Source organism: Ovis canadensis, chromosome 22 (assembly GCF_042477335.2).
Source record: "Ovis canadensis isolate MfBH-ARS-UI-01 breed Bighorn chromosome 22, ARS-UI_OviCan_v2, whole genome shotgun sequence".
NCBI classification, from domain to species: Eukaryota; Metazoa; Chordata; class Mammalia; order Artiodactyla; family Bovidae; genus Ovis; species Ovis canadensis.
Genome location: NC_091266.1, coordinates 38,231,887 through 38,467,999, shown reverse-complemented (window position 1 = coordinate 38,467,999; position 236,113 = coordinate 38,231,887). Strand labels below are relative to the sequence as shown.

Genomic DNA, 236,113 nt, shown 5'->3' with positions numbered 1-236,113 from the left:
GACCTTAATTATGGAATTACAGGCCTGCAGTAGCTCTGCATAAAGGGAGACTATTGTGGCCCTTGATTTGGGTAATTTCCTGTCACTTCCCTCTTCATCTTGCCTGCAAATTGAATGTGCCAGATACTATGGGAAGATGTATGTGTACTCAGTTGCTCAGTCATCTCGGACTCTGCAACCCCATGGACTGTAGCCTGCCAGGACTGTACCTCTGCCCATGAAATTTTCCAGGCAAGAATACTAGAGTGGATCGCCATTTCTTTCTCCAGAGGATCTTCTCAACCCAGAGATTGAAACTGAGTCTCTTGCATTTCCTGCATTGGCAGATGGATTCTTTACCACTGAGACACCAGGGAAGCCCAAACTGATAAAGTTAAGACTCAGAGAGGAGAAGTAACACAACCAAATACATGGCTTGACAAGGGACAGAGTGAGAATCAAACCCAGTCTCTTAACTCTAGCACAAAGCTCTTCACCCTAAATTTGTATAAAGCAAAGCAGGTCTTCCCACCCCATTGTGAGACTTTAGACTTGGGTGGGAGTAGATAAGAGTGGGAGAAATGGTCATAGTCTAGGTAGATTTGAAAGTCAGGGGCAATAAAACTTGCTTAGGAATTGGGTGTGGGATGTTGGGAAGGGGTGTTGATATAGGAACCTAGAGTTGATGAGGGGTAATTGTACATTAAGTCAGTGTAATGGATGGTATCTGAAGTTTTGACAGTGGTCATCATTACCCCACGATTGAATTTAGAGAAAAGGAGTTGACAAGCACTACACCCTGGGACATTCTGATGTTGAGAAGCTGTGGAGATGAGGAACCAAAAGAGGAAATTGAAAAGACATGGTCAGTGAGGCAGAGGAGAACCAAGAAAAACCCGTGTCTCAGCCAGGTGAGAGCATTTCATGGAGGGGGTGGTAAACTATTTAGTTGAATTAAAGCTCCTCAGCTGAAGCCCAGGGTTGTTTTCTCACAAACACAGTTTCCCAGTGAGCCCTGAACACAGGTGAATACCCAAGGGCTTGAAAAGCCACATACTTTATTGTTCCTAGAATTTATTGGGAGGGGTGGGGTGATGGGGAAGTGTGCGCCCAATATTACTAACTCTGTAATTCATCTTCCCTGATATCTTTTTTATTTTTTTGGCTGCTCCATGGGGTTTGTGGGATCTTAGTTCCCCCAGCAGAGATGGAACCCATGCCCCCTGCAGTACAAGTGTGGGGTCCTAACCACTGGATCTCCAGGGAAGTTCTGATATCATTCTTATGTACTCAGAAAATTCACATTTATTCTTGGTTATGTTTGTTTTTTCCCGTTTTTCTTTTATTAATTATAGTTTTAAAAAAATATTATTTGGCTATGCTGGGCCTGAGTTGTGGAATGCAGGATCTTTAGTTATGGCACGCAAATTCCTAATTGCAGCATATGGGATCTAGTTCCCTGACCAGGGATCAAACTGGGGTCCCTTGCATTGGGAGCACAGAGTCTCAGTCACTGGACCACCAGGGAAGTCCCCTTTTATTGATGTATAGTTGATTTACAATGTTGTGTTAGTTTCCAGCATACAGCAAAGTGATTCACACACACACATGCACATGCGGAGAAATAAACAGCAACCTACTCCAGTATCCTTGCCTGGGAAATCCCATGGACAGAGCAGCCTGGTGGGCTGCGGTCCCTGGGGTCACAAAGAGCTGGACACAACTGAGTGACTGAATAACAACGTACACACACATACATATATATTTTTTCAGATTTTCCATTATAGTTTATAACAAGATATTGAATATAATTGATCTATTTTATATGTAGTGGTGGGTATCTCGGAGAAGGCAATGGCACCCCACACCAGTACTCCTGCCTGGAAAATCCCATGGATGGAGGAGCCTGGTAGGCTGCAGTCCATGGGGTCAAGAAAAGTCAGGCACGACTGAGCTTCACTTTTTCACTTTCATGCATTGGAGAAGGAAATGGCAACCCACACCAGTGTTCTTGCCTGGAGAATCCCAGGGACAGCGGAGCCTGATGGGCTGCCGTCTATGGGGTCGCACAGAGTCGGACATGACTGAAGCGACTTAGCAGTGGCAGCAGCAGCAGTGTTTATCTGTTATGGGCTTCCCAGGTGGCTCAGTGGTAAAGAATCTGCCTGCCAATGCAGGAGATGCAAGAGACACCAGTTCGATCCCTGTGTTGGGAAAATCCCCTGGAGGAAGAAATGGCAACCCACTCCAACATTCTTGCCTGAAAAATCCCATGGACAGAGGAGCCTGGTGGGCTATACAGTCCACAGGGTGGCAAGGAGTTGGACACAACTGAGCATGCATGCACACACATGGTATATTATCTATTAATCCAAGCTCGTTTATCCCTGCCTGCCGGGGTCCAGACCCGGTGGATCCAGGGAATTCGAAGGGTGGACGGCATTGGTGTGGAAAGACTTATTTATTAATATAAGATTAGATTAAGAAACTATAGTGTAGTAAGAAGATTAAGTGGAGGAAGAGGGCTGAATAGCTTGGTTTACACGGAAGGCCAATAAAATTCCAGACAAGGAATTTGCACCATCTACGTTGGGCCACCGGCGCCCGCTTGAATATCTAAGGGTGCCTCGCCTTAAGCTCCCTTTCGCGCGGGTCTTAACCGCCAGGGCAAGTAAGTAGACCTGGCGAGCCTCCGCGCCCCAGGTGGAGATTCAGCCTGAAGTTAAAGTAAAGAGCAGAGAGAGGGAAAGGGAGAGAAGAAGAGAGAGAAAGACACGGGGGTAGCCAGAGTCCCAAGAAACCAGGCCGGGAGACTAGTTCGAGAAACTGGTCCGAGAAACTGGCCCCCTCCTTTGTTGTTCAGAAGGCCTTTTATACTTTTGATAAAACATGGAGATCAATGGGTAACACAAAATTATGTAGCGTTCGCAACCCAGATTCTTTCCGTATATCATTTTGTATACAAAAGGTCTCAGGTGATTTACATTATCTTCTGGCCAAGAGGCTTGTTAACACTTTTTGGCTCTCTTCCTTAATGAATGTTAATTTTGTTTCCCCTGAAGTGTTTTTCTTTAATCTGCATCTCCTTAAAGCATTAAAGTTACATCTCTATAGAACAAAGGTGCAGTGGGATATAACAAAGAAGGTACTTAACTCAAAGATCTAATGTTGCTAATACAAGATCTACTACTTGCATTTCTGTATACCAACTATATCTAAAAATAAAGGATATGAAAATTTGGCAGCAAGCATTGACTCAACAAATGAAACTTTTAATCAGTCCTATTCTAAAGATTTTGACTCTTCGGAAGCCCCTACATTCCTAGGATGTTTTAAGCTTCCTGTGCCTCCTGCAGTCAGGAGGCCTCAAACAATCACATGCGCAGCTGTACGAATCCTGCAGGCAGGCTAGAAAGCCATCAGAGGGTTTTTTGGATTGAAACACTCTTTCAAATGCAGAAGACTAAAGCCCTGAATTGACTTTTTCCAGAAAATGTCAGAAGAGTGGAAAAGCAGAGCACAAAAGCCAGCAGATTTTTGTTGGGGTACATGCTTAGGAATTTCCAGAGGGGTCCCTGAAGTCTGAGCATGCCTTGCGTATGTCAGCTTCCTTCCTCATGGCCTTGTCACGGGTGGGATTCCTCACACTGGCTCCCGGCACCTGCCCCTCTTTCCCAGTTTTCTAGTGAAGTCTTAGCTCACCATGTAATTATTACTTCAGGTACTCGACCTTTTATTTCCACATGAGAAACTACAGAAAAATGTACCTCATTTTCGAGTTTCCACACCACCATCACTACTTTTGAGCTGGGGAAGTGTCATGTGAAAGACCATGTGGTTTAGAGTGAAACAGACCTGGGTTTGAATCTCAGCTCCCTAACTTCCCAGGAATACGGCCTCTCTGAACCATCTAGGAGAGTTAATATTTCTACAAGGTTGGGTAAGCAGTGCACTTAATATTGACATGCACTGGTGTTCCAACAATGTCACGTCTCCTTGTTAGGATCTCAGGCCTCTGGGCTTTTTGAAACCTGCTATCCTAGAGTTCTTATAGGAGACACTGTTAAGCAGCATTTCCTTCCAGATTATACTATCTTCCCAGAGGCTTTGTCACTTCCACGTCATAGCCAGTCTTTCTTGGTCAGAATTAAGGCCTGCGTACTAGATCTTCTTGTAGCTTCCCTCACCTGACAGCACAAGTGAGGCTATATGTCAGCTGATTTTTCTATACCAGAGTAAGACTTTCGACAAATGCTTTCCTTTGCTTGCCAGTGGGGTGGGCTTCAGTTTGCAATCACCCTAGCTTCTTTCCTAATATTTCAGACCAAGGGCTACAGACTTTTCATATCCTTTTGTTCACAGGATAGATTTTGGATTTCTATATGTTAGTCTATGTTGTCTCCCTCACAACATGTTTCCCTTCCTTCAGAAGCTTCTGAAGGCAGAGCTGTGGGGCTCAGAAGGGAGAACAGAGATGTTAGAGTCAAAGCCAATGGTCCAAGTGTCTACCTGATTGTAGGTCCAGGCTTTTCTGCACCCATACAGAAAAGAGCAGGTGAGGCATTCAGTCTTACTCATAATTTTCCCAGGGGCAAGGTTTCAGGTTAGTGTGGAAAGCAGGCATGGTCTGGATTATTTGTAGATGGAAGGGAAGTGGGAGAAACTAGTACAGGAGCTGCTGGACTCCTGTTAGTATTGTTCCACATCCGGTTGTTTCCGTTTCCACAGTGGTGCACCCAAGGGAGGCACTGACAGACATCCAGACCCATCCATGTGGTTGTGCTGAGCAAAGGGAAGACTGAGAGGCTGAATGATCACAGACACAGCTGGGCCCAATGAAGAGGTGAGCGCCCCCAAGTCTCCAAGAGGGAGGCCCACTGGTACTACTCTCCACCCTTTGGTGGAAGGGACTGTGGTGAAGGAGGAAGTCAAGATGATGGGAGATGCTTCACTTGGGAAGGCTTAATAGCATTCTGCATCCCACCCACAGTAGCTCAGCCCTGCAGAAGCCATGCTGCCTGCCCCATGCACACTCCTTTTTGTCTTATCCTGATGCAAAGGGAACGAAGAGAAGGGTTTCTCCAATCACGCTTCAGTGACTGGGCTGTTTGGAGGCTACAGGATGGGAAAAACATTTCCATGCTCAGTTACGGGCCAGAATGCCCTGTGTCCAGAAACACAAGCTCACAGCTATGGGCAAGGTAGCCTCCCACCCCCTAAGGCCCATGGGCTCCTTGTGCTGCTGGACTATGAGGCACACCTGAGGGAAGCCTTCTGAGTAATGACAGCTCAGCCCTGGCTCACCTTCCCCCTGCCCCAGCCTGAGCTGTCACAGTTATCTCCACTGGAGCAGTTAGGGAAGAGAACTGTCAACCCCCAGCACATCCGTGGTGACAAGGGAGCACTGCTCTGATGGTGGTGGTGGCGGTGGGGGCGTGCGGAGGTGGGCAGCAGCAGTGGTGAAGGAATCCTGACCATGGTTGGTAGGCTCGGCCTCTGTTCACGTGAGGGCCTACATATCCCAAAATACGGTACCCACAAGCTCAAGAAGGAAACTAGAAGAAAAGGCCGTGATGTTGGTACTAAGACATTTATTACATCATAAAAAGTCCACTGTTTTCCTGTTTTTCCATATGTACATGCTCCGGGGGGCAGTTCTTTTCTCCAGTCCCACCTGCCCACTCTATGGCGCAAATCAACTCTCCAAACTGACCAATTAATAAAAGAGGAAAAACTAGAGGTGGTAGTCCAGGGCTAGTGGGAGTGGGGCTGGGAGAGGGAAACAAAGTGCAGAGTGGTTGACTGGGCTCTCGATGCCTGACATGGACAGGACGGGCACAAGGGCGGGCACTGCAGGGCTGGTACAGTGATGCCTCCCTCCTCGGAGCTGCCAGGCTGCAGGTGATACCTGAGTGTGCTCTCAGGTTGGACTCCCAGAAATGGAGAGCAGAGGAGGAAGGTCCCACAGACTATCTGTGGGTCCTAGGAGGGGCCATAAAAGTTCTATTTCCTATCCCCATCCAAAAAGCAGTGACAGCCACTTAGGCTGGGACTGAAGAGTCTGTGGCCCCTGGGACAGCTGAGAGCAGGGCCAGGGACAGCCTGCTTGGAAGTACTGGTCCTGATAGCTGAGGAGCCTGCCTTAGTTGACCTCAGAGGTGGGCATGGGGTCTGTGGAACGAGGTGTGGCCAGGAGGGGCACAGGTGAGGTGGCCTCAATGAGAGCAGGGTTGAGGATGATGGGCAGAGTCATGGGGGGCACGCCCACCTGCAGAGGGGAGGCCAAGGGCTGCAGGATCAGTGGGGACTGAGCCAGCGGTGGAGGCCCATCTGGGGTAGGGCTCAGCCTGCTGGGGCTGGACGCCACTGGTGATCCAGAAGAACTGCTGTTAGCAGGTCGGGGGCCCTCGGGCTTCTCAAAGTCTAGAGGAAAGCAAGGTGGCTGTAGTCAAACCCCCTTACAGTCCGCAGCTGGTTTACCACACTTCTGCTCCTCCCCATTCCTGTGAGCAAAATGACTCCTCCCAGTCTACATAGTTGAGATTGTCTGCTTGAAACTTATTCCAGTGTCCAGTTACCTCATACCTACCCACTCCCCCGACTGTTGTACCTCCAGTCAGATTAATTTTGGTCTGCTTTTTACTAACATCCCTGAAGGGCACCTCTACCTCTTCATCCCAAGTTCCCAATCCAGCCTTCTTCTCTGAAGCCTGCAAATCCCGGGCAGCAAGCTCATCAGACCTGGCCCTGCAGTCTCCCACAGGAAGAGCAGGTAAGCTGGATCCTGTGGCTCCTCCTTTCCCCTGGCTCACTGCCTGTGCTCAGCAGCAGTCATAAAGTACTCTGGGCCTCCTCTTAGGCCTTGACACCCAGCAAGCTCGCTCAGAGGGACTCACCACAGGTCCCCAGCTCAGAGGGCATGTCTGGGGGAGGTGGATGGCCAGGGCTTCTAGTGTCACCAGCAGCAGGAGTCAGGTGTGCTGAGGCCAGCGGTTTTGAGGCATGAGGCTCCATGGGCACAGGGTCTGGGGATGGCAGAGAATCCAGATAGCAGCTCTCAGTGCGTTCTCTGAGTAGTCTTGGCTGCCTACTAGACTTCCCACCTACCCAGGGCACAGAACTAGTTATTAGCTCCAGACTCTCTCTGATGAAGTTGGCCGGAGCCCCCTACCCTGGATGACCGTCTGCTTGAAGAGCTCATCTCGCAGGTGGGGCAGGAAACAGTCAATGCGCTCCCAGGTGATCTCCCAGAGGGCTGAGAGGCTGCCTCCTCGGGCATCTGCACTGTGGAAAATCTCTGCTGTGTCCATCACCAGAAGCATGTTCTTCAGAGACTCTGGAATGGCCTCTGACTGCAGATGGCAGTGGGACCATGAGAATGGGAAAAAGGATATGGAGGAATATGGTAAGGAGGAGACAGCCACCAAGGGGGAAACAGCAAGTCTTCCCAGAAGGCAGGAGAGGACACAGGCAGCAGCATTGGGCTGAGGCAGAACGTACCAGTAAGTCACTGGAGCCTGCGTGCATGTACTTGTCCATGAAGTCCAGGATGGTCAGCCAGAGGGCCGCAAAGGTGGAGAGTGACAGCAGTGGAGACAGGTGCTGCAGAAAGACCTATGGGCCCCAGCCCCTTTCAGCCGAGAGGAAGGTAGGAGCCTTCTGCACCCCTCTCCATGGATAGGAGGCAAGCCTTCTCGATCTTTCATGGGAATCCTGGATCAGAGACTCCTCTGAATTCCAAAATCCTCCTGGGTCCTGCTGAGTCTCTACAGCTGGGGGTCATAAGTGCCTACACTACATCTCTGGGTCCTCCCAGGCTTCTGAAGTGGCAGGTTTGGAGAGAGTGGGTGTAGGTACAGGGTGGTAGGGTGGTGACAGTACCTTAGAGAGCAGGGTGGAAGCCCTCATCCGTGTCTCCTCCATCCCACCCACATCCGCAGGGCTGATGTTCTCCAAGAGCTTGGTCAGTAGAGGAAACAGCACCTGATGGGTAAAGAGTCAACGTCTCTCCAGAGGGGTCAGGTGGAAGCCTTGCCCACCGGACCCTGGGTTGGGGAGTGTGGGTACAGAGCAGGAGGGAAGGTATAATCAACTGAGGATTGACATTAGTGGCTCTTCAGGCTGCCAGGGGATCCCTGTCTTTAGGATTTGCCCTTTACCTTAAGACTAGAGGGAAGGCCTACCTTGTTAAAACAGGACTCCCATTCCAGAGCATCTAACTTCTGAAGATCATGTACCAGCAGTGCTCGCTGCAGATACGTCAGTGCCTGCATCCTCACCTGCCGCCGGGCATCACAGCACAGGCAGGCAATGCCTAAGAACAAGAACAGGCTCAGATCCTTCAGGCATCCTGATCTTGGTAGTTCCTAATCAGCAGCTCCACCTCTGCCCCTGCTCCCCTGAGGTTTACCCTGCAGTAAAGGGCACCAGCAGTGAGCCCAGAGGGTGCGTGAATCAGCTTCAATCTTCCGGCCGCCTGTCTCCAGGTGGCGCTGCTCCTCCGCCCATGAGCTGTAGATAGAGGCTGCCCTTGTGTGCAGGGTGTGCATCAGATCTAGCAACTGGGATCACAGGAGGGGCAGGACACAAATGGGGTTAGGTCTGCTGGAGCCCCTCCCCAACAGCCCACTCCCACTGTCCCTGACTGAGTCCTCAAGGGAGCCCCTAGGACTGATCGCACCACACTCCTCTCATCACTCTCTCCAACTGTGTGAGCTGGGTGTCCTACTCCTGACCAGTGTTTTCCAAAGATAGGTATTACTCCCAGTAGCAGGGACTTGAGGTGTGTGCACTAAGAATTTAATAACAATTACATAGTGAGAAAGGCACTTTCTTTTCACTTCTCTTTCACCCTGATGACAGATTAAGCCTCATATTCATTAACCTCATTTAAAAAATGGCAAATCTCAGGCTCAGAGGCTTTGACAGGCAGTACCGAAATCAGATTGATTACATTCTTTGCAGCCAAAGATGGAGAAGCTCTATACAGTCAGCAAAAACAAGACCGGGAGCTAACTGTGGCTCAGATCATGAACTCCTTATTGCCAAATTCAGACTTAAATTGAAGAAAATAGGGAAAACCGCTGGACCATTTAGGTATGACCTAAATCAAATCCCTTATGATTATACAGTGGAAGTGAGAAATAGATTTAAGGGTCTAGATCTGATAGATAGAGTGCCTGATGAACTATGGAATGAGGTTCGTGACACTGTACAGGAGACAGGGATCAAGACCATCTCCATGGAAATGAAATGCAAAAAACCAAAATGGCTGCCTGGGGAGGCCTTACAAATAGCTGTGAAGAGAAGAGAAGCGAAAAGCAAAGGAGAAAAGGAAAGATATAACCATCTGAATGCAGAGTTCCAAAGAATAGCAAGAAGAGATAAGAAAGCCTTCTTCAGTGATCAATGCAAAGAAATAGAGGAAAACAACAGAATGGGAAAGACTAGAGATCTCTTCAAGAAAATTAAAGATACCAAGGGAACATTTCATGCAAAGATGGGTTCAATAAAGGACAAAAATGGTCTGGACCTAACAGAAGCAGAAGATATTAAGAAGAGGTGGCAAGAATACACAGAAGGACTGTACAAAAAAGATCTTCATGACCCGGATAATCATGATGGTGTGATCACTCACCTAAAGCCAGACATCCTGGAATGTGAAGTCAAGTGGGTCTTAGAAAGCATCACTATGAACAAAGCTAGTGGAGATGATGGAATTCCAGTTGAGCTATTTCAAATCCTGAAAGATGATGCTGTGAAAGTGCTGCACTCAATATGCCAGCAAGTTTGGAAAACTCAGCAGTGGCTACACGACTGGAAAAGGTCAGTTTTCATTCCAAACCCAAAGAAAGGCAATGCCAAAGAATGCTCAAACTACTGAACAATTGCACTCATCTCACACGCTAGTAAAGTAATGCTCAAAATTCTCCAAGCCAGGCTTCAACAATATGTGAACTGTGAACTTCCTGATGTTTAAGCTGGTTTTAGAAAAGGCAGAGGAACCAGAGATCAAATTGCCAACATCCGCTGGATCATGGAAAAAGCAAGAGAATTCCAGAGAAACATCTATTTCTGCTTTATTGACTATGCCAAAGCCTCTGACTGTGTGGATCACAATAAAGTGTGGAAAATTCTGAGAGAGATGGGAATACCAGAACACCTGACCTGCCTCTTGAGAAATCTGTATGCAGGTCAGGAAGCAACAGTTAGAACTGGACATGGAACAACACACTGGTTCCAAATAGGAAAAGGAGTGTGTCAAGACTGTATATTGTCACCCTGCTTATTTAACTTCTATGCAGAGTACATCATGAGAAACGCTGGACTGGAAGAAACACAAGTTGGAATCAAGATTGCCGGGAGAAATATCAATAACCTCAGATATGCAGATGACACCACCCTTATGGCAGAAAGTGAAGAGGAACTAAAAAGCCTCTTGATGAAAGTGAAAGAGTAGGGTAAAAGAGTTGGCTTAAAGCTCAACATTCAGAAAACGAAGATCATGGCATCCAGTCCCATCTATTTCATGGGAAACAGATGGGGAAACAGTGGAAACAGTGTCAGACTTTATTTTTGGGGGCTCCAAAATCACTGCAGATGGTGACTGCAGCCATGAAATTAAAAGACGCTTACTCCTTGGAAGAAAAGTTATGACCAACCTAGATAGCATATTCAAAAGCAGAGACATTACTTTGCTGACTAAGGTCCGTCTAGTCAAGGCTGTGGTTTTTCCAGTGGTCATGTATGGATGTGAGAGTTGGACTGTGAAGAAGGCTGAGTGCCGAAGAATTGATGCTTTTGAACTGTGGTGCTGGAGAAGACTCTTGAGAGTCCCTTGGACTGCAAGGAGATCCAGCCAGTCCATTCTGAAGGAGATCCGCCCTGGGATTTCTTTGGAAGGAATGATGCTAAAGCTGAAACTCCAATACTTTGGCCACCTCATGCAAAGAGTTGACTCATTGGAAAAGACTCTGATGCTGGGAGGGATTGGGGGCAGGAGGAGAAGGGGACGACAGAGGATGAGATGTCTGGATGGCATCACTGACTCGATGGACGTGAGTCTGAGTGAACTCCGGGAGATGGTGATGGACAGGGAGGCCTGGTGTGCTGCGATTCATGGGGTCGCAAACAGTCGGACACGACTGAGTGACTGAACTGAACTGAACTGAGTGTATGGACAGATGTAGTAATTTTTGTTTTCATTGCTTTTCTAAGGTTATTCTATTTAAAGCAATTAGTTCTCCATTTATTTAGTGGTATAAAGTCTGCTCATAAAATAAACGTTGTATGTTTTGAACAGACAACAGAATAACTAGAAAGAAACACAAACTGGTGGCAGTGGTTCCCTCTGTTAAGAACTTAGCAGCTAGGGACAGGAATGGAGTGGGACTTTTATCTGTTTACCCATTTGTACCTTTTGAACTTTGTACTATGTGCATTAGAATTATTTATTTAAAAAATAAACTATAACTTTAAAATTAAGCAAATGCAGACTTACAAGTAGCCTTGGATAGGGAAACAGTGGGGGTGCTAGCCGAGGACTTGGGCTGGGAAAATAGGCCCTTCCTCTTAGCCCTGGCTGTCCCTGGCCCCACCAAGACTCCCGACGTCAGGTACAGGGAAAGGAGAGGAAGTAAAGGGTGCCATACTTACGTCCTGACTGACCTGTAAAGACACCGTATGGTAGCTGGCTGGCACACCTTCATCCTCATCGTCGTCACTATGCCCGCCCCTAGGGGCATGTTGGCTGGAGGTTCGAGGCCGCCGAAGCATTGAGCCTTCCTTGGATTTTTTCTTGAAGCGGTTTCCTTTGTTGTCATATTTGTGACTCTTGCCACGTTTCTCCTGGGACTTGCACCCTGAGCAGGGCCAGACCCAGGTCACATTTCATATCTATGGGCATGGGTGGCCTGCCTTTCCCCTACTTTGCCCCGTAATTCACATGGCTACTCCCCAACTGCCCCTTCATCAGGTGACCCACCGCCATTTAGACTGGCCTCCACAAAGATGCGTAGAGTCTTGACACAGAGCTCGAAGTTGTCAGGTGTGATGTGGGCAGCGTCACGCACGATGAAGGACAGTGACTCCACACACTTGAGCAGGGACTTGGTATCATGTGGCCCAAGGTCCAGCCCCACTGTTAGGCTGTACTGATTGACCAGAGGTGAAGGACCTGGCCGGCTGGGCCCAGGCCCTGGCTTGGAATTATCGATGTCATCTTTCCCCACCTGTTGAGTACAGAAGAGCTGAGAATCCAGGCTTGACCCTGATCGTCCCCTAGATGCCCTCTCAAGGACCAGGAATCTTTTCCACAGGCCAAGGGGGGGAAGATTCACCCGCTGCCCATATGCTCACTCACCACTAACCAGCCGCTGTTGACCACATCAGCATCTGTGGCTGATCGATGAATCTTGCCAGGTCTGCCATGGTCAGTGTAGACCTCTGAGTCGGAAGTGTACCCTCGGTCCAGGCTCATATCATTTTGATGGTAGGATGGGAGTTCACTATCTGACTGGGCCCCTGAAACAGCGGGGAAAGGGGCAGAGTCAGGGTGGCAATGGGGATGTTGGGATGAGGGATAATTTCAGTTATCAGAAGAAAAGTGCTGGAGCCTGGCCTCTCTTTTCTCTGGGTCTAGATTAGTTTCAGCTCTGTCACCAGAGGGCTGAAGGGTGGCCTAGAGAGCTGCTCTCTTGACCAAATGGGGCAGCAGGCTAATTTGGGCTCTGGGTGGCATCTAGTAGCAGCTGTTGGGGAGGGAGATGGCAGTGAGGACAGTTTCTGGGGAAACAGTCCCCAGGACAGTAGGAAGCCTGGCTCATAGCCTTTTCCATTGCCTGCTTGCCTTTATGCTATTAGTCTGTGAGTACTGGTGAGAGGCCAGTGGGCACAGAAAGCCCTGGAAGCAGATGGCAGAACCAAGGGTATTTAATCTGATGAACACAACCACCTTTTTTTTTTTTTGCTGTCTCAGCCACAGGGGCCATGATTGGTTATCTGCCACTGTGGATCTCCCTGGGAAAGGGCTTACCAGCATCAGGTGCGTCGGCCCTGGCTGTGGCCTGTAGGGCAGCTGGAGGCTTTACACCTGAGCCAATGCACTCCAGCAGTGTGAAGAGGGTGGCCCAGTCATCGCCTGAATGGATATTGGCTGCGTTGGTCTTAAGGAGTTCATGGAGCCCATAGGCTACCTGGTGACTGACTCGGGACAACACGCTGGGCTTCATTAGTAACAAAATGCGCAGGGAGAGCAGTACCTGGGGAGCAAGAGTAGGGAGCAGGAAGTAGAAAGTGGGCACACAGTATCCTGTCTAGCCTCTTTCCCCAGCAGTCTCCTTAGGCCAGTGAGGATGCTTCAACTAAGACCCAACTTAGGGTACTCTGTGGACAGATGGCCAGGGGCTAGGGATGGGGGCAAGAAAGAGGCAAGTTATAAAAGGGCAACACAAGGGATCCTGTGGTGGTGGAACTATTCAGCATCTTCCCTAGTGGTGGAAACACAAATCTACACAAGTGATTAAATTGTGTAGAACGTAATACACATATGAGTACAACCAAAACTGGGGAAATCTGGTAAGAATAGTAAACTATATCAATGTCAGTATCCTGGTTAGGATACTATACTATCGTTTTGCATAAAGCTACCACTGGGGTAAAATGGTGAATGTATACAGACAGCCCCCAACTTATGATGATCTGACATAGGTTTTTTTGGACTTTACAGTGGTACAAAAGCAATACACATTCAGTAGAAACCATACTTAAGAGTTAATTTTTTCCAGGGCTACTCATGTGCATGCAGTACAATACTCTCTTGCAATGCTGGGCAGTGTCAGGGTGCCACCGCTCCCAGTCAGAAATGCCATCATCAAGGTGAACAACTGATGCACTTACAACCATTCTGTTTGCCATTTTCAGTACAGTATCTAATAAATTACCTGATATCCAACACTTTATTATAAAAAGACTGCATATGAATCTATAGTTATCAATATAACTCTATTGATATATAGTTATATAGATATATATATAACTTTTAACTCAATATTAAAAGTTTAAGTTTTAAAAAACTGAAAAAAAGAAAAGACCAGTAACATTATGCAAAACTATAGTATAACATCCTAACTAGGATACTGACCATGATAGAATTCTCTAATCTTATTCAGATTTCCCCAGTTTTACTTATATGTATATTAAGTTCTACACAATTTAATTAAGTGGAGGTTTGTGTTTCCACCACTAGCCAAGATGCTGAATAGTTTCAACACCACAGGATTCCTCGTGTTCTTTTATAACCACGCTTGCCTCTTTCTTGGGCTTCCCTGATAGCTCAGTTGGTAAAGAATCCGCCTGCAAATCCAGGAGACCCCAGTTCAATTCCTTGGTTGGGAAGATCCCCCAGAGAAGGGCTAGGTTACCCACTCCAGTATTACTGGGCTTCCCTTGTGGCTCAGCTGGTAAAGAATCCATTTGCAATGTGGGAGACCTGGGTTCGATCCCTGGGTTGGGAAGATCCCCTGGAGAAGGGAAAGGCTACCCACTTCAGTATTCTGGCCTGGAGAATTCCATGAACTCTTTCTTGCCCTGGTCCCTAGCCCCTGGCCATTTGTCCACAACTTCTAAAACTCTGTCAATCAAAAATGTCATATAAATGGAATTATACAGTATATAACCTTTTGGGATTGGCTTTTTTCATTTAGCATAATTCCCTGGAGAACCATCCAAGGAATTGTGTATCAATAATTTGTTGCTTTTAGTTGCTGAATAGTATTCCATGGTATGCATATACTACACTTTATGTTGAAAACCATCTGGGCTGATTGTAGTTTTGGCTACTACAAATAAAGCTTCTGTGAACATTCATGCACAGGTTTTTATAAAAGTTAGCTTTCATTTCTCTAGGATAAGCACCCAAGAGCACAATTGCGGGACTGTGTTAAAACTGCATGTTTAGTCTGATAAGAAATGACTCTATTGTTTTACATTTCCACCAGCAATTTATGAGTGACCCACATCCTTGTCTGCATTTGGTATTATCACTATTTTTCACTTTAGCCATTCTGATAGGTGTGCAGTGGTATTTCACTGTGGTTTTGTGTTTCCCTGTTGGCTAATGATTTGAACATCACTTAATCATTTTCATGTACTTATCTGCCATCTGTGTATCTTTTTCATATATTTCACTCATTTTCTAATTTTTTTTTTTACTGTTATGTTTTGTGTTATTTTACATTTTAGATATGTCTTTTTTCAGGTATTTGATTTGAAAACAAACACTCCTTGTCTTTATATCCTTTCCACATTGGGCTCTGATAGAGTAGAATTTTTCATATTGATGAGTCTAATTTATCAGTTTTTCCTTTTACGGATTGTATTTTTGGTGTCAAGTCTAAGAACTCTTGGCCTAGCTCCCAAAGATATCCTCGTGTATTTCTTTCTAAAGGTTTCAGAGTTTTACATTTTACATTTAAATCTATAATTCATTTTGAGTTAACTTTTCTATAAGGTATGAGGCTTAGGTCTAGGTTCACCCCCTACCATGGATTTCAATTGCTCCAGCAATTAAAAAGGCTATCTTTTCTATACTGAATTGTTTTTGCACCTTTGTCAAAAAATTAGTTACGTTTCTTTGTGTGGGTCTGTTTTTGGCTTGTTACATTGATCCATGTGTCTGTCCCTCCAAAAATACCACAGTGTTGATTACTGTAGCTGTATAGTAAGCATTAATATCACATGGAGTGACCATTCCCACCTTTTTTCTCAAAATGTCTTTTGGCTATTCTAGGGCCTGTGCTTTTCCATGTAAATCTTAGAATAAGCTTGTTTATGTCTACAAAAAAACCTTGCTGGGATTTTCATAGGAGTTGCATTAAACAGATCAATTAACGGAGAAATGATGTCCTTACTACACTGAATCTTTCAATCTATGCATATACTATGTCTCATTTATATGGGTCTTCTTTAATATCTTTCATCAGCATTTTGTAATTTTCAGCATACAGAGTGTATACATGTTTTGTTAGGTCTATAGCTAAGTATTTGATTTCATTTGGAAAACTTGAAATGGTTTCATTTTCTATATGATCATCGTTAGTACTAAAAAATGTGATTAATTTTTGTGTATTGATCTTATATCCCCTGATCTTGCAGAATTCACTTATTATTTCTATGCTGGTTGTCTTTTTATAAATTGGGCAAAGGTCCTAAGCATGAGAACTAGGAAATCAGGTACAGGGTTGGGACTGCCACAAGGCAGTAGCCTTGTCCAACCCTACTGAGCACAGATGCTGAGTATCAGGCTTCATGCCTGAGGCCATTCCAGACTCACTTCCAATGCCACCTGTTAAGACTCCCCCAGCTCTGTGTAGATCACTGGGCTCATGCTGTAGGGTATTAAATGAGCTCTCTGTTTCAGGCCATATCGATAACTAATACTGTGGTTCTACCCCTTATATACGTTCCTACCCTCCCAGCTGCACTCTGCTTACCTGGCCACTGATCTCTTCTCTCCGGAGTAACCGAATGGCTAGGCGCAGCAGCCCCACCACTGCCCGCTCCACAAGGAAGCAGAAGTCCTGGGCCTGGACACATAGATGGTATAGATGGTCTCGAACAGTCTGCCACACACAGCCAACACGGTCCCTGAGAAATATAAGGGATGAGGACAGTCTCAGATGAAGAGGCCGGTAGACAATAAGCCTTCTTTTCTGATTGAAGCTAGGCCCTTCAAGGCAGGTCTAATGAGCAAGCTTCTCCTCCACTGCCTGCAGCTTCCTGTGCTTCTTGTCCCTAGAGTCCACCCTGCAAGATGACTCCAGGCTTCCATCCCTTTGGCACAAGTCCAGTATGAGGCCTGCCTAAAGACTGCCTGCTACCTGTTCTCTAGCACAATCCTCAGCAGCATTTCCAGGCAGAAAGCAGCATCCTCTTCATCATAGGTCTCTTCATCTGGTGTCACTGAGACCAGAGCCTGGAGGAGAATAATTGCAGGAAAGAAGGCATGGAGAAGAAGCCAGTCACTGGCCCAGCCCTGACAGTGACTGAGGCATATGTCCCTGTCTCCCCTCCCAGACCCAGCCAGCCCTTTCATCCCTCTTTCCTCTCCACTCTGTACCTTCATGAGCTCCTGCAGTGACTCCAGCTGGAGGAATTTGCTTTCTGTGATCATCTTTTCTGGGTCACATTGCTAGAGGGGCACAAGGGTTAATGATAAGGACTAGAGGGAAGAGAATGTTCCCAAGAAGCTAGGAAGAGAGGGCAGAAGGAGTCAGCTCTGGTCACAAACTCTAGTGATCCTAGTCTTCAGTTCATACAGCTGTGTCTTATCTCGTACAGAAGGATCTAGGCTTGTTCACCAGGGGTGAGCAGGGTCAGTTACCTTGATACAGTCCAAAGCCATTCTCTTGGCCTCTTGGTTTTCAGTGGATGGGCCCCGCACACTAGACTGCTCAGTACCACTTAGTGTCAGCCAGCTCACAAAACTCAGCACTGTTGACTCTCCCCTGGAGAAAGAGGGTACAAGCTCTAGTGAGCTCTAGAGTTCTAATGCCCCCTCCCCAAAGTCTCTAGCCTCTGATTTGCCCTCACCGGTTCGATGGTGTCTCTTCCCGCTGTAGACAGATCTTGCCATTGGGATCCACAAAGTCTTCTACCTAGAAAATCAGGTCAAGAATAATTTCTTCCCACATGCCTTTTGCATTTCCTATTCCTCTGAGTAAAGTTTTCTGGCTTTCTTCCTGTTGCCCTCTGCCCTCCACAACTGATAGGGTCCCCTCCAATTGGTGACTGGTAATGACTTCTACCAGCCTTCCTTCACAGCTATCCCCTGACTGAAGATCTGTGGTCTTACATTTGAGGCGTTCCTGTTAAGTTTCAGCATGCATCAGGCCCAGTGCTATTCTCAACCATTTCTAAAAACAGATAGTACATAATCTTGGACCTCTTGCCTTGTTATTATCGATTAGTCTCCTACCAAGAATTACCTCTACCATAGCCTTGGGTAGCAGTTGGGCTCGGAAGAGTTGCAGCATGGCCTCCATGATATTCTTCCAGCCCTCTCGTAGGATGTCACCATGACGGTGGGCCAAATGGAACACCGTCTTGGCTGCAATGTGGGCTTTAGGGTTGCTTCCAAACACAGTGGGCAGGTTCTCAATAGACTGGAAAAGAAAATGAGAAGAGGCTTAGAGCCTGGCAAATGAATTGAAAGGAGATTCTCTTTGGCCTGTACCTATGTTCCTAAGGGTCCTTCTCCTATTTCTGCTTCAATCCCCTGTAATGTTGGTGAGAAGGGCTAACCTGGCTAAGGCCTTCTCCACTATTGTGTCTCCTCTCTCATCCCCATTATATGAGGTAATGCTAATCTCATCGCAGGGATGTCAGACAGAAATGGCCTAAGCTCTTCTGTAGTCTGGCTGAGTGAGAGTATGCTGAAGGCAATCAGCTCCACAGATAAGGGTAGATCTATGGCCAAGGGAGAGGTCTTCCTTTGTAATGCCAAGCACACAGTTCCTGTCGATGCTCACCTCACTGCTGAGAGCTGTGAATTTGCATAGAGAGATGATGAGATTGTCAAACACATCACTGAGGCCATAGTGGGCGGAGATCATGGCGCACTTCCTGTAATGTCACATACCAGATACAGTCACTGAAAGGCCAGGCAGCCTTTCAAAGTCCTCAAGGAGGCTTGCTTGGGATTCTTCCCTAATCAGTCTCAGGAAGAAACCTTTTACTCTTGAGTCTGTTTAATACTGAGCTTTCCCAAGCTTCAGTCTCCCTCCAGAAACTCAGGAGGAACCCCATTCTAAGGACAATAAGAGTAGGAGTCAGAGAGGCATTGGGGCAATCATGTTAACTCAAAGAGGTGGAAGATTAAGACCAAAGTCAAATCCTGGCTACCTGAAGCCTGAGATGGCTTTTTGGATGATTGTCTCCTCGAGGCTTTTGTCAAAAACATAAGAGAGAGCAGCAATAGTGGGGCCCCAGGTCATGGTGAAGAGGTCAAGATCATAGCTGCCAGCAGGCACACGTAGGAATATGCCCTCTGGGGTGGCACCTCGATGAAGCAGCACATTCCACATGTAATTCTCCCGGACCAAGCCTGTCTGCTCCTCAGGCATCACAATTTCCTCATTCCTGTTAGGAGGTAACAAAAGGAGTAGGTGCACTGCTCTGAACTGACTGAGCACAATCTAGGACAAGGGGCTTTGCCCATAACTGGCACTTCCACCAATGAGAGGTCATCAAAATTGCAGCTTAGTGGTCTGCTTCCCTGCCCACCAGTGGCACCAGGGAGAAAGAAAGGAAGCATCCCATAAATCTCCAAGCCCTGTCTCTAAGTGGGCCTTTAGTTCCATAGTAAGATCTCATATTCTTTCTGGGTATGAGAGAACAGTAAAAATCTTAAGTGTCCCAAACCTCACTCTCTAGCACTCATTTTGGGTTCTCTACTACCCCCATCCTAACGCATCTTGTGAGCTAGACAGAAAAAGCTAGCTGCTGTGGATTCAGAAAACAGGGCAATGATGCCCCCTCCACTCAGCAGGGGCAGTTTGAATCCTGGCTCAGGGTTCTTCAGTTATAGTACTGTTCAGCTTCTTTAAGAAATAAATGAGCTGGGGGAGACAGGGCTGCCCAGCTAAAGTACGAAGCTAAATCCAGGGCATGTGAGTCACTGCAGACTGATGTGATGCCAACATTTGGAAAAGGAAGCAGTGTGCTTCTCCTTAGCAGAGATGTTACACCATTCTCTACACATACTCACTTGATGGCATGGTACATGTCCTCCAGGATGTCTTGCTCAAAGTCCTTGCCTCCATTCACACCTTTTAGATTTTTGCGAAACTCCTAGAGACAGGGCAATAAGATTCACCCTACCATGTGTCAATGCTGAAGCCCCACTCAAGGAACTCCTGGGTCTGTGGTAAATAGGACTTAGGAAACAGTAAGTAAGAGAATCCACTTCCTTATCCCAGTTCCTCTCCTATACTAGCCAGCCCTCCCTGGCTCCCTTGGACAGAACCGTGTCCACTGTGCCCACTGGAAATCCCACATCCTTCCTGCTACCTCCAAAACTGTGCTGGAACTGCTCTGCCACGGCTGGGATTCAATCTTACCTCTAGGGTCATGGGCGCATTCTGTTTGCGAACATTGTGGTTGTGCTGGTCAGTGTTAAGCATGATGACAGCATAGGCCAGGGCAAAGCAGGCATCGCTATTGGCAAATGGGGAGCCATTACAATTCTGAAAAAGCAAAGACCCCGCCTATGTCAATGCTCTTCTCTGGCCAATCAAACCCTCACTGCCAACCTACTGGTCAATGCTGAGACAGAGGGAAGGTACCAGCCAGAAAATGACCTATCTCTTGCCAACTCCTTGATGGAAGTTGGCATCCCCTCTATAGGAAAGCTCATTGATGTTGTTCTTAGCCTTCTTAGGAGACAGAAACTGGGTCTTTCAGTTGAAGCCACAGAAACCCTTAGTCAAATTAATTTGGGATGCTGGACTCAGCCCCTGCCACTCAAACTCACCCTCCAATGTTCTGTGAATGCCTCTAGCAACCTCTGGATGACTGGTGCTTCCCCGGGCAAGCGGAAGGCTTCCAGGTAGAGCCGGAGAGCTTCATCCAGTCGCAGACCCTGAAAGCTGAAGGTGCTACAGGGAAAGAAAGAAGGATGAAAGACTTAAGATATATAAGTTGCAAATGTTGGGTGATCTATAGGTATAGTCCCCCTAAGCTTCTCCTATTGGAACAGAAGAAGCTGAAGGCTTTGGCGAAGGGGAGGTATATTCTGGACATCTCTAACACTGAATCAGAATTTGACAACCACTAACCTTAGTACTTTTCACATCAGTGTGCTCCTGCCTGGAAATTTCATTCTGGAACCCAGAACCTGCCCTGTGCTCAGGAACCCTGCTCCACCCCTTTGCAATGTTCTCTGTATAAAATGGATTGGCTCCTTCAGCTTTCTTGCTGGAGACTCTTTTAAACTAAACAGATACAAATCTTGGGAAGAGGAAGAGCATGTGACCTGGGTTACCAGCAGGAACTGACTGGTACTATTTTGAACTGTCTGTCCCCCAACTACATCCCACGTTTCTTAGAGTTTCCTCACCTCACAAAGCTCTCCAGCAGGTCAATGCTTTTGCGGTCACTCACAAACTCTCCAATCATTTTCTTGTCCAGTCGAGGGTTCTCTCGCAGCCACTGGGCTACCTCTGTGTTATCCATTGGGATGGTAAGGAGACCTTTCTCCTGCAAAAACTGGATCCCCTTCTTTGGTTTTTGGTTGAACTGCTCTGTGCCAGTGATCAGCAGCTGCAGGAGAAATACAGGAGGTGTCAAAAGTTGCTCTGCCCCTAAACCAGACAAGACCAGGCCTCCATCAGGGTCCACAGCTGGTCACCTAATGGGTTCCTAGGACACAGCTCACTCCAGAACTAAGGCTGAATCATACTGGCCCTTAGCTTTCCCCAATCTCCATTGTTTATGTAGAACTGGCTGAGGAACTCCTTCTTACTCCTTTTCTGAGTGCTAAAAATCCATAGCACTCTCCTCCAACCTGAGAATCAGGGGGGAAAAGTAAAAGAAAGAGACTAGAGAAGGTTATCTTTTCAGTTTTACAGCCATCCCTAGTATCTGTTTACAGACTAGCTGATTCTCATCTTTCTTTACAGATTCCCCTTCTTTCTTTGGTTTCCTATCTCTTAAGGCCCTGGAGATTGAAAGACAAGGCAAACTGTGACGATAACTTTTTGACTGTCTATTCACAGTTCTGCAATCAAGGGCACACATAAACCAAAATCATAGGCTGGCCTTAAGATGAAGAAGGGTTAAATAGGTTTTCTTGGTGTTAAGAAAACCACAAAGCACAGTTATTTGAACTTTACTAAAAGCACCAGAATAAATGTCAATACCCTTTTATTGCCAATGATCACCCCAGAGCTCCAGATGACCAATAACCTTCAGTGACCCACAGGATACCAGTTCCCAGGACTCCTGTCACCACAAGTTAACACTTGACTCTCAGTGAGGGCAGCATTTGCCCAGGAGCACACAATAGGTGGTCCTGATTACATGGCTTAGGAGTAAGGAAAGGGCTTCAAAGGAGACTGGGGGACTGCTGAAGTCCCAACAAGCACAAAAATTAGCTGTAGGAAACTGTTCAGTGAGCTGAAACTCTCGCTTGTTCTCTGAGACAGAACCCCACAGAGAACACCCAGTCAGAGCGGGTAGAGGTTGAGCTCTGGGGATATCTATATGTACCTTCTTTTTGTTTTTAATTTCAATCAACTCTCGTGGATCTGGCAGGAGACAGGAAAATCGAGGTGGTTTCCGGGTAAACTTTTTGTCAGCTAGGAATGGGAGGGAAAGAGGGAAACACCAGTAAGACCTCTTTTACCAGGAAAATGACTTTTAGAAGGATGCTGATATACCCTCTAATGAAAAGAAGGATGCCTCAGAAAGTTTCTTGTGCTCATCAGTCTTTCACATCCCTAGAGGTTCTATTTTCTAGGGTTCCCAGTGTTCTCCTTCCTCTCTCTGGGTATGAAGCCAAGGTGAGCGGCCAAGTTCATTTGGGTACCGCCCTCAGGGGTTTCTGCGACCGTGCCCTGTTCTCCAACAGGTCTTCCAGCTGAGGGGGGCTGAGGAAGATGGACGCTCAGTACACACCCCCAGAGTCACCAGCTTCCTCCAGATCACTGCATCCTGGTTTCCCATGTTCTGCTGGCAGCCGCCCTCCACCTGGCAGATTCAGGCCTGCGATGTCTGGGGCCATGCTTGTAGCCTTCCCATCACTGGCTGCTCTCTCGGCTGGTAAGAGAGAAGAAGCTAAGTGAAGACTGGTGCTGTAGGAAGCCAAGCAGAGCTTCAGGAGAATCGAGTCTCAGGCAAAGGAGATCTGCATGTTCCCACATAGGTCACCAACCCTGACAGGATAAACTCAAGCCCAAATAAGTATTCACTATCACACATTAGTCAAGCATTAGATTCTATAGTTTAATAAAGAGATTAATGAGTCACTTTCCTTGATCTCCTGCACCTCAATCTCAAGGAAAAGTTAGAGAAGAGTAATTGGAGTTGAGGCAGTTACTGGGAGTAGGAGAAGGAAAGTAGGAAAAGTAGGAAAAGCTTCCTTAAAGCCTGGAACTTTAAGGAACATAAGTCCTATATATCCTTTAATCTAAATTCTCTTTTCTCCCCATAAAGATATAACAATTCAGTAAAAAAGACAAAGTATGGAAGAGGAGAAAGGGAGAAGTCCATGAGTCCTGTTTATGTGCCAGTCTGGTCTATGATTCACATCATCAAATCTTAGAAACACAGAATTAGGAGTACTTCAGAGGAAGTAATGAAAGTGTAGGAGAAAGGATTCAGTGAGTAGAGGAGGGATAAACATAGAATCCTGGGATCCTCAAAGAAAGAAATTCCTCTCACTATTGTTGGCTTCTCGAGTGCCATCTACTGCCTCATAGCCAGGTCTGGCTGCCTCTTTCCTTTCTTGCTGGATAAGGTTGTTGAGGACTTTGGCCTGGCAGTGGGCCTCAGTGCTGTCAATCACTGTCAGTAGGGCATCGAGAGACAGCAGGTGTGTTGTATAGAGCTGACCAGACACAGGGAAGGCATTCTGGAAAGTAAACAGATCCAGTAGACTTGAGGTTAGAATACTTCTCAAAAAATCCTAAAATTGCCCATAACTTTTACATTGCTTTGAGAAAATGCCCTTCCTTTTGTTTCCCAACTTTCAAGTGTTTCATTCCCTATATGTACTATCCTCACTACCACCAGAGAGATTTCCTTAATTTTCTTTCTAGAGACCAGTAACAATGCTCAGCACCTTGGACAGCAGCTTGGTGAGATCTTCAAAGAGGTTGGAACAGTAGTAGTCACAATCATAGTTGATATAGAGCTCAGTGACAAAGCTGGGGATGTGCCAGAGCTGCACAATAGCCTCCAGTGCCATCTCCTTCATCTCATAAGGCATCTTAGGGTTCTCCACAGTGATGATCTCCATGAGCTTTTTGATGTACATCTGACAATAATCCAGTAATTGCCATTTGGATGGGGAAAGGGTTCAAGATAAGAAGAGGCAAATTAGACAGGAAGCAAATGCTAGCCAGGAAGCATGCATTAAGGGACAATGGTATTCCATACCTAAAGACATTCTCCTCTTTGCCCTTCATGATGGGGCGGGCTGGTTCTCTACCTCATGCCTGATCCAAAACAAGTTGCCTATTGCCCTTTTTGTGCTCTGTGAGCCTGATCTGGTCCTATTCAGGGTTCCTTTTTGCAATTTTATGGTGAATTGAGCTTGACCTGCCTGCTTGTGTTGCAAAAGAACTACAGGCAAAAGAGTTCTACCCACTCACAGTGAGGTTACTTGCCAATTCTCACACTTGGGTTCTCCCATTTTAAAGCCAGGCAGATTTCTCTGGGCTCCTTTTAATTTGTCCATGAGAGAGGTTAGCCAGTGAACCAAACTATGGAGGCTAAAAGCACTCTCCTCAGATGCTACTAAATTCCACCCCCGCAGCATGACAAAGCTGATCCAAATGAAGGTGCCATACATCTTCCAATTTTTTCCCTTCTTTTTCCAAGTTCAAGAAACTCACCTCTAATTGGAACTTGAGATGCTCCCTCATGCTCTCAAAGAGTAGGAAGCATACCCGGAGGGAAGCAGCATAAAGGTTCAGTCGCTCTACGCTGAGTAGCTGGAGATCACAGTAGGACCGGCCATTAGGTTTCTGAACCTGACTTTGGCTCAACCAAGAGAAAAGCAGGAGAGCAAACTGTGGGAAGTTGCCACCAAGGGAACTCTATATCTGTGCTCTGAGGGAACTCTGTATCCAGCCATTCCTATGTTTCCCCTTGGTTGCCAGCATCCCCGGGGAATTAATGGAGGCCTCTTGACTATGACTAGTGGTCAGTAGGGGAGGTAGGTTCTTTCCTGGGTCCTATACTCTTCACACGAATCAGCCAAACCTCCCTGTGTCCCTGGCCCTTAAGAGACCCTGAAAAAAAGCCAGGGGCTTGGTGCCCCTCTAGAAATCCAGTCTTACCTGGAATAAGTGGCGGCACATCTCATCCTTGATGAGGCCCAAGAGGGTTTGGCACTGGGCTATGGGGGCAGACTCAAGAGCCACTGTGAGCAGATGCAGTCCCATGTGGATCATAACCTCTGAGTTGTGGCGGTCGTGTGGGTTGGTGAGGGAGATGAGAAAGCGGAAGAGCTCACGGATGCAGGGAAGACCATAGGGGACCAAAGCTGTGCCTGGGAAAGGCCAGGAGGGAAGCGGGACTGCTAAGAAACAACTGGCTCAATCACAGGGCTAACCTGCCCTGTATCATACAGAATATTTCAGATAAGTGATTCTCTTCCAGAAAAAAAAAAAAAAATTTTTTTTTCTAGGGCAGTAGGGAGACTAAGCCTCACTCACTGAAGAGAATCAGAATTGATGATCCCATCTTTCTGTTAGAAGTCTCAAGCTTCTATTCTTCCCTTTCACTTCCTACTGTTAACCAAATCCCCTCTCTGTGTAAGCTAGGCAAGGGCTCCATCCAACAGTCCTCTGGCTTGATTCCATTTCCTCACTAGACAATAGCCTAGGACATTGCCAGAAGACACCCTGGATCTAGGGTGGTTTAGGGTCAGACAGCTTAGTGTGTCGGATAGGGGAAGAACCTGTCTGAGAGTACTCACCTTCTTTCTGAGAGGACTGTGTAAAGCGCACGCCCCGGGGATTGACGTAATCCATGTCATGGACAGAGGCGGAGTCAGAGTGGTCAGCAGGGGATGTGCACTCCTCTAACACTTCAGGGATGGATTCCACAGATGTCGATTGGGCCTTTTCCACATGGGCCCCTTCCTGCTATGATCAGTCATGGGGAGGATATAGGAAAAAGGAAGAGGCAAGAGCAACTTGGAACTTATTTCTCTTAAGTCTCTGTCCTCCAAGTATCTCTAGTGGACTGTGGGTACAGGGCCAGCTCAGTGGGCTATGAATCACTGCAAGATGGTTTAGGGAAGGAGTATGACGAAGGACTCAGAAAACATCACCTGAGCCAACACTGACTTATGGTGACTAGAACCCCATACCAACAGAGGACCTCAGGGGCTTGGGCTTTAGATCATTAATATCCAGAAAAAGCCATGACCAGCATCCTCACCTTTGCCAAGTACTGCCTGTATGCACAACTTGAAAATCCCGGGAGCTACCCACCACAGTGAGTCAAGCTGTTTTTTTTTTTTCCCAGGCAGCACAGCTAATTCTAGGAAACAGGGAAGAACCCCTACTGCCCCAACCTTCTTGTGAAGCAAGGCCTGGATAAAGGAGCCAAGGGATCAAGCCAATTCCCACAGCAGAAGACTGCATGGGGATCTTTAGAAATCAAAGCCATACCTGCAGCTCAGGTTGCTCAGGAGCCCCCAGCTCGCTGCTGCCAGAGTCTGCAACTGTGCTGTACCCTGGAGGGCCAGGTTGCTCCAGGTCAGTGAGGTCTTCTTTGGAGGTGGTCTGGGAGGAGAACTCCAGACCACTGTCAGTAGATGGGCTGACCACTGCTGAAGCAGTTTCTGAACTTGCAGAGGAGATGGGAGTGGGTACATCAATGAAGGGCATGCCACCTGCCAAATAAAGTAAGTAAAGCTTAAAGAAAAGAGACTCTAGGAAACACCTACCCTCCATGGTACCGTTTGTTTGCTTGTTTTTGCCTAGACTGCATACGCTGGTCTCTAAAGTAGTCAGAGTCCCACTGGAAGGAAAACAACCTTAAGTCACTGCAGAATTGCTAAATGGTCACGGTTTGACCTGACCTGGAATTTTTCCTTTTTGCCCTCTGCAGAAGGACCAAAGTGCCTCAGTTAGTTGGTCTTCACTGACACAATTCCTGAGAGAGGTAGGAGCTTTTCTTCTATCTATTCTAACTAGAAGAAGCAGCTCAAGGTACTCACCACCGAGGTTAGAGGATAAGGTGGTTCCACTGGAAGCAGGCTGCTCTGAACCTGGTATGACTTTGGTCACATGGCGTGGGGCCCGGGGAGATCTCTTCTGTTTCTTCCACTTAGATGAATCACTCATGCCTCCTGCTCTCATTTTCAGCTGGAAATATCATACCTCATTAGCACTGATATTCAAATTAAGATTCTATCCCTAGAAATCTCCCTTCTTTAGTTCTACTGGTCCCTAGAAAATAGCCTATACACCACATCTGTACCAAAGTAACAATCGAGACCATCAGAGCACAGTCCTAGTCCTCTAGCTGGCCTTCTACATTCGCCACTTTAAAGGTCAGCCTGGGAGCCTCCAAGTGCAAGGTGACATTCTGTTTTTAGGCTGGTCATTGCTAAGGTCAATCCTCACACATCACTCTGCTTCCTTGAATCCCAGGTGGCCATCCTGAGCCCTGCAGATGGTGCCCGACCCTTGTGCAAAAAGGGTAAGGGCAGGGGGTCCTTTGCCAGAAGCTGGACATCTACAGGCCCTGGAGCCCTGGGCTTCCCTCAACTACCTGCATAGAAGCCTTCGACTCTTAGTTCTTACCCAGCTATGACAGCCTACCTCTTCTCAGCCAAATGCTTAGCTTTCCTATTACTTCATGAACTGGGCCTAGATCCTAACCACATCCCTCACTCTTGACTGTCTACATCAAACAGGTCAAAGGTTAATTCCTTAGAATTATGGAAGGAGTGGTATCCCAGCTGACTTGTGGAGTTAAGGATGAAAGGTCATGTCATGTTGCTGCCCTGGTACTCCCAATTTCAGTATATAAATGAGCCCTCCTATCCTTCTCACTGTTGGTCTTTCCAGAAGCATCTTTATGCTTTCAGATGCTAAGACTACTGGATTTCTTAGACTCTTGCTCTATTCCATTTCCTTCTCTCTTGCTATATTTCTAATCCCTCCTATAGTTCCTTTTTAGTCACAAAGGAAAACCTTTATCACCTGTTGACTACTTTAGGGTATAAATTTTCATGCATTTTTTTCCACTCTAAGTTCATAGCTACTTTGTTTATGCTCATTTCATTTTCTTAATCCTGATGCCTTCTCAGTTATGGTTTGAATCTAATCCCCCTTCAGTTATATCAAACTATTCCTAGACTGATGGACCATTCCTGGGATGGGCAATAGAAATTCTTTTCTAGGAACCATTAGCATGACTCTAAAAGAGAGCAGAAACAATTTTTTCTCCCTGCCTCTTTCTAAAGGCTGAATATACCCATGTTATCCTTGGCCTATTCAATTCCTTCTGCTATCTGAGAGATAGGCCCCCCTTCTTTCCCCAAGCCCTCCAGAATTTGGCTAACCTTTGATGTTTTGCTTAGAAACCACATAATTTTTTCCTCCCTACCCATATCTCCACCCATAAAGGAGAGAGGCCCAACAGCTGAGCCCCACCTCCAGCTCTTAGTAACATAGCAACAGCCTAGCATTGGATTTACACTTTTTGTCCCTGCATCTCCTAAATGCCAGCAGTCATATGCCTAGAACAGAGCTTCAAGTGCTCTGAGTACTGGGGTTTCTGTGGTAAGCAGGAACCAGGATGCTCCCTCCGGGAACCACTGAAGCTCATCTGGATCAAGTCCATGGCAAAAAAAAAATTCTGGAGGTAAGAGTCAGTCAAACATACAGATAGGCCAGAAGTCCAAGAGATCAATGAGGGAAAACAGGAACCTCCTGGCTTAAACTGTAAACTGTCACTGAGCTCCAAAAAACACTCACATCTGGGTTGACTTGTGTGAGATAACTTTTCTCTCCAAGTGGCTCCCCAATTTCAGGAACTCCAGGTAGTCCCACTTTCAATGAGAAGCCAGTCACTGAGATTCCTTCCCACACTAGGATCATATCCCTGTCTCCTTCTCCATCCTCTGCAAAGGAGAGGATGTGTTTGATCATTTCAGTGAGTATTTCAGCTTTAACCTGATCATTTCAGTGAGTGTTCTCTGCCTCTTGGCTGGAGTAAGAATTGAGAGGCTGCCAGTTCTTACAAGTGTCTCAGTCCTTTAAAAGTATAGCTGTGCTCCCTGTTATAAGATCCTAAGGTGGGGGCTGGGGTGTACAGTCCATGAAACTCTTCATCTCCTTTTCTATATAATTCTACTTCCAACAGACAATATAAGCTTTATTAAAAAAAGGGGGGGGCAGGTTCCAGCTTAATAAACATGGCAAAGCACAGGGTAGCCACTGAAGAGAGCTGCAACTTGAGACTAGGCAAGCACACAAATGAAATTTTGAGACGAGGCAGACAGAGCACAGGCCTGTGGACTGCCAAGTGCACACACAGTCCATCTTCAATGACCTGGATGTCCACAGCTACACCTCTAGCATGCACAATCTTGGGATAGCTTAGATAGCCCATACTGCCTCCTCTCCTTCTCCTTCCTAAAGCAGGGATACGGGGATTAGAGTTATCTTTAGCTTGCACCTCTTCTAAGTTCCCCTACTTCTCAAGGACAGAGGGCCCCCTGGCAGATCACAAAGTATTTCCAGTGTCCTGGGCTAACCTGGGACCTGGCTCCTTTTCATCCATCTAGAGTCCTAAATCTTAGAATGACTCCTTTAATGGTAACCAAGAAAAAAAAGACCTCAACCAGACAGACTACCCTTTCCCTCAAAACCAAGTTCAATTATCCAGCTAGAATCAAGGACTGTGCTTAAGCTTTTTAATGCCAGCTCTAAGACAGAGAGAGGGTAGAAAAGTGAAGGGTCTTGTTTGATGGTCCCTCATAGTTCCCCTAGAAATGGTAGATATTAAGCCTCCTCACAAGATGTCAGCAGGACCGAGGCTCTCTATCTAGGTTCACTACACAATGTGTTACCAGTTCAAGGCTTCCTTCTGCCTTCAGGCAGCCAGATGCCCCATGAAAATTCCCAACACTGCAAAGTTAAAAACACATGCAGCTCTTCCAAAGCTGTGAGATATTACTAGGGAGGGGTAAATTGTGCTCTACACAGAGGACAATGGGACCCAGATGTTGCATATAAAAAATAAACATTTAAATAAATAAATTAAAAGGGGGTAAGGAGAGGGAGAGGGAGAGAGACCTTGAGGTTCTTAAAGAGTAGTACCCTCTCTAACTGGTTCAGGGCTTTGGTCTGCTCCCCACTACTTAGCTCCAGTTTGTTGAGGAGACATGGAGAAATCTGTGAAAGACAGGCAAACGAACGATTTAAACAGAGTGAAATAAACTCAGACACAAGCCAACAGGGCACAGGGCAGGACGGGGATGGATGGCAGGGGAAATGGGAAGGTCAGGTTCATGCACCAAATAGCCAAGGGTCAGCTTCAAGGGCAGAAGCTTGTAGGGCTGCAAGCAGAATCCTCATCAGAGGCCTGTGAAGTCCAGGGCTTCAGTTTAAGACAGAAAGAGGCCATTCTTCTGAACACCATTCTTCTCCTAGAAGTTTGAGAACCTTCTGATCTGGAGTCAGACTTGATTTATCTTGTCAGAGGCTAGCCCAAGCATGAGCCCAGTCTATTCCAGCATCAGGGGATTTTAGGTATAGCCTCCCTAGGCCTCCTACCTGCTGACTGGGCCCTGAGTGGACGGCAGGACTGTCACCTTTAGCAGCATACATTTTTGGCCCAGCTTGATGGGCCTCACCCAGATTCCATGAAGGACTGGCTCACCAGCTTACATGGTGAGTCAACAAAGACAGGCTAGAAAGGAAAGGCTGGGGAAGGAGAGGTACTTGGGAAAGAGGTACCTGGAAAATCTCTTGGTAAATGAGTGATAACTATTTCTAGATTCCAAGCAAACCTGTCTAGGCAAAAGCATACTTTTGCTAAGCAAGGGTATCCAGGAAAATCCCAACAGCACAGAAGCTGGGAGATTGAAGTCTGGGTGAGGGATAGCAGATCATACCTTTTTCATGTTGGTCCCCATATAGTTCTTGGGTTCTTCTTTAAACTGAGGTAACCTGTAAGACAAGAAAATCCCATGGACTGTAATTAGGGATAACAACAAATATTCCCCTTCATGCCAGCCACAGCCCAAAGATGCTCTAGGTCAGAGTCTCTTAGAAAAAGCTAGAAAAAGAAACAGGCTAATTTCACCCTTTTCAGAGCTTCATCGAAGGGGCACAGAAATTGAGGAACATGGAACACAGACATGTTCTAAAAAATAAGGTAGCTGTCATGAGGGAAAGGTGACTAAGTACCTCTGGAGTGCAGAGGCTCTTTTCATCTTTAAACTGATACTCTCCTGCTTGTATTCCCCTGGCAGATATTGCTGAAAGGCATGATATGGGGAGAGGGCAGTCTATTAAAACCCCAGGAGACTGGGCATAGGGTCAAAGTGAAAGGCAGATGAAGTTTTGAAACCAGTAAATTTGAACCTGTGAAGTAGGAAACAATTAGCAGCAGGGTTCAGAGGCAAATCTAGTCTGTGGGTAATAAAGATTATTATTTACAGATTTGAGAGCAAAAACAAATCCCAGGTGGAAGTGTGTGTGCGCGTTTTAATAGACTATTTAAAAAAACAATCTTAGTTCACAGTACACTGATTTCCCATATAACCCTTGCTCCCCTACATGCATAACCTCCTCCATCATCAATATCCTTTAGGGGAAGCTGTAAAGCGCTTGCCTCAGGGCTAAGTTGAGGGCCTTGATGAGGGTAACCAATGGTTTTGGACTGCAAGGATACGGGACTTTCAGTGTTCAAATGGGGACAGTCAGGCAAACCAGGATTGCTGGTTACCCTAGCCCTGGTTCTTCCTCACAGAAACTGGACTGAGCTCTGGCAGCTCAGCAACCTGCTCCAGGCTCCCTTGAGTTTGGTTTCCTCTGGGTTTCCTTTCCCAGCTGCTACCTGCACAGAAACTGACACAAGTTGGGGAGGCAGAAGTTCTGTCAGCCTAGATCAAATAACCCTCTGCTTCCCTCTGAGGCCAAGCCATCTCCCTCCTCCTTCTCCCTTGCCTGGTAACCCTGGGCCCAGAGAATTACTCCCATCCACAATCTCAGTAGCCTCTGATGTGGCTGTGGGGTTGGCCAGGTCCCTGAAGTGGCTGTGTGGAAGCAGGCAGGCTCAAGAGGCCTGGGCAGCCGGGCTGAAGCAAACAGCAGCAGGTTTACCTTGTGAAGAGCAGCTGCACCATGTCTACGAGAGTGTGCTCTGCGGATTTTCTCAATAACTCTGCACAGGCAAAAACAAATAACACAGGTGTCATTACTTGCCGTGCTATTATCAGGAGGCTTCTCAGAGCAGACTCCCCTCCAAACCTTGTTTACTAAGGATTATACCAAACTTATTAAAACCAGCTCCAGCTCAGCCTGGCAGCCTTAACTTCACTGACCCACTAGATGGCACTACTGAGTCAGGAAAAAAAGGCACAAGGATATGTTCTCAGGGGTTGTAGGCCGGTGTCAATCCCAGAAACCTCGAGGGAAGGAGATCTGGTTCTGGTCTAAGTCAGTCTGCGATCTAGCCCAATTCCTGCCCTGGCACAAACAGTTAAAGTCTCTTCTAGCCACACAACAAATTGTCAAGTACAGAGACTTCAAAATCCCTATGGCTTCACAAGGTAGGTGATGGAGAAGTCATGAGTTTTCTCTCTCTCTCGGGTTCAGAGACAGCATCTATATTCATACTCACAGATACTGCCCCTAGGAATGATGACAGGCCCAGTATTCAAGCACCTACCACTGAGCCTCATTTCAAAGCAGATCCGGAAGCAAGACTGCATAATCTCACACACAGATTCATTGGTTAGGTGGGCACCTACTGGGGTCAGCAACAGAGTCCGCAGTACCTACCAGGAAGAAAAAGGAGACACTATGATAAACAAGGCAGGCTGGGTAAAGAAGGGTGTACATGAGGGGAGAGAAAGTGCCTCCTGTTTCTCTAGTCTCCTATGGAAGCACTCAGGAGTAAGAAAGAGGTTAGCAAGAATACTGACCTTGCTTCTACTTGGTGCTGGTGGTAGAGTCTCAGGAGCTTATCTTAGGAGCTGTGTCTTTACGTTATATGACCTCGACATAGTTCAGCACTCATTTCTGCCCTAGCCCACAAACCCAACAGATGGATGGCACAGATACAGTCTGCCCGAGGTACAAGTGTATTAAGGGTTCCGGTTATTTGATATCAGTATCAAATTTAAAGCTTTTTAATTATTTCCTTAGAAAAAGCTTTTACTTTGGATACGGAGCAGCTTGTTTGGAAACAAAGTAGCTCTCTAAGCCTCAGTGGAGTCAAAGCACAGCTTCACATTGCTGGCAGGCTCTGGTAAGTAGAGCCGGAGGCACCAGCTCCTGGCCATTAGCCTAATTGCTGTTCCCTTCCATTTACCTGAAGGATTTTCATCAGGACAACCTCATCGCTGGCAGGATCTGTGCCCACAAAACGGGCATGGGTGACAGCATCTGCCATGTTCTCCATGCCCTCTGCTGTGCCCTCATGGGTGGGATCTGCTCCAGCAAAGAAAAAAAAGAAAGGACATGAAGAGGAGAGACAGAAAGTCAAGACATCCTGTGTAGGGTCTATTTTGAGAGACTTTAGTTTTCTCCTCTTCAATTCTCTAACCCATGGCTCCTTGAATTACCTGAGAGTTTTTGCCTGTAACTGGCTGATATATGTTGTGCCTGTCTCAGCACAAACGCTACTGTGTAAAAGTGGTTCTCAATCACATATCAGAATCATCTGGAGAGCTTGTAAAAAATAAAAATTGCTGGCCCACACCCCAAATTTTTGATTTAGTAGGTCTAGCATGGGGCCTGAGAATCTGCAATTCTAACAAGATTCCAGGTAAAGTTAATGCTGCTGGTCAGGGGACCACACTTGGGAATCACTGATGTAAAGCTACTCACTTGATAGAGGAAAGACCTGGAAGTTTGAGGTTTTGGCCCAGAGCAAGTGCCTGGGAGGGCCAGAGCTTTGAATGTCAAGGTTGAAGGCTTTCTCTTTTCATGTGTTCTCTTTCAACACATCTCTCTATCTGATTGCTTTTGGAATGCAATATTCTGGTGCAACTGAGGTAGGGGAGTAGAAGGAAAAAATGGACAGTCACTGCTGCCAATATGCAGATCTGGGTGCCCATTATAGCAAATCAGAGAGCACTTCCTGCTTTGGTTTCATGCTTAACAGTATGTCATGGACAAATATCCTTAAATAAAGATTAAGGAGTGACAGGGGACAAACTGAAGAGGGCTGGAGGCTAGCTAACTGAGAAGCAGGAGAGAGGAAGACCTTAAACTGTGAATATGAAGGGAGATGTCAGCTCTGACAACCAGCACTGGGGTAGAAGCTAACACAAATGTTGCCAAGGAGGAAACTGCTCCCATTCATGATTTAAATACCCATAAGGAGTAGACAAAGAAGTGACCTCCATCAAGGCTTACAAGGGTCCTCCAGAACAGCCTGGATTGTTCTTAGGGGGTACAAATAGGAAAAAAAAAAGATGGGGATATGACAAAAACTTTGTGAGTGACAGAGAAAAATGCTCCAGAGGTGACATGGTGTAAGGTAAGAGAACCTCCTAGTTTTAAAGTGTAGGAATTAGAAGAAATTCTCCATTCTCTTTCCTTGTACCTGAAAATAATGGAGTTCCTGAATTTGAAGCTCTGGGGATGGCTGATAAACCAGAACATTTCTCTTGCAACAATGAGCCAGAACACTTTCATCAACTGTGATTGGTTTTCATTTTTCTCTTCCGTCCTGGTTAGTCTCTGATACCTAGTCAAAGACTCTTATTGTCCTATATTTACTTCATGCCTCTACTCAGCATCATGAATGGCTACTTTAGAGGTCATGCAGAAGGAAGCCAATTTCACGATAATCTATAGTAGAGGAAGTGACCCAGCTCCTTCTATTACCCAACTCTCCATGTTTCTCTCAATCAATACAGAAAATCTTATGCTCTCAAGGCAGTTGCCTGAGTCCTCTCTCACAGGCCTGCTGGACAGAGTCCACAGAAGGACATTTCCTTGCTCAGAAAATCCAGGACCTTCTTGGTGCCGTGTGGGTGTTTCAGAGCTCCTAGTGAATGGCTCCTAGTATGGCTCCTTGCTCTCACCTCACAAACTTCTGAGGGTTTATTTCTTCCCTTCTTTCAGTAACCTCCCTAGTTAAAGTGGTTTAAGCTCTATTGATCTTTTTGTAGCTCTTATCCTCTGAGCTTGAATGAAGTAGCAAACTTAATTTTCTTAAAAGGCAAGTACAAGTGACAGGTCCTTCGAACCACAGGCAGGGCCTCACAAGCCAGGCAATCAGAGGCACAAATCCTGATCTGGCAGCTGTGTGGGGCCAAATAAAAGGCTGGTCTTTGGAGTAGGATCTAAAATAATCCTAGAAGCCTTCATCACAGGATTGAGAGATGGAGGGCAATTCCTTCAAGAAGGGCAGCCTAAACAAAAGATTGCTTCACTTAACAGTAACAGACCTTATCTTCTGCAGGACCTCTTCTTTAGAATCTCCTCCTTTCCTGGCCACCCTGGAGAAGACTTCAGGGAAATTTGCCAATCTCATCTCCTTTGCCTTCTGGCTTTCATACACTCCTTCCTGTTCCTTTTCTCATGCCCACTGCAATCACCACCTCCAGCATTCTCTTTTCCCACCACAGGAAACTTCAGTGACCAGCTGGCCTGAGGTCTCCAATGACCAGCTTGTCTGCCAAGCCAAGAGAGGCCAGACAGTAACACTGACAAAAGAGCAGAGAGAGAGAAAAGGCACAGAGGGCAGCTACTGGAGGCCATGAAGAGAGATGACCTGCAGGTGGTGCTCAGGGCAAGGCTCTAAGCAGCTGGGCCTGATTTTTGCTTAGGACAAGTATGAAGCTAGGACCAGGGTGCCTGGAGAAGCTGATGCCCCTATTCAGAACCTAGCTGGCACCAGCATATTTGCTCCCAATCCTGAATGTTTCAACTAAACAAATCCAATTTTCTAGAAAAGATAAAGAGTTTTCTTGCCTTGAACTGAAGGGCATTTTCCTTTCTTGCTAGCTACCTGAGCTGCCACTTTTCCTGTCTCCCCACTTAGAAATAAGGACAGCTGCCCGTGTTCTGTGCTGCTCATGATTGCACATGGGCAGACAACAGGAGAAAAAGAATTCAGGATTTTGAGTAACAAAATCAACTAAAAAGAAATTTTTAAAATACACCATAAATAAATTCAGAGACAAACAATAGACTAGATAAAACATTTGGGCTAGACTGAGAGAAATCTGTAACACTATGATAGATAATGGGTTAATATTCTCACTATACAAGGAACTTCTACAAACTGATAAGAAAACCAAAGACAACTCAATAAAGGAGAAGACATTCAAATTTCAAGTACAGGAATCTGTCATACAAAAGGAAATTTTATAACAAAGCTATGTGAACAAGGAAGCTTATTTCAGCATTATTGATAATGGCTCAAAATAAGAAACAATGTGAGCTTCCCTGGTGGGCTAGTGGTTAAGAATCGCCTGTCAATGCAGGGGAAATGAATTTGATCCCTGGTCTGGGAAGATTCCACATGCCCCTGAGCAACTAAGCCCGTGTGCCTCAACTACTGAGCCAGGGTGCCCATGTGTCTAGAGCCTCTGCTCCCCAACAAGAGAAGCCATCACAATGAGAAGCCGGTGCACCACAACGGAGAGTAGCCTGGGCTCACCATAACTAGAGAAAGCCCACGTGCAGCAAGGAAGACCCAGCACAGCCAAAAATAAATAAATCTTTTCTAAAAAAAAAAACAACAAAAAACAGAAACAACGTAAATATTAAATATTCTCCAATAAGAGAATGATTGAGTGAACTGTGTTATATCTATACTATAGAAATTATACAGCTACCAAAAGAATAAAAACCTTACCAGGGACTGAGGGGCAGGGGAAATGGTGTATTATTGCTTAATGGTTAGAATTTCTTGTCTGGTATGATGAAAAAGTTTGAGAAACAGATGGTGGGGATGGCTGTACAACACTGTGAATATAGTTAACGCCACTGAATTATATACTTTAAAATGGCAAATTTTATATTATGTGTATTTTATTACAATAAAAAAAGAACATACAAACTCCCAGTTATAAGATTATTAAGTTCTGGGGATGTAGTGTAGAGCATGATGACTGTAGTTAACAATGCTGTGTTGTATGTTTGAAAGCTGCTGAGACAACAGATCTTAAAAGTTCTCATCAGACAAAAAATTTGTTACTATGTGAAGTAATGGACTTAACTAAGTATGGTAATCATTTTGCAACATATGCATATATCAAATCATTATACTGTACATCTTAAACTAATACAATGTTATACGACAATTATATCAATAAAATTGGAGGGAAAATAATAAATCAGATAGATAATTATATTATGTACACTGTTTTAATACTATTAAATGAAAAAAAATTTAGCACACAATTCTATTTTTATTTCTTTTTAAAAAGAAGTAGGACTTTATATATATTTATATACAGGTATGGAAAGGTATAGAAAGATTCAAACCTTCCTATTAACATCATTTACCTAAAGAAGGATGAGGAACATTGAGAGAGACCATTAACTTTTCTTTTAGTCAACTCTTTATTATTTATCTTCTTAAAATAATCATACATGATACTGGAAAAACAAAGATAAACTAAAATCAAACCTCCAAGGGCATCATATCCTTTGTGCCTCCAAAGCACAAAGAAATCAGTAGCACCAAGGAAACCTCTCACTCCCACTCTGTACAACCTCAATCAATTAGTGTGATGAGTAACCAAAAAACAATCCTATTTCTTTTCTACAAGGAAACAGATAGCTGGGGAAAACTTTCCAGCAACACCAGCTCATTGCCTAAAGCCTGACCACCCTGGAAATGGCAAAGAAATGAAAGGGTGTGGTCACTCAAAAAAGCCCGAGTGCTTACCTATGAGCGCATAGGACAGGAACTTGTTGACAGAGGTGAGTGCAAGTCCAGTTATAGGGCCAGTGGTATCTTCAGAGCGAATTACTTCCAGAAATGGACGAAGGAATACATTGGGCTCAATTTCTGAGAGCTCTGTAAGAAAAGAAATGAGCATGAGGAGGTGCCATCTTACAAGAAACTAAATGTAGAAAGAGGCCATTTTGTCTGTGCTGTGAGGCAAAGTTCTTAGTTGCTGGGACCATCGTCCTCCTTCTGGATTATCTTGAATCAAACTCCAGACACTATGTTGTTTTGTCTGTAAAATTTTTAGTTTGTAGCTCTAAAAGATTAAAAAAAAAAAAAACAACCCACAGTATCATTACCATGTTTAAAAATTAACAATGAGTTAATGGTTAAGATGGTAAACTTTATGTTTTTAATATACATATGCACAAACACACACACACACATACATATTTCAAACCACAGTTTAAAAATTAACAGTAATCCTTTAATATCATCAATACAGCTGAGTCAATTTTCCATGTCCATTTCACCACCCTCCCTAGGGATACACAGGTAAACCTCATCTTGAGTACAGCCAACAGGCCAAAGAGATCTCAGGATGAGCTGCTGTCTTCAGGTCTTTTGTAGTTATAATCAAGGTCACTTCTCTCAGAGATAAAGAATGCAGCACATCCCAGGAAGCTGAGGGGGAAACTTGTGGTTTATAGTCCCTTGCTGAAAAATAATTTTAAAAAGAACAAAAGGCTGTGTTGGAGGCAGTTTATAATCTATGGCCAACCTGGACAGCATATTAAAAAGCAGGACATTACTTTGCCAACAAAGGTCTGTCTAGACAAAGCTATGGTTTTTCCAGTAGTCATGTACAGATGTTAAGAGTTGGACCATAAAGAAAGCTGAGCACCAAAAAATTGATGCTTTTGAACAGTGGTGTTGGAGAAGACTCTTGAGAGTCCCTTAGAATGCAAGGAGATCAAACCAGTCAATCTTAAAGGAAATCAGTGTTGAATATTCATTGGAAGGAGCAATGCTGAGCAAAACTCCAATACTTTGGCCACCTGATACGAAGAATTGACTCACTGGAAAAGACCCTGATGCTGGGAAAGATTGAAGGCAGGAGGGGAAGGGGACAATAGAGAATGAGATGGTTGGATGGCATCACCAATTTGATGGTTATGAGTTTGAGCAAGCTCTGGGAGTTGGTAATGGACAAGGAAGCCTGGCGTGCTGCAGTCCATGGAGTCACAGAGTCAGACACCACTGAGCTACTGAACTGGACCAAAAGGTCCTAATCACGCTCCAGCCTTCTTTCAGTCTACAGTAAGTAGAGGGCTAACTACCTTGAGATGATGAGGCAATTCATGATCTTTATTTTACAGATGAAAAAAATAAGGCTCAGACAAGACATGACTGACCCCAAATCACAGAGCTAGTAAGAAGCAGAGCTGGAATTTGAACCCATACATATGGTTCTAAAACCTGCAAAAACATTACATCTATTCTACTTAATTATCAGCACAAACTCCTGAATTTAGGTTTCATTCCAGGTCTAAGAAGCTACTCTATACTGGACTTGCTCAGTACCCTACTATGCCTGGGGTTTAATTTTTGTTTTTCTACAGTGCTATCATACGTCAGACTCTAGCTTCCTTAAAGGATTCCTAAACAGACTAGAAAGATTTAGCGACTGGATGAGGGCTGCCCCACCTTTAGAGACAAAAGGAAGCTGGTTTCCTAAGCACCTTCATTTTCATGCAAATACAAGGAGCTTCCCACTCAATTTCTACCACGCCCCTCTCAGGGTAAATATTCCCTGGCCCGGCTGCTCCTCAGATTAATGCTTTAATTAATTGGCAGATTGGGTAGCATTTTCCAAGCTTGTCTGTATAGTGATCACATCAGCTGTATAAAACCTGCTTCTCATCCCCCGTTACCCCCACCAAGAGACGTACAATCTGCACAAAAAGCCTAGAGAAAGACCTTTGTGTGTGTGTGTGTGTAAGATGGTAAAGCGTTCAGATGTAAGGAATAGAAATATTTGGGAAAATAAACATATAAAATACCTTTAAAAAGCAACTGAGAAAATTAAAGTCATCTAGTTCTGCTGCTTTAGGAACACAACTCTATTACAAACAATTTGGTTTGTTGTTTAAAAAAAATAGTCAAGTTGGGAATATTTGAGATATGAAACTGTTAAATGGAAAAAAATCTTTTGAGATGTAGGATAGGGAACAGATTTTTCTGAGCATTCACTCAATTGCTATACCTATATTTGCTTTGTAGTCAAAGACGTGGGCAATTTTATAACCAGCATTTGACACTTTCAGGGCGAAGTACATTCTGTTTCTTTTTGTTTGTTTTTAAATTTTTTTAATTCGTTAAAACTGACTCTTTGAGTCCTATAAATTTTAACACACACATAGGGTGTGGGCTCCCAAAGCCAAATGACTTAATGTACCAAAGAGTAGTTTCTCTACTGTTCTCAGTAGGCTTGAAATTGATGGAAGTGTGATCTGTCTCTGCAGGGGTGCTTCAACTGAAGGTTTTGAAAGAACAAGTTCCAGTAACAAATTTTTTTCTAATATTGGTTAGAAGAGCCCAGGGACAGAAGAAATAGGCTCCCCATGCCAGTCTAGCCTTTCCACAGAGGAAAGGGCTTTTCTGAATTCAGGTCCGTGTTCATAGGTGGCCATTCCCTTAAACCTGATCTCAGTGACTTCAGACCTCAGTCTTAGAAGGCAGGGCCTGATATTCCGCTGCATCACCTGGGTGCCATTCTTGGTGTGAACTAGGCTGAGATTTGTATGTTAAGATTCTTTTGTACTTAAAAAAATTTTTAATTTTAATTATTGTATAGTAAAATTGACTTTTTTAGTACACATATCTATGAGTTTTAACATACACATAGATCCCTGTAAGCACTGTCAGTTGGAATACAGAACAGTCTCATCACCCCAGAAAACTCCCTCTGTTATTCCTATGTGATCACAGCCCTCCCCCACCCCAACTCCCGTGAACCACTGATCTAGTCTCTTACCACAGTTTTACCAAAGAGTTCATATAAATGGAATCCTACAGTATATAACCTTTTCAGGCTGATTTGTCTAAACTGCTACCTAAATCAATAGCCTGTTCCCTTTTTACTGCCAAGTAGTATTCCATTGCATGTTTCTACCACAATTTGCTTATCCATTCACTAGGTGAATGACACTGGGCTTTTCCATTTTGGGACAAGTACGCATAGAGCCGCTGTAAACATTCGGGTACAGGTTTTTGTGTAAAGAACATGGTTTTCATCTCTCTGGGATAAATATCCAGGAGTAGGATTTCTGGGTGAAAGAATAAGTGTATGTTTGGTTTTATAAGAAACTGCCAAACTGTTTTTCCAGAGTCCTATACCATTTTGCATTCCCACTAGCAATGAGGATTCTGATTTCTCCACAGCCTCTCTAGTGCTTGGTACTTTCAGTACTTTTATTAAGTCATTCTAGTACGTAAGGTGTGGTATCTCAATGTGGGTTAAATTTGCCTTTCCCTAATGGCCAGTGACATCAAACACCATTTGGTGATCTGTCTGTCCAAGTCATTTGCCCATTTTTTGATGGAGTTGTTTTCTTACTGTTGAGTTTAGAGACTTAAACAAGTGCCTACTGTGGATTCAAACTCAGACTTAAATTGAAGAAAGTAGGGAAAACCACTAGACCATTCAGGTATGACCTAAATCAAATCCCTTATGATTATACAGTGGAAGTGAGAAATACATTTAAGGGACTAGACCTGATAGACAGAGTGCCTGATGAACTACAGACGGAAGTTCGTGACATTGTACAGGAGACAGGGAACAAGATCATCCCCAAGAAAAAGAAATTCAAAAAGGCAAAAATGGCTGTGTGAGGAGGCCTTACAAATAGCTGTGAAAAGAAGAGAAGCAAAAAGCAAAAGAGGAAAGAAAAGATATACCCATTTGAATGCAGAGTTCCAAACAATAGCAAGGAGAGATAAGAAAGCCTTCCTCAATGATCAGTGCAAAGAAATAGAGGAAAACAATAGAATGTGAAAGACTAGAGATCTCTTCAAGAAAATTAGAGATACCAAGGGAACATTTCATGCAAAGATGGGCTCAATAAAGGACAGAAATGGTATGGACCTAACAGAAGTAAATGGCCTTCGAAAGCATCACTACGAACAAATCTAGAGGAGGTGATGGAATTCCAGTTGAGCTGTTTCAAATCCTGAAAGATAATGCTGTGAAAGTGCTTCACTCAATATGCCAGCAAATTTGGAAAACTCATCAGTGGCCACAGGACTGCAAAAGGTCAGTTTTCATTCCAATCCCAAAGAAGGGCAATGCCAAAGAATGCTCAAACTACCACACAACTGCACTCATCTCACACGCTAGTAAAGTAATGCTCAACATTCTCCAAGCCAGGCTTCAACAGTACGTGAACCATGAACTTCCAGATGTTCAAGCTGTTTTTAGAAAAGGCAGAGGAATCAGAGATCAAATTGCCAACATCCGCTGGATCATGGAAAAAGCAAGAGAGTTCCAGAAAAACATCTATTTCTGCTTTATTGACTATGCCAAAGCCTTTGACTGTGTGGATCACAATAAACTGCGGAAAATTCTGAAAGAGATGGGAATACCAGACCACCTGACCTGCCTCTTGAGAAATCTGTATGCAGGTCAGGAAGCAACAGTTAGAACTGGGCATGGAACAACAGACTGGTTCCAAATAGGAAAAGGAATACGTCAAGGCTGTATATTGTCACCCTGCTTATTTAACTTCTATGCAGAGTACATCATGAGAAACGCTGGGCTGGATGAAGCACAAGCTGGAATCAAGATTGCCAGGAGAAATATCAATAACCTCAGATATGCATATGACACCACCCTTATGGCAGAAAGTGAAGAAGAACTAAAGAGCGTCTTGATGAAAGTAAAAGAGGAGAGTGAAAAAGTTGGCTTAAAGCTCAACATTCAGAAAACTAAGATCATGGCATCTGGTCCCATCACTTCATGGCAAACTGATGGGTAAACAGTCGCTGATTTTATTTTTGGGGGTTCCAAAATCACTGCAGATGGTGATTACAGCCATGAAATTAAAAGATGCTTACTTCTAGGAAGGAAAGTTATGACTAACCTAGACAGCATATTAAAAAGCAGAGACATTACTTTGTCAACAAAGGCCAATCTAGGCAAGGCTATGGTTCTTCCAGTGGTCATGTATGGATGTGAGAGTTGGACTATAAAGAAAGCTGAGTGCTGAGGAATTGATGCTTTTGAACTGTGGTGTTGGAGAAGACTCTTGAGAGTCCCTTGGATTGCAAGGAGATCCAACCAGTCCATCCTAAAGGAGATCAGTCCTGAGTGTGCATTGGAAGGACTGATGCTGAAGCTCCAATACTTTGGCCACCTGATGCGAAGAGCTGGCTCATTTGAAAAGACCCTGATGCTGGGAAAGATTGAAGATGGGAGGAGAAGGGGACGACAGAGGATGAGATGGTTGGATGGCATCACCAACTCAATGGACATGGGTTTGGGCAAACTCCGGGAGTTGGTGATGGACAGGGAGGCTTGGCGTGCTGCAGTTCACGGGGTTGCAAAGTGTCAGGCAAGACTGAGTGACTAAACTGACTGACTGATGAGCTTCAGATGAAAGTGGTTCTTTTTTTTTTTTTGCATATGATGTTCTGTTGTCCCAACAGCATTTGTTGAAAAAAAAAAATCCTTTCTTCATTGAGTTGTCTTTGCACCTTTGTCAAAATTCAACTGGCCTTAGCAATCAATAGATTAAATGCAATACCTATCAAAATACCCATGGTATTTTTCACAGAACTAAAATTTATATGGAATTATAAAAGATCCAGAATTGTAAAAGCAGTCCTGGGGGAAAAGAACAAAGCAGGAGACATAACCCTCCCAGACTTCACAGAATACTACAGAGCTAACAGTACTCAAAATAGCTTGGTATTGGCAGAAATACAGATATATGAATCAATGTAACAGCATAGAAAGCCCAGAAACATACTCATACACTTATGGACAATAAATCTTTGACAAGGAAAAAGAATATACGTTGGGGAAAAGACAGTTTCTTCAGCAAACAGTTGGAGAAGTTGGACAGCCACATGTAAATCAATGAAGCTAGAACACAGCCTCACACCATACACAAAAATAAACTAAAAAATAACTTAAAGACTTAAAACACCATAAAACTCCTAGAAGATAACATAGGCAAAACATTCTCTGACAAAAATCATACCAATGTTTTCCTAGATCCATCTCCCAAGGCAATAGAAACAAAAGAAAAAGTAAACAAATGGGTCCTAATTAAAAGGACAAGCTTTCACACAGCAAAGGAAACCATAAATGGAAGGAAAAGACAATCTACGGACAGGGAGGAAAATATTTACAAATGATGCACCTGACAAGGACTTAATTTCCAAAATATACACACAAGTCCTATAATTAAATAACAAAAAACCAAACAACCCCATCGAAAAATGGGCAGGAGACCTAAACAGATACTTTCAAAGAAGACATACAGATGGCCAATAGGCACACGAAAAGATGTTCATCACTGCTACTTGCAGAAATGCAAATAAAAAATATAATGAGGTACCACCTCATACCAGTGAGAATGGCCATCTTTAAAAAGTCTACAAATAATAAACACTAGAGAAGTTGTGAAGAAAAGGGAACCTTCCTACACTGTTTGTGGGAGTGTAAGTTGGTGCAGCCAGTACAGAGAACAGTATGGAAGTCCCTCAAAAAACTAAAAATAGAGTAGACTATGATCCAGCAATCCCATTCCTCATATACCCTGATAAAACTATAACTTAAAAAGATACATGCACCCCTATGTTCACAGCAGCACTATTTACAAGAGCCAAGACAAGACACAACCTAAATGTCCATCCACAGAGGAATGGATAAAGATACAGTGCATATATGCACTGGAATATCACTCAGCCATTAAAAAGAATGAAATAATGCCATTTGCAGCAACATGGATAAACCTAGAGATTGTCATACTGAGTGAAGTAAGTCAGAGAAGAAAAAATATTGTATAACATCCCTTATACGTGGACTCTAAAATGACATGACACAAATGAACTTACTTACAAAACAGAAAGAAACTCAAAACTTAGAGAATGAACTTATGGTTGCCAGGGAGGAAGGATGGGGGGAAGAGATAGCTGGGGAGTCTGGGATAGACATGAACACATTGTTATATTTTACATGGATAACTAACAAGGACCTACTGTATAGCACATCAAACTCTGCTCAATGTTACGTGGCAGCTTGGATGGGAGCAGAGTTTGGGAGAGAATGGATACACATATATGTGTGGCTGAGTCTCTTTGCTGTCCACCTGAAACTATCACAACGTTGTTAATCATCTATCAGTTCAGTTCAGTCGCTCAGTTGTGTCCGACTCTTTGCAACCCCATGGATTGCAGCATGCCAGGCCTCCCTGTCCATCACCAACTCCCAGAGTTTACTCAAACCCATGTCCATTGAGTCGGTGATACCATCCAACCATCTCATTCCCTGTGATCCCCTTCTCCTCCCGCCTTTGATCTTTGCCAGCATCAGGGTCTTTTCAAATGAGTCAGTTCTTTGCATCAGGTGGCCAAAGTATTGGAGTTTCAGCTTCAGCATCAGTCCTTCCAATGAATATTCAGGACTGATCTCCTTTAGGATTGACTGGCTGGATCTCCCTGCACTCCAAGGGACTCTCAGAGTCTTTTCCAACACCACAGTTCAAAAGCATCAATTCTTCAGTACCCAGCTTTCTTTACAGTCCAACTCTCACGTCCCTATATGACTACTGGAAAAACCATAGTTTTGACTAGACAGACCTTTGTTGGCAAAGTAATGTCTCTGCTTTTTAACATGCTGTCTAGCATATTAATCATCTATACTCCAATACAAAATAAATAGTTAAAAATAAACGTTGTGGTGTAAATATATAAGGCATTATGGATGGATGGATCTAGAAATTATAATATATAAGTCAAAAAGAGAAAGACAAATACCATAATATATCACTTATATATGGAATCTAAATACTATACAAATGAACAGATCTAAGAAACAAAACTGGACTTACAGATACACAGAGAACAGACTTGTGGCTGCCAAGAGGGAGTGGGTGCGGGAGGTAGGGACTGAGAGTTTGGGATTAGCAGATGCAAACTATTATATACAGGATGGATAAATAACAAGCTCCTACTGTACAGCACAGGGAACTACATTCAATATCCTGTGATAAGCCATAATGGAAAATAGTACGAAGAGAATATATATATATATATATATATATATGTGTGTGTGTGTATAACTGAATCACTTAGTTGTATAGCAGAAATTAACACATTATAAATTGACTATACTTCAATACAATTTTTTAAAAATCAGTTGGCCTTATTTGTGTGTCTATTCTGGGTTCTCTGTTCTGTTCTACTCATCTGTGTGTCAAACTCTGTGACAATATCACACTCTCTTGATTACTACAGCTATATTCTAAATATTAAAATCAGGTGGTGTGATTCTTCCAATTTACTTCTTTTTTTTTAAGTACTGTTTCCAGTATTTCCAGTATTCTAGTTCTTCTATCTTTCCATTTTAACATGGTAAACGTGTCTATTTTTGCAAAAAGAATCTTGGAAGTTTTACAGGAATTGCACTGAGTGTATAGTTCAACTTGGTGATGAATGACCCCTTTATTATGTCGTGTCTACTAATCCATGCACACGGTATGTCTGTGTACCTACTACTATTTTTTATCAGTGTACTGTAATTTTCAGCATACAGATTCTATACATGTTTTGTTAGATTTATACATAAGTATTTAATTTTATTTGGCATATTTGTAAGTGGTATGTGTTTTAATTTTCAGTTTCCAGATGTTCATTGTTAGAATATAGAAATGTGATTGATCTCTGTCTGTTGACCTTGCATCCTATGACCTTACTAAATTCAGTTATTCATTCTAGGATTTTTTTGTGGGGAGGGGTAGCTTCCTCGGGGTTTTCTACATAGACAATTATGTTTTCTGCAAATAGTGACAGTTTTGTTTCTTTCTTTTTAAAAATATTTATTTATTTATTTGGCTGTGCTGGGTCTTAGTTATGGCATGTGGGATCCTAGCACTTAGAGCAGGGTTCAAACCCAGGCCCCCTCCATTGAGAGCATGGACCACCAGGGAGGTCCCTGTTTCTTTCTTTTCAATTTACATGCCTTTTATTTCCTCTTCTTGTCTCACTATTGGTTAGGACTTCTAGTACTATAAAAGTAGATATCTTGTTTTGTTCCCAATTTTAGGATAAATGCATTCAGTGTCTCATTGTGAAGTATGTTATTAGCCATAAGTTTTACAGATGTTCATGATCAAAAATGGATGTTTTATTGTCAAATGCCTTTTCTTCAACAACTGATATGATCAAGTGATTTTTTTTCTTTAGATAGTTAATATGGCAGATTAATTGATTTTCAGATATTGAATCAGCCTTGTATTCCCAGGATTAACCTCATCAGCCTTAGTATATAATTACTTTTATATACTGTTAGATCTGACTTGCTAACCTTGTGCTTCTTAAGAGGAAAGAGCTCAATTTGGCATTGAGAAACTTTGAGGGGGCAGGAGTGACATGATACAGAGGCTTGGACAACATCCCACGAAAAACTCTCTGGATGTGACCCTCACAAAATATACAATCCAGTCAATGGACAAGGAATCATTAGTCTCACTCCTACTAATAACCAGGCATATGATACCTAAGCTCATATGTCAGATTAGATAGTTGGAATCTGATTGCTATAATATATCCATTACAGCATTTCCATTCTGTGAGTCAATGCTTTATGGAAATTTAGTGATGGAAAACTGAAAGGACTGGACTTTTTAAAGAACCCACTAGGAACCTTCACTATCACCCTCATTCCCCTACTCTTCCAAAAATAGAGAATGATGGTACATTGAAATCACTTTCCCAAGAAAATCTGGTATAGGCAGAACTGGAGTTTTGACCTCTAGTTTGAACTGCTGATTCAACTCTACTGCTTCCTATGAATCCAGAAAAGAAAAATTTCTGATGTTCTATCTTCTGGTTCATTCTGCCCAGGAATTGAGATTCAATTGTCTAGATCTTCTTTGGAAGAGTACGAAGAGTGCCTGAGTCCTTCAGGGAAAAGGTGCCATGATGCTGCTCATAGTAAGCAGGCTGAGTAATTTTACAACCAAGGAGACATCTGACACTCCTGGCCAAGTAGCCAAAATTCCCACCCTGGAAGGCTGTCAACCTCAAGGCACAAACAGTTCAGTAAACAGAGTGCAGATTAGGTAGAGGGGTGCTCTGAAGGTGACTAATTCATGTTCTAAGATGGGAAGATAAAAAAGGAATGGGTACAAGGAAGAGGTGACTGCAGCCATGAAATTAGAAGATGCTTGCTCCTTGGAAGAAAAGCTATGACCAACGTAGACAGCATATTAAAAAGCAGAGACATTACTTTACCAACAAAGGTCTGTCAAGTCTAAGCTATGGTTTTTCCAGTAGTCATATAGGGTTGTGAGAGTTGGACTATAAAGAAAGCTGAGCACCAAAGAATTGATGCTTCTGAACTGTGGTGTTGGAGAAGACTCTTGAGAGTCCCTGGGACCGCAGGGAGATCCAGCCAGTCAATCCTAAAGGAAATCAGTCCTGAATATTCACTGGAAGGATTGATGCTGAAGCTCAAAAACCAATACTTTGACCACCTGATGCAAAGAACTGACTCATTTGAAAAGACCCTGATGCTGGCAAAGATCAAAGGTGGGAGGAAAAGGGGACAATAGAGGATGAGATTGTTGGATGGCATCACCAATTCAATGGGCATGTGTTTGAGTAAACTCTGGGAGTTGGTGATGGACAGCGAGGCCTGGCATGCTGCAGTCCATGGGCTCGCAAAAAGCCGGACATGACTGAGCGACTGAACTGAACAAGGAAGAGGCGGAATTCAACGCCCACTGGAGAAAGAACACTTGGGATCCTTCGAGGACTAGGCCACCTGCTTCTCAAATCAAGTCCAGGTCCAACGTTTAGTCAGTCAGTGCCCAGTAAGAATAATCAAACAAGACTTACTAAACTATTTCTGGAGAAGCTGTAGGCCACTTGAACACAAAGCAAACTGACTCTCCAGAGGTTTCTTGATGGTGTTCTGTTGTTACTCTGCTCAACATCAGTGAACAGGGCTCTCACCTCCCTATATTATAGCATTAACAGGTAAGTCTCAGTTTGGCCTAAAGTCAGGTTGAGAATCTGTAGATGACTCCTAAGTCTTTCATCTTCTCAGATGATGCAGTGGCCTGTCCAAAAGGAGATGAATAGTGACACTGTTTTATCTTCCCACATCAGAGCTTTTCTGATAACCTATGTCAAAGGCCTCAACATGTGGTGCTATGCACTGCCCTCAGACAAAAGGGAACAATCTCTTCTCAGCATACAGGGGAGCAGTCACCATCCTCCCAGGAGGCATGTGTTCTCCAGCCTGCAGCAGCCTTTTCTCATTTGGCCAGCATTGGGCTGGCACATTCCTGAGCCAAAATGCACACATAAGCTGCTTTCCCTGGTAGTGAAGCTCTTTACTCCTGAGTGACTCTTATCAGGGACGGTTGGGCATTCTCAATTGGATTACGCTGACAAGGAAAAACTCCTGCAGTATATTATTTCAACACCATTTGACTTCAGAAATGCTTGTCTCGACCCCTTTTGCCCTCAGAGCCTACTTCTCCCTTCTTGCTTTCTAGAGGGTCACCAGCCTGCTCCCATCCTAACTCTTCATTCTGCAAATATTGGCTCATGTTCCTGGAGACAGAATATCATCATTCACAAGGCAGATCATGTATAACAGACTAATGAATCAGAGCATGATAAAAACAGAAGTCTAGTTCATTTACCCCACTTGACATTTCTGTATCCAGAGACACAGGACAGAATTATTTGAGCATAAAAAGCTCTCTGGTTCTGGGCTTTTATGTCTATGCCTGCACATTCCATTTTAGGAGAAAGTGTTAGATCCTCCTTTTTTTTTTTTTTTGGTGTGCCATGCAGGATCTTAGTTTCCCCACCAGAGATTCAGCTGGTGTCCCCTGCAGTGGAAGCACAGAGTCTTAATCCCTGGACCACCAGGTCCTCATATTCTACTTCTCTGACTAAGCTAGACCTAGGAATATTTCTTGTAAAAGTCAAAGTAAGATTGAGAATGAGCTACAAATGGAATTTTTGAGAAACTGTAAGTCCAGTAGGAAAGAGCTGTACTCTTTGGTCACTAGGGGACATCAGGAGTAATGTGGTCCAAAGGATAAGCCAAACTAAACTTTGGTGGAGCCAGAAGCCTCTGAGGTATCTGCCACACCTTTATTTCCAGCCTTGAAAGGTTAGGTGGGGATTTAGGCTTGATTTCAAGATCTGACTTGAGAGAAGGCTGCCAAAGAGCAGCTCTCAGAAAATTACCTAGTCTGGGCTTAAGGGTTAAACCCTGATAACTGTTTGCAACCCTGCCCCATACAACAAGAGAAACAAACAAACAAACAAAAAGTGCTACGCCCAGTCTTGGTCTGTCACTATATGTGACCTTGGGCAAACACTTCACTTCTTTGGGCCAGTTTCCTCATCCACAGGGTTTTCCTGGGGAAGATGGTGGTAGGAGAACACAGTTTAATGAAATTCTTTAAGGCTCCCTTTAGACCCTCCAAGCTTATTCTAAACACAAAGTACAGTTTGGGAACAAATAAACATGAATGCAGACAGTCTGTTACAAAGGTAGCCTGGGGGAAAAGCAAGCCTGGTTTGTTTGTCTAAGCTCCTGACAGTGGGTCCTCTTTTTCTAGATATCATCCAGTAGTTTCCCAGATCTGTTTCCTATTTTCAAACAAATGCTTAGTTTCTCAAAGTGCCTTCAGACTGCATTGGGGGTGGGAGGCAGATTATCTCTGATACTATGACCCTTTAAGAAACAAAGTATGAAGCTTCCCTGGTGGGTTAGTGCTAAAGTATCCACCTGCCAACCCAGGAGACCACAGGTTTCATCCCTGGTCTGGAAGGATCCCACATGACATGGAGCAACTAAGCGTGTGCATAACTTCTGAGCCTGTGCTCTGCAACAAGAGAAGCCATCCTGGTGTGGAGCCCAAGTACAACTAGAGAGTAGCTCTCCAAAACTAGCAACGAAGACCCAGCACAGCCAAAAATAAAATTTAAAAGTTTTTTTAAAATTTTGTCTGTCTGTTTGTTTCTTTCGTTGTATGGGGCAGGGGTGCAAACGGTTATCAGGGTTTTGTTAAAGTACAGTGATAGCGTAATCACTACCACATCCAGGTACAAGGTGAGTCTATGGGTCTACCTAGAGCCTACATGGTACAAACCACCTTACACTAAGAAAGGCAAATTATGCTTAACACTTTGCCCTTTATAAACCCCTTGAGAAGTATTCATTTTTCAGGCTAGTATCTCCCTCAAAAGCCAACTCAACCTCTTTTTATGAATAAAAAAATCAAATCTTAACTTTTACTCTAATTAAACATAAGCAATTCCTGAACTTATGCATCTTGGGGTTTTATTAAAAGTCTGATGATCCCAAGAATTAGAAATGATAAATTTATATTTTTTTCCAAGCTGTCTTCAATAAGTTATTTGTAGGTCATGTTCATCAAGTCCCAACTTAAGTCAGAGATGACATAAAAACTACTCTCCTTCTTTCATAGACATCTGGCCTCCAAATGTTCAAGATGATCAAAAAGAAAAGGGTTTTGGGGATTTACATATGTTCTCTAGCTCAAACACCTTGTCAGGACCTGGGTCACCTCTGTCTCTACAGCAAGTCCATCTCTCCTTAGGAAGAGGATAGAAAAGAAGATGTATTTTTTTCAGATTGAAATCTCTTGACAGCATATAGAGCCAAAGCAGGCTACTTCCCAAATATCTCTGCTCCTGAAATCCTCACTTTTATAATCTCCTCCTTGTTGAGTAGGACCACCGTGGTCTGCCTGATGTCAGATTTAGCCTTCACTTCCCTGGTGGCTCAGAGGTTAAAGCATCTGCCTGGAATGCTGGAGACCTGAGTTCAATCCCTGGGTCAGGAGGATCCCCTGGAGAAGGAAATGGCAACCCACTCCAGTATTCTTGCCTGGAGAATCCCATGGAAGGGAGGAGCTTGGTGGGCTCCAGTCCATGGGGTCGCAAAGAGTCGGATGCGACTTCACTTTCACTTTCAGAAGGTAAGATAGGAACGTAAAAGGCAGCGCACACATGGGAAAATACTTTTAATTTACTGTATGACTTTCTTCAATATGATACATAATCCTGATTGGAAGAAGAATGAGCTTCCCACCTTGGACATTAATAACCAGTTAAAATATTATTTACGGTTAAACAGTTATTTAAACTCTTAAATAACCAGTTTAGCTTGCTACTAGGAGCTGCTATCTATACCACCTACAAGAAGAATCCAATTCCATTGCTCAGGACAACAACCTTTACTGGCCTCAGACATCAGCAACAGCTACATACTAAACTAATTATCATATGTAGATAATTTTTATCTTCCCATTTTGAACTGTGGTGTTGGAGAAGACTCTTGAGAGTCCCTTGGACTGCAAGGAGATCAAACCAGTCAATCCTAAAGGAAATCAGTCCTGAATGTTCATTGGAAGGACTTATGCTGAAGCTCCAATACTTTGGCCACCTGATGCAAAGAACTGACTCATTAGAAAAGACCCTGATGCTGGGAAGGAATGAAGGTGGGAGGAGAAGAGGATGACAGAGGATGAGATGGTTAGATGGCATCACTGACTCGATGGACATGAGTTTGAGCAAGCTCCGGGAATTGGTGATGGACAGGGAAGCCTGGCATGCTCCAGTCCACAGGGTCGCAGAGTCGGACACGACTGAGCAATTGAACTGATCTGAACTGAATAGCCCTGAGGAATAATATTACTGTTCTCATTTTACAGATAAGAAAACCAAGGCTCTAAGAGGTTAAATGACTGGTCCAAAGTCACACAATAAGTGGAAGAGGTAGAATTTAAATCCAGGTCTGTTCTGGGCTATGTTCTTTAACACTGTACTATGCTATTGCTATGGGTTTACTATTAGATATATTAACTGTATAACATGGATGGCAAATAAAAATGTAAAACTTAACTATCCTAGAATTGAAGTTTCTTCTGTACCTTTCTTCTTCCTAACTAGTGACTAACACAGTTACTGATTTTATGACTGCCATACAAATGAAGCTTCAGGTTTGCCCACATTCATTCCTAATCCAAGAGGGAAGAGTGAGGTCCCTTTAACAAGGCTGGCAGGGCTAAATGAGGCCCACAGGGAGCAGCCTCAAACATAGCACAGAGGCCTGAGGACACAGTGATCCATCTGTCTTACTGAGAGCACAAGTTTGATGCGTATCAACTCTAAACACTAGTTCTCTTCCTTCTAGAGGAAATTGGCCCATATTGAAAGGAAAGCAATTAGGTTGTAACATATAGGCAAACCAGAGCTGCTGTGGTCCTTTACTCTGCCTTGCTGTTTTCTGCATTCATTGTATAAGACCAAGACCAAACTTAAGCAGGCAATTTGAAAGCCCAGGAGAAATTAAAAATTTCTGTTGCTATACTTTAAAACAGGACATTCACCCCAGCTTTATGCAGTCATTACACTTGGAGCAACTTTTTCAATCCAAATTCCCTCATAGTCTAGTAAAATATTTCATTGTTCAATGGCAGCAAGAAGAGAAAACAATTACAGGTTTATCAGAGATTACCACTCTGTCAGGTCTCCTCCAGGGGCCCTGAAGGGAAGTAAAAGGAAATACTAAAGAAAACTAAATTCTGAATTGACATTAGCAAAGTCTATAGATGATAGAAAAAGACTGAAGGGTCAATAGCCAAAGCTTTTGGAGAAGAGTAAAATAATCCCTAAAGAGTATCAGTAACAGGACTGGTAAGCAACTCTCCCTGTTCCCTGAGTGTACAGAATCCTACTTCTTCACCTTTCCCCAGCAGCTGGAAATTTTTTTTTTTTTTAATAGCAGCATATCACAAATTCTTAGTGACAATAAGTCTGAGGAATCTTATTCTGCCTCAGCCACCTTTTGTGTTAATGGGCTCAAGAACGTTATGAATAGGGACATTTCCACTTTACTGATGGGAAAAACAGACACTGAAAATATAATCAACAAGGGCCATGACAATACTCTAACCACCTGCCATTGCTGCCTGTAAAGACATGACTGTGAGCTAGAGAATGAACAAACAGAGTTTATGGGAGCAGCCGTACTCTGCGAAGTCACACGTTACTTGTTCTGAAAGGTACCCAGAGAACCTTCAAGACAGCTGAATCTAGAGGAACAATCCTGAAAGGGTTAGGAAACAACCTTTCAGAAAACATGGGACAGAACCTGGGTTCAGCCAACACCTGTTTCTCCAACAATATCTGTCTCTCTCATTTTATTCTAACCTCATACAATACAAAAGCTGCATTATTCTGGTAAAGTTGCATTCCAGCCCAGAGTGCACAGTTCATGTTTTTCACAGCCCACATGCCTCTTTGTGATGGATGGCCACTTTATAATGAAAAACTTTATGCTCAATCAATTTATAAATAATGAGTCTTCCATTACATGGCATTAAAAACAAACCTCAAATCAGAAAGACTCAGAAATAAACAAGGAATAGGAACAAAAGTGATTGCTGGAAAGATAGGAAGAACTCAAGAGAATGCTCTGTAATTCCTTCATTCCTAAAGAATACACAGTCCTAAGGAGAATTTGGTATCAAAAAAGGTATTAAATTTCAAAAATACTGTTGAAACAACTGAACGCCCATATGCAAAAAAAAAAAATTTTTTCCCCTAAACCTCATGTTACACAAAAATTAACTCAACATAGATCATAGGGGTAAATGAAAAGCATAAATCTGCATAATTTTTAGAAAGAGTACTTCGATAGGACACCAAAAGCAAAATGCACGAAAGAAAAAAACTGGACTTCAATAAAAACAAAATGTCTATTCTATGAGAGACTGTTAAGAGAATGAGAAAACAAGCTACAGATTGGGAGGAAATATTTAAATAACTGTATAAATTATAATTAAAATTGCAATAAAGGACTTGAATCCAGAATAGACTTAAGTCTTTAAACTCAACAATAAGAAAACAACTCCCATCAAAAAATGGGCAAAAGACTTGGACAGACAGATCACCAAATGGTGTTTGATGTCACTGGCCATTGCCTGACTGACTGAAGTGACTGAAGTCGCTCAGTCATGTCCGACTCTGCGGCCCCATGGACTGTAGCCCACCAGGCTCCTCCATCCATGGAATTTTCCAGGCAAGAGTACTGGAGTGGGTTCCCATTTCCTTCTCCAGGGGATCTTCACTGGCCATTAGGGAAAGGCAAATTTAACCCACTTTGAGACACCACTGCTGACTTACTGACTTAATGAAAGTACTGAAAATATCAAACATTAGAGAGGCTGTGGAGAAATCAGAATCCTCATGCTAGTGGGAATGCAAAATGGTATAGGACTCTGGAAAAACAGTTTGGCAGTTTCTTACAAAACCAAACATACACTTATTCTTTCACCCAGAAATCCTATTCCTGGATATGTATCCCAGAGAGATGAAAACCAATGTTCTTTACACAAAAACCTGTACCCAAATGTTTACAGCGGCTCTATGCGTACTTGTCCCAAAATGGAAAAGCCCAGTGTCATTCACCTAGTGAATGGATAAGCAAATTGTGGTAGAAACACGCAATGGAATACTACTTGGCAGTAAAAAGGGAACAGGCTATTGATTTAGGTAGCAGTTTAGACAAATCAGCCTGAAAAGGTTACATACTGTAGGATTCCATTTATATGAACTCTTTGGTAAAACTGTGGTAAGAGACTAGATCAGTGGTTCACGGGAGTTGGGGTGAGGGGGGGCTGTGATTACATAGGAATAACAGAGGGAGTTTTCTGGGGTGATGAGACTGTTCTGTATTCCAACTGACACAGTGCTTACAGGGATCTATGTGTATGTAAAAACTCATAGATACGTGTACTAAAAAAGTCAATTTTACTATATGATAATTAAAATTAAAAAAAAATTTAAGTACCAAAACAATCTTAACATACAAATCTCAGCCTAGTTCATACCAAGAATGGCATCCATGTGAGGCAGCGGAATATCAGGCCCTGCCTTCTAAGACTGAGGTCTGAAGACACTGAGATCAGGTTTAAGGGAATGGCCACCTATGAACACGGACCTGAATTCTGAAAAGCCCTTTCCTCTGTGGAAAGGCTAGACTGGCATGGGGAGCCTATTTCTTCTGTCCCTGGGCTCTTCTAACCAATATTAGAAAAAAATTTGTTATTGGAACTTGTTCTTTCAAAACCTTCAGTTGAAGCAGCCCTGCAGAGACAGATCTCACTTCCATCAATTTCAAGCCTACTGAGAAGCTTTGGTACATTAAGTGGGCTTTGGGAGCCCACACCCTAACTTTTTGTTTCTTGCTTTAACCTTTGGCTCCCAAAAATTCATTCCCTAAGACCTAGGTAAGATAGAGGCATTAAAAATATAGAGAAAGAATTTTACCAGGGCATAATTTATTTTCCATAATATTTGATACACAGTATACCAAATCCTAAGTGGCTAAAGGCCCTTGGGAATATTAACATCACTAAGGGAAATGATGATTTCTACTGCATTCAGCTTCAAGGAGAAAAGGTAGGGGCAAAAACCAAGAGTGGGAAGGGGCTTTCATCTGCCACAGACTGACTACCCCCTGATCAAGAAGCATCTGGGCCACCAAAGGCCCCTCTCCTACATGATGATGCTCGTTTACCTCCATCAAATGTATCAAGTCACAGCACATACATTATTACCTAGCCATGTCCTGAAAAATCTCTAATCCAGCATCCATTAGATTAAATCTGAATTCTGCTGGCCAAGCCCCAGCCTCTCAGGGGGCTGGCATAAAATAGGGAGGCTGGAGTAGGGTTTCAAACACCTGTTTCAGCTTTTTAAGTGTCCGGTTCAGGCCACTGTGCTCTGGCAGCAGGGACCCTGATGATACGGGTTCTCTTCTCCTGCCAAATCCTCAATTTAAAGAGCCTAGCCCCCCAGGGGAGGAAAAGATAGACTGGGGGTTATAGCCACCTTGAAGAAATGTTTCTTTCAAACACATATCTCCCCTGTGATCCAGCAATTTCATCCTTAAGTATTTGTCTAAGAGAAACTAAAACACATGTTCATAAATAGACTTGTATAAGAACGTTCATAGCAACCTATTCATGAAAGACAAACACTAGGAACACTCAAAATATCCTTCAATAAGAAAATAAGTTAATTCTCTTATGGTTTACCCATACAACTGCATACTACTCAGTAAAACAGAATGCATCAACCCCCCCAAAAAACTAGTGATATATGCAACAACATGGATGAATTCCAAAAACATCCTAAGTGAAAAGAAGCTAGATACAAAAGAGAATATCTTATGTGATTCCATTTATAGGAAATTCAAAATGAAAACTAAGGTATGGTAATAGAATATAGAAAGTGGTTTTGTGTATGTGTGTGTGGGTTAACTTAAAGGGGGCATGAGGAAACTGTCTCGGGTAATGAAAATGTTATATATCTTTTTTTAAAGATGGTTAATGAATGTCTATTATCAACTGAACACCTAAGGTCAGTGTACTTCACTGTATGCTAATTGTATTTCAACTTAAAAAAAAAAGAAGAGAGAACTAGGGGTGCTTGGGATCAGCCTCTCCTATTGGGATTATTTAGGAGAATGAAGACATAGAAGAGAAGAAGCAGATTTGCTTCTTAGCTCACCATTCTGGGAGCAGAGGCTCAACAGCGAGCTGAATTGCCACCTCAATGCCCCTTGGGCAACCTTTGGGGAAAGAAGAGATTTTCAAGTTGTAACTAATATACCCTTAGTGAGACCCTATGGTTCCTCAAAGGAGTGTCACTGAAATGTCTTCCAGTGTTTACTTCCCCATTGATAAAAGTATAATCAGGGTTCAATTTAGAAGTTCACAAAGAAAAAGTTAGGCCCTCACTACTTAAAATTCAGGGACTTAGTGGTCTAGTGTTTAAGAGTCTGCACTTCCACTATAGAGGGCACAGGTTTAATTCCTGGTTGAGGAACTGATATTCCACAGGCTGAGCGGTGTGGCCAAAAAATAAAAATAAAAAATAAAAAAAATCACAGTCTTAAAAAACATATTATAACCATAGTAACAGACAAGCAAGTCAGAGCTCTAGTTCCAGAGCCGTCACCACTCTGTCATGAGACGTTATATAAAGCATGACCTCTAAGCCACAGTTCCTGCTCAATAAAATGGGCCTGAATGACATCTATGCTTCACCTTAGCTCTACCACTGTATTATTTTAATACTCTTATAAGTTCATATGACCTCCAGGATCAGATGGGGAAGGCAAGCCTTGTAATCCTTCTCAGCATTGTTATAGATTCATCCTTTAGTTTAATGAGAGCCACCCCCTCCCCAACCAGAGGGATTCTGCATTTCATGTGAAATGATTTCACTCCTCTAACACACTTACAGAGTTAGATTCAAAGAAAATAGCTTACAGCTTAGGAATATAAGAAGCTGCTTACATGGCAAACCCAAGGTGGTGCAGCATAAAAGAAGAGTGCTGTGCTGAGTCGCTCAGTCGTGTTCAACTCTTTGCGACCCCATGGGCTGTAGCCCGCCAGGCTCCTCTGTCCATGGGGATTCTCCAGGCAAGAATACTGGAGTGGATGGCCATGCCCTCCTCAGGAATCTTCCCAACCCAGGTCTCCCGCCTTTCAGGCAGATTCTTTACTGTCTGAGCCACCAGGGAAGTCTATAAAAGAAGAGTAGGTATCCTCAAAATCCAGTGGGAAGACTGGAGAAGAAAACAAACATGTATTGAGTGCCTATTATGTGCTAGGTATGCACTGTACTAGACTCCTTGCATGTATCATTTTGTTTACTCCTCATGAGAACCCTAGTAACACAAGTTTTTAATCCCCATTTTACAGATGAAAAATGGAAGTTCAAACAGGTCAAGTAACTGTCAAGACCCTGATGCTGGCAAAGACTGAAGGCAGGAGGAGAAGGGAATGACAGCGAGATGGTTGGATGGCATCACTGACTCAATGGACATGAGTTTGAGCAAGCTCTGGAAGATGGTGAAGGACAGGGAAGCTTGGTGTGCTGCAGTTCATGGGATCACAAAGAGTTGGACATGACTGAGTTAATGAACAACAACAAACTTCCAAGACAACCCAATGGTAGAGATGGGATTTGAGCCCAGGTCTATTCAGCTCTAAAAGTTACACTTGTCTCCACAACCATTTGGCAGGAAATAAGTTGGAGATCCTACATCTCCAAAGGGCCCTAGCATTTTTTCCTTCTTGTAAATAACTCATTTCACACATGTCATGTAGCTCTTGGCACTATACAGAAGAAAGGGTTAAACCTACTGTTAGGAAGAGGAAATTCCCTGGAAAATTGAAACACATGCTGCAGCTCTGACTAAATTTCACACCCGTTCTGTTGAGCAACATCCATACTGTGTGAGAAAAGATTCCTTCCCCATCACCCCAGCCCCATTCTTTATTCATTCTATCACCTGCTGCCTTCCTTCAGACTAAGCTGAGAGGGAGGAAGGGAGGAAGACTATACATCTTTGCTTAGTGCACATTTAAGCTAGAGGTTAGTACACCCAGGGTAGGAAGAAGTACGTGTGAAAAGAGAAAAGGAATGACACTTTCTCATTTCTGCTTGGACCAGCATAGGAGGGAGCTCTTATGATAAGCTACAATGAAGAAAGTGGTTAGACTTCTGCTGGGGAGGAGAAGAGGGGAGGCTGTTCTTCCTGGAGAGTAGGCAGAATTCAGAAGAACAAGGCCAATGTACACCTGTCCCCTTGTCTGGAATTTCATGCTCAAGTGAACGCTGTATTTCTGTCCATGAGACTTATGCCTCACCCAGGAGAGCAAATGGGAAGGTGGAAACAACTTTTTTCTCTCTGCCACCCTCTTCATAACAGATTCTAATTCCCAGTCCCAAATAACAATAAGTATAGTTATTTGGTACTGGAAGCTGACTGGATGAAAGAAGCTTGTGGGAATTTAAGAGCCTAGGCTACCTAGTGGCTACTTGGTATAAAAGAAGGAAGAAAAGAAAGGTAAGGAGAGGTAATGCCATTATGATAATCTCCAAAGACAGTCCCATACAACACCACCCCTCACATGGCTTCCTCCCATCAAGAGGTTCCCCTTGAATTTGGTCTGTGACTGCGTTGACAGATATAATGCAGGAGAAGGGACAATCTGAGACTTCAGTGCCCAGGCACTAAAAAGGCTTTGAAGTGTCTATTTCATTTTGGCAATCTGAACTGCCATGTACCAATTCTAAGCTACTCTATGAGAGGTCATGAGGGAAAGCCCTGGAGACTGAAGCATCATATCAAAAGAAGCCACATGGCACCACACATCTAAGCCACAGTCATAGCTGACTGCAACCTCAAGAAAGACCCTAAGTGAGAGCATCAGAAGAACTGCCCAGCTGAGCCCTAGTCAACCCATGGAATTGTGAGATATAATAAAATGGTTGTGCTTTAAGCCACAAACTTTTAAAGTGGTTTGTTAGGTAGCAACAGATAACTGAAACAGCTAGCTTTTGTTAAAAATGAAGCTAGTATTCTTTTGTCCTGGGCATATAACATAAACTCTATCGCATAAACAAGGAAAATCTACCCAATTTTAGTTAAAAAGAATTTATATTGGGGGGAAATCTCATTCCATTAGCAATTGAAGATTTAAAAAAATCTAAGAATAAACTTAAGAAATTTATGGTACATAAACGGGGGAAAGAAGAACCTAAAAATTTTACTAGAGTTACAAAAGAAGTCATGAATAAATGTGGAAGCAAAAACACGTTTCTGGACAGGGAGGCAAACATATATTATAAAGATGTAAAGTCTCCCCATATTAACTGACATTTAAAAATCAAAATCCCAATTGGAATTTTTAAAAGAACTTGAGTAAGTGACCCTGTACTTCATGTGAAAGAATAACCAGATAATGATAGCCAGAATATTTTTAAAAATAACTAATAAAAGTTTGTAGTATCATTTTAGAATGAGTTACAAAACTATAACAAATAAGCACGTATAATACTAGCAGAATAGGCAGAATAATATGTAATATATGATAAAAGAAAATTCAATAAATGGTCCTGTAACACACGGTTAATTATTAGGGAGTAAAAGTCACATTCCTGCTTCATTTCACTTGACAAAATAAATTCTATGTGATTAAAAGAAGATAGTAATTAATTCACTCAACAAATATTTATGAGCACCAACTGTGTAGCAGTCACTGGGATGGATAAGAGAAATATAGCGGTCAACAATGCAATGCAATCCTTTCCTATGTAGTAGAAGAGAAAGACATTAGGGCTCATATAAGTGCTAAAAGTATTCAAGAGTTAAATATAAAAACTGAAACATTAACAGGTGAAATAAAGTGACCTGACATGAAGGAAAAGTAGTTATAAGATTCATCAACATATGCTTAGCAGAAGAAAAGGAAACGGAAGTAGAGCTGAAAAGGCTGAATACCAGGGGCCTTCAGAGGAAAGCACCAGTGAGAAACAAGCTCTGAAATGGAAGCATCAGGTGGAGGGTGAGAAAAAAGAAGAAAATAAAATGGAAGAGGAGGAAATCATTGAAGAACTAACATTAAGATCATCTCCCAATCAAATGATAATGATTTTCCTAGATCAACAGGACCCTCACTAAGAACATAGCACAATGACTAGAAAGAGACATCAAGTGTTTATTTACATCAAGTGTTTTAGAATACTGAAACAAAGAGAATGCAAAAACACTTCGAGCTCAAACACACAGGACTGAGAGTCAGTGGTATCAGACTACTCAAGAGCAACACTGGAAATGAAGAGACAAAGAAGCAAAGCCACCACATTCTGAAAGAAAATAATTTCCAAACTAGGATTCTATATCCTGTCAAATCTTCACTCAAGAGCAGTGCAGAATACAAATAGTTTCAGATATACAGTCTAAAAGAATTTACATACCAAATGTCTTTTTCTAGGAGCCTTTGGAGGATTTTTAACCCAAATTGAGAGAGTAAAACAAAAAGGAAATGGACATGGAATCCAGGAAAAAGGAGTCCCGAGAAAAGTGAAGGGAAGTTTCAGGATGACAGCTGTACCTCATGCCTAGAGAGCAATCGATGCAGAATGGAAGAAGAGGCTAGCAGGCACTGATAAAGATTCTCCAAGAAGAGAGAAAAATGGAGTAGAAGATAAAAATGGAAGAGACAAGAATGGAGTGTTTGATCATGTGGGAAAACAATATTCAGAGTTAAAAACTGTATTGTAGAGCTTGAGAAGAAATAGTAATACTAACATAGAAAATTAAGCATATTTTTCAAAAGGGAGTAACATCTGACTTGTAGTAAATAATACTTAAGATCTTAATAAGGTAAAGACTGAATATTGATTTAGCCAACTGGAGAGAGAACTATTATATATTGGGAGGATGGAGGGAAGGAAAATAAGTGTCAAGCAGCACTGCAGAAGTGCTATATTTCTATATCTAGGAGTAGGAAGTCAACAGATAGTGGTTCAAATGTTTAAAATCTATTTTTTTTTAAAAAGTTGTGCTGTTCAGTCATGTCTGACTCTCTGCAACCCCAGGGACTACAGCACGCCAGGCTTCCCTGTCCTTCACTATCTCCCTATCTTTAAGTTTGCTCAAATTCATGTCCATCGAGTTGGTGATGCTACCTACCCATCTTATCCTCTGCTGCCCTCTTTTCCTTTCCCCTTCAATCTTTCTCAGCACCAGGACCCTTCCAATGACTCACCTCTTTGCATCAGGTGGCCAAAGTACTGAAGCTTCAGCATCAGACCCTCCAATGAATATTCAGGGCTGACTAAATTCATTTAGTGTTGACTGGTTTGATCTCCTTGCAGTCCAAGGGACTCTAAAGAATCTTCTCTAGCACCAAAGTTTGAAAGCATCAATTCTTCAGTGCTTAGCCTTCTTTATGGTCCAATTCTCACATCCATACAAGAATACTGGAAAAACCACAGCTTTGACTATATTGACCTTTGATGGCAAAATGATGTCTCTGCTTTTTAATATGTTGTCTAGGATAGCCCAGTTGGTAAAGAATCCGCCTACAACACAGAAGACCCCAGTTCAATTCCTGGGTCAGGAAGATCTGCTGGTGAAGGGATAGGCTACCCACTCCAAGGTGGCAAAGAGTCGGACACGACTGAACAACTTTCACTTTTATGCTGTCTAGGTTTGTCAACAGCTTTCCTTCCAAGGAGCAACTGTCTTAATTTTACAGCTGCAGTCACCATCCACAGTGATTCTGGAGCCCAAGAAAATAAAATCTGTCACTGCTTCCATTTTTTTCCCTTCTATTTGCCATGAAGTGATGGGACCAGATGCCATGATCTCAATTTCTGAATGTTGAATTGTAAGCCAGCTTTCTCACTCTTCTCTTTCAACCCCATCAAGGGGCTCTTTAGTTCCACTTCTTTCTGCCATTAGAGTGGTATCACCTGCATATCTGAAGTTGCTGATAATTCTCCCAGCAATTTTGATTCCAGCTTGTGATTTATTCAGCCCAGCATTTCGCATGATGTACTCTGCATGTAATTTAAATAAACAGGATGACAATATACAGCCTTGTCATACTCCTTTCCCAATTTTGAACCAGTTGTTGTTCCACATAAGATTTTAACTGTTATTTTTAGATCCATGTACAGGTTTCTCAGACAGATAAGGTGGTCAGGTATTCCCATCTCTTTAAGAGTTTTCCATAGTTTGTTGTGATCCACACTGTCAAAGGTTTCAGGATAATCAATGAAGGAGAATTAGATGTTTTCTGGAATTCCCTTGCTTTCTCTTTTTCTGGATTCTCTTGCCTTTTCTAAGCAGATCATGTCCCACCTTAAACTATACTCAGGAAAAGAACAAAGAGCCTCTCAAAAGTATGATCTAAACACAGAGGTAACTGACAAGAGACTACTGTCCTCACTTGGATATGAATTAGTATGTCACACTGAAATCAAGTGGATAAAAGGAAGAGCAAAGAAAACTGAGTACAAGCAATAAAGAGAATTACCACTGCTCACCTTGCAATAAAAGTAGGAAGCACCATTACTACCATGATGTATTAAGATTCTTATTCTGGGTCAGTTTTTATCCATTGGTTCAGGGTACACAGATCTTCGGGGCTTCTCACATGACCGAGTGACTAACACATAGATATACACACACAGAGGTCTCCACTTTGATGGCAGTAACAAAACCAAGATCTTCCCAAGAGTTTAGGCCTGGCTCTCTCATTACTCACTTTCTCAATTTCAGCGAAAATAACTACCTTTAATTTCTTGCTACCAGAATTAATCTATTCCTTCTTGGTACTTCTAGAATGCTGTTGCTTTAGTATATATAGCATATCCCGGCTTGTGGGGGAAAAAAAAGGAAAGGTGAAACATGTTAGTAGCTTCAGTTGTGTCTGACTCTTTGCGACACTATGGACCATAGCCTGTCTGTGGAATTCTCCAGGCAAGAATACTAGAGTGGGTAGCCATTCCCTTTTCCAGGGAACCTTGGACTTGACTCAGGGAACAAATCCAGGTCTCCTGCATTGCAGGCAGATTCTTTACCATGTGAAGTACCATTATGGAATAGCTAATTGTAGTCTGTAAGCTCCTGGAAGGCAGAGAGGGTTCATGAAGATAGTAGTACTCAATCAATGCTTGTCAGTTGAAAAAGGTCACAGGGACATACTAACGAAATCCATATCCCAATTTTCCTATCAAAGATTTCTTGTCATTTCCAGGAAAAATTGGTGAAAAGTAAGGTTTATAAGGAATAGGGCAGCACCTGAACAGAAGGTCCCTCCATATGTGACCAGTGGCTGTTGGCCAAGAGTGAGAGTTCAGAGAAGTAACATTCTGAGACCAGCCTGCCAATGGAGATGGAAAGCAGTTAAAATCTGAGGTGGCTGTATTGGGAAGGGAGATGGGAGAGAGGCCATTTTGTGCTCTTTGGGGAAAATGTTAATGAGAGGTTTCACAAATGTCAGACTTGCCTGATTAAACGAAGCCAGCAAGGTAGATGTTTTTCATATTAATGCCATCTTTGCTAAAAGAGCAAAAGGGGAAAGAAAAGAAGGTTTGAGAATGGAAAATGATAAACTTAAAATTATTTACAGAAGAAATTATGCTTCTAAGTTGGGCAAGGATATAAAAGAAGAACTGTTATCTGGCAGGTATTGCTGCTCCACGTCCTTGCCCCTTTCAAAAAGAAAAATGTAAGCCCTGAGGCCAAGAGAGCGGATAGATCACTGTGCCCCATGCCCTGCCTAGGTTGTCTAATAATGAAGAACTCAAAGAATCTAAGCAAGTTAAGGCACAGTTAAGTTTTATCTGAATAATTACTCTTAAAACTTAAAGGAGAAAAAGTACAGGAAGAAAGTCAATAAAATAACTGATATATTTAAGGGACTTTTTCCTCCTTAGTTTGGGCCTGTAACTAGAGTTTTCAGAATTTCTGTCACTTAAATTAAAGGCCAGGGATGGACAAGTGCTGTTGATTAGAGAGCTCAGCAGTCTTTTACTCCCGTTCCTCCCCAGCCCAGCCTGCAATTGTGTCCCAATCAACCAGCATTAATACAGATACACAGAGGTATTTATTTGCTGCTGATTCTGCCTGGCTGTATTCAGGCTCGATCTCCATGTGTATTTAATAAATCACAGTAGTTAGGTGGACAGGATTAGTTCCAAGTCACCTAATGACTATATCATGAACTGCAGCATTAAAGGGATTATTATTAATCTGAGTCATTGCAATTCACTGGGAAGGCCAGCCTGTTGTCCAACAGGAGCTCCGGTCGGCAAGAAATCCCCAACAAGACCAGGAAGATTAATGAGGGCTTCTACATTCTGCCTGCAAATCTTCACCTACCAGGGTGTGGGGTAGTGAATCCCAGCCCAGACGAGCTCATAAATAACCCACAATATCACAAGTATTTGGGGCAGCTGCGCCCCAGCAAGGGAGGGCCAGCTAGCCCTCTCCATCTTCTCCTGTAACCTACACCATCGAGATGGCACAAGAATTTTACAGGCCCACACAGCAGCCGGTTTTGTTTTCTTTCACGTAAGGGCCCACACCTCGTAAATCACATTCTTATTTCAGGAAAGGAATAGTACTAACTGCAATCTGGTCTTGGGTATACTCAGAAGAACATGAAGCTTCTTGTTATAGTGTCACCTTCCTAAAGTTGGGAACACAGCCTGGCCTCCATAATACAAGGAGCCTGCTTTCAAGTCATGAAATGTTTCGTCTGCCCAGCAGCACAATTCTTCATTAGCATTCACAGTATTGCTACCTTTGCACGGGACTCTGGAGCACATATTCAGAACTACTTTTCCTTGTCCTGTCAAAGTGAACACTCACTGTCCACAAGACACTACAGGAACCAGCATTTCCTTGTGCCTTGGCCCTAATTTCACCACCAGGAGACCACAAAGATGAGCCTAGCCAAGTCTCAGATCTCTACAGGACAGGCAAATCCTTGCTTTCAGTGGCTTAGAAACCAAACTAACGGTGCCAATGTGAGATGAAGACAGAGAAAGCAACAGGGCAAACTTAAACTCAATTCACTGGAAACCAATTTCTTCTTCAGTAACTCTACAGGCACTTGAGGAAAACACCTGGAGCCAAATTTCATGAGCAGAATTCTTTCTGTAGGAGAAACCAAACTGAAACAGCTGTTCCCACCTTGTAGCATCACAGTTTCACAGTTTGGGAACACCAAAAGTAAGGGTTTACTACAACCAAAGACCCTTGAAACTGCATAGACAACAGTGGATCAGCTGCCAAGATTCCCCTGCAATGGATGAGATTGCTAATTATAATAGTTAGGCACCAACAAAGGTTACCGAACTAAAAGCGAAACTTCAAAAGCATTAAAATAAAAGTGAACTGAAGGCCTGGTGCCAGGTTATCCAACGTTTATAAATGTTTGCTAAGCAACATAAGCATAGAGCTGACATGGCTGCAATTGGGAAGGGAAGAGGCCCATTCATTAAGTGCATTATGCCTCAAACCCACAGCAGAATGGGGGCAGAGAGAGATTTAACATTTTCTAAGTTTGTTAACATTCCACCGTTCTTATAAGAGACATGTCTAAAATGGGACCCACTCAAGCTTCATTCAGTAAAGGAGGAGCTTAGAGAACTGTTAAGGTAGGTCTCTGTTTTCTAGTTAAGGTGGAAAGGAAGAAAACTATTTGTTGGGAAAATGCCCTGATAAGCTAGGGAACCTGTAAATTCTCCATTCCACTGGAGTAGTTCAACTTTGGGGAAATACACAGGGCACAGGAATGACTGGTTCTACAGCCAACAAAGGCAGTTCGCCTGAGTGGGAACCAAATAAAATTATGCCCATATCCACAGTTCATGTTTTCCTGACGGCTTCATTAGCATGAAGTTCTGAAGGGACTGATCAAGTTAAGTGACAGGGACTTTCTCATCACTCTTACTAAACCAAAGCTCAAAAGCTTTCATCAGACATTCAAGCTTTGTTCTCCACAAGACAGACACAAAGGAAGGGAAGCATGAGATAATCTTGGAGAAAAAGATGGGTACAGCAACTTTTCTTGATAGTTGCAAAAGGCTCAATTATCTCTCCACCTATATTCCCTGTACCATTTCTTCACCTTCCAATCTCTTGATTGAAGCCCCTCTCCTGGTTCTAAGAAAATTAATCACCCAGTACATGGAGTCCGAAACCTTTTCTTCATAGCCAAGTCAGCTCAAATTAAGGCTCAAGTCAGTGGCCTCAGGACAACTAGGGACGCTAATCAAAAGTAGTACCATGCTAAGATCAGGTGTGTATACCACAACAATCTACTTAGGAGCTTCAGCCCCAATACAGAATGATTAGGAGTATTTATAGCACTTAAGAGCTGCTCTGTCTCTTGCCAGACATTCCTGTCCTTCTAATAAATAAGTCCTCAAATCATCAGAGGAAAGATGCTCCCAAGACATACGGAATCTGTGTTACCTAAGTCTATGGGAAGGGGACTTCTATAAGCACCAGGAAGCTTTCTTTCCTCAAAACACTCTCTAAAGGAGAATGCCCTGCACAATGCTTAGTCCCCAGGCCATCATGTACACAGGAACAGGGCCATCCAGCGGGATGCATCAGGCTCCAGGAATGCTGAAGTCTACATATTTGCCATTCAACACCAAAATGGCTTTTCAAGTTCAATCAGCTATAAATGTTGCTTTGTTTTAATTTTCCACTGAACTTCCTGGAACCTATTATCCAACTGTCAGGGATGTATATTTAGCAAGAGCAACATGGCCTCTTTGCCACTGCCCCACTGCTCTTGTCACCTCTAATAAACAGAAAATCAATCCCTTCCTCAACTCCACACAAACCCCTGTGGCTTGGGGCTGATAAAGAACAGTCTTGGTGTAGAAGCCACAGGCTGACCAAGCCCTCATACTTACCTGAAAATCTGAAAATCCCAAAATCTCTTCTAGGTTAATACCGCTGCAATATTTTCTAACAGTCCCAGGGGAAAAAAAAAAAAAACTCTAGTGCTTATAATCATAAGAGCACAAACATGCAGGCATGCCTCTATTCTAGGGAATGCCAGTAGTAAAAATGAGGTACCTAACAGAGACCAGAAATCTAATACTGATTAATAGAAATCTCAACCAATACAGGCATAGCAGATTCAATACTAATATAACATATATCATATTTAATAGCAAAGATTTGAAAACCAAATCAAGGCTAAGAAGAATAAGCAGGGCAGACATACGATTTTGATTTCATATCAGGGTGCAAGTTGGAAAATATAACTTCCTCTTGGTCAATGGAATATCAGTGTAACTTTTTCAACTCTGTCAAGATGCTTCTGCCTTTTTGAGCTACTGACACTTTTTACTCTGACAACAAACAGTAAGAACAGACTAGACCTGAGTGAGAAACACATGTACCCTACCACTTTTCCAATTCATCACTTCTACCAACTACTAATCCATTTAAATCCCACAACTATCCACACAACCTACTTCCAGTTTCACAATATCCAACACAGCTCTTTAAGCCCAATAGAAAAGATGAAGCTATAGGTGTTTAAAATACAGGTGGCCATATTTTCTTAAATTATACAAATGTAAACAAAGAATCATAAAGTGAGATTTTTTGAAAACACAGAAACTCAGAATAAATTGAAACTAGAATTGAAGGCAATTTCTAGGACTAATGCAGCATCACTAAATTAGCTTCTGACTAAAGCCTGAGATCTAGAATAGACAGCAGATCTAGAATAGGGAGAAAATTCAGGAGAACAAAAGAATATACCTTGCCTTTCATTCCACAACTAATAATGAATTGAGTTCCAGATACACACACACACACACACACACAAATCATAACTAGAAAGACCAAAAATTCTCAAAAAAAAAAAAAGGCAGCCTAATCTGAATAAATACAGTGGACAAGATATCTTACCAGTCTTGGAAGATGAATAAGCAAGTATTATATTTACAAACAAAGATATTGAAGCAAAAGTAAGAAAAGTCACAAACTGAGCAGCCCAGAGAGAAAAAGCAAGCTTCACACTAAACAACTTCTGGAGCCTGACTCTGACAGAGGGAAAAAATTAGTATTATAAGGGTCAACAGAACACAAGGTATTCTGTGTTCCATATAATTGTTCTTGTTGTTCAGTTGCTCAGTTATGTCTGACTCTTTGCGAGCCCATGGACTATAGCACGGCAGGCTTTCCTGTTCTTCACCATCTGCCGGGGATTGCTCCAACTCGTGTCCATTGAGTTGGTGATGCCATCTAACCATCTCATCCTCTATCATCCCCGTCTCCTCCTGCCTTCAATATTTCCCAGTATCAGGGTCTTTTCTAATGAGTCAGTTTTTCACATCAGCGGGGGCCAAAGTATTGGAGCTTCAGCTTCAGCATCAGTTCCTCCAACGAATATTCAGGGTTGATTTCTTTAGGACTGACTGGTTTGATCTCCCTGCAGTCCAAGGGACTCTCAAGAGTCTTCTCCAGTACCACAGTTTGGGTATCAATTCTTCACCACTCAGTCTTTTTTATGGTTCAACTCTCACATCCATATATGACTACTGGAAAAACCATAGCTTTGACTATACAGATCTTTGCTGGCAAAGTAATGTCCCTGCTTTTTAATACATTGTCTCGGTTTGTCACAGCTTTTCTTACAAGGAGCGTTTCATATAATACTGACCAAAAATCAGTATTATAAGAGTAGACCTCTTCTTGCCATTTCATTTTAGTCATATTTCCCCAAAGACCTTCTTATTAGTATTGATGACCAAAATAGCATCCATAAATTTAACATACTATCTCAACTATTTAAAAATGGCTCTAAAGATCCAAGAATCATCATAATTAATAACTTTTCTGAGACAAAAGTTTGAATTCTGCTTTAAGTAATTTGTAACAGTTATTATTTAGCTGGCTGACAGCTCAGCATCTACAAACTTAAGCCCTCCCTCCCCCTTTAAGAAAACTTTTCAATTAAAGTACATAACATCATTAAGTACACAGCTCAATAAATTTTCACAAACTTAATCACCTAAGTAACCAGCACCCAGATGAACATAACCAGGACCCAGAAGCCACTATCATGACTTCTTCCATTCACAATGATTCCAAAGGTGGCCATTATCTTGACTTCTAATACCACTGATTGCTCTGCAATCAAACAAAATCTGGTTTGCTCTGCTAACCAAAGTAAAAGCTTTTAATATATAAATGGTATTGTGTAGTATGAACTCCTTTGTGTTTGGCTTCTTTTGCTCAATATTACATTGGAAAAATTCATCCATTTTGTTTATTATAGACATCTGGGTAGCTTTCCCCTCTTTTTTGTCTTCTATGAATAGGGCTGCTATAAGTAATCTTGTACACATCTTTCGGTGAACATATGTATGAATTTCTATTGGGTATAGCTCTAGAAGGCAGGAGGAGAAGAGGACAACAGAGGATGAGATGGCTGAATGGCATCACTGACTCAATGGATACGAGTTTGGGCAGGCTCCGGGAGTTGGTGATGGACAGGGAAGCCTGGCGTGCTGCAGTCCATGGGGTCGCAAAGAGTCAGACACAACTAAGCAACTGAACTGGACTGAAACCTCTAGAAATGGGGCTTCCCAGGTGACACTAGTGGTAAAGAATCTGCCTGCCAATGCAGGAGAGGTAAGAGACATGGGTTCAATCCCTGGGTTGGGAAGATCCCCTGAAGAAGGAAATGGCAACCCACTCCAGTTTTCTTGCCTGGAGATTCCCACGGACAGAAGGGCCTGGTAGACTACAGTCCATGGGGTTGCAAAGAGTCTGACATGACAGAAGCGACTTAGCACAGCACAGCATATACTTCTAGAAATAAAATTGCTGGCTCAACAGAGTATGGCCATATCAACTCATTTCAGTTGTTCTGCTCTATGTGTAGTAGTAGTCCACAGTGCCTCTGAATTTCTCTAACGACTAATAAAGTTGAACATCTATTCTTATGTTTACTAACTATGCAGATGTCCTCTTTTGTGAGGTGTCTGTTCAAGTCTTTAGCCCATTTTTCTGTTGTAAAATCTGCCTTCTTCTTATTGATTTATACAAGTTCTTATAGAGACTTTTTTATTTGCTAGGTTTGGTGATTTGTAAATATCGCTAGAAATATTCCTTTCAAAAATCAATTTACTGTATTTCATACATCTCTCATTCTCTGGAGAAATCTCAACTGCAATGAAACTCATATTCCAATTATTAGCGAGCAGTTCCAACCTCTGATTTTATCATCCTGAGGCCCCTGGAATCTAAGAATAGCAGGAAGCACTAAAGTGCCAGGTCCCAATAAGAGCTGCAAATCATCTTCCCAATATAACAGGGACAAAGTGTGGGGAAAGAGGAACCAGAAAGTAGTATTTTTCCTGAGATGGAACCCCTACATTCCCCTGATTAGTAAATGGAAATTCTAGATAGCCTCTGAATAGAATCCTTTTCCATCTTTCAAATAATTTACAGCTTAATGTCAGCTAAACTTAGTAACTTCTCCCATTTGTCCATGGCAAGGAGATCATTGGCTGGCTTTCCACGGTCATTACAGGCCTTCTCATAGATCCCTGAAATATGATGTGGCCATCAAAATGTCAGCACTTACCTGCTGCCCACCCTCGGGACACATGATCCAACTCTCAAGTCAGTGACTGATAACATGAGGAAATAAGACTAGCTTTAGATCTGATTCAAAAACAGACACCTGGTAGTTTCTATGTTCTTGATAATATAACTTAATAAGGACAATGATAGCCAACTCCTTGACTACATCAAGAATTATCTGAAGTGACAGTCCCACTAGAGCAATCACATTAGGGTGAAGAGGCAGCATTAATAAATAGGAGTATCTAAGCAACAGAACAGCAGTAATTCTGCTGATGAAAAAACTCCTGTACTCAGAAACCTTTGATAATTTCCCACTTATAACTGAATTAAGAAGCATAGGATTTTAGAACTATAAGGAAACAAGCACTCAACCAGCCCATTTTCTATCCCATTATGTGTGTGTATACATATGTAATGAAAGTGAAGTCAAAGGAGATTAACTCACCCAAGATCACACACAAAATTATGACAAAGCCCAATCTATATCTCAAGTATTCAGACTGCTAGTTAAGTTCTTTTCACCACCTAATGGTGTTCCTCAGTTGGCAGTTAAGGCCCTCCATAACATGAATCCAACCTACCTAACATCCTTCTCTCCCAATGGATTCCTTGCTTTTCTCCAAACCTTGGACTGTCCTACCTACACCTTTCTGGCAGGAAAGCTCTATTACTCTCTACTTGGGCTTCCCTGATGGCTCAGGAGGGAAAGAATCTGCTTGCAATGCAGGAGACCTGGGTTCGATCCCTAGGTAGGGAAGATCCTCTGGAGAAGGAACGGCTACTCACTCCAGTATTCTTGCCTGGAGAATTCCATAGACAGGAGAGCCTGGCAGGCTACAGTCCATGGGGTCACAAACAGTTGGACACAAGTAACACGTTCATTGTCAAAGCCAGTACGTGATACTCATAAAACTTTGTTATTTTTGTATCACACAAAGCACCCTAAAGTGTCTGGTATACAGAGGACATTCAATAAAAATATATTGAAATGACTCTTCAGGAGAGAAACACAGTTGAAAGGACTTCAGCTTCTACAGCTAAGAGAGAAATACTGTCCAGAATTAGAAGTGGTACCTCTTAATACTATTTCACCAAGGTGACACTTCCTCAGGGACATGGAACCAAGAATGCAACTTATTGAGAAAAGGAAGTCTTAACACCAGAGTCAGTATTAAGGGACCAGAGGAGCATTCCATCATTTTACAGGTGAAAGAAAATGAAGTACAAAAAGTTAAAGTTACGATGCCCAAGTTTATGGAGGTTTGTGGGCGTTCATTGGAAGGAGTGATGCTGAGGCTGAAACTCCAATACTTTGGCCACCTCATGCGAAGAGTTGACTCATTGGAAAAGACCCTGATGGTGGGAGGGATTGGGGGCAGGAGGAGAAGGGGATGACAAAGGATGAGATGGCTGGATGGCATCACCGACTTGATGCACATGAGTTTGGGTGAACTCCGGGAATTGGTGATGGACAAGAAGGCCTGGTGTGCTGCAATTTATGGGGTCACAAAGAGTCGGGCACGACTGAGCAACTGAACTGAACTGAACTCCCTTTGAGATTCTGATGAGATATGAATCTTCTCCCCAGAAAAGTGTGTGTGTGTGTGTGCGTGTGCACATGTGCATGTGCGTGCATATATACAAGTCTGCATATATTTTCAGGAGTTCTATTAATCTCCTAAATTCCATACCAAGACCCCAGATCAGAATGTCTGATCTCAATCTTTCTTGAATAAACTTCTTATATAAAACTTACAAATTTACTAACAGCCACACGAGGTAGAACTTTTTCTTATACTTAATTCTAATTTGAAGATTATGTTCCTGAATTCTAATATTCCAAAACTTAGAAGTCCCTTCTTTAATTTACTTTCTCTAAATTTTTTTCATATATATATGAACCACAAATGGTATTTAAGGTATTGGCATGCTATATTTTTGTCTTTAAAATCCTGCAGGATGAGGCCCACCATTGTAAGGACCTTTTTGGCTATAGAGCAAATAAGAAGCCAGTGTATTCAGAGAGCAGTCTACATTCCCTTTCTGGGTCAGAAGATAGACTACAAAAGGTCAATGAATCTTAAATATAGTTTAGATTTCCCCATAAGTATATACTGGCTTAAACTTAAGTCTCATGTACCATTTTTCTGTTTGAATACATTTTTATAGTTATTATTCCTATTAGAACTCAATTTTATGTGAAGATGGAGACCTCATTACATTTAAAGATAGTAGCTTTGGAATAAAAAGGACCAAGAATCAAGTTTCAATTCTGGTGTAACCATAGCAAACTTCTCTAAGTCTCAGTTTCCATAACCATAAAATGGAGATTTGAAAAACCTTACCACATAGGCTCAGCTTGAGAATTAAATGAAACAATGTATGTAAATATCAATAACCTCAGCTATGTTGATGACACCACCCTTATGGCAGAAAGCAAAAAGGAACTAAAGAGCCTCTTGATGAAGGTGAAAGAGGAGAGGGAAAAAGCTGGCTTAAACTCAACATTCAGAAAACTAAGATCATGGCATCCAGTCGCATCATTTCATGACAAATAGATGGGGAAACAACAGAAACAGTGACAGACTTTATTTTCTTGGGCTCCAAAATCACTGCAGATGATGACTGCATCCATGAAATTAAAAAACGCTTGCTCCTTGGAAGAAAAGCTATGACCAACCTAGACAGCATATTAAAAAGCAGAGACATTACTTTGCTGACAAAGGTCCATCTAGTCAAAGCTATGGTTTTTTCAGTAGTCATGTATGGATGTGAGAGTTGGACCATAAAGAAGGCTGAGTGCTGAAGAACTGATGCTGTTTTTTAGAAATTGTTTTATTTATTTATTTGTCCACACCACACCTTAGTTGTGGCATGTGGGAACTAGTTTCCCAGACCAGGGATTGAACCCAGGTCCCCTGGATTGGGAGCATGGATGCTTAGCCACTAGACTGTCAGGGAAGTCTGAATTGATGCTTTTGAATTGTGGTATTGGAGAAGACTCTTGAGAGTCCCTTGGACTGCAAGGAGGTCAAACCAGTCAATCCTAAAGGAAATCAGTCCTGAATATTCACTGGAGGGACTGATGCTGAAGCTGAAGCTCCAATACTTTGGCCACTTGATGCAAAGAACTGACTTATCAGAAAAGACCCTGATGCTCAGAAAGACTGAAGGCAGGAGAAGGGGATGACAGAGGATGAGACGGTTGGATGGCATCACTGACTCAATGAGTTTGAGTAAGCTCCGGTAGATGGTGAAGGACAGGGAAGCCTGGTGTGCTGCCGTCCATGGGGTCACAGAGTCAGACACGACTGAGCAATTGAATAAATATAAAAATACAAAAACAAAAAATGTATATAAAGTACTCAGATAAGAATAGCTAAGATAATTTTGGAAAAAGCTAGGTCCTGAAAGGGTATTCACTCTGCATATTAAGAAGTATCATAAACAATAATAATACATTACTGACAGAATTCAGAGATCTTAGTAGAGTGTTGGACTAAATGATCATTAGGGTCCTCTTACGATTTTACCTGGAGAAGGCAATGGCACCCCACTCCAGTACTCTTGCCTGGAAAATCCCATGGACGAAGGAGCCTGGTAGACTGCAGTCCATGGGGTCGTTATGCCACAGCTTAGCCTGGGGAAAACCCTGAGGCTGCATAATATGAGCTGCCTTAATATATAACAGGAGGAGGCTTAGAGACACCATAACAATGGTGTTTGTCCTCACTCAGTTATAGTAGTGTCCATACTGAAACACCCTAAGTTATTCTGAAGCAATATAGTCATCAAGATTATCTAAGATCTCAGGGAAACTATGTAAGCCTTTTCTAGCAGAAATCTGTACAGATATCATTCATTTTACCAGGGTTGTTTATTGTCAATTGATTTTTGTAAAGTTAGACTTTATTTTGGGGGGGCAGTTTTAGATTTGCAGCAAAACTGAGAAAGAAGTCAAGTTTCCATATATCCTCTGCCCAACTTATTCACAGTCTACCCAACAATCAACATCCCCCACCAGAGTGGTACATTCGTTACAATGAAACTGAAATGACACATCATTATCACTCAAAGTCCATATTTTACATTAGGGTTCACTTTTTTTTTTTCCTGTACTAGAAGGCATTTTTTAAATTTTATTTTTTTAAACTGCTTATTTTGAACTGGGGTATCACCAATTAACAATGTTGTGCTAGTTCCAGGTGAACAGTGAAGGAACTTGGTCATACATATACATGTATACATTCTCATTAGGGTTCACGTTTGGTGTTGTACCTTCAATGGGTTATGAAAAATGTATAACAACATGTATCCACCATTATAGTATTATACAGAGCAGTTTTCACTGCCCTAAAAATGGTCTGTGTTTCACCTGTGTTCCCTCCTCCCTAACTCTTGGCAACCCCTGATCTTTTCACTATCTCCACAGATTTGTATGGTCAGTTGATTTTGACAAGGATGCCAAGACTATTCAGTGGGTAAAGAATAGTCTTTTTAATAAATGATGCTGGGACAACTAGATATCCATATACAAAAGAATGAAGTTGGACCCCTACCTCACACCATATACAAAGAATGGATCAAAGACCTAAATGTAAAAACTAAAACTATAAAACTCTAAGAAAACATAGGTGTGTAATCTTTACACCATGGTTTCTCAACCTCAATAACTAATAATAGTTTGGGCTAGATGATTCTTTGTTGTAGAAGGCTATTCTGTGCATGGTAGGATGTCTGGAGCATCTATCCACCAGATACTAGTAAAACTCCTCCCTCTTTAGCATTGACAACACAAAATGCCTCAAAATATCGCCCGATTTCCCCTGGAAGGCAAAACTGCCTGGTTGAGAATCACTATTTTAGAATAAATGATGCTCCCTAAACTTTTCCTTTCCAAAACTGCCAATGTTTGTGTCATGACTATCTGAATGGTTATTTGCTTAGTAGATGAACTCTAAGAGCTCTCTGGAAAAGTAATTTAATATTCCATAATCCATCATTTTGAAAGGATCTCAGGACCCTCCCTTAGTGCCAAGAGCTCCATTTTGAAAAGTTCTTAGTCAAACTCTTTCCATTAAAAGGTCACATATCATGACTTTTTTTTGATATGGCATTTTTCAGGTAACAGCTTTATTGAGATATAATTCACATGTCATATAAATTCACCCCTTTAACATGTACAAGTCAATGTTTTTTAATATATTCTGAGTTGTGTAATAAAGTATGATTTTTGAAAAAAATGATCCTTTTATATTTCATAAACCTTTGTCCCAATCACCTAAGTCAGCGTATCTACCAGGGAACTAAAAACTAAAACCAAAGCAAAACAAAAGGCTATTAACCTTGACATTGTCTCCTCACAGTATAAAAGAGAGTAATGTTCCTCATAGTAATCAATGACTTGCTGTTTAGTTGCTAAGTCACATACAACTCTTGTGCAATCTCATGGACTGTAGCTTGCCAGACTCCTCTGTCTATGGGATTTCCCAGGCAAGAATATTGGAGTGGGTTGCTGTTTCCTTTTCCAAGGGATATTCCTGGCCCAGGGATAGAACTTGTGTCTTCTGCTTGGCAAGCATAATCTCTACCGCTTAGCCACCTGGGAAACCCAATCAATGACTTAGCCACACAGAACTTCCAGATGTACAAGCTGGATTTCCAAAAGGCAGAGGAACCAGAGATCAAATTGCCAACATCTACTGGATCATAGAGAAAGCAAGGGAATTTCAGAAAAACATTTACCTCTCCTTAATTGACTATGCTAAAACCTTTGTCTGTATGGATCATAACAAACTGTGGAAAATTCTTAAAGAGATGGAAATACTAGACTGCCTTACCTGTCTCTTGAGAATCCTGTAAGTGCGACAAGAAGCAACAATTAAAACCAGACGTGCAACAATGGACTGGTTCAAAACTGGAAAAGGAATTTGTCAAGGCTGTTTATTGCTACCCTGCTTATTTAACTTATATGTAGAGTACATCACGTGAAACGCCAGGTTGGATGAATCAGAAGCTGGAATCAAGATTGCCAGGAGAAATGGCAGCAACCTCAGATATCCAGATGATACCACTCTAAAGGCAGAAAGCGAAGAGGAATTGACAGTGAAAGAGGGGAGTGAAAAAGCTGGCTTAAAACTCAATATTCAAAAAACTAAGACCATGGCATCCAGACCCATCACTTCATGACAAATGGGGAAAAAGTGGAAACAGTGACAGATTTTCTTGAGCTCCAAAATCACTGCTGATGGTGACTGCAGCTGTGAAATTAAAAGACACTTGCTCATTGGAAGGAAAGGAATGACAAACCTAGACAGCATATTAAAAAGCAGAGACATCACTATGCCAACAAAGGTCCATATAGTTAAAGGTATGGTTTTTCCAGTAGTCATGTATAGATGTTAGAGTTGGACCATAAAGAAGGCCGAGCACCAAAGAATTAATGCTTTCGAACTGTGGTGTTGGAGAAGACTCTTGAGAGTCCTTTGGAGAGTCAATCCTAAAGGAAATAAATCAACCCTGAATATTCACTGGAAGGACTGATGAAGCTGAAGCTCCAATACTCTGGCCACCTGATGTGAAAAAGTGACTCACTGGAAAAGATCCTGATACTGAGAAGATCCTGACGGCAGAAGTGGGTGACAGGATGAGAAGGTTGGATGACATCGTCAACACAATGGACATGAGTTTGAACAAACTCTGAAAGATAGTGAAGGACAAGGAAGCTTGGAATACATGCTGTATTCCATGGCGTCACAAAGAGTTGGACACAAACAACAAGTGACTGGACAACAATAACAACATACAGTAAAATAAGCTATGAAAGAAGCAAACTGAATGACAGAGCTTTGCATGAAATTTGTCACTGCTATAAAGAAATTAGGCAAAAACAAACCACTCCTAACCCAAAGCCCTGTACCAACAACCCCAAACATTCCTTTTTTCCCCATGCTTCCTAAATTCTAGTATTAGCTAAGAGAAATATAATTCACAGACCAGTGAGAGCTATTAAGACTGTAAAGTAACTATTAATAGTACAGCAGGTATTTTTAAGACTGGATTCCTTTTCACTGTCACTTCAACTTGTTTTGATTCTAGTTTTGAACTCTTGTACAAGACAATTAAACTACACGACAGAAAGGTCAAAGTTTCACTTTAGACCCCGTTTCACTGCTTAGTACAACCACAGTGCCACTTTGACCTTAACTTTTTTTAGCTCTTGAATAATGTTTGCCCTGCTGCTGTCACTGTCTAATCAGAGACTGGCTGGCAGGAATAAATGGCTCTGGAAGCCACAGCTGTTATACAGACCAGTTACCATCTTCCAAGTGTGAGAATCACTTTCAGCTTCTTCTTTGATCCAGTTTGCTCAAACCAAAATTTCAGATCTAATCTGAAGCCAGTTAAAGAAGCTGTGGCCTCTGAGACCAAAGCTATCTTGTTGAAGAGTAAGATCAAGGGAACTGTTCAGGCAGCCAGAAAAGAAGCCTAACCTTCCCCTACCTTCCAGAAGATCTCAAATCACGTGAAAACACATAATCCATCTGACTCACATTTGACTCACATAATCCTTCTTGCTAATTTTTCTCATTGTTTACTGACTGACTGTACCCATGCAGATGATGTGAAAGCTTATTCCATTTTCCTTTCAATGAATGTCACTATATTTAATATTATGTTTTAATGATAAAACAACAACCATTTATTCATTGTGTACTACATACCACATACAGTGATAAACACTTGTTATGCTATCTTATTTTTAATTTTCACAATAACTATATGAGAAAAGTTTCATTACTATCCCCAGTTTTTACATTTATTTTTTAAAATTAACACTCAGTAAATACATTTTTTTTGGTATACTGTCCTATGGGTCTTAATATATACAGAGTCATATCGTCAACACGACAATGAGGACACAGAACACTGTCACCACCTCAAATATTCCCTCTACCATCCTTCCTAATATTAATAGTCACACCATCTTCCCACTTCTAACCTTGACAATCATAACCTGTTCCCTGTCTCTGTAGTTTTGCCTTTTCTAGAATATCATACGACTGGAATCATTTACTCAGTATAATGGCTTTGAGATCCACCCAAGTTCTTGTGTGTATCAATAGTTAATTCCTTCTAATTGCTGAGTATCATTCCATGCTGTCTCATTTTTATAGATAAGGCAGCTGGGGCTCAAAAAAGTTAAGTAACCTACTGAAGGTCACTAATGTGAGGCCAATATTCAAACCCAGGTCTGTGTGGTTCTAGAACTCATACTGTTAACCACTATGCTATACTGCTCCCTATTAGCTTAGACTCTCAGAGGAGCATATGCCATATCCTGATTTAAACATGAAAGGCTCTTCTGGTACAAAAGAATAAATGAGATTTATGCTTACCAAAACGGAAGAGAGAACAGTTTGTCAACACTTCTAGCAATGATTCCAAAGCTCTTAAGGAACATGATATGGAATAAAGAGCAGGAGCTATCATTAAGGAAATAGGCCTAGGTTTAAAATTCAAGTTCTGCCACTTACTAAGTATTTGAACTTCTATAAGTTCTTTACTTTTTAGAACCTAAGTTTCCTCTTCCATAAAATGAGGACAATATTATGTTGAAATATTCCTGGAAAGATTAAATGAGATGATGTATGACACACACTAATATTATTGCCACTTGCACTGAATACAGCCAATAAAGCCCTGCCAAACAAAATATCTACTAAATACACAAGGTAGTATTTATTAAGCTTTGAAAGGTGTAGAAGGCACAGCCCCTGTCTACAAGGTACACATGTTCTTGCTAAAGAGAGAAACATTTTCCTAAAAATAAAATAGATGCTATTATATAATATGATGCTAAATTGTGTGGCTGGATCTATAAATAAAATACAGAGATAAATTCAATTTAATTTTAGCCAATAGCTTTAATTTTCTATTAAAAAAAAAAACAACAGAATCAATACTCTGGTATGGAATCTATCTGCCTTCCAGTCTAGAATATTCCCTAGGCATTGGTAAGGGCAAAGTATTTTACTAGTCAACACATAGTATGGATTCTAAAAACTACAGGTTCCAACTCTCTCATTCCAGGTATCTGCATCAATTTCTAAATGATAAACATTTGTCCTAATAACTTTTGACACCTGAGAGGAAGAAAAATACATAAAGGCATGAGTTCTATGACACTTGGTAAGAGACTACTTAACAAAATTTGGGGGTTCTTTAGGAGAACAGGGTATACTTCAAAAGGGTTATTTAACTAAAGTCTGAAAGATTCAAATTCTCTGCCCAAAGGAATTTTGCAATTCATTTCCTTCTATCTTGCTTCTGTTTGGTCTTGGTGGGAAAATATATAAACAAACAGGAATAGGGAAGGATGGTCAAAAAGAGGTAAATAAGCTATAATGGTGGAAAGACTTATTAGAATCTATCTACAAGAGTCATTTTACTTTCTTCTGATGCTTTCTATAAATTTTCCCTCAACTGATATTTACAATGTGATTCTTTGCCAGTATAGCAATAACTCTTTGAAAGTCAGCTCAGGTTCATTAGGCTTTTATATTAAGCATGAAAATAAAACATATATAAAAGAAGACTTCCCAAATCCTTATTTCCCAATTTGTTCTGGGAGCAAAAACCTAGTATCAGCTCTATAGGACAGTGTCTTACCAAGGCTCTGTCACAGCTACTTAGCAACACATTCCCCAGAGCTGGCAAGTCTGTATGTCTATTCTGCTGGCTTAGTGCTTTGGACTTGGAAAAAATAGTTAAGATAGTTTAAAAATATTTTTTTAAGTAAACAGAGTAGTAGTTTTGTAGTGGGAGTGAAATCTCACTTAAGGATCTAATAGAACCAAGGGGCTCATTTTTCCAGTACTGCCTCAGTTAAAGTTTTATGCTTATAACTTGCCTAAGCTTGGCAATTTCTTATCCTAAGAAACAGAACCATCTCTAGGCCTGGATTTCCACCAGATTTTAAGACTGAATCTCTTCTCTTACTCTTCAGTTCAGTTCAGTTGCTCAGTCATGTCCGACTCTTTGCAACCCCATGAATCGCAGCACGCCAGGCCTCCCTGTCCGTCACCAACTCCCGGAGTTCATCCAAACTCATGTGCACCGAGTCGGTGATACCATCCAGCCATCTCATCCTCTGTCATCCCCTTCTCCTCCTGCCCCCAATCCCTCCCACCATCAGAGTCTTTTCCAATGAGTCAACTCTTTGCATGAGGTGGCCAAAGTATTGGAGTTTCTGCTTCAGCATCAGTCCTTCCAATGAACACCCAGGACTGATCTTTAGAATGGAGTGGTTGGATCTCCTTGCAGTCTAAGGGACTCTCAAGAGTCTTCTCCAACACCACAGTTCAAAAGCGTCAATTCTTCGGCACTCAGCTTTCTTCACGGTCCAACTTTCACGTCCATACATGACCACTGGAAAAACCATAGCCTTGACTAGATGGACCTTTGTTGGCAAAGTAATGTCTCTGCTTTTGAATATGCTATCTAGGTTGGTCATAACTTTCCTTCCAAGGAGTAAGCATCTTCTAATTTCATGGCTGCAATCACCATCTGCAGTGATTTTGGAGCCCCCCAAAATAAAGTCTGATACTGTTTCCACTGTTTCCCCATCTATCTGCCATGAAGTGATGGGACCAGATGCCATGATCTTAGTTTTCTGAATGTTGAGCTTTAAGCCAACTTTTTCACTCTCCTCTTTCACTTTCATCAAGAGGCTTTTTAGTTCCTCTTCACTTTCTGCCATAAAGGTGCTGTCATCTGTATATCTGAGGTTACTGATATTTCTCCCGGCAATCTTGATTCCAGCTTGTGCGTCATCCAGCCCAGCATTTCTCATGATGTACTCTGCACAGAAGTTAAATAAGCAGGGTGACAATATACAGCCTTGACGTATTCCTTTTCCTATCTGGAACCAATCTGTTGTTCCATGTCCAATTCTAACTGTTGCTTCCTGACCTGCATACAGATTTCTCAAGAGGCAGGTCAGGGGGTCTGGTATTCCCATCTCTTTCAGAATTTTCCACAGTTTATTGTGATCCACACAGTCAAAGGTTTTGGCATAGTCAATAAAGCAAAAATAGATGTTTTTCTGAAACACTCTTGTTTTTTCCATGATCCAGCGGATGTTGGCAATTCAATCTCTGGTTCCTCTGCCTTTTCTAAAACCAGCTTGAACATCTGGAAGTTCATGGTTCATGTATTGCTGAATCCTGGTTTGGAGAATTTTGAGCATTACTAGAGTGTGAGATGAGTGCAGTTGTGCGGTGGTTTGAGCATTCTTTGGCATTGCTTTTCTTTGGGATTGGAATGAAAACTGACCTTTTCCAGTCTTGTGGCCACTGCTGAGTTTTCCAAATTTGCTGGCATATTGAGTGCAGCACTTTCACAACATCATCTTCCAGGATTTGAAATAGCTCAACTGGAACTCCATCACCTCCACTAGCTTTGTTTGTAAGTGGTCCACTGGAGAAGGGAACGGCAAACCTCAGTATTCTTGCCTCGAGAACCCCATGAACAGTATGAAAAGGCAAAATGATAGGATACTGAAAGAGGAACTCCCCAGGTCAGTAGGTGCCCAATATGTTCCAGAAAGAATGAAGGGATGGAGCCAAAGCAAAAACAATACCCAGTTGCGGATGTGATTGGTGACAGAAGCAAGGTTCAATGCTATAAAGAGCAATATTGCATAGGAACCTGGAATGTTACGTCCACGAATCAAGGCAAACTGGGAAGTAGTCAAACAGGAGATGGCAAGAGTGAACGTCAACATTCTAGGAATCAGCGAACTAAAATGGACTGGAATGGGTAAATTTAACTCAGATGACCATTATATCTACTACTGTGGGCAGGAATCCCTTAGAAGAAAGGGAGCAGCCATCATGGTCAACCAAAGAGTTCGAAATGCAGTACTTGGATGCAGTCTTAAAAACAACAGTATGATCTCTGTTCATTTCCAAGGCAAACCATTCAATATCACAGTAATCCAAGTCTATGCCATAACCAGTAATGCCGAAGAAGCTGAAGCTGAACAGTTCTATGAAGACCTACAAGACCTTTTAGAACTAACACCAAAAAAAGATGTCCTTTTCATTATAGGGGACTGGAATGCAAAAGTAGGAAGTCAAGAATCACCCGGGGTAACAGGCAAATTTGGCCTTGGAATATGGAATGAAGCAGGGCAAAGGCTAATAGAGTTTTGCCAAGAGAACGCACGGGTCATAGCAAACACCCTCTTCCAACAACACAAGAGAAGACTCTACACATGGACATCACCAGATGGTCAACACCGAAATCAGATTGATTATATTCTTTGCAGCCAAAGATGGAGAAGCTCCATACAGTCAGCAAAAACAAGACCAGGAGCTGACTGTGGCTCAGATCTCTTATTCTTATCACCTTACAAAAAAAGAGAAGCCAAATCTTTAGTCAGTGTTTTAAAAACAAATAGCTAAAGTTTTAAAAAAGAAAACTGCCAGGCAAAACCATAACCACCTTTTCGTATATAAGTTAATGGGGCAATTTTCTCATAAGAAACAATGACAATAGTATCAGACCTGAGTTCTAGCTTTCTACACTAATAAGCTGTATGACCTTGGTCAAATGAAAACCATTCTGTGCTTTAGTTTCTTCTGGAACAAACTGAGGAATCACAAACTTAAGCCCATTTTAAAAAATCAGGGCTAGTCCACGGATATGTTTTGTTTGGTGTATGTAAGCTGCAAGTTTTTTGTTTAGAGCAATGAATGAATTTAGTAAGAATAACTGAAACCACATTTTTATATGACATGTTATCATCTACTAAAGGAAAAAAATAAAAATTTAAAAGAACAGACTAGACAAATGAACATTTGTAATAACAAACGATTATTTGACTGAATATACTATTAAGGGTCTGGTGACAGTATAGCTAAAAGAACTACCTTTGTTCTAGTCTATTCTAGATGCTTTTCCTCCTTATTCTATTACTCCTCTGCTATAAGGACCTGATTCTGAACTATGGAATTTTAACATTACACAAAGTTTCAAAATTATGTAAAAGTAAACAGACTAGTGTAGTGAACTCCCATCCAAACCCATCCTTAATAATTTGCAACTCAGGGCTAATCTTTTTTTATTATCCCCTCCCAAAATGGCAACCCACTTCAGTATTCTTGCCTGGAGAATCCCATGGACAGAGGAGCAGGCTACAGTCCATGGGGTCGCAAGAGTCAGACACGACTTAGCGACTAAACCACCACCATTCCCCTATTATTTTGAAGCAAATCCTTTATATCATATATTTTCATTCATCTTGATAACATCATTATCATCACATCTGAAACAGCAATATTGCCCTAGAATCAAAGCGTTAGTGTTCAATTTGCAATTACTCAATTTCTATAAGTAAGTGAAGTCGCTCAATCGTGTCCGACTCTTTGCGATTTCTATAATCCTCATAAATTTTTGTAACACTTCTTTGTATAAATCAGGACCCAAATAAGACCCATATATTGAAACTGTTTGTTATGTGCAGTTAAAAACAGAATTGAATTTCTTTAGCTGGGGTAGCCTTTCAATTTGCTGTAGTTCCCAATGATCCCTATCCTCATACCCATTTATAAGTTACCTGCTAGGCCCTTAAAAGTTTTGAGCATGGGTCTCTGGAAGATCTGAAGTCTCTTCTCATTCTAAGGTAACTTGATTCTTATAAACATTAGTAGCAACATAAAACAAATGAGGGGAACTTCATGCTTAAAACTGAAAAAACCAAGAAGTAGCAATATAAGCTTGTTACTTAAATTCTGAAAGAATCTGCTAAAAGAGATGAAAGGAGTTGCCTCCTGGGAGTGGCACATGATGAACAGCAGGTATTGGGGATTACTATTCCACATCCTCATGCCTACCTCACAGAATTGTTTTAAGTCTTAACTGAGACATATTTATATATCTTCATATATGTTAATATATAACTGTATTTAATGAGTAAAAGTTCTAAATCAAAAATAGAATGCTCATGTAATATTAATTCATTTCCAAGAACTACTGAAAAATTTAAGAGATAACAAAGATCTTAGAATCACTTACTTGGAACTAAAAGGCCCTTATGAAATTATATAACAAGTTGGAAGTACAGTTCACCTGAAAAGTGACCCAAGTAGACAACAGAAAGACAAAGGGAAACTGTAAAGTGAGACTACCTCAAAACACATGGAAGCAAAGATTATGTGCATTTTCTCTTTAAAATTACTTTCTGTACTATTCCAACATCAAAAGCTTCATTACAAATAAAGGATAATGACACTCATGCAGAACAGGGTCTCTCTGAAAGTATTTCTAAACTTGTACGAGAGGAGAGTGGACTCAAAGAAGCTAAGGACTTTGACTTCAGAGATCATTTGGTCCACTTTTCTCAGGTTAGAGAAGAAAATTGAGGGCCCAGAGAAAAAGTTCTAAGAGTCTAGGCCTTTAACTCTCTGCAGCGACCAGTGACAATGATTAGGCACATCAGTCTACAAGGTAAAAAAGGACCCTGCTCAATGGGGAGAAGACTGACACATGATGGGTTACCAGCTTCCCTTTCACATATGGTCAATCTGTTCTAGGCCTGGTGCCATGGCAAAGAGATACAGGGCCTTTCACAATTTAGAATTCTACTTTCTCAGGAAGCTGGATATCATGTCTAGTTAAATCCCCAAACGCACACTTTTCATTCAATCATCTCACTCTAAGAGAAAAAAGAAAATAAGACAGAGCTGACCAATATCAGCACTTCTCATTTTTCTAAGAGCAGAAAACAGTAACATTTTCTTAAAAAAAAAAAAATCCTAATGCCTCCTCTTCATGGCCAACCAGTAAATGACTTGGGGAAGACAATAAAAGTGACCTAATTCCTATTTCAAAGCACAAAGCTAAACCTTAGGTTATTTATAGGTCTGGTATCAGTCAGCCTTGTCCTCGTCTCCCCTCCTTACACCTTGGATTGCCTGCTCTCCACACAGGGAGGCTCCCATGCACACTCTGAGTTAAAGGCTCTCACAGGAACTCTCATTTCTATATTTCAAATACAGATACACTAGTTAATGCTGAAGAACCTCATTGTAAGAATAAAAAATACCACTAACCTAACCAGGTTTCAAAAAGCCCACAATAATAGGGGGAAAAAGACATGAGGAATAAATATGAAAAGATAAAAAAGCATTATCCAGATATAAAAGGTGCTGATACAAATTGGAATGGACACTATCCAATCTCTGTCAAATAAGTGGCCAAGACTTAAGTACAGATAATTCACATGAGAAAAACTTCTAACAGTAAAACACTTGAGAAAATGCTAGTAATTAAAGAACCATAAAACAAATTATAAAGGTATCATCTTGTCAACTAAATTAGCAAAATAAAAAGAAGGTAAAAAATAATAAAGGATAGCACAACCATAAAACTCAGTCAAGTCTACTAATGGGCCTATTATTTCACGAAGATAATTAGGAAAAAAAACAATTTTATCAGCATAAAGATGATTAAAGTTGCACTATATCCAACAAATTAAAATTTTTAAAAGAATAGTTAACCTATGACATTCTAATTCAATGTAATTTTATAATGACAATAAAAACGCTAAATAAAATTCTGTATTAAGTTATACTAAATGAATAAAAGGAACAAAGATAATATGGAAAATTGATTAAATTATTTAAATTATGTGTATATAATGCTAAGGATTAGAGAAGGTCACAGTTAGGTAAAGAGTGATTTTATGATGAAAGGTTTTTTTGTTCTTGTTTGCCTGCTTTGTTACTTTTATCTATGGACTTCTATAGAGATAAACACAATTTTTTATCGTCTCTGGTTCTATACAACTTCCCTGGTGGCTCAGATGGTAAAAGCGTCTGCCTACAATGTGGGAGACCTGGGTTCGATCCCTGGGTCAGGAAGATCCCCTGGAGAAGAAAATGGCAACCCACTCTTGCCTGGAAAATCCCGTGGACGGAGGAGCCTGGTAGGCTACAGTCCATGGGGTTGCAAAGAGTTGGATACAACTGAGGGGCTTCACTCACTGGTTCTATACTGCGTTACGCTGTGCGTGTATGCTCAGTCCTGTCCAACTCTTTGCAACCCCATGGACTAGAGTCCGTCAGGCTCCTCTGTCCACGGAATTTTCCAGGTTCTGTATATCCTGAGTCAAAAAAAAGTATCGTGTATATTTTTCCAGGTATGAATTTTCTAGTAGGCCAGTTAACAACAACAGGAATATGAGGCCAGATTCATTCATAGCTTCAGGCTGTTCCTAGGAAGCCAAAGATACTCTGGGATTTTTAAGAAAGTAAGCTAATTCTCCTTTTTAACACCCATAAGAGCTGAACAACTTCAATTTCACAACACAGGCTATCAGGCATAGAGTTTGGTGGAGGAAACTCTACCAAGGCGGCGAAAGATGTCAATGCAACAGCATAGCTTGCATGGTCACCAAAACAGGCAGGACAGTGTCTCCGGTTAGTTTCAAGATCAACCTGTACATTCTTCATTACTGTGACTATAGACCTGCTTGGCCTAGAAAGGTAAAGAAAAGCAAATCACTCTTTAGGCTCTTTTCTGATTAGTATACAAAGGACCAGATGAACCCATCAAGTAACAGCTAATTTAGTTTTTGAATATCTCCCCTGTGCAAGGACTTTATCTCCATCTCAGAGCTCCTGGATAGAATCTAAGAAGAGTTCACATCGTCATATATATCAATCTGGAAGATCCACAGTGGTCCTATGACTCTGGCCACTCTGGTCTATTTGCACCAAATTTTATAGGATCAGTGGTAAATGGATTGAGAAAGCACAAAGGATTATCTGAATTCAACTGAAGGAGAGGACTCTTGGGACCAATTGCCACAGGTGTTTCTCTCAGAAGAAAGAGACAGAAGACAGGGAAGACAGGAAGGAAGCAGCAGAGGGACTGATCATGCTTACTGGTTTGCTTTAGAAACAGAGAAGGGTTTTACTACTGCTTAAGGTAGAAATGACAATGGGTGAGAAAGATTCACATGTTGAAGAATACATATTTCACATATATATTTGCCATGTACACCCTGGATAATTCAGATACAGAAGAGTATGAGAAAAGACAGAAAGAAAGAAAAAAAAGAGAGAGAGAGAGAAAAGACAGAAAGAAGGCTAGTAAGGAGAATACAATTTTTTAGGGGGGAAAAAAATCAGTATTTAAGCCCAAGTAAACTTTTGAAATTTTTCAATTAACTTCTTATGTAGCCAGCCTCCAAGACGACCCTCAGTGACAATGATTACATATGTTTGTGCAGTTCTCTCCCAGATCATGTCAGGATTGGTCTGCTGATCAATGTTATACGGTAGACGTTCTGAGACTAGGTAAGAAAAATTAGTGCAGCTTCTGCTCTCTCTCGGATCACCCACTTAGGGCTAAGCCTAAGTTGTTAGGGGTAAGGTGTCAAGTTGTTAGGTATCCTATGCAAAGGTCTGCATTGTGAGAAACTGAGGCCTCTGGACAACAGCCTGCAAGAAACTGGAGTACCTTAACAAAAGCCATATCAGTAAGCTTGGATATGGGTCCTCCAGCCCAGCTAAGCTTTCAAATGACTGCAGCTCTGGTTGATCATCTTGAGGGACCCTAAGCCGCAACCCCTAAGTGGCTCCCAGAGTCCTGACCCTTAGAAAATGTTCCATAATAAAAAATTCAAGCTTCTAAGTTTTAGGGTAATTTGCTACATAGCAATAGATAACATGATAACATCAAACTAAACAAGTTTGATGAGGAACTGTACCATATGGTAATAATACCATGATTCCATCTACTGAGTGAGAAAAAGAATCATATTCAAATTAAAAGTGGTGTGCTGCCCAAGATATTACTAAAAGCTGAATAAAACTTAAAAGGGGGCTCCATTGGAGAGAACAAATTGTGCTTTATTTTCAACACTAATCTAAGGATTGTCACAAAGAGGCCCCATCAGAAGAGTCCAATAGTTTCCTCCTACTAGTCATATTATCTATTTTACAACCATAGACATGGAGTTAATGAAGGGTAAGTTTCCTGTACAAGTCACTGTGAGAGTCTCATCCCATATCAGAGCAGTCAGGGTTAAAGTTGAGGCAGCAAACTTATCCCCAGAGATATATGCCTGGTACTAAGTTGAGATTCATAAGACTCTCCCTGAGTTTTCCTTACCTCTAAATGCTGGGATAACTGATGCTCACTGAATGCCGATATTTGTATGAATAAAAATGAAGGGATTTAGCAAATCTTGTTCCTGCACACAGTTGTCAAAAAAAATCTGACCTTTACAACAGGAAAAAGAGGGGGGATTTAAAGATTTAAAGAAGAGGCAGTGACTGTCTGATGTATAACAAACCTTTGAAAAATTATGAAGCAGTGAAAATCCCCTACAGGTCCCAACAAAATGTGTCCAATTTGCATTCCAGCAAAGCTTTCCATACATACCATTTGACTCCTGTGTGTACTTCCAAGCAAGTAAATCCTGAGGAATAATCCCACTGGGACCTAAGTCTGATCTCTGATATATTACTGTTCCACAACTCCAGACCAGGCTCCACAAACGCCTTTTTGGTTCCAAATAACTAAATCAAAGTCATCCTGATAAGCTTTGAAAACAGGGAATGTGAGGAGTGGTTTAATGAATGTTACAACTCAACCTATTATAGAACACAGCACATTATTAGAAGAGGGAGGGAAAAAAACCCATCCCCAAATCTCTCAAGACCAAATCCAGACATACCTGTCATTCAACCACACCTGACTATAAAGCCTTATTCAAAGCCTGACTTTGATCAAATGGTTAGGATGCATTTATAAACCTAACCTGGAGCAGGGGAGAGGGAGAGGGGGAGAGAGGTAGAGTAGAGACTACAATTTTCTGTTTGCTTTGAGAACTGGTGCAGACTCATTTAAAAAAAAAATTTTTTTAAGCAACCAATGGAAGCAATAAACATTGAAATGTATTCTGATTTATTCTGATTTAAAACACAGCAAACACATTACAGTAGCAAAAAACTATTTTTCTGAAAGTTAGAAAAACCTACCACCCAACTCAAACTGGAGAAAGCAGTGCTACCAAAAAAAGGAAAGCTAGATTTATAGAGAAGAGAGAACTACAAGGTCAAGCTTCCTAGATTCCAGCAACAATTTCCTCCTTCCACAAGAAGAAAGTAATTTCTACAAAAGAAAAACTTAGATAAGACACACTAAAACATCAACCACAGTGATTACTATTATACAAATCACAAAATATATACACATAAGAAGTAGAAATTGATGGCCTAAAAAAGAGAAGGTATGAAAAAGGCATTTAGAAACTCAGTAATTTGATGTAGAAGACATCAAGATAAGAAACCATCTTGCCAAATAGCAAAGAAATGGGATTGTTAGAGTATTAAGGTCCATATAAGTAGTAAAGGGCTTCCCTGGTGTCTCAGACAGTAAAGAATCTGCCTGCCAGTACAGGAGACCTGGGTTTGATCCCTGGGTCAGGAAGATCCCCTGGAAAAGGAAATGGCAACCCATTCCAGTATTCTTGCCTGGAGAATCCCACAGATAGAGGAGACTGGTGGGCTACAGTACATGGGGTTGCAAAGAGTTGGACACGACTGAGCGACTAAGCAACTAACAAGTAGTAAAAGAATAACAACAGAAATCAATTTATGTAGCACCTTAAAAAGAACCAGTAACTTATCAGGAATTAGCACTAACTCCCTCTCCAGAAGGCAATTCAGCAAGCAGGAAAGTAAGCTGGCAATCTGCAAGCAAACTGAACTTCCTGAATAGTCAGCAAGACCCACTCTATTGCCTGGTGCAGGATTCTGATGGCATATGATACCAGAAATACTACCATCTATGTCAAAACCCAAAGTGTAACTGACACTCTTTTTGGCAAGTCAGATTTCAACCCTATCTAAGCAAACCATATCAGCTGTGACCACTATGTCCTACAGATTTTAGAAGAAAGTAATTCTTTAGCACAAAAGGTAGAACCTCAATACTTTATTTGACCCAGAATAGCCTTCCTTTGATTTCAGGGAAGCATGTCAAGAGATCCATTAAGACTTGAAGGAGTTTTATCTGGTGCTGGTAAGGATGTGGAGAAACTAGAACCCTCATACAGTGCTGCTAGGACTGTAAAATGATTCAGCTTCTGTGAAAAACAGTTTGACATTTCCTCAAAAAGTCAGTTACCATATGAGCCAGTAATGCCACTCCTGGGTATATAATTCAATAGAATGAAAACAGGTACTCAAATACATGTACACACATATGCCTAACAGGACTACTCATAATAGCCAAAAAGTAGAAATAGTCCAAATGTTCATTAGTGGGTGAATGGATAAATGAACTGTGGTATATAAACAGTGGAATATTATTCAGCCATGAGAGGAATAAAGTATTGATTTTTGCTCTAACATGGATAAACCTCAAAAACACTATGCTAGGATGTCCCTAGTGGTCCAGTGGATAAGAATCCACCTGCCAAGGCAGGGGACACGGGTTCAATCCCTGGTCTGGGAAGATTACACATGTTGCAGAGTACTCAGCCTGTGTGCCATTACTACTGAGCCTGTCTCCTAGAGCCTGCAGGCTGCAACTACTGAAGCCTGTGCACCTAGAGCCTATGCTCTGCAACAAGAGAAGCCACTGCAATGAGAAGCCCATGCACTGCAATGAAGAGTTGCCCCCTCTTGCTGCAACTAGAGGAAAGCCTGCACAGCAGCAAAGACCCAGTGCAACAAAAAATAAATAAATATGCAAATAAACAAACAAAACACTATACTAAGTGAAAGAAGCCAGATGGGTCATATGGCTTTCCTGTAGCTCAGTGGTGAAGAATCCACCTGCCAATGCAGGAGATGTGAATTCAATCCCTAGGTTGGGAAGATCTCCTGGAAAAAGATATGACAACCCACTCCAGTATTCTCGCCTGGGAAATCCCACGGACAGAGGAGCCTGGTGGGCTACAGTCCTTGGAGTCACAAAAGAGTTGGATGTGACTTAGTAACTAAAACAACAACAATCTAGGATGGAGACAGAATGCAGACTGGTGTTTGCCAGGGATTGAGGAGAAGGGAGAAGTAGTTAACTGTTTAGTAGGTAGTAACAAGGTTTCCTTTAGGGGTACTGAAAATACTTTGGAACTAGACAGAGGTGGTGGCTGCAACACTATGAATGTTTGGCATCACCAAATCAATGGACATGAGTTTGAGCAAACTCCGGGAGATAGAGAAGGACAGGGAAGCCTGGTGTGCTGCAGTTCATGGGATCAGATACAACTTAGTGACTGAACAACAAGTGCCAATGAATTAACTGTTCACTTCAAAATGGTCAATTTTATGTTGGATGAATTGACCTCAATTTTTTCTTTTTACAAGCCTCTTGAAAATGAAAGTAAAGATTCTCTTATCACTGCTGCTGCTGCTGCTGCTAAGTCGCTTCATTCGTGTCCGACTCTGTGCAACCCCATAGACAGCAGCCCACCAGGCTCCCCCGTGCCTGGGATTCTCCAGGCAAGAACACTGGAGTGGGTTGCCATTTCCTTCTCCAATGGATGAAAGTGAAATGTGAAAGTCGCCCAACTCTTAGCGACCCCATGGACTGCAGCCCACCAGGCTCCTCCATCCATGGGATTTTCCAGGCAAGAGTACTGGAGTGGGTTGCCACTGCCTTCTCTTTTCGCTAGTTCTACTTAATTTTTCTATAGTGATTTAACAGGATATGAGCTTTCCTTCTGGGAAATTGTAAGTTCCTGTAGTGTCTTCTTTGTAGCTTTTGTAGAGAGGAGCAGTCACCTCAGGCCATAGTTCACTGGAACTGTTCTGGATTCTTGCAAAAGTGAAGTACACCTGGTAGCTTCCTACTCAGCAAAACTGATTGCTCTGAAGCAGAGATGTCAGTGAGCCATCTCTGTCTTGCACTCCACACTGAAGGCTCATTGAATCTGAGCCTCTTTCGTCAGTTCAGTTGCTCAGTCGTGTCCGACTCTTTGTGACCCCATGAACTGCAGGACACCAGGCTTCCCTGTCCATCAGCAACTCCCGGAGTTCACTCAAACTCACGTCCGTCGAGTCAGTGTTGCCATCCAGCCATCTCATCCTCTGTCGTCCCCTTCTCCTCCTGCCCTCAATCCCTCCCAGCATCACAGTCTTTTCCAATAAGTCAACTCTTCGCATGAGGTGGCCAAAGTATTGGAGTTTCAGCTTCACCATCAGTCCTTCCAATGAACACCCAGGACTGATCTCCTTCAGAATGGACTGGTTGGATCTCCTTGCAGTCCAAGGGACTCTCAAGAGTCTTCTCCAACACCACAGTTCAAAAGCGTCAATTCTTCGGCACTCAGCTTTCTTCACAGTCCAACTCTCGCATCCATATATGACCACTGGAAAAACCATAGCCTTGACTAGATGGACCTTTGTTGGCAAAGTAATGTCCCTGCTTTTTAATATGCTATCTAGGTTGGTCATAACTTTCCTTCCAAGGAGTAAGCATCTTCTAATTTCATGGCTGCAATCACCATCTGCAGTGATTGAGCCTCTTTAGCCAGTCACAAATCCTTAGAGACTCTACATCTGCTGAGACCTCATGAAGATTTCACATTGTGCAAGACCGCAGTAAGGAATCTCCCTTTCCTCCATCACAGTTCAAATAATGAGTTCTCTGGAGACATAGATACTTCACTGTTTCTTGTTTTACATTCTGAACAAGACTTTCCTCTGATCTAATGACAGTTTAAAATTTCACCAATGGACAGGATTTTCTGGTTTGAATAGTCATTTTTCATATTGTCACTTTGTCTTTTATATTTTCTCTTTCAAATTGGTAAAGCAAAAGCATTTTCAGAGTATTAGGTCCATCCTGGAATGTTTAATGATTTCCCTGATAGCTCAGTTGGTAAAGAATCTGCCTGCAATGCAGGAGACCCCGGTTCGACTCCTGGGTCGGGAAGATACCCTGGAGAAGGGATAGGCTACCCACTCCAGTGTTCTTGGGCTTCCCTTGTGGCTCAGCTGGTAAAGAATCTGGCCACAATGTGGGAGACCTGGGTTCGATACCTGGGTTGGGAAGATCCCCTGGAGAAGGGAAAGGCTACCCACTCCACTATTCAGGCCTGGAGAATTCCAAGGACTATAGTTCATGTATGTAGTCCATGGAATGTTTAATATTTGCTGTCATCTTTGCTCCCATCGATAACCTCCCACTCTCCTGGCACAAGGCCTTAGTCATCCATGCCCATTAAGACTCCTAAACTGGTAGTTTATAACGTCTACATCATTCCCACCCTACTTCATGATGCCATGAAGACAGACAATATACACAAACTTCCTCAAGTTTTCCCTCATTTTTTTATTCATTGCTATTTTCATAGCTTCCTTTTGGAGACAAAAAATCAGAGCTAATAACCAGAGAGAGCAATAGTCACTACAAAAAGGTGCTAAACCAGCCTCTAGGCTCATAGCTATATATCATAAAAGCATAAACTGAGAAGTATCCTATTTCCCATTAATTAAAATAAAAACTTGTGTTAATAAAAGCGGTTGTTAATGCCATCAATAAACTGTTACCCTATCAGCTTAATTTGGAGAACTTTAAAAGTTGCTCTTTAAGACTCAGGTATAATCGCACAGATACTTCTCTAGACAAGAGATGCTATTCCCTCAAGATCTGATGCTTTGTACCCCTACAGTTTCCATCACCCTGAAATCATCTTTTAACAGTATCTAGCATCCTCAGTGGAGAAGGCAATGACACCCCACTCCAGTACTCTTGCCTGGAAAATCCCATGCACAGAGGAGCCTGCAGTCCATGGGGCCGCACAGAGTCAGACACGACTGAAGGGACTTAGCAGCAGCAGCATCAGTAACATACTACACTTTACCTCCTCTCCCCTCCTCCACCTTACCCCACTGAATAAAAACATTCAGAGCCTGTAACTGCCACCTCCTGGTGGATTTTTCAGTTTTCTACCACCTCTCAGCACTATAATTCTGTGAATCTCCTAACTTCAAGCCAGAACTTCAGCCTGCTCAATTAGACTCTAGAACTTTACAAAAAATTCATGTGCTTTAGTCCCAGTCACTTACACATAATGCCAGAAACAGTCTGGTTGTGTTAGTGCATACGCTAGGCTTTCAATGGACCTTCCTACTGAACTTGGATGTCTAACAACAAGCACCAGAGAGCAGCAAGCCTGCTGCTAGAGAACAAGGTCACCTTATCAGGCAGTCCAGAATTCTCTGGAATCAGCTCCTTTGATAGACAGCAGAATTACAAAGAGAATGGGCATTTCCCATGGGACTGTTACTAAAATAATAATGTTAATTTATATCCAGGTAAGACAGAAAGGTCCAAAACAAGTAATATTTATTCAAATTGGTTTCTTATTCCTCTTCTACAAATGGCCCACTGGAAAGGTGGCTACAGTTCTGCCCTCATCCACATTAAAAGCAAATAGCTACTTCACTGTCTTTTTCCAAATCATAATCACATTTTAATAGAAACTTTTACTAACTATATAACCTTGAACATGTTACTTAGCCTTTCCAGAGGTGAATTTTATCTGTAAAAGGAGGATACTAATAAAGGCTCAGTCTATTTTGTGGGTTGTTATGAAACGTTAAAGAAAAAAAATATGCAAACTATCGCAGTGAGGAGGAGCCTGAGGAAACATGACAACTAAAGGTAATATGGCATCCTGGATGGGATCCTGGAACCATCAGGTGAAAACCAAGGAAATCTGAATGGACTTCAGTTAATACAATGTATCAGATGGGTTTGTTAATTGTGACAAATGTACCATACTAATGAGAGATGTTAATAATAGGAGAAGCTTGATGTAGGGTATATGGGAACTTCTTTACAATTTCTCCAAATATCTAAATCTATTCTAAAATAAAAACACTTTTTAAAAAGTTTTTAAATTATGCAAAAGCACACTTTATAAATTGCAAAGTTCTAGTCATTTGTAAAAGGTCACATAATTTAGTAGATTTAGTCTTTTATATAGATTGTTGATAGGTAGGCAGCCACCTTAAGTAGTTCAGATAACAGAAATAGCTTAAAGAGTTAAGTTCTGGTGTGAAGAGTCTAGCCCCCAGAAACATCCCAGCTGTTTCCTGCCAGCTGGTGCCTCATGTCTGACTTTCAATAGAGTTGATTTTCTTTGTATAATTATATTTGTCTTTCAACTTGTCTTACTAAAAAAAAAGTTACTTTTAAAAAAGAAACTCTATACAGGTATGTGCTATAATTTTAAGACTGCAAAAAGTGAACTATAAGGCAAAAGGGTATGGCTATTTATTGCTAACTGCCAAAGCAGATCTGATTTCTACTCCCATCTTCAAATGTAGGAACAGACAGACACCCAGAGATAGAATACACCAAGTGTACCCAACTCCTGCCAACTCCTGTTCTGCCCTGGAAAAAAAAAAGAAGAAAGCAAGAGTCCCAGAAGTGCAGGAAATTGTTTCTCAGACGAAAGACAACACTTCCTTTCCCAGAACAATCCATCTCCCACACTGACATCCTGCTCCTGCTATATTTACCCAACCCAAATCTGCCGATGATATACTTCCAGCTGCACTCCTGCCACATGGTCCTGTCACTCAGCCACAACACTCAGGGGAATCCGTCCAGAGGGCAGAGCCTAGAAATCACTACACACTAATCCATGCTTCCTCTATCGGTAGCCTTCAGAGTAAAGTGAGACAAAATACGGACAGTATTACTCCCTGTTTATTTTGGAAGTGACTGGGGAGACAAGAGGTACTTCATTTTGTATAGGTGCTAATTTTGACTGCTTCTCATAGTAGCCAGTGGAGGAGCCTAAAGAATGAAGGGATTGAAATGGGAGTTTCATTAACAGTTAAAAATAACTGTTAATGCTAGCTGCCCAAAAGGCATCTCTTAATAGACTCTTTCACCATAACCTACTAGGATCAGGCTATCAAGTCACCATATCACAGGGTAAACCTTTCAGTTCTGAATGGATGGATCCAAGGAATCAAAGCTGGGACCATTTTATTCATCCCGACCTCATCTTACCTTGCAGCACACTCTACTGAAAGGGGAAAGATGAAACAGTAGACTGGGTAAAGGTAAATGTTAGAGTTGATTCCCACTTTCCTATTTAGCAGCTCTGTAATCTTGGTCCTTCCCTCCAAGTCCTCTTCTTCTGCTCCTTTCTGATCTTTCCTCCTTATTTTCTGTCTCTCTAGTTCCATTTATTTTATTTCCCTATTTTTCTCTCTCTCTCAATTTTTCATAGACAATGTTTCCTCAACAAAACATAACTGATAACTAGTAAGGTTTTCATTAGTAATGTCATATCATCAGCCTACTCTTCATCATAATAACAGCAAAGAATAAGACTCAAAGAATAAGACTCAGCAAAGAATAATACCTTTTTCTCTACCTTTTCTTTTCTTAGGGAGGCTCATTCATGCATATTGATCACATCCTTCAAAGGAATAAAAAGAAAGAAGTAAAAGGAAAAATGTAGAGAAAAAAGAGTGACAGAGAGAAAAGGGCGATAGTAAATAAGAATGGGGAGTGATTTTCTAAAACCAATTTTTTCTCTTAAAGTTCCTGAATGATGGGCATTTCAAAACTTTACATATTTTAAAAAGCTGAAGCAAAAGTTCTTAATGAGCTCAACCAGGCTTCTAAAATACATCTGAGAAATGTTGATATATGGTGCATTCATATTGCTATCCCACTTATTAAAAGGAGAAAAGAAAAAAAAGAAGGGCATCAGCTTCACAAGCCTGTTTCCAATCTGGCTTAGGGGAAAAGCATTTATGCTGCTGGTTGAGCAGAGAACAAATTCATTCTACTGATGATGTTGCCATATTCTAGGAAATCACCAAACCCTTGGTCAACCCTCACTGAGGTAAACCTTTTCCCAATTTTCAAAACTAATAAGTGTTTTGGCTGCATTGGTGGTTCAGTGATAAGAATTCGCCTGCCAATACAGGCGACATGAGTTAGATTCCTGATGCAGGAAAATTCTATGTGCCATGGAGCAACTAAGCCTGTGCACCACGACTACTGAGCCTGTGCTCTACAGCCCATGAGCTGCAACTACTGAAGCCCGCTCACCCTAGAGCCCATGCTGCGCAACAGGAGAAGCTACCAAAATGAGAAGCCTGCGCATTGCAATGAAGAGCAGGCCTCGCTTGCCACAGCTAGAAAAAGCTTGTGCAGCAACGAAGAGCCAGCAAAACCAAAAATAAATAAAATTATTAACGACAACAACTAGAAGAGTTTTTAAGTTACTGGCTTTTTAAAATTCTTTTGGCCATGCCATGTGACTTATGAGATTTTAGTTACCCGACTAGGGATCAAACCTTGGCCTTTGGCAGTGAGAGCTCCAAGTCCTAACCACTGGACTCCTAAGGAATTCCCCAAGTTACTGGATATTTTTTAAAAACAGCATCACAAGCTTCCCTGGTGACTCAGTGGTAAAGAATCCGCTTGCCAATGCAGAAGACACGGGTTGGACCCCCAATCCAGGAAGATGCCACATGCCGCAGAGAACTAAGCCTGTGTACACGTCATAACTACTGAACCTGTGCCCTCATCATGGGGGCCGCAACTACTGAAGCCTGTGTGTCCTAAAATCGGTGCTCTACAAGAGAAATCACCGCAAGAAGCAGCCCAGGCACCACAATTAGAGTGTAGCCTCTGCTCTCCACAACTAGAGAAAAGCCAGCAAAGCAAAAAAACCCTGGCACAGCCAAAAAATAAAATACATAAATTAAAAAAAAACCACACACAAGAACAGCAGCATCACCAAAGCCATAAAGAAATACAGATCTTCAGAGCATGTGATTGTATTTCTTAGAAAGAAACAAACATAAGCAAGCTAGGAAGAAAATTCACATTTTCTTCTCATACCTAAGAACAAGTCCTTTAAGAACAGATGTTTTAGGGAACCATTCAAATTTTCCATCAACGCAACCTGAAAATGGTTCAGGCAAGAATCATCAACATCTGATAAATCATGGGGAGAAAAGTTAGTCATTGTTGTTATTTAGTCGCTCAGTTATGTCCTATTCTTTTGCAACTCTATGGACTGTAGCCCTCCAGAGTCCTGTCCATGAGATTTCACAGGGAAGAATACTGGAGTGGGTTGCCATTTCCTTCTCCAACGGAATCTTCCCAACCTAGGGATCGAACCCATGTCTCCGGCATTGGCAAACTGAGCCACCAAAAGTTTAATGAGGAGCAAAACAAGGTCTTAATATGTCGCCCCACAAACTGCTTGTGAGTTCCAAGGGGATCACAGTATCTATTCAGTGGAGAAACAGAGTTAACACCTTGATGAAGTCATCAAAATTAATATCACCAATGAGGGGTAAGAGGTGTCCAAAGAAGGACACTATTATCAGTAGTGGTGGGTATATGATAAGTTGCTTCACTTGTGTCCAACTCCTTGTGACCCCATAGCCCACCATGCTCCTCTGTCCATAGAATTCTCCAAGCAACAATACTGGAGTGGGCTGTCATTTCCTTCTCTAGGAGATCTTCCCAGAACAGGGATCGAACCCAGGTCTCCCACACTGCAGGTGGATTCTTTATGGTCTGAGCCCCCAGGAAAGCCCAGTGGTGTGTAGATTCATGCCAAATACATACTACCTGAATCATCATGAGGAAATACTAGACTAACCCAAATGAAGAACATTCTTGAAAGGAAGAAAAGAAGAAAAAAATGGCTGATATTCATTTAAAAAATTCAATGTCATGAAAGACCAAATAAGGCTGTAGAACTGTTTCAGATTAAAGGAGACTAAAGAAATATGACAGCTAAATGCAACAGGTGATCCTTGACTGAAAAGGAAAAAATTTAAAAATCTATTACTGGGACAACTGACAGAATTGGAAATATGAATAGTATTGTATCAATGCTAAATTTCTTGAACTTGATACTGTATTAAAGATTACATAAAAGGTTATCCTTGTTCTTAGCAAATATACATTGAAGTATTAAGTGATAAGGCTGTAATATATATATATAATCTACTTTCAAATGATTTAGAAAAAATGCATATACATATGTATGTGTGTGTATAGAAAGAGAATAATAAAAACAAAAGTATATAGGAGACCTCTGTATTATTCTTGCAACATTTAAGTTTAAAATTATTTCAAAATGAAAATTCCAAAGAATCCACTATCAGTTGATGATTAAATATCCTGACACCAGTAAAGTAAAGAAGTAGAGATGGACTTACATTCTAGATAACACTAAAACACTAAATGGTAGGGAAGCAAGCCAATTCTTTTCCTTCTGAGCTTTCAGAGGAAGACTATCAGTAACACAAATATTTCCTGCTCTCTGCCTTCAGTCACTGGATACACACAACCCAGTTTTGCTGATTCTTAAGGCTGCAGCCTACCTAGGACCACTTAGGACCCTAACAACAGCTCCCATTCTCTAAATACCAGAGCTCTATCAACTGCAGCCACTGCTCATTTCCTTCCTTATAAAGAACCTAGAGAACAGATTAAGTCTTTAAAACCTCTGAAATGAGACTGATTAAGATGCTAATCTTGGGCTCACTTGGGAGGATTAATGAGCCATATTTGGATTCTGGATTTCAACAGAAATCCACTTTCCCTTGACTATTTATCCCAAAATGCTTCTTTCCAGGTGGGCTGAACCGAAAGAGAACTCCTCTTCCTGGGCCAGAGGGAACAGGATCCTTTGCCAGAGTCACTGGGCTCTGGTCACCAAAAGTATCGGGCTATAACAGGTATTAGGGATGTACTCTGGATGTACACTCATCCCAGAAAAAAGGCCAACAAGATAAAACTGCACTTTAAACACAATAAGCTATCAAGCAAATGATGAGGTCTTTTTATGGACATTTGTTTGAATAACATTTTTACTCCAACATCCACTCCAACTTCCTCTTTTAGAAAGATCTTAACCACTGTTTAATTGCTTCACTGCCTTACTACCTCTCTCCACCCTTGAAAATCCTAGGAATATTCCTTTTTCCTAAGGAAAAAGGACATTTCTTAAATGGCATTCTTTCTGAGAAATCAAGTCTCTCAAGGGTTACTTCTAAATAAGGGAGCTTTCTCTGGGAAATAAAAGATAAACATATAATGGAATGTTCTGCTAGTCTGAAGTCAAATCCTATTCAAAGTCACGGTGAGTTTTGATACTTTTTTTCCTCAGGTGAGGCTGCTGGGCTAAAGACAATGGGCTGCTCATGTTACTTTAAATTTGAGCTATAGAAAAGAATTTTCCTCATTCTTTTATTTTTTATACTGTTGGCCTGATTAAGCTGTAAATTTTTTTTTTTTTGGTCACAGCTCATGGCTTGCGGGATCTCAGCTCCCCAACCAGGGATCAAACCCAGCCCCTCAGCAGTGGAAGGTCAGAGTTCTAACCAATGGATCACCATAGAATTCCCCTCATTCTTTTAGCACCTTAACTAAGTAGCTATTAAAATTTTTGTTTTGTGCCCCTAGACTGCAGAATCCTAACAACTATGTTAGAAGTCCAAGCCTGAAAGCAAAATTTTATTAGAAGTTGACTTTTATTAGAAAAGACAATCAATCATTGATATCCTTTCCTTGTAGTACAATTTTAGTCAGTTCAGCTCTGAAATGCACAGACTGATTAATCAAAGATGAATATAAATGGATTAATGGAGCCCTAAGACATCCAAAGCCCTAAAGCAGCTAATGAAGCTGCCATGCACACGGTTACCGCCAGGAAGCCAGGGCGAGGGCAGAAAATGGGAGAGATAAAGCTGACAAACACCAAGGCTGTTCTTCTGAAGACCCCAGAACCTCTTTCAGTACACCAGGGCACACAACAATTTCCTAAGATCATATGTGGAAGCTGGGAAGACTTCAAACCACCATCCAGCTGTCCACTCAAATTCCAGAGTCTCTCATATCACCCATCCACTAGACCATAAACTTTATGAGGACAGGAACTGGGTTGTCCTCTTTGAAAACTAGGTCCTTAATACGTAATTCAGTGTCTGGCACACATTGAAGTGCTTGAGAAATACCTGTTGACTTAATATATAAATGAATTTTTGCCAAGATCAAAGTTCCTATAAAAGATGCTATTTCAGATCTTTCTAGCACAACTTACTCCCTGCTTGATCTACCAAAAGAACTCAAAACGATGGCCAGGCCATGTCTAACATGATGTGCTATCCACTCTTTCCTGAACAATCAGTTTAACATCATGTAAAACAGATAATATAGAAGGTACAAAGTGACTAGTTAATCATGATTACACCCACAATCTTTATTTCCTTGGGGAAGAATACTTATTCTAACATTCTCCAGGACTGTTATGATTCAAATGGTCTCAAATTAATTTCTGCCTTGCAAAAGCTGATTCACCCAGAGAGAAACGAGCATATAAATAGAAATACTTTAGCCATAAACAAAAAAGAAAGGAAAACTTCCATTTGTAACAATATAGATGAACCTTGGGGACATTATGCTAATTGAATAAGTCATGTATTCTCTTTATTATGTGCGATGCACTAATGCTTTCTATTCTATTCTTTTTAAGGCCCACAGCTTGTACCAGAAAACAAGGAAGTACTCAAAGGGGTCATATCAAAGGAACAAAGGAGTTAGTTTGAAGGGGCTCTCATTGACCAAATTTGGAATTACTTATGCAGAAAAATTATCATAAATATAATTAACTGTAAACACTGAATAAATAAAAATTCACAAGCCCCTCCAAAGTGGAAAACTCCTCACTTGCCCCCATTCGTGCTCATTACTACAAAAACTCCTTATCTGAAAGCTGGTAATTTAAGAGAAAGAATTAGGCATTTTCCTTGCCTTTTCAGGAGAAACTGTGTTTCATCCTCCAGTTTACAGAGGAGAATTATTCTAGAGAACACCACCAATATGTAGAAAGAAAGACAGAATTAGAAAATCGTCATTCTGCAAATCCCCTCCCCTAGTAAAATAAGTGATTCTGGCAAAAATTCATCAGTGGATGAATTAGGTATATTAGAAACAGGATATCTGCAAGATGCCAAATTATTACTTCATAGATTATCTACTAATCACAAAGAGAAAAATAAATTTATTTTACAATCAAGAGATATGGCAGTCACCACCAGAAGCAATAACCAAATTTAGCACCATCAACAGCAGGACAACTTGACACTATGTGCCTCCTGTGGTGATATAATATGAAGTACACAGTATCATCTATGCCCAAAATGTTTATCCTGAATAGAGTCAAGCTTTTAACTCTAACTTCTAGAATGGAAATATCTGAAGTACAGTAACAAGTTAAATGACACCACAAGGACATAGACAAACCCAGAATGTAAAACATTCTAAAGATAAAAGGCCTAGTCTCTTCAAAAAGTCAATGCCAAGAAAAAAATAATAAATAGGGTAGAGAAAACTATACTAGATTTTTAAAGTCTAAAGAGATATAACTACATAATGAAATGAGAATTCTACATGGATTTTGGTTGGTAAAACCAGCTATAGATATAAAAGGTAGTTTGGGAACAAATAGGAAATTTTAATAAATGGACTGGATATTCACTAATATTGGTAACTTACTGCTCAGTTTCTTAGGTATGATAATGGTACTATGATTATGTAGGAGAATTTCCTTATTTAGGATCCAGCCTGAAATGTCAACACATCTGCAACTTATTTTCAAATGGTGTATGAAAAAAATTACACATATACATGGATAAAGCAAATATGGCTAAATGTTAATAATTTTAACTCAAGTATGGGATGCAGGTGCTCACTATATTTCAATTTTGGTATGTCTGAAATTTTTCATACTAAAAACTTGAGAAAAAATTGCTGTGTAACCCTTTAAAATGATATAACAACTCATTAACAGAATGCAACCATAGTCTGAAGATACCAATCCAGCCCACAGTAGGGGAGTCATAATATTATCTTAGCTCTCCCTTTATTACCAATACTAAGGCAGTTTTCTTAAACCTGTTGTTGCCCAAACAGAAGAATGAACCTTCATGAAAAGCTCACATGAAATGAAGTTTTCTTATTCAAGTTTTATATTTTTCTGCCAATTAATAACTCACTTTACTTGAAAAGGAAAAATAATCAGTTGAAAAATTCCTACCAGGGTCAGAGAAATTTCATTTGTCCCTATACTTTTAGAGGATTTTTTCCAGTTAAGGGCCCATCACAGATAACATTGAAGTCCTTTTGATCCTCTTGCTCACAAATTATTGTCCCCAACTACCCTTAGCCTCCAGTTCCCAAGCTGCTTTCCAGGACACCTGGAAGCAAGCTACATGGTTGACTGCAGAAAAACCCTTGCTCCCACACTACATCTGGCCCTGCCTTTCCACCAAATCAAATGCCAATTTATTCCCCTCTGATGTACAGTGTATCAATCCACTTCCTGGATGGCCCCACTTCACAATGGGCCAGAAACCCAAAGCAATAATGTGAGCTCTACAAACGGGCAAATAATCGCTCAACAAGCGTGGAATAAGGAAAGGTCAGTTGTGATACGTGCACATGTGGCAGCCCTTCACAACTCAACATACAGTGGTAACAGAAGGCTGGTGTTACTGAAGAGGCATGCAAAGAGAAGCCAGCCAACAGGCAGCCAGGAGTGCTTGTCCATCTAAGTCCTTCAGACTTCCAAAGACCAAAGTAAAGAAACAAAGGTCTCAAAACTGGAAAGGAGCATCTTATCTCCTCGTTTCCAGAAGCAAAACTGATAGCGTAAGGTAGTCACTGCTCTCCATCTACAACTCTTGTTTAAGATGATCTCTGAGATAAAATAACCTGATCTTCATTTTGCTCTATATCCCACTCTATCTTCTAATGGGTGCAGAAGAGAAAAGACAAATGTACTCACCCTTTCCATAAACATAACCAGTATCATTTTAGAAACTGGGGTGACCAACTGAACATCTGTGAGCACAGAAAGGTGGTTAAAGAAGGTAAGGCTAGGACAAAACTCTTCACTATCTTTCCTAACAAAAACTGCACAGTGAATTTCAAACACTTGGCTCCATCGGAAACCCTCTTGGCATTTGCCCTAGGTTTGAATGGGTAGAAGAGAAGAAACGGACTCTGCCTGCCTCCCTGTTAAAAACAAGGCTGTATCTGGCTTTCCCTCTTTTTACTCATCTGATTGCTGTCATGGCAAACTGGAACACATATCCAGAGAGAAATTTCAGGCCTCAAGAGGTGGCTGTGTTAAAAAAGACAATGTCAACAAGAGCAATTCTAGCAACAGTGACACCTACCACAGGCCACACTGTCACCTTGTCCGCTAAACTCTACTAGAAAGAAATTAGGTTTCTTTGCTTCTGCTGTTGAGAGCCAATATATTAAGGAAGCCCTTTATGGGAATTCCCTGGGGGTCCAGTGGTTAGGACTCTACACTTTCACAGCCCAGATTGCAGGTTCAATCCCTAGACAGAGAATTAAGGTCCTATAGGGCATGTAGTGCAGCCAAAAAAAGTCCTTTTCTTCACAGCTTCCTTTCAGATATGAGTAGTGGAAAATGTACCAGAAGACTGGTTCTGATGGTGTGTTTGAGCACTAGGAAAAGAAAAGGGAAAGTCTGATTAATAAAAAGACTATGTAGAACTGCTTCTTCTCAAGAAAGTCTTCATTTTCTAATCTTGGGGACAAACAAAAGTTTAGAAGAACTTGGTTTAGAATTGTCAAATGAAGGTTCAGATTATGGGGCTTCCCCGATGGCTCAGCTGATAATGAATCTGCCTGCAATTTGGGAGTCTCAAGTTCGATCCCTGGGTCAGGAAGATACCCTGGAGAAGGAAATGGCAACCTACTCCAGTATTTTTGCCTAGAGAATTCCATGAACAGAGGAGCCTGGAGGGCTGCAGCCCATGGGGCTGCTAAGAGTCGGACACAACTGAGCGAGTAACACACCAGTAAAAAGAAATGACAAAGTAAAGTCATCAAAATATAGGCGTCTCGGAGCCATCTTATTGATATAAATATTCTCAGAGGAAAAAAAAAACACACAGTACCTTTATTTCCCCTAACTGTGCTCAAATGCCCATAAATCTGAGAACACGCAAGCTACCAAGATGCCAAAGTCAGCCTGACTCAAATTCAAGTCACACTCTAATGTGTTGCTCAACAATCTTCAAACTAATATAGTCATATATTTTATTATAGAACAAGAAAGAAAAAAAGAGCACAGGAGGAAGTTCCCTGGTGGTCCAGTGGTGAAGACTCCACATTTCTACTATAGGGAACACAGGTTTGATCCCTAGTCAAACTAAGATCCTGCATGCCATGTAGCACAACCAAAAGAAAAAAAAAGGCACAGGAAAGAGATACTTACGTAAGTGTGCCCAATCTTGCCTGTTCTAATACTTAGCACATTATATAAATTTGTCAGCCAAATTTCATCATTTTATCATTTTTTCCTCTCAGTCTCTAGTTAGGCCTTGAACAATTTACCAGCTCATTTCCAAGTGGATCAAAGTTAATAACTCTTGAAATTCCCTGGCAGTCCCGGGACTCTGAGCTTCCACTGCTGGGTGTCCTGGGTTCAATCTCTGGTCAGGAACTAAGAGACCACAAGACCACAGGAAGCCAGGCTTCCCTGTCCTTCACCATCTCAAGAAGCTTAACCAAATTCATGTTCATTGAATCGGTGATGCCACCCAACCATCTCATCCTCTGTCATCCCCTTCTCCTCCCGCCTTTGATCTTTCCCAGCATCAGGGTCTTTTCTAATGAGTCAGCTCTTCACATCAAGTGGCCGAAGTATTGGAGCTTCAGCTTCCACATGAGTCCTTCCAATGAATATCCAAGACTAATTTCCTTTAGGATTGACAGGTTTGATCTCCTTGCAGTCTAAGGGACTCTCAAAGAGTCTTCTCCAACACCACAGTTCAAAAGCATCAATTCTTCAGCACTCAGCTTTCTTTATGGTCCAACTCTCACATCCATACATGACTACTGGAAAAACCATACCTTTGACTAGATGGACCTTTGGCAGCAAAGAAATGTCTCTGCTTTTTAATATGCTGTCTAGGTTTCTCATAGCTTTTCTTCCAAGGAGCAAGCGGCTTTTAATTTCATCACCATCTGCAGTGATTTTGAAGCCCAAGAAAATAAAGTCTGTCACTGTTTCCATTGTTTCCCCATCTATTTACTGTGAAGCGATGGGACCAAATGCCATGATCTTAGTTTTTTGAATGTTGAGCGTTAAGCCAGCTTTTTCACTCTCCTCTTTCACCTTCATCAAGAGGTTCTTTAGTTCCTCTTCACTTTCTGCCATAAAGGTGGTGTCATCTGCATATCTGAGGTGATTGATATTTCTCTTTCAAATATGCACCCTTACTCAGCCTTTTTCCTGACAGCGACTACTAAATGTCTTTCCTATATGTCCCTATGTTCCAACTGAAACAGATTAAATGAGGTCTGAGGCATCCTGAAACAGTTTTGCTTCAACTTAGAAGGCTATTTCTAAGAGGCCTAAGTCAGACAGGTGTTAAGTTATAGTTCCTCCCAGGTTGGCTTTCAGACTCTGTTTAAATGTTCTCTGTAAAGCTCTAGAGGTTACATGGATTCAAACCTCCTACCTCAAACTCTGAATTCACAAAGCTTGAGACAGTACCCTACAGGTGTGTTTGTCCAGGATAAACTATATTTAAATAAACTCCTGATACATCCACTCTCTCCAGACACCTGTTTCTTCCTCTTAAACTCAGGCACATCATATCTTGCTGTACAGGTAAGCACAGTGAAGAAATATCTTATCCCTCAAATATCTTATCCCTCAGAGTTACAATGTGCAAACCCATCAATATCTTTGGGAATACCTAAACTCTGCCCAGAACAACTTTACATGAGAAGACCAAATAAGCAAATATATGAGCTAAATTTTTCTTCATTTCTATGGTTTATGTGAACAAGGAGCAAAAGAGGAATAAGAAAAGATGGCAACAGACTGCTCTGATTCACTATCATCTATTCCATATCTGATAGGGAACCATATGGCCTAAAGTATAGTATATAAGTACCTAAGTTAGTCTCAGAATGGTCAGCCAGAGTTATTAGTCTTAAAAACCAGTGGCTATGAGGGCAGGAAGTTTGTTTACCATTATAGATCCAATGGCTAAGTGCCTAAGCAAAATGCCTAGCACACAGCAGGTATTCAGTAAATATTGGTCAGAAGCAACTCAATAAGCTAGACTTAGAAGAAATCCAAATCTTAGTGAATCTCAGAAAGAAAAGGTTCAAGCAGCTACAACAGTTCCATAGTTAATACAGGTGCTTATACTGAGCTTCAAGACCACCTTAGTCTTCTGCTAAATACCCCAAGCCTCATAGGTCCTCAAAATTAAAAAGACCAACAAGAAGTTTTATCTCCATAGGCAAACTTACTACCCACCCTACCACCACCCCTGACCACACACACATATCACTAAGAGGTCTTCCTCAAGCCCTTGAAGTCACTAAGAGGTGATTCCTTAGATTCTGGTATGATACTTTTAGATTGTTCTTCCCTCTGTGCTTTAAACCAAAATTTTTGGTTTAAAAATTTTGAATTCTGGAAAAGAATCTCTTTGTAATGATCTAAGTTTAAACACCAAGGACAAAGGCAGCCTAAAATCTGGAGGTAAATGACCATAGCCAAACACCACAAATCACAATTGATTAGAGCCCTGTCTGGGAAGCTACATTGAATGAAGGGTACTAAGGTTTCCACGCACTTGTCTAATCTGGGAACAAAAAGATCAAAGACCAGAGAGCATGCTGGCTAGAAGGATTACTCTAAACTGTCTACACTTGGGGAACTTCCTTGGCAGTCCAGTGGTAAAGACTTCGTGCTTTCGCTGCAGTGGGCACGAGTCTGATCCCTGCTCAGGGAAGTAAGATCCAACATGTGGCATAGTACAGCTGAAAAAGTAAAAGTAAACTGTCTACTCTCTACAGCTTGGACTGCAAGGAGATCAAACCAGTCGATCTTAAAGGAAATCAATCCTGAATATTCACTGGAAGGACTGATGCTGAAGCTCCAATACTTTGGCCACCTGATGCGAAGATGTGACTCATTAGAAAAAAGCCCTGATGCTGGGAAAGATTGAACGCAGGAGGAGAAAGGGGTGACAGAAGATGAGATGGTTGGATGGCATCACTGATTCAACAGACATGAGTTTGAGCAAGCTCCGGGAGATGGTGAAGGACAAGGAAGCCTGGCATGCTGTAATCCACGGGTCTCAAAGTGTCAGACACAACTGAGTGACTGAACAACAACTCTCTACAGACCTAAAACCAAGAGCAGTATCAAGTATTTTAATATTTCACTTTCCCTTTCATCCCCTTGTCCCATGTCACAAACCTTACCGCCCAGTCTGTGAGATTATAGGTAACTCCAATACACAAGAGCCCCAACAAGATCTCTAAAAGGATAAAAGGAAATGTGTCTTTGGAATCTAAGCCCACCGTATGGCTTGAGCAGATGCAAGGAAGAGGCATGGTCCTTCTGCCCCTATGGCCAGGAAGCCCCAGCCCTGCAGGCAGCACAGAGTTAACTACCCACCCGCTTTGAGAAGCACAAAGGTACATCACTGCAACATGCCTAACATTTACATTGCCTCTCTCTGCTCATTAAACAGGTTTTGGTTAAATAATGAACAAACTGTATTACAGACTCCGATGAGAATTCCAAAATTATAAATCAACTGGGAAAGCCCAAAGGGGCAGACAGACAGGGAGGGGGGAGAAGGATAATATTGACTAATATAAAGGGCGCAGCTTGACAGTGGATATTCCTGCCACACCTGATCAAACACACTCCGTTGGGGGAGGGGAAAGAGAGAAAGAAAGAGGAGATGGGGCAAGACAGCCTGAAATTTGCATCCGGAAAAGATTAAAATGGATTCTTTGGGGATAGAGAAAATACATAATATATATTACTATAAATGCAAAACTGTACTAAAAGCTAACTCAAATGTCAAAGATTACAGCTTGAATAAATTTAAATATAAAAGCCATGTGCTTCTTGAGTTAATGACAGAGACATAAAAGGACAAACTGGGCCAGGAGGCTGAACAGAGCCTTATGCTGCCTTTGCTGGGCAATGGGTTCAAAGCACAGCAGCAAGTATAGTCAGAGGCATCCCTTTATGGCTCTGAGTGCTGAGAAAGAGCTGGTGAATCCCATTGCTTTTCCAGTCTACAATTGCTATTTTGAAAAATTAAGATAGATTTCATATGCCATAAAATTCATCCTTCTAAAGTATACACTTCTACAGTTTTTAGTATATTCACAAAGTTGTACAACCATTATCACGATCTAATTCCAGAACATTTTCATCACCCCTAAAAGAAACCCTATTACCACTAGCAGTTACTTCCCATGCCCACTTCCTGCTCCTAGAAACCACACATCTGTTTTAACTCCTTTAGAATAACCTCTTACAGGATTCTTAAGAGAACTGAAAGACTAAATGAGGGGCAGCAGTCAAGTCTCACTGGTGGTAAGCTATGGCTTTATCCAAAGCACTAATATGCAAACTTTGCTCTCAGGCACTTCATACTTTCCAAGTGCAACCCTGTCTTTAGATTTGGTATTAGAACATTCTATTACTCTAGATATTACAGAGCATTCAGTTGTCACGCATTTTGGGCAAATACTGACTGCAAATGTGGTCCAGAGACACACCTGTGAGAATAACTGACATGGACTTAGCCAACCCTTACTAGAGACAGTAGACTTACATCCTTTACAATGCTCAGACAATGTTCCTGAAGGAGTAGGTAGCACTTATGCCCTTAAAAGATCTTCTGACTGCTTACAAGAGGAAAAATTGCTTTGGTTGACTGACAATGTCCAATGAATCACCTGTTTCCATTAACAATATTCTTAACCAACCCAGCCAGCAGATAGTCTGCTGCTAAGTCGCTTCAGTCGTGTCCGACTCCGTGTGACCCCATAGACGGCAGCCCACCAGGCTCCCCTGTCCCTGGGATCCTCCAGGCAAGAACACTGGAGTGGGTTGCCATTTCCTTCTCCAATGCATGAAAGTGAAAAGTGAAAGTGAAGTCAATCAGTCGTGTCCGATTCCTAGTGACCCCATGGACTGCAGCCCACCAGGCCCCTCCATCCATGGGATTTTCCAGGCAAGATTACTGGAGTGGGTTGCCATTGCCTTCTCCGGCAGATAGTCTAGAAAAGTGCAAATAGAAAGCCTTTGTAAAAAGAGACCAAGCCCAAATCAGTTTCATGAGTTAAACTGAATGGAGTCTTGGAATTCCTACCATAGTTCTTCCAACCTAAGTGGTACACCATTCCCAGTCACATAGCATGGGCAGTCCCTTCAGTTTCTCTCTCCAAGTTCAAAACCCTTTCCCAGCCTCCGACCATTAACAGGCTTCCAAGAAAGCAATCCTCCTGACACTGCCAATCAGAAAAAATCTGTTTGTTTCAGTAAAAGAAACAAGAAATTGGTCATGGATTACAAAGTCCAGGACCACAGGAGCAGCTGACCCATAAACCTGCTCCTGGAAGCCAGCACTATGTGGGGGGTCAGAACCAATCAGAAGACCATGAAATGCTTTATTTCGGATCCACTCTGTCATTTTATCAGGTAGGTAATATGCTAAAACCCAAGAACAATGGGGCAACTTAGACAGGCACTGTTTCAATACCTGCCATGGCTACTGGCCCCTGGAAAATATCATCACCTTCTTCCTCACTCTGAGGAAAAGCTTGGCCAACACCCAGCTATGTTCCTAGTACCACTGACAGAACTGGTTCCTTAGCACATTCTGGTTTTAATACTTTCAAGCAGAAGATAATCTGGATTCCTAACCCAAAGATGTAAGCAAATTAGGCAGCAGACTCAAGTTTGGTAACTCTCAGATGAACTAGAAACCAAATCCTGGACTGTACTACTCACCACAGAAACAATCTCTGAACTGAATTCTTGGGATATGTCAGAATGGAGAAAACAAGTGTAGGATATGGATTGGATGGCAAGTAGGAAACGTGGCTTTATCAGGAGAGCAGCACCACCTTGGCTCCTGAGGGTCTACAAAGTGCCCAAAAGGCCTACAAGGCAACTCCAGTCTCACCTCAGACATTTTAGGGTGTACCCAGCCACTTATGGGACTTCCCTGGTGGCTCAGATGGTAAAGCATCAGCCTACAATGCAGGAGACCCAGGTTCGATCCCTGGGTTGGGAAGATCCTCTGGAGAAGGAAATGGCAACCCACTCCAGGACTCTTGCCTGGAAAATCCCATGGACAATGGAGCATTGTAGGATACGGTCCATGGGGTCGCAAAGAGTCAAACACAACTGAGCAATTTCGCTTTCTTTCACTTTCAGCCACTTATGACAACAATTCTTAGCTGTATATAAAATGCTTGCCAAACATTTTCCAAATGTATTCTCTGAGAAAAATAATACTCCGAACTCTGACCCACGAAGAAGAATTGTAAATATCTACTGACTACTTTTCTTTGTAATTGGGATATGTAAACTTTACATGAAGAGTTAAAAAAAAAAATCTGGCAGCAATGTGGATGCAACTAGAGATTATCATACTAAGTGAAGTAAGTCAGAAAGACAAATACCATATGATATCACTTGTACGTAGAATATAAAACATGACACAAATGAACTTACCTACGAAGCAGAAACACTCAGAGAGAACAGACTTGTGCTACGGGGGAGGGGAGGATGGACTGGGAGTTTGGGGTTAGTGCGTGCTGCGTGCGTGCTAAGTAACTTCAGTCGTGTCCAACTCATTGCAACTCTGTGGACTGTAGCCCACCAGACTCCTCTGCCCATGGGATACTCCAGGCAAGAACACTAGAGTGGGTTGCCATGCCCTCCACCAAGGGATCTTTCCCATCCAGGGATTGAACTATCATCTCTTGCATCTGCTGCACTGGCAGGTGGGTTCTTTACCACTAGTGCCACCTGGGAAGATGCAAACTATTATGTATAGAATGAAAGGACAACAAGGTCCTACTACATAGCACAGGAAACTATATTCAGTATCCCAGGATAAACTATAATGGAAAAGAATGTATATCTGTATAACTAAATCACTTTGCTGTACAGCAGAAATTAACACAATACTGTAAATCAACTATACTTCAATTGAAAAAAAAAATCTGCACAAGCCACCAACTTTCTAAAGCAGCCAAATCACTTTCAGCACAGGCCATAAAATGAGAACATGCCTAGTTGCAGCATTAGCCCTGCTAACTAGCTATCAGACACCTCTTCCTCTATATTTGATCATTGGCTAACATTGCCAACACTTTTTCATATTGAGTCAAATTTGCTCCTTTAAAGAAACATGTAGAAAACCCTTAGATTCCCTAGGATTAGGGTTAGGAAAGTAAAAGACATTTTTCTCCAGATATTCTCCTACATTTCTCATAAAAGGAGAACATTTACTTAATTTTTTATTTATTTAATCCACAGAAGCCTAAAAGCTATTTCAATCGTGGTGTTAAATGTTACTAGCTAAAAACATTCCAGGGATATACACTGCAAAAGCCCTTTATAGTCAACAGAGGAGCACTGCTCGGAGGCTTTCCCTTTATGTCTATATCTTCCCCCGACCAGCTTGAAAAATATGAAGTGTTGAGCCTTTACCTCCTCTTTTTTTTTTTTTTACCTCTTTTGACATATTTTTAAACATAATATAAAGCATTTCCTGTGTACATTCTCCTCTAATTGTATGAACAGAAACAACACAGAACAGGGCACTAAATCTGGTGTTAGGGGCCTGAATTCTAGTTTTGAGTTCTGACTCCACTTCTTAGGATCACTGTGATCTCAGCTAAATCACTTAAAATATCTCTGGGCTTCAACTTCATTCATAAAAGGGGGACAAATCTGCCATGCCTCCCTCACAGGTTGTGTAAAAGTTTCAAAAAGGTATGGTAACTAGGCTTATCATGGTGAACATTTTGAAATGTACAGAAACATCAAATCACAATGTTGTATAACAAGAATATAGTATTACAGGTCAATTCTATTTCAAAAGCAAACAAATGAACTCACGAACAAAAAGATCAGATTTGTGGATACCAGAGGCTGGGGGTGGGGGAAGGAGGAACTGGATGAAAGCAGCCAAAAGACACAATCTTCTAGTTATAAGATAAATAAGTAGTTATAAGATAAGTAAGTATTAGGGCTGTAATGTACAACACAATGGGCTTCTCAGGTGACCCAGTGGTAAAGAATCCACCTGCCAGTGCAGGAGACGCAGGAGACATGGGTCTAATCCCTGGGTCAAGAAGATCCCCTCGAGAAGGAAATGGCAACCAGTATTCTTCATTCCAGTATTCTTGCTTGAAAAATCCCATGGACAGAGGAGCCTGGCAAGCCACAGTCTATGGGGTCAGAAAGAGTCAGACATAACTGAGCGACTGAGCGTGCATGTACGCACATACAACATGATAAATGTAATTAACACTGCTGTATGTTACACATGAAAGTTGTTAAGAGACTAAATCCTAAGAGTTCTCACCAGGAAAAAAAATTTTTTTTCTATTTCTTTAATTTTGTATCTGTGAGATGACAGATGTTCACTAAACTTATTGTGGTAATCATTTCATAAGGTATGTAATTCAAAGCACTATGTACATCTTGAAGTTATATAGTGCTATATGTCAATTACATCTCAATTAAACTAAAAGAAGAACGAAGTTCCTGATCTGAAATATAAATAAAACAAAAGTAAAAAAAATTCAATAAGGTAGTAAATGTGAAAATGGCTTTGAAAATTCTAAACATATAAGTATCACACAAGATAATTATGATTAGGAAAACAAAGGCGGAGTGTGTGACACAAAAGATTCTGGGAACAAGTGAAGACTAAAAGAGCTGCATTACAGAAAGCTCAGGTCCTAAAACCAGTAAGGATTTTCTGTAAGAGAAAGATTACACTGCAAGTATTAAACACTTCACTTGTGTCATCAACTTCCTATCTGATGGCATACGTGAGTTAGAGAAAGAAAAATAGCCAAAAATAACACTTATAACTCAAGCAAAGAATGAAGCTTATAATTGTATGAACGCTGATTCCCCACTAAAGTGGGACACTAAGAGCTCCAGGAAGGATCAGCAGTAAAATAAACCAGAGCAAACTACACCTGTGGGCCAAAACTGGCTTGCAGCCTGTTTTTTTAAAAGACGATTTTATTTCTTATTCATTTAAGTATTATCTGAGTCTGCATTTGCATTACAATGACAGAGTTGAGTAGTTGCAGTTGCTACAGTCTACAAAGCCTAAAATGTCATATAGTCTTATACTATAAAGAAAAAGTTTGTCCACCCTTGCAATAAATCAAACACACTTACCTGTTACCTTGTTTAAAACCTCCTTTAGATGACTGAAACTATGCAGCAGAGGATCCCGTTCTTCATCCTATAACACACAAATTAAATAAAAAAAAATTCATTATCAGACCAAGAGTAAAAAGGAAATAAAAGACAGATCAAGAGCTCTTTCTCTGAATCCAACCAGAAAATTCAGTCAGTATTTCTTCTGACAAAAAGGAAGTTAGCCATGGTTCATTTTTCCAGTTCCTTAATCTCTTATCTCATAGAAGTACTCTGGGCTTACCTAAAATAGTACATCCTGAAGTAAATTAATCTACACCAAGACAATGGCATTCAAGTTACCATAGACTGTGAGGTCTTCTATATGTGCTATGGTCTGAATGATCATGACCCCTCAAAACTTCTGTGCTGGGACTTTCCTGGTGGTCCAGTGGTTAAAATTCCATGCTTCCACTGCAGGGGGCACAGGTTTGATCCCTCATCGGAGAACTAAGATCCCACACGCCAAGAGTGTTCCCTTGTCCCTTCTACCATGTGAGGATACAACGAGAAGTCTGAGACCCAGAAGTACCTCACCCAAGCATGCTAATGTTCTGATATTGAACTTTCAGCCCCTAGAAATAAATACATTGTTTAAAAAAAAAAAAATCTGTTTATAGGCTACCCAGTCCATGGTATTGGGTTAGAGCATCCCAAACAGACTGAGACATGTATTACTCTATCTCTTCTCTTTCTTCATAGTTATCATAGTTATATACATTCATCCCTAACTCCACTCTTACTTATAAAATAGTTCATTTTTATTAATGAAAGTGAGAAATTTCTAAACATATACATATTCACCAAGCTAGAAATGTCTAAACTTTAATTTTACAATTGTACTCAAAACTGTTTTATACAACTGTAACAAAAACATCACTGAACATACATATGCAACAAAGAAAGTCAGCTTTACAACAGTTAAGCTTACTCATCTGATTAGCAAGATATGGTCTCCTCTATATTTGAAAGCTTGCTGAATTTCCAAGGAGTACCAGTACAAAGCCATATTCCATTTGCCAATAACTACACTAATTGAAATGAATTTGATAGCTAATTATAGTTCTCAGGAATCAGAAGGCAAGGAATCTATATCACAATTTTTTTCCAATATTGAATATTAGAATAAATTCTTAGAAGTAAAATTTCTGATTCAAAAAGTAATCAAACAAAAAAGAAGATGAGAAATCTTTTTGACATGTTTAAGCATATTAAAGAGGTCCCAAGTACTAGCTTAAGCTGCTTATAAAAACAGCTAGAAGAAAAATGGTATCATCTTTTGGGTTCTAGAGAAAAAAAAGCAGCTTATAAATTTGACTCTTATTAAAATAAAACAGAAGGGTCCTTGATACCCTTCTGAAAAACTCTGAATTGCTCCTATTATCATTATTACCAGGAAACTGACCATGTATCAGATCCCCTACAACTCAGTAACCAAGTGTTCTGCCCATCCCCCACTTACCAGTGGTGTATGGGTGCTCCATCGGGCATTTCGTTTGATGGCCCCAACCACAATGTTAATTTCCCCTTGAATGATGTAAATATTTTTATCCACCATCCTGGCAAACCTACTGAAACAGTTAAGAGAAAAGTTAGTTAATATTTGGTTACCCAAGAGCATCCCCATGCTTGAATCATTACCTGATAAGGTTAGAACTATGATCTAGCTTTTTAGTACCAAGATTCCCCACTTATAATACTAAAATGTGATAAGGTCCTTCTTATGTTATGAATCAGAATTACCTGGCTCTTCTAGAGGTCTCTGAAAGTTCCAAGATACAACTCAAAAAACATCACACCATAAAATTTCTCAAAGGTACCTCAACAATCTCTAACAAGCATTCAAATTCTTCAAAGTCAACTGTCCCCCAAATCTACCCTATAAAGCATGAAGACAAGCAGATACCTTTGTGTGCCTAGCTTGTTGAAGAAATATTTCAGATCTTCCTGTTGTTCTTTTACTTTATCAACCCAGTCAATAAGGAAGGTCTAAGTTAAAAAAAAAAAGAAGAATGAAGGCTGTTAGAAAAATAGCCTTAGTTTGGAACCACAGTTACAGTATCAATTTTTAGACTGCATTTATTCTGCCAAGTCAGCTCCAGAAAATTGGACAGTGGCAGTGATACAAGCTTTGAAAAGTTCTGAAAAATCAAGTTCACTTGCTTATAGCAGGAAATCTCTAATAAGCAAGCTGAAAGGTAGACTCTTCTTGGCATAGAGAAAACCTTAATAGGAACTTATAAAACCAACCTAATCACTTCCCATTATTTAGAAAGAAATCCTCCTCAAAATAGATAAAATTTTAAAACGCAAAAGGGATAAAAAGAAGGGAAGGGGAGACACACAGTTATATAGACATTTAGATCAGGCTCAAGGAAAATTAAAACACTAAGGCTACACATGTACCCCAATGCAGCACTATTCATTGCAGCACTTTTTACAATAGCTAGGACATGGAAGCAACCTGTATGTCCCTCAATAGATGAATGGATAAAGAAGTTGTGGTACATATATACAATGGAATATTACTCAGCAATAAAAAAGGATGCACTTGAGTCAATTCTAATGAGGTGGATAAACCTAGAGTCTATTATACAGAGTGAAGTAAGTCAGAAAAAGAAAGACAAATATTGTATACTAGCAATATATATGGAATCTAGAAAGATGGTACTGATGATCCTACTCACAGTGCAGCAAAGAAGATGCAGACATAAGATCATTGTGGGGGAGGGAGAGGGTGGGATGACTTGAGAGAGTAGTATTGAAACATATACATTACCATACGTAAAATAGATAGCCAGTGGGAATTTGCTGCATGACACAAGAAATACAAAGCTGGCCCTCTGTGACAACCTAGAGGCATGGGATAGGGAGGGAGGTTTAAGAGGCAGGGGACATATGTATGTCTGTGGCTGATTCACGTTGATGTATGGCAGAAACCATCACAATACTGTAAAGTAATTATCCTCCAATTAAAAATAAAATAAAAAACAGTGAGGTTAACAGAGTAAGTGAAGCAATTTCAGAAATATTTACTTAATGAGCACCTACTATGCACAAGGCATCTTTCAGAATGCTAAGGATACAGAGCAAAAGACATGGAAAGAGCCTCACACATACTGTGAAATGAAAGAAAAAAAAAACTAGTATATGATTATATGTTACTAGTTATGTAAAAACAAACCAACCAATCCTACATAAAATACTAGATTTTCATTTTTTAAAATATGCAGTATTTAACATAAAGTAAGATATAAAGCCCTTGGACTGCAAGGAGATCAAACCAGTCAATCCTAAAGGAAATCAACCCTGACTATTCACTGGAAAGACTGATACTGAAGCTGAAGCTCCAATATTTTGGCCACCTAATGCGACGAGCTTACTCATTAGAAAAGACCCTAAAAAGACTCCTTTTCAGGCCTCTTAGAAAAGACTCCTGCTGGGAAAGACTGAAGGCAGGAGAAGGGGATGACAGAGGATGAGATGGTTGGATGGTACCACAAATGGATATGAGTTTGAGCAAGCTCTGGGAGATGGTGAAGGACTGGAAAGCCTGGCATGCTGCAGTCCATTGGGTCGCAAAGAGTCGGGCATGATTGAGCAACTGAACAAAACCAACAAAGATATAAAGGGGCTTCCCTGGTGGCTTAGTTGGTAAAGACTCTGCCTTCATTTCAGGAGACCTAGGTTAGATTCCTGGGATAAGAAGATCCCTCTGGAGAAGAGAATGGCAACCCACTCCAGTAATCTTGCCTGGAGAATTCCATGGACATGGGAGTCTGACAGGCCACAGTTAACGGGGTCACAAACAGCCGGACATGACTGAGTAACTGACACTTTCTTTCACTTTCAAGATATAAATAGTGATATAACAAGCCAGTATCCAGATTAAGAATAGTACAACTGAAGTCTCTGTGTGTCCTTCCTAATTACATCCTTCTCTCTTTCATCCATAGTCCCCACTATTCTAAATCTGATGTTTATTAAAATTCTATGTTACTTTATACTTTTACTTCATTGATATGTATCTTTAGACAGTATGTATCATTCTGCCTATTTTTCTATTTTGTATAATATCAGATTGTATGTATTCTTCTGCAACTTGTCTTTTTCCCTTGAAATACTGTGTCTGTGAGTCATCTAATGTTGTTACAGGTATATAGAGAGACATACTTACAGGTATATAGAGAGATATGTAAACAATGAATAAAAGGTTTGAGTAGATACACCGAAACTCAATAACCACAGTTATCTCTAGAGAAGGTATTATGAAATTAGGTTGTAATCAGAGGATACTTATAGCCTTATCTATATTCTAATTTTTTACAAGAACATATTACTATACTATCAATATAATTTAAAATTAATAATTATGAAAGAAGTGAGATATAATTTCTACCCTTGAAGCATTTATAGAGTTCAGCAGGATCTAAAAGAAAACTGAGCCAGAGACACGGCGTGGCGGGGGGAGCACGCTGCAAGTAGCTCTGTTTGCATATTTTGCATAAAGAAAGTGAGAAGGATGAAAACTATGACAAAGGAAAAGAGTACAAATTTTGTTCAGGCCCATAACACCTCTCTCAATCCACAGGGAATTCCAACAAAAAATAGTATCTACTGTTTAAAGATTTTTTTTTTGGCCTCACCATGCAGCATGTGGGATCTTCCCCAACCAGGGATCGAAATGATGCCCCCTGCATTGGGAGCACAGAATTTTAACCACTGGACCATCAGGGAAGTCCCAACATTTATTTTAATAACAATTTAAAGAAACAACTAGGTTAGTCTCAGAAGACTAAATGCTCTAGGCACACAATAATATTCTCTTCAATGAATGGAGAAGATTCAATGATGAGAACACATAATGATGAAGAGGAAGAGAATCAAGAAGTAGAAGAAAAATAAATTTAAAAATAAAGTATCAGAAAAGATAAAATCTCTAGTATCTCTTCTTCCTTAAATTGTTTAGGCAAAATGAATATGTTCTAGATCTCTGGAAAGATTTTTAAGACACTCTTAGCATAGTGATGAGTATCCCCACCTGTCATTCGGGAGACCAGGGTTCGATTCCCAGTGTGGAGGAGTGTTAAACATCGGGTTTCCCAGGTGGCACTAGAAGTAAAGAACTCACCTGGCAAAGCAGGAGACATAAGAGACACAGGTTCAATTCCTGGATTGGGACAAGCCCCTGGAAGAGGGCATAGCAACCCACTCTAGTAATCTTGCCTGGAGAATCTCATGAACAGAGGAGCCTGGCGGGCCATAGTTCAAAGGATTACAGAGAATCAAACATGACTGAGGCGACTTGACATAGCACACAACAGAGATTGCCACTGGAGAACGGAACTCCCAGTTCCTTCCTCTCACAATGGAGAGGGGAAGACTTACTTTTCTTTGTATATTCTTTTATACTTTTTGAATTTTGTGTCACATACATATATTACCTATTTTTAAACTTTAACAGATTTTTTTAAATGAGTAGGCTCTTTAGAAAAATAGTTGTATTATTTCGTGTGTAAATGATTAAGAACAGCAATCAAAGTTAACTAATAAACATTCACCTCAGTCAACCAGATATTATTTAGCACATGCTAAGCAAAATGCTAGACAGTGTCATACTGAATTATCCCTATCCACCCACAAGGAATTTATAATCTAATAGATTAAACACATACATCTATACACAACCCATACATATCCCAATACATGAGTGGTATGCAGTGTCACAGCAGTGAAGTAGAGAAAATATTCCTGTTAGAGAACACTGGAAAAGCAAACAAAAAACAGGATTCAAACAGCCAAAAATACAAGAGAATGGCAAGAGTAAAAGCTTACTGGTGGGAAAATTCAGTATGTATTTAGAGGATCAGGATTATTCCAGACTTGTTGGAACATTATTCCTAGGAGAATAATAGCAGGTAAAGCTACAAAAGCAAGTGGGGGCCTGGAGGGCTTTCAATATATGTAGTATATATACTGACTACAATCGTTGTAAAAAATATTTGCGGGGGGCTGGAGAGGACCACTATAAAATATTTAATTTCTCTTTTTTTGGTTGTGCTCCAGGGCATGTGGGATCTTAGTTCCCTGATCCAGGGTCGAACACAGGTCCCCTGCCCGTGATTCCCCTGTAGCGGAAGCTCGGGGTCTTAACCCCTGGACTGCCAGGGAAGTACCTTTAATTTCTCTTTTGAAGAACTAAGAGGACTTCCCTGATGGTTCAGTGGTGAGAATCAGTTGCCAATGCAGGAGACATGGGTTGGATCCCTGATCCAGGAAGATCCCACGTGCCACGGAACAACTAAGCCCCTGGGCCACACTATTGAGCCTGTGCTCCAGAGCCCAAGAACTGCACCTACTGAAGTCCAGCCACCCTAGAACCCGTGCTCGGCAACAAGAGAAGCCACAGCAAAGAGAAGCCCAAGTACCACAACTAGAGAAAAGCCCGTGAAGCAACGAAGACCCAGTACAACCAAAAGTAAATAAAAATTTTTTTTAAATAAAGAACTAAGAGCAAGAGAGAAAACACCCATAATGAAAACAATACAGAAACAAGAAAGAACACTATACTACAAATTGCAAACAAAAGTGTCAAGACTTAACTGAGATCTACATGCTATTTGGTAGGCTTTCGAACAAGAAATAAATTTTTAATTGGGATATCACCTGAAGTAATCGACCTACACTAAATCAAAATTCATTAGGCATCAAAAGCTAACAAATTTCTAAGATAGCAAAGGTCTAACAAAAAAATCATTGTCATAAGTTTCTTAGCGAAAAAAAAAAAGAAAAACATGTACAGAATAAAGAGGAATTATTTTCAAGGACTATGTAGAGTTGCCTAATCTCCCACCAAGCCTTGAAGCACGTCTCCTCATCCAAGAATCTCCCAAGGGAAATTTGTCCTTTGGGTTCAAAGGGAAGCTCTGATGAACCACTTGCTGCCTGGTAGCCAACGACCTAGAACCTCCTTGTCACAAGGTCACAAAGGACAGCAGACACCTCATGAGTATGGTAGAAAAGAACTTAAGGCTTACCTTTTATCAGAAATAATATAAGAACAAACAACTAAATATACAACACAACAACTAACATCCTCCAGGCAAATAAGCCACTGTCTTATCTGCCCAGAGACTGAGCAACATATATTATTTGAAACCACTATCTCTTTAAACCTGGGTCTAATAGGATTCCTCTAGTATTTCACAGCATCCCAGTTACACACCCCAAGAGGATCCAAAGAGGAGTCATCACTGTATCAATTAGCAACTCCCTCTAGACTACACCCCAGGGAAGCACAAAAAATTTACAACAGGGGCTAAGGGGAGGAAGATGTGACTAGCAGGGAAGGCCATACACATTGCCCTAGCTTTGGTGATGCTCTGTTTTTTAAGCTTGGCTGGGGACACTGATGCCCCATGTATGCTATATATACTCTTTTTTTTTTTTTATATATATACTCTTTATATAAGAGACCATCAAGGGACTTCCCTGGTGGTCCAGTGGTTAAGACTCTGCCCTCCCAATGCTGGGGGAGTGGGTTTGATCCCCGATTGGGGAACTAGGATCCATGCCTTGCAGTATAGCCAAAAAATATTTCTTAAATAGACCGTCAAAAGTTCTTTCTTGTTCAAGTCATGATCTTTGCTATCTGCCTTTGTGCATGCTGTTCTTTTCTGTTTTGAACATTTTTCCACACCCTTATCCACCTGGTAAATCTTTACTCACTACATTCAAAAGTCAATGAGAGACTTAGAATACCACGGTGGTATTCGTGACTATTATCACCTATATGATCTTAATTAAACAAGTTTCTTAGGCTCTCTGAGCCCCAGTTTACAGTTCTCATTGCAAAACTGAGCTAGTACCTCCTCATCCACTTGTTGTTAAGGCCGAGCATGCTATTAGGAATATTAAAACCCCTCAAAGGTTGGCTGTTATTATGATAATACCTAAGGTTTAAGTCTTCCCTAGCTAACCCACTTTCCTTTCCGAGAGTGGTTTTTTTGTGTTTTTTTTTTCCTTCACCCCATAGCATTGCACCTACCTCTATTTAAGCATATCTTATGCTAATTTATAATTATTTATTTAGTCTGTCTCTCCCATGAGTCTATGAGCATTTCAGGAAGAGACCATAATTTATCATCTTTTACATAGAAAAATGATAAATACATAGTAAGAAAAGTGATATATACTGAATGAATAAATGAAAGAATATCAAGACTCTTCAATACTGATGCAGTTCACATCCACCTCTTGTGAGAACAACTGCTTCACAGAAGACAAGGACTCTAAGCCAGGCAGGCAAAACTTTCTGTAACCCACGTTTGTTCCTCTTCTATTAAAAGAAGTTGCAAACCTTCCATGTTAGCCACTCTACGGACAAAAAGAATCCACATTTATCCACCAGTCAAAGAATAAGGCTTCTGATTTACATCTATCTTCCTGAAGTCTCCTCATATGCTATGTGCATGTTCACATTTCTGCTACGAAACATTGTAAATAATTACAATTCTTTATGTAATTGTCAATTCTTCATATTCATGTATATGTGTCTTATTTTCGTTGGTACTAGATTCGTTGGGGCTTCCCTAGTAGCTCAGACAGTAAGGAATATGCCTGCAATACAGGAAACCAGAGTTCAATCCCTTGGTTCAGAAGATTCCCTGGAGAAGGGCATGGCAACCCACTCCAGTATTCTTGCCTGGAGAATTCCATGGACAAAGGAGCCTGGCGGGCTATAGTCTATGGGATCTAAGTTGGACACAACTAAGCGACTGAACACACACACATAGATTATTCAGTTCAGTCACTCAGTCGTGTCCGACTCTTTGCGACCCCATGAATCGCAGCACGCCAGGCCTCCCTGTCCATCACCAACTCCCAGAGTTCACTCAGACTCACATCCATCGAGTCAGTGATGCCATCCAGCCATCTCATCCTCTGTCGTCCCCTTCTCCTCCTGCCCCCAATCCCTCCCAGCATCAGGGTCTTTTCCAGTGAGTCAACTCTTCGCATGAGGTGGCCAAAGTACTAGAGTTACAGCTTTAGCATCATTCCTTCCAAAGAAATCCCAGGGTTGATCTCCTTCAGAATGGATTGGTTGGATCTCCTTGCAGTCCAAGGGACTCTCAAGTCTCCTCCAACACCACAGTTCAAAAGCATCAATTCTTCGGCACTCAGCCTTCTTCACAGTCCAACTCTCACATCCATACATAACCACAGGAAAAACCATAGCCTTGACTAGACAGACCTTAGTCGGCAAAGTAATGTCTCTGCTTTTGAATATGCTATCTAGGTTGGTCATAACTTTTCTTCCAAGGAGTAAGCGTCTTTTTATTTCATGGCTGCAATCACCATCTGCAGTGATTTTGGAGCCCCCCAAAAATAAAGTCTGACACTGTTTCCACTGTTTCTCCATCTATTTCCCATGAAGTGGTGGGACCGGATGCCACGATCTTCATTTTCTGAATGTTGAGCTTTAAGCCAACTTTTTCACTCTCCTCTTTCACTTTCATCAAGAGGCTCTTTAGTTCCTCTTCACTTTCTGCCATAAGGGTGGTGTCATATGCATATCTGAGGTGATTGATATTTCTCCCGGCAATCTTGATTCCAGCTTGTGCTTCTTCCAGCCCAGCATTTCTCATGATGTACTCTGCATAGAAGTTAAATAAGCAGGGTGACAATATACAGCCTTGACGTATTCCTTTTCCTATTTGGAACCAGTCTGTTGTTCCATGTCCAGTTCTAACTGTTGCTTCCTGACCTGCATACAGATTTCTCAAGAGGCAGGTCAGGTGTTCTGGTATTCCCATCTCTTTCAGAATTTTCCACAGTTTATTGTGATCCACACAGTCAAAGGCTTTGGCATAGTCAATAAAGCAGAAATAGATGTTTTTCTGGAACTCTCTTGCTTTTTCCATGATCCAGCGGATGTTGGCAATTATTAGTAGACAATTATTATTTTTCTTCATTGCTTAAAAGTTGTTCTTATCCAGCTAGAAATTAGATTCTCCAAAGGTAAAAACTCGGGGTTTTTTCTTTTTCATAGTGCTCTGATGTCTAATACAGAGCTATGTAAACCAAGAAAACTCTGATGGGCATACTGAGAGGGTAGAAGGTACGAGGGAGCTGAACAACCATCAACTGGCCCTTCCAAGGTTTATCTTCACTCATCTCTCTAACATCCCAGAGAACCACCAAAGATGCAGAGCTTTTAAGGTTTCTATAGCTAGCCAAAGAACATGCCATAATTCTGTGCTTTGTTGAAAGTGAACAAAAATTACTGAACTAGTAAACAACTTACTGGGCTCAAGAAATTTACTTAAAGTGTGGAGGTAAGAAAAAATAAAACCAAGAAATAAGCTGATTCCCTGAGAGGATACAACTGGAAAATCCTCCCAACCCAATAAGCAGGTGACTAGTGTACCTCAGCTCTGCCATTCCACCTCCTCCCTCTATAGAGATTCTGAGGTTATCCCAAGAACTATATGCAGTGAGTTACTGAGATAAGCCCAAAGTTGTCCAAAGATGTCCTTTCTGTCACCTTGGAGATAAAAAATGAAACAAGGTTTCTTTCTCTCACTCAGAGCATCCAACATGACAACTCAGCATAAAAGTTGGCAGAGCAGGACAAATATTAAAAAGTGAGTCTGTATGATTATACATAGTGAACTGCAGTGATTAAGTCTCATAAGGTCTGCTCATCTTGAATATCAGGAGTCTTCCTCCACTGTCATGGCATAGAATCCAGTCCGCAGACGTATTTTCCACCTGTAAAAGGCTTTTAAATAATCTAACTAGCTGCCAACAGTTTAAAACACAATGATCTGAATTCCCAGTTTCTCCTGAAAAATAAGAAGAATGATCATACTATGCCCACATTTCAGAACACTAGTCACTACTATATCCTAACACATTCCCTCCTGGCTCACTTCACTCAATTACATTACCTGCCTGATACTCAGACATTTGAGCTTGCAATCCATAGTTTATGTATATGATGGCAATAAATCATTATTTCATGATCACATCCACTACAAGTGGGCTCCAAATCACCACAAAGTCCAGTACATTTTCATTTAAATAAACAACTGCCATTGAACGTAATGAAATACAGAAAAAGAGGAAGAATAAAAGCTAAAGAGCTAACAATTACACTTAAACAGCTCTTCTAGCCAGAGGTAAAATTGACCTCCCCGACTCCCTTTAACTCAATTCCACAATTACCCCACAACAGAATCATTCTAATTAGTCACCTTGAATCACAAGCACAGACTGATCAATCAACAGAAGTGCTATACAAAGACAAGGCTGATCCTTCCAGTGAGTACTGTATAAAGACAATGGGTCTCCTCAAACGCAGGAGCTGTGTCTTTTTCCTCTCTAATTGCTAGCCAGTTTAAGTACCCAAACAATGAAGTTATTATCTAAAAGCGGCAGTCATCCTGCCTTCTGGAACACAGAGAACGAAGTAGTAGTGTAACTACTGAGAACTTGAGTTCAACTGGGATTGGTGCCCAGCTACTTATGAGGAGATGTATCTACAACCTGAGTTCCCACTGTGCCAATGAGCATCACTGTCAAGATTAGAACGTACTGTCTACAGGCACTTATAAAAAGAAGCTCAAATACAAATCTTGAAGGAAGAACAAATTTTCTGATTTGGGATGGGGGCTGGAAGTAAATAACTATTTCTATCCAGAAAATGACTTTTTAAATAAGAAAAGGTAAAATCTTTGATGCCTGACTTACCTCCAAGCCCAGCTGAAAAGATGCTGAACTGGTTATACTATCTATCCAAAGACTAGACTGCCTATTATGCAAAGCATTATCAACTCAACAGGGATCAACAGGGCCTATCAACCCAGATGAGAAAAGCAGACTCTGGATACTTCAGGTTAGGTAAGTTCAAGTTAAAATGCAAATAGTGTCCTGTAATTTCCACCCCATTTACTTTAAATCAACAAATACATACACACACAATTTCAGGAGGGCAGAGTTTAGTCACTCTAGAATCTAGATTATTTGCCCTTCTAACACATGAGGTTTAGATTCTCCTTGTTACTACCTCACCATGCAAAAGGCCTGACTGCCAGGGTTAGAACCAGGCCACAGGATCACACACTAAATCTAATCCTAGGTACAAATAACACTTACTGAGTGTACATGCTAAAAGGCACTTAGGTTGACATGCACAGTATAGGCCAGTACACATATATTGCTACTGCTTTTTAGAGCAATAAACTGAGCACAGCAAAGCAACCTCCAATCGGACCTTTCCATTTGTACCCTCCACAGGGTCCAGAGGTGTGCCTTGTGTACCTGATTTAAAAGCATACCAAGTTCTATGTCATGCATTAAAAGACACTATACCTATTCCTTATTTTTAAAGGCATTCTTTATCACTGAGGGACTCTTAAAGCTTTACAACACAGCAGTTTGTCAAAGTCATCACAGCACCACAAACTATACTCTTTGGGGTTATGTTCCATTATTCATTCTGCTGTCCTGAACCTACCACTTTTAAACTGACTGAATATCTCTCATGACTCTTCCTACCACTAAAAATAATAGGCCAACAATACCAACTTCACAGGTTTCAAATCCCTCTCTGCTCTCCTCCAAGTATGTTGTAATAGAATGACTTCCTTGAGATTAAACTTCTTCTCCTTAGGCCAAGTGAAGAGAAGACCTGGGGAAGAGATGGCAACCAAAAATATACACCTGAAGAAAATATTTGTAAAAGATGAAAGAGGCTCAGAAGATTAAGTCCAGTGTTTACACACAGATCCAGACTGGCAGGTGAGCAGCCCCATAAAAGGAAAGCCTTCTCTTAACCCAGGCCCTCGGGAGGCTGGCCTCAGTCCATCCACAAGCTTTCTCACTACCTGGTCTAGTAGTAGTGATGATCAGATTATCATCATTAATAAAACAGTTCAGCTGTGTTAAAGAGGCAGTCACACAGAAGTGGGCGCTGCACAAAATCCAGAGAGACTCTCACCCAAGCTCTAAAAATCAACCCTGAAAAGCAGATATGATACTCTTCAGGTCTGCTTTCAGCTTCTGAAAACTGGGCTCTTTAGGACGCAGAAAGCTCCAAAAGAGAGGAAACAGGCTAAGCCTGGGAACACAGGGAGAAGGATTCGGGTACTTGCAAGAGACCAAAAGGCAGAGTTGAAGTCGCCCCTCCGGTGGCAGGGGCCTGACCTTTGCCCCCTGCACCTCTCCCAGTGCGCTCCCACAACAATCTCTCCCTCATCTCGTTCTTGCCCCTGCGCCCCTAACCCAACCCGGCTCATTCGGTTTAAGGGCTCGCCTCTCCTTATTCCCTCTCGTCATGTCAGGGAGGCCTTCACGACACTGGAACTCTAATAAGAGACTTCGCTGACCTGTCAGCGGATCCAAAATGGCGGGGCCTAGTCCCAGGACCGGCGGCCGCTGCTCATGTCCAGCCCGGGCCTCGAAGGCGTCTCCGAGCGGCTCTCCCGGCTCTGGCGGCAGATAGGAGCAGGAAAGGAGCCCTTTCCGGGAGTTGAGGCCGAAATCAAAGCCCACCCAGTTAGCCAGGAAGAGTCGGCCAGAACGGGCGGTGGAGCCGGCTACCTTCCCTGTCAGCTCACTGACGTGGTAACTAGCCTCAGTCTAGCCCGCTGCCTGGTAACTGCACGAGCCCTGCCGCTCATAGCGAATCATAGCTTCGAATCGTGAAAAATGGCATTTCTGTTACCCAATCGAAGGAAGGAAATTGACGTCGGGAGGCGGGTAATGACTAGAGAGGCGAGATTACAAGGGAAAGAAAAAGATAGGCAGGGAACAACCAACGGATACGAGGACTCTCTGAGTGACAGCTCCTAGAACCAGTAAAAAAGCAGAGATGATGCTGGCAGTTGGAGAGGTGGAGTTAGGTAGAGTTAGGTTGCAGTGCACAGTTTGGCAGTGGCTGCTGGGCATTAATGGGGAAGAAAGCTATGATTTGCTGGAAAGGGGGCGGAGTCCGTTTTGAGAGCCTTGAGTGGCCGACACTATTCTCTCTACGCCGAAACCGGCCTCTTCTCCCTATTAAAGTCACCTGGGCCAATACCATAAACTTGAGGAATCGTTTTCTTTCAAGGCAGCTTAAGGGAGCAATCTATTCCAACCTCCCGTCCCCCACCGTGCCTTCTGCTTGCTTGACTTCTCATAAATGAATCTGTCCCATCTCAACTTTGTTTCTGTGTCTTGTGCCTCATGCCTATCATCCTGAAATAGACAATGGGAAGTGACAGAAGGCTTGGATATCTAATTCAAGTCCTTTCATTTTATGGATCAGGAAACTGAGTCCCAGATTGGAAAGATGGCCCCCATGTTTGTATACCTAGTTAATGACAGAGCAGAGACAAACCTAAGTGTCCTCATCTCTAGTCCAGTTCTTTTTTTCACTGCTCCTCGATACCTCTTACACTTTAGTTTATTAGACTGTGACTCAGCTCTGACCCTCATCCTAAGCTCAGTCTCTAGGTCGTATCGACTCTTTGTGACCCCATGGACTGCAGCCCGTCAGGCTCCCCTATCCGTGGGATTTCACAGGCAAGAATACTGGGTTCCCATTTCCATCCCCAGGGGATCTTCCCAACCCAGGGATCGAGCTTGCCTCTCTTGCATCCCCTCCACTGGCAGACGGATTCTTTCCATTGCACCACCTGGGAAGCCCCTGGATACTCTTTACCTATCTGGAAAAAAAGCTAATCACACGGATTAGTCCATATCACCAGGGACAGGAAACTAAAGGCTTTCCTGAAGCCTTAGAAATGATAAAACATCTGAGAGCAAGAAGCCCACTGTAGTCTTCACTCTCCTGTCCTAGTTGCCTCTCCCCTGGCAAGAGATGATAGAAGTTGCTAGGATATTTAGAGTGACCTAGTAGTTAGTGTGTGTAAAAAGGGGACAGAAGGATGAATTTTCTCCTTGCAGATTGAATGTTGGAGTTCCTAGCCTGTCTGCTTGAATAAAGCCTAAGTGTCCCTACAGACCTGAAGAGACTCTGCTAGAAAACGATGAAAAAAAGATCCAGCTCTCTCCCCTATTTCCTCTCATTTATGGATGACTCAAGTCTAAGGACGGAGAAGGCAATGGCACCCCACTCCAGTACTCTTGCCTGGAAAATCCCATGGACAGAGGAGCCTGGTAGGCTGCAGTCCATGGGGTCAATAAGAGTCAGACAAGACTGAGTGACTTCACTTTCACTTTTCACTTTCATGCCTTGGAGAAGGAAATGGCAACCCACTCCAGTGTTCTTGCCTGGAGAATCCCAGGGATGGTGGAGCCTGGTAGGCTGCCGTTTATGGGGTCGCACAGAGTCGGACATGACTGAAGCGACTGAGCAGCAGCAGCAAGTCTAAGGAAGCTACATTCCTAACCCCATAGGAATATGGTCTCAAAACCAGACATCCAAAGCCTTGTGCTAGAATCTTCTAACATGGAGAAACCCATCAGACCCGAAGAACTCCTCAGTAGGTTGGTGTACCTACATATGGGGCTCCTGATCTCTGGGTCCAGCTAAAGATCTTGCCTCTTTCACCCAAAGAGAGTCAGAGGCTGATAACACAATCACTGTAGCATCTCTTCCAGCTTACCTCTGAGCCATTTTCCACCTTCACTTGAAAATTTGAATTTGGTCTTCTGACCCTATCTCAGATTGAGGTCCTAGATAACAAACTGAAAAATCCTCTAAGTAGGCCAAAACTCCCTACTATCCTATCTCCACTCCTATATACCTCCAGAAATTAATCAACCTAAAAGCATGAATGGAATTGTGTGTTAGAGATGAGGCGAAGAGAAATGACAATGCCCCAGCCCTTCTAACCTCCATCATTTTACTAAGCAAAGCATCTTCCTCTTAGATATTAGTACTGAGTGTCTACATAATGCCTAGGAATAGAAAGATGAGGAAGATATGGTCCTTGCACCCTAAATCTTAGCATTATAGGGAACAACACATAAACTGATCTCTTCAATATGATGGGTAAGGTAATAAGATCTACACACAGGAGGGTTGTGGGAGCAAAAGGCTGGACTTCTGGCTAACCTAGGTAGCCTTGACAAGTCTGGGAGAATATAGCCTATGTAAGATAAGAGAGCAGACTGACAGGGAACTTGCCCAGGTCTCTGAAGAGTGCCCAGGCCAAACCCTGAGATTCAGCTAGAATCTCCTTTAATTTTACAGGGTGGGTGAGGAATAAGGGAATCATAGTTAAGTTACTTGTGCAAGGGCACTTGGCAATGTTGCAACTGATGGCAGGATTAGAATGCTGTTTTAATTTATCTCACTCCAAACTCTCCACGAAGCTACTTTCTTGGAAGAGAGGGAAAAGGGGCTTGGGGAGGAGTGGCAGCCGAGAGGAGCAAGAGAGAAAGATGGAAGGGAAAAAAGAAAAAGAGGATCAGAAACCTAAGTTAGTCTTTCGAAGTGGCAGAGGAGTGAGACAAACAGAAGAAGCAAAGTGGTGGCGAAGGAAAAAAAAAGGCGAGAAGTGGGAGGATTGTAGCTGAGACAAAAGGGCAGAGAGACAGACAGCGACAAGTGGAGAAAATCACCGAAACTTGAGCGGCAACGAAGTCTGAATGCTGAAACCGCGCGGTCTCTCCCGGGCTGTGCGCACCCCGCCCCCCACCTGGCTCTATCCCCCCGCACCGTTCCACTTCGCTCAGGGTGGTTGCCTGGCCCCATCTCGCAGCCTACCCGCCCAAGCTCGGTGGGGATACCCAGTTCACGCAGTTCTCCACGAGCGCGGTTTCAGCCACGTGGAGAAGGGGCGTGGCCCAGTTACTGAGGCGCGCCTCCGATTGGCCAGGGGGCGGGGCTGTTGGCGCCGCGCCGGACGGACCCCGCCCCCGAAGGCGGGGCCATAAAATTCACAGCTGGAAAGGGTGGAGCCCCGGCAGTGCAGCTGGAAGGGGGCGGGGCCCGATGCGCGCGGCTAGCCGCTGCTGGCTGGGGGCGCCCTGGGCTGCCATAAAGTGAATGGGCGCTGGCGGGGGGTGGCAGTCCGCGGCGAGGCTTTCTCTCTCGCAGCGAGTCCGGGAGCGCCGGAGCGGAGCGGCGGCCCGGGGTTCAGGGGGGCGGCCCCCACCCCGGCCGGGTGCCCTGCCTCTGGCCCCTGCTTGCCTTCCAGACTGCGGCCGCCGCCGCCGCTGCCGGGAGTCTGCCTGCTGCGGGACTCACTGTGAGTGCTTGACCATGCGGGGACAGGGGCTTACCGGGCAGAGGGGCCATGGCCGGACTTCGGGATCCCTAAAACAGGACCTAGGGCTGCTGAACTGTAGAACGGTGCCTGAGGAGCAGGTCGAGACTGGGAGAACGGACTGTAGACCGGGGGCCAGGACTTAGAAAAGGGGAAACTTAGAGCCGGGACTCGGGGAACCTAGTAGGGGAAGACTCGAGGGATCCGAAGAGAAGTCGGAGACATGAGGTACGGACAGGAGTTCTGCGAAGCGGCGCAGCGTTGGGAAACCAATTATCAGGAAGCGCCCTGGGATCCCGGGGCGCGGGGCCGACAGCCTGGGTGCTAAAGGGGTTGTGGCCAGCGGGGGGAGCTGGCGGCGGCCGCCCAGCAAGGGGGCAGTTGGCAATGCCAGACGCCCCCGGGCTGGATCTCAGATGCCAGGGCCTGGGAGCAGGGGTGCGTTAGTCGCACACGCTTTTCTTCCTAGCTGCTTTGCAGTTGGGATAGTAGCCGTGTTGTGAGAACCCGACAGCGACCGTGTCAGATGGCCGCTGTGCGGGCTGCAGGGCCGAGGTTGGGTAGTCCAAGTGACCAGACGGCGGGTCTGGCAGGTCCGCTTGGGGTGTCAGCGCCCTGATGGGTGCCGACCTGGGAAAGCCAGGGAATCGGACGGAATGTCCGCCGCGCGCGGTTCTCAAAGCGGACTCAATGTCCGGGGAAGCTAGGTTGGTCTCTCTAGAGCAGGCGCTTTGTCGGGCAGCGGTGGACAGAATGTCCCTGGCCGAGTGGCATGTTCATTTACCACGCAGCGCCTGCCCAGCTGCTGCGTATACGGTGGGGTTCGCTGTGGTGGGTTGCCTAGAATTCCAGTTCACACTTTGCAAACTTGTCTCTCTGCTAGGGGCTACGGGGCAGGGAGCAGGGACCGAGAGTGAAGGCTGATACTTGGCCTTGGGTTGGAGTGGCACCCGGAGACATTCCCTCTCCAAACTAGATTAGACATGTTCCGAGCATCACCCCGGACTTCTAGAATCCAGATTTGTGGAGAGGGAGCAATGGTGGGACTGCTAGTGGGAACCAAAAGTAGGAAAGGAAGGAATGACTCACAACGGGCACTGAGGGGAGCAAGGAGGAGCCTAGCACAAGCCCCTGACAGCTTCAGTTCCGTCACAAACTCAGTCACCCCTAATTCCAGTACAGCTGACCAGATACCCCACCCTAGACTCTGCCTGGATTTCAGCAGGCTAGAGTCTCCTTTCCCACAGTGGGCAGGAGCCCAGGCCTAAAGAGAAAACTGCAGCCCTTTAGCAAAGCAAACTCTGGGGTCTTGTTTCCCTTTTTGCTTCCCCAGTCCCACCAATCTCCCCACCACCCTGGTGGCTGAGAGAGGTGGGAGGGAGACACATGGGATCCAGACACTGGGATCCAACACAGGACCCAGATTGCCTTCTCTGGTTGGGAAGGATGTCTCAGCCCTACTCAACTACCTTATTTGCTTTTCCTACAGCTAGGAGAGGGCCCTGATTTCTTTGGATCCATACAATGACCGCCCACTCTGACTCCAACTCTTTAACCAGAACCCAGTTAAGCTGAAGGGAACAAAGTAGAGGGAACTCTCCTGATCTATGTAAGTAAGCAAACAGCCTGTTTGGCGACTGAGTTTCATGGGGACAAGTGCAGGGTAATATATTCAGCAATGAGTAATCTAAACAAAGTGGGTTCCAACCTTTCTCACCCTCACCACACTCCCCATACGTCTTCCCCACACTCCCACCTCCACTCCTTAATTTTAAAGTTCATTTATCACTGGCTAGGACATTGTTTTCCAAACTCTTTTGTCCCTCATCCCTTTTTGATAAATATAGAGTCACATCCCAGTTACTCCCCATCACATTTTGATACCCTTTTCAAGGGGCTTGTGCTCCTATTGTCTTTGGAAAATATTGAAATTATGGGTGAAATTAAGGGATCTGAGTCAGTAACGGAATAGGGAAGGCATTACAGATGGTTCTCTGAAGACCATAGCCCTAGATTCTGCTTTTGCCAAAAAGGCAATGGCATTATAATAAAGATGGCTGGAAACAAAGGACAGAACCTTCTCTTGTCCCTGCATAAAGCTGTTTAGCTGATTGCATGCCTGGTCACTGGCTCTTAGGAAGAATGTCATGGACCTATCGAAGGGTCAGAGAATGGTGGCAGAAGGAGGAGCTAGGGGCTGCTGGAGAGAGCAAACTTGAAAGTTTAGGCCTCTGGAAAGTGAGATAGGATGGAAATCCACAAAATAAGGCAAGACCTAGATAAGCAGATTTGTTTGCTCCCCAGATCCTGAAACCAGATATGAGGGGGCCTCTTAGAACTGGAATGATGCAAGCACAGGATGAATGGGAAAATGTTCCTTGGCACACAGTGGGCAGCAAACTTCCCGAGCTCATTTCCAGGGAGGTGGTAAAGGCAGGAAGTAGAAATGGAATCCCTTAAGGGCTTGGAAGGATCAATGCATGTTAGAGCCGCAAACGGTTGCTGGGGTGGAGGGGGTGAGGAGTGGCAAGAGCTCAGTCCCTGGTCTTAGGAGAACTGGATTAGAACCTCTTCAATCTCTATAACCATGGACAAATTTATCTTTTTAGAGGTGAAATGGAATGGTCATTCCTGGCATTTAAGGTGGTTGTAAGAGTTCAACGAAATCATGTATTTGGAAGCCCCCTTGCAAATGGAGAAGAAACACAGAAATAAGAAACATTACTGGTATTATTATGCTCAAACTGTAGGTCCACTGTAAGCACAGAATCTTCGTTTGGAAGGGTGCATCTCAAACCTTAGATCAGCCTGCTAGCATCCGTGGTCCAGCCACAGGAAGATTCTCAGTGACAGATGGGACACCCTATCCTAGACTTCAGATGCCAGCCACTATCCCCATCCCTCCCTGAGAAGAGTTCTAGGGAACTCCCCAAATGCCTACTCTCTCAGACCAAATATCCTGATCTGATCTGATCCCTCCCTGCCTCCAGCTCAAGGATGTGAATATGGGCCCAGAACCCAGGTCCGGGAATGGAGGGAAAGGGAGGCATGCTGGAGCTAAGCTGGGGGTGAGCATAAGAGAAACACACTACCCAAATCTTTTCTTCTCCATTCAATCTCAGTGATGCTTCCTAGCATGTAGGGGAGGCAACCAGCCTGAAGATGGCAACTAGGTCCTGAGCTTTGGGAATATCTTGAGTGTGTAGTCTCTGGTCACTGACAGGGACCCATGATGAGTGATAGGGAAACAGAAGAAAAGACATGGGCTGAGAAAGCCACTCTTAGAACGCTCTCCACTACTTTTCCTCCCCTGAGGCCTTCTTTACTTTTCATCTGTCAGTTAATAGTTTCCCCTTTCCTATTTCTCCCCTGCCCAATCCATTCTGCTCATCATTGCCCAAAAAAGATCCCAAAGATACTGCGTTTATGTCACTATCTGGCCTACATGCCTCCAGTGACTCCCACTGCTTGGAGCACTGCTTCTCAGTAGCAAGTTGGGGCAGGGGGGCAGGGGCAGTATAGGAGTGGGAGTGGCATGACTCTGCAGGCTACACTGGGCCCATCTTCCTGTGCGGTGATGTCACTTGAAGATGTCTCTTGGAAATTTGAAGAGAAAATACTATTTTTGTATTAAATTATACAGAGTGAAGTCAGTCAGAAAGAAAAATACCAATGCAGTATATTAACGCATATATATGGAATTTAGAAAGATGGTAACGATGACCCTATATGCAAGACAGCAAAAGAGACACAGATGTAAAGAACAGACTTTGGGGCTCTGTGGGCGAAGGTGAGGGTGGGATGATTTGAGAGAATAGCATTGAAACATGTATATTATCATATGTGAAACAGATCATCAGTCCAGGTTCATGCATGAGGCAGGGTGCTCAGGGCTGGTGCACTGGGATGACCCTGAGGAATGGGATGAGGAAGGAGGTGGGAAGGGGGTTCAGGATGGGGGACTCATGTACACCCATGGCTGATTCATGTCAACGTATGGCAAAAATCTCTAAAATATTGTAATTAAACTCCAATTAAAATAAATAGATTAATTTTAAAAAATGAATGTGGGATAGAATGCAAAATTTACTTCCAATTTTAACATAAGGCTGAAGATCTCAAAGAAATTTCATACTGGCGGCAGCTGTTTCAGGTTGTGCCCCTAGTTTCCCATACTATATTCTCTCTTACTAGTCTTAGGGATTTTTCATAGAAAAGCTGAGAATTCTCTAGCCTACATGGTATCAAATATGAACCCCCACCCTTCGCCCCTCATTGGATGCCTCCTCAGCCTGACCATTTTTTCCTGATGATCTCCCATTACCCCCACTGAGACCCTGGCTCTTTTATTTAGAAGCTTCCGCCACCTTCTCTGCCTCTCTGATTTCCAGAGCAGCTACATTCTCTGAGCCCCAAAATTTGATGCCACCTTACATGGGCTTCTGTGTCTCTGAGCTTCCACCATCTGAGAATCAGTCCCATGCAGTCCATCATTTTATCCTATCCTCTGTTTGCCTCCCCAGACTGTAAGCTGTTAGCAGTTAGGGTCTTGTACCCTTGTACTGTTCTTGGGTATCTCCTCTGTCCATGGGATTTCCCAGGCAAGAATACTGGGGTGGGTTGCCATTTCCTTCTGCAGGGGATCTTCCTGACCCAGGGATCAAACCTGCATCTCCTGCTTGGCAGGCAGATTCTTTACCACTGAGCCACCTGGGAAGCCCGATCCCTGATTTACCCCTTGATAAAGTAAGTGCATCAAATCACCAATGCCTCCACCTGAGTCTTAAGGTTTCCTCTTGGGGCTGTGAACCTTGTCCACGGCTGTCTTCCTTTGCTTTCATTTGCTCACAGCAACTCAGGAGACTAGACAGTGTAGATGCCTAGCATCCCTAATGTACATGAGGCTGTGTCCACTTAAGAGTGTCACTTTTAGTTTCAGGTTCCATCCTGTTTAGGGCTCTAGTTTATACCTATTCACTAACTTATTGCTGGCTGAGCTGAGCAACAGCATTACAACTCCATCCCCTCTTATCTTCCTTTTCATTCAGTCTCTGCAAGAAAAAGGTTTTCTCCATTTCAGTTCCAGAGTGTACCTTGTGCCTTGGCCACTTACAACTACTAGGGGGCTCTCTGGCTGTGGCCCTGGTCTACCCTTTGTCTTCAGGACAAAAGTGGGTGCACATGGAAGTTACTTTCTTGCCATAAGTTGTGTCCCTTAGAAATCATGGCCTCCCCACTATAGCCTCTCTGCTCTGGGGCAGTCTCTATTCTCCACTTTAATTATCTTGGATATTTTGTTCTTACTGTGGTCCATGACAGCTTCCTGTAATTCCATGCTGTATCTCAGAGTCAAAGGTCACCTGCAAGCCCTCTATTCCCTAGGGCTGGGATTGTCACCTTGAAACCAGTGGTACTGGGCCATGAGTCTATCCCCTGCAGGGCGTGTCAGAAAGGCTGGGGTGGGGCAGGAGGCCCCCTACCCCAAGACCTGGACTCAGCGCCACTGTTATCTCTCAACTCTCTCTGGTCTTTCCTGGTGTATCCTACCGGCATCAACCAAACCTGTGGCTTCCATACCTACTGCTTATCCCTGTCCATTGAGTGAGGCGAAGTCCCTGGCTGCAGTCCCAACTCCCCAGCTTCCCGACCTCCAGCAGTTTGGGGGAGCTTAATCCTCAGCCAGCCTGTCTCCAGCTCAGACAACAGCTTGGCGCCCCCAGCCTCTGCCTGACCAGCCCACCGGACACAATCTGCTAGAGGCCTCTGCCCCCACCCTCTCTCTCTCTGTTGCCTGCCTAGCATTAGTGTTCCTGCTTTTTCAGCTTCACAGGCAGGGCCCATCTCAGCTGCCTTTCCTCTTGCTGCTATTACTAACGCAGTCAAGAGTCTGAAGCCTTCATTCTTTCCTCTCCTACCCATCCCGGGTCCTCAGATTAGCTCCCAGTTTGGGCTACTCCACCCATGTGACTATTTCCTTATTGACTGGGTGGTCTTTTATGTTTTGAACAGAGTGCTCACAACACACATATGCATCCCTCTCTAAAATGCAGCATACTCACCTTTATTCACGGAGCAATTTTTCACTGGGAGACAGAATCTAGGGGGGTGAACCAGTCAAGCAAAGGCAGAGACAAAAATGATACCTTCTTTCTGAGTCTATCCTGAGCACCTTACTCAATGCCCAACATTATTTCAATAAATGAGAAAAAAACTTGGAGTTTGACCCCAACTTATTTTTAAATGTTATGTTTTATTTTAACCTCTTCACAATACTGAAGAGAGGTAGAGAAGGAATTATAATCCTACTTTTACAGATTAAAAAAACATGCCCAGAGAAGTATGACCCACAGCTAGTAAATTGAGGATCCAGGACATGAACTCAGATCTTTTGAATCTAAATCTAGTTTCTTTGGGGTATACTGGATTACTTTCCCCGGTCGGAGTGGGATGAGGGGGCTTATCACTTTCTGCCCCCACCACGACCCCATACTATTCTTCCAGCATTCTCATACTCTCCCCACCTCAGCCAAACAGGCTATCCCCAGCAGCCACTGAGCATAGACCACTTCGCTGGCTCCTCAGGCTTCCTCCTCCCCCACAGAGTCCGTAGTTCCTGGGACTGAGAGCTGAGGTTCAAAGGGGCCAGGAAGGGGGAGGGGGGGATAATGGCTAGCTCCAAAACAGCCGAGGCAGCTGTCCCTGTCACAGAGAGAGGAGTCTGTGTGACGGTGTGTGTCTGTCTGCCTGAATGTGGGGGCACATGTGTGGGAGAGAGTGTGTGTTTGTATGCCTCTAGCTCCAAGTCCAAGTGCTTATTTTGTCTGAGAGGGGGCCTGTATTTGTCTGCATGTGTGTCTGTCTGTCTTTGGGAACACACAGCCTGAACTCTGCTTTCTCAGTCTCGTCTTTTTATTCTGGCCGTTATCTTTCCTCACTCTGCCTCCCTCTGCTGAAATAAAGGGTGAAACCAAGACACAGGTATGGAATGCTGGGGGAAGGGGGAGTTTGGAAAATGGGAAGTCTGGAGCCAAAGCAGACTGGAAGGATGAATGGCAATGGTGGAATTCAGCTTTTCCTACAGGCAAACCCAACTGTCCTTCTTTTCCCAGCTCTGCATTGCTCCTGTGGGCCTCTGGAGAAGTCAGGGGTGTGGTTTGCAATTTTGAGGGCATCTTAGGGTATGAAGAGATTTCAGAGCACCCCTTTTTCCACCTGTTAGTTCTAAGCCTCCGCAGCTACTTGGGAAGAGCTACTAGTCTAGGCTGCTCCTGGTCCCTCCCAAGGGCCTCTCCCTTCTATAGGAGCATCATCAGCCCACTCCTAAGCCTCTGACTCTGCCCTCAGACCTGGAAGGCGAGGGAAGCTGAGCACTCCCATCCCTGGCCTGACTTCTCTCCTTCCTTTGGGGTTCCCTTCAGCCCTGCTTCTCCAGCCCTAGGAAAGGGTCCAAGGTCTAGTCCTCTCTGCCTGTGGAAAGAACAGGGACTGTTTCTCAGCCTCCTGCCTTGACCTCTGTCCCACTCAAACTAGCTTGGGGCGGGGTTGGGGGGGCAGCTGTCATGTCTGAGCTGGTTGGAGGGGGCATTACCATGTGCAAATACAGGCTACTGCCCATCTGCGCCTCTCTTAGAAAGGCTCCTAATCAATTCAGAGCAGCCAAGTGACACACGTCTCTATCTAGGCTAATCCGCCACATTAATGCCACCTTGCACAGCCTGCATTAAGTCCCTCTTAATGGGGAGGCAGATGGACCCCTCCTACATAGCTCTTCACCCCTGCTCCTTGGTCCTTAGCCTCCATTGGTTCTCCTCTGACCAAGAGGCATCTGGAGTCTTGAGCCCACTAGTGTCCCTTTCCCTTCCTCCCACCAGAGGGGGCCTGGGAGAGCTAGCAGAAAAGGGGACCCTGCAGGGGGAGACTTGGAGGAGGACCCAGGCAGGCTCCTGGGCAATGTCAGGTGAGATTTGGCATGGGGAGTAATGGTCAGAAGTGGCTTTTAAGAAACCTACACCCACAGCCTGAGGTGGGACTGCAGGAGGGCGTGGGAGAGAGTGGTGACTCGTGGGGTGCAATGTACAGAAGCAGACAAGATTCTTAAACTTGTTTTTGATCCCAGAACCCTTTCTTCAAATGAAGTCTCTCCAGAAAGCATAAATAAAACCGACGAAAGCAGGGCTGCCCTAGTTGAAGCTGACCTGAGTAAGATCAGGCTAGATTTCTATCCCTGAGGTTAGACCTGAGTTCCAGTCCCTGAGGGAGTTTGCAGGGCAGGGAGGACCCCAAAGAACACAGTTTGAAAAAGCAAACAAAAGTATATCTTAGGAATCTCACAGACCTGATTCAGATCATAACTCTACTACTTACAAACTTTGTGATTTTCATCATTACTTCATGTCTCAGTTTCCACACCTAAAAAAGGGTGATCATACCTAACATTGAACCATTCTTGTGAGGAGAAATAATGAGGTGAAGGCCCATAGACAGTACTCATAAATGATAGCAGCAATTCTCCTTACAGGGAAAGTATCAGGCCCGGTTCAAAATCAAATCTGTCCCATGGGAGAGTGAATAACACAGGTTCAGACTGGCTGAGAGGCACGTTTGAGTTTATGGGAATATTTGGGCATTCGTGTGAGAAGGAATTTGATTTTTTAAGGATGTGGTATGTGGTATGCAATGTGCTATAGTGAGGTTTTCATTAATTCAATGATTATCTATTGAACACCAACTGTACCAGGCAGGGTTCTAGGTGCCCAGCATGGAACAAATCAAAGTCTAGTGTGTATAACTGTGTATGAAACCTCTGAGTATGCACCTTTCCCCACTTAGGCTGCTGTTTCCCCATTCTAACCTAGGGCACCTCAGATTAGAAGGATAGCTTTATGTCGGTGGCTGAGAAAGGGGAAGATGGGGAAACACTTCTGTACTGGGAACCAGATAACCTGGAGATTTTATTCCCATTAACCTGGTCTGTGTCTTCTCTTACCTTCAGAGTTCTCGAGCCCCCAATGGAGTTCGGCCTGCTGAGCGAGGCAGAGGCCCGGAGCCCGGCCCTCTCGCTGTCAGATGCGGGCACTCCCCACCCCCCACTCCCTGAACACGGCTGCAAGGGCCAAGAGCACAGCGGTGAGCGCGCCCCCTTCTGGGGGTGGGGGAAATAAAAGCTCCATCCCTAACCGGGTGGGACCCGGGAGTGGGAGCCCAGGTGCGAGTGGGGGAGGGAGGCGCCCAAGGAGGAAGTCCCCGAGCCAGGGAATCTGCGCAGGCAAGGATGTGCTGTGACAGCCCCCACCCCGGCTCCCAGATTCGGAGAAGGCCTCGGTTTCGCTCCCCGGCGGCTCCCCCGAAGACGGCTCGCTGAAGAAAAAGCAGCGGCGGCAGCGCACGCACTTCACCAGCCAGCAGTTGCAGGAGTTGGAGGCGACCTTTCAGAGGAACCGCTACCCCGACATGAGTACGCGCGAAGAGATCGCCGTGTGGACCAACCTCACCGAGGCCCGCGTGCGGGTACGCAACCCCGGCGGTCCCCCTCCACCACCACCCTCCCCTCCACCTCGGGCCTCCCTCTCGCGGGCCGCTCAGCAAGCAGCTTCGGAAACGGCAGCCTGTAGTTCTGCCCTGCCTGCCCCTTCCTCCGACCCAACACCCGACGTCCCTCGCCCAGGCCCGCTGCCTCCACGGCCTTCTTTCCACTAACCTCCAATTTCTTCTCTTCCTCCACTCTCTCGCCCTAGACGGAGCGCTTTCTCCCCTGGCACTATCTCTGGTTCTTCTCTTCACCTCTCCTAGACCCCCCTCCTGCTGTCCCCGCCACCCCCGATACTGTCACCCCCGACTCCGTCCCGCATGCGCCACCCCGGGCCGTTGCTCCACCACCCCATTCTCCTCCAGCCACCTCATCTTTATACTCCGCCCGGCACCGGACCCCGCTTGGAACCCCCCAACCTGGGCGACCGGTCCACCAGCCGCCTTGGGGGTCCGGGTCCTGACGACCTTCCTCCCACGCCCGCAGGTGTGGTTCAAGAACCGGCGCGCCAAGTGGAGAAAGCGCGAGCGCAGCCAGCAGGCGGAGTTGTGCAAGGGCGGCTTCGCGGCGCCGCTCGGGGGGCTGGTGCCGCCCTACGAGGAGGTGTACCCCGGCTACTCGTACGGCAACTGGCCACCCAAGGCCCTCGGCCCGCCGCTCGCCGCCAAGACCTTCCCGTTCGCCTTCAACTCGGTCAACGTGGGGCCTCTGGCTTCGCAGCCCGTCTTCTCGCCACCCAGCTCCATTTCCGCCTCCATTGTGCCCTCGGGCGCGACCGCCCCAGGCACCGTGCCTGGGCCCGGGGCCTTGCAGGGCCTAGGCGGGGGGCCCCCCGGGCTGGCTCCTGCCGCGGTGTCCTCGGGGGCCGTGTCCTGCCCTTACGCCTCGGCCGCAGCCGCAGCAGCCGCCGCGGCCTCCTCCCCCTACGTATATCGGGACCCGTGTAACTCGAGTTTGGCCAGCCTGAGGCTCAAGGCCAAACAGCACGCCTCTTTCAGCTATCCCACCGTGCCGGGGCCGCCGCCGGCCGCCAACCTCAGTCCGTGCCAGTACGCCGTGGAACGGCCCGTCTGAAGGGCGCTGCCCGCCGATCATCCCTGAGGGTGGGGCGGTAATTCACGGCCTCGACGGACTGGGGTCGTTTTGACTGGCTTGCCCCCGCCCTCGGGGTCTGAGAGGAGAGCTGGGCAGTCGGGGTTGGGGAGGCGGCAGGTTCAGGAGAGAGCCTTCCCCCACCCCCAGGCCTGAGGGGTGGACTGGGCCCTTAGTCCGAGACCCTGGGACTAAGGCCAGGAATAGGGACCAGTTCCCCGGGGGCCAATTCACCTTTGGCCCACCTAGCCTTCTCCAGACTCCCTCTCCCTGGTTTTCAAAGATAAATGAAATAAACGTGCGCGGACTATCAGAGGCCTGGTGATTCAGAGTTTCGGTTGAGCTCCCTCCCCTCATCCTTCCCCATTTTTAAAGGAGAGCTGGGTTTACAGGAAAGATGTGCGGGTCCAGGCTTCAAGAGCTTCAGTCCTCAACCCCTCAACCCCTCAACCCCAGAATGGAGAAGCCTGGGGATTCCCGGAGCCAAGCGGCGCACGAAGCGTGCGTGTCTGTGTAGGGGAGGTGGGCGGTGTATGGCTTGGACAAAGCTGGTACTGCAGCGCCGCCTCGTGGTCTCAAGGAGGATAACTGGAAGGTCAGCTTTGAAGTCAAGTGTCAATTCTGCAATTTAGGAAGCCAACGACTTTAGAAATTTACTCCACCTTTGCGCATCTGTTTCTCACTGTTCCTATGAGGGGCTTTTGCCTCTAACAGCAATAAAATTCTGGTCTGTAACAGACATTTATTAAGTGCCTACCAGGCCTAGGATTCTTATTGAGTGTCTCTGTGTGTGACTCTCAGCCTTCCACACACTGTTGTAAGCTTCTCACCCACTCATCATCCGATTGCCAGCAGCCCTCCTCCATCACAGCAGTCCCCTCCTTCCTGTAAATCCCCAAACCCTGAAAACCTTGTTGGAGTCTTTAATTTAAAAACAGAGCAAGAAGGAGAAAGATTTCTGGAAACATAAATAACTCAGTTTGGGGGAGCCTCCTTAGTCCCACCCCCATCCCAGGGCCTGCTTGGCCTTCACATTAACAACAGAAACATCAAAGTACTAGATCACATCCCCACCCCAGGGGTGATAGTTCTTGACTGTCATCATCTCCTGCCACCTTGGAGTATACATCCCATGGGGAAACCATATAGGAAAGGCTTCCTAATCATTCCCTCAAACCTAAGCTCAGCCCCTCAGTCCCCTGGGGAGGAGAGAGGGCTTGAGGCTTCTTCTCTTTCTCCAACTACTCACTGGCTCTTGGTCTTGGCTTTGATCTTGGGAATTATGTAGTTTTGGTGGAAGAACTTGACAAAGAGAACAAAATAGGTTGCATACAAGATGAAGGACCAGAAGAAGTGTTCCTCTGTGGTGTGGCATCCCTTTTCCTGTCTCCAGATATAAGCCAGGATACCGACAGTGGCTCCTATAAACATCTGCAGGATCTGCAGGCTGGTGACGAGCATGGGAAACCATCTGGGGGACTTCACTTTAGCAGCCTTCAGAGTGTAGTAGGTGTACATGACGGCATGTACACCAAAGTTCATGGTCATGAACCAGCCGCCTGCAGCCACCTTGTTCTTGTATCCAAAGCTCGAGTACACCAGCACTGTGCTGTGGTGGTACCAGTGCACAAAGATGAGTGGCCGCTTACGCAGGATGATGAAGGCTGTGTCTCCTGGGAGATGAGGAGTCATAGCTGACATATCACCCAGTGTTGGGACCACCCTCCGAACTTGATGTAGGGGCACAGGGGGAATTTTCAGGACAGGGAGACGGGTCTTTATGGCAGAGAATCTGAAGAGGGGCTTGGGTGAGAGATGTTTTTAGGACCCAGGGGTGGGGAAGGAACTCTCCATGTGATGGGTAAAGGGGAGGGCTTAAGGAGGGATGCAACTGACTGGACACCAGAGAGACAAAGCCTTGCCACTCACCAAGTTCAACGACCTTGCTGAGAACAAACAGGAAGGACCAGAATTGGATTATGGGACTGTTGATGAAGGAGGAGAAGCATATAGTTTGCTTTGGGCTCCCCCTAAGTAGCAGGGTCCCCATGTAGCCCCACATCCTCACTGTCCCGAAGATACTGAAATGGAACAGAGGAAAAGGGTGTAAGGGTCATTCCCAGGCACCTTAACCCTTGGCCTAGTCAAGTCACTGATCCAAGTTCCACCACCTCCCCACCCTTCCAAAGGGGTCACAGCTTCTGAGATCCCAAGGCCAACTTGGTAAAGCCAACCAGTAATCTAGAAGATAGAAGACATGAGGGCTGGGGAGGGACCAGGGAGTGCTAGAGGCTGAGACTGAAAACTGAACTAGGGAGTAGGGTTCATAGGATGGGTAGGAGCCTGGAAGGAGACAGGTGGCAGGATAGGGGTGATCAAAGGAGTCTGGGGGGAATATGGGAAGAAGGGGCTGGGGAAGTTATTGGAAGGTCTTGGGAGAGAGTGTTAGATGTAGAGAATATTAGAGGCTGGGGAAATTGTTGGAATTATCCAGACTCAATGAGCACAAGAGGTCTCATGAGAGAGAGGAGAGACTACTAGTCTAGGAACTGGAGAAGAAGGAAAACAGGTGAGTGGAACCTGGGGAGAGGAGTCAGAGCTGAGAGAACAGAATAAGGAGAGAGTTAGGGGGCAACTTGGGCAGTTGATGCAATTGAGGTTTTTAGAGAGCTTTTAGGGATAGAATGAGGGTCTAGGGTCTATAAGATAGGTTGGAGTGGGGAAAGTCTTACCTGAAGACTGCAAGGCAGAAGGACCAAAGGATGAGAGGTCTCTGCAGGTTGAAGCCCTTCTGTGACTTCATGTAGTTTTGCCCCACGAAGATAAGCAACAGGTAGATCAGAACTATGGCGAATGAGGTTGCCCTGGCAGGCAGAAGGCAGAGCGGATGGGCTTATGGGTGGGAGCTGGTTAGAGGAATGCCCACTCATACCTCCAGGTCAGTGCTCTGGATTGGAATCCTACTTCTGCCACTTACTAGCTGTGTGACACTGGGAAACCTACTTCCTTCTCTGAGGGTCAGTTTCCTTATTTGTAAGAGGGGAATAACACTCCTCTCCTGACAGTGTTAATATATGTAAAGTACTTTACACAGGACAGCAGCTATAACCAAGGTTCCTGGGGTTGGGAGTGGGTGACAGCTGCTGGTCCATTTCTAGAAGCAATCCAAGGCTGTGATGTACAAAGAATGTGGCAATAGCTTTTGCCTGTTTGGTCATAGCAAATTGGCTGGAGCTCTGAGGGGCTCTAGGGCAAAGTCTGAGGAAATTTTGGAAGAGTATCCAGATTTTGCCTCCTTCTCCACAAGCAGGGATGATGGAACATTTGAGGAATAAGATGATAACTGTGAAGAGCAGTCCTCAGGCATCAGCACATGCACGCATGCGCACACATGCAGCCACAAAGGATGGAGAGTCGTCTATAAGGTGGGTGGGAGTAGGAGTTCAGATCAACCCCATTCTTCAGAGACCAGTTCTCACTACACTTTTCCCCGCTTGGTTTCTTTCTCCTCCCAAATTCTTCATCCCATCTTCTTATTTCTGCCTTTCTTTCTTCCAGATCTAACCTCTTTGAGGTGCCACACTACCTGTACCTTGGACAACAGGGACGTGAAGCCAGTACTGGGGAATCCGATACATTTGCTCCTTAGCAAAATCTCTGTGGGCATTCTGTCTCGCCCTCCCCCATTCCACCAATCCCCCCCAAATAGCGGTCATCAGAGTTGGGCCCCTAACATGGCCCTTCCCCTTCTACGAGTCTCACCAGTACTCCTCCAAAAAGGGCCTCATGTCCCGGAACAGCTCGAAGTTGTAGGGCTGGAACATCTGCTCTATTTCATCTGAGGTATTCACTGTTGTGACCATTTCGTTTTGCAGTCGCTGAGGCCGGGAGCTGGACGAAAGCTAGGGGACGGAGGATGGAGAGAACCTTGGGGGCAGGACTGACTAGATCCAGAACCCAAGGAACTCCGCAACAAGCCAGAGCCTCAGATGCAGGCACGTGCGCTGCAGTCCAGCCGGCTTCCACAGCCGCGGCCACCGCAGTATATAACGCGAAATTGCAAAGCAGCTGTCCTAGGCGCCGCGGCCCCCTCCCTGCTCCCAGCCTTCATCCAATCGCAACAAAGATACCCCCCAGTCCCGCCCCTGGGCTGCAAGCCGCTCTCTGATTGGTCATTCTTAAGGACAGCACCCCAGAAGCCTCCCACTACCTTAGACCTTCGCCACCTTCCCATCTTCTCGCACACCTCAACTCTGATGTGCTTAGTTTAGCCACTGTGGCTTTGGAGTTACTGGGGTGTGACAGGCTTCTCCTGGCACTGCCAACAATAACCTTTGCCTCAGTTGGTTTCAGTTCTGACCTATCTGGCAATGAGGAGAGAATGAAGGTGTCCCCCGTTTCTCTGGTGCCCCCATTCGGAGACAGGGTGTCAGTTTCCCGCCTCCCCAGACCCTGGGAAGAAAACCAGGCTGGGGATGAGGGGAAAGGGCAGCAAAGAGCCCTTCCTTCTGGAAGGCTTCCTTCTGGTCTGCAGTTGTAAGTGGGAGGGAGATGAATTGTAACGAGTTTTATTGTCGAGGTAGTTGGTGTTGATGTTTGGAGAGTGGGTTGTTGAGGCTGTTGTTTCTTTACAGCTTCCTGAATTCCTGCCGGCTCCAGCCTGATACTCAGTAATAACCCTGGGAAGGAAGTGGGGTCACCCTCTGGGCTTCTGGGATTATTGTCTTCAGGCTTCCTGGAGACTGCCAGGGGTTTATAGAAGAGGAGGTGATGCTCATCTCCCAGTATCCTGTGGTTCTTCCCTAGTCTATGTTTATCTAATCAAATCTACTTTTTCCTTGCCTGTGTACCCAGCCCCAAATAAATAAACATTTAAAAAATTTTAAGATCTTACTCATCTGTCTCTTATTTCTGTCCTAGACTTTATGAAAATGAGGGGCAAATACAAGGCTTGAAGGCAGTTTGAGACACGATGGAGATATGCAAAACAAATGCTAAGAGAAATAAATACAAAATATTTAAAATCATGAAGCGGCTATAAATGGTTATGTGCAATAAGACCACAGGCTCTGTAACCAGAGGACGTAGGTAGGAATTCCAGTTTCACTTCTCAGCTACTGTCTGAGCTAAGGGTGAGTGGGAAGTCCTGCCATGCTAGCTCAATGACTCCCAAGTACATCCCTTTGTCTCTGTTTTGTGTCATCTTTCACCTGATTACTACAGCCAGCACCTCTTCATAATTAGTTGACACTTCCTTCTCTAATATAGCACTTTCTATTGCATTAGGGGAAAAAAACAGTACCCAAACCTGGCATATCACCAACCCCAGAGCCACTGACCCAGTGCATGCATGTATGCTAAGTCACTTCAGTCGTGTCTGACTCTGTCCAACCCCATGGACTGTAGCCCGCCAGGCTCCTCTGTCCATGGGATTCTCCAGGCAAGAATACTGGAGTAGGTTGCCATGCCCTCCTCCAGGGGATCTTCACAACCCAGGGATCAAACCCGAATCTCTTAGATCTCCTGCATTAGCAGGTGAGTTATCTACCATTAGCGCCATCTGGAAGACCCCTCTGACCCAGTGTGGCCTCAAACCATACTTTGAAAACCACTTCCTTCCATCCTCTCATCCAAAAGAAGGTTCTAAAACCTAAATTGGATCATGTTACTTTCCTGCTTAAAACCTTTTGTGGTTATGGATTGCTTCACACATAGCCTGACACTCAGAAGGTGATCAGTGCATATTTGATGGATTAATGAACAAACAAAAGAATGAGCAATGCAAGAATAATTCCATCTAGGGACTTCCCTGACAGTCCAGCGGTTAATACTCTGCACTCCCAATGCAGGGAGGGCAAGCTGGTTAGGAACTAAGATTCCACATGCCACACATGCAGCCAAAAAAATTAAATAAAAAATAATAAAAAGAACATAGTTGTGATCACCTGTTGAGATCATTAAAAAAATTTTTTCTTGAAAAAGAAAAGAATTCCGCATATGTATTACACGACGTGGATTCAAATGCCTGTACATATTAACTAGTCCCATGATTTTAGGCAAGTTACCTAACATTCCTCATCAATAAAATGTTGAGAGTCATACTTGCCTGCCTGCCTCACAAGGTTGGGGTCAGTCTATAAGCCAGATAACGTCAATGGAAGGATACTTTGGGGACTTCCCTCATAGTCCAGTGGTTAAGAATCTGCCTTCCCACACAGGGGATGAGGTTTGATCCCTAGTCAGAGAACTAAGATCTCACATACCTTATGGCAACTAAGCCCAAGTGCTGCAATGAGAAAGCTAGTGCACCACAATGAAGACTCAGTGCAGCCAAAATAAAATAAATGAGTAAATGAATAAAATGAAATTTAACATTTTTTACAAAGAAGGGATACTGGGAACTAGATACAAGGGAATGTCAGGGTGAATCATTTGGGGAGGTTTACAAATGCATGTAGAATATGAATATTCAGTTCTGGGTTTCTCTCAAATATTTTACATTGCTTTTATCTGTGAAGTTTAATGGTAAGACTTGAGTGAGAGGTGTGTGTAAGAGCAGCAGAAGAAAACCCTCCAGAAATTATTTCCTAGGGGAAACCCTCCCTGATCTTTGGAGTTGGTCTGCTACCCCTGTTACATATCAATTGCTCTCATAGCATGACATTTCTTTCTTTAAATTGAAGTCACTCAGTCATGTCCAACTCTTTTGAGACCCCATGGACTATAGCCTACCGAGCTCCTCTGTCCATTGGATTTTCCAGGCAAGGGTACTGGGGTGGGTTGCCAATTCCTTCTCCAGCGGATCTTCCCAACCTAGGGATTGAACCCAGGTTTCCTTCATTGTAGGCAGACGCTTTACCATCTGAGCCACCAAGAAAGCAAAGAAGAGAGTGGCCCATACAGGGACTCATTTCATTCAATGAGAGCTTATAATTATGATTTCTTGTTTAACACTTGTTTCCCCCACTAGTCCTTGAGCTCTATAAAGGCAAAGAATATGTCTACCTCTTATTAAATACCAAAATTGCTGTTTAGTCGCAAATTCATGTCCAGCTCTTTGTGACCCCATGGATTATAGCCCGCTGGATTCCTCTGTCCATGGGATTTCCCAGGCAAAAATACTGGAGTGGGTTGCCATTTCCTTTTCCAGGGAATCTTCCTGACCCAGGGATCGAATCCGCATCTCCTACATTGGCAGGCAGATTCTTCACCTACCAGAAACTTCTTTCTAAAACATACAATAGCTCCTGTCATTCCTCTTTAAGAACAAAATATTCGAGACTTTCCTGGTGGTCCAGTGGTTAAGAATCCACCTTCCAATGTGGGGGGACAGGAGTTCCATCCCTGGTTTAGGAACTAAGATCCCACATTCTGTGAAGCAAATAAGCTCCTGTGCCACAATAAAGACTGCCTGTATCACAACCAAGACCCAATGCAGCCAAATAAATAAATACTTAAAAAAAAAAATTATTCAGGAGCAAGGTCGGATTCCTGAGGTTAGTCCTGACTCTTCCTTTCCAGCCAATGTCCCATCATTCCTCAGCTCCAGCATCCCATGTCTTAGCTATAATGGAAGAGTCATAGCCCCATAACACAACCACCATATTATCAGACTTTTCAACCTGTTGACCTCTCTTCATATTGTCCCCTCTCCCCATACATCATTTTCTCAGCTGGACAAATCTTATTCAGCCCTAGCTCTAAAGTCACCTACCATGCAAAAGCCTAATCTTTTTCAGGCAGAGTCAACCCTTCCCTTCTTTGTCTTCCACCCACAGGCCTTTCCCCAAGCAGTTTGCCAGGACTGTGCTTCTACTGAGAGAGTACAGCTACTCTTATATTTCCTATACTATCCTGGTTCCCCCACCCTATTCCAAAGGATCATTTTTATTAGGTCTCTGCCCCTTTGAGGGATGTACACAGCTCCTAGCACAGAGTGGGCACTCAGAATGTCTGTTGCTTGGAATCGAGTAGGCACCTAACAGGATAAACAAGTAATAAACAATATATTTATTTTTAAAAAGACTCAACTTCCTTAGTAATTAGGGAAATACAAATTAAAGACTGTAAGTATAGTATGGTTCCAAATAACAACCATTAAACCAAGTAAAAATTAGATACCCAACGCTGGTCCAAGCTTTGGGAAACAGATATATTCACACCTGTCTAGGGGCCAGGTAATAATCCTTCTAGAGGCACACTTAGGTAACATTTGGCAAGAGCCAACTGGCTTTCTTTTGACCCAATCTCTCATCTAGTAATTTAAAAGCCAGTGAAACAGAATAAAAGAAAAAAAAATCTCTATGTACTAAAACACATCATTGGGACTCAAAAAAGCTGCAAACAACCCCCTAGTGAAAACTTCAATGATTAAATACTAATATTATAAAACAGCTTGCTGCTGCCAGAACATGGAGAAACACAAAACCATGTTTGCAAAGTAATGTGAAAGAAAAACAATATTTAAAACTATATGGCCCAACAACTATTGAGCCTGTTCTCTAGAGCCCGGGAGCTACAACTGCTGAGCACATGTGCCACAACTACTGAAGCCCGTGCACCCTTGAGCCTGTGCTTCAAAACAAGAGAAATCTCTGCAATGAGAAGCCTGTGCATTGCAACTAGAAAGCAGTGCCCGCTTACCACAACTGGAGAAAAGCCCGTGAAGCAATGGAAACACAGCACAGCCAATAAATAAATTAGATATATACATACACACACACACATACATATACCTGTATGGCCCAGCAGCATGGTGATCCTGCTACTATAGCAAATAATGATAGCTCGTCTCAGATGATGCCTGATGTTAGCATGCAACAAAGTACCATGCCCCCACCCCCATGTGCAGGCCATGCAGGGAAACAGTGCCTCCTGAAACTACTTCTCCGGCCATGGGATGCCTTTCAGCGCACCTTTCATTGGTGCACCCAATGGAAATCAGATGTTCTGTGGTCAGAATCTAGGCTTCCCAGTCAATAAGGATGTCACACTAACAAACCCATTGTTGGTCAACTTATTGCAGAGTGATATCTCTGCAGGCAATTTTGGGGTAAACAATAAGCAAAGTAACATCAATGCAAATAAACTGAAGAAGAAACCCCCTTGGTAGAAGAAAAATAGTTAGCAGAATCCAAACACTCCAGATACTCACCCAGCTGGTCTGGAGGAGGCTGATAAGCAGCCATTACCTGGAAAACAAGGAACTAGCTTGGAAAACTCAGGCCCTAAACCGCCAGAATTTTCAAGCTGACCACCAGGCCCTTCACAGAGTTTGGTCCCAAAGGAAACTCCAGCCACAGCACTACAGGGGTCTGTTCCCAGGTTAGAACTCAAGGCAAATGCTGCCATAGTGTCTGGACAGAACAGTGAGCCCAAAGAGGTAATTGAAAAGTCCAAAACTCCAAGCCAAAGAAATGCCCAGACTGAGGAGCCAGCTTGTGGCTTCTGAGAATATGGAAAATGGACATGGTGAGCCATCCTCTGTGCTTCAGCCTCTAGGTCTACTAAAGACATAACCAATGTGGTGCAATCCAAGCAAAGAAAATCCGAGTAAACAAGCTGGATGACAACGTGATATTTGTAAATGTGTGTGAAATTTACAAAAAGTGATTTTGAGTTGTGACTTTTTAAATCCATTTCTATACGGTTAGTTATTTTGACAATGTGGTCCTTCTCCTAGTCCCTGCAACTTATTTCGTAAAGTACAGGGGAAAGCGGTTATTGAACTCTCTTGATGTTGCAAGATGAAGTTCAAGGTTTCTAAAATGTTGCCACATATTGAGCAGAGCTAATGCAATTACATTATTAGTTTTCACATTTCTTAAGCAGTTTAGAGTACAGGGTAATCTTCTCATGATGTGCTGTGGAAGTACTGTGTGTGAATAGCAGTCGTAGGGCAGAAAGAATCTTCTCATTTGGAAATGTTGTAAATAATTTTATTATGTAGTGTTTTGGATGTATTTGTTGTAGAAATGGACCAATGAATAAAGGAAATCTAAGGTTTTTTAAAAACAAAACAAAAAACCAAAAACTGTATCTAGCTCATCCTCTTGTTGCCTCTGCTTTTGATGAGGGGCCCAGGTTGGCTGGTGGGAGGCCAAGAGGCCTGGGTGTGGTGCTCCTCACAGGCTCGGGCAGTTTGGGCATTCCCCAGTGCCCCAGGGTCTGTAGCAGATGGGAGTTGCATACCTATACTCACAAGAGGCCTGGAGAGCAGCTGTTTCTACCCACCAAAATGACCCCATCCCTGCAAGAATATTTACAATGGGCACCGATGATCCTCAGATAAAGTAGGATGGAGAAGCATCTGTGAAGAGAGTTGCTATTGATGCTTTTTACAAGGATGCCTATGAAGTCAGTAAGGCTAAATTTGAGAAGCTATAAACTCAACCAGCTGTTTGACAAAACATGACAGGTTTGCTGACTCCTTTGGCTTTGAAGAGATGTTGAGTGAGCACAGGAGGTCTGATAGCCAACAGGCAGTTACAGATGCTCCCTGGTGGTTACCTGTTAAAGGCATTACCTAGAGACACCCAGAAGGGCCCGACTCTACTGTTTGACCCAGGCCAGATCACCCGGGCTCCTGAAACCACACTGGGCACTGCACCTGGGCAGGGAAGTGGTTACCCATGAAAGTTGAGTGGGAATACTGCTGTCGAGGAGGTCTGCAAACTAGACATTTCCCCTGGGGCAAGAAACTGTAGCCAAAAGGCCAACATTGTACCAACTTTTGACAGGGCGAGTTTCCCATGACCAACACCAAAGACCACGGAGACTGTGTCTGCTAACGCCTTTCCTCATAATGGTTATGGTTTATATCAATATAGTAAGGACGCCTAGGAGTGGACTTCAGACTGGTGTGGACCGTTCACCATTTTGTTGAAGGAATGATTAATCCAAAAGGCCCTCCTTTGGGGAAAGACCGGATGAAGAAAGGTTATCCTGCATGCACCATACAGATATCGCTATGCTGCTCGAAGCCAGGACACATCTGGAATTCTGCTGTGCATCTGACCGCCTGCCCGCCACAGGCTGAGCCATGAAGTCTTCCTGAGTCCACCAAGAAGCAGTGTTTAACCTGTATGAGTCTTCCCTCAGAGTGCTGAACAATCGCGTATGAAAATTCCCACTCCAAGGTGGGTTACATAGCTGACTGATGGCTAAAGTAATCACACTGCAGACCAAATTGCTAATCTGCACCACCTTGTGTGGGGTTTCTCAGGTGGCAGTTAATGGGAAAGAACCCACCTGCCAATGCAGGAGATGCAAGAGATGCAGGTTCAACCCCTGGGTGGGGAAGATCCCCTGGAGGAGGGCATGGCAACCCACTGGAGTATCCTTGCCTGGAAAATCCCATGGATAGAGGAGTCTGACAGGTTACAGTCCGTGGGGTCACAAAGAGTTGGATACGACTGAAGCCCTTAACTTGCCCACATTAGCATGTGCACTTTATCATTTGGTGAATTTTATGTTTACTTTCAGAGAAGGCAATGGCAACCCACTTCAGTATTCTTGCCTGGCAAATCCTATGGACAGAGGAGCCTGGTAGGCTGCAGTCCAGGGGGTCGCTAGGACTCAGACACGACTGAGCGACTTCACTTTCACTTTTCACTTTCATGCACTGGAGAAGGAAACGGCAACCCATTCCAGTGTTCTTGCCTGGAGAATCCCAGGGCCGGGGGAGCCTGGTGGGCTGCTGTCTCTGGGGTCACACAGAGTTGGACACGACTGAAGCGACTTAGCAGCAGCAGCAGCATGTTTACTTTTGATAAAGAGGAAGGAGTAGAGGGAACCCTGAGTTTCAGGAGGCCTGCATTCTACCCAGGCTCTGCCCCTGGGGTTAGCCCCCAAGGTCCCACACTAGACCTTCTTGGGCCTCAGTGACCTACTTCATCTCTACAGTGAGGGGATGAGTAATATAATCTCTGAGGCTCTCTCCCAACTTGCAAATACTCAGAATATATCAGATTCTATTGTGATTTCACAGTGAGAATTTATGATGTTATGTCTTAGCTATTTCTTCCATGTGTGAACCTTGGGTGAAACTAATTTTGTAAAATATTAATGATTTTTTCTTATGAATTATTTTTAGAAAAGGGTGGGGGTGGCAGTGATGAGTCTTTCTATTCACACTGTATTTTGTTTTTTCAAGGATGGTGCACTCAAATTCAGCTACCTGAACACATAGGAACATCACTGGGGTGACTCTATTGTGCTTTATCTCTTTAAAAAATATCTATTTATTTATTTGGCTGCACTGGGTCTTAGTTGTGGCATACAGGTTCTTTAGCTGTGGCATGTGGGATCTAGTTCCCCAACCAGGGATTGAACACCAGCTCCTGCATTGGAAACTCAGAGTCTTAACCACTGCACCACCAGGGAAGTTCCTGCTGCTGCCTTATTTTGTGTTTAATTTTTTTCTAGTGCACTGTTTTGATTCTCTTCTCATTTCTTTTTCTGATTTTGTTTTTAGTTATTTTCTTAGCGGCCGGGTGTTAGGGGTAACAGCTCCGGTTAATAATAATCTAGTTTGAATTAAACCAACTTAGCCTCAAGAGTATACAAAACTCTGCTCTTACACAGCTTCATCCTCCCTTCCTTATGTTGTTACTGTCACAAATTACATATGTAAGCATTGTGTGCCCATTAACATAGATAATTGTTGTTTTTGCATTTGTCTCTTAATCATACAGGGAAAAAAGAGAAACAAACCAAAAATACAACAGTACTGGATTTTACACCTAACTATGTAGGTACAGTTACTGGTGTTCTTTATTTCTTTGTACAGTTTTTAGTTACTCTCTTTTCGTTTCAGTTGGAACAACTGTTTAGCATTTCCTTAGGGCGTGTCTGCTATTATAGCAATAAGTTCTTTAGGCTCGTTTAAAATCTGGGAAAACCTTAACTTATCCTTCACTGTCATTAATAGTTCTTTTTCTGTTATTATAAAGTTCTATATGTTTGTACTTTAAAATGTTAATAACTGTCTTGTGGGGTTTTTTTCCAATTTTTTACATTGTGGTAAAATAGACATAAAATTTACCAGCTCAACCATTTTTAAGTGCACAGTTCAATGGTATGAACTTCATTTATATTGTTGCACAGCCATCGACATCATCCATCTTCAGAATTCTTTTCATTTCACAAAACTGAAACTCAGTATGCATTAAGCGATAACTCGTCATTCCCTTCTGCACCTCCAGACTCTAATAAACACCATTTTACTTTCTGTCTCTATAATTTTGACTACTGTCAAATCATGCCTGGAACATGGGCCACTATTCCCACAGCTGACACCAAGTTTTACCATTCTTCTTTCCATGTCCAGAAAGTGTTCTGAAATTAATCAGAATAGAGGACACAATGGCATTTTTTCCCATTACAAATATACACACACACGAAGTTAAAGTAAGTTGTAAAAAAGTGAAAAGGAATAAAAAGTAAACTGACAAAATCAACTCTCTCTCTCCCATTTCTATCCTTAGTTCTTTTTCCCGGTGCGTTCTCAGTCACTCAGTCGTATCTCCTGCTGCTGCTGCTAAGTTGCTTCAGTCGTGTCCGACTCTGTGCGACCCCATAGACAGCAGCCCACCAGGCTCCCCCGTCCCTGGGATTCTCCAGGCAAGAACACTGGAGTGGATTGCCATTTCCTTCTCCAATGCATGAAAGTGAAAAGTGAAAGTGAAGTCGCTCAGTTGTGTCTGACTCTTAGTGACCCCGTGGACTGCAGCCCACCAGGCTCCTCCATCCATGGGATTTTCCAGGCAAGAGTACTGGAATGGGGTGCCATTGCCTTCTCCCAGTCGTATCTGAGGCAACCACAATTACCAGTTTCTTGTGGATCCTTTCATATATCGTCTATGTATAAAAATGTATGTTTGTGTAAATGAAAGTGGGGTTCAGCTGCTTACTGTTCAAAGGCCAGTGAAGAGGCAAGACTAGTGGAAAGGAAAATTTGCTTTATTTCGGATGCCAGCTATGGGGGGGGGGTAGGGAGGGAGTAGACTTCTATCCCAAGGCCAACTCCTACCCCACTGACATCAGAGGGCAAGAGCTTTCATAGATGGAGGGAGGGGACTATGTGCAAAAATAGCAGTCGGCTCTGACAGTCATCTTAAAATTGGCCATGCAGTGGTCTGATCAGCATCACCTTAATTGTTTTAAGTAAAGTTAATCTTCAGTTCTAGGCTTCCCAGGTGGCTCAGCGGTAAAGAATCTGCCTACAGTACAGTAAGCCTAGGTTCTATCCCTGGGTTGGGAAAATCCCCTAGAGTAGGAAATGGCAACCCACTCCAGTATTCTTGCCTGGAGAATCCCATGGACAGAGGAGCCTGGTGGGCTGCCATCTATGGGGTTGCACAGAGTCAAACACAACTGAAGCAACTTAGCAGCAGCAGCAGCAGCAGCAGCAGAGGGCCTAATTATAAGAGGCCCACAAACTTTCATATATTTTTCTTTCAGAATCTCTACCAGGTTCTTTTATTATTATTGTTGTTGTTGCTTATTTTTATTTTATTTACTTGTGGCTGTGCTGGGTCTTCATTGCTGCAAAATTATGTTTAAAAGTGAAGAAAAAATAAAAGAATGTTCCAGACAAAAACCAAGGGAATGTGTTGCCAGTGGACCTGTCTTGCAAGAAACATTAAAAGATATTCTTTAGAGAGAAGTAAAATGGTATAGGTCAGAAACTTGCATCTATATAACAAAAAAAAGAGCATTAGAGAAGGAATAAGTGAATATAAAATCTTTCATTTTATTGATCTAATATACAACTATTCAAAAATAGCAACAGGACTTCACTAATGGTACAGTGGTAAGAATCTGCCTTCCAATATAGGAAGACAAGTTTGATCCCTGGTTCGGGAAGATTCCACATGCTGCAGAGCAACTAAACCCATGCACCACAACTATTGAGCCGGTGCTCTGGAGTCCACGAGCTGCAACTACTGAAGCCCATGCACCTAAAGCCTGTGCTCCATGTCAAGAGAAACCATCACAACGAGATGCCCACGCACCACAAGGAAAAGTAGCCCCTCCTTGAGGCAGCTAGAGAAAGCCTGTAAACAGCAATGAAGACCCAGCGCAATCAAAAATAAATAAATCAATAATAAAAATAGCAACAATGTGTTGGGAGATTACAGCTTATAGATAACTGAAATGAATGACAACATTATAAGGGACAGGAAGGAGGGATTTATAATTCTTTTATAAGATACCTGCACTATTCATGAACTGGTATAGTGTATTTGGAATTAGACTTAGATTAGTTGTAAACGCATATTTTAAACTTTAGGGAAATCACTAATGCTTTTTTAAAGTATAATTAACATGCTAAGAGAGGAGAGAAAATGAAATCATATAAAATGCTGGATTAAAACTAGAGAAGAGAAAAAACTACAGAAGAAAAAAGGAGAATATTTAAATAAAGAAACAAAGAATTGCAGAGAATAGAAAATAGTCACAAATATGGTAGATATTAATCCAACTTTATCAAAAAACATTTAAAATGTGAGTAGTCTAAATACACCAATTAAAAGACAGACTGGATAAAACAGATAAGACCCAATTGTTGCCTATAAGAAACCTGCTTTAAATATATAATGAAGGATAAATATAAAAAGATGGACAAACAATCCAGTTTTAAATGAATAAATGACCTGAATAGATATTTCTCCAAAGAAAATATACAAATGGCCAATAAGCTTATGAAAAGATGCTCAACATCATTAGTCATTGTGTGCTAAGTTGCTTCAGTCCTGCCCAACTCTTTGCAACTCTATGGACTGTAGCCTGCCAGGCTCCTCTGTTCGTGGGATTCTCCAGGCAAGAATACTGGAGTGGGTTGCCACGCCCTCCTCCAGGGGATCTTTCTGACCCAGGGATAGAAATCACAGTCCCTTAAGTCTCCTGCATTCGCAGGCAGGTTCTTTACTGCTAGAGCCACCTGGGAAACCCATATCAGTCATTAAGTGAAGTTGTTCGGTCTTGTCTGACTCTTTGCGACCCCATGGACTGCAACCTACCAGGCTCCTCCGTCCATGGGATTTTCCAGGCAAGAGTTCTGGAGTGGGTTGCCATTTCCTTCTCCAGGGGATCTTCCCATCCCAGGGATCATACCTGGGTCTCCTGCATTGCAGGCAGACACTTTACTGTCTGAGCCACCAGAGAAGCCCAAGGGAAATGCAAATCAAAACTTCAGTGAGATGCCATTTCACATCTACATGAGATGGCATCTCACTGAGGTTTTGATTTGCATTTCCCTTGGGCTTTTACACCTACTAGGTATTGTTGCAGAGAAGGCAATGGCAACCCACTCCAATACTCCTGCCTGGAGAATCCCAGGGACGGGGGAGCCTGGTGGGCTGCTGTCTATGGGGTCACACAGTGTTGGACATGACTGAAATGACTTAGCAGCAGCAGGTATTGTTGAGAATACCTGGAATACCAGGTGGAAAAATTGACACATACATTGCTGTTAGGACAATAAATGGTACAATCACTACAGAAAACAATTTGGGAGTTCCTCAAAGACCTGAACATTTAATTACCTTATGACCCAGCAATTCTACTTCTAAGTACATGCCCCAAAGAGTTGAAGGCAGAGGCTCAAGAGATATTTGGACATGCATTTTCATAGCAGTTTTGTTCACAATAGTCAAAAGATGGAAACAAGTTTCCATAAAGAGGTAAATGGATAAGCAAAATGTGACATATATGGAGATTCCTATAAAAACTAGGAATAAAACTACCACATAACTCAGCAATCCCACTACTGGGCATATGCTCTGAGAAAACCATAATCCTAAAAGGCACATGTACCCCAATGTTCATCACAGCTCTATTTACAATAATCAGGACGTGGAAGCAACCTAGATGTCCATCAACAGATGAATGGATAAAGTTGTTGTTGTACATACACACGATCAAATATTACTCAGTCATTAAAAGGAATGCATTTGACTCAGTTCTAAAGAGATGGATGAACCTAGAGCCTATTATACAAAGTGAAGTAAGTCAGAATATGTGTGTTAGTCACTCAGTTGTGTGCAACTCTTTGTGATCCCATGGACTGTAGCCCACCAGGCTCCTCTGTCCATGGAATTCTCCAGGCAAGAATACTGGAGTGGGTAGCCATTCCCTTCTCCAGGGGATCTTCCCGATCCAGGCATTAAAGCCAGGTCTCCTGCATTGCAGGCAGATTCTTTACAGTCTGAGTGACCAGGGAAGCCCGAAGCAAGTCAGAAAGAAAAAGGCAAATATCACATACTAATACATATATACAGAATCTAGAAAGACGGTACTGATGAATCCATCTGCAGGGCACAATGGAGATGAAGACATAGAGAACAAACTTGTGTACACAGCAGGATAAAGAGAGGGTGGAATGAATTGAGAGAGTAGTATTGAAACATATACATGACCATATGTAAAATTAGATAACCAGTGGAAATTTGTTGTGTGATTCAGGGAGCTCAAATCTGGTGTTCTTTGACAACCTAGAGGGGCAGGATGGGGTGGGAGGTGAGAGGAAGTTTCAAGAGTGAGGGGACATACAAATAACTATGACTGATTCATGTTGATATAGGGCAGAAACTAACACAATATTGTAAAGCATTTATCCTCCAATTAAAAATAAATAAAAATTTTACAAAGTGACATGTCCATACAATGGAACATTATTCAACTATGAAAAGGAGTGAAATTCTGACACATGCTATAACATGGATGAATCTTGAAAACATGCTTAGCAAAAGAAGTTAGACACAAAGGACAATGTTGCATGAGTCCACTTACATGAAATATCCAGGCTGGGCAAATTCAAGGAGACAGAAAGTAGAGTAGAGGTCACAAGGGGCTGGGGAGGGTTCTAGGTACTTTCATTGCAAGCATCTTTGCTATAGACATCTTAAGTTGCAAGCATATTTGCTACATAGCTAATTGTCTATAACGCAATTTTGCCATCAATTAGTTTCTTGACAGTCTGGTTTTATTTCCCCTTGATGCAGAACTCCCATTTTTATAATATATAAATCTTGGATCTCATTATGGTCTACACAGTGAAGAGTCTTAAAATAGTGGATGATAACAACAATGTATGTCAACTTGATACAAAATAGGTTGATAAAACTTATAAGAAGTGTGTAAACCAGACTGCACACTGTACTGGAAAATGGTTACATGTCAGTTTGCAAATCCTTCAGTGATTTTAAGGCATAGGACCCATAGAACTTTGGAACATCTATTGATGGACAAGATGCCAAGAACAACAGTGGAAAGGTTTTCATAACACAATACAAAGCTCAGTTACAAAATATACATCTTAGTATTTGGAAACTTATAATTCTCTTCACAAAGGAAATTTTAACATAAAAGAAAAAGTACAATGCTGAACAAGGAGATAAATCATCACTGACAACAAAAATATATGTAATATATATTTATAATATGTATTATATTACAAAAATATAAGACAAAAATATGTATTATATTATATATATTATATGACTGTGAATGAAAGACTTGGGAAATAAGTGCTTACATGTAGCCCACAAAGTAAAATCAGTTATTTGCACAGTATTGCAGTGAACCCACACACATTTTAGTTTATTTAAGGATTTTGTAATTTGCAATAAAGTCTTTCTAGTTTTGTTGTTCATATGTTTCATTAGGTCCTTTTAATGTCCCTCTTTGGTTTTTTGTTATTTTATCTTTTCCAGCAGAATGGTCTTATGGCCAATCAGTTATGAAAAAAAATATTTGTGCCATAAACGTCTGCAGCAGTGATGTCTATGGCAAAGATGCTTATAGTCATGGACATGTTGGGCAGAGTGGATAATGGAGCATTCCTAATTAATGGGTATAGAATTTCTGTTTGGTAGTGATGAAAACATTTTTGAATTACTGATGACAGTTGCACAACATTGTGAATGTAGCTAATGCCACTGAATTGCACACTTAAAAAATTATTAAAATGGCAATTTTATGTAGTATATTTTGCCACAATTTTTAACAGTTCATAGTGTATTATACCAAAGTCCATCAAATTGTACACAAGAGCCAAGAGATGTGGGGAGGGGACTGACTACAAAGAATCATGAGAGAAATTTTGGGGGTAATGAAGATATTCTATATAATGATTGTGGTGATGCTTGTACATCTCCGTATCTTTTTCAGACTCATTTCATAGTATACTTAAAACTGGTGAGTTTTATTATGTTTTAATATCTCATAAAGTCTGACAAAACATAAAAATGTAAAAAAAACCCAAAATAGAAAGTAAAATGGAATTAAATGTTCTCAATAAAACTGGGGAGAAAATAAATAAAATAAATACTCTATATGTATTGAGTTGGTAGTGTAAGTATACAAAGAACTATCTCAGATGACTGAGATACATTAATTTGACTGTACAGCCATAGTCAAAAGTACTCTAAGGACAAAAAGAATCTAAAAAAACCCTCAAATTGTTTTTGGTAATTATATTGTTGGTGGTTATTGGCAACATTGTTTTTTGTTTGTTTTCATTTTTTTAAATTGGAGGCTAATTACAATATTGTGGTGGTTTTTGCCATACATTCACATGGATCAGCCACGGGTGTTCATGTGTTCCCCATCCTGACCCTCCCTCCCACCTCCCTCCCCATCCCATCCCTCAGGGTCATCCCAGTGCACCAGCCCTGAGCACCCTGCCTCATGCATGAACCTGGACTGGCGATCTGTTTCACACATGATAGTATACATGTTTCATGCTACTCTCTCAAATCATCCCACCCTCGCCCTCTCCCACAGAGTCCAACAGTGTATTTTTTACATCTGTGTCTCTTTTGCTGTTTCACATATAGGGTCATCATTACCATCTTTCTAAATTCCACATATATGTGTTAATATACTATATTGGTGTTTTTCTTTCTGACTTACTTCACTCTGTATAATAGGCTCCAGTTTCATCCACCTCATTAGAACGGATTCAAATGCATTCTTTTTAATAGCTGAGTAATACTCCATTGTGAATATGTACCACAACTTTCTTATCCATTCATCTGCTGATGGGCATCTAGGTTGCTTCCATGTTCTGGCTATTGTAAACAGTGTTGCAATGAACATTGAGGGTACACGTGTCTCTTTCAATTTAGCATCATTGTTGCTCTGAAACTGTGTATTGTGGGAGAGATAGAATAAAAAAATAAAAAATAAAATAATGTTGCTGTTATTGACAACTGATATTTTTTATACTGTTAAGAAGAGATAATGAGGTAAGACTGATGATGTTAAGTAAAAACTCCATAGCTTATTTTGAATTGGAAGTGTCAACATGAACTCATGATATATTTAATGTTTTTTTAAAAATTGTATTTTCTAGCTCTGTTAACTGAAAAGATCTAGGGTCCATGACCAACCCAGTACCAATGGGCATTCCTGGCACTCAGTTTGTTGTTTTTAAATGTCATTTTGTTAAAGTAACCTGGATTCCTTAAGGTGGCTGATTCCAGGACTGGGACAGATCTGTATACAGAAGATGGGCCTAAAATAACCTGTCATTATCAGGATGCAAAGAAATTAATAAAGACAAATGATGTGTCAAAGGACTCTGGACATAACCTGAGTAAATTCACACCAGCCAAAACTACTATTTGAGCATCAGAAAGAGTTACAGCCTCAATGAATTATAGCTTCAAATAGGATTAAATCTATTTATTCATAATGATACTACAAAAGCCCACTTTATCAGTCACTTTTGAAGGATGGTAGGGAATCAACTCATTATTTTAACAATTGGTAAAGAAAAAAGAATCAACATTTGTTATGGTTTTCCTATACAAGTTGAATATCTCAGGGTAACTGAATAGGTGATAAGGGGAAGTTTCTCCTTATAGAAGTATTCTAATAAACTCCGTAGAAAAGAGGATTAAAATATCACCAGTTGCCAAACCCTAATGAATGAATGGATCTAGGAAAAGACAATCAATAGCTGATAACACTGATAAAAAGAGGCAAGAAAAAAAAATTTTTTTTTTTTGGCCATGCCATGCTCATGCGCAATGTTGGTTCTCCAACCCAAGGCCCCTGCAATGGAAGCACAGATTCTTAACCACTGGACCACCAAGGAAGTCCTGAAATTAGTCTTACTTTGAAAAAGAAATCTAATCTGATCAAGCCTTTACATTTAACTATCAATCTAAACCAAATTCAAGAGGGAAAGAAACATGATACTATGGGGATGCAATCAGCAAACTATACGGTGAGGGGCACCTGCCAATGCAGGAGACTCAGACTGATGGGAGATCTCACATGCCACAGACCAACTAAGCCCGTGGGCCACAGCTCCTGAGCTGGTGCTCTCGAGCTGGGGAGCCACAACTACTGAGCCCACGTGCAATAATCCTGAGGCCAGGCGCCCTAGAGCCTGTGCTCTGCAAGAGAAGCCACCACAATGAGAAGCCCTCACACTGCAACTAGAGAGTAGCCCCTGCTTGCTGCCACTAGAGAAAAGGCCGTGCAGCAATGAAGCGCATCCAAAAACAAATAAAATACAAAATTTATACTGCGAGAAACCTGACAAATGACTGAGCACACACAAACAAAAACATGCACGGATATACTCTTTACGTTGTTTTTAATCCAATAGAATTTTTAAATGTCTATGTAGCAAAATATATCAGCACTTTTCTTTACTGCTTTTGGATTTCACTTCTTGCTTAAGAATGTCATGGCTAAAAATCATGTACAGTTCTTCTAATATACTTCTATTATTTCCTGAATTCATATTTAAGGAATTCATATATAAGGTGTATGTAAAGGGAATGGAATAGAGATCTAACATTTTTATAAATTAGTAGTTAAGTCCCATAATCACATATTAACCCATTCTGATTTTAAAATGCCATCTTCATTGTATATTAAAAATCCATAGCCACATGAGCTTTTTTCTAGACTCTCTGTATGACTATCCAGGAGGTTTTTGTATGTGACAATAAAAATGTTTAAATTATCATAGCTTTAGAGTTTGTTTAGATATCTAGTTGGAACCATTCCCCTTCATTGTTCTTTTTGAAAATTTACTCTCTCCTTACAAATACCCTGCCAGATAAACTTCAGAATTAGTCCAATACCATATAACATGCAATCTAGTACCCCCTTCACTTTTTTATTTTGAAAAAACTTTAAAGAAAAAAGGAAAGAAGAGTAAAATGAACACCTGTGTACTCTTATATCCAGATTCACCAATTTAACATTTGCTCTATTGCTCTTTTGATCAGCAGCTGCATACCAGCTGTTAAAAAGAATTAAGGCAAATTATATCAGAGGTGAGATTACAAAATGGTAGATACACTTGGGAAACAGCTTGATAGTGTCTTATAAAGTTAAACATACCTTATGACCTAGAAATTCCACTCTTAGGGATTTACCTAAGAGCAAATGTGAACGTATTTCCACACAAAAGTGTTATGCAAATTTTCATAGCAGCATTATTCATATGAAGCCCAAACTGGAACAAACCAAATCTATCAACTGATAATTGAGTAAATAACTCCTTTATTATGTAATACTCTGTGCTAAAAAGAAATGAGATGGTGATACATACAACAAGGCCATGGAATTGCAAAAAAATATTGAAGTGTACAAAGTCAAACAAAAAACACTGTATATTGTACAATGCCATATAAATGAAACTCTAGAAATGAAAACTATTTTGTAGTGAAAAGCAGGTCAGTGGTTTCACAGAGTTAGATTTTAGGGGAGGGGATTGATTACAATGGAGAATGAGGGGACATTTTAGAATGATGGAAACATTTTGTATCTTAATTGTTGAGATGGTACATGACAGTATACAATTGCCAAGACTTATTAACTGTACAGTTAAAATGGATGAATCTTATTTTATGAAAATTGTACCATATTTCTAAATTGGGTAGAATCTAATGCCTAAATTCCCTAATCTAAAAACTGGAGGAAAATCTTTAAAAGGAAAAAAATGGGATAATTAGGCAATTCAGTAAGAACTGATTTGAAATGTTCTCCGAGATACATTATTATGGCTAGTATTAATATTTATATAAGAGGTATATAAGAGAAAAATGGTCAAGTTTGTGAACATAATTGCATAGAATGTCCTTGAAGTTGTTTAAGGAAGGAACTGGTAAGAGGGCAGTTGGTGGGGAGGTGAAGTGGGTGGTTGGGAGAAGTGGTGGGCCTTTTTACTGTTTTGGAATTCTTTCTGAGTGCACATAAAATCTAGGTAAGAAATAAATAGGGCTTCCCTGGTGGCTCAGATGGGAAAGAATCCTCCTCAGTGTGGAGACCTGGGTTTGATCCCTGAGTTGGGAAGATCCCCTGGAGAAGGGCATGACAACTCACTCCAGTATTCTTGCCTAGAGAATCCCCATGGACAGAGGAGCCTGGTGGGCTACAGTCCATGGGGTCACAAAGAGTCACATAGGACTGAGCAACTAAGCACAAGAAGAAATAAACAATTAAAGTAAAATAAAACAGTTATAAAAATAAACTGAATTTAGACTCAGATTTTTAAAAAGAGAGAAATGTGAACATTTTTAACAGTCAAATTTGGTAAGTGGGTTATACCAGCTGTAAGAACATATTGCTATGTTAATAACAACAACAACTAACACTAATTGAGTGTTGTCACATACTACTATTTGGTTAAGAATTTTAAAACAGCTTGAGACATACAGAAGTTACATAATGTCTCTGAGTTCATACAGCTAGCTGCTGCTGCTGCTGCTAAGTCGCTTCAGTCATGTCCAGCTCTGTGTGACCCCATAGACAGCAGCCTACCAGGCTCCCCTGTCCCTGGGATTCTCCAAGCAAGAACACTGGAGTGGGTTGCTAGCTAGAAGCTGTAAATATCTAAAGGTGCCTGGATCCTGACAACATGGAAGGGAGTAAGATGGAGTAGTAGATAAGTGCTTCTTTGGGGAGTAAAGTAAATGTGACCAAAAAAGAAAGCTTATAGTACCAGCTACTCAAGAAGGCCTGGTTTGAAAGCAAGCCCCAGAGGACATGTCCAGGAGCCAAGACCTAAGGATCATATTATAGAAGTTACATCCCAATCAGAGTTCTCTTTATCAAATCAAAGGGAAATAAGCCAGGCACAAGTTTCCAGTCTGACTCAGAAGAACCCAAAGTGTGTGGATAACACCTTGGTCTCAGATACTCTGCCATCCAGCAGTGATGTAGATTTGATGTGTGCCTTTCAGCAGCTGCAAGGGCCAGGATAGGAGACCAGCATTCAGGGAAAAGAGAGAAAGTAGAGGGGAAATTGGAGGGTATAAACGATGTAGGGTCTGTGAGGGAATAATCATCCCCCTTTTGCCCCGAGTATGGCTACAGGATGGAATAGGCACAGGAAGCCAACAGTTGGGTGTAACGGGATTTTTTTTTCATTAACTCTGATATTTCCCTGAATGTCTCCACAATCTGTTGTCCCTCTTTTATCTCCAGACCATTTGGTTGGGAACCTGAGCTATTGCAAGCTGGTGTCCGGATTTTGACCCAATTGACTAACACTTTCCTGAGATCATTTCTAAGAACCTTTATTTCTACTGCTTTCTTGGGAGACCCCCAGTTTTCTGATTCCTCTGTAGAAACCAACCAGTCCCCTCCAATTTCTCTCCTGCGTATCAGAGAACTTGGAGAAGAGTCAGTTTTGTCCCCAAGGCAAGGAGACAGATGGATTAGCGCGTTGAGTAGTCGGTTTCAGCCACTTTGGAACTTGAGTCTATAGCTGGACTATAATTAATTAGTGTGAGTTTGTTTTTGTTTTTTTTTTTCCTAGACTCTAGTTCTGTGTCCTCTAATTTATGAGAACTTTTCTAAGAGCCAGGATCCATGTCTATCACACCATCCAACCTATCAAAACCACAAGGCTCTACTTCCAAGTATTAATATATCCATTGCTCTCTCTACTACACCCACTCTGATCAAGAAGTCAGGAAACTGATGGCAACTCAAATTGCTTAATGTTTTTTTAAAGGTTAATCTGCTCAGACTTCCATGAACTCTTTATAGTAATCCCATTTCTTTTTCTTTCTTTCCCCTCCTTTTATTTCTTTTGGCCACATTGTGCAACTTGTGGGATCTTAGTTCCCTAACCAGGGAATCAAACCCAGGGCCCCTTGCAGTGGAAGCACCATGTCCTAACTACTGGACCACCAGGGAATTCTAAGAAAGTTTAATGAACGAACGATAAAGCAGAGACATTACTTTGTCCACAAAGGTCCATCTAGTCAAGGCTATGGTTTTTCCAGTGGTCATGTATGGATGTGAGAGTTGAACTATAAAGACAGCTGAGCACCAAAGAATCGATGCTTTTGAACTGTGGTGTTAGAGAAGACCCTTGAAAGTCTCTTGGACTGCAAGGAGATCCAACCAGTCCATCTTCAAGGAAATCAGTCCTGGGTGTTCACTGGAAGGACTGATGTTGAAGCTGAAACTAGAATATTTTGGCCACCTGATACAAAGAGCTGACTCATTTGCAAAGACCCTGATGTTAGGAAAGATTGAAGGCAGGAGGAGAAGGGGAAGACAGAGGATGAGATGCTTAGATGGCATCACCAACTCAATGGACATGAGTTTGGGTAAACTCCGGGAATTGGTGATAGACAAGGAGGCCTGGCGTGCTGCAGTTCATGGGGTCACAAATAGTTGGACAATACTGAGTGAGTGAACTGATAACTAATATATTGGGAAGTACAAGTGCACTAGGGGTGGCCACTATATCCCTAGTAGAAATGACAGAGGGGAGCGATTACTAGAATACAAAGACAGAGAGAGCTTTGGGGAGAGGGCTGCCTGGTAGGAACTGATACCTTTCATCAGGGGATAGATGCCCACAGCATCCTGCAGGATGGGAGTCAGGAGAATACCCTTATCTCATTTTCCCCTCACCCTCTGATCTCTTCATCAGTCCTCCATGTTGGCAATGCTCCACACTGACCAAATTTAACCAGAAGTTAGAGGGTCTACCAGCTGGTTAACTGGTCACCACAGCATCAGCTTCCTGGAGCACAGAACAGGGAAGAGAATGATCAGAGTGGCTCTGGAAAGAAAAGCAGATCATCTTTAACCTGGATTCCTGCTGTATTCTTAAACTTTAGTCTGATTTCTTCACAGCTGCCAAAGCCACCTTTAAAAAAAAATTGTGATGAAATATATATACATCACAAAATTTACCATTTCAGCCATTTTTTTTAAGTACACAATTCAGCGGCATTAGTTACATTTACAATATTCTGCAACCATCACCACTATTTCTAAAACTTTTTCATAAACCTAAACAGAAACTTTGTATCCATTAAGCAAGAATTTTCTATTACTTACACTTCAAGCTCCTGATAACCTGTAATCTACTTTCCAACTCAATGAATTTGCCTACCCTACATATTGAATACAAACTGGGGTAATTGTCTAGTTTCAGTGCACAGGCTTGTCATTGTGGTGGCTTCTCTTGTTGCGGAGCACATGTTCTAGGGCATGCAGACTTTAGCAGTTGTGGCTCCTGGGCTCTAGAGCACAGACTCAGGAGTTGTGGTGGACAGGCTTAGTTACTCAGTTGCATTTGGGATCTTCCAGGATCAGGAATCAACCTGTGTCTCCTGCACTGGCAGGTGGATTCTTTATCACTGAGCCACCAGGGAGGCCCCTAACATTATCTTTACAAGGTTCATCCATGTAGTAGCATGTATCAGGACTTCATTCCTTTGTTTGGCTGATTAATATTTCATTGTATGCACATGTTGTTTGTCCATTCATCTGCTGATGCACACTTTGGTTGTTTCTACCTTTTGGCTATTGTGAATAACGCTGCAATGAACATCAACATACAAGTATATACAAAAACTCTTTCACCACTCAACAGTAAAAAGACAACAAAATTAAAAATGTGCAAAGAATGTGAATAGACAGTTCTCCAAAGAAGGCATACAAGTAGCCAATAAGCATGTGAAGAGATGGTCAGCATAATTAGCCATCAGTTCAGTTCAGTTGCTCAGTCGGTTTTGACTCATTGCGATGCCATGAATTGCAGCATGCCAGGCCTCCCTGTCCATCACCAACTCCCAGAGCTCACCCAAACTCACGTCCATTGAGTCGGTGATGCCATTCTGCCATCTCATCCTCTGTCGTCCCCTTCTCCTCCTGCCCCCAATCCCTCCCAGCATCAGGGTCTTTTCCAGTGAGTCAACTCTTCACATGAGGTGGCCAAAGTACTGGAGTTTCAGCCTCAGCATCAGTCCTTCCAATGCACACTCAGGACTGATCTCCTTTAGGATGGACTGGTTGGATCTCTTTGCAGTCCAAGGGACTCTCAAGAGTCTTCTCCAACACCACAGTTCAAAAGCATCAATTCTTCGGTGCTCAGCTTTCTTCACAGTCCAACTCTCACATCCATACATGACCACTGGAAAAACCATAGCCTTAACCAGATGGACCTCTGTTGGCAAAGTAATGTCTCTGCTTTTGAATATGCTATCTAGGTTGGTCATAACTTTCCTTCCAAGGAGTAAGCATCTTTTAATTTCATGGTTGCAATCACCATCTGTAGTGATTTTGGATTTAAAGTTATGTAATTGTTTCCTCTTGTATTAAATTATAAGTTCCTGGGACAGATCTTAAAAGTATTTCTCATTTTGTTGGGCTTCCGTTTATTGCACTTCACAGATCTTGTGTTTTCTACAAATTGAAGACTCATGAGAACTCTACATTTTCAGATGATGCTTAGCGTGTTTTTGTCAGGTGAGTGTATGCTCCTTGGTTCTGTCTCGTCACAACAAAGATTTGGAGTGACGGACATTAAAGCCTTTGGCGTGTCACAGCTCTCAGGTCTTGGACAGACCGTGTTATAGCTCTTAGGTCTCGAGCAGACAGTGTTATAGCTCTTAGACAAATCAGTGTTACAGTTCTGTGTTACAGCTCTATTTTATTTAGATAATAACAGGAAAATCCATCTTCAAGGTGTGAGGGCATGTCAACCCAAAGATGCGAAGAGAAGAGCACCCCAGCACTCAGGAGAGAGAGCCCCAGCTCTTTAGCTCCTCTTTTTATATGTTTTTCTCTCCCTGGGCCTGTCCTATGTAAATTGGGCCAGCCAGGAGTGTTGTTTGTTTTACCTGAGGTCCTCACTCCAGTCCTCGGACCTTCCTTTGTTCCATTTTCGTGGGCTTTTCTCTTCCTTATCTTTTATCCACCACCACTCTGGACTCCTTTTCCCTATTCTAACTACCTAACATTTTAATTAACTCATTGGAAAAGACTCTGATGCTGGGAGGGATTGGGGGCAGGAGGAAAAGGGGACGACAGAGGATGAGATGGCTGGATGGCATCACTGACTTGATGGATGTGAGTTTGAGTGAACTCCGGGAGTTGGTGATGGACAGGGAGGCCTGGCGTGCTGCAATTCGTGGGGTCGCAAAGAGTCCGACACGACTGAGCAATTGAACTGAACCGAACTAACCATTTTAATTAAGGTACATTGTTGGGCTCCAAAATCATTATGGATGGTGACTGCAGCCATGAAATTAAAAGATGTTTGCTTCTTGGAAGAATAGCTATGACAAACCCAGACAGAGTATTAAAAAGCAGAGACATCACTTTGCAGCCAAGGTCCGCTTTGCTGCAACTATTGAAGCCCTCACGCCCTAGAGCCTGCGCTCTGCAACGAGAACCCACTGCAGTGAGAAGCCTGCACACTGCAACTACAAAATAGTCCCTGCTTGCTGCAACTAGAGAAAGCTTGTGCACAGCAATGAAGACCCAGTGCAGCCAAAATAAAAAAATAAATAAAAATTTGAAAGTATGGGGTAAAAACTTAAAAAATTTAAGTATGGGGTAAATACAACTTTTATATGCACCGGAAAACCAAAAATTCATGACTCACTTTATTGCAATATTTGCTTTATTGCAGTAATCTGGAACTGAGTTCACAATCTTTGAGGTACACCCTATGTAAAATTTTTTAATCCCTAATGATGAACAGATTAAAAACTAACACTGCCATTGTTACAATGTGTAAAAAGATTAAAAAGATAGGAGAGGCAGCAGCTGAATAGGCTGTGATCAAGGATTTTTCATGTAATCAGACGTGTACATTTTGCAACTAATTTGTCTTGGCAGAGTCACAACAAACCTATATTATTCAAGCTAGACATCTGGACATAGGAGTCTTCTCATTACCTGATAGTGGGAGTAGAGATGTATATAATATTCCAGAAGACATTATAACAATACAGTGAGCAGCTACTTTTCTTACTATTGTAGAACCAGAATTCCAGAAATGGTTCACCAATATGTTTTACACCATGGTTTTCATATCTCCATTTCCAGGTAGGCTGGAAGAAAATGAATAGACAGTTCTCCAAAGATGGCATACAAGTGGCCAATAAGCACATGAAGAGATGGTCAGTATCATTAGCCATCAGGGAAATACAAATCAAAACAACAGCACCTAAGTCACCAATATGAGCCACATCATGTGGGAGGCAGCATTACTACCCCAAAGAAGCTTCAAAACTAAACACCCAAAGGAGTCTCAAGTTCCAGATGCAGTTCCAGGACATGTGTGCCACCACTGGGATGGATCCCTTGATTTATAGAAAAGGATTTTGGTCTGAGATGCTGGGCATACAGATGATCAAAGTGTGCCTAGCCCTGAAGCACCAGAATGGAAGTTTGAGAACTTTGGGGGAACTGCTACATCAACAGGTTTTATAGGGAAGGGAAAAATTCAATCAGATGTCAGCCAAGACAACTTGATCAGGGTCATCAAGTAAATAAAGGCACATGGCATTGGCTTCAGCATTATCCCTGTGGGTGGCACTTACCATACTCACTCTGTTCCAGCTGAGCTCAGTATGAATTACAATGAGGTTCTAGAGCTGGCAGGAAAGAAAGGCTACAGAACCACCAGTGAGATAAAAGCCAGTCTTAAATGGGAGACAGAGTGATTATTACAAGTGCTGGAACACATGCTGATGGAAGGGCTGGCCTGCCCAGCCAGCCTCAACAGCAAACTACTGTCTTCCAGCTCTCTTCACTGACCTCCCCTCTGAGATTATACAGCTCAGGAGGCCAGAGAATTCCTCTCCTGAATCTAGGAATGTGGAAGGGAGCACAGCAGGATGAAGGAAGGAGAAAGAGAGCAGCTATTGACTGGTGAATAAAACCTGAACCAGGAATTACCTAACTGTCCAGTGGTTAGAACCCAGTGCTTTCACTGCTGAGGTCCAGGTTTTTCCCCTTGTCATCTGACAACTAAGATCCCACAAGCCATATAGCACAAACGGGGCAACAACAACAAAAAATTCTGAACAATTTTGCTTAAAAAAAATATAGGAAAAATAAATAAAACAGATCCAGAAATTTTAATGGTGATGGAACAAACAAGAACATAAAAGCTGCTACTACAAATATGCTTTATATCTTCAAAAAGGTAGAGGAAAACCTGACCAAGATAGAGAAGTGGAAGATAAAGGAAAGATCCAAATGAAACATCTAGATATGAAAAACATAGTATCTGAGATGGAAAATACACGGATGGAATAAAAGCAGATGCTGAAGATTGGTGATTAGGAGAAACAGAAATAGAAACTAAGCAAGGTGAAGTACAGAGACCGAAAAAAATGAACAGAACACCATTTGTGTATGGAATGATATTAAGCAGACTGACATAATGTAGTATCTCAAGAGGATCCCATAAAGAAAGAAGATGCATGAAAAGAGGCTTAGAAAAAAAATATTTAAAGACAAAATGGCCCTACATTTTCCAAATTTGCTAAAAACTATAAAACTCATGGATCCAAGAAGCTTAATGAATCCCAAGCAGAATAAGCCTGGGGAAAACCACATCATATCATGTTACAATAAAATTTCTGAAACCACTGATAAAGAGAAAACATTAAAAGCAGCCAGAGAAAAAAGAGATATTTCTTACAAAAGAATCAATATAATGACATAGAATTCTTATCAGAAATTATACAAACCAGATCTTACACAAAAATCCAAATGAATTTTTTGGCCAACCCAATATGTTTTACCCCAATAAGAAAATTAAAGGAAAAAGAACAATTTTTTTAAGACAAAAAATGAGAAAATTCAACACTGGAATTTTGATGAATGACAAAATTACTGGTCTAAAAGAAATATGAAAGGAAGTTCTCCAAGCAAAATTGCTTTCACTGCTTCCAAATGATACCATGTGGAAATGTGGATCTACACAACATAATGGAAAGTGTCAGAAATAGTAAATATGAGTAAATGTAAAATACACTTAATATTTAACCTCTTCAAAAGATAATTGGTTCTTCAAAGCAAAAATTACAATAGGATTTATAGTACATGTAAAAGAAAAATGTATGATCACAGTAGCACAAAAGAGGAAAAAAATTACTGCTGTACTGTTTCATAGTACACATGAAGTGATACATTATTTGAAGGTAGACTGATATTTAAAGATTGCATTTTATAGGGAATTCCCTGGTGACCAGGTGGTTAGGACTGCACACTTTCACTGTCCTGGCCAAGCTTCAATCCCTGGTCAGGAAACTAAGATCTAAGTTCCCCCCTAAGCCATACAGGATGATAAAAAAAAAAAAAAATCTATTTTATAAAACTAAAGAAATAAAGATACAACTAATAAGCCAATAATGAAGAAAAAATAGAATCACAAAAAATTCAATCTGAAAGAAATCAGGGAGACAAGAAAAAAGGAACAAAGAGAAGATTGGGCAAATAGGAAGTAACTGAAAGATGGTAGCTTCAAACTCAATCATACTGATAATTACATTAACTGTAAATGTAGCAAACACAATCAAAAGGCAAGGAAGGTCAGACTGGATTCAAAAACCAAAACCAAAACCAAAACTATCGAGTTTCTTGTCTATAAGATACTCAATTTAAATATAAAGAAACATATGGTTTAAAGTAAAAAGATGGGAGAATGTATATTATACAAATAAGAACCAAATGAAAGTTAGAATGGCTATATTAAAAATAAGAAATAGACAAATCTGCAATTATAGTTGGAGATTTTAGCACTTTTCCCTAAGTAGCTGATAGTAAAGCTAGACAGAAAGTCAGCAATAATAAAAATTTGAAGAACATTATCAACCAATCTGATTTTTAAAATTCTTTATTTCTCTTCAGCTGTGCTGGGTCTTCACTGGCGCACAGGCTTTCCTCCAGTTGTGGCAAGCAGGGGCTACTCTCCAGTTGTAGCGCGTGGGCTTCCCTTGTTGCAGAGCACACACAGGCTCTAGGGTGCACAGGCTTCAGTAGTTTCCACTCCTGGGCTCCAGAGCACAGTCTCAATAGTTGTGGCACAAGGGCTTACTGTTCTGCAGTATGTGGGATCTTTCCAGATCAGCGATGGAACCTGTGTCTTCTGCGTTGGCAGGTAGATTTTTTACTGAGCCACCAGAGAAGACCCATCAATTTGATTTTAGTGACATTTATGGACCACCACCAACTCCAAAAACATTATTCTCAAGTGCACATGGATCACTTACCAAGAAAGACTATGTGCATATTTGTGCTAAATTGCTTTAGCTGTAACTGACTCTTTGTGACCTCATGGACTGAAGCCAGCCAGGCTCTTCCGTCCACGGGATTCTCCAGGCAAGAATACTGGAGTGGGTTGCCATGCCCTCTTCCAGGCGATCTTCCCAACCCAGGGATCGAACACAGATTGGTTAAGTCTCCTGCATTGGCAGGCAGGTTCTTTACTACTAGCACCAGCTGGGAAGCCCCAAGGTAGACTATAGTCTAGGCCATAAGACAAATCTGAATAAATACAGTTTGGTAGTGTGTTACAAAACTAAACTTTCTCTTAATCATACAATTTGGCACTCGTGCTCCTTGGTATTTATCCAAATGAGTTGAAAACTTATGTCCACACAAAAACCTGCACATAAATGTTTACACACTTGAACTTAGCCAAAAGGCCAAGAAGCACATAAGTATTTATAGCAGCTTTATTCATAATTACCCAAACTTTGAAACAACCAAGATGTCCTTCAACACGTAAATAGAAAAAAAACAAACAGTGGTACATCCATATAATGACTATTATTCAGCAATAAAAGAAATGAGCTATCAAGCCATGACAAGATATGGAATAAGCTTGAATGTATTTTACTAAGTGAAAGAAGCCAGCTCAAAAGTCTACATACTGTATGATTCCAACTATTTGACAATTCAGAAAAGGTAAAACCAGAGAGACAGTACAAAAATCAGTGTTGCCAGGGGTAGGTAGGAAAGAGGGAAGAATGGAAAGAACACAGAATTTTTAGGGCAATTAAGTTACTCTGTATGAATAACTTAAGATGGCATCTCCTGTTGCAGAGCACAGGATCTAGGCGCTCAGGCTTCAGTAGTTGCAACTTGTGGGCTCAGTAATTGTGGTGCATGGCCTTCAGTTACTCTGTGACATGTGGAGTCTTTCTAGACCAGGAATCAAACCCATGTCTCCTGCAATGGCTGGTGGATTCTTATCCACTGTACCACCAGGAAAGTTCTGACATTTTCTTTATTGGCGTTCTTAGATTTGTTTTTTTTTTTCCCCCCCTCCCCCTTAGATTTGTTTTTTAAATTGGAGTATAGTTGCAGTAGCCCACAAACTGCATGGTGTGGCAAAAACAATTTTTTTGGAAAGAAACAGAGGTGTATATTTTGAAAGTTGCAAGAGATTTTAACAGTAATTAAGATAAAATATGCATTAAAAATATATTTTGAAAACAGAATGGAGTCATAGCAAATGAGGTAAAGTATGCAGACAAAGAATAGCAAGAAATGAGAAAGCCTTCCTTAGTGATCAATGCAAAGAAATAGAGGAAAACAACAGAATGGGAGACTAGAGATCTCTTCAAGAAAATTAGAGCTACCAAGGGAACATTTCATGCAAAGATGGCACAAAAAAGGACAAAAACAGTATAGATCTAACAGAAGCAAAAGATATTTAGAAGGAAAGGAAGGCAATGCCAAAGAAAGTTCAAACTACCACACAATTGCCCTCATCCCACATGCTAGCAAATACTGAAAATTCTCTAAGTGAGGCTTCAACAGTACATGAACTGAGAACTCAAGATGGTCAAACTGGATTTAGAAAAGGCAGAGGAACCAGAGATCAAATTGCCAACATCTGTTGGGATGAGGAAAAAGCAAGAGAATTCCAGAAAAATATCTACTTCAGCTTTATTGACTATGCCAAAGCCTTTGACTATGTGGATCAAAACAAACTGTGAAAAATTCTTAAAGAGATGGGAATACAAGACAGACCACCTTACCTGCCTCCTGAGAAGTCTATATGCAGGTCAAGAAGCAAGTTAGAACCTGACATTGAACACTGGACTGGTTCCAAATTGGGAAAGTACATCAAGGCTGTATTGTCACCCTGCTTATTTAACTTATAATGCACAGTACATCATGTGAAATGCCGGGCTGGATGAAGCACAAGCTGGAATCAAGACTGCCAGAAATACCAATAACCTCGGATACCCAAATAACACCACCCTTGTGGCAGAAAGTGAAGAGGAACCAGAAAGCCTCTTGATGAAAGCAAAAGAGGAGAGTGAAAAAGCCTGCTTAAAACTCAACATTAAAAAAATGAAGATCATGGCATCTGGTCCCATCACTTTATGGGAAATAGATGGGGAAACAATGGAAACAGTGACAGACTTTATTTTCTTGGGCTCCAAAACCACTGCAGATGATGACTACAGCCATGAAATTAAAAAACTCTTGTTTCTTGGAAGAAAAGCTATGCCCAACCTAGACAACATATTAAAAAGCACGGACAAAGGTCCATCTAGTCAAAGTTATGGTTTTTCCAATAGTCATGTATGGATGTGAGAGTTGGACCATAAAGAAGGCTGAGCACTGAAGAATTGATGCTTTTGAACTGTGATGTGTGTCTTTAACTCAGGGTATCAACTGAATCTCAAAAAAAAAAAAAAAGACCCAGGATGCTCCTTGACACTATAGATCCCTCTTCACTGAACATACAGGCTCTCTGAGAGGCTATCAGAGTGTCAGGCTTCCTGACCACTACAGATCCATATAATCCATGCAGTCTAGAAACACCAGCAGAGACATTATATAATCAGGAATTCTTCCATAGGAAGATAATATTATCATCTGTTTCTAGACTTTGTGGACATCCTATATACAGACTGGAACCACTGCCCTGAATGAAATGCAGTTCTGCTCTCCCATCCAGTCCACTCCAGCAGATTCCAGAAGACAATGAATCTTTCAAGGTTTCCAGTCATTCCCTTTTTTCAGAAACACTCAGGCCATCTGACAGCTCACATTTGAATTCTAAATATGGGCCAGGTTCCAGTTCTTACCTTCCAGGACTCCTCAGTTCAGTCAGACTCCTCAGTTTAGTTGCTCAGTTGTGTCTGATTGTTTGTGACCCCATGGACTGTAGCACACCAGACTTCTCTGTCCATCACCAACTCCCGGAGCTCACTTAAACTCCAACATCACAGTTCAAAAGCATCAATTCTTCAGTGCTCAGCCTTCTTTATGGCCCAACTCTCACATTCACACATGACTACAGGAAAAACCATAGCTTTGACTAGATGGACCTTTGTCCATACTTTTTAATATGCTGTCTAGGTTGATCATAGCTCCTTTAATTTTATGGCTGCAGGACTCCTAGTCCTCTGCATATCTCATGTTTCAGTACCAACATCCCAGGACTCTTTAAAAAGCCCTGTAGTAGTGAGTTGATTGGCTGTAAGCCACAGAATTGTGGTATTGGAGAAGACTCTTGAGAGTCCCTTGGGCTACAAGGAGATCAAACCAGTCAATCCTAAAAGAAATCAGTCTTGACCACTCATCAGAAGGAACTGATGGTGAAGCTGAAGCTCCAATATTTTGGCCACCTGATGTGAAGAACTGACACACTGAAAAAGACCCTGATGCTAGGAAAGATTGAAGGCAGGAGAAGGGGATGATAGAGGATGAGATGGTTGGATGGCATCACTGACTCAACAGACATGAGTTTGAGCAAGCTCCAGGTGATGATGGACAGAGAAGCCTGGCGTGCTGCAGTCCATGGGGTCACAGAGTTGGACACGGCTGAGGGACTGAACTGAACTGAAGCTTCCACTAGAGTCCAGATTCCTACAGTGCGCAAGCACCCCACCTACTGGCCTCTTCAGTTAACTGCAGACAGCGTAAGCCGCCTCTGCATCATGCAGGGGGTGGGAACTCTGTTGTTGGTAGGGACTTTGCTTTCACTGCAGCTGTGTTGGGCTTCCCAGGTGATGCTAGTGGTATAGAATCTGACTGTCAAGTAGGAGACAAAGCTCAATCCTTGGGTTGGTCAGATCCACCAGGGTAAGAAACGGCAACCCACTCCAGTATCCTTGCCTGGATAATTCTACGGACAGAGGAGCCTGGCAGGCTACAGTCCATGGGGTTGAAGAGTCGGAAATGACTGAAGTGACAGCACGTAGCTGTGTGAATGCCTGGTGCACTGCACTGGACTGGCAAGCCCCTAACATAATCATGTGAACAAAATAAAGTACTAATCCCTGACTTGGGTATAAAAGGTTACTGACTCCTGAGTCAGATTATCATCTTGCTCTACTTACCACACACCCTCCAACTCTCCAACTCTCCAACTCTCCTCCAGTGGGAGAAGAGAGCCTTGACGATGGAAACACCTCTTCCTTGCATGGCATGTGCTTTCTTCATACCTGGCTGCTGCTACTCTCCTCAGAATTCTGAAGCAACATTGGTCAAGCCTTTTCTTGCTTGTCCCCTGGGGGTACTGTGCTGGCCCTTGGTGAAAGGACCCAGCATGGTGTACAGAACTGTTCCCATCCCTGACTTCCCTTATTAGACACTGAGCTCTCAAGGAGTTCTATGGCTGTACATAATAGGTACTCAGTGTTGAATACAGATACATTTTTAGAGAGATCTGAGCTTTTGTCTCACATGTGCCACTAAGCTGCAGTTTTTATCAACCCTAAGCAAATTAATAAACCCCAGCAGTTCTCAAAATTTTGCCTCGAGAGGTTATCTGGCAATATCTGGAGCCATTTTTGGTTGTCCAAACTAAGGGATGCTACTGGCATCTAGAGGGCAGAGGCCAGGGATGCTGCTACACATGCTCCAACAGTACAGCTCTCCATAAAGAATTACCTGGCCTCAAATAATAAGGTTGACACACCATGATCTAGTTAATATTCACTTAACAGGGTTTGGGGCTTACTTGATAGCTCAGTTGGTAAAGAATCCACTTGCAATGCAGGAGACCCAGTTCAATTCCTGGGTCGGGAAGACGCCCTGGAGAAGGGATAGGCTACTCACTCCAGTATTCTTGGGCTTCCCTTGTGGCTCAGCTGGTAAAGAATCCGCCTGCAATATGGGAGACCTGGGTTCAATCCCTGGGTTGGGAAGATCCCCTGGTGAAGGGAAAGGCTACCCACTTCAGTATTCTGGCCTGGAGAATTCCATGAACTATACAGTCCATGGGGTCACAAAGAGCTGGCAATGACTGAGTGACTTTCACTTTCACTAACAGGGTTGGGTGACAGTGAGGATATAACCTGTGAAACATAAAGGCACAAGAAGATGTTGGAAAGTCTTCTGCTTTGTGTTCATGTGAAGTACACTGCAGAGGAGCATGAGCTATCATGTGTGCGACTCACTGAACACGTGAATTTCAGCCACACTGCCAGAAAGCATCAGCAACAGGTGGGAATTCAGGTCCCTAAAACTAAACAATGAAATGGACAAATTATATCATATGTGGTACATACGATGGAATGAAGCCTTGGAAAAGATCCTGCTACATGCTACAACATGAGCAAACCTGAGGACATCATGCTAAGTGCAAAAGGACAAATAAAGTCTGACTGCACTCATATGAACTATCTGGTCAAAATCATAGCAATCTGTTGTACTACAATGTCAATATACTTGACACTACTGAACCATATACTTAAAACTGATTAAGATGGCAATTTAAATGTTTTTTACCACAATTAAAAAAAAACTGAGCACTGTCATTTATCCAAGTGTCAAAAGTCAATTTGGTTAAGTGTTGGCAAGAGGGCAAGCTAAAAGGTATTTTAAGTGTTGTTGGAACTACAAGTTGTTACAGTGGTTTTGGAGGGTAGTGATGAATAAATTAAAAGTACCCAGCCTTTGACCCAACACTCTTAGGAATACTTCCTATAAAAATACCCACACAAATACTCACATACAATTTTCTCATGTATAAAATATCCACTGCAGCACTATTTAGAATAACAAAATACAAAAACAACCCAAACAGCTACCAATAAGGTACTAGTTAAAATAATTTGAGCTATTTCCATACAATGGGGTACCATGCAGCTGTTAAAAATGAGCTCCAAAATTATGAGACACTGCATATAGCGAGCTTCTCCATGTGTGAGGAGAAATGGGAAATGATGCACAGATAAATTCTGGAAAGAGAAAAGAAACAACTCCTAGAAAACATAGATAAATTGGAAACTTAAATTTTTACCTTATACTATTAGATCTAGTAAGTATATTTGAAAATGAAAGCATAAAAGGAAGAAAAATTACCCACTCACAAGTGGTTTTCAGGTCTCTTCAGCATCACCTGCCTGGGAGCTTAAAAAAAAATCCCAACTCCCAGAATCCACCAGAGAGCACTAGGATCTGACTCAACTGGTCAGCAGATGGGTCCCAGGGCATTGGTGTTTTCAAAAGATCCCCAGATAGTCGTAACTTTTAGCAAGTGTTGTGAAATTACTGATTTACCCAGGGCTTAAGCAAACTGTAAAACATGACAGGAAATATTATATCCTTTGTGATCACATAGTCTTGTCACTTTTTTTGAGCCCTTTAAAAAATGTAAAAGACATTCTTAGCTCCTGGTCAACTAGATCCAGTCCATGGCCCATTTTGCCAGCCACCAGTTTTAGACACGGAGAAGGCGATGGCATCCCACTCCAGTACTCTTGCCTGGAAAATCCCATGGACAGGGGAGCCTGGTGGGCTGCAGTCCATGGGGTTGCGAAGCGTTGGACATGACTGAGCGACTTCACTTTCGCTTTTCACTTTTATGCATTGGAGAAGGAATGGCAACCCACTCAGTGTTCTTGCCTGGAGAATCCCAGAGACGGGGGAGCCTGGTGGGCTGCCATCTCTGGGGTCACACAGAATCGGACACGACTGAAGTGACTTAGCAGCAGCAGCAGTTTTAGACCACCCAAACACTGGACTTATAGCCTGAACAAGACACCATGACACAAGGTATAGTCAGGAAGGTATAGTCAGTCCACAGTGAGCCTCCACAGGTCTGAACTCTAGCCCTCTAACTGGCACCCAAGTTGTTCTGAGTAGGAGGTAGGAGGGCTTTGGATTCACATTAGTAAAACTCCCAAAACACATATAAACCAGTCAGTTTATTATTTTGTAGTTAAGATGTAGAACTTTCACCATGCAGACTTTATACGTATGTCAGCATACTTTCTTCCTAGCGGCAGTTACACAGAAAACCAGGTTATCAGGTTACTTGGAACCCAAACAAAGGGAGGCTAATCTTAACTTACACCTCATCTATAAAGTTACGGCACACTTTCCCAACACAGGGACAGCCCAGCACCAGAGAACTTGGGAGAGACTGGAGAACTCAATTTTCCTCCTCACTTGCTCTGGCTGAGCACTGCCAACATTAATCTCCTACAGTTCTACAAAAAGCCTGCATGGCCCAAGAGCCGCATCTATGCTCACAGGTTTTGTTTATTGTTACCTCCACTGATACTGACAGTGAGGTTCTAAAGGGAGCATATGAGTTGCTCCCATGTATCAACTACAAGACACAATAACCCTGTTAGAATGCTCTCCCAACACCACTCTAACTCAAGTAATACTAGAAAAATGCTTTGTAAAGGTTCTTCTCCTCTCCATTAGCATATACGTAGGTTACCTATAAATTCACCTGACTAATGGAACCTAATTCCTACTGAGGATTTTCATTATAGATTTCTTCCTTCACTTTCTTGATCAGTGACTCCCAAACATGTAAGAAGTTAATCAAACTATTTTGTGTCACCATGCTACCAAGACAGAAATACCAAGTGATATGTGCTTTTCAGATTAAATTTTGTGCTTTAAAATGTAAAAAAACTAAGAAGATATAGTCCTCAGAAGCCAATCAAAAATTATCTTTGAACAGTAAAAAAGTTTATGCTTTTAAATTAATAAACATATATTGCAAACATTATGTGATAATAAAAATACAAAAAAAATCCAGGCTGACCCCAGGGCATTCACACATTAGAATTTTGTCTGAAATAAAACAATGACTTTTATCCCTTAAAGTAGGTAAGTCCATGCTGGCTGAAGATTTCAGTCCTAGACCCCATGGATGAGGTACATAGTTCATGCTTAACAGATATACACATTAACAATGCTTAATGTTAACTGTCCTTCATCAGGGCTCTGAGGGGTAGGAAGCATGAAAAGTGGACACAAGCACTCACATAGGCAGAGTTCTCCAATTATAAAAATTCTTACATGTGACCTTTACCAAGTCTTGGGAGATAGCTAAGATTTTAATCTGGGGGAACCCACCTCTGAAAACCACAACAAAAATCAGTAAGAAATGATTTAATAGGAAATATACAAATTTCTCAGTATGAAGACTTTCTCAGAACATGGAGGGAATGACAACTAAAATTTTTCTTAAAAATGAACACTCTTTGTCCTTGCTACCCAACACTCAAAAAACAAATCTGTACAAAACCACAAACACAAAAAAGGACCTTAGAGGGTATTACAGTGCAGAGTCTTCAGACCTATTCTAAACTGTTCTCTTCACCAAGACCCTCCCCTGAGAGAGCCTAGGATTCCCAGGTCCATTGAGGACGGTGAGTGGGCTCAGATCATCACCCTTGCTGTGCCATAGACAGCCCACGGTCACTCACTGTCAAACTTAACAGAGTTGACTTGGACAGAGATGGAGCCTCCCCGGTAGCTGCCCCGCTTCTTCTTGGTTTTCTCGTGCCGGAAGGATTTGCCTTTGGTGAACTTCAGAACCTGATTGGCTCGCTCCCCCCAGTCTCCAGCTGCACCCCGCTGGTAAGCAGAAAGAGGTGGTTAGCACAGAAGAGCAACCCCAGGGCCCTGTCATTTCTTCTTGCTCCAGGCAACTCAAACCCAGAGAACCTATCAACCAGGACCAAACGCTGTACTCTCTCCCACCCCACCCCCTCAAGGATGGTGAAGACCCCTCGTTCTCCTCACCTTGGCGTCAAAGGAATTGTCTGCCACTCGAGCATCCACCTCGATCTCCTCTTCCCTGATCCTTCGGAATGGGGAGGATGCCCTTCGTTCCCCCTGGGGAAGAATGGAGCAGGAAACTCAGGATGGAGCAGTCATGGAACAAAAAGGTCCTCCTGAGCTACACACTTGAGCGTGTGTGCCAGGCCAGGCAAAGAGGTGTCCAGATGATCTGCAGTTTTTGTCTGCTCTAAAAGCTGGCTCCTGGGAGGAAAACAAGACAACCTACCTTCTTCCTTTTAGGAAATGTGTTGGGGGTCTGAGGCTTTATCTTCTTTGCTGGAGGAGTCTCTGCCTCCTTAGCAGCCTCATTCTTCTTCTTCTTCTTCTTTTCTGAACCTACAGAACAGAAAGCCAGACTCAGGAAACCAGTTTCCTGTCCCCTCCTCCCAGGCTCCCACACCGAGGGCCTCCAACTAACTGGAAGCTGGTCAGGGGCTTTGGCTCCCTAATCCACTCCTCTAGAGTACCGCCCATTCTTGTTTAGGGGACAAACCCAGGAGGCAGGTTTTTTGGATACAGACCTGGCTTAGCAACTGCCACTGCTGCCTTTTTCTTCTCCTCCTCCTCCTCATTGCTGCCCCTGTCTGCTTTTCCATTCTGGGCAGTCAGTGCAGAGGTGCCATTGGCCTTGGTGGCCTGCGGTCTTGGCGTGCCCTTGCCCTTGGGTTTCTCCTCCTCCTCCTCACTGGAGTCATCAGAGGAAGAACTGCTGCTGCTCTCGGCCTTTGCTTTCTTCCCGGAGGCTGGTTTGGAAGGGGCTACAGCTCCCACCTCCTTCCGTGGCTTTTTAGTTGGGGGTTTAGGTGTCTTCTTTTCTTCCTCTTCCTCGCTGCTGGAGCTGTCTGAATCCGAGCTGCTGCCCCCAGCACCCTGAGAGGCCTGCTTGGCAGGCAAAGACAGGGCTGCTTTGACTGTCGCCTTGGACTTCGGGGTGGCTACAGTCTTCTTTGTCTCCTCCTCGTCACTAGAACTGCTCTCCTCCTCACTGGAGCTGCTGTCAGCCTTTCTGGTTAGAGGCTTCTGGCCACTGCCCACGGCCTGCTTGGGAGTGGCAGCTAACTTAGCTGCAGGCTGCTTGGGAGTGGCGGCGGGCTTACTTGAGGGATTCTTGGTGGTACCAGCTGGCTTGGCAGTAGCTTCGTCCTCAGAACTGTCGGAGTCTAGACAGGGAGGTTAGAGTGAACAGGTCCCCGAATCAGGCTAAAGGGGGTCCTTGGAGCTACCATCGCCCCGAGGGCCTCCTACACTATACCGTCCTTACCTGAGCTGTCTGAAGAGCTCTCTGCTGCCTTCTTTGCTGGAGCTGCTTTAGTAGCTGCCTTGGCGATGACTGCCTTAGCTGGAGGTTTCTTTTCTTCCTCAGAACTTGAATCTTGAGAGAAGCAATGACATTAGGCTGGGTCCAGAGTCCCACCAGAGGCAGGAAAAAGAAGTGTAGGGAGTTCTCTGGTGGCCCAGTGGTTAGGACTCTGGGCTCTCACTTCCATGGCTGGGGTTCAATCTCTGGTCAGGGAACTGAGACCCCCGCAAGATATGTGACACAGCCAAAAACAACAAGGATGCAAAGACCGGTACAGAGCATTAGCCCTGAGGTGCTTCAGAGAAAAGCAGAAGAGAAGCATTTCCTTCCCTATTCCTCACACACTCCCAGACCCAACACAAGAAATGACTCACCAGACTCATCACTGCTCTCCTCGCTGCTCTCCACAGTCTGCTGCTTCTCTGCAGCTTTCTTGGGGGACTGAGTTCCCAGGGACTTCTTGGGTGGGGGAACAGAAGGCGGGGGGACTGAGCTATAGGGACCTGTTTAAAAGGGACAGTGTGATAAAATATGTACACAAATTTTTTGATACCGCTTCCTCCTAGAAATGGAGCTTAATTCCCTTTCCCTTGAGGATGGGCTCAGATTAGTGACTCACTCCTAACAGACTAGGGCAGGGACGATGGCATGCCATTTGGCTTTCTCCTTTCTCTGGGACAGGCCAGCTGTCAGGCCAAGGTCCACGTGGTGACTGCAGAGGTCCTCCTGCCTTTGGGCCCTCGTCAGTGGTAGCTTGACTCCCCGTGTCCAGTCACCTGGTTTTTTCTTCATGGGCTTTTTCTTCTGCTCCTCTTCCTCCTCCTCACTGGAGGAGTCCTCACTGCTGGAACTCTTTTGGGCAGGTGCAGCAACCATTTTCACTGGGGCCTTAGCCACAACTTGCTTTTTAGGTATGGTCTGCATCACACAGAGAAAATCAATTACCACAGGAAAATGTTGACCCAACCAATCCTGCCAGGAAATGGAGGACTTCCACCCTCTTGTCCCCTCTTCCCTGGTAGAAATTAAGGCCTATACCTTCTTAGAGATGGCTACTGCCTTTTCCTCCTCTGAGTCATCATCACTGCTGCTGCTGCTGCCGCTGCTGCTACTAGCTGCTTTGCCATTGGCGACTTTAGGTGCTGGCCGAGGTGATGTACCTAAGAAAATAGAAATAACATGAGTATAAAGACAGTTTTCGGACCCGCCACCTTCAGCAGCACTGCCGCCAAGATGCAGAATTTCATGAAGATCCTGAGGGGAATGACCATCACTCTTGAAGTCAAACCCTCAGCTACAACAGAAAATGAAGGGCCAAAATCCAGGATAAAAAAGAATTCTTCCTGAGTAGTAAAGATTGATCTTTGCTGGCAAGCAACTAGAACACAGATGTACTTTGACTATAAAATTCAAAAGGAGTGTACATTTCACCTTACTTTTGGGACTTCATGATGGTACTAAGAAAGGAAGAATTCTTACATAAGTCCCAAGAACAAGCATAAGAGAAAGAAGACTAAGCTAGCTGGCTGTCTGAAATACCATAAGGTGGGTGTGAATACCCTTCAGATGATAGCTGGGCTCAAGTTTTTACAGCCAACCACTCCGACATACATATGTATTGTTTCAACAAACTGTAAGACAGGTACGTTGAAAACAGACATGAGCTGGATTTCCCTGGTGGTCCAGTGGCTAAGAATACACCTGCCAGCCTTCCTTCATGGCTCTGTGGTAAAAAAACAAACAAACAAACAAAAACCCACCTACCAATGCAGGAGACACAGGTTCAATCCCTGTTCTGGGAAGATCTCATATCCCCTGGGACAACTAATCCCGGGAGCCACAACTAAAGCCCCAACACTCTACAGCCTGTGCTCTGCAACAAGAGAAGCCACCAGCGTAAGAAGCCTGCACACCACCACAAGGGAGCAGCCTCCATTCACCTCAACTGCAGAAAGCCCATACACAGCAAGGACCTAGTACACCCGGAAATAAAGAAAGAAAAATATTTTTTAAACAGACATGAACTGGGACTTCCCTGGTGGTCCAGTGGCTAAGATTCCATGCTCCCAATGTAGGGAGCTGGGGGTTTGATCCCTGGTCAGGGAACTAGATCCCACATGCACCAACTAAGATATGGTGCAGCCAAATAAATAAATATTTCTTAAAGCCTCCTCCTATTAGCTTGGTACTTAGGAGTCTGTTGTTATGCCCAAGTCTCAAAATCTCCCAATGACCACCAGGGAGCTGATATCTGATGCAAAAGCAAGAGAGTTTTTATTACCAAGCTCGAGCTGGGGCTCCCACCGTTACCGATGCAGTGGCTTAGGAGAGGAGCCCTGAACTCTGGGTTATATTGCTTATATAGGGTATTCTCGCGCGAAAAATTCGAAAAACGGGAGTTTCCAGGTTGGGAGACCTCTAATTGGTTACCTTCTGTGGAAGGGTTAGGTGTTGGGTTCTGATTGGTTCCCATTTCCACGGTAAATCATTACTTCCAAGGTAAATCACAAATGTAACTCATTACTTCCAAGGTAAATCACAAATTCTTGAACTTAAAGTCAGGAGGTCTAATCCAAGGGCTGATTGGCTCGCGCACAGTGGGGCAAGTTTAGGCAATATCCAAAGTCTAAGTCTGTTTGCCCGGTACCTTTGCAAAATGGAGCTCTTTTACAAGATAGAGTAGCTTAGGCTCTTCACTGTCAATTCTCTTGCCTTTGCAGCAAGCATAAAGGAGAAGGCTGTGGTTTACCGTGGTATTATCAAAGGATAAATTTCCTGCCCAAGTTCAGAAATAAACCTGTCTTCCAAAAAATTTTATGACGCAAATCATTTGAATATGCCCTCTGAAGTCTTTTAAACATGTTTTCCCTCATTGCCCACTATTTCTATAGTTGAAAAAAGTGAAAGTGTTAGTTGCTGCTCAGACTTGTCTGACTCTTTGCAACCCCATGGACTATAGCCCGCCAGGCTCCTCTATCCATGGGGATTCTTCAGGCAAGTCTACTGGAGGCAGTAGCTATTCTCTTCTCCAGTGGATCTTTATGACCCAGGTATCGAACCTGGGTCTCCTGTATTGCAGGCAGATTCTTTACTGTCTGGGCCACCAGGCAAGCCATTTCTGTAGTTACTAGTCCCTAATTTAAAAAAAAATGACACCAGTCCATACCCCTAGTTCAATAACCAGTGCCATTTCATCCCTGTGGTGAATGAGGAATTTTCACACCAGTCCCCAGAGCAACCTGGTCCCCAGCCTAGCCTCTTGGGAACAAAAACGATACCTGGTTTGGCTGGGGCTTTAGCCTGAGTTTTCACTGCCACAGGTGTTGTCTTTGGCTTCTGGTTCTTTGGTGCCTCGTCCTCTGAGCTTGAGTCAGAATCGGAATCAGAGCTCTCGGCCTTCTTAGGAGGAGCTTTGACTGTCTTGGCCTGTGGCTTAACTCCCTTCTGTAAGAAAAGCCAGGGGAATCAGCAAGAGTTTTAGGGCACCCAAAGGACATCTTAAGGTACAAAAGCAAGCTCCCTTTTTTAGGCCTTGTTCCTGACATTCCCTGTTTAGAGCTCCCTGCACCTGTCCACAAAACATCTTTTACTCTTGGAGTCCTTGACGGTGTCCCAGAGAAACCCAATACTGTCAGGGTTGCAGAATGGACTGAATTTCCTCTACATTCAGGGTTCAACTTTCACCCTACAAAATCCTTTCCAAACCTCATATTTTTACAATCTCTCTGAAAGACCTCGTAATAATCTGCTGTTTATAACCAGCACCACCAGGCTAAAAGCCAAGATTTTGGACTTCTTCTTTCCAATCCCTTAAGCAATTCCTTTCCTCCCCAAAGCTGCACCTCAACAGGCTTTTTCTTTCTGTCTTCTTCCTCCTCATCATCACTGGATTCTTCACTGCTGCTGCTGCTGCTCTCGGATGCTTTGACTGCAGCCTTTCCAGGATGCTGAAGCAGACTGGCCTGCTTGGCAGGTACAGCTGAACAAAAATACAGGTCTCAGTAAGAATCAGCCATTTAGTACTGGGAGACTACAAATCCTCTTCCTGGAACCACAACTCCCTGCTAGGCCTTACCAGCTTTCTTAGCTGGAGGTGCCTGGTTTTCCTCCTCACTGCTGTCGTCACTGCTGTCACTGGATGAAGTCTTCTTCTTAGCCACTGGTCCATTTGCCTGTAACTTCCGCTTTGGAGCCTTGGTGGACCTGCTGAGGCAGATTAGGCTAACTTCTGGGGAACAGGACCTTCTCAAAACAAAGAATACAACCCAGCCTACTCACAGGGAGAAAACTGCCACACTGGCAAAGAGAAGACTTACTTGAGCCAGAAACTATAGATATCCAAGAGGGAAGAGGCGTTGGCATCCTGCTGGGTCTATAAGAGAAAAGACAGAGAAAGCACGGTAAGAAAGTTTTATCCTGGTTATTCTATGGGAGTTCAAATTTTGTGTTACTCTCTCATTAAAAGTCACTTATTTTGTCTGCTCTATCTGATAAAATGTTACATCTCTGAAGGTTTCTCCTACTTGTATAAATTAGGGGGAAAATATTCTATTTACGTATTTCCAAATTTTCGGTAGCAAAAACTTGGGTTATTCCTGTAGTTTCTGGCATCATCTATTCCCCTGCCTATCAATCCTATTTATCAAAGCCTTTAAAAACATGCATTCCATTAAAAACACTGCTTTATTCTAGCAGTGTACTATATAGGAATTTATCCTTACCCATGAAACAAATACCTACACAGGAAGATATTTGCTGCAACCTGGTTTATAATTCCAAACCACTGGAAATCAACCATCAAGAGAAGATTAGTAAAAATCTATGCTAATTATTCAGGAAAAGGCAATGGCACCCCACTCCAGTACTCTTGCCTGGAAAGTCCCATGGACAGAGGAACCTGGTGAGCTGTAGTCCGTGGGGTCTCGAAGAGTAAGCAGGACATGACTGAGCGACTTCACTTTCACTTTCATGCACTGGAGAAGGAAATGGCAACCCACTCCAGTGTTCTTGCCTGGAGAATCCCAGGGACGGGGGAGCCTGGTGGGCTGCCGTCTCTGGGGTCGCACAGAGTCGGACAGGACTGAAGTGACTTAGCAGCATGCTAATTATTCAGTGCAGAACTGCATTCAGCTATTACACTGCTTATGAATTATGAGTTGGTGTTCAAAAAAAATGGCAAGGCATTACAGTATATACGAGAGTACAGGCTCAAAGTTAGATGAAATGTGAAACTTACTTCTGCTGGTTAGTAATGTGTGACCCTGAGTAAATCACTTGATCTAATACTGTTTTTCTTCCCTTTAAGATAGATAATACTATAAAGCACTAAGTTGTTGAGAGAATGAGATAATGCACATAAGGGGCTTAGCATCTGGCCCTTAGTATGCCCTCCACAAAGATTAGCTTTTGTCACATAAAAAAGATTTCTGATTCTTTTGAAAGGCCCAATTCCATCCAGCCGGATGTGGAAACACTCTCTGCAGCCTCTAACAGTCAATGCAAAACAGTTCCAATATGAAAGCAGCTCTATCAGATCACATATGGCAGGCCGTCTCAGCTTAAGGAAGCCCTTTGAGGCTGATCTGACTTATAACTTGTGTAACCTGATTCTACCACAAAGAACAAGCTTATCTTCTTAATCAAAGACTAAGACCACTAAGGACTACCATATGAGCTTCCCTGGTGGCTCAGGTGGTGAAGAATATGCCTGCAATGCAGGAGACTCAGGTTTGATCCCTGGGTCAGAAAGATCCCCTGGAGAAGGGAATGGCAACCCACTCCGGTATTCTTGCCTGGAGAATCCCACGGACAGAGGAGCCTGGCGGGCTAGAGTCCATGGACTCACAAAGAGTCATACACCACTGAGTGACTAACACTTTCACTTTTAAGGACTACCTCACCACTCCACTCTATCTTCAAGGTGTTTTTTTGTGCAGTCTTGTCTGATCTCTTTGAGATGGAGATTCCAAACCTTTCATATTCCTGGTCATCTTCCTTTTATTTGTTTTTTAAACATCCTAAGGTACCATAACCAACATAACAACTTCCACTCATTGATGCTTTCTGAGCACCAGGCACTGGTATTGCCACTTTGCATATATCATGTTATTAAAACTCACAAAAATCCTATAAAGTGAATGATGGCATGCTCATAGAAGTAGAAACAGATTCAAAGAGATTAAGCAAGCTGCCTGGATCATACACTTTTAAAGTGGCAGAGACTGTTCCCAAACCTATACTTGTCTGATGCAGGAAGTCAGAAATTCCACAACTGCTTGATGCTCAACCCTGCTTCTACTCCCGTTCATTTTTTTCTTTAGTAACAAAAATCCCAGCTTTCATTAACGACTTCCCCGTGGCTCAGACAGTAAAGAATCTGCCCGCATGAGGGAGACCCGATTAGAGCTCTGGGTCTGGAAGATCCCCCGGAGTAGGGAAAGGCTACCCACTCCAGGATTCTCTCCTGGAGAGGACCCTGGTGAGCTTCTCCATGGGACTGCAGAGTCGGACACGACTCAGCGACTAACACTTTCACTTTTTTTCAGTTTTCAGTATTTCTAAAGCAATTCTATTTGAGTCCTGGGTAAATTCGTTTGAGAGTTAAACTCAAGTCACGCTTGGCACTACCAGGAGCCTCTAATGCCTCCGGTAGGACCAGGCGCTCCCGCCCGGTCGCACTCTGCTAGCTACGTGACCTAGGCCACGAGGGTCCCACGCTGCCACCGCCTCACCTCTCACCAGAAAAAAGCAAGACTCAGCGCTAAGTAGCCAGACCTCGTGGAAGTGATGCCAAGACTCCAGGCTTTCCACCAACCGCCGAGAGCTCGGCACAAAGACCTGGCAGTCATTAGTCTGGCGGACCCCGCACACTTCCCTACCTGCAGACTTAAGCATGCCAGGGCCCGCAGCCCTGTGGTGATCCCACCCCAGCCCATGATCCAAGCCCCGGACTCACAGCGCCTGTTGCCTTGACGAATTTATTGGCCACGCTCGAGAGCTGGTTATCTCGCAGAAAGCCGAGCACGAGGGGATACAGGTCGCTGGGAACCACGCGGCGTAAGCCGGCGTCCGCCATCCTCCGGGTAATACGCGTCACTACCGTCGCGGACGCACACGACTCAAGAAACCGGAAGAGGCGGACTAGGGGCGGGCCCACGCAACGTCCTCGCGCTGCGCGGGACACGCCGGAAGGGGCGGGCGCACTCTCGGAGACAGGGTAAAGGCGAAATCCATGGACGCTTTCCGGTCCCACGAGTGTCGCCATCTTGGAAAGGCGGAGCCCGCCGTTCTGCTTTGTGAAGGCGGAGCCCTTACGTCAGAGGTCACGCCTTTGGTGGCGGCGGGAAAGCTTCGGACTTCCCGCGCCTTGCCTTCCTGCTGGAGCCACCTTTCTCAGTGCAGCGGTTACCCCTAGCATTCAGATATCAGAGTAAGGCGTGGGTCGGCGGGCCTGAGCTGACCTTGAGTTTTCTAAACTTGGTCACATATCCCACCGTCCCCTATTTGCGCTGCCAGTGGATTCCCACTCTTCCCCATCTTCACTTCAACACCCTGGAAGGCCCTTTCTCAAAATACCACCCCAACCTCTGCACTCCCAACTCCATTACCGAGGGCCCTTCAGATTATCTGTGGTAGTGGTGAGGTATTGATCTTCAAAACTGTCCACCTCAATCTTGACTTGCCCATGAGACAACTCTACCCTCCCTTATTTACACAGCTTCACGTCAGCTTCATGAAGAGAAAAAGGGGATGTGCAATAAACCCGAGCGACAGCAGCAATCTCTTCAAACGGATAATCCTGAAAATAACCCTTCTACTTCCTGGGTCACAGTCCACACTATGAATCCTCCCCGTGGAAGAACTAGAAAACCCCTCAACTGCCTCTGTCATGAGTACTCAAATTTATCAATGCCCAGGCCTATTAAGTTAATTTCAAGTTCTCCATATTTCAGTTCACATTAGCAGATAGCAATCCCTACAATCCTGTCTACTAGCCCTAGACTATTTCTCCTTCATGCCCCTCAGGGAGGTAAGGGTTCACTTTCTCAAAGGATACACTTCTTTACCTTTCTCAAAATAGGCATTCCCCTGTCCTTGGTATAATTCCTGTATGTCCCTCTTTCCTAAAGGTCTATTCACTTGCATGCATTCTTTAAACATCTGAGCACCTGCTGAATGCCAAGCATTGTGCTCACGCAATGGTACACACAAGCCTCAGTTTCAAAAACCTTTATTTACAACAGGTGTGAACTTCCTCTGGGTCCCTGATATTCAAATTCCTTCCCAGACCAATAGCACCACGCTTGTTGGAAATGCAGAATCTCAAGGCCCACCCCATAACTCAGAATCCGCATTTTTAAAAGATCTCCAAATTTAGCTACCCTTTCAAAGTCTGAGAAGCACTGCCCTAGATGACTGATTTCACCTACAAGACTCTTGAAGAGCAGTTTCAAGTCCAATAGGATTCTGCACCTAACTGAAGAGGGGTCCTAGGAATCAAATGGAAGTAAGAATGTCCCTGTTGGGTTCAGAGAGGAAACATGACTTCTGTGGCACCAGCACCATAGAAAAAAGCACAACAGCACTTGGCAGTTCTCTCTAGTTCATGTTTATTAGTCTGCCTCAACCCCATCCATCTTACACAGGAATGCAAGTTAATGTGTTTCAAAGCCTATTATAAAAAACAAATACCACTTAAAATCTGATGTATTACATTTTTATTTCACTTTTTTTCCATTTCTTTAGAAAACAGTCATCTCCTCGCTAGCAGCTCTCTCCCCTAGACTGGGGGAGGGGAATGGAGGAGGTTGGGCACCTCCAAAGAAAAAGGGATGGGGGAGAAGGGCCCAGGGTTACCTCCTGAGGTTCTTCTGGGCCTGTTTCAACAATGTGTCAAAGTCAAGAGAATCAAATTTGCTCTTTACAGGAGCAGGGTCAAAGTCTTCCCGGTTGGAGTCTACAAAGGTAGAGAGAGACAAACATCAAGGTCTCTTTGAGTACACCTCCCAACCACAGGGTCTCAAATGGCCAGCTACCTCTCATATCTATACTGGATGGAGCTAAAATCTCCTGAATTTTAAGTCAAAAGACAGAAGAGCCCCCATTTCTCCTCTCATCCCACCCTTTAAGCCCTTCATGTGTCAGAGGAAGACAAGTCTGCCTCTCAAAAGGCTGGGGATTCTTCCAGGGAGGAGATGGAGTATACCAAAGGCTCAGGGCCTCCCTCCACTCACCAAGATCAGAATAGCTTCTCTTGCAGAACTGCCTGCGGCCCCCAAAGCAGAGATCAAAGGGCTGTTCATCCGCCTGCCTCAGCTTGTGGCCACTCTCAATGGCTGCAAATGCCTCCTCGGCATACCGGTAAGTGACGAAGCCATAATTGTCACTGGAGGGGAGGGTGAGACAGAAGCTGAGATGGCTATTTGGGCACATGCCGTGGAGAAGAGACAGCTCCCCAGGGTACAGGGACTGGAGAGCTTCTTCTCATTCCCCAAATAGCCAACCCTCTGATTGTAGAGATGAAGGTGTCCTACACTGCCCAGCACACTGGAGCATTCAGGAAAGACAAAGCACTGAGACAGATAATAGGACAGGAAGGACATCCTGAGCACAGGGCCCAACCTCACCCTTGGACACGGAAGTGGATGGTGCACTCCTCAATCTCCCCAAAAACAGAGAACCTCTGTTTCAGCTCTGACCGAGTCATGCGGCCAGGTATCTTCCCAATGAAGACCACTCTTCTCTCTTCCTATGTTGGGTCAAGGAAAATTGACACACCATGAGCCGAAGCCATAGCTGCAGATGGCTCTGTGAGCTCATGTCATGGCTCAGGCACAAGCCCTCTCCTCCTGGGACCTGTTCCTCTACTCACTATTGCACGCTCCTTCTGCAGTACTCTCTGCCTTTGGTAATGGTCGTGTGAACGATAAGAACTGTACCTGCCAAGAGAAAAAGGTGCTGTCAGCCCCCTAGACATTAGACAGCTCAAGTCTCAACTCATAGGTTCTTGCACCCCAGATGCACCAACTCCCTGAAAACATGCTCACCGCCGCCTCCTGTCACTTCTCCGGCGAGGAGATGGAGAGCGGGATCGGCTTCGGGAACTAGATGATGAGGATGAGGAAGAGGAGGAGGAAGATGAGGAGGAGGAAGAGGAAGAGCATCTTCGGGAACGTCCAGAAGAACTGCAACTGGACCTAGAGAACAAAAGATCACACAGAAATGGAGGAGTGGAGATATCATCCATTTACCTCACCTTGGCCCCAGCCCTGCCTCCCTGTCAGGAAGCTCAGGACCAAAGGCAGAGAAAAGCAGAGGAGGTGCAGAAGAAAAGCAAACTGAGAACCTCATGAACTTTACATGTTCTAGAGTATCTGGGCATTGATCTTATTTATTGTCAATTATGCAATTAAAAATAGAAGAATATCTAACAAGTCAGAAAGAATAAAAATAATACTCAGAGATAAAGTGCTGGGCCCTAGGTACTACAACAAGCCGAGGGGTGGCAGGTGTAAGGGAGAGGTGGGAGGGCAGGCAGGCCCGTGTCTCTGGAATCCTGCTCCCCTCATGTCTCACAGGAGTACTATGATTATAGCATTAAGGGGAGGTGACTGTGCTAGATCTGTAACAGACGACATACCTGAAGATAAGCTTCACCACCAAAAACCAAGAATTCTTCACTGATGAAGTGGAAAAATTGGGGTCTATTATAGAGAAAAAGGTATTCCCCCAAAGTAGATGAGGCCATAGTGACACCCAAAGGACACCAGACTCTTTCCTCAACAGATGATTAAAAGAAGGATTATTTGCCATTAACAACCCACTAGGCCCACCATCCCACATCTACCAGAAAACACAAGAAATAAGGACTGATACAGTTCAAAGGAATCAACATGGTCAAGACCAAACCCTAACGGTCTCTCCCAAGGCAGGTCTCTAGGAAGCAGGAGATCTCAGAGATATCCCAATCTCCAACAGGGGACAGAAGCTATCTTTTCACAGCTTGCCTCCTTCAAATCCAGGGAAAGGGAAGAAGACAAAAGCCAAAGACAGAAATAGAAAAGCCTTTGTGCCTGAAAGTTCATCAAACTCAATGTGCAAAAGCTTTCAGAGTAAGCCAGAGGAGAGAACTTCGAAAGTGGAGAGAACCTAACAGGCCATCAGAGCTCACCTTCGCCACCTCTTGTGTGGGGGGGAGAGGGACCGGGACCGGGATCGGGATGAGGAAGACGACGATGAGGATGAGGAGGAAGATGCTTCGCTGGTCCGGGTGGACCCAGAGCTGACAGAACGGCTGCTGCGGCCACGGCGGCCTTGCCAGCCCCGGCTTGGGGGGCTGGCTGACCTGCAGGCTTTTCGATAACAGCGCACTGACTGCTGCTTGGCTGAGGGATCAGGGAGAGTCCTAGTGTTCATGTCATTCCGGCAGGGTGAGGCCTCAGGGGACAGCAAGGCAGATGGGGCAATGCAAGGAGTTTGGGGATCTGCCTGCTCTTTGCTAGTCCTGTGATCAAGTGGCTTCTGGGAGGCAGCTGTGCCTGGAGGCACAGAGGTGACTGAGCCCAGGGACAAGACAGGCTTGATGGTGATATCCTGATGGCGTTTGACGTTCCATCGGGAGCCCACCTCTGGAATGACTAGGGCAGGCGTCTTTTTTGGGGGGGTCCTGCTCCGAACACAATAGTCATGGTCCCCAGAGCCCACATGGACTGGACTAGGGCCACGGACCCCTTCGTGGAGGCGGGCTGCAGCTGGATGTTTGGCCTCTGTAACTCCTTCAGGCTTCAGGGTTCGCTCCTGGGCGGTGGACTTAGGAGATTTGGCTTTGGCCAGCAGAGAGACAGCAGCCAGGGGCTTCCATAACTGATGGGGAGGGGTAGCTGGAGGGGTGAGCCCTGTGAGGGGAGGGAGGATGGAGATAGCAGGATGAGATCCGATTCTACACTTCTAAGCACTGTGTATACAGGCTCCAGAGAACCCCACTTCATTTCACAAAGTGTACTAACACTGATCAGCAGCCCAACTTCTCCCACTGTTACAACCGCTCCTTCCCACGAGCTCCCCATCTTGGAGACCAGCAACAGAAACCCAACTGGCTAGAGTCCTCCTGAACCTCTCATTGCCCAAACCCAGCTGGTGGCCAGGTCCTGTCTGTTCCACCTCTTCATTCTTAGACTCACCCCCTGCCCCCGGCACTGACTGACTTCCAGGCTGCATTTTCCCTGAACTCATGTAATCATCTAATAATCTTCTACCTTGGGCATCACACCTGTCCACCTGTCTTCTACATTCCCGCTGGAGGAAGCACTCTAAAACCAAACTGGTAAGACTTTTTCAATTGCTTCTTCAACGTACAATATAAAGTCCAACCAGCTTAACAGGGCCAAGTTCCCATAACCTGGCCTCCTACTTAACACTCCAGCTTTCTCTCTTCCGAGCTCTGCCCACCACCCTGATCAGCCACTACACTCCAGCCAAAACGAACCACTCATTTCCCAAAACATACCGATACCAGGCTAGCTCTGTTTCTTCAGTTCACTCAAGCTGTTCCAACAACCTCAAATGCCCCTGGTGTCAGTGATTTTCTCAAGCCTCCGATTTGAGGATTACCTTCTGTATAACCCTGTTCTGATAGTCCCTCTTCAGACCCCACTATAAACCAAACAGGTTTCTTTGACACACAACCTCTGATACTCGACGTGCTCATCTGTTTACACATCTGCCCCCTGGACTGTGAGAACCTCAAGGACGACGATCAGACTTCCGTATCCCCAACACCTACACACACTTGCTGCAGAGCGGGCTCTACAAACATTTGCTGCATAAACTAATCAAAGGCAGAGTTCCCCACCCTGAACCCACCTGCCACGTTGGCCAGTTCTGGGGCTTGTAACCGGTCTAGGGGCCTCTTCTCCTGGGGAGTGTCAACGCTGCTGGCGGGGGGAAAAGGGAAAGCCTGGTTCATTGCCTCCTCAACATCTGCTTTCCTCATGAAGCAACAGGAAAGGGGGACGTGCAGAGAGGAATAGGGGGCACAAACTGTCCCAATCATTCTCCTCCAGCACAAAAAGGGTTTTAGTGACTGAACTTTATGTAAGTTGGATCTCAGCTCTCTCCAATTTCTGGAGGCAGGCTGACTATGACCTTGATACCCCCCACCTCCTCCAAGCCGGGAGCCTCTTGTGCCCGGCTCAAACCAACCCAAAATCAATATGGAGGAAAATATGCTTGGCAGAAGAGGATGGGGTATCATGAACATGAAGGAAAAAAAAGGCCTCTTGGTACTGGAAGAATGGGGACCAAGGAGGTCCAGGATACCTGTGTCCTCCAAGGAATCAGGGAGCCCTAGCCATGAACATCCTCCCCCATTTTTTTCTTACACCATCAGCAGTGTTTTGAGCAACCTTAAAGCCTGTTAAATAAAGGAAAGAACCCCCCCAAAACACAACTCGCCAGAACATAGAAGGCATCACCATTTGAAACCCCAGACTGGAATCAGCCAGAGAATGGTTCATATATATCCTCCTATGTATCACCCAAGACAATGCTCAGTAGTGATGGGCTGAGCCAGGGGTGGGGAACAGGTAAAGACTTTAAAGCTGACTAAATGTCCCTTAACAGAGGCATCCAGTTGACAGTCCTGGAGCGCCGGCCGGCTGCTGACCAACAGCTGTAGGGTAACTCACTCACATCCCCATACTTACCCTGAGTTTCCTACAGCCAGGCTGTCAGCAGGAGCCGGGGGAGGGCACTCCTTTTTGGCTGCAAAGAAACCATACTAGTTAAAAGCCCAACCAGACGTTCCATACTGAGGAGGCACAGAACCGCTGGCTTTAAGACACAAAGGAGGAAAATCCATTTTGCCTACATACTCCATTGGGGTCTCCCCAAAGAAATCCATTCTCCTCCAGTGGGTACCCAACAACTATTTTTGTCTCTTCTGCTTAAGAACAAGCACACACTCCACCGAATCAGAGACCGAGTCCCAACTCCTAAATCTAGCATTCCAGGTTCTATATAATCCACCTGATTAACTTGCTAGTCTTATAAGCTACTCTTGATCTACACTTGTACTTTGCCTTGTACTATAGATACCTATTGTCAATTCAGGAGTCATTTCTGCAGATTCCTCTCCCCAGTTAGATCATAAGCTCCTTGACAACACGACATAGCATCCTCCACAGCACCTAGATCCACACTTGTACTGAGAAGCTGAACTAGCCATTGCCTTTCAAATACACCATATGTGACCTTTCCTGTACCTCTGCCTTTATTCACCACATGCAGGCTCTCTGAATTCCTGTCTTCCAAGGCTCAGCTGGAGAACTACTTCCCTCTAGAAAAATATCCCCAATTCACTTGGATCTCCTCATCCATCCACTCTTTATAGCTCTTGTCATGCTGTACCCTCTCCCTGGCTTGGATTGCATCAGTGGAATTGTCTTCCCATTCCAATTAGGGGGCCACTCTAGTGGCAGACTCCCCTTCTCCCTCCTCCCAGTTTAAGCAACTACAGGGCTGGGCCCAAAAGAAACATCAACAGAAAGGGTTTCCTCACCTTCTGATTTCTCAAATTGCTCCAGCAGACTGGACAGGTCCGACGCCTCAATTCCTGCAGAAGCACACAACACAGGATTGGAAACCTGCCTCTATCCACTGAGCACACTGGTCCCAAAAGTTCCAAAACACCTTGCTTCTCTCCCTATGCCCCCCCTGTACACTGTGATAAGTAAACCAGGGGAGTAACACTCCCTGAGAAAGAGAATCAAATCAACCAGACTTCTCTCTCTCAAGGATTCTAACAAAGGTCAGCCTCATGGAGGCTTATCCTGTTTTACAGAGGACACTTCTCACACAATTCTCACGCCATTCTTCACAACTGAACTGTGTGGCACTCACCAATCTCACTGATGAAAGCCTGCACCACGGCCTCAGGACCCTGGGTACGAGGGGTAGGTAGAAAGGACAGTTTCCTTAGACGGGCTGGGTGGACAGCAGGCAGTTTGGTGGTAGCACCCTGCCTTGGTGCCGGTGTGGGAACAGCCTTGGCAACAGGAGAGGGTGGTTTCTCCTTGGGCCTAGTCTCCTGTGGCTCAGGCTTTAGCCTCTCTGATGCAGGCTCCTCAATAGCCACATTCTCAGCAGACACACACGGTGGAGCCTTGATCCGAGGGCTGTGCACTGGGGAGGACGCCTTGTGTTTCAGATGGGGAGATGCAGGCACTAGCTTGACCTCCACCTGGATGGGCTCTGTCTGTGGAGCTCCCTGGCCAGCTGCCCCAAGACTGAGGGGAGGAGCCATCGGCACAGCTGGCACACTTTCAGGAGAGCCAGCTGGGATGCCACCAGGCTCCACCTTGGGTGGGGGGACAACTCTTCCAACTGAGGTTAGTGGCAAAGGAGGTGGGGGGACAGCAGGCCAGAACGGAGGGTGTTGCAGCCCTGGGCCCCATCCCAAGGGCCCGTAGGTACAGTTGGAATTATACGGTGGGACTGGGGCAGGAGGAGGTACCCAAGGCACATTGCAAGTGGGGGGCACAGCATAGGCACCTGGAGTACCAGACACTAGGGGCACCGTTGGAGGGGGGGGCAGGCAAGGATAGCCAGAAGGAGACACAGGAGGATAACAAGGCCAGGGTGCCACAGAGGCATAGTGAGTATAGGGATCAGGTGGCACTGGCCCCAGAGACATCGGAACATTAGGAGGCTGCAAGGGTGGTGGAGGCAGACTGGGCACAGCTTGCCCATTTGTGGGAAGGGGCAGCACAGGAGTCATGCCCAGCCCACCAGTTGGAAAAGGCAGAGCAGTGGGCATTGTGGGGGGCATGGGCTGCACAGCAGGAGGTGGCAGTCTTACTGGCAGCAGTTTCTCTTGGGATGGCACCTGCTCAGTAGGAGCTGAGGCCATAGGTTTGCTCACAGGTGGCTCAGGACTAGGAGAGGCAGGGCTGGGGCCCACAGACCCAAAGCCAGCCTCAGGAGGAGCCTCAGGACTTCTCTGCGGAGCTGTCTTCTTGGCTGGGGCTGGAGGGATGACAAGACAAGGGATGTCTGCCAGCCCTGTGGGAGTTTCTGGGAGGCTGGGCCACTTCCCAGCAGGAGGCTGAAGGGTCCTCTCTTCGGCCCCTGGCTGGCGCTGCTGCCTTCGTCGCCGGTACTCAGATAGGCTAAGAGGCCGAGGCCTGACTTCCTGGGTTGTGGCACTGGTACCAGTTTCTCCCTTCAGAGGACCTACAACCTCCCTGACTTCAAGACTGTTGTCCTTTGGGGGTTCTGAGGACTCTGATTCCAGGAGGAGCTGGCCACCTGGATTCCTCTGGGCTGATGATACTGCACCACGTCTGGGATCAGTTGGCCTAGACTTAACCAGTACAGGGTCAACTGGAGACAGGTCATTGGGAACAGAGTCAACCTGTACTGACTTGACCAGGACAGGGTCAACTGGAGACAAGTCGTCTGAGATGGGAACAACCACTGCAGGGTCAGCTGCTGCTGAGTCAGCCAGGACTGCATCAGCTGAGAGAGGGTCAACCAGCTCTGAGTTCGCTGAAGCAAGGTTAGTTAGCACAGGGTCAACAGGTTCAGTGTCAGTCGCAGTGGGACCAGGGTCAACTACAGTGGAATCAGCTTCAACAGAGTCAAGTGGCATGGGGTCAGCTTGAGCAGAGTCGACCAGTGAGAGATGCGTTGAAACAGGGTTGGCTTGGATAGGGTCAACCAGGCTGGGGCAGAGGTCTACAGGATCTTCTTTAGCAGGACTAGCTTGCTCAGTACTGCTCTCCAAGTTCACAGAGCTGGGCTTCTCCAAGGCAGCTGCCCAGGCCCGAGCCCAAGCTCGGGGCTTCCCTCTACCATGGGGAGGCCCAATCTCTCTTTGAAGGTCCTCCTGAGGCAGGCTGCCTCCTTGAGAGGTCACCTCTGGAACAGCTGTAGACTGCCCACGAGAGGCCGACCTCAGCCTCCTGGTGTAGCCCTCTGCACAGGCAGCTGGCTGCTCCTTGCTCTTCTTCCTCCTGCCCTTTCGAGCCCTCTGGGAACTTAGCATTGTGTTGGCTGGTGGGTTCTGAGGCCCCTTGGGCGCCACCGGCTCCATGACCTCCCTGGGCTCCAACATGGAGGCTGACTCCAACTTTTCCTTTGAGTCCAGTGACAAGCCCTCATCCTTAGGGCAGAGGGTTTCCTTGGGAACAGCAACCTCTGTCTCCACCTCTAGTGGTGGCATGAGCAGCTGCAAGGCCGGACTGACCTCTAGTGTGTCATCCAGGAGCACAGGCTGGGGGCCAGCAGGGATCTGTCGCACCACAACTGGGATCTCCAGGTCATTGCCAGCTGTGGCCGCCTGACCCACAATCTCCAGCACCACACAATCCTCAGGCAGTGTCAAGTCATCTGGCTGCTCCTGAAGCTCATCCTCGAGCGCTGTCAGGTGGGTGAGGTTGGGCAGGCAGTACGGGTGCATGGCCCGCACCAGCTCACTTAAGGAGGAGATGCTCTCGTCTCCAGCTGCCTGTACTGCCATCTCTGCTGCTGCTGCTGCTGTTTTCTCTTCCTCCTCAGGACAGGCTAGGTGCATGGGGAAGTCTGGGATGCTGCTCACAGAGTTGTTAAGCTCCCCAGCAAGCATCTCACTGCTGAAGCCAGCCAGCTCCTCCTCTTCCTCCCCATCACTACGCTGCTGGGGAGGAGGGGACTGGCCCCAGCGGGTTCTTGACCTTGGGGGTCTCCAACTAGGAAGCTTAGGGGAGGAGGTCTCCAAGAAGGAAGGTGGAGAGAAGTCCCAAGGGGGATCTGCGAGCGCCATCTCAACCTACAGGATAGAAAACAAGACATAGGCATTTTCTCCAGGAATATATTTTTCCAGGCCTGTCTCCACATATTCCTCCCCCCGGGAGTCTATGAGGCTCCCTAGGGCAGGCTTACCCCACTTACTCTACTACTGCCTGTGCTGGGCCCCAGTGGGTCAGTTGCAGTGATGAGGTCACGTTCTGGGGGTGTCCGAGAGAGGCTGAGCAACCTGTGCAGCTAAAAGGGAGAAGAAGACCTGAGATGAGTCTGTGTTTCAGAACTTTTATGAGTAGGCCCACGGATGTGGTTCTAATCTTTGCACCATCCACACACCTCTGTCCCACACTTACAGAGGAGCCCTCCCGAGGTGACACGAGCAGCTCCGAGTCAGGAATGCTGTCAAATGGAGATAGGTTCTCAGAATCTGCATTGTCCAAGATCTCCGTCAGAGCTGTGAGCAGTGACACTTCATTCTGGTCCTCCAGAGATAATCTGCTCTGTTCAGGAAAGACAATAGGAAGGTACCACCACCATCCTAACCAAGCCACTGAGAAGGACTAGATGCCAAGAGAATCCCTCTCCTGGACTCAATTCAGCTCAATTTGCCAGAAAGAGACACGAGTACCAGGGGGCATGGGTTCCAATCTCATTTACTACCATCCACCACCTCTCTAGTATCAACAGAGACCTGTCAAAATTGAGTCTTGAGTTTGTTTCATACCCTCTCCACTCTCAGTTAAGATGTGGGATGCTCAGCAGACAGCCCTTGACTAAGCTGGAACTGGATTCAAGACAAAGATTAGAACCCTCTGGACATGTAAGTCAGGGGCCCAGGCAGGGAGAAAGGCTGTGGACTATATCAGGTCTGCCAGGATATACTTTTACATGGGACACAGCCCAAGTCTCACCTAGAAATAAAAAAACACTTCAAAGACTCAGGTTGAGTACCTGGGAACCAAGGTTCTGGAAGTCACAGCCCCAGCTCACCTCTCCAAGGCTACCAAAATCTTCAATGAGGGAGATGAGGGAGGCATCCATATAGCTGTGCATGGTCCCCAGCAGCGCCCCATCCTGCAATATCAACTCCTCCATCTCCAGGTCCTTGTCCCTCAAACAGGGGCCCAGCCGAGACAGACTGACAAAGCCAGAATCATCGCCCTCCTCGTGCAGCAGCGCCTGGGACAAAAAAGGATAAGGTTAGAAAGGCCCCCTGGGCAGCTATTGACACACTCTGTAAACCAGGTGCCCAGCCCTCCGCCAGTGGCCTTGGACTCAGCAGGAGCCCCACTACAGCCACGCCTCTAGACTTGCTGGGCAAAAAATAGTTTAGACTCCATCTAGACATACTCGGAGCCCTCGAAATTGATAAATTGGGGAGTAAAAAGATCAAAAAGACCAAGATTGTTCAGAAGAGTCATCTGCCAGCAATGATGAAGACAGACATTCTGAGGAACACACCGAAGGGCAGGAGGTCAGGGAGCTGGCGATTCCAGTGACAACCAGCTTACCTCCCTCAAATCCCACTTACGCCTCTGTTCTCTGCTTAGCTCAAATCCCAGTCTCAACCACCATGAGTGATAGACACATTTATTTCCAATTTCTGTGCTGAAGGCATTATAGTGTGCCACCCAACCTCTCAAAGGTAGTTGCAAGGGAAAAGTCTCTTCTCTGCCCAGTCAGAGCAAAAGAAGAGAAAACTTGATTCTGTGGACGGGCAAGCCCCACCCCATCTCTTCCCTGAGAAGGAACAACATCTTCAGCCTTGTCAGGCAGGGAGCCGCCCGCCCAGGCCTGTCACAGAGTGTGGGTGTGGGCAGGGCTAGAAGTGCCTGGAAGGGCTGGGGAGGCCAGAGGTAGAGGTATCTTCCCTAGAAGAACTATAGATAATACAAAGGCCGGAGAAGAGGAACAAACATGGACAAGCCAGTCTCCCCTCTCCTCTCACAGCAAAGGGAAACTCTGCACCTCTTCCAAAAGAAAAAAAAAAAGCAACAGGTGGGATGCATCTTCCCAATCAAGCCAAGGAGTTACAATGCCCAATGAGAGGAGAGGATACCTGGGGACATTTTAAGAGGCCAGGTCTCCTAAAGATGAAGAGAAAGGTGGCAGGTTTTAGGCACTCACTCCTCCCAGGCCTTCACAATCCTATAATTATAAATAGCACCTGAATAGCACCTGCCTCAGCAAACACTTCTAGGTGCACAAAAAGGCTGCACCTCAACTTGCCTTGCCACCTACCTGACCCAGCCATTAGGCTGGAATCCCAAGATGATGCCCCAGCTTTATGAACCACTCATCACCACTTCCATCTGACAGGTACTGGAAACCCAGTCAGAGAACCCCCTCTTCATCTGACCTCACCCATCCCTCCCCCCAACCCCCAAACAGCACAGCTCCCAGAGTACCAAGGATCATGGAGGGGCTAAGCTAAGGCTAAGAGTGTTAGCCACCAGCATCTCTAACTTTAATAACCCCCCCAACTGGTTTTCCCAGTCAGCCTGTCCCTGCAGGGTTCAAAATCAGCTACGAACTTGAAAATACACATTTGATCACCTCTGGAGACCCTCCCTAGTCCCCTCCAAGGGTATTTTCCTGTTCTCAACATTAGCTTTAAGTCCTTAAATGGATTACAGTGGTCCTGGTATCCCCCACCAGACTCCTCCCGGATGTCTTCTCTAACCACTCTCTCTGGCCACACCAGCCATACAGGTTTCTCCAATAAGCCATGTTCTCTCCCCGCTGAAGGCCTTCACCCACTATTCCCTCTGAGGAAAGCTCCTCCTTCCCCTTCCCCCATAGCCTCACTTTAAAATGTCTCTTTCCAGACCCTGCAAGGTAAATTACTACTGCTGATTATATAATATGCTGCACTTTCCTTTTGTCTCACTCATCATCATTTATTGTCTAACATGATAAAGACATAGGATTCTGGAGGACAGGGGCCATGTGTGATTTACCACAATATCCCATGTTTGAACATAATGGAATCTCAGTACCTGGCTAACTGGACTAGCTTCCACATACTCATCTTTGTGTGTATCTGTGGTGAACAATCTCTCCGTGAGACCTCCAATTCTAAACAACCTAACCTGGATTATAGTTGGATCATGGATCCTTCCTGCCTCTCCCCCAAAGGGTTGGGGTGGGCAGCACCAGCCCCACAGCATGTGGCCTCTGAGAAAATAAGAAAAGAGGAGGTGGGCAGCTTCCAAGTTAGAGCCCCAGAAGCCATCTTCCCCCTCCAAGGCCTGAATTGCTCTGCTAGAACTGATATTACCCGACAGCCTGCAGCCCAACTCCCACCTAGAAACCGAAAAAAAAAAAAAAGGATTTCAAGGACTCAGCTTAATTGCTTAAGAGAGATAACAGTCCAAACTAAGTCTTGCCCACCTCCACTCTGGGTGGGAGCTTTTAAGAAGACCTGTTGAGGAGTACGACGATAACACTTTAAAGTAAGAATAACTGAAGACCAAGAAAAAAAGATTATGACAGAATTTCCCCCCACTCAATAAACGTTCAACTAGTGTTGAAGAGTTCTCAAATCGCCTCCAACTTTTGTCATCCCCAGAAAAAATTCCAGAAAAGCTTAAACACAAACCATCTCAATTTATATATCAATTCACAGGAACAGGCCTTAGCTGCCTTCTCCAGAGATGTGGAGGAAAAGCGAGGAAGAGAGGATTCCCTTTCCTTACCTAAGCCTGCCCCATGTAAATGTTGATACCTCCCATACCCCTTGAATTAGGAGGCAGGACTACAAGCAAACAAAACGCCAGCGCCTGTGACTCATAAGCCACCCCAAGCCGGTCGGACAGAAGCCGCCACTAGCTCACTCCACAGCCCTTCAACCTCAGCTCTCTACCCTTCCCAACACACTCCGCCATCAGCAGGACTACACGCACATCTGGAAAGTCCTTCACCATCCGTCGTAGAGAGGCGAAGCGGGCCAAAGCAGAAGGAAAAAACTCCTTCAAGGTTCTGAGCAAAGTTGATTCCAGCAGCCCCAACCTTCCTTCCAAGTCAGGGGCCCCCCGCCGCCGATCGGAGATGGCGGGACCGGCTGAGACACACCCAGTTCCCGGCAGTGCGGCTCCAGCGCCGAAACCAGGTGCCGGGTAGCCTGGAGCGGGAGCCACGTGGACATTCCCTCCCCGCCCCCACGTGGACCCGCGGCCCCCCCGCCCCCGGCCCAACCCACGTGGGTGCCGGGGCCGCCTAGAGGGGGAGGGGAAGCAGACAAGTTCTCCCGGGAAAATCACTCCCCCCACCCCACGTGGCTCCGAAAAGGCACTGCGGCGCGGGGCTAGAAGCACCCCCCACTCAGCATCCTTAGAGGAAGGTCTTACGCTATTACTTAAGTCTGAATGCCTGATCACCCCCCCACATATGCGCCAGGTTTCCGACACCCGGCTCTGCCCCTCCAGCGTTCCGGAGCAATGGCCATAAGGACCCTGCTTCTGCCAGCATATCCCCCAGCAAACGACCCAGACCCGCTCGGTCCAACCTGTCTCGCGCAGCCACCCGGCATCGACTCCCGAACGCTTCTTCCCTTTCCTGTGGCGTCCACGTGTCACCGCCCGGCACACGCCGCTTTGCAGCCAGCCGCGGGCCGCCCGCTAGTCTCTCACCTGCTCCCCGCCACTCACAGCGCCCACGGTGCCATATGGTGCTTGGCTCCGACTCCCCCAACCGGTGCTGCGCACTCCACCGCCAGGGTCGGGGCCAGGGCCCCCACTCGCAGGCGGCGCGATTCCGTCTCTCCGTCCCCGGCGCGCCGCCATCTTGGCCCCTGAACACCCAGCGCAGCTCTAATCGCCGGCGCCGCCTCGCCCAGCCGATTGTCGGAAGGGAACTACAACTCCCGAGAGACCATGCAAGACTACGAATCCCAGAAGACTGAGTGGTGATATCGATTTGCACCCGGGAAGACGGCACTGGCCTCGCGAGGGAGCCTGGGAGTAGTAGTCGCATTCAGCAGAGCCTGAGGGGCACGTGGTACAGGCATTCGGTAATGCATGATTTTGTGTTGCGCTTGAGGACCTAGTTTCGGAGCGCGAAAGAGATATTTACCTTTTGCTCATCTTTTTATTTTTTTAATCTGCCCAACTGTCGAAGCGCCCTCTTTGACGTTTTACCTGCTGCTCGTTCCTTTTGCCTTAGTCCAAGTGGGCCTGTGTTTTGAAATAGCACCCCCTCATGGGCACCTGCACTCCAAGAGCTAAATCTCACCTGCTACACTGCGGCAGGGTAATTTAAGTTTAATTTTGTTCAGTTGCCCACTCTTGTCCGACTCTTTGCGACCCCATGGACTGCAGCGCGCCAGGCACAAATTTAATCTTAGAACACCACATTATCGTCGGCTCTGAGATACTCAGAGACCCACGCTGGCGCCTCATTGCCAAGTTTAATGCCTGCTATTGCAGATTATCTTGTTGTCCTCCAAAGACAACAAGCATTCTCCTGCTTTTGTTTTTCTCTGTGGAAAACTTGAGCCTCAAAACATCTTTGATGCTCTGTTTTATCCTGGAAAGCCTTTTTGGTCATCCCAGCCAAACTCGAGCACTCCCTGAATTTCTACAGTCCATAATTATCTCTATTATTTACTCATTTGGCATTTAGAATCTCCTTCATATTGTTTTCCTAATTTTCTTTTTTAAGTTTTGTATTACAGAAGTTTAAAATTCATTTCAGAGTACAAAACTGTTTAAGTAAGATACTTGGCCTACAAATTCCAATCCCCAGATTTTAACCTTGTCACCATTGGGATATATTCAGCCACATTTTCTGTGAATATAAAAATGTATAGCTCGTAGTGAAGAAACATTCAAGCATTACATTCTGTCCTAGTCCCAGAGTTTGTAAAGGTGAACCCACTGGGGCTAGCTGGAGAAGAGAAAAGTTTGTTCCAGAAGGAACTGAGGGATCATAAGGACTTCTAAACGTGGGAAAGGGAGGAATAAATTATTTGTTAAAAATTAGTTGTATATTTTTTTTCCGGACCTGAAGAAAAAACAAAGCCTGTATAATGAAATCTAACTCTTGGAGAACACCAAAAAGGAATTTTCAAGTTATTTTTTATACAACCTAGCTGTTCTAATTAGCATATAATCATTTTAGCCTTTCTAAATAAAAGGGGGTTGTTCTAGTTTGGTTTGGTTTTGGCCAAGCTGAGTGGCTTGGGGGATTTTAGTTCTCCAACCAGGGACTGAACCTGAGCCCTCCCACAGTGAGAACTTAAGAGTCCTAATCACTGGAACCACCTGACCACCAGGAAACTCCCCTAAGGGTTTTCCCTAAAAAGAAGTGTTAGGGATAATATATTAGTCCATAGTTTGTTCCAGAACGAACTGTGGGATCATAAGGACTTCTAAACATGGGAAATGGAGGAATAAATTGTTTTCAAAAATCGGTTGTATATTTTTTCCAATTTTTAATCAATTCATTAACCAATATTTACTGAGATCTGAGTACCAGTTCCATTAAATGAATGTATCATTATTTAAATGAATATATGGGCTTCCTTTGTGGCTCAGCTGGCAAAGAATCTGCCTGCAAATGAATATATAATTTAATAGAACTACCATTATTTAAATTTTATTTGTGATTCCTAGTTTTTCACTATTACAAATTAAGTTACAGTGAATATTCGTATACATATATCTTTCCTTCTTTTTTGCCATGGTATCTTAGTTCCCTGACCAGGGATGGAACCCAGCCTAGCAGTAAAAGCTGCAAGTCCTAACCACTGAACTGCTGGGGAATTCTCCCCCCACCTTTTTTATTTTTGCACACTCTTTATGTGAAATAGTTTCCTTGAAAGAAGTTTGCTAAGTTAAAGGCTATATATGTGTGTAAAAGTGTTAGTTGCTCAGTGGTGTCTGACTCTTTGTGATCCCGTAGACTATAGCCTGCTAGGCTCCTCTGTCCATGGACTTCTTCAGGCAAGAAAACTGGAGTGGGTAGCCATTCCCTTCTACAGGGGATCTTCCTGACCCAGGGATGGAATCCAGGTCTCCTGCATTGCAGGCAGATTCTTTACCATCTGAGCCACCAAGGAAGCCCCATATATATGTATATACATTTGAAATGTCAGTTCACTACAGTTCAGTCGCTCAGTCATGTCCAACTCTTTGCACCCCATGAATCGCAGCACGCCAGGCCTCCCATCCATTACCAATTCCCGGAGTCCACCCAAACTCACGTCCGTCGAGTCGATGATGCCATCCAGCCATCTCATCCTCTGTCATCCCCTTCTCCTCCCTCCCCCCAAACCCTCCCAGCATCAGGGCCTTTTCCAATGAGTCAACTCTTCACATGAGGTGGCCATAGTATTGGAGTTTCAGCTTCAGCATCAGTCCTTCCAATGAACACCCAGGACTGATCTCCTTTAGGATGGACTGGTTGGATCTCCTGGCAGTCCAAGGGACTCTCAAGAGTCTTCTCCAACACCACAGTTCAAAATCATTAATTCTTTGGCACTCAGCTTTCTTCACAGTCCAACTCTCACATCCATACATGACCACTGGAAAAACCATAGCCTTGACTAGACAGACCTTTGTTGGCAAAGTCATGTCTCTACTTTTGAATATGCAATCTAGGTTGGTCATAACTTTCCTTCCAAGGAGTAAGTGTCTTTTAATTTCATGGCTACAGTCACCATGTGCTGTGATTTTGGAGCCCCCAAAAATAAAGTCTGACACTGTTTCCACTGTTTCCCCATCTATTTCCCATGAAGTGATGGGACCAGATGCCATGATCTTTGTTTTCTGAATGTTGAGCTTTAAGCCAACTTTTTCACTCTCCTCTTTCACTTTCACCAAGAGGCTTTTTAGCTCCTCTTCACTTTCTACCATAAGGGTGGTGTCATCTGCATATCTGAGGTTATTGATATTTCTCCCGGCAATCTTGATTCCAGCTTGTGCTTCTTCCAGCCCAGCGTTTCTCATGATGTACTCTGCATAGAAGTTAAATAAGCAGGGTGACACTATACAGCCTTGACGTACTCCTTTTCCTATTTGGAACCAGTGTGTTGTTCCATGTCCAGTTCTAACTGTTGCTTCCTGACCTGCATATAGAATTCTCAAGAGGCAGGTCAGGTGTTCTGGTATTCCCATCTCTCTCAGAATTTTCCACAGTTTATTGTGATCCACACAGTCAAAGGCTTTGGCATAGTCAATAAAGCAGAAATAGATGTTTTTCTGGAACTCTCTTGCTTTTTCTATGATCCAGCGGATGTTGGCAGTTGGATCTCTGGTTCCTCTGCCTTTTCTAAAACCAGCTTGAACATCTAGAAGTTCACGGTTCATGTATTGCTGAAGCCTGGCTTGGAGAATTTTGAGCATTACTTTACTAGCGTGTGAGATGAGTGCAACTGTGTGGTAGTTTGAGCATTCTTTGGCATTGCCTTTCTTTGGGTTTGGAATGAAAACTGACCTTTTCCAGTCCTGTGGCCACTGCTGAGTTTTCCAAATTTGCTGGCATATTGAGTGCAGCACTTTGACAGCATCATCTTTCACGATTTGAAATAGCTCAACTGGAATTCCATCACCTCCACTAGCTTTGTTCGTAGTGATGCTTGCTAAGGCCCACTTGACTTCACATTCCAGGAATCTGACTCTAGGTGAGTGATCACACCATCATGATTATCTGGATCATGGAGATCTTTTTTGCACAGTTCTTCTGTGTATTCTTGCCACCCCTTCTTAATATCTTCTGCTTCTGTTAGGTCCAAACCATTTCGATCCTTTATCGAGCCCATCTTTGCATGAAATATTCTCTTGGTATCTCAAATTTTCTTGAAGAGATCTCTAGTCTTTCCCATTCTGTTGTTTTCCTCTATTTGCACTGATCGCTGAGGAAGGCTTTCTTATCTCTTCTTGCTATTCTTTGCAACTCTGCATTCAGATGCTTATATCTTTCCTTTTCTCCTTTGCTTTTCACTTCTTTTCTTTTCACAGATATTTGTAAGGCCTCCTCAGACAGCCATTTTGCTTTTTTGCATTTCTTTTTCTTGGGGATGGTCTTGATCCCTGTCTCCTGTACAATATCACGAACCTCCATCCATAGTTCATCAGGCACTCTGTCTATCAGATCTAGGCCCTTAAATCTATTTCTCACTTCCACTGTATAATCAATAAGGGATTTGATTTAGGTCATACCTGAATGGTCTAGTGGTTTTCCCTACTTTCTTCGATTTAAGTCTGAATTTGGCAATAAGGAGTTCATTATTTGAGCCACAGTCAGCTCCCGGTCTTATTTTTGCTGACTGTATTAGAGCTTCTCCATCTTTGGCTGCAAAGAATATAATCTATCTGATTTCGGTGTTGACCATCTGGTGATGTCCATGTGTAGAGTCTTCTCTTGTGTTGTTGGAAGAGGGTGTTTGCTACGACCAGTGCGTTCTCTTGGCAAAACTCTATTAGTCTTTGCCCTGCTTCATTCTGTACTCCAAGGCCAAATTTGCCTGTTACTCCAGGTGTTTCTTGACTTCCTACTTTTGCCTTCCAGTCCCCTATAATGAAAAGGACATCTTTTTTGGGTGTTAGTTCTAAAAGGTCTTGTAGGTCTTCATAGAATCGTTCAACTTCAGCTTCTTCAGCATTACTGGTTGGGGCATAGGCTTGGATTACCGTGACATTGAATGGTTTGCCTTGGAAACAAACAGAGATCATTCTGTCGTTTTTGAGATTGCATCCAAGTACTACATTTCAGACCCTTTTGTTGACCATGACGGCTACTCCATTTCTTCTAAGGGATTCCTGCCCACAGTAGTAGATATAATGGTCATCTGAGTTAAATTCACCCATTCCAGTCCATTTTAGTTCATTGATTCCTAGAATGTTGACATTTACTCTTGCCATCTCCTGTTTGACCACTTCCAATTTGCCCTGATTCATGGACCTAACATTCCACATTCCTATGCAATATTGCTCTTTACAGCATCGGACCTTGCTTCTATCACCAGTCACATCTACAACTGGGTATTGTTTGGACATTGTCAAATTGCCCTTTAGGAAGGTTGTATTAATACACATTCCCAGGTAGTTCTCTGGCAGTCCAGTGGTTGGGACTCCATGCTTCCACTGCTGGGGACATTGGTTCTATCCCTGGTTGATTGGGAAACAGATCCCACATGCCACATGGTTCAGCCAAAATATTTTAAAACTAAAAAATTACATACATTCCCACAAAAAAACTCATGAGAGGAGAGGATCTCTCATTATGGCCTGAATTATATGCATTGTTCCCTCCACCACCATGGGCAAAATTTATGTTGAAGGGCTTCACAACCAATATATTTGGAGACAGAGCCTTTAAGAAGGTAATTAAGGGTAAATGATGTCACAAAGGTGGGGGGTCTAATCCACTAGGTCTAGTGTCAGAAGAGAAAGAGACATCTGAAAGCCAGGGAAAGAGGTCTCACTAGAAACCAGCCTTGCCAGCTGACTGATCTTGAACTTCCAACTTCTAGAGCTGTGAGAAAATAAATTTCTATTCTTTAAGCCACTTAGTCTGTGGTGTCCTGTTATGGAAGCCTGGAAAGACTCATACAACTTCCTTTCAGTTAGTTTCTTATTACTCTTTTGGGTGAAGTGAATCTGTTCTGGCAACAATAAAGTTTATTTCCAATAAACTTGGAAATAATTTGCCAATAAGAAATTAGTAAGAACCAATACAGGGTGCATAATTCTTCCTCTTTGGAAGAAACATCCTCTAATAGATGCTCTGTAAATGCTGGTGATTTGGGAACTAATTATGGTCAATATTATGATGATTAGGCTTTGCGAAGATTAATGTTTTTTTAAAAAGCAGAAAGTTGTGCCCTTTTTGCTTTATTTAGCATCTGATAAAACAATATTTACCTACATAGGGTGTATACATGGAATATACTAAAAGAGAGAAGAATGTATCTCTCCAGTACCACCTAGACAGGGGTGTTGTGGCTACTAGTCTCCTTGGCAGGCTACTAGTCTCCTGGCCTAAGGGCCAGGAAGGAAGACCTCAGAGACACTGGCCACCAAACACTGGGTGCCCAATTCCATCGTTGCCTGACTCCATGTTCAATAAAGACTCATCTGAGTATAATAATTGACTTCCTGTATCATTTTCTATGGGGATAAAGTGTGTTGATCAAGTGAGACAAAATGCTGCGTTCACATAACATCTATTGCTCGATGTGAATTAACAAGTCAGCATTCCGGTTTTATTGAATGCCTACTATGTGCCAGGCACTGTTTTAGGCACTGGAGATACAGGAATGACAAAACAGACCAACACACACAAAAAGCAGCCTCCCTAACAAAGTTCACATTCTAGTGGGGAGACAATCTCCAAGTAAATGAAGAGTCAAAATAGTCTCAGAGCGCCATAAGTTCTGTCAGAAAATAAATGGGATGGGACTTCCCTGGTGGTCCAGTGATTTAGACTCCATGCTCCCCATGCAGGGGGACAGGTTCCATCCCCGATTGTGAACTAAGATCCTGTAGGTCAAGCATGCAGCCAAAAAGAGAGAGAGAGAATTAAATAAATGGGATGGAGAGTGTGGAAGATAAGAGGGGGCATTTTCTTTTTTAACATGGTATGATCAGGTAAGGAAGAGAACATATTTGAAGTAAGACATGAACCACAAGAAAGACCTAGCCATTCAAAGAGCATTCCGTGATAAGAAGAAAAGTCAGTGCATGGGCTCTCAAGTGAGAACACATTTTTTTGTGTTTAAAATGAAAACTAGTTTAACTAAGGAGTTCTAGAAAACAGACAGAGTAATACCAAGATAATGCTTCATGTGTATTTATTTTTTAATTTATTTTTTGCTTCATGTGTATTTAATTTGTGTGAGTCAGTCTCCTGAACCTGATGAATTCTGATTTACTTCCTAAATTGAACCTCCTGACCTATAACACTGAGCACCAGACCTAGTCTCATTGAAAACCCCCAGGATGATTTCCAATAATCTTGTCTCCTGTCATTCACACTTTCTTTTTTTTAAATTTATTTGGCTGCACTGGATCTTGTGGCATGTCAATTTTTTTTGGATTTTTTTTTTTTAATTGCTGCATGAGGGATCTAGATCCCTGACTGGGGATTGAACCCAGGCCTTCTGCACTGGGAGCACCGAGTCTTAGCCACTGAACCAGAGGGTGAAATCCTTATTCATACTTTTATGTAGTTCTCTCCCATAACTGTACCAGAATTGGTCTGTGTGACCAATAATATAAGGAAGAAGTGATGATATATTACTTCCAGTAGAAGTGTCAGTCATGTCCAACTCTTTGCAAACCCATGGACTGTAGCCTACCAGGCTCCTCTGTCCATGGAATTCTCCAGGCAAGAATACTAGAGAGTGGGTAGCCATTTCCTTCTCCAGAGGATCCTCCCAACCCAGGGATTGAATCCAGGTCTCCCACATTGCAGGTGGATTCTTTATCAGCTAAGCCGCAAGGGAAGCCCAAGAATACTGAAGTTGTAGACAACAAATTTCGTTATTCTAAGATGCTAAAGTTCAGGGTATCTTGTTGCATAGTAGTAGATAATTAATATGCCTGGTTTATAGTTACTCTTCCAGGGAGATGCAAACTTTCAGGCAATATCCCTTTTAGTGCTTTATTTTTAGACCCAAACAACCCACCTGTGAGGAATGGTTTACAGTCCTCAGCTTGCTGTCTCCTTGCAATATCCCTAGGAGAATTCTGTTAAAGTAGGGATATTATTGTCCCCATTCTGCTGAGGAAGAAGTTGAGGCTAAGAGAGGGTTAAACAATATGCCCAGGGGCACAGTGAGTAGTTGTACATCATGTTTTCTTTGGTTCCTCTGTTCCTAACAGCCTATCCTCCACTGTACTAAGCAGTTGCTTATGGAAGGAGAGATGAATGAATAGGTTTCAACCCTTTTGGTGAGAATCCTCTGAAGGGGTAGGGACCCTTTCTGAAGGAAGTATTCCCAAATATTGGCATGCCTAAGAACCACCTGAGGCACCTCTTTAAAATTCAGATTCATAGATCCCTTTCCTCCAGAGGTAAGGTTTCCTGCTAAGGAGGATGGGGCCTTCTACATATTTAACAGATTTCCTAAGAGTTTCATATACTTTAAGTAACTGCTTTAGCAGAGAAAGAGATGGTAGTGGTAAATGGTCACGGTGATGGTAAATGGACAAGAAGGGAAGGAATCAAGTGTTGGAGCTGGGAAAGACAAATCCTATCAGAATTCTTATAATCATTTGATAAATATTATATGACACATATCAGGCTATAGGCACCTTGTTAGGTGCTGGGGACAGAGACATCAATAAGATATATCATTACCATCTTGATGGAAAAAGCAGATTCACCCTTGAAAGAAAGAGGAATGTTGGGGCTTCCCTGGTGTCTCAGTGGTAAAGAATCTGCCTGTCAATGCAGGAGACACATGGGTTCAATCCCTGATCTGGGAAGATTCCACATGCTGCAGAGCAACTAAGCCCATGCGCTATCAAGCCTATGCTCTACAGCCTGGGAACCACAACTACTGAAGCCTGGGCACCCTAAGGCCCATGCTCTACAACAAGAGAAGTCAACCCAGTGAGAAGTCCACATATTGCAACTAGAGAGTAGACCCGGCTCACAGCAATTAGAAAAAAGCCCACCCAGCAACGATGACCCAGCACAACCCCAAAAAAGAGCAATGCGAATGAGTATTTGAGGGAGTTTCAGGGGTAAAAGAAATGTGGGCAAAAACAGACAAGGCTAAGATAAGGTCAGGAAAAGGAGTTGGATGGGACAGGTTCTAGGAACTGCAAGAAGCCAGGAACTCACCTGTTCTAAGGCCAGTCTAGCCCACTGCTTCTGCTGTTTGCCTGTCTGTGGGACTCATCCCTTCATTTTTTACCACCTCACCTCTTCTGAGCACCTCCCACTTTGCTTCATCCCCATGTCCAGAGTCCATCTTGCACTAATGACTGGTATTAAAAAATACTGGTGGGCTTCCCTGGTGGCACAATGGTAAAGAATTCCCCTGCCAATGCAGGAAACAAGGGTTTGATCCTTGATCCAGGAGGATCCCACATGTCCCAGAACAACTAAGCCATGTGCCACAACTAGTGAGCCTATGCTCTAGAGCCCGGAAGTCGCAACTATCCATTTTGTGTCCTAGAGCTCCTGCTCTGCAACAAGAGAAGTTACCACAATAAGACCGTGTACCTCAACTAGAGAGTAGCCCCACTCGCTACATCTAAAGAAAAGCCCTCACAGCAACAAATGCCCAGCACAACCAATAAATAAATAGAATTTTGTAATATAAAGATGAAAAAATAAAAATACTGGCATGCCACTGAATTATTTATTATTATTATTATTATTTGCCATGCCACATGTGGAATCTCAGTTCCTGGACCAAAGATGGAACTTGTGCCCCCTGCAGTGGAAGCACAGAGTCTAACCACGGGACTACCAGGGAAGTCCCTGAATAATTCACTTTAAAATGGTTAATTTATGTCATGTGATTTCACCTCAAAAAAAGAAAATACTGGGTGCTCAAATCCATCCATCCAAATCAGCTAAGCCTGCCACCCTCAAGGACCTTGTCATTAAGGACCTTCCATATAGACTCACTGCCTTCCTACCAGGGCTATCTGCCAGGCATCTGTGGGTTCTCCTCTCATCTGTGCAACACAATTTCCAGAGATGCTCCAGTGATGTTTCCCTCTTCTTCCCCAGGTCTTGTCCAAACTAGAAGCAAAGCAGAAAAGAGCACTGGGTCAAGTACTTGTTAGGTGTATGACCTGAGGCAAGTTACTTAACCTCCCTCAGCATGGTTCCTCAAGGAGATGAAACTACTTAATCATCCATTCAACAGTATTGAGATATTTTCTTAAAAGGAACAGGATCAATAGATCAGCTGGAATGGGAGTTGAGAGTGGTATCTTCCCAGAAGAGGTGAAAGTATAACTGAGGTTCAAAGGAGACATTAACTAGTTAGTAGGCAAAGAAGAGGGAGAATGTTTTACAGAAAGTTTGAATTTATTAACCTTTCTGAATCTGTTTTCTTGCTTGTTTAATGGAACACCACTTTCTTCCAAAGGTCATCATGAAAGGTAAATGAGATTTCAGGTGTGAAACACCTAGCACAGTACCTGGCACATAGTGTAAGCTCAACAAATGCTGTTTTTCTTCTTCTCTGCCTTCTGCCTTCCACCTGTGTAGTCTAGAAGGGAACTTTAGGTTCAGAGGAGGCAAAGTCCCCTATAGGGCGGGTTATAAGCCCCTTTGTCCACTCAGGTGATTGGTGATAACCATGGAATCTGGCCAAGCTAGTTGTTTGGAATGAGTGGCCTTAGGGGTGAGTGGTTACAGGATTGTGTGCATCCATCCCTGGTGGCTCAGAGGATAAAGAATCTGCAAAGCGGGAGACCTAGGTTCAATCCCTCGGTCAGAAAGATTCCTGGAGAAGGGAATGGCTACCCACTCCAGTATTCTTGCCTGGAAAATCCCATGGACAGAGGAACCTGTATGCTACAGTCCATTGGGTTGCAAAGAGTTGGACACGACTGAGTGACTAACACACAGGGAGTGAAAGGGGTCAACACAATCCAGCCCACTTCTGAAACTTTTCAAATAACAGATAACCTCAAAGAAAGCAGAAAGGAGCTAATGTATATCGAGTACTGACTACATGACTGGTATTGGGCTAGACGACTGGGCATACACTGTCTCATTTGATTCTCACCAAGCCAGGGAAACCAAGTAATTTTCTAGTGAGGGGTAAAGCTGGAATTCCAAGTGAGGTATCCAAAATTCCAGGCTAAGGTTATATTGCTTTAGGTTCCCTTTACTCCCTATAGTGCTGACCTCTGCCCTGGGGAATGTGGGGAGGAGGTGGACACAGGCAAGGGATGCTGCCAAGGGAATAACTGTGTAAGTGTGGACAGCTTCATTCACATCCCTTTGCAGGCTTCTATCTGCAACCCCGCCCTGTCCCCCCACCCCCACACACTCTTTGCCCTCCAGAGGGTGGAGATAGGGAAAGCTAGGGGTGGGGGAATCCAATGTGGATGGAATGCTGGAGTTAGTGAGAGGCTGCACTAACAGCTCCCTTCCCCCACCCTCTCCTAAGCACAGGGCAGGGGATACCCATCTCCTGGCTGGTTCTCTTTTCATCCCTAAGACTCTGCATCTGCCCTTAGCTTCACTTCCTGCTCCCTCAGCAAAAGCTAAGGGGTCTCATAAACACTTAAGCCTCCACATCTGTAACCCTCCCCCAGCCAGTCAAACCAGCTGTGCGGACTCTGGGCAGGGGTGCGGGAACCTTCACTATCAATCCCCACCTAAGTAACAAAAGGAAGGAGGACCCACCGCCCAGTCCGAGCCAGAAGCCTAGGAAGGGGACACCGCCCAGGTCCCCAGCATCTACTGCTGGAACTCACTATGAAGCTTAAGGAAAAAGAAGCTAGCAGCTGGGGACCCCCTCCCAGAAGGGAGGGGGCCAACTCTCTCTTCCAGACGGCTCCCCTCCCCTCCCTCCTCCCAGCTAATAGGTATTTCCTGTTTATGAAGCGGCTAAGGCTGAGCTTTTGGGAAGGGGTGGAGATGGAGGCCCCCCCCCCCCCCCACTCCAGGCTGTGTTGGGGAATCCTTGAGGAGTGCCTGAAGGTTGGGAGACTCCTCCCTGGGGAAGGAGTGTTCCTCACGGTGACCATCCACATCATCCCACCCCCTCCAACAGAGGCCCCAGCTCCTGCGGGCAGGGGACAATGGAGGGGTCTCCTTCCTGTCCTCCCCAGTCTCCGATGCCCTCAAAAGGAAAGCAGCTTCCAGGAGAAGTTGGGGCGGGAGGGAAGCTGAGACTGGATGGAGAAAGGGGGGAAGGGAGGAGAGCATCTTGACTGATGAGTCAGAGTCTGCAAGGGTAGAGGACGGCCTGCGGACTCCCCTTCCCCAGTCCAACCTGGCGGTCATTCCGCTGCCCCTCTCTTACCAGCAAAACAGATCCCACGCAATTAGGCGAGGGAGGGGGCCAGGACCTCACCTAATTAACCCTTTAGCTCCAGTCCCAACTGGTTTAGCAGGCAAGGTAGGGGTAGTTAATTTAGGTGGGGGGGGGGGGGAGATAAATTCAGGGGTTGCTACTCGAATTAAGATAATACTGCTTTCCCCACCCACGTTGTGATGGGGGCGCATAACCAGGGCTGTCCAGATTAAGATTGGGGTTTCAGCAGAGAGCCTGGATTGGGGGATTGGCAGTCCGGTTTCCCTCCCTGAGCTCGGCCGGGGGTGGATAGAGCTACACCTCACAGCCCACCCTGGCTCCGCCTCCCCTAGTCCTGGCTCCCGCTCCAGCTCCTCTACGCTCCCAACTCGGCGGCGCCCGGAGGACGAACACCCTGCGTGAGGCTTCGCCTCCTCTCCCTCCCCCTCGCCTGCCCTCTCCGGGGTCTCTGCCTCGGTCTCCTTTTTTAAAAACTGCGTCACATGCACGCCGAGCCCGGTGCGCCACCGGCCCCTCGCCGCCAGCCCGCCGCGCGGCGCACGCACGTCGCAGCTCGCTGCGCCCTCGCCCGGGTCACTTTGACACGGCTCTCCCCTCCCACTAGCAGGCAATTAGCATATTAATAAAGCCCGGCCCAGCCCGGTTAGGACTGGAGAGCGGGCGCCTACGAGAGGGAGAGCGAGAGCGAGAGCGAGAAGGAGCGCGAGAGCGAGAGGGGGCGAGCGGCGGCGGCGGCGGCGGCGGCGTTGGCGGCAGGGAGGGCGGCGGGAGCGCACAGACACGCACACGCGCACACACGGACACACACTCCGGGGACGCACACCCGTGCGCACACACGCAGAAGCAGCTCGCCTTCCTGCCTGGCTTCCTTCCTGTCTGCTCCGCGCCTGACAGGCTCCTCGCTGCAGCCAGGGGCCGCCCGCACCGGGCCGAGGCCGGGCCGGGCCGGCGGCGAGGGCAGCGGGGACCGCGGGCGGCGGCGGCGGCTCATGCCCGGCCTGTCCCCGCGCGGGGCGGGCACCGTGACTCGGCTGGGCCCCCAGCGGCGGGCGATGTGAAGATGTCAGTGGGCTGTGCCTGTCCTGGTGAGTGAGGCGCGCGGCCTCCCGGCCCCTCCCTCCCGAGCCCTCCCTGCAGATCCCTCAATCCTTGTTTGGTGAGAACTTGTGTGGGGGGCGTCGAAGGCATGGCTGTGGTCGGGGGCTGTGAGGGGTGTGTGAGGCCTCAGTTGGGGGAGGGTTTTCACCAACTGTGTAAATGCGCAGCAGCCCAGAGACACGGGTAAAGGGTGCTGGGGGTAGGTTGTGTGTGTGTGTGTGTGTGTGTGTGTGTGTGTTTGAGGGGAGGTTAATTAGGGAGGGGTTGGGGGGGCTGAAATTCCCAGAATTCCAGGGTGTCAGCCAATCAGAAGTGAGCCTGGACTTTTGACCCCCCCCTCAGGTCATCATAGAGTTGTGATTGGCTGGTTTGGGTTGCCCCCCCACCTTTCCTGCTGCCTATTCCCTCTAACATTTTGTGACACCTCCCTCCAGACTGTTTCTGAGGCCTCTTGTTTGCGGGGAGGGATTGAGTGGGGACCATTTTGCCCCTCTCCAAATTATCCTGCCTGTTGCCAGGGGCGGTTGGCCCTCCTGAGAGACCGGAGGTGCGGGGGCGGGGGGGGGGGCGGCGCCGATAATTGGGCCCTTGGGTCTGGCATCTCTGCCCTAGTGGGAGGGGGAATGTGACAGCCCCAGGCAAGCTAGGAAATAGAGTGACTTGTGAGGGTTGAGTTGAGGGAAGCGATGCTTGACCCCAAAGAGAGGACTTAGGTTCAGATTCCTGCCTCCCCCCAAACACATCAACTCTTGCCAGTGACAGCTGGGGTCTGAGTTCTTTCCTGGGGAAGAGGAAGACTTATCTACTGCCAAGAGGAAGGAGAGGGGCCATGTGAATGGAGAGGGAGTCTTCAGAGGGCCTCAGAACATGGTTTCTACCCGTCCCCAGGACTCTGGGTTCTTGAATTATCTGCAGAACCCCATCTTGTCCCAGGCAGGAATTAGCTTTCTTTTGAAAGTGAGATATTCCTGAATCTAGCCTGGTTTGGATCCTTTGCCCATTCACATGCCCTGTTCTCTGGAGGCCCATACCCTACAACTGGAAGCCCCCCTCCCCCTCCAACACAATCCCCAAGGGAAGCTGCCTGTGCGGAAGCTTCCTTGAAAATCATGTGACCCAGGCCAAAGCTGGGCTGGGCTGGGCACACACTTAAAGTGCCTGCTGAGGCTGACGTTTAAGGGGCATGGGGCCCAGAGGGAGGGCTGGTAGAGCCTGAGGATCCTGGAATATCCGGGTGTGGGAACCCCTGGCTCCTGCTGCAGAGGGTGGGGGAGAGGAGGTGGGAGGAAGAGCTTGCCAAGCTAGAATCCTGTCTGGCCCCATCACTGCTCCTCCTATCAGCTCCTCCTATCACACATGTTCTTGTGTGTATTTTCAATTGTCCCATGCTGAGTACCCTGTTCAGACCCATCCATTCTCTGGAGTCCATCCCATGGCCTTGATCATCCATCATCATCCTAAAGGGATGCACAGCTAAAGGGCTAAGTCTTAAATGTTGACTGTTAGTTCCTACAACTAGTGGGCAGGAGGCAAGTCTAGAAGGGTTGTCAGACTAGAGGTAGATGGTTTTGAAGTTGGGTGTGTGGTCCAGTAGGAGAAGGAAGAAAGTTTCCCTCTCAGCCTCTCTGGGAGCAGCATGAGGACAGATGAGGATCTGTGTGTGTGAGGGGGGACAACTTCAGTCAGTGCCCTAAATGGTATGTTCGTTTTGTGTGTCTAGTGATCGGTTGGGGGAGAGGGGGCCTAAGATGGCCGAGAGTGGGGAATCTTTTTCTTGAATGAAAGGAAGTCTTATGATTGATGCCATAAGCCATGGTTGGAGGTTAGTCTTCAAGGAGAACCACTTGGGGAGGGGCATGAGTGTCCTGGGGGTGAGAAATGGTAGGAGTTGGGGTAAGGGAGGGCACCGGGCTTGCATGGGTGTGTGTGAGCACATGGTTGAACTCAGGGACATTGTGGCAGCATGTACAGTCCCAGGCCCAAAGACCACCGCCCTCAACCTGAGCAGCCCTGGGGTGGGGGCTCAGGCGCCCTGGCAGGCGGCCTGCCTGCTGCCTGCCTGCTCGTCTGAGTCTCTCCTTTGTGCTCTGCTGTCTCCCAGCTCCTCCTCCCCCAGCCCAGCAGAGACAGCACATGCCCCACACATGTGACTGAGGAAAGCCAGAGCACACGCAGACCCACACACATGCACACGCAGAAGGAAACACTACAAGATACACACACAGACACACATCTAGCTCCCATAGTGCTCCTGGGGTGCGGAGTAGCTTCTGGGGCTTTGGTCAGGAGCAGGGAGAACCCCTGCTAAGGGGCATCACCCTGGGCAGGGCAGGTTGCTGAAGGGGCCAGGGCCTGTCTGGGGCAGCATGTGGCTCAGAAGGGTTAAGGCTGGGAGGAGTTGGGGGAGGGGAGGAGGCAGCAGTGGTGGCGGCTGGGAGCCAGGAGAGGAGGATGGCAGAGCGCCAGGCCAACGGGAGGCCGGGCACAGACAAAGGAAGGGGGGCAGGCACACTGGAGGCCTGGGTCAGGGAGCCCCAGGGGCCCGGGCAGGGGGCAGTGCTGGTACCTTATCCTGTGGGCTGGGGCGGGCTGCTGCCCTTCAGAATTCCCCCCTCCAGAAGGGGTGCTCTGGCCCTTCCCTCCCTCCTCACCTTTGTCAGTCTTTGCTGCTCCCAGCTTTCTCCCTACCCTACCCCCCACCAATTTTAGAGGCTTCTAACTCTGAGTTACTCTCTTCAGTTGGACCTCTTCTGCCCCTGTGCAAATGGGAGAATTAAGCCAGAACCGAGAGAGGAACAGACTTGCTAGAGAAGGGGAACTAGGAGAGGGCCTGTTTTGAATGATATGCCAGAGTCTAGGGGCCCTTCTCCCTGAAATTTGAAGAGGCAGACTGGGTGGGGATTCAGAGCTCTGAACTGGAGGCAGAAACCAGAGCACACAGCATGTCCTGTCCGTGAGGAGACAGTCATTTGGGGCCTGGAGTGACCACTTGGATGGGACAGGCAGTAGGGATGGCTGCAGTGCCCCATGGCTGGGCTTGTGTGAGTGGGATTAGAACCAGGGTTCCAGCCTCGGGCCCTCCCGTCTCACTGTAATCTGTCCACGTTAGGATAATATTTGACCCTGAGTGCTATTAGACTCTCTTAAGGTACTGCCTTGTGAATGCATTTTGGAAAATTTAAAGGCATGAAACAAATGACAAGAATTGTCCTGTCAGAGAGGGAGGAATGTAGTTATCCTAGAGTTGGGCTGTAAATTTGGGAATCAGGGCAACTATCTCAAGTCCTGGTGGTAGGCACTATGATAGTAGGCATTCTGGCTGAATTGTATAGTTTTCAGTATGTTTATGAAAGCCAGAGTGTATCATATGGCCAGGCCATGAGGGAGCATGGTGTGCAGATTTCAAAGAGGGTGGGGTTAGTCCCTGGGTAGCAAATGGTCAGGGTGTGTGTAGCAGTCTGTCAAAGGTTCAGGAGGTATGATGCAATTTTGGGGTGTGTCTTGGGGATGGGGGCATGCGTGTCACAAGCCCCAGTGTGTATGGAAGTCAGTGTCTGACATAGACTATGTGTGTGTGTGTTTCTTAGGTTTGGGTTTATTTGGAGTTTGAAGTATATCATGGTTGAAGTGTATATCAGGTACTGATTTATGCGAAAGTGAGATGGGTTGTTTATGTATGGAGGATGTTCACAGAGCCAGGTGCAATAATATTGTTACTGCACAGTCAACTGGTGTGTATGCCATGAGAAATCCTGTTGTGGGACTGTGTGTTAATATGCTTGTGGGTTAGGAAATAGAAAGCTGAGAATCAAATTGCAAAGTAGTAAGAAGTCCTTACTGCCTCCCCCCCACACACATACTGGGTGTGTGTGTGTTTGTGTGTGTGTATGTCTGTGTGTGTGTGTGTGTGTCTGTGTCTGTGTCTGTCTGTCTGTCTCTTGGGATTCCCCCCTTGCTTTGGAGAACAGGTCCTACCCTGGCAACCATATACCTTTTTTGTCCCTGGGGCATAGGGAGAGGACTCAGCAGCAGACTGGACCCTTTCTGGGGACCCTTAAATGGGCAAATTTGCCTTCCTTGGCTCTTAACAGAGCCCCTTTCCCCTGTACCCACGTGTCTCTGGTATGGTGGTGGTGATGATGTTGGGTGGGGGAAAAGGGCCTCCCTCTGCGAAGGCAGATCTATTTGGAACTTAGCTGGGTTGGGGGTGGGGCAGGGAACCTGGAGTGTCCCCCTCTCTCCAATCAGTGTTTACAGGCTGAAGTCTGAGTGTGTGTCTGTCAAAAATAACCCCCTGCAGCCTCCCCCCAGCTGCTGTGGCATTTCACCAGCCAAGAGTGGCTGCCCAGGCCAGCCTCCAGCCTGAAAGATCACTGAGGAGAGGAAGAGAGATTTGGGGGATGTTTCGGAGGAGGCTGTTAGAAGATACTGGGAATCTCCAGAGAGGAGAGTGCCCTCCTCCATCCTTGCCTGTGGCTTTAGCTCCCCAGCTCACCCCTGAGCACCCCTGCTTGGGGCTTAAGGGCGGCATTCCTGTTCCCGGTCCCAAAAGGTCTCCCCTCCATCCAGGTCTCTCCGGACCCAGTCTGTTCCGTCTCCATCTCTCCGTCCCGTCCCCTGTCTCTCCCAGTCTGTCTCTCTTTTGTTTTTCTCAGCAGTCCTCCCTGCCTGCCTCACTCGCTCTCTCCCTCCCTCTTCCTCCTGCCTCGCAGGGAGGGGGGCGGGGCCGGTGGGGGCAGCTCCACCCTCCGCCCGCCCTGGGGCCTCATTCTGAGAGCGGCTCGGGGAGAGCGAGCGGGGAGGGAGGGAGAGAAAGGGAGAGAAGGAAGGGAGCCGGCGGGTGCTGCGTGTGTCTGTGCGTGTGCGGTGCGAGTGTGAGTGAGTGTGAGTGCCGGGCCCTGCCTCTGCTGGTGCCCCGCCGGAGGGGCCTGCTGGCCTGGGGAGGGCGGGCGGGCTGCTTGGAGGCAGAGGCAGAGGCATAGGCGGGGAGAGCAGAGGAGGAGGAGGAGGAGGAGGAAAGAGCGGAGCAGCCATTGTTGAGGGAAACCTTGCAAACAAAGAAGGCTCCGGACTCCCCGCGGCCCCCCGCCCCCCAGGCCGGCCCCCTGGCCCCCGGTCCCTGGCCCAGTGGCCATTGTAACTTTCCCCCGGGGCTGTGGCCGCCGCGGGGCGGGCTGAGGCCGTGCGTGAGAGTCTTTGTGCAGCCCGCGGAGTGGAGCTCGAAGCCAGGCCTGCCCGTCCCACTCGGGACATGAGTGGCTGAAGTTGGCCCCCCCTCAGGCCTCACCCCAGCCAGGGCCCCTCTGGGCTCCCAGCTGCCCCCCGCACCTCTCCTGGTCCCCTCAGTTCTCCCAGGTAAGTCTGGGCACCCTGCAAGCCTGTTGGGGGTGGGTGGAAGTCCTGGGTCTGGTCCGGGCCTGGGAGAGAGATGCCCCACCTCACAGGCCAGAGCTCTCCATCCTGCTGACCTGTGGTCAGCCCCAAAGGGAGGAGGCCTGCCCTCAGGTCAGTCCGGTTACCATGGAAATGCCCAGCTGGAGATGCCCCCCTAAGGCCACAGGATGCTGCTTCCATTCAGAGAAAACTTTACTAGTTCTGGGCTCTTTCTCTCTCTCCCCCTCCCTAAAGGCTCCCAGGTTGCCAGAGATGGGAGCCAGGGTTCTGCCTGACTCCAACCCCTCACCCCCACCCCCATGTTGCTACCTCTACCCCTGCTCCGGGGACAGGCAGCAACAGGGACAGATGGTCTGGGTGATGTTCCCTCCCCTCCTCTTCTCACTCCCAAGCCCTGTGCTGGGGCTACTGGGAGTTGCTGTGGCTCTGGAGAGATGCTGAGTTTTATTTGTGTCCATTCACTGGATGTGTAAATAGAGGCCCCTGAGCTTTGGGCTTTAGCTCTGCAGAACTGTTACCCAGCCCCAGGCAATGTGCCTGTCATTTCTCTAGTGAGAAACTGAAGCTCTGAAACTTTTTCCAGAGTTAGAGAGGAACCCTAGTGTCTTGCCTCTCATCTTTCTAGGATCTTGAGGTGACACTCAGAGTGGGCCTGAAACCAAGGAGCAGGGCAGTAATGGTTTTGGGAAAAGGAGGGCCTAGGTAGAGGATGAGGGCCAGGTCTCCTAATCTAGACTGTTGGGTGTATTCCCCAGGCATGGTTTCTGGAGGGCAACGTGAGCTTTGACTTCTTACGTGGCCTTATCTGTCTGTGGAGTGGCGGGGACTTGGGACTGGGTGGGACTGTCTCTTTCCCGAGGACATATGCTGCTCACTCAGTTCTGACTGACTTGTGAAGGCTGTGTGTTGTACTGGGAGCCTGTGGATGTGACACCTGAGAGCTCAAGTGTGGGGCGAGGGCCTGTTGCAGGCACCGTGATCCTGCCTGGGGCTGCTGGGTTCCAGGCCTTGGTAGGCATGTTGGGGCGAGCTGAGGGTGGAAGCCTGCTAGGCAGGATGAGACACACGCGTGTGCAGGTACACACAGGCTCTGAGTTTTGGCACCTTCGGGGACCGTGTAGGATAGGCCCCTCTGGGACCCTCCTATGGCCCATGTTGTAAGGAGGGGACCCAGGGGAGAGAATTACATGGCACATGTTGGCACAGGGTCTTCCTTTGTCTCTCCCCCCACCAAGAAACAGAATAGATTTTTGTATCAGAATTAGAGATTCGGCTCAGATACAGCCGATACAGCCAATTCACCCACCCTTCCAAATGCAATCAAGTTTGTGGGACATGAGGAAGCAGCAGTGGCTAGGACTTCGCTCCTCCTGTCTGGTGGGGAGGGGGAAAATGGCATTTCAGGGGCCCCTGGCTGGCACCCAACTATGAATATAACACTTCTTCCAGTCAGGTAGTGGTAGAGCAGGAAACTCTGTGCTGCGGGCGAGGTGGAGTGGGGACACCTGTGCACAGGCATAGCTAAACGCCAGCAGAGACCCTGTCCAGTTACCACTTGCCTCCAAACTGAGCTCCTGAAACCTGGGTTCCTTCCCAGGGGCTTCTTCTCTGTTTGTGAGGAGAGTGGGATCTATTGGAGGCCCATCTACCTCCACTGCAAGTCTAAGGAAAGAAAAGGGGTTGAGGCTTTGGGTTTCAGGTTTGTAGACAATACTAGACCATGGTAGGTGTGGGGGAGGGGCTGGGCTGATAAGGGAGTGGCCGTTGGTGGGAGAGGCAGAAGGCCCAACTGGTTATCTAGTGGGCGGCACCCAGCAGGCATCCCCCCCCCTTATCGTTTTATCCCCTGCCCTCCTGAGACCCTGGGGTTGGAGAAGGAGCAGCGAGTTGGCAAAATCCCCCTTCACCCTCTCCCAGCTTGGTCTCCAGAGTTCAGTAGTGGGGTAGAACTACCATAGAATATGGGACTCAGAAGAATAGGCTCAAGTCCTGGTTCTGCTAGTTAGCAACTTGGCAAGTCCCTTTGAGCTTTTATTAGGCTCATTTGTAAAATGGGAATGTTAGAGTCACTTCTGCTGCCACACAGGGTTGTGGTAATGATTACACAAAATAATGTAGATGAAAAGGGAGTTTATCAAAAATTTTAGATTCTGATGTTTGTATATTTATCCTCTGGTATTGACATTTCTTCCCATTTTCAATTCTGTCGTCCAGGGCTCAGCCACATGAAGAAATAGGCTCTTGAGTATTAGGACTGAGAACTTCTAGTTTGTAAAACAAAATTGGAGCCAGATTTAGAAGGTGGGATAGGTGCTCCCTGGGATAATCTCCCTTTCACAGTGTACTCGGGTGCTCCAGAAGACCAGTTCCTGTGCATACAGTCTTAACAGCCTTCCAGGAGCACTCCCAAGAGGGACTCGGGGGACCCCATCTTTGTTTCCCTTCTAGGTTGTTCGTCAAAGTCATTCAAGCTGTACTCACCGAAGGAGCCCCCGAACGGCAACGCCTTCCCCCCGTTCCATCCCGGCACCATGCTAGATCGGGATGTGGGGTGAGTTTCTTTTCTACTTCCTGTCCTTTCCCCATATGGCATCCTGCCTGAAAGGGGGATGGAGTGACACCCCCAAATAATTCCTGTCTTCTACCCATTCTCATAGCCTTTTCCCTTTCACAGCCCAACTCCCATGTACCCGCCTACATACTTGGAGCCTGGGATTGGGTAAGTGGAGTCCAGTGGGGAGGTTGGTTCTCTACATCACAGAGGTGAAGGCAGAGGTTGGGGGGGGACAGTCTGCTCCTCCTGACCTCCCTTCTTCATTTCCCCCAGGAGGCACACACCATATGGCAACCAAACTGACTACAGAATATTCGAGCTTAACAAACGGCTTCAAAACTGGACAGAGGTATAGGCAGGGGAAAGGAGCTGGGAGGGAGAAGGCCATCTGGGCATCCCTGTGCCACATCTGCTGATACACGCACCCCTCCCTATGCTCCTTAGGAGTGTGACAATCTCTGGTGGGATGCTTTCACAACTGAGTTCTTTGAGGATGATGCCATGTTAACCATCACTTTCTGCCTGGAGGATGGACCAAAGAGATACAGTGAGTGGCCTCTGGGGGTCCTGCCAGTTCTGCTATAAAAGTATACACCTCCTGTGTCCAAAGATGTGGGGCTGGGTGTTTGTCCCAGGGGATCTGTCCTGACAGGGATGTTATCTGCCTGACCACCTCTGAGAGTCTTCTGTTCTGAAGAGTTTGTCCCATCTCTACAGCCATTGGCCGGACCCTGATCCCGCGCTACTTCCGCAGCATCTTTGAGGGGGGTGCTACAGAGCTCTACTACGTGCTTAAGCATCCCAAGGAGGCATTCCACAGCAACTTCGTTTCCCTTGACTGCGACCAGGGCAGCATGGTGACCCAGCACGGCAAACCCATGTTCACCCAGGTCAGCACCCAGTTGGATGTGAAACACTGAAGGACCTAAGTTTGATTCCTCTACTGGTTCCCCAGAATGTACTTGGCTGTTCCCCAGGGAAGTGGCAATATACGCAGGGCAAGCAGGCATGCTGCAGTTTTCAGCAGACATGTATTGAGTTTGTAGGTGACAGTATTTTTGGGTCACAGGGGGACACAAGTGAACACAAGCCTGTCCTCATGGGGCTTATAGTAGACGAGTGTTTCACTGGCTACATGAGGAGAGGACAAGGATCTATTAGCATTTCTGCTTTGCGTGTGTGTGTGTGTGTGTGTATGGACTGGATTGGCGGGTGTGTGAGGAGATGGTCTGTGTCAGTTGTGCACACCCAAATTTATGTTTAGGTGGCAGGAGTGTGTGCAATGGGAGAGTCATGAGGAAATGGGAACAAGTATACTTTTGGGTGTGTGGGGAGATGGGCAGACTCGTGACAAGCTTGTTTCCAGGTATGTGTGGAGGGCCGGTTGTACCTGGAGTTCATGTTTGATGACATGATGCGGATAAAGACGTGGCACTTCAGCATCCGGCAGCACCGAGAGCTTATCCCCCGGAGCATCCTTGCCATGCATGTGAGTTATAGGCAGGACCTAAGACACCAGGGGGCAGGTGGGCAGCAGAAAGGGTAGAACCTGGTCTGCTGTGTTTCCTGCCATGGCCCTAGACAGGGTTGAAATTTATCCATCTGAGAAGTGAATTTTTATATAGTAGCTCCTTCTCTGTCCAGAGTGTCACGAGGCTCAGGTGACTGGGCAGGTAAGCAGGTGATAGTATTCTTACCTTTCTTTTCCCAGGCCCAGGACCCCCAGATGTTAGATCAGCTCTCCAAAAACATCACCCGTTGTGGGCTGTCCAATTCCACTCTCAACTACCTCCGAGTGAGTCTCTGATCACCTGGTTTCTGCCCCATCCCATTTGGTCTCCGCTTCACGCCTGTCCCCTGACAAGCCACCAACTGGTCTCCCCCCAGCTCTGTGTGATACTCGAGCCCATGCAGGAGCTTATGTCCCGCCACAAGACCTACAGCCTCAGCCCCCGCGACTGCCTCAAGACCTGCCTCTTCCAGAAGTGGCAGCGCATGGTAGCGCCCCCCGGTGAGTGCCTTGCACCTGCACCTGCTCTTTCCAGGATGTGATGCTGCTCCCCAAGGCTGTATCTCTTAACGCCTCACGCAGCCCTTTCCTTGCTCCTGGGTCTGCAAGATTGGGATCAGGGTAGGCTCAGGCTCCTTGGGAGCCAGATTGGGGAACAGGGAGCCCCGGGCCCTACCCTACCTGAGTCTCCTTTCCCCGGCACAGCGGAGCCTGCACGGCAGCAGCCCAGCAAACGGCGGAAACGGAAGATGTCCGGGGGCAGCACCATGAGCTCAGGGGGCGGCAACACCAACAACAGCAACAGCAAGAAGAAAAGCCCAGCCAGCACCTTCGCCCTCTCCAGCCAGGTACCTGTAAGCATCTCGGCTTTCTTCTCTCTTCTGGGCTGCCCCACTGCTGACCCCTGACTCTTGACCCTGTCCCACCCTGAGCTCACTAGCACACGTAGAAGCAAAGACAAGACAGTTTTTCCCAAGGGGGACAGTCTGAGAGTCCTTGTCAGTCATATGCATGGCTGTGATCACATAGACTCAGACATAGCAACATAGGATGGACACATAGCAACAAAGGGATGGACACAGCCATGGGGACGTCTGGACATAAAGGATAAACAGTTTAGGGGCACACAGACCACCAGAGAGACACATGCTGACAGAAGGACACACAGACTTAAATGCGTGTGAATCCAGCATACACACATGCACGTGCACACAGTCCCCCCCACTGGTGTTTTTGATCTGCTCCCTCTCACATGTGGACAGAAGTTTAGGAGCCCCCTAAAATGTTGGAGAGATGGATTAGGGAGCTGGTGGAGTAGATCGACTTCTCCCAGAATCCAGTGGATGTGGGTTAAAGGCTGTGATGCTTTGCAGTCTTTCAGTGGGAAGTATTAGAAGTATTCCAGGGGCTGAGAGTGTCAGAGGAGATGGGGTTGTAAACTGGGATATGAGCGGGTGGGTGGGGGTTGAGTTTCCTGGGTGGGTACTGGGGCTCTGGGGGAATCTGCTGCCCTGGGCTGGGCGAGCCCCTGCCCCGATTATGTTTGGGGACCTCCGCCACTCTCAGGATGTGATGGTGGTGGGGGAGCCCACCCTGATGGGCGGGGAGTTCGGGGACGAGGACGAGAGGCTCATCACCCGGCTGGAGAACACCCAGTTTGACGCGGCCAACGGCATTGACGACGAGGACAGCTTTAACAACTCCCCTGCCCTGGGCGCCAACAGCCCCTGGAACAGCAAGCCTCCATCCAGCCAAGAGAGCAAATCGGAGAACCCCACGTCACAGGCCTCCCAGTAAAGGCCCCACCACAGCCACCCAGCGCTCTGCCTGCCCGCCCCACCCCTCGCAGCCCCAGGGAGCAGAAGACAGAATGAAGAGACTGAGCATCTGAAATGGGCAGCCTCATCCACCCGCTTCAGGGAGGAACTGGACTCACTGGGGGCAGGTGCCAAGATTTGTCCCCCAGTGGCCCTGGGACTGGCCTCTGCAGAGCCTTTTGGGGGAAGGGGGCCCTCATGTGGATGCCTCCGTGGACCCTGGGCCTCTGAGAAATGTCCTGACCACCCCCCCAACCCCCTGCCCAGGGCATTTGCCTCCATCCTCACCCCAGGTTCTGGGTACCCCCATCCTCCTGACTCTACCCCCTTCAAGCCCAGGGTTGTCTACACCCACAGCCCTTAGGGACTTAAAGTCGTGGGGCTTGGTTGAATGCCCCTTCCCCAAACCTTCCCTTTAGGTGGCTGGTAGTAGAGGGGTAAAGCTCTGGACTCCTCCCTTCTGCCACCTATCCCAGCTCCAAGTTTTTTAAAAAATAATATTATTAAAAATGTTAAGTTTAAAAAAAAAAATCAGTCCTGTCCCCCCTCTTCCCCTTATTAAAGGTCCAGCTACCTCCCTTCGCCTGGCAGATGGGGAGCTTAGAGCCCATGTAGAGGAAGGGGGCTGTGCATTACCACTTGATCACAGTTTGAGAGCTTCAGACCAAGGAGACACTTTGCCATCTCTCTTCCCTTCTCCTCTGGGGTGACGAGTGGGGAAGGCATGCCGTGGGGCAGGGGGCCATTGATGGCCTCACCTGTGTGACAAGCCCCTGCTGTTGTCTCTGTCTCCCTCCTCTAGGACTCTGGCCTGCCCTCCTAGTGCTTGTGACCCTCTCTCCCAGCCCCCACCCCCTCCCTCCACGGTGTGTATATTCTTCACAAGCCCTCCACTAGAGCAGCTGTCTGCATGGGGGAGGGGGAGGCTCCCTCCCTTGGGAGTGTGGAGGGAAGGGAACAGCCTTGTTTGTTACTGTGTTTTTTGTTTTGTCTCAGTTGGGCAGGCATCGGGGTAGAGGAGGGGGTTCATCTACTCTCCAGTACTCTCCTTTCCCACCTCCTCAAACTGCATATCTAGTCCTCCTCTGCCCTTCAGAGGGGTAGGAGCCACTGAGGGTGTCCCCAGCTCTAAGCCCACCAGGGAGCAATAGGCTTTTGTCCTCCAGCTGAAGTAAAGGCTCTTCATCTCCCAATATCTCCTCCCTCCCCTTCTTCACAGAAGGACAGGGGAGGCAGCCAGGATCCTCAGCTCTGTCTCACAATTGGATGGATGTGTGGAGGCTCCGGGCCCAGGGTGAGGCCAAGAGCAGGGTCCCAGGCATCTGGGCCCAGCTCTGGCTTCTCTGCCTTCTCCTGTGGCCAGTTCCAGAAGTGTTAGCACCACCTCTCCCCACTCTTCCTTCTGGATTTGGGGCCCCACACATCCTGTTTCCTCCACTGCAGCTGCCACTATTGGAAGGGTGTTGTGTCAGGAGCTGAGGGAAGGGGTAGGGAAGATGGATGTCCCACCCCAACTGTAATGCCCCCCTTTTTTTTTTTTTTTTTTTTTTTTTTGGGCCATTTGAGTCATGTATGGTATCGATCAATAAAGAGACTTTTTGGTTTGAGAGTGTCTTGGTTGGTCATTGATGCCTATGACTCAGTCCAAGGCAGCCTTTTCTCCTTCCCACAGCCTCTACAAACAACCACTGGGGAGGAGGTATGAACTGGACTTATGAATTCTCTCTCCCATCTCCCTTTTCCCTTACTTCTGGTGTTGCTCTTCCTGTTTCCCAGGCGGTCCCTTCCCGGATTGCTGTTCTGCACCCCTAAGTCTTCTGGTCCTTCAGAGGCAGAGTTCCTGGGATAGACAGCCTTGAGTTAGGGAGCTAGGGGTAGGGTGAGGGAAGGGGTCCTCACCTGGTAGGCAGCTTGGATTGGAGGAGCTTTGGACTGTTAGATTCGCTCTAATGGTCTAATGCTCAGGAGACTCAGGCCTGTTTTGTCTGCAAGCTTCGTACCCCTACCTGGCCTCTAGCTTACCAGCCCAGCTGAGCTCTGCACTAGTCTCCCAGGCGTGA

General features: G+C 44.2%; 6 protein-coding genes and 3 pseudogenes across 42 annotated transcripts; 5 read left to right on the top strand and 4 right to left on the bottom strand.

Annotated features, from left to right (window-relative positions):
- Positions 1-5,553: 5,553 nt before the first annotated feature.
- On the bottom strand, positions 5,554-130,155 carry GBF1 (golgi brefeldin A resistant guanine nucleotide exchange factor 1). Of its 18 annotated transcripts, none has more exons than XM_069567366.1 (42): positions 129,878-130,132; positions 118,393-118,475; positions 117,949-118,054; positions 116,466-116,532; positions 58,470-58,699; positions 37,813-37,944; positions 33,271-33,389; positions 32,626-32,734; positions 32,058-32,118; positions 30,845-30,899; positions 26,933-27,080; positions 26,382-26,605; positions 25,682-25,850; positions 25,041-25,252; positions 24,594-24,692; positions 23,819-24,013; positions 23,419-23,608; positions 22,654-22,794; positions 22,246-22,334; positions 21,095-21,297; positions 20,510-20,633; positions 20,097-20,222; positions 19,745-19,827; positions 18,880-19,116; positions 18,507-18,600; positions 17,964-18,140; positions 17,569-17,633; positions 17,360-17,483; positions 17,096-17,167; positions 16,857-16,951; positions 16,470-16,623; positions 13,013-13,238; positions 12,341-12,501; positions 11,963-12,209; positions 11,635-11,840; positions 8,390-8,540; positions 8,163-8,293; positions 7,861-7,962; positions 7,480-7,593; positions 7,151-7,331; positions 6,876-7,004; positions 5,554-6,402 (listed from the first exon to the last, which is right to left on the bottom strand). In XM_069567366.1, the coding sequence occupies exons 7-42, from the start codon at positions 33,358-33,360 to the stop codon at positions 6,122-6,124; spliced, it is 5,265 nt and encodes a 1,754-aa protein (XP_069423467.1). In that variant the 5' UTR covers positions 33,361-33,389; positions 37,813-37,944; positions 58,470-58,699; positions 116,466-116,532; positions 117,949-118,054; positions 118,393-118,475; positions 129,878-130,132; the 3' UTR covers positions 5,554-6,121. The 18 variants fall into 18 exon arrangements, with proteins under 18 accessions (XP_069423467.1, XP_069423471.1, XP_069423453.1 ...); XM_069567370.1 differs by having other exon boundaries at positions 25,682-25,847; XM_069567352.1 differs by lacking the exon at positions 58,470-58,699 and having other exon boundaries at positions 117,949-118,057; positions 129,878-130,153.
- Positions 130,156-133,401: 3,246 nt separating this feature from the next.
- PITX3 (paired like homeodomain 3) lies at positions 133,402-145,100 on the top strand. 4 transcript variants are annotated; one of them, XM_069567372.1, is made up of 5 exons: positions 133,402-133,690; positions 135,198-135,317; positions 142,701-142,834; positions 143,013-143,215; positions 143,721-145,100. In XM_069567372.1, the coding sequence occupies exons 3-5, from the start codon at positions 142,717-142,719 to the stop codon at positions 144,306-144,308; spliced, it is 909 nt and encodes a 302-aa protein (XP_069423473.1). In that variant the 5' UTR covers positions 133,402-133,690; positions 135,198-135,317; positions 142,701-142,716; the 3' UTR covers positions 144,309-145,100. The 4 variants fall into 4 exon arrangements, with proteins under 4 accessions (XP_069423473.1, XP_069423475.1, XP_069423474.1 ...); XM_069567374.1 differs by having other exon boundaries at positions 142,994-143,215; XM_069567373.1 differs by lacking the exon at positions 135,198-135,317 and having other exon boundaries at positions 133,427-133,690.
- Positions 145,101-145,233: 133 nt separating this feature from the next.
- Positions 145,234-148,408, bottom strand: ELOVL3 (ELOVL fatty acid elongase 3). The gene is made up of 4 exons (XM_069567376.1): positions 148,089-148,408; positions 147,059-147,190; positions 146,256-146,407; positions 145,234-145,999 (listed from the first exon to the last, which is right to left on the bottom strand). Exons 1-4 carry the CDS (start codon positions 148,187-148,189, stop codon positions 145,572-145,574), a joined length of 813 nt encoding a protein of 270 aa, XP_069423477.1. The 5' UTR covers positions 148,190-148,408; the 3' UTR covers positions 145,234-145,571.
- A 6,094-nt stretch (positions 148,409-154,502) lies between these two features.
- LOC138427932 (formylglycine-generating enzyme pseudogene) lies at positions 154,503-155,342 on the top strand (annotated as a pseudogene).
- Positions 155,343-173,681: 18,339 nt separating this feature from the next.
- LOC138427931 (vacuolar-sorting protein SNF8 pseudogene) lies at positions 173,682-174,464 on the top strand (annotated as a pseudogene).
- A 9,271-nt stretch (positions 174,465-183,735) lies between these two features.
- Positions 183,736-194,218, bottom strand: NOLC1 (nucleolar and coiled-body phosphoprotein 1). 2 transcript variants are annotated; one of them, XM_069567351.1, is made up of 13 exons: positions 193,892-194,218; positions 191,253-191,308; positions 191,012-191,139; positions 190,779-190,915; positions 190,215-190,380; positions 187,975-188,096; positions 187,713-187,854; positions 187,311-187,439; positions 186,898-187,008; positions 186,158-186,796; positions 185,863-185,972; positions 185,598-185,690; positions 183,736-185,429 (listed from the first exon to the last, which is right to left on the bottom strand). In XM_069567351.1, the coding sequence occupies exons 1-13, from the start codon at positions 194,198-194,200 to the stop codon at positions 185,271-185,273; spliced, it is 2,301 nt and encodes a 766-aa protein (XP_069423452.1). In that variant the 5' UTR covers positions 194,201-194,218; the 3' UTR covers positions 183,736-185,270. The 2 variants fall into 2 exon arrangements, with proteins under 2 accessions (XP_069423452.1, XP_069423451.1); XM_069567350.1 differs by having other exon boundaries at positions 191,012-191,142; positions 193,892-194,204.
- Positions 194,219-195,636: 1,418 nt separating this feature from the next.
- On the bottom strand, positions 195,637-220,432 carry PPRC1 (PPARG related coactivator 1). Of its 13 annotated transcripts, XM_069567336.1 has the most exons (15): positions 219,828-220,432; positions 219,318-219,423; positions 205,708-205,896; positions 205,071-205,217; positions 204,856-204,957; positions 201,835-204,742; positions 201,494-201,547; positions 200,640-200,697; positions 199,798-199,868; positions 198,107-198,830; positions 196,983-197,132; positions 196,808-196,874; positions 196,563-196,684; positions 196,170-196,321; positions 195,637-195,892 (listed from the first exon to the last, which is right to left on the bottom strand). In XM_069567336.1, the coding sequence occupies exons 2-15, from the start codon at positions 219,354-219,356 to the stop codon at positions 195,789-195,791; spliced, it is 4,887 nt and encodes a 1,628-aa protein (XP_069423437.1). In that variant the 5' UTR covers positions 219,357-219,423; positions 219,828-220,432; the 3' UTR covers positions 195,637-195,788. The 13 variants fall into 13 exon arrangements, with proteins under 13 accessions (XP_069423437.1, XP_069423432.1, XP_069423433.1 ...); XM_069567331.1 differs by lacking the exons at positions 219,318-219,423; positions 219,828-220,432 and adding an exon at positions 209,349-209,539; XM_069567332.1 differs by lacking the exons at positions 219,318-219,423; positions 219,828-220,432 and adding an exon at positions 209,349-209,539 and having other exon boundaries at positions 199,798-199,865.
- Positions 210,528-210,644, top strand: LOC138428013 (small nucleolar RNA SNORD22; annotated as a pseudogene).
- A 1,884-nt stretch (positions 220,433-222,316) lies between the features above and the next one.
- Positions 222,317-235,660, top strand: LDB1 (LIM domain binding 1). Of its 4 annotated transcripts, none has more exons than XM_069567345.1 (11): positions 222,317-222,765; positions 230,621-230,723; positions 230,847-230,891; positions 231,000-231,075; positions 231,171-231,273; positions 231,444-231,616; positions 232,093-232,215; positions 232,438-232,521; positions 232,614-232,737; positions 232,942-233,084; positions 233,803-235,660. In XM_069567345.1, exons 1-11 carry the CDS (start codon positions 222,741-222,743, stop codon positions 234,031-234,033), a joined length of 1,230 nt encoding a protein of 409 aa, XP_069423446.1. In that variant the 5' UTR covers positions 222,317-222,740; the 3' UTR covers positions 234,034-235,660. The 4 variants fall into 4 exon arrangements, with proteins under 4 accessions (XP_069423446.1, XP_069423450.1, XP_069423448.1 ...); XM_069567349.1 differs by having other exon boundaries at positions 222,330-222,765; positions 232,942-233,090; XM_069567347.1 differs by lacking the exon at positions 222,317-222,765 and adding an exon at positions 227,553-228,133.
- Positions 235,661-236,113: the final 453 nt, after the last annotated feature.

Excerpts from the sequence above, each read along its gene's own strand:
- LDB1 (XM_069567349.1), top strand. The coding sequence starts at position 222,741 with ATGTCAGTGGGCTGTGCCTGTCCTG. Across the intron at positions 230,892-230,999 it reads TACTTGGAGCCTGGGATTGG|GAGGCACACACCATATGGCA; the intron begins GTAAGTGGAGTC and ends CATTTCCCCCAG. Across the intron at positions 231,617-232,092 it reads GCAAACCCATGTTCACCCAG|GTATGTGTGGAGGGCCGGTT; the intron begins GTCAGCACCCAG and ends GCTTGTTTCCAG.
- ELOVL3 (XM_069567376.1), bottom strand. The coding sequence starts at position 148,189 with ATGGTCACAACAGTGAATACCTCAGATGAAATAGAGCAGATGTTCCAG. Across the intron at positions 146,408-147,058 it reads TTCTGCCTTGCAGTCTTCAG|TATCTTCGGGACAGTGAGGA; the intron begins GTAAGACTTTCC and ends GTTCCATTTCAG. Across the intron at positions 146,000-146,255 it reads CAGCAAGGTCGTTGAACTTG|GAGACACAGCCTTCATCATC; the intron begins GTGAGTGGCAAG and ends CTCATCTCCCAG.
- GBF1 (XM_069567355.1), bottom strand. The coding sequence starts at position 118,044 with ATGGTGGATAAAAATATTTACATCATTCAAGGGGAAATTAACATTGTG. Across the intron at positions 20,223-20,509 it reads CATTCACAGAACATTGGAGG|AATTGTAATGGCTCCCCATT; the intron begins GTGAGTTTGAGT and ends TTGCTTTTTCAG. Across the intron at positions 6,403-6,875 it reads CTCTGAGCTGGGGACCTGTG|ACTTTGAGAAGCCCGAGGGC; the intron begins GTGAGTCCCTCT and ends GCTTTCCTCTAG.
- NOLC1 (XM_069567350.1), bottom strand. The coding sequence starts at position 194,200 with ATGGCGACACTCGTGGGACCGGAAAGCGTCCATGGATTTCGCCTTTAC. Across the intron at positions 190,381-190,778 it reads GAAAGAAAAAGCCTGTTGAG|AAGGGAGTTAAGCCACAGGC; the intron begins GTGCAGCTTTGG and ends CTTTTCTTACAG. Across the intron at positions 185,430-185,597 it reads ACAATTCCTTTGACGCCAAG|CGGGGTGCAGCTGGAGACTG; the intron begins GTGAGGAGAACG and ends TCTGCTTACCAG.
- PITX3 (XM_069567372.1), top strand. The coding sequence starts at position 142,717 with ATGGAGTTCGGCCTGCTGAGCGAGGCAGAGGCCCGGAGCCCGGCCCTC. Across the intron at positions 142,835-143,012 it reads CAAGGGCCAAGAGCACAGCG|ATTCGGAGAAGGCCTCGGTT; the intron begins GTGAGCGCGCCC and ends CCCGGCTCCCAG. Across the intron at positions 143,216-143,720 it reads TCACCGAGGCCCGCGTGCGG|GTGTGGTTCAAGAACCGGCG; the intron begins GTACGCAACCCC and ends CCACGCCCGCAG.
- PPRC1 (XM_069567331.1), bottom strand. The coding sequence starts at position 209,501 with ATGGCGGCGCGCCGGGGACGGAGAGACGGAATCGCGCCGCCTGCGAGT. Across the intron at positions 205,897-209,348 it reads CTGTGAGTGGCGGGGAGCAG|GCGCTGCTGCACGAGGAGGG; the intron begins GTGAGAGACTAG and ends TTTTTGTCCCAG. Across the intron at positions 204,743-204,855 it reads GCAGTAGTAGAGTAAGTGGG|GTTGAGATGGCGCTCGCAGA; the intron begins GTAAGCCTGCCC and ends TCTATCCTGTAG.